This window comes from Natrix helvetica (assembly GCF_964273705.1).
Source record: "Natrix helvetica genome assembly, chromosome: 6".
NCBI classification, from domain to species: Eukaryota; Metazoa; Chordata; class Lepidosauria; order Squamata; family Natricidae; genus Natrix; species Natrix helvetica.
Genome location: NC_138553.1, coordinates 37228753 through 37514301, shown reverse-complemented (window position 1 = coordinate 37514301; position 285549 = coordinate 37228753). Strand labels below are relative to the sequence as shown.

General features: G+C 38.6%; 3 protein-coding genes and 1 pseudogene across 9 annotated transcripts; 2 read left to right on the top strand and 2 right to left on the bottom strand.

Annotated features, from left to right (window-relative positions):
- Positions 1 to 47117: 47117 nt before the first annotated feature.
- PLXNC1 (plexin C1) lies at positions 47118 to 107335 on the top strand. The gene is made up of 31 exons (XM_081958272.1): positions 47118 to 48165; positions 57939 to 58067; positions 58852 to 58986; positions 61570 to 61670; positions 62842 to 62965; positions 63842 to 63998; positions 73064 to 73139; positions 73403 to 73487; positions 73591 to 73650; positions 74321 to 74457; positions 78090 to 78269; positions 80186 to 80270; positions 82265 to 82471; positions 82581 to 82769; positions 86947 to 87040; positions 87717 to 87827; positions 89653 to 89756; positions 90656 to 90703; positions 91022 to 91122; positions 91943 to 92141; positions 92730 to 92876; positions 94982 to 95159; positions 96741 to 96844; positions 97020 to 97074; positions 97699 to 97730; positions 97821 to 97928; positions 98483 to 98646; positions 100699 to 100846; positions 102209 to 102349; positions 102597 to 102671; positions 103592 to 107335. Exons 1-31 carry the CDS (start codon positions 47176 to 47178, stop codon positions 103694 to 103696), a joined length of 4569 nt encoding a protein of 1522 aa, XP_081814398.1. The 5' UTR covers positions 47118 to 47175; the 3' UTR covers positions 103697 to 107335.
- CEP83 (centrosomal protein 83) lies at positions 103764 to 142354 on the bottom strand. 3 transcript variants are annotated; one of them, XR_014175776.1, is made up of 17 exons: positions 142123 to 142239; positions 138901 to 139164; positions 137996 to 138146; positions 137040 to 137132; positions 135631 to 135762; positions 130355 to 130606; positions 129462 to 129593; positions 124550 to 124664; positions 122098 to 122242; positions 121248 to 121397; positions 119293 to 119368; positions 116461 to 116618; positions 114094 to 114223; positions 113619 to 113722; positions 112124 to 112301; positions 111275 to 111520; positions 103764 to 103898 (listed from the first exon to the last, which is right to left on the bottom strand). XR_014175776.1 is itself a non-coding variant. In XM_081958274.1 (16 exons), the coding sequence occupies exons 2-16, from the start codon at positions 139050 to 139052 to the stop codon at positions 111332 to 111334; spliced, it is 2157 nt and encodes a 718-aa protein (XP_081814400.1). In that variant the 5' UTR covers positions 139053 to 139164; positions 142239 to 142354; the 3' UTR covers positions 110722 to 111331. The 3 variants fall into 3 exon arrangements, 2 of the variants coding, with proteins under 2 accessions (XP_081814400.1, XP_081814399.1); XM_081958274.1 differs by lacking the exon at positions 103764 to 103898 and having other exon boundaries at positions 110722 to 111520; positions 142239 to 142354; XM_081958273.1 differs by lacking the exon at positions 103764 to 103898 and having other exon boundaries at positions 110722 to 111520.
- On the top strand, positions 133240 to 133999 carry LOC309394726 (small ribosomal subunit protein uS3-like; annotated as a pseudogene). The gene has a single exon. The product of its transcript is annotated as a small ribosomal subunit protein uS3-like (transcript).
- Positions 142355 to 147825: 5471 nt separating the features above from the next.
- TMCC3 (transmembrane and coiled-coil domain family 3) lies at positions 147826 to 268584 on the bottom strand. Of its 4 annotated transcripts, XR_014175737.1 has the most exons (5): positions 268101 to 268584; positions 156627 to 157543; positions 155735 to 155870; positions 151895 to 155090; positions 147826 to 151807 (listed from the first exon to the last, which is right to left on the bottom strand). XR_014175737.1 is itself a non-coding variant. In XM_081957706.1 (4 exons), the coding sequence occupies exons 1-4, from the start codon at positions 268239 to 268241 to the stop codon at positions 154788 to 154790; spliced, it is 1497 nt and encodes a 498-aa protein (XP_081813832.1). In that variant the 5' UTR covers positions 268242 to 268584; the 3' UTR covers positions 147826 to 154787. The 4 variants fall into 4 exon arrangements, 3 of the variants coding, with proteins under 3 accessions (XP_081813832.1, XP_081813834.1, XP_081813833.1); XM_081957706.1 differs by having other exon boundaries at positions 147826 to 155090; XM_081957708.1 differs by lacking the exon at positions 268101 to 268584 and adding an exon at positions 201990 to 202186 and having other exon boundaries at positions 147826 to 155090.
- Between the last annotated feature and the right edge of the window lie 16965 nt (positions 268585 to 285549).

The window sequence follows — 285549 nt, the reverse complement described above, 5'->3', positions numbered from 1 at the left end:
TCATGATCACTGTTGGTAATCTTTTCCTCTATGGCAGTGATGGCTAACCTTTTTTGTTGTTGTGTGCCAAAAGTGCGCACATGCATGCATGACAGCATGTGTGTGCGCATCCATAATACAAAGCATGTGACACCCACCCCCGCACCCCATTTTGGGCTTGGAAAGCCTTCTGCACCAACCTGGAAGCCAAAATGGGGTGTGGGGCTGCTGTGTGAAACCACAAAGTGCAATGCGAGCCTCTCCATGCATGTGCATCCCCCACATGTGCCCCATCCCTTTGCACATGCACGGCAGAGACCCAAAGACCAGCTGGCCAACGGGAGGTGTGCACGCATGCATGGTGGAGCTGGGTTGGACAGACAGTTGGCGTGCACGCAGAGAGGGCTCTGTGTGCCCCCTGTGACATGCATGTCATAGGTTCGCCATCACAGCTTTATGGAGTCTCTAAATGCCATGCCTTCATATGGCAAAGCCACTTTTAAGATGAGAAACTGTGGAGGATACTGCGTATTGCATGGGATCCTGTAATGTGGATGAGAAATTAGTGTTGACAACCATACCAATGCTATGCAAGCCTTCTGCATTTCCAAGGTACTCTCCTCTTGGCCTTAACTACCTTTATTAATAGCAATAAGTTGATCCAATAGCAAATCATAAGGGATGGGCTGTCATCCCTGAATAGCTACCAGGGATAACAGTCTCACTATTAGAGATGCAAGGAAACAGAACAGGTACTTGGAGTTACTATTTTGTGTTATACACCCAGCAAGTTGGTGACACTGCTTTTTTATGTAAATGTCTAGGAATGTTATAATGTCCTGTCTATTTTTAAAGCATGCATATTGTTTATTATTGCAACCATAAAAAAGAACAGTCCAAAGAATATACATTTTGTTATATGATTTCTGACTACTTATTGTGTAAGTTACTTAAGTCATAGATTGGATCTGATCTTATTTCTTGATGATGCGAACTGGAGTGGCCCTGCTCTGTATTCTATACTTTGTATATAAAGATTAATAACACTGATATATGCATTTGCCTGCAGTTTCATTTTAGACAAAGAGGTGTCTGTTTCCTGAAGTTAACGGAACTAAGCATGCCTATCTTTGCATGGGATGTCACTAGTCTGCAGAAAGTTCTGTGTCAAAAAACCCAAATATTTCTAGTTTAAAAGCAAATATTGGTGAAGAGCATAGTTTTTCCAACCTGACTATTTGTGTCATGTTTTTCTGGATATGTTCATTTGTGATTCAATAATATTGCCAAGTTATTTTCTACTTATTGGATTGAACTTTGTAGATATTCCTAAAAGACAGTTTTCATATTTGATTGATGTCAGCTTTCATTCCTCTTTAAATCATTTACCACCCAAGGATCATCTGAGCAGGTAGGTTTTTTTTCTCTAGGATAGTTGAGCCCTTGTCCTCTGCCTTCTGGAAGATTCTTATCAGAATTTGTATAAATTTTAATTGTCCATTATTATCCTGACTATCACCATCCCACTTTTTCCTGATTTGAAAGTTTATTATATTTGGGTAGATTGTAAAATCTCTCATTTCACTCTCCCTTTGATTTTATGGCCTAATAATTTAGAATTTTTATTTATTTATTCAGACCGGGGGGGGGGGGATTGTGAAGCCGGGTTCCCCTCCAATGCCTCAAAAATCTGTTTTGAATCTGTTTATCCCGAAAGCTAATATTATCACCAAGGACAGAGTTGCAATAGCGGGGCTAAAAAGACAAGGAAAAGGAAACTGTTTTTAAAATCTCTGGTGCCATGCATACTCTGTAGTAAGAAAAGGAAGTTAGAATTAAATGTTCAGTAAATCTGCCTTTCAAATTAGGATAACTGTTTTGCTAATCTTATTTGCCTTAATAATGTTATTTTTGAGGTTTCAGAAACTTCATTTGAACAGTGGTGTATTATTTTCTGATTTTGATTACCTAACCTGGCCTTGTGCTGATTTCTGTGCGAGAAATTTAACCTTATTTAACCTTTTAAATTAGTACGTCAAACTCTAACAATCCATTCTGTCACATTCAAGGAGAAGTTTGAATCATTCAATTTAAGTACTTTTTTCCTTTATACAAAACTACTTTAATCTGTGTTTAAAAGCTTTCTTGTATATTTTCCATTATGGATCTCCCCCAGACGAACTTCCACCTACTGCTTCTTGGCCTACCCTCAGATGCTATGGAAAATAAATTGATGCCTTCTGTTCTGACCTAGGCTTCCCAAGAACATGAAGCAAATCTTTGTCCTGACAAAAAACCATTTTATTAATTTACTGTGAAGTCTGCTCATTCACATCCAGCAAAGTCTTCCAAGGGAGGATTTACAGTCACAGATCTTATCTGGCTTGGAGAACTGAAAGGCTGATATCTGCAAAATTTGGGAAGGACTTGGAGAGTCACAAATCAATTAAGCGAACTAATTGTGCCCTGCAAACTCCACTCCCCTTTCGCTCCTCTTTTATTTCCTCTGGGAGGGGCCAATCAACCACCTGTGGCCTTACTCTCATGTCGACCCCTGTTCTTTAGCTGTTCCCTTCGTCTGGAAACTGCATGCGCACACTGGGAACAGGCTCCAGCTGTTTGTCTGCCTCACTGATGTCTGATTCTGAAGGCAGCTGATAACTGGCATACGGCTCTGACCCCCTCTCTGCCTCCGACACAGAGACCTTATCAGAGCCTTCCCAGACTCCAGGACTGGCCCATGTTCCTCCCCAACCTCCTCACTGTCTGAATCTGCTGCCAGCTGCCCACAACACCTTCTTTCCTTTCAAGTATTGGAATATTGCTGTCATGCATATCACCACCTGCCTGAGGCAGGTGGCAGCTTGCATTATTGGGCACCTGAGTTAAGCTTCATGCCTTGAGTGACCATTTTAGAATTACATACCCTTAGCATCATTTCTGGCATCCTTGGTTCATCTCTTCAAAAAACCCCACCTAGTCACCATGATGAAGCAGCAAAGCAGGACTTGTGGGGGCCTTGCAGATAAGAGTTCCAAAAATAATAACTGCAGCTTTTCCTTCTCTGCCGACACTCTGGGTGAATATGTAATATTTTATCATTCTTTTTGCATCATTTTATTGCACATCCTCTGGAGAGTTCTTCACCCATATATGGCTCAGAAATAGGTAAATACAAAATAGCTCCTACGATGAATTATTTAATTCAAAAACCTATAGTGCATTACTCTACATTATGTGACTGTAACCTATAGTGTAATCTCTACATTCCACTACTGTTTGTCCTTCCTGCCTGCCTTCTTCCTCTTCCTCTGAAGAGGTGATTCAGGTACTGATACCTGTAAATGACAGGCCTTTCCAGGCCCTTTTCAAGATTAGCAAATCCATATGTGCTCCATACACTCTTAAAACGTTATTTGCTTCTTACATTGAACTACTACTCTAGAAGAAACAGTACAGGTAGTCCTTGACTTAACACAGTTCGTTCATTAATACAGTCAAGAAATGGAAGTCGGGCACACAAACGAGTCTTCACAGCTTGCAAAAAGCCAAAAAGGGTTGGGGTGGTCCTGATATCTGGAAGGTGAATATTCAGAGGGCAAGGACTAGGGCATATCTTCTGGTTCTTGCCAACTAACTTTCCTTAGTTGACGGCCTGCAGCATGTCCAACCTGCCTGACTAAATTGAACAGATAGAAACAACTGGGAGAAGATTATTTCTTAGGTAACCCAGCCTCAAGACAGGAAGGGCTTTAAAGATGATAACCAGCATCTTGAATTGCACCTGGAAATATTGACAACCAAGGCAGCTCTCCAAGCAGTGGTGTTATGTGTGTTAAATACCCAATACCCTTTCTACTACTTGTGCAGCTGCATTCATCACCCATTGAGACTTCGGAATGCTTTTCAGGGACAGCCCCATACAGAACACACTGTAGTAGTCCAGATAAGAGGTAACAAGGACATGAGTGACTATGAGCAAAGACTCTTTAAAGGAGTCTTGTCTTCAGATCATTCAGGTAAACAAACAGAGGTAGAAGGCTATTTATTCAGGGGAGGTTTTGGGGCCATTCATTTCCAGTGGACTGAGCAGCATATAAAACTAGGAAAAACATTTTGGAATCTGCATGATAATTATATGTGAACTAATAATATACCTGCAGATTAAATATGGGACATTGTATAAGCTTTCTATAAAAGTACTGAATTGTAATAAACACTATAATATACTATGCAAGATCAAAAAACATTGAATTGGTAGGCTGAAACAATACCATTCTATAAATGTGTGGTTTTTATGATGTTTTTTTCTTTGAAATGCATTTTCATGCAATTCATTCAAAGAAATAATTGAAGCTAGCAAGTTACTGTACAAATATTGATTGCATCATTAGTATCTATAATGATGATGACTAGATTCCATTAAGCATGACATGTTTATCACAATGGCATTTGCCAAAGTACTTGCAGTTTATAAAACATCCTATGGTATGTTCCATTTCAATGTTAACTTTCTGATTATTTATAAGAACTCATTTTATTTGGATACAATTAAACATTCCTGGACTGATTGCTTAGCTAATGCCTACAGTTATTTCCAATATTTGTTTGACACTCTCCCTAACGTAGAATTCTTAGCAACCATTCATAATCAAAAGAACAATTCCTCAAACCAAGATCTCCTCCTATAGAGCTCCATCACTATGGGTATTCTTACGGTATGCAAGACAACACAGAATATGCATACCAGTGTATTTTTCCTAAGATCCATCATGTGAAACCACTTCATACACTCACATTGAGTGATAAGAATTAAATGTATTTTTTTCCATATAATGTTCTAGAATGATTGAAAACATGCTGCTATGTCACCTTACATTATTGGGGAAATGGAAGAAGTTCAGAATAGACAGTGGACTACTTCCTTTGGGTGCTACCAAAGCTTGTGGTTTCTGTGTGGTGCACATGGGAAGGTCATGCAAATGTTATTGCTACCATGCAAAGTGTAGATCATACATATTGGAGCCAGAAAAAAATAAGAGAAGACTTCTCTAAAATTAGCATTAGTTTTTAATTTCCTCATTGCTGTTTTGATGAAATGTCACTGCACATAATGGGGAAGCAACTGAGCTGGTAAAATCAAGCATCTGCTCTTCCTTGTTTATATTCTTAGAACAGCAGGGCATAGTGAGAATATTTTGGAGCACTATGTGCGTCAGTGTTTCTTGGGGCGCTGCATGCACTGAAGATTGAAACCTGAGGCAGCAGCTGCAAAAACCAAAGGAAGATGCTGATAAACCCTGCACGGGGCAATTTCTGAACCGATGTGTTATTTTAATATTGGCAATTAAATATCAACTGATGCTGAGATATAAGAGATGGCAATACGGTAGAAATTCCAGTATATTTAGAAGGCACCAGGTTGGAGGAGAAGATTGTTTTACGGAATTATTTTTAGCTCAGCATGGCTCAAAATTCAGCAAATGTTAATAAAGAGGCAATTAAATGAATGAATAATTTTAAATTAGTATTCAGTGTAAGTTCTTAGAATAATGAAAGCATCACTACTATTTATAACAATTGTTAGATGGCATGTAGATACCATTCTGATAAACTTTTTAGATTATTGTTTTGTTCACTGATCAAAAGCAGTTTTTCTAATGCCTATTTCTGAGAGTGGCAGTATCAACACCATTCATCTATGTTGGAAATCTGCTTTTTTATTTTTTACTAGACTGTCGGCTTCTAGTGTATATTCTTAATGTAAGAGGTCGCATTAATGCCTGTCCCAGGAAATACATGACTATAATTCTATCAGTAAGAAAAAAGAGTGAATGGGACAACAGTATTATATATCTATTTTTTTCTTTGGGCAAGGAGCAGTGGTGCAATTCAGCCGGTTCTATCTGGTTTGGGCGAACCAGTAACAATGGTGGCGGGAGGCTCCACCCACCCTCCCAGACGTCATCAGGCCCTTTTTTTAACGATCTATGCTTGCGCGGAAAGTCCTGCGCATGTGTAGAGGTGGCGTGTGTGCTCACATTTGCAAACTGGTAGCGAAGGTAAGTTGATTTCACCCCTGGTATGGGGACTAATTCTTGCTTTGTCTAAACCTGTGTCCAAAAGTAACTGCTATTCAGACTGGTCCAATAGGATAGGGCTAGAGAACTAGTATATTCAGATTGGCTGTGCACTGAAGATGCAGCCACATAATTCTTCATTGCCTCATTATCTGGGGGCCACAAGGAAGCACTAAGCATAGATAGAATATAAGAGCTGTCATGGTGCAGTGGTTAGAATGCAGTACTGCAAGCTACTTCTGCGGCCTGTCATCTGCCAGCAGTTTGGCAGATCGATTCTCACTGGCTCAAAGTAGTTTCAGCCTTTCATCCCTCCAAGGTTGGTAAAATGGTAAAATCTTGTAGGCAATATGCCTGACACTGTAAACTGCTTAGAGAGGGCTGTAAAGCACTGTGAAGCAGTATATAAATCTAAGTGCTATTGCTATTGCCATTAAGGAGGGACCCTTGGTACCAATGGTGGGTTGCAGGTGGTATGCCCTGGTACGGGCGTACTGGTGCCTGCCTGGGTTACCGTTCCGGTATGGTGCTCCAGAGGGCCCACCCACCCGCCCGAGCTCCTTACCTGTATTTGAGTTCTTCTGTGCACATGCACAGAACACACGGTGCCTCCGTGACGCTTCACCAGGCAGCTGGAGCATCACGGAGTCTCGCAAGAGGTAAGTACCCATGCGCACATTCATGTGGTGCACGTGGGCCCTGTTGCAACCATACCATACCGGTTGCAACAGGATCCAGAACTCACCACTGCTTGGTACTCTCAGAGCTTGGTAATTTTCTTATATATGTTTCATTACCCAGATCAGATAATATCATCAATGCTAGACTATTAGAAGAAAATTAAGGATTTACCCTTTTTATCCCAATAATTGAAAATGCTTATTCACACTGAAAATATTCGAGAACTTGCGAGAAATTGTGTCTGTGCAAAAATAAAACCTGAGGAGCTGCAACCTTGGTTAAACTGCTTCCTATACTGTGCATTTAAGATTTAGATTAAGGCAAAAACATTTGAAAACACACTCACACTAATATGAAAAAAAATTACAATCTTCAGAATGCATCTCTTCAAAAAGCAATATAATAAGCATCCGAAGAAAGGAGAGAACCTAAATCTGAATATGACTCAAGATATTACCAGGCATCTGAGCATGGCAAGCATGATATGAAGAAAAGGAGAGGGGAAGGCTGTTAAAAAGTATAAAATTGGCCTAAAATGGGTCTTGATTTAATTCACGTGGACTATTCCATGTTCATCTGGGACAAGCATATGATGAACTAGGAAAAAAACATAAGGGAAGTAGAAGAAATATGTAGACAAAATGGCTGATTGGAATCAAAGAGATCACCAAGTGCCTTGGATGAACTTCAAGTTATTTCTAAACATAAATTAAAATGGTGAGCGTTGGCCAGCATAACTTGATAGCACATAATCAATTACAGATTTATGATATGGAGACTTTTGTATGAAATAAGTGGAATGCTTTGCAGTACAGTTCACATACTCTTATTATACCAATGCCATGTACATTTAAAGAGACTTACTTCCAAACTAATACATATAAGCTTGCAGGCTTGATAAAGCAATCAAAGAGTCACTATAAGACAGTAATGGCTAACCTTTTCTGGACTGAGTGCCCAAAGCGCACATTTCCAAATGCAATGCACACACAGCCCTGTGCATGCGCCCACCTTCTGTGCATGCAGGTCCACCCCCTGCATGTGACCCACCCCGCATATGCATGTGCTCCCCCCCCGTGTCCCATTCCCATTGCATGTGCGGCAGAGAACCAAATACCAGCTAACTGGCAGAGCAGAACTGGGGTGGTGGCTCACGTGCCATCAGAGAGGGCACTGCATGCCACAGATTTGCCATCACAATGATAGAAAAAAAATAGAATATAAAATTAAGGTGGAAATTGTATAAGAAATTTATTTTTTTCTGTGAAGCAACAGGGGGCTCTTTAGCAAAAGTGTCCCACTCCCGACACTAATATCAGGATTGGCCACTATCTTTTCATACTATTGTTTGTGAAATGATTAACTTCCATATAAACAAATTATTAAAATGCAGCTGGGACTTCAGAGAGGGCAACTTCCCATTAGTAGAGTCCCCTTCTTATCCTGCCTCGTGGTTTCTGATTTTTCCTGAGGTTCAGCATTCTTTCGGTCATGAACTGAAAGACAATTTTTAAAGTGCCACACCCAGCAGGTGGCCAGATTTTCAATTTTATTCTCTGCAAAAACAAACAGTGAATTCTTGAGAACAAGGAGATGGCAAAGGCATTGACTTGACGCCATTTTTTATGCCTTCTGATTGGTCAGTAGAGAGAAGTCTGAGAAATTCTCACTATTGATGTGACAGCTATTTGTAAGGCTATTTGAAAAACAGATTCCTTTTTGCAGTTTACTGTGGCACAATCCTACTCTGACAATAATACTCATTTTCCCCCTTAGCTCCATCAATTTGTTCTTACTTCATCCTTGGTAAGCTTTAAGTAGCAACATCAGCTATAAAAGTAGCATTTTCCTCTTATTCCAACAGCATTCATAATGGCCCCAAAGGGTTTTCTACAACACAGTGTGCAGAAAAGTATGTTGAACTTTTGTTCTTATTTGCTGGTTTCTCTACATTTCTCAGTTCCTACATTTCTCAGTTTCAATCCTTTCCTCTGGAGAAAAATACCTGATTACTCAGCAGCTATTCAGTTTCAGCTACCCACTTCTGCATAAAATAGCCAGTTTCGTGGACATTATATTGTCTGTCTGCAACCTCCCTAGACTATTCCGGTACTGGCATCTTCCCGTATTTATTTTACTTCCTTTTAAAAAAAGATGCGAGGTGTTCAAATTAGCCATGTCTCAACCGTCTGAGTTGGTTAGACAGCAAAAGAAACTCCTGAGACATTTTTTTTAACCGAGTGTTTACTGAAGTTTCCAATTGGATACAGTAAAAAAGCCAATTCTAACTATTTCACCCAAAAACAGCATAGGAAAACTTTCACTTTCGCCACTGGACCTCCCATTGTCTATTGTTCACCAATCATTTGCACTCTTTTTGTTTTGGGAACAATCTGGCTGCATCGGACTTCCCTAGCTGGCAATCTTGAAGTATTGGTTTTGTCTCAATCCTCCAGTTGGCACACTTGCGTTCCAAATTTTCCGCCAAATCTCCCTTACATTCCAATGCCTTCTCCCCCACCACCCATCCCTTTACAGTTGTCTGGTTGTAAACAGGGCTGCGTAGTGAGTCAACCATGACACCATGAGAGGAAGGTTGATAAACCAGGCTAAAAAGGCATAGCCCTATAATCAAACCCACCCAGTCCTGTTGTGACTCACAGTAGGAAGTGGATGGTTTCTCCATTGATCTATTGATGAGCTTACGGAAGATGGCAGCTAAACCAAAGGAGAAAAGCCATATCATGCCTCAAATGAGTGGCACACTGCCAGATAACACCATTCAGCCACAACACAGAAGCAACAAAGGCAATCAAAGCAAGGCAGCGATTTGCAATGTGGGCAGCAAGTGTTACACTGGGACTATTTTGTGATGAACTCAAGGATCACTAGATGGGACTTTGAGCCAATAGTGGGAAAAAGCTATTATAAATAAGTAATAGCTATGCGGAAGTACTCATAAGATACTATCTTTATGTGCTTTCAGTTTGACCACCCTTCCTTCCTTGGTAAATAGAGCCGTTTATATTATTGTATTCCGAACTTAAACATCAATTATTTACTAGATGTGTTTATGATCTTAGCTCTAGGCAATTCACTTAGTCTATGTTGGCAACAACAAAGCAAGTTGCTGCTTTGCTGCCAAAAGAGAAAAAGAATTTGACGCTTACTCTTCTGCACAGGCAAAATGCTACAGATTATCTGTTGTTTTAGATTATTATGTCTCTAAATCAGGAAGATTTAGACAGAGGCTGTAAGTATTGGGTGGAATGAGTAACAAGATCTGTTCTGATCTGTCAGTCAACACGCTTTTCCAGAAGAAGACCTATTGAACATTTCCAGGAATAGCTGTGCCAAGCTTGTCAATTGCTTTCTTGGAAATACACTCAAGAAAAATGGCTTTAGGCCAACAGCGATGGAAAGAAATCCTGGACTGGATTGAAATGTGACGATGAAACAGCTGATATGTTGACGTTTAGAATCATAAAGGGATTAGTAATTTTCTTAAGATGTGTTTTTCAAATTCTTTTCACAGAAATATCATAATTTCTACCTATGATGACAAAGAATGCCATGCTTCTTATCTTACACTTTTGCTTTTTACATTCTGTGAAGGAGAATTTTGCAGTGGCTGGAGAAGGAAAGAAAGCAACATTTTATTCTCAGTATTGTTACTGCCATCACAAATTTAGGAAAACAGTATGTCTGGCTATTTAGTTCAGCATGGAACGTATTGGACATGGTTTCATCACCAATGACTTAAGATTTATTATGCTGCTTTAGTCAGCTGGTGATTTTAATTTTTTTTAAAAAAAATTCCTATTGACTCAGTTTAATAATAACCTACTACATTTTTTGCCTTTATTCTTTATTCTGAAAGCAATATTTTTAATTGCTAAATCTATTATTTCTGTTATTAATAGCAGTTGCCTTAACCTCCCAGATGAAAAGGCAATTTGTGTGTGTGTGTGAATATAACTTGCTTTGCAGCAATTATTGAGGCAAGTTATAACAGGGGTTTCTAACCCCCAGGCCGTGGCATACTACCAGGCCTTAGCCATTCAGAACTGGGCTGTGGAAGTGGCAGGTGAGTGCACTCACGCAAATGGAGCTACATGTCCTTGCCTATTGCTCCTGCGTAACCATCCTCTCTAAATAAAAGAGAAAAGAGGGAAATAAAAACAGGCAAATTATTACATACTTCCATGTTAAAAAAATACAGAGTAATATAACCACCTTAATCAGAAGACCTTCAAATATACTCGACTACAACTCACATCATTCACTGCTAGTGAATTTAACACTTAACACGTCTAGAAAGCACTTGTTGGGGACAGTTCCACAATCGGACATCATATTGCACACCAAAGCAAATTACCAATTCATATTTATCTGAATTATTTATATGAATCCTTCACTTCCTAAAGTGGGGAAAATGTTAATTAACTTCTAAATTTCTTCAGTACAGATAAAAAATATATAGTAAAGTATCTACAGTATTACTTGAAATTAAAACAAAACCACAAAAACGTCATATAAAAATATACAATTCAAATAACATTAGAATTACATATTGTGACAAATTAACCTCTTTTTTAGCGTCTAACTTTTCCCATTTTGTTTCCCTTCTCCCAATTTTCTCCTTTTGTTTATTTTGTATTGTATCTCTCTTTGAAACATAATAATGTTGTTTATTTTAAAAATGAATCCGTCATTACCTATGGTCTTCAGTATATGCATATGTGTGCCATCTTTTGTTTCTTTTTGAAGTAATGCATTTGTCAAGTAGATGCCATATTTTTTATTTCACCCTGTGCAACTGTGTACCTATGCTGTGAACTAACACTCGTCCTCAGTTCTCCTGGATACTTTACTGTGAGCGGGGCAGCCCCCAAGATTTGGAGCAGTATCTGCTTTTGCATCATGAATAGCATAAGGTGAGGTCCTTTGGAAAACAGGGCAGTGCAAATGAACTTTTAGAAGAATTTCTGCAACACAACTAAAGTCCGCCCAAAAGAAAATAATGTTGCTCTTTCTTCAGTCCTGCTCTGAATCCAGGAAAGGTTTGCATATGGAAGAATCTGCAGTGACAGAGTGCCCCAAAAGGAGTATTGTAGTACACTTTTCCTATTGGATTGATTGCGGCCATCCTAGATTCTCACTGCAGATCTTCAGAAAAGCTTTAAATAATGACTGCTATAATTTATCATATAACTTTTGTTGGCCTCTGTACGCACTTGCTTCTGAACAATAGTACTCAAAAAGAGCGTAGGATAAGTTAGAACTTCACTCGGGGAAAGTGAACACGAAATAAGAAAAATGATTTTTCTGATGGCTTCCTTTCATAGGCAGTGGACTGAAAACTTCACAGTCCTTGTGAAATTCAGTGGAGAATTATTCCAGAAAAGCCATAATTGAGAATTCAGTGTGTCACTGACATTTTTCTTATTATATTTCTTAATAGTAATCACTCCCTAATAGGACAAGATGATCAGAGAGAGAGAAAATGAATGGTTTGGCTATTCTTGGGAAAGAAGAATTAAAGGCAGGATTAAAGTCTACCAGATATTAAGTTGAAATAGCTTTGAAATTCCTCAGCTTTGAAATTCCTTCTCTTAATGCATTAAAACCAATTAAATGATTTCAAACTACCAACACTGAAGAAACTGAATAATTGGTTCCTTTGAAAAATTACCACAACCTATTGTAACTGAGGAGCTGGAAGGCAGGACAAGTTAAGAGTTCTGTTACCCTGCAGGTTGTGGAGATTTCCAGTCAGGATGCCTATTTTATTTATTATTACTTTATTATAGATTTTATTCTCTATTTTCAGACACTTTGTCTCCCAAAGCAACTCACATCAATTACAAAAGTGAGACAGACTCTGACTCCCTGTTGCTAAAAAGAGAAGACATTCAAGAGATGGAGAAGGTAAGAATGGGGAGTGACATGTTGCTTCTCAATTATCTTGGTCTCCAAATTGATGGAGAGTGTCAAGGGTGCTCTCTCCTTCAATCTTTCATTTGCTGCCCAGGTCACCTGGGGTTTCTGGAAATGTAATCTAGTCTACATTGGAATTCTGACATCACCTCAGTTGTAACCATACTGAGAGTATCATGCATCAATGTAAATTTACAAACTAAACCTGAAAAGCATCTACTTTCAAAAAGCTGGTTATTTCTGAAAATATCTCAGAGTCAACCAGGCTATTTTGGTAAGACCCTCCCAGGAATTTGTAAAAAGTTAATTCTTGGCATGGTATGGAAATGGTTGCCACTGCCTTTTTTTCATTTTTTTTTTTTAAAAATCTTCCAATCTGGCCTGCAGCCCAGAGATTTGTCACTTCACAGTTGTCACTTCAGGTTACTAGTCTGCTCCAATCCTGATTAGCTTTTAAAGGTATAGGTACTGCCACCTGCTGTCAGCAGTATAAATATTCAAGTGGAGTGCCATTGCAATATTGTGTTTACCAAAAAGGAAAATCTCTTTTAAGATAAGCTGCTACTCTAGGAAAGATTAGCCAGAAAACATTTTCCAAGAATTACTGTATTGTAAGCACAAGTGTAAGCTGACCCTATTATCTGAAGGTAAATAATCAGGAAAAAAGTCTTTCCTTTACGCAAATACAATAGTTCAGCCTCCTCCCCCCCCCCGAGCCCTGTGATCCTACAACATTTGCAAAGTATCATGAAACTGACTTTGACAACTGCTTAGTTAACATAGAGTTATGTTATACTTTACTTTGTGATGATTTTCTATTTCTTGCTATATTATTTATGTTTATCCAACTTTCTCTTAATAGGCCGCAAGACACATACCTAGCATAAGAAGGCAGGGCAGTGCTATGAGAGCTTACAAACTTAAAAATTCACACCAGGGAAAAATCTGGATTATCATTCCAGTGTTGTACCTGGACTTTGGAATCCCAGTGTAATCATAAATATTAATAATATTAAATTATTATTATTATTAAATTAAATTATTAGATTCAAATTTTATCTACAGTATTAGTTGCATTTTTATTCCATCTTTCATTAGATATATTTCTATTTTCTACAAGAACTCAAGGAAATATACAAAGCCAATTTTCTATCTCTACAACTTTGTCTCTTGATTAAGAATTCTGAATTATTACTATGATTGGTTGGACAGCCAGCCAAATGTTTAGACTGTATTTGGCATTTTTTTTAAAAAAATCCAACTATTAGCTCTTTCCCAAGGACCTGGGATAGGCAGATGTAGTTTAATGGTGTCAAAGATATTGTCCACAGGATTTAAGCTATTCCAAACAAAACTGCTTTTGCAATTGACTAATGGGGATTGTATCAATGCCAATAGTGTTCAAGTTTGTTTTGGGCCTGCATCCAAGGAACCTAGAAGTATTGGTACTATCTTTGTTCTATTTTTATTTGCATGTCTTTGAATTTTGTGATTTTCTTCAGTTCTTTCTCTTCTCCTCTATCTCCCAAGTTGTATCCAGATTTTTTTTGTCTTTCTTATTGACAATTGTTAAGTCTACCATGTTATGTGACAGGTGTTTTGAATTCCCAGAACACTTCAGCTTCTTCATTTTCTTGGTTGCAGACTATTATTATTATTATTATTATTATTATTATTATTATTATTATTATTATTATTATTATTATTATTATTATTATTATTATACGATTGTATCACAGCGGCCAGTTGATTCACCGGATTTGGCATTGATTACTAGTTGGGCCCCACCCAGGGGCCTAGGACGTCGTAACATATTTTCGTAATATACGTGCAGATCCAAGCAGTGCAGCTTTTTGCATTTGACTGATGGTGATTTTGTCAAGTTTTAACTTTTTAAAATGTAATTCCAGTGCTTTTGGAATAGCACCCAGTGTGCCGATTACCACTGGAATTACCACTGCTGGTTTGTGCCATAATCGTTGAATTTCAATTTTTAAGTCCTGGTATTTCACGACTTTTTCATGTTCCTTCTCCTCGACCTTGCTATCCCCTGGTATTGCGATGTCTATGATTGTAACCTTATTTTTCTCAATCAGTGTGATGTCTGGTGTGTTATGCGCTAGTATTTTGTCTGTTTGTATACGAAAATCCCACAGGATCTTGACCATCTGATTTTTGGTGACTTTTTCAGGCTTATGTTCCCACCAGTTTGTTGTTGTTTTAATATTATAATTTTTGCACAAATTCCAGTGGATCATTTGTGCCACTGAATTGTGCCGCAATTTATAATCAGTTTGCGCGATTTTTTTACAGCAGCTGAGTATGTGGTCAACAGTTTCATCAACTTCTTTGCAGTATTATTATTATTATTATTATTATTATTATTATTATTATTATTATTATTATTATTATTATTATTATTGTTCATCGCATAGTTAGCCAGATGTTTAATCTGGATTTGGCATTTTTTTATCCACCTATTAAATTATTTCCAAGGAGCTAAATATCATTATTATTAGCTAACAGGTTTTGTGGGTGAAAAAGTTTGAAAATCCTTGAACTGGAATATCATTTTTTCTCTCACTTTGTAGCTATCTTTTTAATACACTTATGGCAGTAAATAAGCATTTCTGAGAATATGTAAGTATGATTAGGATTTGAAGAAATATAGGGTACAAAGGTGCTGGAAACACTAAGCCTTGTTATGTCTGTAAACACAGCAAAGTTTACTTCCCTCCAACTGACTCCCGCAAGGCTATTCAAAAGTGCAGCTGCTGGAAGTTCACTTTGTGCCCATGTCTAATATGGAGTGAATTCTTAATCTGCCTGCAGACTTCAGCTAGGTTAAAGAGGATTGCCATTTATAGACAATTAAGGGTAACCTAATCTAAGCTATGGAAAAATGGAGAGGGAACATGCAATTCACCTACAATGGGAAACTATTGAGATTTAAAGACAGAATCACTAACTGGGGGCATGTAAGGATGTATAATTATATAAAGATAATGATGAGAATAGCTGGGACCGGTCTATATCTCAGCCAAAATTAGGCGGGGGGGGGGGTTAAAAGCACAATGACTATATATGTATACTTTTTTGTTCTATTTTTTTAAAAAAGGAGAATACATGTTAAAATTAAATATGTATATTAAAAAGGGATTATAAATACCATCAACATAAAATGGAGCTTGCTCAGAAGCTAAAATACACCAAGTAAATGAGTTGAAGAGTGGGAAATAGAGGAGAGAGGTAAGGGGAAAAGAGAGGGATAGGAGAGAGAGCAAGTGGGGGGGAAGAGGAGGAGTGGAAAGGGGAGAGAGGAGAAGGAGAGAGGAAGGGGAAAGTAGAGAAGGGAAGGATGACAGAGGGAAGAAAGGAGGTAGGGAGGGGGAGGAGAAAGGGAGAAGAAAGTGATGGATAAGGTACAAATATGGTGTACGGAGAGCAGAAGAGCCAATAATTGTTTTTGGGAATTGATGGTAAGATGAATTGATGTAAACATTTAATAATACAATATGATGTTGGCTATGTAATAGTATACATGTGATTATATGTTATGAAAATGAAAAAATAAAAAACTTTATAAGAAAAATAAATCATAAGATACAACTTGGTGATAGTCATGAGTTACTAAATAAAAGCAATCAACATAAATCATGATACAAAGAACAAAGTGATAATCATAAGATGCTAAAGGAGTAAGTCACAAGAAAATGAGTAGGATAATAGTAATACAGTCCTACAATGTGGTTTAACTTCCTAGGACATAAGACAGTGCCAAAGCTAGCACAATCACTGAAGCCTTCAACTTTAGAGTATTTGGTGCTTATAGCCTGATGTGGAGTAGAGTACTGAAACTATTTAGAACCAATAAGAATTATATGAGAGGATAGAGTTTATGACTTTTCATTTCTATCCATGCCCTATCGATGTAGCTCAGTCCCTCTGGAGCCCATTCCATCTATAATCCTTTTTCTAAAGCTGGAGGAGGAGAGATGGAAAACAAGGATTTCTATCCAAGACCATCTCCATCAAGTTCTTATTCCTGATGAATAACCAATTGGATTCTGGGTGAATAACAGAATTGGAACAGAGCTTGGAGATCATCTGGTCCAAACCCCTGCTCAGGCAGGAAACCCTATATCATTTCAGACAAATGGTTGTCCAATCTCTTCCTAAAAACTTCCAGTGTTGGAGCATTCACAACTTCTGGAGGCAAGTTGTTCCACTGATTAAGCTGTGAAACTCTCCAGCAAATCATCATGCAATATGTTGCTCTAAATATATCCTCAAAAGGATGTGTGGGAAGGAGCTGTGGCATTTGCTTGGCCCTTCAGAGTGAATATGCCTCTATAATAATCAGCTGATGGTACATGCCAGGAAGAAGCCTCCAGAATATTGTTCTTTTAGGACATCCTGAGATTAGCTTTTTTTTTGAGGCACAGGAACAGTTTATTACAATAGTTTATAAACCTGCAGGAAAAACATCACCAAAAGTACTAAATCTATATCCATGTGAAGTCCACAAGCTGATTAAATATGAAAACATTCTGCTCTGAACAAGCTACAAAGGAGATAATTGCCAAGTTAAGATCACCATTAATCACCATGCCTGCATCACAGCTAACAAAAGCCTGTAGTATTAAATAAACTGCCAGTTTATTGTCAACTTGCAACTCAGTCCTAATGAAAGTTTCCCTTTTCCCATTTGGTGAAGGTGCTTATGGTCCTTAAGGCACAACGACTGAACAATTTTTACTTCATTGCAGTTTTACTGAATTTAATCTCCTTAGATTCTTACTTTATTCTACCCATTCAATGTTAAACAATTAATCTTATCAACAGAAATAGCAAAATGCAATAAACTATGATAAAATATATTGCTTTCTCCCTGAAACAGTACAAAGTTTCTATGAGCAAACCTTGCTTTTCACAGTTAGAAACTGCAGATTGAAATGCAGCAATCAGAGTGGCCATAGGAGGTTCAGAAAAGTCAAGATATTTCATGAACTGATCCTAAAATCACAGTAACACATTGCTTAATGAAAAAGATGGTTACAACTGATAAATAATATTTGTCTGATAAGCTTTCCAAAAAGCTTATATATTGAAATGGGACCAATGATCTGAACCAAAGCTGAAATGGGACCAATGATCTGCAACTTTTGTACACCTTCCTTCCTTCCGTTCCGTTCCTTTCCTTTCCTTTCCTTCCTTCCTTCTTTCCTTCCTTCCCTTCCTTCTTTCTCTTTTTCAAATTTATATAACTGTGCATGTTAATGTGAGCATCTCACAAGCAAAACAAGATAAACCATCAAAACAGTGTAATAATTTAAAAACAGTATAAGAAAACATACAAGAAAATATACAGTAGTTGGGATAACACTCATCCATACAGCCACTGCACAGGCTGTATTACACACTCCAGTTCCCCATAATCATTGGCAAACCATGTTTTCAATGCCTTGTGAAAAGCCAGCAGAGTCAATCTGACCTTCTGGCAGATGATATTCCAAGGAGGAGCCATAACAGAAAAGCCTGCCTAACTGGGCTAGATGACATTCCGTAGCCAACGTACCCAAAGTATGCCCTTCCCTATGGACCTGTTGGGATGGGCAGATGCAATTGGAACCAGTTGGGCCCTCAAATAACCTGTTCCATGCTTTATAGGCCATCCACGGGATCCTGATTTGAACCTGGAAGCAAACTGGCAACCAGTGTGACTTGCAGAGCAGAGATGTAACATGCATTGAATGAGAGGCAGACGTAACTGCTGATCCAACCTCATTTTTCACCAGCTGAAGGTTCCAAATATTCTTCAAGCCTAGCCCCATATAGACTGCATTGCATAATCCATACAAGAGATGACTCATACAAGGCATGAGTCACTATGAACAAGGCCTCCCCCTCTAGCTTAGGTCAGAAGACTAGCTAGGTATAGGAACCTAGTGTGAAGAAGCTAATTTCCACAGAGAGTCAAGGACAGACAAAAATGTTTTATTTCTGTGCAGAAGGAGTGCACCAAAAATCAGGCTCAGTTATTTTTATACAATTTATGCCAGGAAACCAAAGTAAGATAATTGCTCATTGGTTATAAAGTTCATGACAGTCACACATGCACACAAAGCAAAGTCATTCCATAATATGTGATTAATTTTTTTAAATTAATTAATTAAGCCTACTTCATGTAAAAGATCGGCCGAAGGATGAGGCAGGACGAGTTCTGAGGCAACTCAATAGCGTTTATTCAAACAAGCAAGTCCAAAACTATATACAGACGGAGTTCAGCACCTTTCCCTGCTTGACAGCTATTTATACGGAGCTGTCAAGCAGGGTAGCCAATAGAAACGTCCTGAGCAGCCCATGCTCAGCGAAGCCGTGTCTTAGCCAATCAGGCGCGGCTTGGCTGTTTCTGGCTGTCAGGTCGTATATCGAGGATAGAACACTTCATTATCATATAAGTTGACTACCCCTCAGTATGTTTTTCTTACTATCCTAATGATAAACTTTGTTCACCTCTGGAGCCTTGTCTGGTTGCCTCTAATCACTGCTTAAGCTAAATTTCATGTCACCTTCCTTGATACCATTAATGGGTTCACTTGCAAGGGGTGTTAGCTAAGTGTCAAAGCCACAGCTTGTTAGTCTATAGAGGAGAATTTCTGTGATCAGTTCCTGTAGCTCTTTCCAAAAAGTTGTAAAGAAATATTACTTTTGACAGGCAAAGGCACAAGTAATAATTCGGGTGTGTGTGGGTGCGTATGTTCCAGCATCTGGAATGCCTCAAGAAATTTCAACAAAACTCGGTGCACAGAATAAGGTGACTTACTCTCTGGAAACAAATACTGTGGGGGTAAGACAACCCTAACACCACTCGGTGTGTGTATTCTGTTAAGATACAGTTTGTTGTGCCTTAGAATGGCTTCTACTGTACTGCCGTAAAATGGCTTCTATTGTACAGCGCAGTGGAGTTTCCATGGCAACGGCTTCATAGTACTCTGCAAGGGGACTCTCTCTGGTAAGGGGGAACATCCAACATTAGAAATTACATTTGGTCCGGACATTTTGCCCTATAAATAAATACCTGGGCAATACCGGTTATCGGATAGTAAGCTAATAAAAACTAGGAAAATTTCCATTCATCCTACAATAGAAACAGGCATAACTGTCAGATAACACAAAATTGTGCTAAGACACTCGTGGTCATGACTGCCACCTGTTCCTTAAACAGGAGCCAGTAGTCCAGAAAGACCTCCAGATTGTACACAGTTTCTGTTTGGGGTAGCACAACCCATCCACACCAAGTGATGCAAAGTACCCAGAACCAGTTCTCAGGGTGGAGTAACACTCAAGGCTAGTCAATCTTGCTTGCATTTGAAAAGGGACAAAAATGATTCAGTGGGAGGTAATATGGCAAAGTCGGCAGAGTTGCACACAAATTGCACAAATAGAATCACAAAAGTTGGACATGGTTTGAAGTACCTGCCTCTTCCAAAAGCTTGTTCACTATGCAGGGGAAGATGGCCGATTCAACTTCACAACATCAGAAGCATCACTGCCTATTACACGCTATTCAAGCCTCCCTTGAAGTCATAGACGCAGAGCAGATGGTTTTAATTTTCTTTTTTATGACTAGCTAACAATCTTGTTAATCTTTCAAACTCTTTCTTGCCATCTCTTTCACTTTCTCCTTAAATACCTAAAAATACAGTTTTTATCAAAGAGCCCCAAATGTGAATAGAGAAATTATCTTTCACAACAAATTTTAACTAAAATGTATTTACAAATGTAAAAACAAATGTATTTCATGTATTTACAGTATCAAGCAGGGTTATCATGATACTAGGCTTAGATAGTTTTCAGCTAATAGTGCAGGCAAGATTTGCATAATATGCTTTATGATGAATTGATGAGGGTATTGTGTGAATACAGACCGTGCAGGGAAGAACCTGCCTTCTTTTTCTCTTCCTATTCTATTAAATGCTAAAATAGTTGGCTTCACTAAGTGGACTATTTAAATCATAAAGATTACGTTTTATTGAAACTTATTCAAGTTTTGCATTAGAACATTTCTAGGCCACAGGGGCAGGGTGATATTAAACGTGATATTAAAGTACCTTTAGTTCAGCACAAACCCAGCCCCTAGTAGAGTGAGCTGTATTTTTGTAGCTGTGGTTTCCTAACATCTTCTATTATTAGAAAAGTCCTAAGGATAAACAGGTGTAGCTTTAATTTTCCCCCTGCATTGTTATTTGACTAGATGCCTTCTGTTATGATTTCATAAGCAAGAAATTAAAAAGCACTTAACTTTTATACTCTGAATTAATTAACATATAAATTCAGATACTCTGGGGTGGTACAGATTATGAAGCTTTACTCATGTGGCCTCACAGTTCTGGGTGATGAAACATTTCAGTGTGATGCCAGTACTTACTCAAGAGTTCCACTACCTTGGAAGATATTGGGGGGGGGGGGGTGTGGCTTTTAATGTCACATGCATGTTCATGCTGTGATACTTCATTGTACAATTGTCTATTTTATGCCACAGTATCTTGTATCTCCAAACTACATTTTCTAGACATTTGAAGTCACTGTGACACCAGGCACATCATGACGTCTTTGTGCAAGTGATGCCTAGGCACAGATTTCGTGTTTTTCATCATTTGCAAATAATTTCAGGTTGTTTTATTAAGATAATGTTTCTCACTGTTTGAATGACTGTTAGGCAAAAAAAAAAAACCAAACCCAAATGAGTCATTTTAAAACAATGCATACTTCAATATTATTAAGAAGATGAATCAAAATTAAGCCTTATTTAGCCTAGTTTCTTTGAAACCAAGTTAAGCACAGACCAATCAGAGCAAGAATTAAGCAACCAGACACCGAACGCCTAAGAAAATAACCATCCAAGAAAAAGTGCTGGGAACCTGTGAATTAGAAATGTCCCTTCTCTTGTAAAGAAGCTCTTGGTTTTTTAAAAAATAATAATTGTAACACAAACCATTTCTTGCTGTTTAATTGGTGAAATCTCTGGAGACCATTTATAACAAGATTATAATAATTGTTTTAGCTTAAATCTAAGAGCTGAAACATAGGCAGGTTTTCAAATTCTCTGGATTTTGCTGGGACGGTTTAATATTTCTACAAATACATTTTCTTATATCCAATACAAGTCATTACTGGAACAGATCCAATAATTTTAATAACAGTAGCATATTTCATTGTTTGTGACAAGTTCCCACTGGAAGGAATGCTTACCTAGCCCTGCATCCAGTAATTCTAGTTTCTGTGGAATGCTATTTTATTTACTTTGCATCAGCCTCTCAGTAGTCCAGATTAATCAAAAAATAGGTTAATCAATTACACCAGTGATGCCTTTTCCGGACAGAGTGCCCAAAGCATGCCCTGCCCCCACGCATGTGCACATGGGCCCCGCACGTGCCCCGCCCCTGTGCATGCATGGCAGAGACACAAAGACCAGCTCGGCTCACACATGCAAGTGGCGCTGAACTGGGGCGACAGCTCACATGCCATCAGAGAGGGGCTATGTGTCACTTCTGGCACATATGCCATAGATTCGCCATCACAGAATTACACTATCAGTTTCTACTATCAGTTCAGGCTATTGATTTCTCTTTCCTTCAATCTTGAACAAAGCAGAAACTCCTTGTTCAATTTTAAATGTTGGCAGAAATAAAAAAAATCTTCACATTAATCCTGAAGAACTGGAAATAGTGGTGACATGGAAGTAATTTGTGGGCTCATCCCCATATTCTTCTAATTACCTGTTTCTAATATATATAGTTCATGTGCGCATGATGTCACCTTCATCCCATCCTTAGTTTACCACAGAGACAATGCATTTCAATTTTGGATGAGTGTTTTTCTTCTTCTCATGGTCAACATTTTGCATATGAATCAACTCCAAGATTCCTAAAACTGTCTTTGTTGTCCCTGTTGTCCATCTGGGGATGCTGTGGGCATACTCCCTCCCTCAATTCAGGTTTGCATTCAGTTTGAATTATTGATTTGAGTTCAATTTGTAATTCAGTTCAAATTAATGTTTCAATTAATTTAGATTTGTGGTTTGAGTGGCTGATATAGACAGGTAATTTGATTTGATAAAACTATTTCTGAGACTACAAAAGCAAGACCTCCTCTGAGCTTCCCTCCACTCCACTCTCTGTGCCCGTGGATTGGGTGGGGGAGGCAGCTTTTCCTCATCAGAGGGGATCTGTTGTCTGTTATTGCCGCCGGCAGTCTGTAACCAATCCTCCAGTGTGTTCGTGAAGGCAGGCAGCTCCCTGTCCAGTCAACCACTTCCCCCAATGCTGGGAGTGATGCCTGGGACAGCATCATCCTCAACCCCTGGATTCTCCAGTTGTTCCAGGGAAGACGTGCCATCCCTGTCAGATGGTTCTGGTTCCAACTCCTCCTCCTCTGAACTAGGATCTGATGAGGCCATGACATATTGTCTGTAAACATGGTCAAAACTCATGAAGGAATTAAATCCTGCTGTTCTTTAATCTCTTGATATACTGATATGCTTACATTGTCTTGGCATCACAAGATTTTTAGTCCCCTAATTTTAGTAATCGCTTATTCATGAGTGGGCCAACTTCAGCTCTTGGCTGCTTGCTGTATAGTGCATACTATTCCTAAGCTGTATAGTATGGGAAAAGAGCCAACCCACTTATCAAATAGGTTTGATTAGGAACTCTTGTATTCTTTGCCCTGAATATAATAAGTATGTCTGTGTCACAAGGATCAAGTCATGTGAGCCACCACAAAGTGGCTGCTTTTGCATATGCACCACTTCCATATGGTTTGGGTGTGGCGTACAGAACTGGCACTTTCTGTTTGTGATGAATGAGTCACTTTATTTGCCTACCACAAGCTGGGAAAATATAAAACAACAAAGCAAAACAGCTATAGAGATTGGCTTGAAGCTAATACCTAAATAGTTTTGTAAGATATAAGACGTTCAGAGAGGATTTTATTCAGTTGTATCAGAAGGCATATAAGGGGACTTGTACTCTTGCAAGACAAGCTCCCCCTTCTGATCATATGACATCATTACCAGAGACTGAAAGCAATTATGGTACATATTATTGATTTACTTAGGGACTACAGGGTTGTAAAAAGCGAGTTTATTCTTGATTTACTTATGAATTTATAAACCACTTCAGCCAACAACTCTAAAAGAAGTTCAGCAGCAACTGTGGGAACCAATGCAACAACAAATAATCAAGTAATCTATAAAGTAAAAACTTTTTTACATTTATATCTCACCTCTTGTACAGGACCTTAAAAGAATATACTAGTTAGTTAGCTAGTTATATTCTGTCTTTATTATTTTTATAAGCAACTCTGGGCAACAAAAATCTTTCCTCCTCCTTTGTGAGGTCCCCCCAGACAACTTCTTTGGCTGTGGGTAGACTAGAAGCAGGGTCTCTATTGCTAATCCAACCACTTCCTCACGATTGTTCTCCATTCCCCTCTTGGAGTCAAGAGCTATCAAATTACAAATACCTCTCAGAGGAAGTATGAAAAACAAGGGGAAAAACCAGCAATATATTCATTTTTATTTTTGTCAAAGGAGGAAGAAGTACACCGATACAGATCTTTTAAGCTACGGTTGCTTGATTTACAGTTCATTGTGCTCAGCTGCTGTTCAGATAGGCAAGAACTGATTGAATTGTTCTTCACAGATTTTATAGGCTGACAAGCATGCAAACATGCTTTATTTGTAAATGTCCAAATAAATCTGAAAACAGTCAAAACAATCTGATTTCCACCCACACACTGTATAAACCAGGGACAATCTGTATGTGAATCGATAATTGCTTCCATAAGAAAGAAGAAAGAATGATGATATGCCTGCATATAATTATATACCAGATTCCGAAGTAATTTATATGCATAGGTCTACTCACAAAAGCAGCAGTCCCTTTACACTGGTGATCACAATGAATTCTCTCCAACAAGAACACCTAAGAATATTCTTCTGCTTGAAAAAGTGTGTTTTTTTTGTAATGATGCATGCTGAAAGATCTATAGCTTCTATCTAAATCAGCAACAACACAACTTTCAATAACTGTAAGATCTAGAGATATTTCTTACATGATGATAATGACATTATATCTCTGTAATTTCCAAGTCTCCATAAACTGCAGCAAAGATGTTCCAAGGATATTTGTACATAAATAAATATATGTTCCAAAAATGAAGGCTAAAATATATGAAGACTGGTTGCAAGAACTGGATCTGTCTCGTCCAGGGGTGTCAAACTCAATTTCATTGTGGGCTGCATCAGGATTATGTTTGACCTCGGGGGCTGGGGGGGGCATGGCCAGAGTGGCCATTGCCAGCTCAACGTCATTCGTGTGATCAAATGCTACTTTTGCTAGTACTTTGTTTTGCAAACACTCTGCCAGTGAAAACAGAGCTCCTCCTGGGCTCCATTTTTAGCTGCGAAGGCCTCCTGTAGCCCTTTGCCAGCAAAAATGGAGCTCAGGAGGGCTGTGCTCCATTTTCACTGGCAGAGAAACTGCAGGCTGGTCCTTCACTGTTTCTAGGGAAGCCCCATGGGCCTTGAATTTGACACCCCTGGTCTAGTCTAATAAACAGAAGGACTAGAGATGACATGATAGAAATCTTATCTAACGGGTTGCCCCAAAGAAGAGGGGGTCAACCTATTCCTGAAATGAGGTCAAGAACTAACAGGTGGAAACTTATCAAGGAGCGACCCAGCTAGAACTAAGAAGACATTTCCTGACAGTGACAACAATTAATCAGTGGAATCGTTTGCCTTCAGAGGTTGTGGGTGTCTCATCATTACAAGTTTTTAAGAAGAGATTGGACAACCATTTTTCTGAAATGGTGTAAAGTTTCCTGCTTGAGCATGGGGCTGGTCTGAGAGACCTCCAAGGACACTTCCAGCTCTGTTATTCTGTTACATCAAAAGCTTAAGAACAGTTCTTCCTAATATGTATTATTGGCGCCATCCTGTGGTTAAACTACCTCTGTAAAGCTTAAAAAAAGATTTTAGCTCATGGTGCTTTCTCAAAGGAGCCAACAGGATATCAGAATTTGAGGGAGTATTTCCTTTTTAATTAATATGCCCAAACATGAAGGCATGTGCTTCAGCCACAATTTTTACCCATGATTTAATCTCAGTTAACTTGTTAAAATCACAATATTGTGGATCATTCAAATTCAGTTAACTGGCCTCTGAATATGTAGAAACAAAAGCATCATTGTAGCTTCTGGTACTATTTTGACTAGTTTTGACTATTTTGACTACAGTATGGGGTCTCCTGTTGTAGACATGAGATTTTGACTCTTATAAATTATAACAACTGCATTACCTATCAATCTGCAAATGATCTGTTTCTCAGCCTCTCCTTGAGTTGTGGCATTATCTGGGATGGCATCAAAATGCTCAGAATGTCTTAGGTAAAGGTAAAGGTTCCCCTTGAACATATGTGCTAGTCATTCACGACTCTAGGGGGCAGTGTTCATCTCCGTTACAAAACCGAAGAGCCAGCACTGTCTGAAGACATCTCCGTGGTCATGTGGCCAGCAAGACTAAACGCTGAAGACGCACAGAACGCTGTTACCTTCCCACCTCAGAATGTCTAAATATGTGCAAAAGTGAACATTTTATTGAGGTGCTTTTGTAAAATATTTATATTATCTGAAATAACTTTGTCACTTAATTTATAATACTTTGACATGGAAGAGATTATTGGAATATGTGCATCCTCTTCTTTATAAAATAAAGCTACACTGCCATTTTGTAAAATGTTGAGAGTTCCTGATAGCTATTGTTTTCTTTAAATTCATGAAGAAGATAAATGAGAGGATGTATGCTTGCTATTATATTTGGGGTAATGAATTTTGAATTTGTTTATGATGTCTAGCAGTGGAATATTACTGAGGCAATACCTAAGAAGTTTTATGATCTTATTTGTCCTCTATAATTTCCAAACATCAACTGCAAGATATATCGGTATTGCAACTTCCAGAATTCCAAAATAAATTGGCATGCTGAAAATTATAATGCACGAAGATGAAGTATTGTGCTTCAGGAAACAATATATTTGTTTTTTTCTTTGCTACAGCCACAGAAATATGAAGTTAACTTTGTGTGTTTTCTCTTTCGATCTTCATTAGCAGCTTTGCTCTGAATGATCTCAGATACTGTATCTCATGATACAGATAGGACTAACTTTCTCCTGCACCTGCTGCTGTTTCTTGAGATGTTTACTGATTGATCTGGAAATCTGAATCACTTCCTTATTGTATCTGTTCTTTCGCATATTATTTTTAATAACACAAGAATTCTTCAACTTATGACAACAATGGAGTTTGCCAATTACGTGCGTAAGTCATGTCTGTTGTAAAATGTGACCAATCCAATTTCATGACATTTTTTGTGGCTATCATTAAGTAAGTACGGTGGTTTTTAAACAAACACCATGGTCATTAAGTGTTATTGTTTGCTATAGGGCAGTTTTCCAAAACCGATACTGATACTGGTTTTCAACAAAAATGTAATTTACAATCATGCGACCATGGAATGATGCATACAGACGTAAATGCGGGGTGGTTGTTATGTGTAAACATGTGACTCTCTCTGTATGTCGGGTGCTACTGGAACTTCAGAACCAGGTTGTAAGTACTTTTGAGAATTCCATTGTAACTTTGAACAATCGCTAAGTGACTGGTCATAAGTCGAGGACTACCTATAAAATCTCTGCATTTAATTTGCACTAATAACCCATTTCTATTATTAACACTATTTTCTACTCCTTTCTTTGAGCATAAAGTAAGCTTGCTTGCTTTACTGTCAAGGAAACAATTGGTCCATTGCTGGGAGAAAGTAGCAAGAAGATAACAAGCAACAGGGAGAAAGCAGAACTACTTAATTCTTTTTTTGCATCTGTCTTTATACAAAAGGAAAAAATAGTCCAACCTATCAAAAACAGCACCACAAAAAAACAGATTAGGAACACAAATTAAAATAGGGAAGAAAATGGTAACTGAGCACCTGTCTACCATAGACAAGTTCAAATCACCAGGACCAGATGGATTACACCCCAAGGTTCTGAAGGAACTGGCAGATGAGATCTCAGAACCACTGAACTATATCTTTCAAAGATCCTGGAGCACCGGGGAACTGCCAGAGGATTGAAAAAGAGCTCATGTAGTTCCCATCTTCAAAAAAGGGAAAAAATAGATCCAGGAAACTACAGACCCATCAGTCTGACCTCAATACCAGAGAAGACTCTGGAAAAGATAATCAAGCAATGAATCAGCAAACACCTAGAGGCAAACAAAGTAATAACCAAAAGCCAACATGGGTTTGTCAAAAACAGACCATGCCAGACTAATCTTATTGCATTATTTGACAAAGTGGCAAAATTAGTGGACCAGAAGAATGCTGTCAATATAATTTACTTGGATTTCAGTAAGGCATTTGACAAAGTAGACCATAACCACCTATTTGATAAAATAGAAAAATGTGGGTTAGACAGCATCGCCACCAGATGGATTTGTAACTGGCTGACCAACTGCACTCAACTTGTAGTCCTCAATGGAACTGCATCTACATGGAGGGAGGTATGCAGTGGGATACGCCAGGGCTCTGTTTTAGGCCCAATACTCTTCAACATATTCATCAATCATTTGGATGAGGGGATAGACGGGGAACTCATCAAATTTGCAGATGACACCAAGCTATCAGGAATAGCCAACAATCCAGAAGATAGGCTTAAAATACAGAAGGATATTGACAGACTTGAACATTCGGTGCTATCTAACAAAATGAAATTCAATTGTGAAAAAGTAAGGTTCTACATTTAGGCAAGAAAAACAAAATGCACCGGTACAATATATGTGGTACCTTGCTCAATAGTGAAGACTGTGAGAGGGATCTTGGAGACCTAGTAGACAATCACTTAAATATGAGCCAGCAGTGTGCAGCAGCTGCCAAAAAAGCCAACACAGTCCTAGGCTGCATAAACAGAGGGATAGAATCAAGTTCACATGAAGTGTTAATGCCACTTTATAATGTCCTGGTAAGGCCACACTTGGAATACTGCATTCAGTTTTGATCACCACAATGTAAAAAAGATGTTCAGACTCTAGAAAGAGAACAGAGAAGAGCAACAAAGGTGATTAGGGGACTCAAGGATAAAACATATAAGGAATGGTTGATGGAATGGATGGAAACTAATCAAGGAGAGAAACAACTTAGAACTAAGGAGATATTTCCTGACAGTTAGAACAATTAACAACTTGCAGTGGAACAACTTGCCTCCAAAAGTTGTAAATACTGCAACACTGGAAGTTTTTAAGAAGAGATTAGATAACCATTTGTCTGAAGTGGTGTAGGGTTACCTGCCTAAGCAGGGGGTTCGACTAGAACAGTGTTCACCTACTGGGGGTCCGTGGACCACTGGTGGTCCATGAGAAAATGTGGTGGTCTGCAGAAAAATTATTTGCATTTTTATTTTGCACTAAATCAGGGGCCCTCAAACTACGGCCCCTGGGCTGGATATGTGCAACAAATGCTTGTGTTGCTGCAGAGAGTCTCCCCCTTCAGGGTCTTTTTTGCACGTAGGAAGGGGGTCATAAATTCTGACTTGGGGTCTGCTTCAGCCTCCTGGTGTGGGGCTTTGGGCAAAGTCTGGAGGGAAGTGCTGCTGGTGGCGAAGAGCTGGAGGGCCTTATTCCAGTCAGACTGCATCATGGTCTGGAACTGGCTGACTATCTCAGCCTGCTGAGCCTCCAGGCGCTGACACCTGGCCTTGCATTCCCTGCAGGTCTTCTCTCTGCTTGGAAAGCCTATGCTCGTAGTCCTCAGCAAGGTGCTTCTGCTGAGCCTCCTTCTTGGTCAGATCCAATTTGAACTGAGCCAGCTGATTTGCCAACTCTTTCTCATGGTGCTACTTAGCTCCAGCAACTGCTTCCTGTAAGGAACCTGGGTGGGCAGGTGAGGAGTGGCAAGTAGAGGCTGGCAAGGCGCCCCTTGACGTGAGTGACATCAAGTTTGTCACACCCACCTAATCACATGACCACCTTGCCACACCCACCCACCCAGTCATTAGGCAGATCATATTAGTGGTCCACGGAATTTAAAATTATGAATTTAGTGGTCCCTGAAGTCCAAAACGTTTGTGACCCCTGGACTAGAAGACTTCCAAGGTCCCTTCCAACTCTGTTAAATTAATTAAATGTTAATTTAATAGTTAATCCAAATAATTTTGGGCCACTTTTATTCAAAGTATGCTTAAATCTGAAGGTGAATTGCTTACATAAACAGCATAATTGCTACTATTATGGCAGGCTTTTAGGCATAATACTGTTACTAATATTTTTCAATGAGCGATAAATTGCTTTGTAAAAAGATATGTAAGTACTTCTGACATTACTGTGGTTTATAAAAGTATGATGTTGGCTGGAAAGTACCTACATTTTTATACAGAAAAGTTCAGGTTGCTATTCTAAGAAGTACACATATAGAAAATCGGTTAACAACTGACATATTGATTTATCAGGGAAAAATATAGAAAAATTAACTTATAATGCTTCCTTCTGTCCTAATTCTTTGTTGTTGTTGTTTGCCTAAATGTTAACATTTAGTGAGGATATTAAGTCATATGAAGACCTTTCAAAAAATAATCCAAAATGAAGAGACCCCAGGATTATTATTTTTTTAATGAAGGGACACTGTCCATTATACAAAGTGCACACTATTATGTTTCTGTAGAATTGCATTAGCCCAATAAAAGCTCAGAGAAAAAGCTCAGAAGGTCAAATGTGGTAGACTAAGGACAATCTCTAGTTTTTATCCCATCTTAGAGAAGTTAATTATCCATACTAATTTGATTAGGGTCTAGATATACATGCAACACACACACACACACACAGACCATATACTGGAATTATTTTTAAATCTTTTCCTCGACACATGAGAAAAAATGCTACAGTCTTCAAAATGAGTGTTATAGATTGGTCAGATGGGCTTATTTTTTTAAAAAAAAAATACCATTCCAAAAATATAAACTTCCCAGCCTTTTTAGTTACTGTAGTAAAATTGCAATTCTTAGAATAGAGGAAAATGACTGTTACTCGGTGTTAATAATGATTATCTCCTTACGAAGCCATTTCTAAGAAAGAAAATATTAATGGACAAACAGTGGTGGACCATTTTGAAATATTTTAGTGACTTATTTTAACCAAATTATGGTTCTCCAAACTTGGCAACTTTAAGACTTGTAGACTTCAATTCCCAAATTCCTGGCTGGGGAATTCTGGGAGTTGAAGTTCACAAGTCTTAAAGTTGCCAAGTTTACAGAACCCTGAGCTAAATGGAAGGATACAATACGAATGAGAACAAAACAGAACAACCCTATTGGACCAGCCCTATATCCATTTAGTCCAGTAGAGGTGCCTTCAGGAAGATTTTTAAAAAGTCAAGATAGTGGGCACAATCACTCTTTTTGCATGCATATATATATATAAATATATATAAATAAATATATATATGCATATATAAAAAATTTTATTTTTAATGTTGCCTTTTTATATCTTCCTCCCATATTTAGGCATACCATATTTAGGCATATTCACTACTTCCTCCCATATTTAGGCATACCAGGGGTTGTAACACAAATACATACCTATTTCCCTGGCTCAACTGATAAGGAGGCGAGGCTGTGGCTTAGTGGCTAAGACTCCTGCCTAAGATATAATACAGCCCAGGTTCGAATCCCAGTAAGGGTATGGCTAGCCGATGAGAGCTAATTAGCTCGAAATAGATCTATACTAGTCTCCCTTTATTTATTTATCAGTACAAATACAACACAAATATAAAAGGCAACATTAAAAATAAAAATATGGTTTTCTGCCTGCATGGTCTTCTGTGATAAGCCGAAGGACAGAAAGAGGGAGTAGTGACCTTCCTCCCATATTTAGGCATACCAGGGGTTGTAACACAAATACATACCTATTTCCCTGGCTCAACTGATAAGGAGGCACGCCTGTGGCTTAGTGGCTAAGACTCCTGCCTAAGATATAATACAGCCCAGGTTCGAATCCCAGTAAGGGTATGGCTAGCTGATGAGAGCTAATTAGCTTGAAATAGATCTATACTAGTCTCCCTTTATTTATTTATCAGTACAAATACAACATATATATAATCGCTTCACAGTGCTTTACAGCCCTCTCTAAGCAGTTTACAGAGTCAGCATATTGCCCCAAACAATCTGTGTCTTCATTTTACCTACCTCGGAAGGCTAGAAGGCTGAGTCAACCTTGAGCCGGTGAGATTCGATCTGCCAAACTGCTGACAGCCAGTGATCAGCATAAGTAACCTGCAGTACTTCACTGTAACCACTGCACCACCACGGCTCACCTTGTTCCTGTGTCACACAAATGCTTGGACTTCCACTGTCATCCTCAGCAACAGATATTTATAGCAGAGGTGGGTTGCTGCCCGTTCGGTCCGGTTCAGCCAAACCAGTAGTGGAAGTCAGACTTGGGTTGCAGAACCAGCAGTGACCCAGGCCTGCCATGCCCCCGAACCGGTTCCCTCCTCACTGCTGGGCCAGTGCCATTTTGGATTTTAGTGACTGCGCATGCACAGTTCACTGTAAATTGTTCTGCGCATGTGCGCAGAACAATTTACATTGAACAGCAATGTTCACGTTGCGCACATTGTGCGCGGGTTGCAAACTGGTAGTAAAACCAGCAGCAGCCCACCTCTGATTTATACCATACAATATGTTAAAATTCAGAAGGAAATAAAACTCCATTTGTATTAACAGCTATTGATAGCCTAATTGTCCATAAACGTGTCCAATATCTTTTGAAAAGTGTCCAAATTAGCTGCCATTTCTGTGAGCTGGCAGGAAATTCCACCAATTATCTGTGTGCATATTTACATCTCTCAGCCCTGAATTTTTCCATATTCACTGCATAGCATCAAGTGCTAACAGTGTGAAAGAGGAAGGAAAACTCTCTCTCTCTGCATTATTAGGGCACACATGACCTTTTACATCTATTTCATAATGTTCCTTATTTCCGTTTAGGCTAAGAAGTTCCCATTGTGGTAATATTTCTTCAGGAGACAGTTGCTCTAGCCTATAAGTAATTGGCTGCCCTGATTTGCACCTTTTCTAACTGTTGAACTAGAAAACTTTAATACTTTAATTTAATAGATCGGATTTTAAAATGTTGCGCTCTCTCTCTCCCCCCCCCTTCCCTCCCTCTTTCCCTTCCCTCTCTCTTTCCTTCCCTCTCCCCCCTCTCTCATATTTATATGGCTGACCATCTCACAAAAGTGTGACTCTATGAGTTCTAATAATGCAAATTGGAGAAGGAGTTCAACTGGGCACCATACAGAAGCTGTGATATTGGCTTGGCTTAAAATAATTTGAGAACTGCGGGTATGTAACGGCCACTTCTTCTAGGGAATTTAAGAATGGTAGATGAGCTCTCCTGTGCATTTTTAGCAATGTAATCCCTTGGGGGAGGGATGAAATTCTACTCCCAAGTATTTGAAATGGTAGACCTGGTCAGTCTTGTGGCTGCCTAATCTCAGGAACAGCTCCTGAGTCCTTTGGCAAATGCCATGATTTTAGTTTTCTGATAATTGAGTCCAAGCTGATTTTTGCAGTACTTCTTGAGATTAAGCTGATCTTCTTTGTGCAATTAATCTCAGTGGTCTTTTAAGACCAATCAGTCTTGAAAGTCTTGATGCATTATCTGCACAGATTAAAACGGCAAATTCCTCCAGCAAGCTTTGGAAGTAAAAGTCTGTGTGGGAAAGATGGGCCACTATGGAGTCGATATAGAAATTGCATAAAAGTAGGGCCAATATGCAGCCCTGCTTTATGTACTTCTCACTTTCAATGACATTAGTGAAAAGCCTTTGTTCTACAGCATAGAGGGAGGTGGTATTGCAGGAAGTAGTAAAAATAACAATATCATTTGTGGAATACTTTTTTGTAATAAAAGGAAAGAGCACAGCATCATAATTAAACAATACTAATATACCTAAAGAAATGATACAGTGGCAAATAGTAAGGGTTAGATATCTACAACAGTAAGTATGGTTTTTCACCAAGGTCCTCTGTTCCGGCGGGAACAGAGGTTTGATTCTATTGGCTGAGAGTCTGACAACTCCCTATAAAAGAGCTGCTGTCAGACCCAATCTTCGCTGGATTGTTCACACTTGTTGTTACTGTTAATAAAGAGCTGTTGCACTGTTAGGTTGTGTCTGCCTATCCATTGCCCGATCTAACACTGGCGACGAGGATGGGATTGGAAGGCAACTAGGCGAACCAAAAAGAGCACAGAAAATCCAGCAAGTTATCCAGCCCAGAGCTCAGCACGGCGTCAAGTGGCCATTTTCAAGCGGCAAGCTTAAATCGCCCTCTCTAACAAAGAAATGGCCATACACGCCCACTGACTCCGTATGACCCAGTCTCTGATCACTGGGAGTCATATATGCTCCCCTTCAACTGCTTCCTAGAGGCCAACGACACTGCGGGCATACCAGACGGCCGGAAAAAGAACATGTTCCTTGGGTACTGTGGCCGGAAAGTGTTCGACATGGCAAAGAACCTGTCAGAGCCGACATCTTTGCAGTCGGTTGCCTGGTCCGCACTCCAACAAACACTCAAAACCCACTATGCACCGAAGCCATCCAAATACGTTCGCCGGCATGAGTTTAATACCAGAAATCAAAAAGAGGGTGAAACGATAAATGATTATGTGGCGGCACTCCACAAGGCTGCCGCATATTGTGAATTCAGGGACCTTGATGATCTGATTCTGGACCACATAATATGCGCGTACGGGACATTAGTCTGCAAAGGAGGATGCTGGCATGGTCAAACCTCTCTTTGCAGATCGCCCTGGAACGCGCCACACCACCGGCTGAAGGCCAACTCAGGAGCCTGGCAGAAGCCCCCTAGACAATCTGAAGGAGACAATAGAATCACCTACCACACATCAATCGGACAAGTCCGCACTAGGCGGCCAAAAAAGCTAAGAGTCACCATCCGAATAGAGGACTCTCCATGCGAGATGAAGAGAGACACAGGGTCTTCTCTGACAATCATTCCTTGGGCAACCCTGAAGAAGACTATCCCTAGTCTCACAAAGCAGCACCTTCGCACCCCTGATATCCACTTGAGAGACTACCAGGGGAACCAAGTCCCCATCGTGGACCAGGGCACGTTCCGGGTGAACTTCAAACAGTTCAGAGGAAGACTCCCAGTGATAGTGGTCAGCAGCAACCTGCAAAGCCTCCTAGGGCTAGATTGGTTCCGGCCCTAGGCCTTGAGGTAACCGGCATCCACACCGTGGCAAATGTCCCAACATTGAACGCTCCAAAAGATGACGGCACTGAGGCCATCTTTAAGGAGTTTGAGGACGTCTTCGGCCCGGGCCTGGGTAAGTATGTGGGGACCCCAATTTCTTTCAATTTGAACCCCAACATAGTGCCAATATGGCTGAAACCCTGGAGAGTGCCTTTCGCTCTCCGTCCTAAAATTGACAGGGAAATTGACAAGCTCATAGGCCAGGGAATCCTAGAGCCGGTCGATCACGCACACTGGGAGACCCCTATAGTGACACCTGTCAAATCTGATGGGTCAGTCTGCATCTGCGCAGATTAGAAATGTACAATAAATAAGGCGCTACAACAAAGCACGTACCCTGTACCTATTGTACAGCACCTCCTCCATTCACTAGGCCCTGGAAAAATTTTTGCGAAATTAGACATGGCGCAGGCATACCAGCAATTGCCAGTAGATGGCACTACAGCAGAGGCCCAAACCATTGTGACGCACAGGGGTGTCCTGCAATTCGGCATTAATATCGCCCCTGGACTGTTCCAAAGCGTCATGGAATGGCTTTTGCAGGGGATACCAGGAGTCGTCCCCTATTTTGATGACATCTTGGTATCGGCTGCAAACGAGGCACAACTTTTAAAACGTGTATGTGCAGTTTTGACAAGAATTCGAGAAAAAGGCCTCCGCCTTAAAAAAGAGAAATGTAAAATAAATGTGCCAAGGGTTGAATTACTGGAGTATCTCATTGATGGCTCTGAGATTCACCCGACCTCTCAAAAAAATTAAAGCCATTCAGGACGCCCCTACACCTCGCAATCAAACCGAGCTGCAGGCGTTCCACGGGCTCCTTAACTTTTATAGTGTCTTTCTACAACAAAAAGCCACCGCTGCTGAATCCCTTCACTGCCTCCTAACAAAGAACGTGAAGTGGTCCTGGGGAAGAGCCAAAGCTGCCACATTTGCCACGGTAAAAAGACTTCTGTCGGCCCAGTCTTTCCTCGTCCAATACAGCCAGACCCTGCCTTTGGTGCTGACCTGTGATGCTTCACTTTTTGGCATCGGAGCCGTCCTCAGCCACCACATGCCCAATGGAAGTGAACCCCCCATAGCATTTTATTCCAGGACCCTATCTGCCACAGAAAGGAACTATAGCCAGTTGGACCGTGAGGCTTTGGCTGCTGTGACTGGGGTAAAAAGATTTCACGAATACCTCTATGGGCGGGATTTTGAACTCATTACCAATCACAAACCGCTTTTGGGTTTGCTGGCTGAGGACAGACCAACTCCTGTGTCACTATCACCACAAATGACAAGGTGGACTATTTTCTTAGCTGCTTATTCCTACCAGCTGGTGCACAGACCTGGCATGACTTTGGGGCATGCAGTCACTGCCCATTGCCAGTTGAGTCGCTGCCTGTTGCCAGAACTCCTCGCAGACCCTACCCCTGAGACACCAGTTCTGCTTATTGACTGTTTGGAGACTGTTCCTGTTTCATGTGGGCCGCTACTAGGCTAAAGACTCCACTGTAAAACAAATTATGAACTGGGTGTGGAGGGGATGGCCCAAGGGGCCTGTGGGGTCTGAGTTCAAAATGTATTTTTCTAAGCGTGACGAATTGTCTGTTGTTAATAGTTGCTTACTGTGGGGGGACCGGGTTGTTGTTCCACCGAAACTGCACATTGCAGTATTGGAAGCTTTACATGTAGGGCATCCTGGGATTGTCAGGATGAAGTCCCTGGCAAGGAGTTACATGTGGTGGCCTAACATGGACAGGGAGATCGAAGAATGGGTGGATACCCGCAGACCGTGCCAGGAGTCCAGACCAGTTCCCCCAGAGGCGCCCGCTAAGGAGTGGGATCATCCTCAAGCACCATGGTCTAGGGTACATATAGACTTTGCTGGCCCAATTCACTGCCAAACTTTCTTAGTAGTTGTGGACGCCTACTCGAAGTGGTTAGAGGTAGTCCTGATGACCTCCACAACAGCAGAGGCGGTCATCAAGGTACTATGGAGACTTTTCTCTACACACAGCCTGCCCGATGTCTTGGTCTCAGACAACGGCCCCCAATTCATGGCCATGCCGTTTGAGACCTTCCTAGCAGCCCAGGGAATTCGGCATGCCCTGGTCGCATCATTCCATCTGGCTTCCAATGGTCAAGCGGAACAAATGGTGCGATCTGCAAAAGAGGCCCTCTCTAGGATGGGCCCGGGAGATTGGCAAACACAGGTTGACCATTACCTCCTAATTCAACACATCACTCCCAGTGGTGGCACTGGGCGTGATGTGTTGAATTAGGAGGTAGCCCCTCTGAGCTTCTCATGGGTCGCCGGCTAAGATCCCACTTAGACTGGCTACACCCAAATTATTCTGCTGCTTTGCCCCTAGACTCCACAAGCAAAATTTGGAATTTTAGCATAGGGGACTCGGTATACGCCCACAACTATGCTGGGGGAACTCTGTGGATTCCTGCCACAGTGATAGGCATCACTGGCCCTCGCTCCTACCTCCTAGAGCTCGAGGATGGTAGGAATTGGAGAAGGCACATTGACCAACTCCATGGCCGCCTCTCCAACTCCAATCTTAGACCACCAGTGGTAACTCCTGCTCGAGTTAGTCAAAGCCCTACCCAAACGGAGCAACCACTCACTCCTCCTACAGTCAGCTCAAGCCCGAGTTGTCCGGAATACTTATCTGGTGGTGTTGCAGGCTCGCAGCGAGCTCCGAGCAAATCGGTTCTAGAATCTGTGGAAGATTCCAGGAGCTTCCACCAAGCGGAGCTGCAGAGCAAACAGGTCTGTTCAACCTGTCCAAAGGAACCCCTCCTACTGAACTTCGCAGGTCCAGCTAGAAAACCAAGGAGTCTACAAAATACCATGCAAAATCTGCCCGGCAACATATATAGGACAAACAAACAGGAGAATAAATGCACACATCACAGAACAAAAGAACGCAGTAAGAAAAAAAGAAAAAACTTCCTCCCTTTTCCAGCACCTTAAAGCTACAGGACATGAAATCAATTTTGAAGGACAACAATGCACATACAGCCAGCACCAATCAGCACCAATCTAGCAATCATGATACAACCACACAACCAATTACTCCACTTACTGAAACAAAGCCAGCACTCCATCCCCCCACACCAAGATTTACAGAAAGACGGCAGCTCCGATCGCATTTTAAGCCAAAAACAACAGCCTGAAGATGGCGAGTGAGACCTCGCTGAAACATTGCCAAGACAATCTCAATCTTACATGGGAAAAGACCCGAATACAATATATATATAATTTGTTTGCTATTGAGATTTAAGATTGAAACTTTGTGAGATGTTATGTCTACCCATTTCTATCATGTAAACTAGCAGTATAGGTAATGATTCAAGCAATAAGATAATAGAACCCTTTGAAATATGGATGTAGAAAAGATTACTATTATGGGTTGAATGAAATGAGCCAGTCCTCCAAAGGATGGATAAAGATACAGATATTGTGAAAAAATATGGAAAAGGGATATTTGGAAGACATAACATGCAATAAGAAATATCAACCACAAATACAAGAAAATGTTAAGAAAACTATAGCACTGGTAGTGGTGTCCAGTATAGCTGAAAAATCTACATACACTATTTGATATACATTAATATAATATCCTTCTTTTGTTCAGTGACATCAAAAAAAAAAAAAGATGATTATCAAGCTCTGATAGGAGACAGCACTTAAGACAGTATATACTCAAAAGATTCAAAAACACTCACAGGTTCACATAGCTTCATGTTGCCAAATGGCTAAAAATAGTATATTTATGTTTCTTTTATTTTACTTTGCCTAAAGATAGATGTGGAAAAAAAATCTCTTATTCTATTATAAGTTCTGTGTCAGCCTCTGCTTTGCTACTTGCTTTCGGCTGCCATTGAAATGGGGAGGGGGTGATGTGGTATTTGGGAGGGGAAGCTTTTAGTGCAGGAGTGAGTGGAAAAGGGAGGTTTGTTCTCACCATCTACTGCGCATGCTGCAGATAGTGGATTTGCCGCCAAGGCCAACTGTCCGGCATACCAACCTGATGATGCTTTTTGAAGATGAAACCCACATGACATCAGTGGGGTGTGTGGACTGGACTGTGGGATGGGGTTGCCAGGGGGAGGGAGTTGGGTCACATATTGATATCTATAATTTCGCACGCTTTTGCCTCAGATCTTGCTTTTCTTAGCTGCTATCTACTCATAAGCAGTAAAAGTACTCTTAATTCTAAAAAATGGAGTTGAGTGGTTTCTTTCTTGGTTACTGAGGGAGGCTGCCTTGACATTCTGTAGAGCACAATCATTTCAAGAAACCACTCCCACCTACATACAGTGCTAGAAGTTATTGTTAGTGTTGTCCAAATTGCATCACATTAGTTCTACTTAACATAAACACACTTAAAATGATGTACAAGCATCGTCCTTGAATTGGTCCATTCTCTTTGCCCTTATAAAGGAACGTGGGTGGAAAGCTCAGGATTTGCATAAGGCAACTGCTAATTATTTTTATTAATGTGTAGCTTAGTGGCATGAGATGCAGTTTAATATAGTTAAACTATAGTTTTAAAGTATAGTGGTTAAAAATAGTGGGCTAGAAAACAGGAGACTGAGTATTATTCCCGACTTTAGGCACAAAATCTAAGAAACTCCAAAAAGAGTCTCCAGTCAAAAGGTCTTACTGGTATTTGTATTACATAATAAAACAATTAATTTGGGGGGAATTTTAATGTCAAATCATTTGTTGACAAAACTTCTGTTATTTGGGATTTAGCAGATATTACAAAGTCCTGGTTGAAGATGGGGATGATGATCTCTCCCACGTCTGTCTGCCAAGGTAGAAGAATATAAGGAGAAAGCCTTCAGACTTCCCCACCTTACTGTCATGCTGAACAAGCTGAAACTAAATCCAGATATGATGGTGGTAGTATTGGTAAGAAATAGAACTAATATTTGGCATTTTGGTGAAGTTTTCTCTGGGTGGAGTTATATTTCTTCAAAAGAAGTAGGTTTGCAGTTTGGGAATATTCTTTGATTCAGTTGTAGATTTTGTATCAGGACGAGTATGGTATCTAAATATCAGGAAGACTCTAGCAGCTCCTTTATAGACCAAAAGTTTCGTTATGAATGCAAAAGATTTTGTGAGCTGCTGCTTTCATGAAGTTTTCACAGGGTTTTATCCTTCCTATTGATCTGAAACGTGCTGCCTGATTTTTTGTAATCCTTAACAGTTCCTGGTGGCAGTTATGGTGATGAGCACATCTAGACAAGAGTGGTGGGTTTCAATTTATTTTACTACCGGTTTGCTTGTGCGCGTGCGCTCCTGTGACACTTCTGCGCATGAACATAGGCGTCTGGGCGATTGGGCAGAGCCTCCTGCCACCGCCTCTACCAGTTCGCCTGATCAGGGGTGAACTGGCAGAAACTCACTTCTGCTACACAACTACAACTAGTGCACCCACTGCAGTTCTTCTGAAGGTGGTTCTTGACCTACAACCATTCATTTAACCACTGTTCAAAGTTACAAGGGAAACTGTAACAGCACTGAAAAAAGTGACTTATGACCGGTCTCACACTTAAAACCCCAGTCACTTGAAATAATTCAGACATTTGGAAACCGGCATATATTTATGATAGCTGCAGTGTCCAAGGTGATCTATTCACCGTTTATGATCTTCCTAGGGGATTCTGAAAATCGGGTGTGACTCACTTAATGACCATATCATTGAAACATGTTCAGAAATTGCAGGCATGTAAAATGCAATGGCTAAGCTACTGTTTAGTGTAAGGTTCAGGGTTCATATAATTCCTCACTGAAAGATCAGCTGGCTATCAATCACCTTCCAGGCAAAATTTAAGGTTTGATTCCTAAAGCACTAAACAGCCAATCTGCAGGTCAGTTTCTCCTGATATAAAGCTGCCTAACTGTACAGATCAGAAGTGGTATTCAGCCAGTTCTGACCAGTTCTAGCGAACCGGTAGCGGAAATTTTGAGTAGTTCGGAGAACCGGCAAATACTACCTCTGGCTGGCTCCGCACTCATCTATTTGCTGCCTCCCAAGTCCCAGCTCATTGGCTGGGCCTTCTGTTGTCCTACACAGGTGAACAGAGCTGGAAGGCAGGTTAGTGGGGTGGGTAGGGAATAGGGATTTTACAGTATCCTTGCCCTGGAGTGGGGTGGAAATGGAGACTTTACAGTATCCTTGCTCTGAAGTGGGGAGGGAATGGGGATTTTGCAGTATCCTTCCCAAGCCATGCCCACCAAGCCACACCATGCCCACATAACCGGTAGTAAAAAAAAATTGAATCTCCCAGATCAACAGAGAGAGGTGGCTTAAAATGCTCCTGTTACTGGAGGCTCTTTTATCCAATACACAAGGAATTACATTTCCTTGTATGGTTGTAGAATGGTGCAGTAAGATACAGCATTTGGGAATTTGGTAAAAAGAGCTATCTTCCACCAATATTTTTTAAATATTTGTTTTTATCAATATTTTAATCCATATACATCTCAAAAGTAGTTTATGAGAGAATATAAATTACAACCTGGGGCAAATACCAAGTCTAGTAACATAAAGGAATATTTATATTAAAAAAAATAATGTATGAACCGAAATTTATGATTTATGGGAGTTCATTACTCACTTTGCTTCTGGTGTGAACATATTATGCTATTTATATTTTAAAAATTGCAATTCCTGCAACACATTATTTTTCATGCTTTGTAAATGAGTTGTGTTACTATGATATAAAAGTGACTCTGCGATTTGACTGAAACTAAATTGTTGAAATCCAAAATGGTAGTTCTATGAATAGTATCTACAGAATCTACAGGAAAAGGAAAAGGCTGTTCAGTTAGAACTTGAAAAGAAAGGAGGAAATAGTAGGAGGTTTATAAATATTTTTTTTTTCAGTTTGAATATGCAAAATGAAAAAAGCTTTGAAGTTCTCTAGAATTTAATACGTTCTGATTAAAAGATAAACCAAAATATCTCTCTCTCTCTCTCTCTCTCTCTCTCTTTCTCTCTCTCACACACACACATCAAAAGAAATATATCACTATCTTAAGCATGTATGCATGACAATGAATTCCATCAGCTTCAGTGGGACTTATCATACATTTCAGAATAAATATGATTGCTAAGAATGGGACTGAATTTGAGAAAATCTGAAATTTAGAAATTCAATCAGTACCTTCTTTGTTACAGCCAGAATTTGATTTTTATTATAAAAGAGATATGGTATAATAGACAGTTTCAGGGATAAATTGTAACACTTGTGGTCAAAATGACTGGTCTCACTGCCCTTCTCCACTAGTTCCACATACGGCACAATTTTCAGGCAGCAGAATCATTGAGCAAAAGAAAAAATAATGACCTGCTTAAGAACTTAAAGAGTTTGAAATAAATAGCAGATAGCTAAATAAAATTGATCTAAGAAAGTTATAAACAGACTAAGAGTCCAGTTAAATTTGGAATGTTGACTTTCATTTTAAGATTGTGGAATTAACTATTAAAAATATCTTCTTGCGGGAACCTGATCTTAGGCTAATAATATAGATAAGTGGCTTTATGATTTTAGAAACTGGACTAAAATTTCCAAATAGATGGGAAAAAACCTGGGCCTGTACAGACATCAGGATTACTTCCGATCTCCGCTCCTTCCGTGTACAACTGAAGACCCACCTCTTTCAACTATCTGGCCTGGCTCAACCGTAATTTTCTCGTACCCCTCCTGACTGTCTGTTTTTAACATTTTGAATTTGGATTGTACATGGGGTTTTATAATTAGGGTATTTTAATGGTTTTTAATTGTCTATGTATTGTATCTGTTAACCTCCTCCGTACATGTGTGTCTTTGTATTTATGTATGTCATGGGTTTATGTAAATGTTATATGTTTTTTACTCCATTGTACGCCGCCCCGAGTCCTATTCGGAAAGGGAGCGGCTAATAAATTTAAATTGATGATGATGATGATGATGAATGGCATGACACTTCCAATCATAACACTGGGAATATTAAAGGAGATATTTGAAGAGTAGAGCTAGAAATTAGTAGGTACAATATAAATGGTGTCAGTAATAATGTCTAACTAAATGGGTAGATTATGTTCAAAATACGCTAATGAGAGAATGACAGTTGTGGAGAAAATTTTGCCTGATGAGACAAAAAGAATAGAAAGTTGAACCAGAAATGACAAGAGAATGATTTGGAAAAGGACCATTTTATCGGACATGTACAAACAAAACTGGCTAAAGTTTTAAAAATTAAAGGGGAAATACACATGATACATCATGACAAGAGAATGATCTGGAAAATGTTTTCTTATTGGGTCTACAATAGGAGTCCCAAATAGTGCACCAGATCTGACTGAGGTCGTGTAACTCCATCGAGCACCAAAAAAGGTAAAGATCCAGAAGGTTCCAAAACCCAGAGCCATTCAGTCTTCCCAGGATTCAGATAAAGCCTGTTGTTTCCTATCCAGACCCCCACAGCTTCCAGGCACCAGGACAAGACAGCCATAGCATCACTTACTTTGCCAGGGGCAGAGGGATATAATTAAGTATCATCAGCATACTGATGATACCTTACTCCATGGCAACCGATTATTTCACCCAAGCAGTTTCATGTAAATGCTAAGTAAAAATGGAGAGAGTTTAGAAACCCATATTGTAAGGACCAGAACCTCTCAATCCCATTTTGTATATGTATAAAGAGGTTAATATGTCAGTAACTCCCCATGAAAAGAGAATCAACATGAATGAATCAGTGTTTCCTCATTGTAGCCAACTGTGGGATATTTTTGCCTCAGCAAACTGTTATTTCAGTGTTTCTGTATGGTTTTTTTTATCTTATCCAAAAAATTATGGCCTGTCCCGCTGGACAAAATTGTCAGGACCTGCTGTCTCAACAGAGTGAGGAAAATCCTCAGGGATGATTCACACCCTGGTCAGCACTTCTTTATTCTCCTACCATCAAGTAAGAGATATAGAAGCATAGCCAGCCGAAACGAATAGGCTGAAAAATAGCTTTTATCCATAGGATGTCAGACTTCTGAACATAACACCACAATTAGGTTGAATATGATAGACTTGCAGGGCCAGCGCAATGGACAACGTGTTCATACTGATGTAATATAATATAATGTTACATACATATAGGTGTATGGGAATGTGTGTTAGTTTTTACTTATTTGGACTTAGGGATTCTATTTCTTTCGTTTATTGAGTTATTGAGATCTATTTTGTGTTTCGGGCGGGCTGCACCAAGGAAGGCTCATTCAATTTCACAGTGCACATGTTGTGCATTGACAATAAAGGTTTGATTTGATTTGATTTGATCTTTATGATCTTCTATATTTGAGGCAGCTTTGAGCAATAAAAGTTAAAGTGTTAAAAGTTGTGCTTTGTTACTCCAGTGCAGCCTTATAGACTTATATTTTTATAAAGGAATGTTAAATCCTCTAATACTGGTGAAGCCCTTAGAGCTACTAGACTCTCAGTAGGTATCAAGTCACGTTAAAGGACTTGGACCCAAATGTCTTTCAACTTATAAGGAGCATAAGTAATAACCCTGTACCACTGTAATTATTGAATATTGATTTTATCTTAATATGACTGCAAGATTATGCTTCAAACTGTGTTCAAATGGACCTAAGCAGAACAATTGACTCAAGGAAACAATGGCAACTATAAGGAAGTAAAGATTATTAGGGAGCACTTGCTACCTTTAACCTTTCAAATTTATGTGACCAGAACAATTATTTTGAGAATCTTGAAGGATCTTATTAATGTCATGTCAGCATCCATTCTATTCTCCTTAAGATATCATAGAGCTCATTGTCAAAGGACAAAATCAGAACAATGCATTTCTTTATTCCAAGGTGGGAGGAGAAGACCTGGGTATCAGCAGAGTGGTTGGCTTGATACTGAAGCTGGACAATACTTTGGAACAGATTATTAAATAATCAGTTTGTGAGCATTTAGAAAACAAATGGATTGTTTGGCAGGACTCAACACAGACTTATCAAGAATAAGTCATGTCAACTAGCTTTATCTCCCTGTTTGATAGAATCATCAGTTTAGTTAATCATAGGAATGTAGTGAACATAATGCATCTTAACTTTAGCACAGCATTCAACGGTCTCCTACGAGATTTCTAATAGACTAGATGGGAACGTTTGGGCTAGACTATGCTATCAGTAAATGGATTCAGAACTGGTTGAATAAGTGTACATTAATGGAACTGTGTAAAGCTGAAAGAAGGATTAAGTAGCGTACGAGAAGATTCTACATTGTTCAACATACTTATAAATGACTTGGATTTGGAACTGGAAATTATATTTAACAATTTTTCATGAATTAACATGGAGGTAAGGGGATACAGCATCATCTTGAAGAACAGTCTGAACAACCAGGAAAACAAGTCTTCAGATTGGAAGATACATTGATAGATTGAAAAATGGTAGAAAAGTGGCAAGATAAGTTTCAACTTGCCGTTGAATATGCAAAGTTCTATATTCCAAGCCATAGGAATAGAAAAATCAAAGCCATAGGAATAGAATGGGGTGAAAATCAAAGCTATATGAATAGAATGGGGTGACATACTTGGCAGATGTAACACAAAAAGGTTTGGGGTATCTTGAAAGATCAAAATCTGAACATGAGCCCAATATGTGAAACAGTTACAGGAAAAGGAAATGTAATTTTCTGACAACTGGTATCAACAGTTGTCTAGAGTCTAGTGTCAAGATCTAAAGCGTCAAGATCTAAAGAAATAATCATTCCACATGATTTTGCATTGGTCAACTGAATGCCCCTAGACGGGGGGTGTCAAATTGGCAGCCTGCGAGCCATATATGTCACACACACACACACACCCCAGCTCCATGAAGGGGAAAAACATCACGTGATGGCAACGTTTGACCCCCATGCCCTAGAATATCTAGTGCAGGGCAGTTTGGAAAGACACTGACAAAAGGAAGGATGTCCACAGAATAGAAACCAAGATGGCAAGAAATTTGGAAGGAAAATTACAAGAATACTTGGAACCACTTGGTATTTTTAGCCTGTGCAGCACTATAGAAGACTACAGTGAGATATAATAGCCATTTCCACATATCTGCTGGCCTGTCTTGAGGAAGATGGACTGGAATTGTTTTTTCCAGGAGACAGGAAATAAAATAATGGTTTAAATGAAAAGGGGGTAGATTTCAACTAGGCATGAGGGGGGGATGTATTGGAAAAAGCTGCTCAACAGTGGGGTAGAGTGCTTGGGTAGGTGGTCTCTATCTCAATGGAGGCGCCTGAAGCAAGGCTGGAATGGCCATCTTAACATGCTCTAGTACAGCGTGGCTCTCAGCAGAAAATTGAACTAAATGATCTCCAAGCTACTTACATAAGTCTGAAAACAGTTTTCATCCACATGGACCATTTTTGTCTCTAGTTACTTAAAACCACAGGTCTATTGAGGGCAGATCAAGCCTGCTTGTTATATCGCACCAGGGCTGGTTGGTTGGTGCTGTGAATTGCTAAAGGGGGGAAATGGCTAGAGGGGGGAAGTCAGCCTTGGCACGTTTTTAGAAAGAGCACCTCGCGGCAGGGCCTGGGCGGAGCGGAGGCCAAGGACAACAATTGAACCTTCTGGCACCAGCGAGGAGACCCATCCACACACACCCACACACCCACACACACCCTTAAATAACCAGCTGGCCTCAGCTCCGCCAGGAGAACGGCACACATCTGCAGCAGCCTGTTTCCCGCCTGGGTGACAGGGAGCTCGAGGGTTCGGGAAGAAAGCGACAAGCACGTGGAGCGCTCCGGCTGGCACGCCCTCAGCAGGAGGGAGGGAAAGGGGGGGGGAGAGCCGGGGTCGGCCCTGCAAGTGAAGGAGGCGAGGCGGGCTTCCCACCTCCCGGGGAAAAAGAGGAACCGATGAGGCGCGAGGCAGCTGAGGCACAGAGGAAGCCACAGAGCGGGGGAAGGGCAGCCGCGGGAGCGGTTCCCTGCTCTTGCGAGGGGTGGGGCGGTGCCGCAGCTGCTGGCATGTCCGTGGTAGCGGAGCCTCTCTCGCTAGTCGAGGAGCCCTAGGTAGCCGGGGCTGACGGGGCACCATGGCCCGAGGGTCGGGGGGCACGAGAAGGTATCTGGCACGCCGTGACCCTGGGAGCTCGGCATTGGCCGCGCCGCTGCTGCTGCTGCTGCTGCTGCTAGCCTGGGCTGCGGCGGGGGCCCGAGGTCAGGCCCCCCTCGAGTTCCCTCGCGCCGTTGCCAACCTGGCCGTGAGCGGGGAGCGCTTCCTGGTGGCCAGCGGCAACTGCTGGTACGAAGTGGCGCCTTCGCTGGCGTGGAAGAAGAAGCACTCCTGCGAGGGGTCGGGCAGTTCCTGCGGGCAGCCGGTGGCCTCGGTCAACAAACTGTTGCTGCCCTTCAGTCGCGACCGCCTGCTCACCTGTTGGACTCAGCCGCAAGGCGTCTGCCGTCTGCAGAACCTCACCGATGTCAGCAGCTCCAACGAGACGTTGGGCGAGGAATTGGTGACCTACGCGTCGGAAAGCGCGGTGGTCGGGTTGATGTATTGCGAGGACGGCGAGGACTCGCGTTGGTCGCTGATCGCGGCCACCACCCATAAACTGAACAACTGCCCCGAGGACCCCCCGGAGAGCAACGCCAACAAGGCGGTCTTCCTCATAAAAGAAGGCGAGAAACGCGTGGCCGAAAACAGGCAGGTGGCCATGAAGAAAGTCTACAACCTGCACTTCGAGGATGCCTTTCGCTGGCAGAAGTACTTCTTTTTCCCTTATTATAACAATGACACCATGCAGGCCAAGATGCTCATCGCTCTGTACGAGCGAAACACCTTCAGACACAATAGCCAGATCCTGCGATGTGGCGGCAAGACCAAAATTCTTTCCTCGGCGTACCTGGAGCAACGCGGGCTCTGGGCCGGGATTTTCGGCTCAGCCTTAAGTCCCGCCAGCCCGACTTCCACGGGCCTTTGCATCTTTGCGCTTGAAAAGCTGCTGGAGAATGCGAAAGACTGCAGGTTCAGACAGCCCGTCTCTTCCGAGTTCAGTTCGGAATCCGATGCTTCAGACAAATGTGTGAGTACCTTGGGTTATTTGTTGGCCAGATGCTTGCCTAAATCAGTTATATTTAGGGTCGACTTGTTTTTATTGTAGCAAGCTATGCATTTATGAGAGGCAGAATCCCCGAAATAATATTTTGGCAGACTGCTCCCCACCCCAAAAAAAGGCATACCCTTCCATCCTTAGCAAGCAGATCACAAAGGAGGCCAAAACTGAAAGGGAAGTTTAGTGATTTCTGCAGGATCGTGCCATGGTGGGGTAAGGTGTCTTTTCTGAACGAGTGATTCACTACTGTATTTTGCAGTGATGAGACACAGCAGATTCTTTCATTGATTTCCATACTGTTATTGTATTCTTTCCATTGGCTTCAATGAAAAAAAAAACCCCAGTAGATCAGTGGTTCTCAACCTCCCTAATGCCGCGACCCTTTAATACAGTTCCTCGTGTTTTGGTGACTCCCAACCATAAGATTATTTTATGTTTTCCATATTTTTTTCAAAAATATGTGTTTTCCAATGGTCTTAGGTGACCCCCGTGAAAGGGTCGTTCGACCCCCAAAGGGGTCCCAACCCACAGGTTGAGAACCACTGCAGTAGATAAAGAATGCTTATGCAATGAGAAGAAAACTAATGGTATGAGACCCCGGGGTTTGGAGATGCTTTAAAGCAGGGGTGTCCAAACTTGGGAACTTTAAGACTTGTGGACTTCAACTCCCAGAATTCCCCAGGCTGGCTGGGGAATTCTGGGAGTTGAAGTCCACAAGTCTTAAAGTTCCCAAGTTTGGACACCCCTGCTTTAAAGGTATCAGTGAAAGGAGAATCTTTGTAGCTCAGGGTTGAATGAGGGGTCTTTGGTGCTCTCTGAGCTTGGTTGTTTTCTTGCAGGTGTTTCATTACCCAAGCTAGGTAACATCACCAGGATTAGCACTAGTACCAAAGTCCTCTCATTTAAAGGTACCATTATTCCTTTTATGGCTGTGGGAAGGGAGCACAAATAGGGAGCACAGCAGGGAATAAAATTCCATGGATGAAGTTAGGCTGTTAGGATGATAAAATTCCCTTGGAGAAAAATCTTGGCATTCATGCTTGAAACCAGTAGGTGCTCTAAGCCAAAAGTGAAAACAATTATTTTACATCCAATCTTTCCACCAATGAATAGCACTTGTCCACATCCAGATTCAATCGGACTAAAAGCTATGAGTTCTAAAGTATTGATTGGTTTTGCTGGGCATTAGGATTCCTGGGGTCTTGACTGATGTAGCTGACACTGCTATAAGAATCCTCTTCAGTTGCAGAATGAAATAATAGATTGGGAACTTTCAAATGACCTTTTTATATTGCTTCTGTTACTCTTTGGTATATTTGTAAACTCAAAGTAATATCATTTAAAATGGGAACGAGAGAAAAATAGTGAACGTTCATTGCCTTAGTTTAATCTGTGTGTGATGATAATGGTAGAATTAGGGGGAAATGTTTTTCTCCTTCAATTATGAATCTTAACTTCACGTGTTTTTTAAAGGATGGGTGATCTTTTCTGAGCAGCCTGTGACAATTGGCCTAATTTTTAATATTCCCTGAAAGAGATGCTGTAAATTCAGATATTTAGTGTCCGTTCATTTCTTGCAGCCTCTTACTTGGGAGAGAGAAACAAAGATTCGAGGGAAAAGAATGGGAGAGAGAAAGGGGGAAGCAGTAAAGGAGAATATTTTTAACTCAGGTTTGAAATGAGGGGTCTTTGGTGCTCTCTGAACTTGATTGTTTTCTTGCAGATGTGTCCTTACCCAAACAAGGTAACATCATCAATGCTAGCAGTGGTGATGTTACCTAGTTTGGGTAATGAAATATCTGCAAGAAAACAACTAAACTCAGCACCAAAGACCCTTTAAAAGGAAAGCATTGGAAAGAGAGAAATATTGTGTCCTTGGGCTGCCTTTTTTTCCTGAATAAATTTCAGTCACATTTGGGCACTAGAACATTTTTCGTGCCAACACCAAATAAACAGAATGGGGAAATGAAATGCAATCCCATTATTTTTCTGGATGTTTTGCTGCTTTTTGATGTCATCAAGAATGATACCCATTTAAAACTGTGAGGTGGAATCTTTATCTATTCACCAATTCTTAGAAAGCTGTGCTGGAATATTTAATCATACTGAAAATGCAACACAGTTTAGCTGGCTATTATTGTATTCTTGAAGCTACTTAACATTGATCTTAAATTGGTGGCTAAGACTATTTGTAATGCATTATGGTTTGCATACAAATAATACACATATCGGTAACCATAATTTGTTTTAATCATACGGTAGTTTGGATAAACTTAAATAGCCACATGTAATATTGAGTCATAATTTGTTTTAACTATCGTTTGAACATATTTGAATTAAAATAAAATCGCTGGATTTATAAACATATTTATCTAATAAAAAAGAAAATTGCATCATGGATTAGCGTAATGTGTAAATCCACCTTATTTTTCATTCTCTTACGTTATTTTAAAAAGTTACAATAATTCAAAAAAGTCAAAGCAAGAGAGAGAAGAAAATAATGTCAAAATGAAAAAAATAATTGGATAAAAGCCTATTCAAAGCAGAAACTAACATGTCCCGTACAGTAATACATTCCAGAGCCAACAGTTTCTAGCTGCAATTGCTAGGGCACAGAATTTTCTAGAAATTTTGTAGTGTCCTAAGTGTTTAACAGGAAGCATACAATTGCCTGTAGGGATCAAGTAATTTGTAAATGGAAGAGAGATTAACTCCATCCTTCAAAGATAACAGAGCATTTCAAACACACCATCTTAATGTCAGTATCTGAGTGTATGTGTAAGAGCTTCGAATAGGGGATATTATTGAATTTCCTAGTCAATATCTTTGCGAGCAAATTTTCTAAGCATGTCAGTTTGAGTGGTCTCCTAAGTAAGAGTGCAAGTATACAAGGAAAGTATTTGGGGATCCTGAAAGATTGATCCACAACCTCATTGTAGCAGAGATCTGAGGGGTTTATTACTCTCTACATCAAGATCAAAGCCTCTTCTCTTGACTTTGCTCCAGGCTTTGTCTGAGTCCAATATAGTTAAATATTATGATGAGAAACTACATTGGATAATTTGGAAGTGATTTGCTTCTTCCATGGGAAATTATATCTATCAATGCTTTCTGTCCATCAATACTAATTGGACTAGGAACTCATTCTCATAGATTTATTTGAGCCGGTACTTTAACGGGGAGAGCTTCAGATAAGCCCTGGGAGAGCCACATTCAGGTCCTATCCCAAATGGGGCTGTGATTGAGCTACAGATGCTATCTTTATATTGCCAGACCAAAATGCTGGAAATCAATCAATGTGGCTGTATTTGCTAAGCGGCATGGTAGCTCCTGTTATATTCGTACAAACAACAATAACCAAACTGAGCAGATAAAGGCCTTTGAACACCTATTTTCAATTCTCTATATTCTGGAAGTGTGAATCTTCAAATCCTACACTCCATGCACAATAATCAGACACAACACTAAGTGCTAACTGCCTGTAGCAATTAATTTTTTCAGAGCTAAAGAATTAAGACGTTTGTTATACTTTATGTGTACAGTGCTGTGGATATAAAGATATACTTATTCTAGAAGCGGTTCAGTCCAAATTTCTAAGACACTTGGTTAGAATTATTTGCTCTGTTGAAATTTGCGCCTCGTTTTCTTAAAATCAGATATGAAAAAGTTGAGCTGAACTGATTTTGGCTCTGATGATAGAGTGAATAACATTTAATATCTTGGATTCGACCCCAAAGTAGATACTTTTCATCTACTAGTCTACTTTTAACTCAACTTTATGTTGCCTATTTTAATTTTTGGAATCTGTAGTGCTTGCCATATGTCTATTAGATATTTTATCACTTTTATCAGATTTTAATTGTACTTATATTTCACAGTTTTAATCTGTTTAAAATCTAGAAATATTAATTATACGGGATTTTTAAGGTGTTTAAATAGGTCAGTGGATCTTAGATCCAGATGATAATTTTCCTAAGTAAATATTTGTTGCAGGTTATATTACGGCAATATTTCACTATTCTGTATGCATTGTTTGGTACTGCCTTAAAAACATTTTAATAAAAATCAATTTAAAATTAGCTATCAGCTGTTGTACAATTAAAAAAACATTAATTTTTTTGCTATGTCCGGTGTTTTGCAACATAAAATTCAGACAATGTCCCATGTTGATCTCACCTGAGTTTAATTATCAGCAGATGTGTGTGTGCGTTTGTATATATGATTTAACATTCTATCCAATTGTTTTGGTTGTAACTTCAAGGGATATATTCCATAGTGTGATATTATAGTTTCTGGTTTTTTTAGAATCTTTACAATCTTCTTCAAATTGGTGTATAATTTTAGTTGATATACTTTTGCAAAATTCATGTTGAGGAATTGTTATTCCTTTCAGCAATTATTCCCCTATATATACAAAATACATAATATTGTATTTTATTATTATTCTGTTCCAACTTTTCATTATCTAAAGGAGCTGAAAGTGCAATTTAGACAATTACAGAGTAGACTAAGCTGGTGCATACTAAAGACAGTTATTTTTAAGATGCAGTGGCTCAATGGCTAAGATGCTGAGCTTGTTGATCAGAAAGGTCGGCATTTTGGCAGTTTGAATCCCTAGTGCCACATAACGGAGTGAGCTCCTGTTACTTGTCCCAGCTTCTGCCAACTGCTAGTAGAAAAATAGGGACCACTTCGGTGGGAAGATAACAGCGTTCCGTGCACCTTTGGTGTTTAGTCATGCCAGCCACATGACCCCAGAGATTTCTTCAGACAGCACTAGCTCTTCGGCTTTGAAACGGAGATGAGCACTGCCCCCTTGAGTCGGGAACGACTAGCACATATGTGCGAGGGGAGCCTTTACCTTTATATATAAGAAATGTTAAAATTAGTTCAGATCTTGGATCAGATCTTTTTATATGCATAAAGAATAAGCAGATATAATCCTGAGATGACCCAACCAATATTAAATATCACTAATTTCACTGATTTCAGTTGAAATGATTTGAACATGTTTAAATTTCTATTACAGACAGTCGGTTTAAAGATACTTATTGGCAAAAAGCAAAAAATAATGACTAACTGAACATATATTGCAAAAGATCATGTGGTAAGAGTTAAGAGAGGAAGAAGAAACTTGGAATTGTAATGGTAACATACAATTTAGAAGATTTTTTTATTTTAAAGGTTTACTCAAATCTTAAGATTTTGTGTATATGCTTCGTTACATTACCACCTTATGAGAGAATATAGAAAATATATAGTTTGATTCACATTTCAAGTAAAAGTGCAAATGTTTATCATATGGGTCAAAATTATTTGCTGCTTGAGTAATATTGTCATTTATTATCTAAAATAGAAAATTTAAAAAAAGGAGGAGTGGGATTGAATAGATATAACAGTAAGGCTCTTAGCAATATTTCTTATTTAATTTAGTGATATTTATTCTATTTTTAAAATATTTTATCAAACCACTAAATTCAAATAATTCAATTGAAACTTAAAATTGTTTTTAAAAAGCAAAGTACATCACAGTATTGCATTGTAATATAATATGGAAGGAAAACAATAAGCAATAAAAATAATAAGAATAGTAAAATAAAAAAAGTGAAATTAGCAGACCATTAAAATGCATTTCTCTGGCATAGAAAAAACAATAAAAATAGCACCAGATGTCTCTCAGTTGGTATAGTATACGTTAGAGAGCACCAGTAGTCCTCAGGTTAAGACCATTCATCCAGAAACCATTCAAGGTTATGATGGCCCTGTATGAGTGGGACTTACGATGGAGTTCCAGCCATTACAGTGTTCCTGTGGTTGTGTAATCACAATCTGGGAGCTTGGTGTGTGACTTGCAATTATAGTGTTGTAGCAAGCCACAGTCATGTGATCACAATTGTTGAGATTCCCTGACAGCTTCCCGCATGAAAAGTCAATATTTTCAGTTTTTGTGTTGCATCACTAAATAATGACAGCGAGCATATCTTGAGACTTGCAACTAAATTTTCTGGTATTCATGCTGTTAGCCTTACAGGATCATCATTTATTTATTTCAATTTTAATCCTGCATTATTTATTTTATAAGTAACTCAAGGCAGTGAAATACATTTGACATGGGTTAGACTGAGAGTGTGATTGGCTACCTTTTGCTTCCCCATACTTCCAACATTTGTAGTGGTCTCCCTCAGAAATTTTAGCAATTTGCATGGAGGTATAGTATTATATATGAATCATTTTAAAGTAATTTTCCTGATCCTTGCTGATATAGTAACATGGAATTCCTTCAAAATGTAGGCCGCCATGTATCTGAGATATTAGTTCTTAAATCTGATTCCTCTGTTTCTTTGAGTGATCACATCCAGTTATTTTTAACAGAATGTTATATGTTTTAAATTCTGAAGATTCTAACCTAAGGTGACATTTATTCCTAATTCTGAAAACACTGCCTAGAAAAAATAATAATGATATTACTTAGGTTTATTTCTTTGTTATCATCCTAAGGAATTACTCTTCCAATATGTGAAAAGGCAGGATAAGGAATCTCCCCAGATTTAAATCTATTTTAATTAGATATAAACATCCAATCTTCCCAACTTTGTCTACTTGTCCTAGGGGAAGATTGTGTAACTAGATTCTGGGACCTGATAATAATACACTTTTGGGGTTCCTAAATAGAAAAGTATTTTTAATAGAGAATGCAGTGCTTCAAAAATGAGCAGCTTTCTGTTCCCGGCCATTTATTCGGCATCATAATTGTATTGGGAAGTTCCAGTATTGACAGGATGATTCTTCTTATGTTCTCTATTTAAATAATAGAATTGGTAATGAACTGTGAAAATGTGGCTTCAGTGGAGAATATAATACGTAATGAGAGTGATCTCTTGAGTGGTCTTTTATATTTAGACTGGAACTAAACATGGCATGGGTGTGCAACAGCATGTAACCCCCTTTCCCCCCTCTTTTTCATCACATTACCTTCATCTCATCCCCAATCCATATCTGAGGCAGATTAAGGCTGTCCTTAAGTGCTCTAGCATTAAAGTCGTTTCCCCCTTTAAGAGGGTAAGAAGCCATGGCAGTTGTCATGGCTTAAACAGAGATATGCATTGCAAGATATGCCAGATGCTCCAAAAACCTAAAGGATCATATTAAAGTTTCTTTTTCTATGGCTTATTTCTATGCCACTTGATAGTTACATGAGCCATTGTGATGCAGTGGTTAGATTGCAGTACTGCAGGCTACTTCTGATACCTGCCGGCTGCCTGCAATTTGACAATTCAAATCTCACCAGGCTCAAGATTGATTCAGCCTTCCATCCTTCTGAGGTGGGTAAAATGAGGAGCCAACTTGTTGGGGGCAATATCCTGATGCTGTAAACCATTTAGAGAGGGCTGTAAAGCACTGTAAAGTGTTATATAAGTCTAAGTGCTATTGCTACATCACGAACAATGCTGAAAGGACAGTTTAAGAACAACTATTAAACCAAACTGTGTGGCTTGGTTATAGAGAGAAAACCATTTTGCCAAATGGTAATAGATAATAGGCAATATACAGATAATCTAGTTCACCTTTTTCTTGTTGATATTTAGTGTTAACTGAGAATTGTGGAAACTGAAATGTAGTATAGCTGGTTGAAGGAGGTTGGAGTAATTGATCATCGCCTTGGCTTACACAGCAATGTAAAAGTCATCTGACAAATTTTAACAGTGCTGTTAAATATGAAGGCTTTTTATTAATTCCATTACAAATATAATAACACGATAAATAATAAATAATTATTTATTATTTATCATAAATAATTATTCAGAACCACGAATAGAAATTTAAGGAATACTTGCAGAACTGATATTAATAAAAGATAATAGAGGAGCTTTGTCTTTCTAAAGTAAGTTTTCCATTGTGATTCCCTGAGCCCCGGAAACAAAGAGCCACATAAAACGAAATTATAAAAGGCATTTCAAAAAAGGTGAAAGATTTTGCACAGGATTTCCTGTTTTTCTTACTTTCTTGTAGCACTGTGAAATATTAAAGAAAAAGCAACATTCAAACACTGAGGGCATCATATGAATATTAGATTTAGTTGCATCATTAGAAAAAGGACATTTTTAAAAGGTGACCCATACATTGGAAAGAAAGAAATGTATACCACTGAATGGTTTCCATTTACCTATAATTCTTTATGTAACATACTATATACATTGTTGGATTATCTGTGTTAATTTGTTTCCTCTACTTAATGTATCATGGGAAAGAGCAGTAGGAGTCTTCACTAACACATTATGAGTACTTTCGCCATCTAAAAATGCCACACATTTTTTGGTATTAAAATGGTGTGAAATTTATACATTAAATGATATCCAACCACATAACTACATTACATGTAATTGGAAGAAATATTCATCTGGTTCACTTCCAAGCCGGGAGAAAGACACTGGAAACATGCTGGCTGATTGGAAAGATGGTTGAAGTTTGGTCTGCTGATGCAATGAAGGGACTTGTTGGGCGATTCTTATTGTGGCTGACGGCTAACACTACCTTTGTTCAGACCTTGCTGCAGGGAATTTGCTGCAGGGAATAAAGCTATCTGTCTCTTTATCTCTTAAGTGCTGATATCTGCTGAGGACTATTAAGAAAGTTGGTGGCTATTAAGAGTGAGTCTGATTCCTGCCTCTAAAAAACCATGCTTCTCCATTTCTCATCCAGGGAAATATAATATTCGACCTTTTTAATATTTCTCAAAATATTTCATTCTTCTAGGACAGGTGTGAGTGCTAACTTTCTACACATGAACACCTCTGAAAACAAAATCCATAATGGGTAGTATAACCTTGTTCTACTTAGCGCCTTCCAGATATTTTGGAGTTCCAGTGCCCAGAATGCCCCACTTTACCATTACATATCACACAATGTATTCTTTCAGAACAGAATAAACTATTGACAGCAAGGAATTCACACATATTTACATTTCTGTGATCCAGACCTTCACACTTTCTGTTTTGTATGTTTCAGTCTGTATTTTATTAGCTTTAATACTCCTCCCTCCTCCTATTTTCCCACAACAATGAACCGGTGGGCTGAGAGAGAGTGACTGGCCCAAACTCACACAATTGACTTTCATGGCTAAGGAAGGACTTGAACTCAGAATCCCCTGCTTTCTTGCCTGGGGCCTTAACCACTAGACCAAATTGGTTCTTTATGTGGTCTACTTCTTCCTGTATTTTTTGGATTCACGTAGCTAGCAACAAACTAGTTAGGCTTCATTAATTAAGAAAAGATGCTTGCTGCAGTGTTTCAGATTTTTCTCTGATCTAATTATGATGATTTTTTAAAAAAAGTATATTAAATATATATTATATTAATCCTGATGAAAAATGTAATAATATTGTGTTAAGTCTACTTGAGATAAAATACCACCTAAAATCTATAATGTGGCAACTAATTTTCCTATAGATATTGATAGCTACTGAATATTTCTTCTTTCAGTTATGATTTAATGCAAGGGTGAAATCCAGCAGGTTCTGACAGGTTCTGGAGAACCAGTAGGAGAAATTTTGAGTAGTCGGAGAACTGGCAAATACCACCTCTGGCTGGCCCCAGAGTGGGGTGAGAATGGATATTTTGCAGTATCCTTCCCCTGCCACGCCCACCAAGCCATGCCCACAGAACCAGTAGTAAAAAAAATTGAATTTCACCACTGATTTAATGACATATTCTAAAGTTTTGTTTCTTTGTTCATTCTGTTTCAGGTAAAGGTTACGTGGCCAATCAAGAACTCAACTTCTCTGAGTCATTTTAATTTGGTTTCAGTTTATGCCACTGTGGTTCTAAACAAGACTGTTTTATTTTTAGGGACAGGAAATGGGCAGCTATTGAAGGTAGGTTATACCATGAATCATTATGTCCATACATCAGGTTTATGTAAAATTGCAGAAAACTGTGTTCATATTTGATCTATTTTTCTTCAATATGTTTTTAATTTTAAAAAAATAGCATTAATATAAATAATCAATATACTTAGTTTTTAAGAACTCACAAATAATCTGTGCATGTGATTTACCTTTTTGGGGGGGGGTTGGAGTAAAACAGGTTGGTGCATGCGTTTGCATGTTTGCACTATTTGCACATTTAGAGCTTCCACTTTCTGTAAATCAAATAGAAAAGTTTTTGCATTTTTAAAAAAAGATGCTTTTTTTAAAAAATACTTTTTTTTGCTATGGTACATTTGATTTAATAATATATTCATTTGATTTAACCATAGTATTTTGAACAAGACATAGAATTTACATGTGCTACAGTTTATAAACCACAGATTACAAACTGGCTAGGCTGGGCTCATACAATAAGCCACTATAACTGAAGTTACATAATGATTTTGCACAATATTGGAAGATAGCATATGTTTTACTATAGCAACAACATGTATAACTATTCACTCTTTTCAGCCTTAATATCTATCATCTATCTATCATCTATCTATCATCTTTTTATTAAATAATTTTAGCAAGGTAAAAATCAGCCTTAATCTTTTCTCACAACAGTTGTTTAAGACCACGTGGGAAAAGAAGTTGTGATGATGAATAGGTGGCAAAAGAGTACAAGACAACTCTATTCTAAACTGTTTGCAAGTTTATGCTCATTAAATATATCATGTTTTTATAGATTGTTCTTGATGACGAACTGAAGCCAAATTGTCCAGAAATTTTATATGAAATTAAGGAAGAAACACCCATTTTCCATAGACTTGAACTTGACCCTACAGATCAAAATTACATCTATCTACCATCTAATAATATGGTTGGTTGAATTCTAAATTATACTCTAGAATTCCATTTATGTGCTGTTTCCAAAGTTGTATATAAAACTTCATGTAGCCAAGTATTGAAGGCCAGCAAAGCTATTGCAAATATTCCAATTGTTTTCTAGATAAAAAGATGCTGGAATGCCCATGGAAAAAGTTTAGAGGATTATGAAAAATTACCACACACTGGATCTTTGGGGGGGGAGGGCGGGCTTTGGAAAATTATTACATCATCAGGTCCTAAGAATCACCTCATCCTAGAGCTAAGGGAAGAAGGAAGGGGAAAGAGAAGAGGGAGGAAGGAAGTAGAGAAGAGATGGAGGGAGAAAATAAAGGGAAAATAAGGTGGTGTTACAACAGGCGGAAAGGATAGTAAATAAAGCAACCCAAACTGTATATTATAACCTATTAAATGGAATAACAAATGTAGAAGAATGGCAAATGTAGAAGAATAACAATTATGTGAATGTATACTTACAATGGTATGTAAGAGAATAAAAAATAAAAAAATGGGGGGAAAAGAATCACCTCATCCTAGTAATTTAATATTGGAAATATTCCCCCTTGTCACATTCTTCAATATTCACATTCTTCCACTTTATTCCCCATTTCACTGCCTTCTATTTATCTTATTTCACATTGTGATTGGTCTAGACCAGGGGTGTCCAAACTTGGGAACTTTAAGACTTGTGGACTTTAAGACTTGTGGAGCTCTGCTGGCTGGGGAATTCTGGGAGTTGAAGTCCACAAGTCTTAAAGTTCCCAAGTTTGGACACCCCTGGTCTAGGACATCAATATTATCAGTCTTTCTTTTTGTAAGGTGATTTAGCATTATTCCAACTCTTCATTGATATAGAGTAAATGCTGTACACTAGAATGCTCAATAATGATTTAATAGGATTAATAGGGTCCATCTGAGCTCAACAGAAATTGTTATGAGCAACCACAGTTACAATTCTTCCACATTAAAACCTAAAATAGTTGATATATGAAAAATGTATGTTTTTCTAAGTATATGAAACACTCAAGAGCAATAATTAATCCAATCTTCCTAGAAATGGAAAAATGGTCTCGGAGGTTGGCCAGAATGAATTTTAGCAGTAGTTTCCTGTGAATATAGCTAGATATCTACAAAATAATTAAATGCAACATTAAAACATTAATATAACAGCTCATGAGATTTCTATTTCAGTTCACAAATAAAATATAGAGCAATGAAAATGGCTCATAAGATTTAAAACAATAATGAAAAGTTGTACTTATTTGTATGTGTGTGTGTGCGTTTGAGGATATACTGCACATGTGTGTGTGTTTTAACAAGCCAAAGACAATATAAATATTGAATGGTAATTAAAGAAAATAAAAGTAGCAAGTAGTAAGAAAAGAAAATAGAAAAAAGAAAAGAAAATATATATAAAGAAACAGTTTCCGATCTTCATAACAGTGGTTATAAATGCATTTATATTTTACCCTGTATTTCTAATATTACATCAAAAATGTCTTGTTTCCATAGTTTACTCTTCTAATCCATAGATCATTTTTTTCTTTCTACAGCAAAAAGTTCATAAGTAGTTTCCAGCTACTTATAAATGTAGATGTTGATCAAACCAGTCAATGTTGTCATTTCTACTAGTATACTACTACATTTCTACTACTACTTCTGTCTTCTTCACCAAGCATTCCTCCATTGTGTTTGTTTTAGAATCTTTCCATTTTTGTGCATATACTAGCCTCACAGCAGGGAACATCTTTAAAAATAATACCCCATAACTCTTTTTGGATTGCCTCTTAATCCCAGCAGGAAAAATTCTCTTTTCAGTTGAATGTTAATCTTTAAAATTCTTTGTATTGTTATGTGTATTTGAACTTAAATTTTTCTTATAAGTCCACCAAGCATGATAACATGACCTTTCTTGTCCACATAAATTTTGGTTGTAGATAGTCCTTGATTTATGACCATTTGTTCAGTCACGTTAAAGTTACAAGGGCATTGAAAGAAGAGAGTTTTGATAGTCCTTGAAGTTACACCTGTTGCAATACCCAGTTATTCCCAACCGTTCCCTTTATTTTTCCATTTTCAAATTCTGTTAGTATCTTCATCTTTTAATTTTAAAACTAGCTATCATCCCCAAACTGTTTATATTTTTATTAAGATTTCTATTAAGGATCTTCTAAAATTATCACCATATCATTAGAAAACACCTGTAATTTATATGTTTCTCTTTTAATCCTAGAATTTGTTCCAGAATCAACCCAGAATCATTATAAACTAGCAGCCACAGACTTGTTATTTGTCAGCCAGCTTTTGCCAGCCAAGATAAGCTCAGATCAAGTTCACAAATGGTTATTTGTAAAAGAGTGAAAAAGTGAGAAATTGGTATCAACATACCCAAAACACACACCTTATTCTAGTTTCTAATGAAGCATATTTGTTTGAATACTTCCCTATATTTTAAAGAGTTATAACTTTATTTTAAAATAGTTATTATTTTTCTGTATCTTGAACTCATAAAAATATTATTTGATTTGCTTGGATGGCTGATAAGGAATTTGCAAAATATAGTTTTTAATTTTTTTAGATCAGGAGAATACAGGTTGCAAATTGCAACAAATATATTTCCTGTAGAGATTGTTTATCTGCAATGGACCCACACTGTGGATGGTGCCACTCAAAGAAAAGGTATTTATCCTTGTATTAATATTGTAATACAACATAATTAATATTTCATGGAGAGTCTGTATGTCTGTTCAAAATTATGTACACTTTAAAAGAAAGAAGAAGAAAAGGAAGGAAGGAAGGAAGGAAGGGAGAAGGAAGGAAGGAAAGATAGATTATTTTATTTCTGTGGTTCATAGGGATTTTTACTAAGGCAAGGATTCTCAGAATTTGCAATTATGTGACCCCTAAAAATTATAAATGAATTTGTGCTAAAATACATTTCAGTATTTATTGCCACATTGATTTTCTTTTTAGATGGATCAATCAATTGATAAATTCTTTGGAACCTCTTTTCAGGGGGGTGGGGAAAGAACCTCTTTGCTCCAAAGAGCATTGGATTCCATAACAGTGTTCAAACAAAGCAAGATCTTTGCTTAAGATCTTTTAAAGTGCCCGAATGAGAGAAATCAGAATTTTCATTTAAGGTTCATTTAATTTTTCCAAAGCAAAATAAATAATGCTGTTCACATAAAACTCCCAGAAATAGCTTGCATGCCAGCTTTAAAAAGAAAATGAAGCTGTTTTCCCAGAATATAGGGATTACAAATCCACAAATTCCCTGCTAGCAATTGTGAGTTCTAGGAGTTATAGTTACACTGTTGAAAATTATATAAAGATCAATGGATTTTAATACAATCTACTTGAAACTCTTTATGTTCTTAATTCTAGGCTCCCAAAATTTCTAATTTAGGTTTTTCCAAATATGAACTTCAAGCCATTACACTGAGCCCTGGTTTTAGCTGTTTTATAAAATGATTTTTAGAATCATAAAAATCTAAACAGTACCAATATGCAACAATAAGCAAATGCAGCAGAGCATGATAATCTGATTATGCCAACCTGTTTCTAAGGAATGCTTGTATTGCTTGCAGATACAGTACAGCAACTTTTTTTTTTACAAGAATAGCTGAATAGAAATGGGGTAGAAACCTCAAACAATATTTGATGTAAAACACATCCTTTTAGCCTATTATGAGCTAAGGAAAATTATAAGCCTGTTATGTTATAAGCCAGTTATGAGTTGAGGAAAAAAATTAAAAATAGCTAGTCTAAAACAGTTAGTGTGAATTGCTATATAGAGTCAAAACATGTTTTAGTATTTCTATAACAAATATATTTGTATTTGCTTCAGCTGCACTTTAAAAGGAGAATGTTCATTTTCTAATAACTCACCTAACTGGGTAAATATTTCATACGGCAAAGATAAGTGCCTGAAAATCCACACTTCTGACAATCTTCACTTCAAAAATAATAAGGTACGTAATTCACAATTCTTTAGTCATAGATTAAAGTCAGTAATAGTAATAAAATGGTTAGCAGTGATGATTTTGAGACTATGATGATATTGTATTATTGTAGTGTTCCAGCCAATGGACCACTCTATTACCCATTTTCTTAGTTTTTACCAATGAAACCTGTTGCTGGGTTAGGGTTGTGCAATTGTACGATTATTGGCCTTTAGTAAGTTTTATAATTTCCTCTCCAAGTGTAGTAGCTATCATTATACCAATAAAATTAGATAATGGATCATATCTAGATAGTCATGATTATAATACTTTGTATTTTGATTCAGTCCAGTAAATTAAACACAATAAATAAAAGTGGAAATAGTGGAAATATAAAATTGTATATTCAACTAATATTTTTGCTGCTGTTGGAGCAAAGTATATCCATGCTCTGTAGAAAGTAACCCATGCCACAGATATTTCCTACCAGTTCTATTTATCATACCAATGCTATTTATATTTTATGACTTTCAAATTTCTAAATATTCAACTGTATTAAAAGGATATACAAAATAGATTAACGGGCCTGGCTAATTTGGGCCCCTCCAGATCTATAATGATCATAGGGATATACTTTAATTTTCAAGTAATTTTTGCTACATTTTAAACAAAAGAAGCCATGCATCTCTACATATACTGTATAATGCTAAATCATTATTAAAACTGGGAACAGAAGGAAGGAAACTTGGATAGATCCTGTTTCGTAGTTGATTATTTGGATTTAATCATTGAAGTTGCACAGATTTCAGCAGATTTCTACTTCCTAACTCACTGTCAGGATAAAATTGGCAATTTTATAGCTGGCACTGAATACTTTTATTGTTTTCAATGCTTTTATCCTTTTAGGTTCCAGTGACAGTAGATGTAAATCATTTTGGTCTTTCTGAAGCACATTCCCGTTGCAGGATGTTAAATGCAAGGACCAATGAAATTCTTTGTGATGTGAATCAACACCATCTCAATTGTTCCTGTGATATACATTTTAAAGATCTATCAGACAAAGGTGGGCTTATTTATATTTCAGCTTTGTAAGTTGATATTTCTATATCTTGCAATATCTTTTCTGTAGTTATACATAAACATTCAAAACAGTGGTGGGATTCAAATAATTTAACAACTGGTTGTCTGCCCTAATGACCAGCTGGGTAGGCATGGCTCTGTGGTCATGTGACTGTGTGGGCGTGGCCAACTCAACGTCACTCAGGTTGATAGGCGCTTTGCCTTAGCTGTTGCAATGTAATAAGGGTTAACTGGAGAGGCAGTTTCTGTAAGCAGGGAAATAAAGATTAGGCTAGAAGCAACACCACAATGTTTCCTTCCTGCCTTTTTTACAGGATTAGCCCTGTAAAATGGGGGGAAAAAGATTTCTTCCAACAACCGGTTCTCCGAACTGCTCGGAAAGTTAACAACCGGTTCTCCCGAATAGGTGCGAACTGGCTGAATCCCACCACTGATTCAAAGTCAAACTTTTACAGATTGAACTCAGTGCAAAGGGAGCTTATATTACAATATTGGCTAATTTGCATTGCGTGTTCATGATAATATGCAATGCACTTTAGATTCAGCTGTATCATAAAACATTACTTAATGTAACAATGAATTCAGTTAGGTTGTTGAAAATGTTCCTCTGGTTGACGTGTGAAAAACCTGTGTGAAAAAAACACACTCCACACTCCAGCCTTAAATCATGGAAGTGAAGCCAGCTTTAAAAAGCCCTTTCCAGATTCTACTTTCTTCTCCTTTGGCCATGGTGATGGCCTGATATATGGTTATACTATATTTACTGCATTTGATGGATTCCACTACTTCTTTACTCCTCCCATGCCTGTCAGGAAAGCAATCACCAATGACACAGGACGGGCTTCAAGGACACGTGGTTTTCAGTAACAGTTCTTTTGTATAAGCCTCCACATAGCTGACAAGGGAGTGAAGGAAGGGAAGACAGGAAGACATGAAGGAAGGACCACAATTTACCATTTTGCCTTGGACTAGAAGGCAAAAATGTAACATCTTGTCAATTTTACCTAATTTGAAAAAGAGAGAAAGAAAAAAAAAGATCCACCATTTCACTGTTCCAATGTTCTATCACGTAACTTTTTTTTTAAAAAAAAGCTAGCCTTTCATTTCTCTACAAATGAACATGTAAAATATTTCAGACAGCCATAAAGCAATAGGATGGGAGGGGGCCAGTGGTGGGTTCCTGCCGGATCGCACCGGATCGCGCGCGCTCCCTTTCAGCGCTCCACCTGGCTCATGCGCTCCCTTTCAGTGCTCCACCTGGCTCACGCGCTCCCTTTCAGCGCTACACCTGGCTCGCGCGCTCCCTTCCAGGGCTAAAACCGGAAGTACGGTCTTGCCCCGCCCCTGGCGAAGCGACGACGCCTGCCTGCGCTCCAGGCAGGCGGCGTCGCTTCGCCAGGGGTGGGGCAAGACCGTACTTCCGGTTTTAGCGCCGGAAGGGAGCGCGCGAGCCAGGTGTAGCGCTGAAAGGGAGCGCGTGAGCCAGGTGGAGCGCTGAAAGGGAGCGCGCGAGCCAGGTGGAGCGCTGAAAGGGAGCGCGCGCGATCCGGTGCGATCCGGCAGGAACCCACCACTGGAGGGGGCATTCCTGCAACAGGGAATCACAACTGAAGTAGAGGAAGCTACCTGCAATGAAATGAAGTGCAGAAGACAACATAGACAGCACTGCTAGCATGAATGTAATTTTTTTTTTGAAATCCCTATACACAACAAGAAAAGCAGTGGGAGATTGCCTTTCTGGGTGGCTAGAGGTAAGTAGATGTCAACATGGAATGGGATAACTGATCATGGCCAATATGCTATGTCCAACTCACCATGGGACAATTCAACAATTTTATTTAATTATTTTAATTTTTGTCATTCACATTTCATTTTGTCCTTCCTTTTGCATCATTTCTTTAATGATTCTATTTCATCATTTTTATGTCATTTTTGTCTGATGGCAAATGCCCCGTGGTGAGTTGGCCATGGCGAATTGTCATGTGCTGAGTTGGTTGCGGCAAGTTGCCCTAGACCAAGTTTTCCTGTCCTTAAGAGTGACCAATGGCTCATATTCACATGGCAGGGGGGGAGCTGGTTCTTCAAATCAATCCTAGATTGCACAACATAGATGATTAAATAAATTGATTCACAATCCTGGTTGGCAACTAGAATCTTTTTGAGATAGTTCCAGATCTAGCATTCTGACCTTTGCCATTATGCCACAATATACGGACTTTCCACCCAGGCTAACCTTTTTTAAAGTAGGAATAATGGTTAAACTTTCATGGGTTTCACTAGTTTGCTTCTTGAAGCCATTATCAACCATATACCTTTATTTAAAAAATACAGTCCATTAGAATCTAAATTATATGTCAGCTAATACAAACACGATTCAGATTACAAACATGTGTTTCTGGCAGAGGTTCATTTCTTTAAGTGTTTCCTGAAAGATAGAAAATCAATATTTGAACCACTTTATGACATTGGGCCTTCCTTCACTTGCTTCTAACCGCACTATAACTTGCATCTAACCAGCCCCGGCAACATTATCATTGTCTGATACGGACCTAATCCCTTGATATCATCTGAGGCAGCTTTCAAATATCTTTAACTCTTCTGGTTTTAAAGTAGGTTTTTCTTCTTACCACAACATATTTGTTGCAATAGATATAAACTGACAAGCTTCGCCAATCATTCTGTCAGGGGTATATTAAAGTGATCCCAAGAGAAAGGTTTGACTTACCTTCTCTTAACCACTTTAGAAATGTTAAGATATTTTAGGCTGATGTGGGCTCTGCCACTCTCCTCTGGTCCCTTGGCATTGTCCTCCAGGGCCATTCTGATTTGGGCAGCAAGACTGAAAGAGTTTAGATCTTTCAATCCAATCTTTACCCTTCTATTACTTGCAGATCTCTGATCTGATTCACATTTTAAATTAGTGATTTAAACCAGCAATCTACACTATAGAGCAGGGATGTCAAATTCAAAATGATACATCGTCACATGACGTATCACAACTTTTTTCTCCTTCGCTAAATTGGGTGGGGACAGGAACAACACATGACGCATCCAGCCCGTGGACCGTGAGTTTGACACCCCGGCTATAGAGGGAGGGAGACTCATCTGCAATATGAAGTCTCCCTAAAGAGCCTGTCTCCTCTTAACCAGGCTACTTTTAAACATAGAATTAGCACTCTACTGCTACTAACCCGATGCTTCAAGTGGACTGACAGGCATTTAGGGAAATTACATACAGCATGGTGCTATAGTTTAGTGAGATTGAATCTGTCATTGCACTGTATCCCATATCAGTATTATCAAGGCTACTTTTAAACATGTGTGTAGTGCAGGTATCTATCTGTAAAAGAAGCTGACTTACAGCTGGGGAGGGTGGAAGAGGTTAGCTGTGCAGCAGGAAGGAAATTCTCAGTCTGAGAAAAGTGGAGGGGGTGATGCAGCTCAAATAAATGACAGGTGCAGCAGGAGTGTTGAAACTCATCACTTTATCCTTATCCAATGTTAAGCAATGGATGCTTTTGAGTCAGCTGTTGGCATTTTGTGGAAAAGGAGGGAAATAATTCGGAGGAAATACACCAGCCCCTTCCTCTAATATGCCCTTTATAGTAATAACACATTTTCCAGCATCAGATTTGCAGCAAGTTCAACAAAGCCACAAATTTTTTTTACACTGGCATACACTCAGCTGTACTTCTAATTTCTCCTTAAGTGTTGAATAACATTTCCAAAAAACAAAGTTGGCAATCTATAAGTGAATCAACTTTCTCATATGATGTGGAAAATCTGCAGTCCATTTGAATGGCCATTTTATTGTTGGGCTGTTTTGTATTATTCATTGCTATAATTATAGTTTTACTTATGCATTATTTATAAGAGCTTTCTAGCAGAAGAAAATAATACATATTTCTTTATGAAACATATCCAACATTAAGCCATGGTATAGTAGTATTTTTCAATCCCTTGCTTTCCTGTCTGCATTTTTATTGAAGCAAAATGGACATACGTATTTTGTAACTGCCTTCTAAGATCAGTGCAATTATAAGTACATTCATATACATTAATAAATAATGTCAGCTATAATACTTTCTGGAATTGCAGTGCAATAGCTTGTGTGTGTGTGTGTGTGTGTGTGTGTGTGTATGATACATAAATAAACACACACACACACACACACAATTTTTCTGTTTTTACATCCTTTAGAGCAGAAATAAAGGTTTGTAGGTGGATTCAAGAATTCCAAATTGCTAAAAGTTTCAAAGTTTCGAAATTAGGGAGCATAAATCTATTAGCTTTTAAAATGTATGGGCAAAAACAAATTGCATAATTCTTTTTCTCAGTGCTCAACCGGATACCAGCACTGCATTAACATTGACTGGCAAATGTATTGGGAAATACATAGTAACTGATTTCCTGTGCATATTTTTCCTCATTTTGGCTTCCTTTTTCAAAGACATTATGAGAAAGGAAAACAGTATTGAATTTGGATGTAAAGTTGAATGTTGCTATATCAGAGGTGGATTCCTACCGGTTTGGCCCGGTTTGGCCGAACCGGTAGTGGTATGCCGACCTGGGTTGCAGAACTGGCAGTGATCCAGGCTGGCCACGCCCCCCCCGAACTGGTTCCCCGGTCACCGCCGCTATCTTTTTTTGGACTTCTGTGCATGCACAGAGTAATTTCCATTGAACTGTGCATTCATGCGCAGTGCGCATGCACGTGAAGAGTGCATCCAGCGTGCACACGAGTGAACCGGCAGTAACACCAGCTAGAACCCACCTCTGCTATGCCACTATATTTTAAGGCTGAAAACATTGCTCATTTGTTTCACCTACAACATGGTGGTGGTGGGGGAAATCACAATATACAAAGACCTGCAAATAGAAGCAAAATGATTGTGTCAAAAAAAGCCCCAAAGATAGAATCAATGGTACTAGGTGCCTTGGGGGCAATCCCAAAATATCTGGAGGACCAGTTGAACACCTTCGTCATGGACTAAATTATTATCAGAAAGTTGCAGAAATTACTTGGAACAATTTACATTCTGTAATGATACCTTTAAACAACAACATCTACCAATAACATCCAATTTAAATATACGGTTGAATGAACCTTAATAATACATTCTAAAGAGAAAGGTAGTAATATCAATGTAACAATTAACTAAAATTTGCATTAACAATAGACTTTAAGGTCTTGTTCAAACATAATGCTAAATAATGATTGAAAATGATATAAAATTTCAGATCCATTTTTTCCTTTCCTTCAATAAGAGTAGATTGGCAACTCTCATTTTTTAAAGTTAAATACAGTTTAATATTGTGCCACATCTAAATTATGATTAAGAAATACAAACTTTAAAGAATCTTAGCCTACTTTCTTGAAGTATCATTATAAGTACTTACACCCTAAGATCTGGACATAAAAATAAACCTCTGTTAAATGAAATTGAGACAAAACTTCAATCTCCTCACAGCAACACCAAGGAAAAGGGAGAGGAGTACCTAAACAAGAGTTGTATCTAAAAAAGTTCCAGCACTATTGATCATATTTTTCAATTGTATGACATATGGCATATTTAGTCACATCTTCTAGCTATTTCATTCCTATGCATTTGAAAAATAACTTGGTGTCTCTCTTATATAAATTATCCATCACAATGTATTTTCAATGGGATTTGCCTGGTTGCATATTGGATTATGATACCCAATAATGTTGAAAGTCTTCTAATTCCAAGCATTTTATAAATTGGTAGTAATTTGCAACCTGCAAAAGAGACCAAATTTGATCTAGAGCCAGCATGTCCAATCTGTTGTCCACATGCTGCATGTGGCCTTAGACAGCTAGTAATGGGGCCTAACAATATTGATAACTTTTAACATTATTATGTGCATTTATATATATATATATTAACTATATTATAAATTTTATATGTGGTCCAGACAGTTTTTCAATGCAGCCCAGTAAAGCCAAAAGGTTGGACGCTCCCAACGTGTCGGTTAAGGCACCAAGCTAGAAAGCAAGAGATGGTGTATTCAAGTCCTGCCTTAGCCATGGAAGCCAGCTTTGGATGACTTTGGACCTGTCATTCACTCTCTCTCTCTAAGCCCAACTCACTTCACAGGGTTGTTGTAGGGAAAATAAGACAAGGAAAGTGTGTTGGATAAGTTTGCCACCTTGACTTATTTGTAAAAATAATAAAGATGGGGCTCAACACAAGAAAAACAATTAAATTATGGAAATGCTTTAGATCTGTGACTCATTTAGGTAGTAGTAGAGATATTATACTGATTTTGTAAATATGCTATATGAAAACGGAAATCATGCTAGAAAAAAAATGACTGTATAAGAAATGCATCTCAATGGCTCAACCAAGAACAATTATCACTTTGCTGAGATAAATAGCATAAAAAGAAGTGATGTCCTAGAGGTGGAAGTGAGGAGACTTTGCTTCTCCAGAAAGTATTTTCTTGTAATTCAAGTATATTAGAAGTGAGACAATATTTTCCTAGAATTTCCTAGGAGATACTTACTATTCCAATATATTTGGAGGATCACAGTAGTCTTGGGTATCTGGAGAAATTATAGTAATTATTTTGTCCTTATTCTTTATAACCTCCTCTAGAAATATTTATATGTGCTGAGTTTCAACAAGTTTGTTTAAAAGAAATTTGGCTTCCTCTTTGGCAGGCAATTTCTGAAACCCTTGTTACAGAGAGAGGTGGTTGGGTGGATACTGCATGGGAATAGAAGAAGATGTGGTTGATAAAACTGAAAGAAATTAAAGATCCATTTTGCCTTCACACAACCATACCCTGTGAATGCAAGTTTAAGGAAGTTGCTTTAACTGTTCAGCAGTCTGCAAAAATAAAATCTGATCTGCTGAATACAGGCCATTCTTGTGGTGACACAGTTAGAGCAATTTTAATAAATATTAATCAAATCTTTTTAGTAAACGAAGGTGTAGGAGACTGAAAACAAGTCTATTAGCTTCAGTGTGTATAGCAGATGTAAAAAATCAATGTAAAAATAAATGTATAATTAGTTGTTCTATGTCCATTTGAAATTTATTACTTCTATATATTCTTTATATAGAAAGTTGATATGTGTACATCAGCTACTTATTAGGAAAAAAATCATAAAACAGTCATTTAAAAGAAAAAAAATCAAATGTTTAGGAAAACTCCAATGACTTGAGAAAAACCACCATAAATACATTTGTTTTTAAAAATTACATTAACATTATCAGTTTGGAGATCTGGCATGTTCACGAGAGATTATTTCATAGGACAGTGGCTATTATGGAGAAAGCTGCCCCTTTGAACAAATTCAGCATGATCTCCCCTATAGATGATAGGGAAGAAGGAAACAAAGATAATCCTAGAAATTGTTTCAAGAAGCCTAGTTCTTTGGAATTCTTGGTGCTTGGTTGTTTTCTAGCAGAGTTTCATTATCCAACTAAGTCAGGGGTGTCCAAACTTGGGAACTTTAAGACTTGTGGACTTCAACTCCCAGAATTCCCCAGTAAAGGAAAGTTAAAAAAAAGATATAGTTACAATATGTATCCAAAACAGCACATTACTACACATATATTGAATGAAAAGGAAAAAAGGCACTGTTGTTGTGGGGAAAACGGGAAAAGAAAGGAGTATTATCTATGTTTACTGCCTTGAATTACTTATAAAGTAATATAGATGGGATAAAAATCTAATAAACAAAAAATGAATAAATTTCTAGGTATAATAGTATGGGCATGCATATTGTGGATGTGACTCCTGGCTCCCATGGAATTCTTTTAGATTAGTGTTTCACAACCTTTTGAAGATGTGTGAACTTCAAATTCCAGAATTCCCCATCCAGTATTCTGGAGCTGAAGTCCACAAATCTTCAAGCTGCTAAGATTGAGAAAACTATTTTAGATCTTCCACCCATAACCCACTTGTACATCATATGTGAAAAATGGCAAATCTCTTACCTTCTCTGAATAGCTGGAATATGCTAGAAATTACTTGTCAGGATGAAAGCTCTGATTTCATGAGAAATACAGATCCTTTATTATGTATACTGACCTTAAGAAACTAATATGTTTAAAGAAAACAGAATGACTGAAAATATTTTTTCTTGCACAACCCTCCCCCCCAAAAGACACAGAGATCAAATAGAACAAAATCCCAATAGCACAGTTTAGTAGTATGTGAAATAAAAGTACATTTATACAACATACAACCTCTTGGATAGCTAGATAGCTGTACCATGTAATTCCTTGAATGCCAGTTCTCAGCTAAATGGATTGAAGTTTGGCTCTTAAGTGGCATTCATTCAGCCCTGGGAAAGAACTCCAACTAGAACAAAAGACAATGTGGAATTCTGCTACTCTGTTTCAAAAAAGCAGGAGAATAGGGGAATTTTTCTGCTCCTTATTAGAGTATGATTTTCCAGTCCCTGATAATCTTTGGTCATTATCTACATGGACAAGTTAGTTTTAATTGATGGATTAAATTTCAGTTTTTCTTTAACTCTTTCACATCTGAACCTTTGGGATAGGATTTCTCCCCATTCACTTGAACAAAGCACTCTTAAAAAATTTGCCAAAAAGAAGCATGTTCATATTCCCGGAAATTATATTAATGGTATTGCAAAGACAATGCATGCAGAAATGGGTGAGATCTGTATACTCTGTACAAGTGTTATGGTGCAATTGTACCATAACTTGAGCTTCTGTGCAAGGTAGTCTAACTGTAATGTTCAAGAAACATAGAACATCATTTTATTGAGACAGTTAATTCTATGTGACATATGAAACAGTAAGAGATGCGATCTGTTTAGAGGTTTATTGTTGAAGACATTTCATATTTCTTTGGTAATTCATTTCACTTGTAAGCCTTTCAGGCATCCAGTCCTGACTGAAAATAGGTTGTAAATAATATAGAATATAAAAGCAACAACAATATAAAGAAAACCTGTATTTCTAGATTTAAATCAGTTGTTTTTAAGTTATTCATTATATACAGGTTTGCAGTTAATAATATGTTTTTTTCTCATTTTTTTTTCAGTTCAAGTGTCATTCATCTCAGGAACTTGGAATTTATCAGAAATATTTGAATTTGACATCTGTTCCTTATCAAAAACGTATGATGCATTTACTAAATTTGTTTTGAATGGATTTATAATGTTCCACTTATCATTAAGAATTAGAAATATATACAGTTCATAAATGTAAAAAGAAGTATAGTCAAGGTTGTTACTGATAGATCCAGTATCAAATATTTAATATTTATAAGATGTAAATATCATGAATAGGACCTAGCCACTAGGCATTATTCACACTTTTGCTGGTGGTCCATTCTATCCTTTGCTAATTGCTACATATTCTTTTTTTAAAAAAATGCTAGATGCTCAAAATGTAATCATACACACTGCTTCTGGAATGCTGGAGAAAAAAAATGTGTTGCCTCTACTATGACTTGTGCCAAAAAAGTAAGATGTTTTGATTTTATAGAATTATAAAAATCATTTAATGAAATTTGTTCTCTTAAGTGGTCTTTGTAAATTGATTTGTTTTTATTGATTTATTTTTCAGATTGATTGTAGTAGCACTATCAATGCATTAAACAAAAAAGATCGTTCAGCAACATCAAAGGTCAGCACAAAAAAAATTGAAGCTGATATATTAAAAGTTAAAGGAAAATATGTATTTATGTCTTACACTGGAGATGGATTTATTGTTAAGATAACCCAGAAACTCAGTTAAGCATGGCAAATGGAAACTAATCCTGAGAATTATCAACAATAACTGGAAAGCTACAAGTTCTCTATCCCTTAACTTCTTGGCACGGATCTATTTGGAGAAAAACATATCTCTCCTTACTGACAGATTAATGTGGCTGTTTATGAGAAGTAAACTACTAATGCATATTTATATATTTTGAAGCTGGCTTTGTAAATTTTCCAGATGTAACAGAATAAGGATACAAACTGGGTTGGGATCATTGCATATAAAGTAACTAAATTCTCTCACATCTGCGCAGACCTTGGTTTCAGTGAAAAACAGTAACTTTATAAAATTTATATTTACTAGAAAATTAAAATAATATCTATGTATCTTGATATGAGGGAAGGATTTCTTTTAAACCATAGTCCTAATTTTATATATTAGGTCTAAGAAGGGACTTTAACTCATGTCATCTTGCTTTCTAACTCCCAAACCATTCATAACAAAGGAATGTTAAAGATACTTATAAATGATTTTGCTACTTAATTTAAAAAGTTTGTCTGGATATGTTAACATACATTTATTTTGTTTCCAATAGCCTATTAAAATTATTTCCATTGAACCAAACTACATATCAACATTAGGTAAACCTGAAGTACTAGTTATAGGAGAAAACTTTACAAAATCAAATTTTTTGATGGAGATAACTGGATCTAGCAGCTGCCAGCGAGATGTGTGAGTCAAAATAACATGATATTGATTTTATCTTGAATTATTTGCACTGGTGATTGTACTATATAATCAGATAGTGTCTACCTAAGAAAAGTATATTTACAGCTCCTATATGTGGAAATTGATACTGTTCTGTTGTGTTAACTACCAAAGTGGAACTTTGCTAGTAATTAGGAAGTAAAACTCATTAATGTATCTTTTTTCTCATTCTCTGTGGAATATTGCACTGAATTTGTCTTTCTGTAGCATACATATGAAGATATAAAGATATGAGCAAAATTAATAGTAAATATAAGATAAATGTAAAGGAGAGTTAAATATGGATGGCATCATGCTCCTGAGAGTTATTCATGTTTTCCATAGTCATTCTTAGAATTTACTATATACTTTGGCTATGCTCGTCCACATTTTCAATATGAAAAAGAGACAAAAGATAAGAGTGACCAGAGAAACTGTAAATTCTGAAAGATTATTTGTTCAACAGTAATGAGGGAAAATGTTGATTGCCAGTAGTGTCTCCTGAAGGTTGCTAAATCACTGTAGGTGATTTATTGAGTAATATCTCCTGAGTAAGCAGAGACTGTACAAGGATTAGCTGTCCTTTCCAAGGAGAAATACACTGAGGAGGTAAACAAAGATAGTTAATGGGAAACTGCCAGTAAAAAAGAAGCAAAGAAAAGACAAAATTCTCTGGAGAAGCTAATTCTCTGAGGGACTGTTTGTTCAGCTATGAAAAGTAACAAAACGATGATACGGATGTGCGGTCTCAATGCTCCGAGACCGCAGCCGATACTTTTACTGCTGGGTGGTCCAATCGGACCTAAACCATCCCACAGAGACGGTGAACAGGAAGAATACATCTTGCTGATCTCAGGGACATCACAAAGTCCCTGATCGATGCAAGAGAAGTTCTTCAAGCCGGCGACAAAAATTCCAGCCAAGGCTGATGAAATTGGGGTGGCTCCAAAACGGAAGGATACGGAAAGAGAAAGTTTCCAGCTGGTGAGGAATTTTTACCATTTTAAAAGAGACTACATATAAAAAACTTAAAATTAATTTAAATTGGAGAACAGAAGAAATAAGCAGCGGAATTAAGTTTGGAATGGTTCTGGACAGTGGGTTATCTTACTTTTTAAATGCTATGTTCATGGATGGAATTTATGCAAGCCTTTTAAAATGAATGGATTAAATTTCTTCTTCTATTTTTTTTTCTTTTATTATTCTTTGTAACCTATGGACTAAAATTCTCCTCTTTCATTACTGTGGGTGTTTTTCTAACTCATTCAAGAATCAGACTTTTTTAAAAACTTGAAATACAAAAAAGATACAAAAAGAAACAAAGAAAATTGCAACAATAGCACTGCTACTCGAAGGCTGGAGGTTTGTGTATTGGAAACAAAACACTTACTTTTCTTACTGATTATCCTGGCTTGGCACTCCAAGGTCTCACTGCTTGTTTATAGAGAGTGATAAGAAGAAAAGCATATAGATGTCCCTTTGAAGTATATATTCAACCAGAGAAAAGTAAAAATAAAACTATATTGTGAATCTATGCTTAATCTTGTAAAAACCTTCCAAGCTAAAGCAGCAGTGTTTGTTAGCTGGAGATAATGACACAATTTCAACAGCAGAAAGAAACTTTAAGTCTGCAAAATATATTCTTAGAAATTAAAAAATTATCAAACATATTTGAGAGGACAGAGAAGAAGTTGGAAGACTTAGAGCATCTAACAGTAAAATATGATGAAGAAGTTGGAGATGTTTATCAAGTGGAAAAAGTGGAGGTTAGAATCCTAAAAACTGAAGAGGAAAATGACCATAAAGAAATTAAATTTGCTGATATTTATAGTGATTGGTTTGTTTCTGGAAATGGAAAGAGTGGAATACTGAAAGAGGAATTAAATGGAGGGGAACTCTACCCCAGATGGCAAGACACAGAAGAAGAAAAAACAAAAAAAATATGGATTTAAAGAGAGAAATTTTATTAGCAACATCATTGATAACATAACTGACAATCAAAGATAAGCTGATTAAGGAAACAGAAGAAGGGCATCGAAATTATATAAGAGATTTTATAAGCAAGGAGTTGCTAAGAGTCCGTACAAATTTGATTAAGGAGATGATTAGAGGACTGACACCACAAATGACAGAAGACATAAGACTATTTTGCTACTGGAAAGATACAGGTTGATAGATGGAAGTGTATAATTTATTACTAGTTAAACTTAGTGAAATTTAGTGACAATATATATAGTGAAATAAATAATTAATAATGATAATAATGTATACAATGTGTAGTGTTATGATAAGTAATAATTGAATATGAATATTGAATAGTACCCATGAAAAGAAGATTAGAAACCCTTTTGGATTATATATAAAGGTTAATAAAAAAGAACTAAGTTAGATTCAGTTAAGTCTTGATTATTAGGGGAGGAAATGTTATGATACAGGATATAGTCAAATAAAGGAGAGATAATGATAACAACGTATATGTATATGTATATGTATATATAATGTATGTATGTATGTATGTATGTATGTATGTATGTGTGCAACATAAGGAAACTGGATGTAAATTGTAAACAGTGATTTGGAAAGGAGGATTAGAAAATTTTGTTACTAAATATTATGGATGTTTAGCTAGAATAGGACATAAGGATTCAGTGTTACTGAAAGATTTTAGAAATAGTAAATGAAATGCCAATATGTGGTTATGTATTAAATCTTGGTATATTTTATGATGGACATTTAAACAATTATAGTCAAATGAAAATGGAGGTACGATGATGGTAACATGTATAAATGTCTGAGTTAAAATACTTGAGTTAATATGAATTATGCTTGATGACTGTGGAAGAGATGCACGAAAGCCTTTTGTAACCAACTGATACACTTTCTACAGTATGTAAAGAAGGAAAATTTTATGTGTTGTGTTTGTTTTGAAAATTAAAAATAAAAATGTTTTTATTTTTAAAAAAGTAACAACACAATATCCCAATGAGTTACGGATTACAAGCAATGCATACTGAGAGCTGATAGTTGTCCATTATACTGTAATTCAAGGGTCTCCAACCGTGGCCACTTTAAGACTTGTGGACTTCAACTCCCAGAATTCGTCAGCCAGCTTTGTTTTGGTGGCTGAGGAATTCTGGGAGTTGAAGTCCACAAGTCTTAAAATGGTCAAGGTTGGAGACCCCTGCTGTAGTTGGTTAGATGGCCTGTTCCTGTTAGATTCCAAGAAGCAGTCTAAGTGAAGCCACAGAGAGAGCAAATATCAGTTTGCCGAAGGAGTTTACAAATCTATCATATCTTCCTTCTAAGTGATTAGTATTTAGATAAGAGAATAAAGTTTTATCAGATCAAGCAAAGGAAACGCTAGCAGAAAGAGGAAGCAACTCTCCATACGAAAGATAATAAAAGAAAGAAATGAATGAATCAAGACCTGTAGACAACATTTTATACTAAGAAACACCCTTGAGGCCCATGGAGGTGAAGGGAGATTATAAGTCTTTAAGAAAAAGACAATGCAGAAGAGGAGAAAGGGGAGAGTTTTAAAAGGAATTCAGTTAGCAGGAATATTCAGTAAGAGTAATAACGTGTTAAAAAGGGACACTTTTTTTCTTTTTCTTTAGGGGATATGTTACTGAAGTGTTAAATAGCACACACATGAAGTTCTGTTTACCACCAAGTCGTAAAGAAGTCAAGAGCGCATGCATAAAGGAAGATGGGTTTGAATGTTCTGCCTCTTTTCCACTACATTACGTCTCTTTTCCATCATGCGCTAAGATCCTTCCAAATATTACTTGGATAAGGTAATATTTAATTTGTACTATCATACAAGATTACACCACCTGAAAGTTAATAGTGTAACCCTTGATGACTAACCTTTTTGGTACCAAGTGCCGAATGTGCACATGTGCAAAACCCAAAAATGCAATTTGAATGCCCCCCTTGCATGCGCCATGCCCCCCTGCACATGCGCCCTACCCTCCATGCATGTGTCCTGCCCCCATGCATGCCCCCCATGCATGTCCCCCCACCCATTTTTGGCTTCCAGGTTAGTGCAGGAGGCTTTCCAGGCCCAAAATAGGGTACAGCAGGATCTCATGCGGTGTGCCCTTGCTCCGTTTTGGCTTCCAGGTTGGTGCAGGAGGCCTTCCAGGCCCAAAATGCAATGCATGCACGTCCCCCACCTGCCACCTGCCCCCTGTGCATGCGCAGCAGAGACCCGAAGACCAGCTGACTGCTGGGAGGCACACATGTGAGGTGGAGCTGGGTGGGGGTGATGGCTGACGTGCCCACAGAGAGGGCTCCATGTGCCCCCTTTGGCACATGTGCCATAGGTTCGCCATCATGGGTCTAACCTAAGCATAGCATTGTTATTGAAAGTAGATCATTTGAGTTTATAGACCTTTGTCTCTCCACCTTTACAACTTTCTTTTTCATGTAAAGCAGTTTGTTATTCCGCTACCATACCAAAATAGCAAATGGGTGAAAATACTAGAACAAACTTTTCTGTACAACTGACATTGCTACTGAAAATTCTCTTCCTCGCCAGTTTTTTTTCTCATAAACAGGAAACATGTTTATGTTTCTTTCAGCAGATTCTTTCAGTGTATTACTAGAAAAAAAAATTATTTTACTATTATTAAACTACAAGTTACTAGTACACTTTAGTAACATAGCAAATTCACATAACTCTGTTCTATATATTTATGCGTATGTACATACGTACATTTTGTTTTGGAGATTAATTAATCTCCAAAAAAGAATGCTTCAACAAGAGAGTAATTATGGAAGCCATCGAAATAGAGAAACACCCCAACATGAATAAACGTGACGATACCTCCCACCTACCAGACATCTGGAAACCAGCCCTAGTCAACAAATGAACCCCACCCATCACCCAGGTCATTACAACACAAAAGAAAACACCAGCCTGAAGATGGCGAGTGGGACCTCGCTGAAACGTTGCCAAGACAATCTCAATCTTACACAGGAAAAGACCCCAATACAACAAGACCAGCATACCTACACCCATGAAAATCTACAAAAGCACACACAAGCACACACACACACATCAGCATGAAAAACAATTATGTAATCAAAATAACCTGATAATTTTTCATATGTGCCAAGTCAGTTGTAGAACTGTCCCAGGTTTTGTGAATATTTGTATGGGTAACAAATTGCTGATGAATTTAAAAAGTTTTTTTCTATCTGCCTTTTTATTTATACTCTTTTATATTGAATGCTATGTGCTATTTATATAATCTAAAGATAAAGTAATCTAAGAAATATATTTTGAGCCTTTTATATTTTATGGTATCTTATGCATATTTTTAATAATATAATTTTTCTTTAATGCTTCTTTCTGTACTGCACTGAATACATGTATGCTTAAATTCACTTTTTAGAAATAATGATATATTGCAGGAATTGTGTTACGAGCTCAATTTTATTGTGTAGATACTTCAAGTTTTGACAATATCTAAGGCCATAGCTAGCAAGCTACCTGAAACAGTCTGCCTTGTGCAATGCCGTGAGAGGAGATAGTTGCAATCAGAAATGTGTAGATTGCCTGATTATTTGAAAATTTAATATTCTGAGTTAATGTAGTTTGCGTTCAATTCTGAAAATTAGCTTATGTGATTTTTTTTTCATTTTTATTTATTAAGAAATTCCTGTTTTAACATTATTTTTTTATTGTTTTGCCCCCTCCCCCCAGTGGAGGTCGCAATATGACTATACATGGGAAATATTTGAATATCACAGAAGAAATTATTTTAAGTGATTTCCCACAAAAGATAATGGTAGGTACCGTATATGTTGTGTTTCCTCCAAGTGTCTCTGCCTTTAAATGAATTAAAATGAATATTGTGCCCAAATGTATTGCTTGTAAAGAATTTAGATTTGTAAGGCCACTTACTCAACATATGAGTCTGCATGTTGAACAATGAAAATTAATAATAAAAATCAGAAAACAGGACAAAACAAATCATACCAGAGGTAACATGGATATTAATATCCACAATGCCCTGAAAAATAGGATCTTTAACTATCCTACCCAATGGCTGAGAAAAAGCCAGATCAGAGCTATCCAAATTTTTATGCTTTCCACAGGGTAGACAGAGAAGCTTTGCTTTGTAGATCTCATCAGATGATATTATTTGATTGAGGGGACCAGTCATATGCCCATTCTGTGGGATAGGCAGAAATAATTGGACAAAGATAGTTCCCCCATGTAACCTAGACTGTCTTGAGAGGTTTTATAGACGATAACATGAACTTTGAATTGCAACAGGAAACCTACTGGGAGTCAATATAGCTTGGACAGTAGTGGGTACGTGACCACGTAGTTCTTAAGGAAGTCTCATGTTGCACAGCATGTTGCAGTAATCCAAAAAGGCATTCATCGTGGCACAAATGTTTGAGCTGGACTTCCCAATCTAGAGACTGATGCAGTTGCCACGTGATATTGTGCAAGGACTCTCCTAGCCATGCCTACTACACACTTTTTGAACAGGACCCAATATCCTCAAATTTACACTAGTTCTAATAGAGAAGTTGCCTGATGATGTGCTCCAGCACAAGTCTGAAAGCTTGGAAGATTAAACCTCTGGTCCCAGTGACCAACCCAGATTGGATCCTGGAATATTATCTTGTATTATATTTGCCTTCATTTGTGATTGCAACCCCATTCAGAACCAATGTGGAAAATTACCAGTTTGGGGATCCTAAAGCCCAGAGTTAGGTAATCACTCCTGCTAGAATTGAACCTAAACCTATTTCTTCCCTGTCCAAGCTTCTACAGCTTTCAGACACTGAGAAAAAAATTGAGAGCATCCTTCATTGGTTGATGTTGAGAGGTGCAGCTGAGTCTCATAAACATATTGATAAAAACACTCAGCTACGTATATCTCTCAACCCCTGGCTGACGAAGCATAATGATGTTACCTGATCTTGTGCCATTGGATAACTACAAATCAGTAGCTCCATAAAAATGTAAAATAGGAGTGGAGATAAGCAGTGGGGTCCTGCAAATCAGAGTTTACCAACACCAAGAGGAACCAAATCTGGAGAAAGGAAACTCTTAAGCCCTGAGCCAGTCCAGAATGATGCTATGGACAATGTTACCAGAAGCTGGTGAGAAATCAAGGAAAAATCTAGACTTCTTTACTCTGACATTAATACTGTATTTAAAGCCAGCAGCTTTAAATGGTATGATACAATGTGGAAAATTCATGCTGATTCAGAGTGCTGAATGTCTTTAACGCGTCTAAATGAAAATTTACCGTAGTTACGATGAGTGTATAAACTCTAACAAGAACAATACTAATATTCAAACAAATTTAAAAATTATGAATAATAACGAAAATACATGCTACGAAAATACGAACAGTAAAATACAGAAAGAAAAATAGAAAACAAACAGAAATAACTTTCCTCTTCATCCCAGCAAGTAAAAACAATTTTAATAGCTTATCATCATTTCTAAATACAACATCATCTGATTAATGGTTTTGTATTAAATATCAAATTTGGATGTGTATGTATTTGTGTATGCGTGTATGTATGATTTAAAACTCTTATGATTCAGTCTAAAGGTTAATTAGGTTGCTGATGGTGTTTTAAAATGTATGTGAATAAACTTATGAATATGTATTGTATATAAGAAATATCAAATCTCACTGAATTGTGAAGTTTAAACATTTGAACTATGCATAGATCTGCAACATTTAATAATACTGTGTGTGTGTTGTGTATTGCCTTAATTTATAATTTTCTGAAAACTGCTTTTTTTTAGCAATTTACTTGCCATAAAAATAGTTACGAATGCAGTTTTACAACCCCAGCTATTAACATGGAGAAAGGACCTAAGATTATTAACATTATTTTAAAAGTTGAAAATATTAATATATCTTGCGGTGATCTTCAATATTATCCTGATCCTGAATTTATTCATTATGAACTAATAACTGATTTGGAACCTGACCTGGAATTGAAAATACATGTAAGTTGTGAATTTTTAAATTCTTTGTCTTAAAACTTCTCTTTTAAACAATTTTCATTATTTGAATTTTACTGCATGGTTCATTCTATTTTTTTCCCCATTTCTCTAGAAAAATAAAGATAACTTAAATCTTTCTAGACGTGAACTTGAGGTTTTCATATCTGATACGAATCTGGTCAACATAACATTCAGTGTCCAAAATATTTCAAATACAGCTACTCGTAGCATAATACACTGTAGAGCTAAGCAGGAAAAAACCTTTACCAGGAAGATTAATAAGTCAAGCGTGAAAGTTTATGTGAGTAAATATTGACTATATATGTTTTTTAGTTTGTATTATTAAATTTTATTCTTACAAATATTTATCTGAGTTTGTAAATAATATCATATTGATACTTCAAAATTAAATTTTACCATATGCTAATTTTTATGTCTCCTTTCTGGAAACAATCCTTGGCATTATATACTGTAGATAGAATTACACAGCTTTCAATGTGAGTAATGCTTGAATCTAAGCATTTTAGAATCTAAGCATTCATCTAATCTAAAACTCCAAGCTGTGCATAGTCAAATCCAAAGCAGAAAATTACTTTGGATCTGATGTGGATGCATGTGCTGTATTTGTCAGCTGCACTTTGGAGAATCTGAAACTCTTCCTGGCTCATCTGAAATATACATGTTGGTCAATATGATCCATGGAAAATGCACATTTAGGATTTGGGGCTATGCAGCACTGTGGAAGATCAGGAAAAAGTGTGAGCTGTTTTAAGTTCTGGTGACAGATAAGCAAGTGTGCCTACACTGATTCCAAGGTATTTTTCCTGTTTTGGATCAAATGCTACTCATCTCTAAAATGAAATTATACCTTCTGCTTATCTCTCAGAGTTGCAGTGTCAATGCAATTTCTCAAACTGGGAAGTGTCTCTAGCATTTTTTTTTATTCGAGATTTTTGTCAGTTGAGAATAATATTTCAGATGCTGCATGAATGCACAATGCACATAAATTAATCTTATGGGAGCAGGATTCCATGAGCAAGCAGTTGGAAACTTTTGCTTTGGTTTTTTACTTAGAACATGTCTACATATTCCATACCAATCCTTTGTAACTTCAGAGTTGGAAAGTGTTGATTTATTTCTGTCTCAGTTATGGAGTGTATGATGCTGTAGAAAGCTAGGATTACTTGTTTGTCTGGTTTTTTTTAATATTCTGGAACTTTATTTCTGTCAACCTTCCAACTAACAGACTGAATAAAAGTAGGCATCTTCAGGAACTTTAAAATCCCAAAAGCAATTCCCTATTGAGTACATCATTCTGGCACAGAAGAAAGCAAAACCAACTCTAAATTTTCCTGCGCAATCCTGCATAGTTAAAAATGAGATTCATCCTCTCCTCCCATGGAACGGGTCACATTGTCCAATTAGGAATCAACCTGTGGTTTTAATAACAATCTATATCTCGGCAGACACCTGCAGACATGTCCTTGGATCTCATGGTTGAAGATTGTAGCCTATGCATTCCATCTCACCCTTCCCTCTCCCTATTTCATTGGCAAGTTGAAAAGCAATGATAGTCACAGGAAACTTAAGCGTTTTTCAATCTTAACAATTTCCCTATTGAGAATAATCTTTCCTGATTCCTGCTCTGGAACTGGAATGCTAATATGATGTGTTTGAGGTACTTCCTTAGCAAAAGCCGCTAGTGCTGAAATTGGTAAGAGTTTATTTCCCTTTATCTTCTTGAAAGGCTCAATGGGCAACTCATGTGCCAAGCAACTGAGGGGATTTCCCCCGTTTCTTTCTTTCCCTTTGTATCTGATTGTTCTGTAGAGATTGTCATTACTACAGGACCTGTGTAACAGTCATCTTAACTCTTTGTTCAGTATTTTGACGGCAGATGCTAAGATGATCAAGAATCACTTTTGGATGAGTTCTGAAGATTTGAAGTGAAAATGGTGGTAGTAGATGGAGGAAGAGGGAGAGATTTATTTAAACTTATTTCAGTTAACCTTTGTTGAAACTAACCATGTGTATGAAGTTTTAAACAGACAGTTCAAATCTAATCAAGGAGATATATTTGAGATTACATCACAAACTGTATCCATTGCTCTTATATTTGCCTGTAATTTCCACTGTTTCATTGCCTCGTCTTTGATCTGGAAATAGCTTTTTAGAAAATTCATTGTTGTCTTTTCCTGTTTCAAGTTATTTGATAACATTAGCAAACTTAGCTAGCAATTTATTTATTCCTGGTTCCAAAATATTGTGAAAAAGTCAAAAGGTATAAGAATCTATATAAAGTCTTATAAGATATTTAATTTCTTCCTCTTTCTCAACAGTTTCTTTCAGCATTTTTCTATTTATTTACTAATGAATTAATAAAGTGCTTAAATAAAGCAAGGAAACCAGACACCAGATATCACTAATCATGACATGTATTATTGCAATACAGTCCTGTAAAATTGGACAATATTTCCTGGCTGAAAATAATATCTGAATAAAGTCTAGTATAACATTTCTTTTCTCTAGTTTTTCAGGTTATAAAAGTATATCATATCTTGATCTATACAATTTAATATTGTAGTAGTTAGCCCTGTGTTGTCTCCTTTTCTGTATGCTTTTCTCTATAGATCCTCTTATTTGCAGACACAAATTCTCTACAATTTTCCATATAATCGGGAAAATAAATATAATTTGTGAAATAAACAGAATATCTATACACTAAATATTACAAGTAATCTGCATTTGTTATGCTTAGCATACACGATATTTGCTCTTCATTTTGACAGAGGAGAAATTGAACCTCTGCTTTTTAAAAATTTATTTACGTATTTATTTTCATCAAGCATGAAGTAGATAACAGATATAAGTATAGACATGATTATGAATACATGAAATTAATTTGAATACAAGGGAATATTAGGACAGGAATGATAAGCAGTTTGGTGCGCTTATGCACACACCCCTTAAAGACCTCTTAGGAATGGGGAGAGGTTGACCGAAGACAGTCTAAGGTTAAAGTTTTGGTGGTGTGGGGAAGAAACCACAGTGTCAGATAGTGCATTCCAGGCATTTACAACTCTGTTACTGAAGTCGTATTTTCTGCAATCAAGTTTGGTGTGGTTTACCATAAGTTTGTATCTATTAGGAGCTCGTGTGTTGTTGTGGTTGAAGCTGAAGTATTCATTGACAGGTAGGACATTGTAGCAGATAATTTTATGTACTACACTTAGGTCTGATCGAAGACGGCAAAGTTCTAAATTGTCTAAGCCAAAATTTCAAGTTGGTGGCATAAGGTATTCTTCATTTTGAGAGAGGAGAAATTGGATCTATGCTTATGTTGCATACTATTCTGTAACAAAGAAAGATCTCTTGTTGCTTAATTGGAAAGTGCATTTTATCTTTCAATAATATTTTTCTTGAGTGCTGTCTAATTAGAAAGATAAGGTATACGTCATGCCCCATCAGAGCCTGAGTCTGTGGAAGAAGATGAGCCATACCTGGAGCTGAGGGAGACCGAGGGGGCGGCTTTGCCAGGGCCCCTTAGGAGTGGGCAGGCATGCTAGCAGGGAGAAACGGGGCCAGGATGAACAACAGAGGGTAGGCAGTGGAAATGATGAGCGAAGGAGTTTAGTCGATGACAAGAACCGCTCCCTCCTGATCCCCAAGCATGGAGAGTGGAGAGAAGGTGGGAACAGAGCAGGCCAACCCAACAATTCGGGAGAAGAACGCCCCACACTCTTCACAAGGCACACGTGGGGATTGAGACTTAAGGAGACATTTTGGGAAGGATCATTTGTCGGAAACAAATGCTGAATTCATGGAATTTTGTGTGCTGTTGCTGACATTTGGAGTTTCCTGACTTCTTGCTTTATTTCTTGCTTCCTGGACTAATTGCTGTGTTCCTTTGCTTCCTGGATTCATTGACTTATTCCCTTGCCCAGCTGCATTTCTTACTTTAAAGCCGTTGTGCTTACAGCATTTTGCTGGACTACTTGCAGCCAGAGGCTGCTGGAGGTGTGTGTGTGTGTGTGTGTGTGTGTGTGTGTGTGTGTTCTGGGACTTGCCATAATGTAGGAACACTTGGGGGAAATTTGGTGCAAAGGAGCAATTTGAACTATCAGCTAACTGTATTGCCTCTGTGCCTTACCCTGGGTCATCACAGTATAATCAAATAAATTTGAAATATTTGTTTGTTTGTTTGTTTGTTTATTGGATTTATATTGCCACCTATTCACACATGGCGACTCAAAGCAGCTTACAGAATATAAAACCTCATATAAAAACAATAAAGCTAATAAAAGAAGTGTCATATAATAAATTAATATAATTACTATCAACTATTTTGTAAATATAAAGAGTATACCAATTCCTTTTATCCCTATATCAGATCCTGGATATACTGACTGTAATCTTTTATAAAGATATAATATATAAATAATATACAATATCTAAATCGAGGTCTTATTTATCCATAGGTCAAGGTAGGGAATTATGTGCATGAAGTTCCTAATGAAAACAAAAACTATTCATTCTTCTACATTCTTTTCTTAATCCCGATAGTAATTGCGGGTAAGTAATTGCATACTTATCTCTATCCATTAATTTGTTACAAAACAGTGGCTGCATAGGATAGTCAATGAAAATAAATTAAATGAAAATAAACCAAGTCATTTGATACAGCTCAAAGCTCTGCCAGTCACCAAAACCATCAGCTAAACCCACTCAGAGTCATCAGAGAGCAGTTTACCCATAATCATCTCACAGCTCAAGAAATTCTGCTTATACTGCATCTGACTAATGATCCATCCTATTCTTTTCTCTCCCTTGCTATATGCAAAACCTTTCCAAGGCCTCAGACTGAATTACCTAAATTCTTCAGTTCCATCAACAATAATGAACCCTATAGATTTTCCTTCCTAGGCAGAGGCCTCCAAATCTTGTCAAGATTTGCAACAGTGTGAGATGACAAAACGGAAGGCATTTGAGGAAAGAAAACCATACTCCCAAAATTTTGGAGGTTGCTAAGGCTTTCTACTACTAACTATAGTTCTACTATTATTCTTAGATTTTTTTGTAGCTTGCAGATACTTTTATTGTATTGATTTAAATATATTAAATGTCAGTTTTAACTTGCCCACTCTAAGCTATACCAGTTTTCAGATATTTTTGTCCTTTTAAAACAAATTATAAACATGTATGCATTTGGACAGATGGCATGTTAACACCTCTGTTAATTTAATGTTAGTTTTTTTAGTTGCCGTTCTTGTCACCCAGCGAAAGTCCAAACAATTAAATCAAAAATTGAGTGAACATCTGGAGCTATTGGAATGTGAACTTCGTAAAGAAATACGGGAAGGTAAATTTATATCAGCAGAATGCATGTGAATGAATTGACATTTGGGTGTAAAAAGTCCCCAGAAATGGTGCATTGTTTTTATGCAATTATTTTATCATTGTATCAAATACAGAAATCTAGGTTTGTACCTACATTACCATGACAGAGTTGTAAAGGAAAGCTCTTTTTCCTCAAAAATCCTTTAATATTCTTTATAAAACCCTTTGTAAAATTGTCTTGTAAGCTTCCTTTACTATTGCAAAGCTTTAGTGCTCATTTTAGCTAACCTCCCCTTTTTCATAGGAAAGAAGAACTATGTATACAAATAAACAAATATAAATAGACCTACAAGGTCTACTCTCAAAGAAAGAGGTCAGTAATAGATTAATGTATGTACCATATTTTTCGGAGTATAAGATGCACCTTTTTCCCTCAAAAAAGAGGCTGAAAATATGGGTGCATCTTATACACTGAATTCAGCATTTTTTTGACTTCTGAAACCCCGCCCCCTTTGCAAAAATGGCCGTGCATAGCTTGTAGGAAGCTTTCAGAGAGCTCCTGGGGGCTGGGGAGGGCAGAAATGAGCAAAGAATGGACCATTTGTTGCTCAGTTTTTGCCCCTCCAGCCCCCAGGAGCATTCTATAAGCTTCCTAAGGGCTATTCATGCCCCTTTTTTGAAAAACAACCAATTTTTTTGCTCATTTTTGGGCCCCCTAAAGCCCCCCCCGGAACACTCTACAGGCCTCCTAAGGGCTATTCATGTCATTTTTTTGAAAAAAATGGGCCCATTTTTGTGAAAAACGGGTCGTTTTGGGGAGGTTTGCAGAGTGCAAAAACTTTTTTGTTTTAAATTTGCCTCTTCAAAACCTTGGTGCGTCTTATACTCCGATGCAACTTATACTCCGAAAAATATGGTAGACCTTGCTAAAATCACAAAGAATGTACCATGAAATTTATTAGACTAGACCCGTGCCACAGGTGGCATGAGGAGCCATTTCTCAGGGCACGCAAGGTGTTCCTGAACTTCCAGTTTGCCCGTAGGGCTGGTTTTTTGCGCTCCGGAGGCTTCAGGGAAGCTCCTTAAGCCTCCAGAGGGGGCAGGGGGCTGTTTTCACTCTCCCCAGGCTCCTATAAAACCTCTGGAGCCTGGTGAGGGCGAAAAAAGTACCCCAAAGATGGGGGGAGAGCTGGTGGTTCCTATTTTTCTACTTGTATTTTTACATGCTTTCAAACTGCTAGGTTGGCAGAAACTGGGACAAGTAACGGGAGCTCACTCCGTTACATGGTGCTAGGGATTTGAACCACCCAACTGCTGACCTTTCTGATCAACAAGCTCAGCGTCTTAGACACGGAGCCACTGCATCCCTATGTTAGGTTTAGCTACACCTAAAACACATGATTTCTCCAATTTAATATAGGAAACGCTATTCCTTAAATATCTCTTATTATATTTTTGTATATTAAGAGAGAAACTGTTTTTATGCATTTATCTTAAATCTTCATGTGATTGTAGGAGCCTGATCTGAAACATTATGCATAGTTGTCTTTATTGGAGTTTGGATTAAACTCTTCCACAGAGTATTATTGCTGATCTTACACAAAATATTTTTTTGATATCCCTTGGTCATTTTTCTGTTGTATACAAAAATGTATTTTAAAAATATTTTTAAAAAAGTCAGTTTTGCACATTCCACAGAAATAAATAGATGTACACAAATGTATGCACAAACACACATACCGATATTTAATTCCTTTCCTTATTCCTTTCCAGAATCACAGTAAAAATTGTTATTAGGATATAACATTATAAAAATAAGCACTACAGCAGACTTTTTTGTTTTATAGGATTTGTTGAACTACAAGTTGAAGAATTGGATATAGTTGATAGCTTTGGGACAATTCCATTTCTTGATTATAAACATTTTGTTCTTAGGACATTTTTTCCAGAGGTAAATGATTATTTGTCTAAAACGAACAAGTAATTGAAATACTGTATTTCAATGTATTAAATGTAATCCGCCTAACTCCATTACAACTCTAGATGATGTATGCATAGTGTCCCTTTTTTCAAAAATAAAATAGACCACAAAACACAAAAATAACATCTTGAGAAACAACTAACATTTTACAAATCAGATAGTTGATAAGAATCTGCTTTGAATTGTACCATTTTAAAATGCCAAAGATCATTTCGTTTGTAATCGAAAAAGTTTTTCTAATTCATCAATCAATTTTCAAAGTATTATCTTCCTTCAATATGGTGGAATATGGAGATAATAAAAATAGAAGTGAAGTTCAGGGTTCCTTCCCAACATATGCAAATCGTTGGTATTTTTAAAAAGAACAAATATTGCAGTATTTTCTATCAGAGTTCTCCAAACTTTAAGACTTGTGGATTTCAATTCCCAGACTTCCCCGGCCAGTCTTAAAGTTGCTAAGTTCTTGTTTATTTCTTTATTTTATTGAGTAGTGAGAACTTTCCAGTTATAAAGGGCCAGTATATCCTGGTGGTGCCCCCCACTCCCCACCCAACAATCAGTTTCCATTCTCTGTGGATAATGATGTAGAGTGAATAAGAAGGGTTTCAGATGACAAATATTTCAGCTTTGAACCAGCATTAGTTTTATTTTTCTTTTCTTAAGAAATGATTTCTGAACATGTAGTTTTCAGTATGTAGCCAATTTACAAGCCCAGTTTCTAAGAATTTTCAGATCACTTTCTTTTGTAGTTTAGAGAAGGAACATTCAGAACACATCATTACATCTCATCAAAATCAGCATCATCTTTATATTTATGCTGCAGATGTTTAGAAAATGTTTAATGATGTATTCACAATTTTTTTGTTTAGGCTGTAGGTATTTCGTCTATATTTATTGAAGACTCTAATGAACCTCTAGTAAGTATAAGTACCAATAATTTTCATTCTTTTAAGTTTGATGTGCTTTTAAAAATATTTCTAAGATTTAGATTTTTTTACAGAATCTAGAAATATTGCATATCCAAGCTGGAACAGATATTGCAAGAACTCTGAAAAGTTTTACTCAGAGGAATAATGTGTTCCTTTATCCACCTCCTTTGTATTTCATGTAACATCAATATCTGTAGCAGGATTTCTAAATATTAAAGTATGATTTTTGCAATTTTAAGGATTAAATATATAGAACATTAAAAATATGTGAAGAATAATGTAATTTATGTCTTTCATTTCTTTCAGAGCAAAGACCAGGGTCTATATGCATTAATTTGTAACAAAAAATTTCTTGTTACTCTGATTCACATTCTTGAAAAACAGAAAACCTTTGATATAAAAGATAGGTATGCTATAAAATTTAAATTCTGCAAGTTGTATGAAACTGTGGACAAATTAATAGACACCAAATGGTCATTTTTTTCATTAAAATAGTCAAAATATTTTTGAACGTGTCTTCCTTGTTCATTTCTTCACTTTTTGAAGTCAAAATAAGTTCTTCACATCTTGAATGAATATGTCAACCTGGGCTATGAAAAGCCATATGACTCTTATTAATCAATAATTTCACTTTAATCTAGCCTTTGCATTTGGCAGATTGTGTGAATACTTACTAACTGAAGTTGATGGGGAAATAAGGAGTTTATATTATTTATAATAAAAGCCATTTTTAATTCCAATTCAAATGTGAAAAAATTGTGCAAGTTAATTTTCTGTTGCATAATTTGTATAATTTGAGCCATTAGGTGATTGAAGAATAACCAGTTTTATTGTCTGAACAATACACAGGTGATTATTGATAAACACTAGTTTTATGCTTCCTGTTCTTTTCTTCACCTGCAAAATGGCTAACAGAGTTATAATATTTAGATTCTTAACTGTAAACAGTACAGAGTTGTTCATATTTCTAGCCTTGATTGGTGACCTTGCTAATAAATGCTCTGCCAGGCTATCTTTGGTGACCTTGTCAATAAATGAAGTATCAATCCTATCTTTTAAATAGACCTATTATATTTAGTAGTTGCAGAAATCATCTCATGTTTTTGTATGTCACATGACAAGATATGGGTGAGTTTGGATCAAGCTGGTGGTGTTATTATACGGTAATAATTCAGATTCCTAACATTCAGAATTATTGTAACCTGTTTTTCCCCTCTCTTTAAACAGATGCTTGTTTGCATCTTTTTTGACAATTGCACTACAGACCAATCTAGTCTATTTAACTAATATTCTAGAAATTTTGACAAAAGATTTGATGGAGCAGTCTAGCAATATGCAACCTAAGCTGATGCTAAGGCGCACAGAATCAGTGGTAGAAAAGCTGCTTACAAACTGGATGTCAGTTTGCCTTTCTGGTTTCCTTCGGGCAAGTATTATATATTACATGTTTTTGCTATAAAACATCAGTGAGCAAGAGACTGATTATTTGCATGCAGATTTTCCTACTCACATTTTCCACACTTGATCTCCTAGCAGTGTTGACTTGCTTTATTTTGAGACTGTGGGCTGCTGGCACAAGCTCTGCAGATAACCTCTTATTTTAATTAAATTAAATTTCATAAACTTGGTGTTCTGAATGCATTAAATAAATTCAGATTGATACGCGAGGCAGAAGTAACCTATTACTTTAAACATTCCTGAATATTTCCTGCAGAAGCCACTTAGACATGGTGGGGCGGGGGGGGGGGATCTGATCAGCTGTATGTTAATTTAATTCATTACATATCATATTTGTTACAGCTTTTCAGGATTCATATGCCAAATATAGATACAAAGAAATAGCTTGGTTTCAAGGTTTGTGTAAATTGAAAATGCATATTTTTCAAAACAGATTTGAACTACAACTGGGGCATACTTAGTACTCCCCCTTCCATTCTTTTTCACACCACATTCATTAAACAATTGCAAAGGGATGCAACAAAAGACAATAACTGTGCTTCATTTTCTTTCATAGGAAACAGTTGGGGAACCATTCTTTTTACTTGTAACAACTTTAAATCAAAGGATTATCAAGGGTCCTGTGGATGTAATATCTTGCAAGGCCCTATACACACTAAATGAAGACTGGCTATTGTGGCAAGCACCTAAATTCAGCACAGTGGTATGTTACCTAACGAATTTATGACTGGAACCAGGACAGTTTGTATGAAAGAAGCATATATTCCAATAAAAGTTTTGCATAATATATTCTAAAAATCAAGATTCAGTGCCAAGAAAGGCTGACTCTTTAAATTAATTTAATTGATAGACGTTTAATATGCCTTAGTATCTATTCATCTAGTTATGGAAATTGGCAAAAAATTATTATATTATTTTTAAAAAAAATTTATTGAAGATGAATTAGCCCCAGAAAATTGAAAACAGTTCCATTCGATAAAAATTCCTCTAATTTTTTTTTTCATCTTTTCAATCCTGCCTTTGTGGTAATAAGTATCTCAACACAATCAAAGCATGGCTGTGTATATAGGTCAGAAGTAGCATAAAGCTCAGTGGAATTATTTTATCATTCTGTTTCTGAAACTCTGCTTAGTGGTTTGCACCACCCACAAACCAGTCATTTCAACAGGAAGCAACTTTCAAAATATGCACATAATACCATCCCCTTCTTATCAAGGAAGCAGGGTTGCATGTTATTCAGTGGTGGGATTCCAAATCTTTTCCTACCGGTTCTATGAGCGCGCGCTTTGCGTGCACACGCACACTTCGCGGGCGCGCAGCACTCAAAAGACTGCCCTCGGTATCAGCACTGGTGAACTGAGCTGTTTTTTAGCTCAGCTGAGGCACAGCAATCCGCTCTGCCGTGCGAATCAGCTGAGGTAAAAAACAAGGGAATATAGGACAGGGAACGATGGGGGCGGGAGGGCGGGGCCAGTCATAGGTGGTTGCCGGTTCTCTGAACTAATCAAAATTTCCACTATCGATACACCAGAACCGGTCCAAACTGGCTGAATACCACCTCTGATGTTATTCATGCACTAGACCAGGGGTGTCCAAACTTGGGAACTTTAAGACTTGTGGACTTCAACTCCCAGAATTCCCCAGCCAGCCATGCTGGCTGGGGAATTCTGGGAGTTGAAGTCCACAAGTCTTAAAGTTCCCAAGTTTGGACACCCCTGCACTAGACTATACAAGTAGTCCTTGACATGCAACAGTTCATTTAGTGATCGCTCAAAGTTACTACAGCACTGAAAAAAGAGACTTTTATCTCTGTGAATGGTAAGAGGGAAAGCATATATTGGAAATTAAAGGAGAGCTATTTATGTGTCCATAGTTTTTGTGGTGTTATAAACAATTCCCTCCCAATATGCTCAAGGTGATATAAGTAGTTCAGAACTGTGGGAGAATCCCAAAACCATTCTGATAGTTTGTTCCATCCCAGGTGTACCACCTGATGCTCATTTTTTTCATGTGGAAAAGATCAGCTACAGAGATGTTTGACAGGATAGTGTGGAACTAACCTCATTCTTTAGCCCCTGAAATATTCATTATCAAATACTATAGGTTTTCTGTGAAATTGCTTCTCTAAACTACTTATTTAGAAAAATAAGCACAAAGGAAAAGAAAGTGAGACAAGGGAAGAAAAGGTTTTATTTGTACAGTTTAAGGCCAAGTTTTAGTTTAGTCTGAAGAGGATGGGAATTCTAAAAAGCCTGTGGTTTACTTCCTATGTGTCTGCAAAAAGCCCTGGTGATTGTGTTTTCCTTTAGCTGTAGATTTGAGAACATAATAAAGTAAAACTCAGCAAACTGTTATTTGTTACCTTGAATTACTGGCGTAATAATAAGTACTACCCTAAATAAATACTACAGGATATAAATACTAACCATAAATACTACTCCGAAAGCTTGGAGATGGTAGATTTTATCGAATTTATCTGACAAAGACTGGATCATATAGGAAAAAGAATTGCAGAGAATGAATTATGGAAAGCGGGAGACCCTTGTCAGAATGAAAACATTGGACAAGCAGTGATAGGACATAAGAAGTAATAAAGAAAGAAAACAGAGAAAGATTGTGTGTGAAAGTTGTTCATTGTGTATGTATCTGAGGAAAAAAGAATGTGAATTTGGAGGAAATAGGATAATATTTTAGAAATCAGTGAATGCTATCTTTCCTGTTAGATATTCCTAATAATTCTTATTATGTGTATTTTCCATCCAGTTTCAACTTTTAAGTCACTTTGAATGAATATTCACACTTTTCCAGGTATTAAATGTTGCCTTTGAAAATATCCAAGAAAATGAATCCAGTGGCACTACTCAGAGCATCCAAGTTAAAATATTGGATTGTGACACCATTGGGCAGGCCAAAGAGAAGATCCTGCAGGCCTTTCTGAACAAGAACGGATCCCTCTATGGTCTCCAGCTAAGTGAAATGGGCCTGAGTAAGATACTAATAGTGCTATAATCGTTATAAATTCAAAAATAGCTTTTTTTGTTTTTGTTTCTCCAAAACTATCTAATTCTATTTTATTTTTTACTTTTAATAGTATGGTTTGCATTTTTATAAACTAAACATTAGTATTTTTCTATTTAACATATTAACTATAAGATTGACATGTTGAAGTTATTTAGTATAATTTGTTATCTGAATACGTCTTGGATTTTCTTTTGTAAATACATTTGTGGCTTTTTGCTAAAAACGCACAATAGAAATGCACCCCCGTTATGCCTTTGCTCTGCAAGCTGCACCGCTCTCCGAATGCTTTCAGATACAATTCAAGGTGCTGATTGTCAGCTGTAACCAGCATGTTGGAGAGGGGGAGGCTATATAAATTGAACAAACAAACAAAACCCTCCACAGCCTGGGCTTTATTTGTAGAACTGCCTCTCCCCATTTGTTTCCATCTGGGGCATGTTGTGAGTCCCATCCGTTACAGAATGTCATCTTGCAGGACTCAGAAAGTGATCCTTTTCTATTGCAGCCATAGAGATTAGACTGACCATGACCCGGCTGACTTGCCAGAAAGTTTTAAGGCTTGGATTTGATTCCAGGCATGGGGGCTGGGAGGTTCGTAGAAGTCCGTGAGGTGTTGGGATTTACTCAGTTATCCTGTTAGGATTTATTACATTGTTGGGTCTGAACTTTATTTTGTACTGTGTTTTTTATAAATTACTAGCCATTCAGATTGTTACAGACAAATGGAAAGTAATAAAATCAAATAAAATTTATCCCATCATAAAAAATCTAAATTGCATCAGTGAGCAAGGATGTAGCATTGGGCACAAATAGTGTGCTAGGACAATGCTGCAATTAGTGTAGCAATTTTTGTTGACCTAGAACAGCGATGGCGGACCTATGGCACACGTGCCACAGGTGGCACGCGGAACCATTTGTCAGGACACGCGAGGTGCTGCACTGTTAGCTGGCCAGCGCACAAGTCACTTCTGGTTTGCTCGGAGGATCGTTTTGAGCGCTCCAAAAGCTTCAGGGACTGTCTGGAGGCTTCCCTGATGCCTCCGGAGGGCATCCGGGGGCGCGGCGGAGGATGTTTTCGCCCTCCCCAGGCTCCTATAAAGCCTCTGGAGCCTGGGGAAGGCGAAAAAAGCATGTAAAATGGGGGGGGAGCATTGCATTATGGGTGCAGCACGCCCGCACACAACCCTCCTGTGCTCCCCCCACTTATGGCACGCAAGCCAAAAAAGGTTCGCCATTGCTGATCTAGAATATGTACTGGCAATATCCCTTTCAGCAGTGACAATAGCACACTTACGTAGTCACTTCAAAGTTTTTCACAAAATTCCACTGTGATAAATAATTTGGGGGAAAGTGAAGAAATGACTAGGGAAGGATGGTGATACAATTGCAAGCAACAGCTTTTATGTGAACCGTACAAAATAAACAATACTATACAAAAAGCATAACATTTGCTTCATATAATATTCTGCTTTAATTTAACAGGAAAAGGCCACTCTTACCTTTTTAAAAACTAAGTGCAGATTAATTATTTTATTTGTGTTGTCAGCTCTTGAATCAGGTTCCCAAGCAAAAGAACTTCTTGATGTAGACGGTTCCTCCGTGACTTTGGAAAATGGAGTTACTAAACTGAACACCATAGGCCATTATGGGGTAAGAATAAACATCCAAATGTGTTGAACATTTGCCTTTGTTAGGGGAGTATTAGGCAGATGTTAATTTATAACATGTATTTTCATTTTGTTAACATGCAGAGAACATGTAAAGTATGACAATTTGATACAGAGTTCAAGAAAAGTAAGAAAGATGCTTTATTGTATAATTTCAGGTTTCAGACGGAGCAACAATTACAGTATTTAAGAAGAAACAAGATATATCAGCTGGTAAAACAAATAACATATTTATATAATATTTTGGATTTTTGAAAATTTGTGGTAATTCTTTGAATTATAATTGAATTACAATTCAGAAGTTCATATGAACTGAGAATATAGAACTAATTTTAGATATACACTAATATAAGAACTAAAATTGTTTCACTGAAGAAAAGTTAAACATTCTGTTCTCAATATTGGGCAGCTGTATGATAAGCTCATCTGCCCAGTCCAGGATTTTAATTCTCTCCAAATCGAACAATATCAAAGACAAATTGAATACTTCATGCCTTGCAAAAATCAACTCCTGGCAAACCCAATTTTGAAAAATTAATTGAAAACCAATTGAGTAAACATTTACTCCCTCTAGATGTTGGGATTACTATTTTCTGATATTTGTAAGCAAGCATCTATTTCCACTTAAATATTAATTGTACCAGTTAATAGAAAGGACTACCATGATTAAAGATCTTACCATCTACATTAGCAGTAATCTGAATAAGAATAAATTTAGCTAACCGTGTATGTTTCAGTGCATTTTTCCTGAGCATCAGCCTACTTTCTAGGTCATAGCTTGATCTTTATGTGTGCATTCAGTTTATCCTTTTCCCCCCTCTTCACCATGTTGACCAGATGGAGAATATTCTGAGGACTATTGCCATCTGGTAAGTCAGCTTAATACCTAGTAATTAGTCATTTGTTTAGCTCCTGAATCGCAGCATTTCCATGAACATCTGTGTAAACCTTTCTTATAGATATTGCCAGATGCAGAAGCAGCCAAAGAAACACAGAATGCAGAAAATAAAGGAAAACAAAAATTTAAAGTCAAAGAAATGTATCTGACTAAACTTCTCTCTACTAAGGTGACTCCAAGGTTCTATCTCTAATCATAAAAGAATGATATAATGCTATAATTATTCAGTGTATATTCTATTACCTTACAAAATGCCTTGCTTGCATGTGAAGGCTAAAAAGCACTGGGAAAAAGAATATATGACAAAACTTTTTATTTCATATCTAAAGCAACAGCATTTTGGAAATGCTTTATATATAATTGCATACTGACATCATTAAGTACATATAATTACGCACTAAATCATAGTTGTGTACATCCATATATATAAGAAGACTCCCTCTTTGACTTACATAAATTGAGACTCAATTACACATAGAGGGGCTCTACGAAGGGCTGCATTCATGACACTTTATCAAATGATTGTGAGGATAAAGTGTGGAGATTGAGGAAAATCACATATGCTATCACATTGCCAAAAGTATTCGCTCAGCCATCCACATAATCAGAATCATTTGTTAGCGAATACTTTTGGCAATATAGTGTATATTGTGTCAATCTTCCTAGATGAAAACACACACACACACACAGTGAGTAATGAAATACTTTTTTGTTTTGCCACAGGTTGCTATCCACTCAACTGTTGAAAAGCTCTTTAGAAGCATTTGGAATTTGCCCAACAATAAAGTCCCAGTTGCTATTAAATATTTTTTTGATTTTCTGGATGCTCAGGCTGAAAATAAAAAAATTACAGATCCTGATGTGGTTCATATATGGAAAACCAACAGGTAATTTATGTGCTCACTGTAACCTGGCAGCATACAGCATATTCTTGCTTTTTGGCAGAAAACGTTGTTTATAGTTCTGGGGGATTATTTAATTTGATTCTGTGACTCCTTAGGAAGTGAACAAGCCTATTAGCTCAGCCACATTCCCCTTCTGGGATTAAAGCTGCCCATGAGGTGACTTGTGGTTGGATGTGTGCATTGGTGTTGGCCTTCTTGAATAAAGGGTATGTCCCTTTGGCCTTGAAGGAAACTATTGTGTGTCCTATCCTCAAGAAACCATCATGGGATCCAAAAGTCTGGGCAATTATGTCCTTTTAGGGAAGATGATGGAGAAGGTGGTCAAAATTCAACTTCAGAGAATCCTGGGGAAAACAGTTATTTCGAATTCATTTCAGTCAGTTTTCAGGCCAGCATTTGGTACACAGGTAACATTGTTGCATTTGTTGATGACCAGTGATGAAGCCAATACTAAGGTGGTATATTGATCCTGATGGTTTTTTAAAATTTATCATGAACTTTCGATACAATTGATTATGGTATCCTTTCAGATTCACTCTGAGCATGGGGTGGAAAGCATATTTTACAATTTCTTCTTTTCTCTGCAACTGGTATCAACTGATGTTAATTGGGCAGGACTCGTTAGGTACTACAGGCTCTCTTCCATTCTATAATACATGAAATTGTCATGTTTAACATTTACATAAAATTGCTGGGTAAGTTCAACTGTCAGTTCGAGATCAGGTGTTATCAGTCTAATGGTGAGATCCAGTTATATATTGACTCTGGATTGGCAAAGTGACACCATTAAAGTCCTAGCCTAATGCCTCCAACTATATCGATATGGATGGAGTAAACTGATTCAGTCTCAGTCTTGAGAAGACCAAGTGGCTATGTTTACTCAAGCCCCTCCCCCAATACACTGACTTTCAATGGGATGTACTTCCTCATTTGAGATGGTGTGAAATCTGGGGTTCCTCCTGGACTCTCAGTTCCTGCTTGAAGAGCGTCTAATGCACCAGTTTCCTGAACTATGAGGCCCCTCTGATAGTCACTCCCTAACAAGTTATTTCACAATTAGATTATTATAACATGCTCTGGATTGGGAAACCTTTAAAAACCATCCAGAAGCCACAGCTGTTTCAAGAATGCAGCAGCGGACGAAAGTACTTGGCCTGGCTAAGATCTGGCTTTCTGATGAGCTGCTTATCTCCAATAGTTTCTGCCCATCCTGTGTGAACAAGCAAGATGGGTGCGCTTTGAGCCCCAAAGATTAAACAGTTCCATCTCATGGGGCTGAGGAAGCAGGCTATTTTGTTCCAGTGGAAACTTTAAAAATCTATGAAACTTCTAAAAACATGGTTGTTCCCCAAAGCTTTTCTTTATGTTAATTTCAGAGGTGGTATTCAAATGTTCTGACCAGTTCTGGAGAAGTGGTAGCGTACATTTTTAGTAGTTTGGAAAACCGCTGAATACCACCTCTGACTGGCCCCACCGCTGCCTTCTGAGTCCTAGCTGATAAGGAGGAAATGGGGATTTTAAAATAACCTTTCCCCTGGAGTGGGGAGGGAATGGAGGTTTTACAGTATCTTTTTCCTGCCATGCCCACCAAGCCACGCAACGCCTACCAAGCCATGCCCACAGAACCTGTAGTAAAAAAATTTGAATCCCACCACTGGTTAAGTGTGGTTGCTGAATAGCTGGCTGTATTGTTCTCCAGTCAGCCAGGGTCCCTTTTACTTGTATCTCTAATATTACTCTTTTTAAAATTTGCAACACATTCAGAATTGCAAAGACATTGCAATTCATACATACATATATGCATGAATACATACATATATGCACACATGCATACACACTGCATACACACAAAACAATTTCAGAAATTATTAGCACTGCAGGACATGTTGAAAATGTGTTCATCAATTGACAATAAAATGATTTTTATATTACTTTTGGTTAGTATTTTTTACAGTAAATATTTGCTGATTTTTCCATGAAGGATTTGTATTTAATTATTTCAATCTAACTTTTTAAAATATCTTTTTTGTCTAGTCTGCCTCTTCGATTCTGGGTGAATATTCTGAAGAATCCTCAATTTGTCTTTGATATTAAAAAGACTCCACATATAGATGGCTGCCTGTCAGTCATTGCACAAGCATTTATGGATGCATTTTCTCTGTCAGAGCAACATTTGGGAAAGGTAGTGTCTTGTTTTTCATGCATACCAAAAGCCTCTTTTTAAAGTTTCCCAGGAAAGAGGGAGCATATTCAGAATGGGAGGTGGGGAGACAAGAGGCAGCCCAGTCTGGAGCTGGAAGGGAGACAGAGGAAGAGAGTTAGGATAGTCACTCCCTAGCATCTCCTGTTAGTATAATGGTAGTAAGGGTTCAGTCTAGCAAGATTCTGTCTATTGTGTGTAAGCAAATAAACAACTGAATTCTGGCTGAATTAATATTTGTCGTTCTTTGGCTTAGCCTGACAGAGGAATTCTTGGTATTCTATGAGTTTGGTTGTTTGCTTGCAGAGATTTCATTACCCAACTAGGTAGCATCATGAGTACTAATTAGTGTGGATTTTGCAAGCAAACAACCAAGATCAGAGAGAACCCAGGATTAAAAAGTAAGTCCTGTCAGTTTGTCTAGGACTAACTTTCAGAGAAGTGAGTTAACAGGATTAGAGTCTTCCAAGCACTGCACTATTCCTATTGAAAATCGTCATTTCATCTTTAAATGTGACTCACTGAAAAAATATTTCCTGAGCCATGTCCACATTTTTTGGGGAGCATAGCTTCATATCTTCTACGTCCATAGTGTTTTAGAATAGCTTCATAACCTGCACAGAGGAATGTATTAGCTTCACAAGCTAGCTTCTTGGATATGATGTCTGCTAGATTAGGCTCACTCGGGGTGTTATCGAGCCAGCTTGGTCCAGTTTGTGTGAACAAATTATTATTTTTTCCAAATTACCAGAAAACTATGATAATTTTGCATGAATTGCTCTAAAATCCTGTGATTACAAGTTTGAGAAAGGGCTACATTTAGCACAAGCAAAGTTTGCTTTTATAAGAGAAGACTCATAGGCAGGCAGATGCCCAGAGCACAAATGGGGGGGGGGGGTTGTCAGAAATTGGGATCAAATGCAAAAGCCTTTCTCTTCTAGAGCTGATCAACTGCCCTACCTTTCCTTTGTGTCCTGAAAAGGACCCCATGCTAGCTTTCTGAGCTCCCCAGTTCTTCTGTCTCTGTTCCTAGGAAAGTTTTGGTGCCTCTGTCAACACCCAGGCATGTATTTGCCCGCTGTTGTGGCTGGAAGGCTACATTCCTTTGATGCTGGTGTCCCTGATGTCCCATAAGACACTTTTCCTAAAATGTTGTACTCAAGAAATTTCAGAGAATGGTTGTAAACCTGCAAATAGTCTGTTATGTCCACCGAGATTGCCTGACATGACTGATGACCAGAACTGATTGTTCCCTAATTTTAACAAGGGGAGGGGAGGGTTCCACTAACAAATGAGGTATCTTGCTAACTTTTATGGTATGTTTTTTCTTCTTCCTCCTCAAAGGAAGCACCAACAAATAAACTTCTGTATGCTAAGGATATACCACTCTATAAAGAGGAAGTTAAAGCTTTCTATAAAGCAATAAGGGATTTGCCTCCACTGCCCAGAGCAGAGCTGGAAGAATTTTTAATTCTAGAATCACAGGTATTTCTGCTGTAGTTGGAACTTAAACGTATATTGAAAATGGAGCTGTGTCTTAATGTATTTAAAGGACAGTTCCCATGAATGGATTTATTCAGACACATATCAAAGGTTCCAATAATATTTCCCACTGTCTTTTTATGTTTACTTGTAATTATTATTTACAATTTTATGTGCTATGGATAATAATAATGGATAATAATGGTATCTTTAAATATAAACAGTTCCTCAAATTTCTTTATTTTTCTAGAAACATGAAAATGAATTTAATGAGACTGAGGCTTTGAATAAAATTTACCAATACATAGCAAGATATTTTGATAAGGTAAGAGTCTTATTCATCAAGCCTGGCTAGTTATGGACTACTGAATGGCAGGGCCATAGAATGGCTCAGACACATTCCAATTAGGGAAGAGAGTGGTTACTGTATTAGCAATGCACATGATATATGTGGGCAATTTTCAACTCTACAATTCCTGTGTGCACTGGCACTCCCCCAATACTTATCTCTGCCCTTCTAGTTAGGACAGGGGAGGAGGGGAGGAACTGGACAGAAAGTAACTGAAAGTGAATAAACTGTCCCTTAAGGATTAATAACTCATATGGATTAATGACCCTGAAGCAATAGGTTGTGATCCTTTTTATGACTGAGTCCCTGTGCCCTATATCTATATCTACATATATTCCTATTCTGTTCTGTTCTGTTCTATTCTACTCTACCTCTACCCTACTCTATTTTCTATTCTACTCCAGGCACCTTGCATTTTATTCTTAAACCCAGTGGTTGACAGAGTCAAGCCATGTGAGGTAGATTAACTACTAGACTGACTTAATCTAGTTAGTTTCCAAACAAGCTGAATATCACATTTTTTTCATGATCTCAAAAGCATGTTATAGCTGGCTGGCAGGTAATGAAAATGTTTTAGCATTCAATATGGCAGTATTTATAATTGGATAGTTGATTCCTCTTGATTATTGAAGTTTTCCTGCTTTTAACAGATATACAACATGCATCTATTGCTTTTCGAGTTGTATTTACAGAAACACTTGTGACTTTAATTGAGGTTGCTAGTGCCAACAGAAGTGTTCATCTTGTGATTAATAATAACTTGCCAAGGAAGATGCAAAAATAGCCTGGCTTTAGAAGGAATGGTTACTTAAGCAGAGCTTACTTTTTAACATTGGGAGGGGGGGAATGTTATTTTTAAATAAACAAAATAAGCATACATTCCTTTGTTCTCATAGATACTGAATAAATTAGAGACAGAACGAGGATTGGAAGAAGCCCAACAGCAACTCTTAAATATAAAAAGTTTAATGGATGAAAAGAAAAAATGCAAATGGGCTTAGGAATTTAATTTTATAATTGCTGCTGTTATGGAACCAAATTCAAAATATTGGCCAACTAGTTCTGTCCACACAAAATCAACAATGGATGCCCTCAGATTGGAACAGGCATTTCCAGATGTGTCAACAAAGTGGAGCCTGGACTGTGATGTATATCGGACTGCTGCTGGCATCTGAAGCAATCCCTCTATGCAGATCTTCCCTCCTATATAGATACAATCAAGTAAATTTTTTTTACATTAAAAACAACCTTAAATACAGTTCTTATATAAACAAACTGGTTGAGTTTAGTTCACAAATTTATCTAATTTCTATGGTGTCACTGAGCAGCAATTTATGTGCCTTAAAAGACCTCAGTTGGTTTCTGATAAGCACAAATATATTCTCTTGTTATTCATAGCCTAAGCATCCAAAATAGAGAGCTTTCAACTGCTACATGGTTTTATAATGAAGTGCAGGTTTTTAACTTCCCCCAATTAGTTGCACGTTGTGGCAAAACTAAAAGTGATGTGGGACTGAAATGGACGGGAAGATTTCCACCCAGCACATTGATACAGCAACGCAATTCACCTCTTGATAACGACAGTTTCATATCCGTCTCTATCGCTGAAGATGTCATGGACATATCCATGTAAGTTTCTTGGCGTGATAATGAAAGGGGTTTGCAAAAGACAGTTTCCTTGTCTTCCGAACACAAATCTACACTTCGAAATTCTTCCATCACTGTATCTGCAATTTTTAAAAATGGAGCTGGTGGCCTTTCCCATCTGTATTTTCATTAGTATATACAGTACATGCATTGTAAATATAAGGGCAAAAATGAAATTTACAAAGAGGGTTTTTTAACAACTGAAGATTCATAAATGTATCATAATTTTATTATTGACTATAAAGTAAATATGAATGAGGGCATCAAGTAGATGTAGGCTCTTCCACTCAGCGTCTATGCCTTCCCTGAAATTGGAATGCCAATTTTCTCAGCTACATTTTATAGGGCCCTTCAGAGTCTGCATTTGAAGGAAAAAACATATTATCTGCAACTCCTTCAGGAAGTTGTATCTTTTCCTGGGATTGGGGTGGTGCATCAAAGTTATAGCAGAATCCAAGGAATAGATAGATTTGGTGTAAGGAGTGCTATGTACACAGTCTAAAGCATGGGTGCCAAACACGCAACATCACATCATCATGTGACATATTAAGACTCCCCCCCTTGCTAAACCAGAGGTGGGCATGGCCAGTGCGTGGCGCATCCATCCCGTGGGCTCAGAGTTTGACACCCCTGCTCTAGAGTCTCTCCTTGCCTTCAAATATAAAGTACTGCTATGCTCTAATATTGAGAGTTCCTTTGTTGCCTATCACATCCTGCTCAGAGTAATTTTTACAGGCAACACATCAGCAGATGTTTGCATGTGCTGTATCAATTTTTAAATAAAAAAACTTAAAAGTGCCTCAAATAGCAGGTTTTGGTCCCATTACTTCTTGCTAGGAAAATTCTAATGTCATTGGCAAGATTAACTAGCCATTATAGGCTGAGAATTCTCTATGGCGAAGGTGCAGAACTTTGGCAACTTTTAGACTTGTGGATTCCAACTGCCAAAATTCCCAAGCTAGTATGGTTAGCTTGCTCTGTAACATACAAATAGATGTGTTCTAATATAGGGATCCCCAACTCCAGGGCTGCAGACTAGTACCAGTCCTCAGCCCATTGGAAACTGGGCAGCGCAAACAAGTAGGCGAGCACATGAAGCTTTATTTGCGCGTGCACGGAATTAAGTTGCGTGCTTGAAACCATCCCAGCCTGCCATTGCCGGTCTGTGAAACCAAAAAGGTTGAGACCACTGTTCTAATAGATAGGGAAATGGAGGAAAAAGCTATTTTTACATTGTTTCTTCTAAGGTGTAGACAGATAGAGAAGAGACCTGTATATTTTTCATTAAATACAATTATGTAAAAATAAAAAAAACAAAGCATTAAGCCGATATTGTTTTTTCCTTTTTTCAGAAAATGTTTTACATCATATGGAAAGTAGATTTTAGAAAATTAAAAGAATATGATGCATAATGTGATGTATTTACCAATAGGTGCTGAACATTTCTCCCCCAAATAATTACCTATTAATTATTGGATGAGTAACATAGAAATGAGCGAAGCATACAACTGAATATTACGTAGCATGGATGTCTCTGAAGGTTAGACCAGAGCTTTCCAAACTAAATCTGTTCAGAAGTGATACAATGAATTTGTATGTTCCCATCCCCCCCCCCACAATAAAAATGATTACATTGGGATCAGAGTTGGGCAAGAAATAAGTATAACATTTTAAAAAATTAACATTTCGTTTTTATATCAAATAAAACCATAATAAAACTTTACAAGAGGGTTTCTTTGAAAATAAGCAATCCCCCGTCCCCATACTTAAAGCTGTATTTTTAATGGGAAAGGGAAGGACTTGCTGACTTTACTTCCTGAATTCAGTTTCATTTTGAAGAGAATTATTCAGCAGTCAGGAAGGAAAGGGAGTGATGGTGGTTCTAAACCAGCTTGAATTAAACATTTGCACAACACTGACAGATGTAAGTTGCTTTCAGAATATCTGCCAGTTATTGTGCCCAGGCACGAGGGCTGCTCGTTTGAAGGGCAAAATGGTGACGATGGTGCTTGTGAAACAAACAATATATATGAAAAAGAACACTTGGGCTTCTTATTTGTCAGGCATCACAGAGTTGCTTTGCTTTCGGTAAACTGTTAAGCCTACTCAAAAAAAGGTATGGGATTCAGAATGGGATTTCCAAAAAATGATCCCTCTGCCCCATCTTTGTTCCTTTTTTTCATCTTAATTTGTGATTTCTTTTCAGTTGTTTTCCTGGTTTTTTTTTCTCCCCAAACAGCTACCCTTTCCTGAATTGTCATGCTGTTGTTTTTTTTAATATTCCATTTCTGCTGGGGAATGTGTATATATATTTATGTTTCTCTGCGTGAAAGTGGTTTGTGCATGCAGAAAGGATCAGTACTGTAAGTGGAGCACTTTATTTCATTTTGATCAGTAGTTATTAAATTAATGTGGGGAGCAGGGATTGTATTCATTTATGGGGAAAATCATTTCCAATAAATATGTACATATGGAGGCATAGGGTGGAGTGGGGAATGTCTAGGGCTGGTTTTAGCTGGAGTTTGTACGCAGGATTTTAAAAAGTTCTTTGAAAATTGCAGTGTATTTATTCTATATTGCATTATTGAGAGGAACTACTGAAATATTTCTGACAATCTCTGGAAACAAATTTTAGCATTCCTACCGTAAGTGTATAAAACAATTTAAATTTATTTTAAAATTTATAGATACATATAATTCCAATCTATTAAAGTAAATGTTTACAAGTATAAGTGGAGTTGGAAAATATATTGTATGAACATGTAAATGTTTCATTTCACATATATAAACTGTGATGTTTGTTTTTGTTTGATTTGAAATGTTAGTATATGTTCTAGTTTTTCAAGAAAATCAATGTGAAAACAAGTATAGCATTTTTAAATGGGCAGATAGTTTAGAAATTTGTTTTTGTTTTTTTTACAGAAATCAGTTTTATTCCAGAATTATAATTTTCAAAACTGAAAAAAATAAACTTCAAAACTTTAATCAATCAACCAGAATGGTATTTGTGTATTTATTGCCAATGCTTCAGCTCTAGTGAGAACACAAAGTGGCTAACAATTGTTTTGAAAAATATCAGAAGTTAACACATTAAATTTGTATTAAAATTGCTTGAAATGAAGATTTACAGTTCTTAAGTTTGAAGAGAATGGAGGCCAACTAAATTCTGAAGGAAATGTTGGACAAACAAGGAAAGTCCTCTTCCATATGTGACATGATCCAGACAGCAAAAAAAAAAAAAAAAAAAAAAGCCTTTTTAGCAACTTGGCACCTCGCAAAGTTTGTATGGAAGAAATGATCCATCAGAAAGTCAGACCTTAGGCTACTTAGGACATAAAAATTAATACTACTATCAATTCTACCCGGTACATCACAAATTTTTGGTTTCTGTATCTTAAATTATCTGTGTGTCAAATTGTGCAATTGCTTCATCCATGCATCTTTTCAAGTATAATCCTAAAATGTTGGGATCAAGGTCCTGACCAAAGATGGATAGCTCATGAATAGACATTCAGTATAATTGGGCAAATTCAGCCTTCACGTAGGAATCTAGTGATATTCTTTGGGGGGAGATTGTAAACCTATACAAATACTCTGAATCTGGTTTTATATTTCCAGTAGCATGAGCATGACTGAATATATGTTCAGCTGAATGTCCATCTTTACGCCCATTAGATTTATTTATTTATTTAGCATATGACATACAATGTCAGGGAACTCTACAAATGCTAGACACAATGTAGTCCTGACAGCCTAAATTTCTAGTTCATTCTGTTTGGTGCTTGCATGCCTGGTCCTTGCTGCATCTTAGGGGGACAAACTAGCTTACACTAGTTGACTAGCAGTGCTCAGATTGCTGGCTCTTCCGGGCTCCTCTGCGGGTTTCACCTTGCTTTGCCTCATGTTGCATTGCCTAGAATCTGACCAGGTCCAACACCAGCTTCCGTTCTCTGCATACAAGGACCCAGCTAGGTTTTTCCCACTGAAGTGGTATCCATTTATCCACTCACAATATTGCATGCTTTCGAAGTGCCGAGTGGCAAGAGCCAGGGAGTGAGTGGTGGGAGAGCTGGGCTCGAACCACCGGAGTGCAGGCTATTTGGTCAACAATTCCAACATCACTAAGGCACATCCCCATGCCCATTACTGAACTTAAGCAATATTCAATGGTACTTACTGCTTCCTTTGAGTTCCGGTGGCATTGGTATTATTGATGGCACCTCATTTCAGACTTCCAGATCATTATTCCAGCACTTACATGTAGATACTGAACTGTACACGTGATAAGACAAAACTCTACGAGATTCTGTAAGTGTCAACCAGTGATCTCTTAAAATTACTTTCTGGAATCAGTCCAGTTGGAAGAACTGGAGCCAAAATAGTGCCTCAGGGCCAATCCTGCCAAGTGGTCCATAGATTATTGTGAAAGGTGACATTAAAAGCTGCTAGGAAGTGCAAAGGGCTAATGTGGTTCTTGAGACAGAACAGAGTGCTTAGAAACAATATAGACCTTAACCTATCACTTTTCAATTAACAATGGTTCAAAATTACAATAGCTTCTGAAAAAGTTACTTGTGATCTATCCTCAAAATTACGAGTGTCACACACTAATCTTTATCACAATTCGGATGCTGGGCAACCAGCTTGCATGTACGATAGTTGCAGTGACTTGCTGTCATGTAATGGAAATTCACAATTTTTCCGCTTCCAAACAAGCAAAGTCAATTGGGGAAGTTGACTTTGCTTAATGATCACATGGTTTACTTAACAACCACAGTAAAAATGATTGTTAAATTGTTTCTAGTCACATGATTTTATTTGCAATCACACCAATTTATGATAGAAACTCTGGTCCCGATTGTGATCTTAATCAAGGACTATCTCTAGTGTAAACTATCTAGACCAATTTTTATTCCATAGCTGAGCTAGGGCTTCAACAGATGAGTGCATTCAGGACCATTTCCAAAATATCAGGTGACTGGATTATTTTTATGTCGTCTTCTCCTGCTAATCTAAATCTACAGAATGATCTATTTGTAGCCACTCTATAGGTCTCCCTGCTTTCACATCACTAGTTCCATACAAACAGAATGATTAATTCTGTATGTATGGCAATGAATTCATTGGGCTAAATGCCAATTAGAACTTGTCTAAATCATAGTGCAGAATACAAAATCTTCAGTTATTTTAGGAATCATGTTTTTTTTAAAAAGTCAACATGTGGTAGGACTTGCTTTTTGCAATGTATGAGCCCACATGGAGCTCTGTCCCTTTGGATTATCATCCCTTCAGAAATTAGACCGGCCCCTACTTTGACACGCTTTCATAAGGCCCCGAAGACTTGGTTTTGCCAGCAGTCCTGGGGAGGCGGATGGAGCCCCACTGACTTTGTCAGAAAATTGCAAAAGATGTTCACATGACCCCAGGACACGGCCAACTGTCATAAATGAGTCTATTGCCACACAACTGAATTTTGATCACGTGACAATGAGGATGCTGCAGTGGTTGTGTGAAAAACACTCATATGTCACTTTTTCCAGTGTTGTCATAACTTTGAATGGTCATTAAATGAATGGCTGTAAGTCGAGGACTACCTTTACATGGTTATTTTCCACACCTTGAATCAGAATGAGTGGAATCCCAATTGGAGGAATTATAATACATTTTGGTCTGCTTTCCATTTTATTGTTTTTAGTTGCAAAATTATAATACATTTTGGTCTGCTTTCCATTTTTTATTTTTTTTAGTTGCATTGCGTTATTTTCCTGGTGGATGCATTATTTCTTTTTCTTTTGTATGCTGCGCAATTGAGTGGCCATGTACAAGTTATAAATAAATACACCTAAGACCATTACAGCTAGCTCAAGAAAAGTGAATGGCAGCAGCATATGAATTGTTCCCCACATACTATTTTCTTATCAAATTTGCTGATTAGCCCATTGGATATGAGTCCTAACTCTTCCTTTAGCAAAGTTTCAGTGATATGTCAGCTCAAGAGCCATTCAGAATTAAGAGTTAACTTTGTAACTCTTCTGATTAATTTACAAATGTAGTCACTTGAACATCTATGAACTGGCAGTAAAAATATTCTTCACCTATATATAAATCCTAAAAAAAAGCCAAAGTAACAGAATCATTTAAATTTGTTGGACAGTGGAATAAGTCCATTCTGTCGTCAAATCCCTCAAGAAATGGCAGAATCTGAGCTGCAGGTTTTTATTATTATTATTATTATTCATGAGATGATTTTGTCCATTTAACTTAGGTTTATTTACTGACTTACCGGAAACTGCTCAAAACAACTGAATGAATTGTTTTATTGCTTATCTTATTAAAAGTTAAGAATCTGTAGAATAAAAACAATCTACTAATCTCAAAACTATGCTTTTTATGGCTGTTAAATAATTAAATAAAACACAGAGAAGATAGATTTTACAAAAATATATTATAAATAGCTTTGATTAGTTAACAAAACTTTGATCTGAAACACACACATGTTTTGCATGTAGGTAAAGCAATATTCATATTCACTTAAAACGTGATTATTTTTCTTGATATTTCATAATATATTAAAGTGCAGATAGTAAAATATTTTTCAAAGGTAAATTTGTGGACAAAATTCATATAATGATAACAGAGCTCAAACAATGTTGTTTTCCGTTTTCTCAGTATTTTAAGATTACAAAAGTCCAGCTTGGTGAATAACAAAAAAATGAAAACTTTATATAGCAACCTGAAAACAATAGAATAAGGGCCACTTCAAGAATTTCTTTTTTTAGTCAAACTATTAAATTTTTTAGAAAAGTATTATTAGCAAAACATTACAGTGCAACATGATTCTTAGAGTTTAAAATTATTTTCCAAATATTTCAATTATATTTTTTTTAAAAAATATTAAAAATACTACAAATGATTTAAAACAGAGCTTTTACCTATTTCACGGCACTTGTAGATGAATTTTTGGCAAAAGTTGAAAAGTGTTTAATGGTTTATTTGGCATCTCCAGATGACAGATCATATTGTTCCACAGACTTATTTCTGTCTGATTCAGTACTTATTTCCGACTGAGGTCGTTCAGCAGAAGCAGCACCAAGTTCTTGCAGTTGGCTTCTCTGTGTGGTCTCTAGTTCTTCCAATCGTTTATGAAGCAGTGAAAGTTCTCTTTGATGTTGCTCCTCCTTCACAAGAGGTAAAGGAGATGAGGAAAGGAATGTATTTAGCACTTTTATTTTTAAAGATATTGTAGAGCCGTGGAAGATTCAGTTTACTGGTTCTGGCTTTCAATTATATGTTCTGATTGTAAGATACTTAGTTGTATAAGCAAAAAACAAGCACAGTATTTTAATACAATGGAAACAATAAAGATGCTTATATTGATTTATAGGAACTTACCTGTAGCCAGAGGAATTAAGACGGTATTACATAGCTTAACTAAAAGTTTAGGTAAACTTCACTGTAAAAATAATTATACAGAAATTGTAAGGTTTTAAACAAAATCAACAGAATTAAAGAAATTGTATTGCTACTTTTCTGCATAATTAAGGTTAGGATGTATTTATCATATAACTTTTGGTTCAACATGGTAAAACATTTTGGAAATGGTAGCATCTTAGCTGCAAAATAAATTGATGACACGGTCACACACAAAATCTCACATTTCTTTCAATACTACTATATTGTTTCATCAAATTGTATTTAGGAAAACTGGAAAAATATTAATTTTGTTTCTTATGCTTTTTGAAACACTATCACCTACTCTGTCATATGGGAATATTACATACCTGAAGGAGAGGGAATGGTAATTCTGTCCCAGGAATCAAAGATGAAGATAATAAGTTAGCTGGATTCAATATTGGGATATTGGGAAAAAGGATCAATCTGCGGAACTCATTATGTCTCCGCTGCAGATCTTTTAGTCTTTTCTGAAGGCGGAGATGTTCTTCAAAAGGAATATTTTGCCTATAATAAATATAAATAACTAAATAAAAATTATTTTCCTACTAATGTTTTCCTTGAAGCGCAGGGTCAAGCCTTTTTTTTTTAACCAACCAAGAGTTGACCCATTGGTTGCGATACAAATTGACAACTTGTCACCCAAATCTGACACTGTGGCCCAAGGTCACCCAGCCAGTTTTCATGCCTAAGGAAGGATTAGAACTCACAGTCTCCTGGTTTCTAGCCTGATACCCTAACCACTATCTCAAACATCTCTCAAACAAATAATGAAATGCTGATGGACAACCAACACAAGATTTTAAAACTGAATATTGCTTCCTTTACATATTCCCAATAAAAGATTATCGCTTTGAATTATAACCTTTTGATATCCCCTATTGGTGACTCAAAAAATAAAAACATTTGAGTCTGTTTGAAGACAAGTACAAATGCTTCAAGTTTGATATTGTCCTGTTAACTTGAAAATGCTTCTTGTACAGCTGAAACATCTTTATCTTTATAAGCCCTCCCCGGATAATAAGCCCAATTGGACTTTTGAGTGCATGCGCTAAAATAAGCCCTCCCCCAAAAATAAGGCCTTCCGTAAAATATTTAAATACATGCGCATGAACCCCGCCATTTCCTGGAGGGGAGGGGAGAACATGCCCCATGTGCCCCTGCCATCCACATGGAATGGCCTCGCGGAGGCCACTCTCACAAACCCTAGCTACCGCACACCTTTTATTAGTGGCGGCCGCAAAAAGAGGAGCAGCCCAGCGATGCTAGGGCTGGCAAGAGTGTGCCAGAAACATAACTTCCAGCCCTCTCTGGATTAGCTGATTCACAGACCGAGGTTAGGGGCCTCCTGCATCTCAAAAATAAGACGACCTACCCGAAAATAAGACCAAGCGCTTATTTCAGGGGTCAAAGAAAATAAGACCCTGTCTTGTTTTTGGGAAAACATGGTAGAACATTTCCAAGAGATTGTAACAATTTATTTTCAACTTGAAATGACTATTTCCAATTGAAAAAGGGTTGTTTTAATTAGAAACATTTTTTTATATTTCTAAAACAGTTTCTGATATATAGTATCATGGTTTCAAGATAATAATAGCGCTAAGAATAAAATACATGTATATACAGCTTTCTAAAAAAATAATAATCAGAAATTTGCAAATGGATGTAATGAGCCTGTGGTCTTAACCAAGATGGACCAGCTGTAATTTCCTTTTAAAATAGAATATTTTTTTCATTAAGACAGCAAAGACTGTACCTAAAAAAATTTAACAGCAACAGTATGAAACATTATTCAATTTAGAATCAAACAACATAAAATTATACCTGTTTAACACTTGGTTTTCTGTTTCTAGTTCTTCTCTCTTGGCTTCTAAGAGCTCTATCTTGTTCAGTAATTTCTTTTGCTTGTTGTCATTGAGTGTCTTTCTCTGTAATTAATATACAAATTTATATTTTTTAAGGTTGACTCCCATATTTAAATATGAAGTTGCATATGTGCAGCCTGACCAAAAACTTTCCCAATCACAAATATTCATCAGGAGAAATAGTAACAAGTGAATCAACTCTTGTTCTTTTGAAAGGCCACATTTAGCACAATTAAAGTTAGCATCTTGTTGTTTATATTGTTTATATATCATGGCTTCTCAGCCTCACAAACTGAAAAAGAAACTTTAGTAATAGATACAATTATGTTACAATGTTATTTACAAATTGGAATCTTCTTTTAGCTATTACGGCACAAACTTTAATTCAACTAAAAAGGAACAGCTTCTTTCAAAATTATGCATATGAGACATGCCTTTTTCTGAGCAACCGATGCTCGATACAATTTCTCTTTTGTTACTTTATACTTGTCTTCTATCTCTGTGACGTGCTGAGTAAGTTTATGTTTTTCTTCTAGCCACTTTACCTGTTTATCTTCCAAATTCCTAAAAAACAAACGAACAGGGGTTATTTTACAAATTGATTCTTCTTCTTCACAGAAGTGAACACTATAAATTCCCAGTTATGACTGCCATCCTTGTTTGCTACCTAAAGTATAAAGAATATTTGATATGCCCAGATGAATTCCAGACAATCCTAAAAAGCATGTTTATTATTTTATAATATAAACACTAAGCAAAAAGATAATCTGTGAAGGGTTTCATTCTGAGAAATTGAATTTCTTATGCTTCAGAAAAAACATTTCTTTAAACTACAATAAGATGTATCCATCTATAGAGAAAGGTCTCTTTGAACCCCTTCCCATAAAGGTTGCCTTCTAGTGGGCACTAAGCAGCACGTTTGCTGGAAAGGAATCACTGTTCTTTTGAAAACCTCCCTTCCCCCTGAAATCCTGCAGGCCCCTGCTCCTAGGTTTCTGGAATGCCCTAAATTGCTGGCTTTCCCCACAAATGTTAGGGTACAAGGAGACAGGAATTCAACAAAGTTGAACGTTGATATGTGTGAGCATTATGTATTTGGGAGTGCAGGAAGTTCTTGGCTTTTGTTTTATTACTAAGCCAGCATAACGCAGGGTACTTGGTACGAAAGATTGGGGAATGGTACATAAATCTTTTAAATAAATACAGAAATATTTATACAGGTTTTTGCTATCACCCTGCTATCTACTTTTATTAAGATTATGCAAGTCTCTTGAAAAATATATAGTACTCTATAATATACTGTATATCAAATGTTTAGTCTTTTTTCAGGCATAGGCAGCTGCTTCATAAGCTGTTTTTGGATGTCTTTTCAAGATGTCTTTTATTCATTGGGAATAAAGCACTGACTCTGCTACCAAAATTACTGCAGAATTCTGGAAATAATGGGTCACCTACATTAAGAACAGTATGTGAAATGCTGTTATAACACTTTGACATAGAATATAAATATTGTTATAAGACCAATCTTGGTGGTAAGAATTCTAAAACGGATTATAAGACATCGGGTTCTCAAATTCCCTTCTTCAGAAGCAAACTCTTCACTCAGCCAATATACAGTGCTGCCACTGTCATGAGGACGATAGGACCAAAAGAAGAGGAATTGCTACAATTATTGCGAGAATGGCATGAAGCAAATATCAAGAGAATCATGCTTGAAGGGTGCCCAAAATCAGCCAATAGCATTGGCAGTAAACGTAAAATCTTCCGAATCTTAATTCAGGTTCTCTATTCTTCACAGAGGTATGAAGTGTGATGGGGGGGTTGGGGGTGGGGAAAGCTACTTCAAATGTTCCAGTTCCATTTATTTGAAATAATTTCATCCAGGCTGCATGCACAGAATAAGAGGCGTTAAGATAAAAGCTTAGGTGTTTAAAATTTTTAGGTGCATTTGAAAATACAAAATAGACAGCTATAGAAATAGTTATGTGCCTAATTTCTCAAGTGACTTTAAGAAGCCATCATCTCTGAATATACCACTATACATAAAACAGATTGTTTAAAGAAACGTGAGTATTTTAAAATTTCAGTTGCTTTATTTTTCCCAGAAACAATTTGTCAACTAACATGCCCATAATCTTAAGCAAAATATTGTCTCAAAATTGATGACAAAAAGTTAAGTAAACCTCATCTTCTACATCAGTAGTATCACAATTGATGTGATTAAAATGACATGACTGAAAACTAAACATATTTTGTAAAAGCAATAAGTAACCCCAATCTGAACAGTAAGAAAGGTCAAGAACAGTTTGTCTACTTAATTTTAATGTATCAGCTTTAGGTCATATTCCTATTCATTTACTTAAAATTGATTACTGTTTGAGGAGTCAGATGTTTGGGGAAAGAAGGACAACAGTTGAGAGAACCAAGAAGGCTTGTAACCAAAGTCATTGGCCTTTATAGTGATGACTTACTGGAGGAGAGTTATATGGACCAGCCATACCTATGGTCAGGAATGGGTAGGCTGACAAAGAGGCCAAACTGAGGAAGAAAGGACACAGGAGTGGTACCCATTAATTTTGCTCTACTTTCCCATCAAGAACCACTTAGAATTTGTTTCTGCAGAAAGCTAGACTAAAATGTTCTGACCTTAAATGGTTAAATAATGTTGATATTTTAGAGAAAATTCTGTTACAGACAAATGAACCTATACTGGATGTCAAGGACAAGTTGCTCTTCGTGTCATCCAGTTTTTTAGTTGCAAAAAATGCAACAGTAGCATTGCATTAACAGTGAACTCATACTTCTCTGAATCTGCTTGAGCTCTTTCTGCTTGACTTCGTGCATTCCGACATTCATGTTTTAACCTTTCCAGCATTTCCTTGAGTTTCCGATTGGAATCCAATAAATCATTCTCTGACTGTGAAAAAGAAGCCACTCGAAGCTGCAGATCATGCAGTTGCTGTAACAGAAATATCTTATGAAATGATCAATTCCATTTATCAAATTCTAGAGCAACATTTCCAGCATAGCAGACGGGGCGGAAGGGGGGGGGGGGAGAAGAGAGGATGGTTCCATGTGAGCAGCAAGTGCACATGTGAACGTGTGTATGTCCATTTGCATGATCCCGTTGCTTGTGCAAATGGAGCTTTGCACACAAGTATCTGCTGTGCATGCAAATGGAGCTGCACACGAGTGCAAGCGCCCACTGCAAATGGAGCTATGCACGCAGACTCGCCTGAGACTTGTGAGGTCCGATTCCAAATGGGCCGCAGCTCAGTTGTGAGCCACAACCTGGAGGTGTTCTGTCCCGTGATTCTAATGAATATGTAGACACAGGCTTGGCTGTCTGCCACAACTAATTATAGAGATAAAACCACCTCTTGGCTAGGACCCTAGAACGCTATCTTCAAGAAATCAAGATTAGACTTACGGAATAGTTTCTCAACGGCTAGTAAAATGGACTGTTTCCTGCAAAGATTCCCCTCCCGTCGCTCCACCTATAAACTCTTTGGGAGGGGCCACAACAATAGCCAGCTGTCCCTACTTCCTTCTATGACGTCTTCTCCACAGCTGTTCCTTTCTCCTCTCAGCTCTACGCATAGGCACATCAGGGACAACCTCCCTCTGTTCCTCTTCACTGCTCCCTGACTCAGATGCCACCTGGTGGCCAACAGGCCTCTCTAGTTCCTGCTCTGACTCCAAACACTCTCCAGAGTCTTCCTCATCCTCCAGAGCAGTCCCATAATGGTCTGAGCTGTCAGAGTCCACCAACAGCTCAGCCAGCCGCTGCTGGGCCACAACTGGGGGGGGGGGGGTTGATGATGCCCGTATTAGAGTAGGGATAAATACAGTTTTTGTGATCTCCAGTGTAGCCACGAACACACAAATCTGCTATTTTGAAATATGTACTTTATTTCAAAAAAATATGTTTTGGAAGATTCAACTGAACACACATCATGATGCTGTATGAAAGGGACCTCTGTATGACCAGATTTCTACACAATTAAAATTGAATATTTCAGTGCTATAAATTTACACTGCTCTATAAAGGTAATCAATTAGATATAAAAAAATTCTCATGAAGATACTACCCTTCGCACAACTTTATAAGTAAGAATTAGCTAAAAGAACTGATTGGCAGCAAAACAGAAGCACTTCATCAAAATCAGAAACCGTTTACCACAATTCATCACCATAAAGTATGGCTCATTTAAAATGAGATTAAAGTGATGGATGACCCTATTTGAATATCCTTCACCTCACACATTTCTAATTATGTGAAGTCAGTTGAAAGCTCATAAGCAGAGCAAGAGAATGAGAGAAAATAGGAACAGGAGAATTATATGGGAAAGCAAAAAAGGGGAATTTAGTAGAGAAGATGGTGAAAGGAGTATCCTGACTTCCTATCTCCAGAAACCAACATCTAAAAGAGAGACAATATGGAGCATTCCCTATACATAGTTGCATAATTTAGGAGTCCTCATAGATTCATGGCTTCTGTTAAAAAAGCAGGTGCTAGATGTAAGGCAGAGGTGGCTTTGTACAGATCTGTGTTGTGCTATAAAATCCTAGCTCATAATGGCCAAGAAATTGAGTAAGAAAACCTAGCAATCTCCCAGAAAATGGTCTTTAGAAGTGCTCTAGATGAGACCTTTCCTTGAAGAATATTAGGTTAAACTGGTTCAAAATGAGGCAATGCACGCATTTTCTGGAATCCAAAGTTCACCTGCGTAACACTATAGCTATATGAGATACATTGGCTTCCAGTATATTTCAGGTGCCATTTAATGTGCTGCTTGTTATCTTTAAACTCTGGCGACATCAAAAAAGCAACTTTTAAACTAGTCTAGGAGGGAAAGTTGGCACGTGATGGCACCAACTAGTTCAAAAAGGTTTAAAAAGGACATTTCAGAAAATCAACATCAGCATCTTTTAAACTTGTATGCTGCCCGACTCTTAGCAGTCAAAAAAATAATAAAATAAAAATAAAACGTGCCAAGTGCAATGAAGTAATGGATACAAGAAATAAGGCAATTATTGGAAATGGTTAATGGATATACATGATAATTATGTTTTAAAAAGGTTGTGAGAAGGTCTCAATCCAATGCTAGAAACCTCCAAACCAAGCTACAGAATTAGAGATCACAAATGAGAATGGAAACCTGGTACAATGGAAAGAATTGATGGCATAGTCATTCTTGACTACAACCTCGTAGGAAGAACAGCTAAAGGTACATTAAGGGAGATACTGGTGTTTATAACAAAGAGGTATAAAATAATACACTAAACTCATTTTTCAGAATGAGGTGGATACTGGAAATTTAATAAATAAATACACTGCAATACCAAATTTCTCATGTAATATGGACATATAAAAAACAAAAACAAAATGAACGTTTAAAATTATATCATTCTTCCTAACACCACATACTATGACCAAATAAATTACAGATTCTTGTATGTGATGCTGATGATTCCTGGACTGATTTGTATCCAAGGAAGCTTCTTTTTCTATTTTTGAAATGGAAAATAGCAATCAAAACAGAAAAAAATCAAAATATGAAATAAAACAAAACCACCACATGAACTCCTGCAAATTAAAATAGATCAAAGAATATAAACCAACTTCGTACCTGCTTTAAATTTGCATTTTCACTTTTCTCTTTTTCTAGATCCTCAGAAACAGTAACTTGTTCTTGAATTTTTACTCTACAAGTGAATATGAAGAAGAGCTGTAAAATATATACTTTAAAACATGTCTATACAGGTAGTTCTTGAGTTAAATGATAATTGGATCTGAAATTTCAAAGGGTAAGCGATGCTGTTGTTCATTCATTCATTTATTCATACAACATATGCCATCCATCTCGCTTGGAAACAACTGGAAGCAACTCTGAGTGGCTTACAATCATTAATTGGTTGCTAGGGGAAATATCACATGACCTCATTGCTCAGTGACACAACACCTAGCGGTCCCTGTTGCTGTTGTTAGCCAAATCCCAGTTGTTAAGCAAGGACCCACACTGATCCAAGCCATTCCTGGTCCTGAGCCTTGATAAGGTAAGAGACTGCTTCCTCTTGAATCTGTCCCACCCACTTATGTCTTATAATACTATGCCCTGTCCTAGCATGTCCCTGCTTTGGAAAGTTTCTGGGGCCTTCTAAAACACTGTAAAAACAGGTAGTGCTATTTGGAGAATAAGCATGCTATTCTCTCAATGCTTCAGAAGATCTCAGAAGCTTTTCAAAGGCTTTCCAAACCATCACCTACTCCCACCTACATATCTGCAAATAGCTCATTCCATTCTCACAATGCACTATTTAAGAGGATGGCATGAGTGGCCTTGGGAAGAAGGCCTGACTTGGCCCTAAGCTGCCTTGTATAGGGTAGCTATAAGATGGATAAGCCTGTTGGTGGTGGCAAGACTTGTGGCACACAGAGCAAGTGAGGGTTTTGTGTTTTGGTGCTCCATAGGAGCACTGGGGCTGAAGCTGAGGCCTGGGGGCAATTGCAGATGGCTCAGATTGCTGAGTGCTCTGGACCTCTACTTCAGCCCTAACAGTGCCACTGAGGAGTACTGCTGTGCAGTGGCCAAAACAGCAGAGATATGGGGGAAGATCGGTGGGTGCCAAGAGCTGAAACATCATAAACATGGGTAGACTGCCAAGTACCCAATTTTTGATCATATGACCACAGGGAGTTGCAGCTGCCATAACTTCAGGGACCGGTTAATATCACATGTCCAGTGGCACTGTAATGTTGAACAGTCGTTGAATAACAGAACTGAAATATTTAAATAGTCTGAATAACTTAAACTCTAATTCTTAATTGAGCTTAAAATGCCAAACTGTTTGGGATACAGAAAAATTTAGGAATAAGTGCATTAAGGCTGTCAGTTAACTGTTGAATTTCAAGAAATTAAATGGAAAATAAACCTTGCAAAATGCTGACATTGGGAAATACAACATCAGTTATAATAAAAAAGCAGCCAAGGCTTTATACTCAGGAAAGCATTATTATTCCATAAGTGATAAAGTAAGGCCAAATTATATATTGATCCTTGATGTGATAAATGCTAATAATCTGGTAGCCAAGGAAGAAGTGAAAAAGATATAAGGGAGTTACAAAGAAATTTAAACATTTTCTGAGTTTATAAAACAGCAAAATAAAAGCTATTTCTTGTTGGTTTTTCTCCTTTTGTTCCATCTTTATTATTTTTCTTGTGTTCATTCTTCCTAATTGAAAATAGATTTTTCAATTAATTTTTCAATCCTAAAATGCATTTTAATAAATTTTGTTTAAACTAAAATAATAAGGCTGAAGGAGTAAAATTGTTGGAGAATTAGACATGGATAGCAAAATCTGTATGAGAAACTGCTGCAAAAAAAAACACATTTTATTCTTATCAAATTAATGTAAAACTGGTGACTTAATAAAGTGCTTTATAAACAAATAGGATTAGTAGTAATAGTTCTGCTTTTATCTTTATTAGAAACTAACTGCTTGCTTTAATATCCATCTTGGGTAACTAACCTGTTACATTCTAAGAACTTTTTAAATACATTAAATCCTTACATAGTACCTTACCTAAGATTTTTGATTTCCCTTTTGGTGGACTCTTCTTCCAAGCGCATAGCAGTTATCTTTTCTTCATACTGATCCTTCTCTGATTGCCTCTGAGCATCTTGCTCCATTCTGGTTTTTTCTAGTTCAGTTAATTTAGATTCAAGTTCTAATCTGAAATATAGTAAATAACTGTAAAAAGCAGTTGTTTATATGATCATGTTTAATGGGCCAGACTTTGGAGGGAGGGGTGTGTGTCCAAGTCAGCAATGACTCCTGGCGACTGCTTGGAAAAGTCCCTGCAATTTTCTTGACAAAGTTTTTCTGAAGTAGTTTGACATTGCTTCCTTCTTAGGGTTGAGAGAGAGGGACTGGCCCAAGGTCAACCAGCTGGCTTTGCTGTAAAATGGGATTAGAACTATCAATCTCCGAGCTGCTAGCCTGATGTCTTCACCACTACACTAATATGACTTTCATAGCCAGAGCAGATATCAGATACCTATGCCATAAAGAAATGTTGATATCACATTAAATTATATACATACAACTTCTGTAACATCAAAATATCTCTTACTGGCAAAGCCCTAGGAGTAAAGCAAAAACTGTATATACTGTATTTCCTCATGGAAGATGTGACATAAGCAAACCCATTTTTTTTTGGCAATGGAAAGGAATGGAAGAAGAAATGATATATCCCAAAAAAGGTATTAAAATCCAAAACAGTATAATAGAAATGTCAACAGCTGTTGAAATAGTATCCATTTTATAGCCAGGACAGGAAGCACAATGAATTATAATCAAAGAGAATCAAAGGAGGACATTGCAGTTTTTATTTTTAAATAATCTGGGGGAAAACAAACAAAAATGTACCTACTTTTCCTCCTGTAATGATACAATTTTTTGGAAGCCTTCTTCTTTGGCAGCTTGTACTTTACGTATTAATTCACGATCCTTTTCTACTGAAAGTGCTTTGTGCCGCTGAAGAGTTGTCTTAAGTATTTCGTTATCTGAATGTAATCCTGTTATTATAAGTTTTAAAAAGTTATTCTTCTATAGTCGCAATTATGCTGAGTATTTAAAAATATTAAAAATTTTATGCAGCTATCGAGAAAATAGAATTGACTCCTATGCATCACACATATAATTGCCTAACCAGACAACCAATGACACTGTGGGTCATTCCTTCTTCCAAATAAAATATAGATAGTCCTTGATTTACAACAGTTCATTTAGTGACCAGAACTGCAGTGAAGTTACAATGGCACAGAAAAAAATGTGACTTACGATCATTTTTCACACATATGACCATTGCAGCATCCCCATGATAACATGATTTACATTCAGATGCTTGACAACTGGTTCATATTTATGACCGTTGCAGTGTCCAGGAGTCCTGTGATCATCTTTCGCGAACTTCTGACAAGCAAAGTCAATGGGGAAGCCAGATTCACTTAACAACCCTGTTACTAATTGAAGAACTGCAGTGATTCACTTAACAGCTGTGGCAAGAAAAGTCATAAAATGGAGCAAAATCCACTTAACAAATTTCTCAGCAACATAAATTCTGGGCTCAATTCTGGTCATAAGTTAAGGATTACCTGTATAGGCTTGCACTCTTTCATATAAAACAGAACCTCTTAGTAGAAATAGACAAATATAATTTATTATGGATACACACACATGCCTCTTACCTAAAAACAAAATGTCACAAATTTTAAAGAAATATCTCACTGGAAACGAAAAATAAATATTTTCAAGCCAGGCAGGCATTTCTTCTCATCTAGGAATTACATTCATTATATCCCCCAATTACATCATTTATCTCTGTGAGCACAGAGCTAGAGGTAAGGGTAATATTTGGATAATTAGAGAAAATCAGGTTCATGATCATGAATATCAAATTAATGGTCAAATTTTAATATATAAAAAATAATGAACATAATCCTCCTTCCCTGCTGTATAGAATAACATTTGACTGATTCTATACTAAGTGTAGCAGCTGGGTTCACTGGAACTTTTAAGAACAAGTTGTGGGAATTATCACAAAATGACAGTCAGAGTTTTCTAGTGACAAAACAGATGCTGCGGCCAGTGACAAAAACCATATTTACTGGATAAATCATCCATCATTTACTCTAGCCATCCAGAAAGATAGATAGGCACACACACACAGAAACCCTCCACCGGAGGTAGTGTCACCCATACCTTCTATTTTCTAAGAAGCTTATGGTGGCACTAAGCCATTGCTGGACAATGCTGTTTTTTGCCAGCTTATGCTCTGCGGTATGCCAGCTTGTTTTGTTTAATAAAAACAATCTAAGCTTTTTAAAAATAGTATAGTGAGCCTACCGTGCACCAAGGAATGTGCCTAATGTCCTAACGGTAGAGACCAGCTTACCTATACCTGCTGAAAAATACACAAAGTGCATTTGGGAAGTCATCAAATAAATCCCAGTGACTGCTCTTGTTATTACTCATTTAGCAACCACAACTGAGACCATCAACTCAATCATGAAGCGAGGCAATCGCTAAACTAAAAACCATGTGACCACAACTGTGCTTACTAATTTTATTTTAGTCTTCCCTTTACAGCATTAGAATGAAACAACCCCAAATAGCCATATGATTCCAAGCAGTGGGTGGTCACCCCGGCACTGGGATAATTACCAAGAGCTGCTTAAGAGCAAACAAAAGCCTTTAGAAGACAGTTTGTTAACTTGCTGTTAGGGATTTTTTTTAGGGATGCGCTGCACTGCAGAGAAAAGCAGCTCACAAAGAGATTCTTTGTTTAAGCAATCTCTCCGCTCTATGGGGTGGGAATGGGCCTGTCACAGGACAAGTGCTAACTAATTGTAAAGGCAGAAGGTGACTGAATATAAGAGAATGTGTGGATGATTTGGGGGAATGAGGGAAAGAGATGCTGCCTAGGAACAATCAGACAAGAAATGAAGGAGCTCCTGGTGATTTAACTGGCAGAGAAAGAAACTTAGGAAGCACCTGCCCAAATGGATCAAGCAGTTAAAAAGTGGTGTCCGAAAGTTTCGACTTTTCGACAAGGTTCTGTTAATATAACCTTACAATATAGTAGAATTAACTAATCTAGTTACGTTTAATGTTTGGTTTACCTGGGTGAGATGACAGACAAGAGAGATGCTGCAAAGATTGTAAATGCCGGCATTGGTTGCAAAGTTACTTTATCATCACCATCGTAACAGCGGATGATCGCTCTCCAAGGCAGCCACTAAACAAGGACTACCTGTATTATATCTCACCCAATATAACATTTGTAGTTGGTATATTAAATAATTTAAATACTAATATTTTACCATCCAGTGCACTTTGAATTTTGTTCCTTTCTCTTTCTATCTCACTCTTTGCTCTTGCTGTCTCCAGCTTAATGTTTGTTATTTCAATCTTTTGTGAATGCTTCAGTTCTTCAATCTATAGAAAAAGAATGTATAATCAATTTGTAGTTTTAATAAAAAGATATTGCAAAATTGTCTTTTTTGTAATGGTAGTAAAATGGTAAGATTAATACCAGATTCCACCTTATCTCACTGCCAAGAAGTGTTGGTCTCACTACCAACTGTTCTTCTGGGCTTCCTGCTTTAGAAAGGTAACCTAGTTTTAGCTAAAAACCTGAAAGAATATTTGCACTCCTCTGCTCCTATAAAATTTTTGCACGAGGTACTATTGCCAAATGAGACTTTGTAGGCTTTGTTAAGAGCAAGATATTTTCTCAAGTGATCACCACTTTAAAAAAAAACCTCTTCCCTAAAGACATTTTCTAAATCATCTTGTATTTAATTTTTCTTTCCTTGCTTTTAGCAACAACTAGATTTCTTTTCTGATTTCTCATATCTTCTTATTTTAGTGCAAAAATGGCTAAGCCCTTTATTGATATTGCTCAATGCTTTTTATTTAATACTAGGGAATTTCATTTTTACTTTTTATAGGCACCCTTGGATTATGAAAGCATTTGGGACTGGGATTGCCATTGCTAAGTAACACAATCATGAAGTGTGATATCTAGTGACCACATTGCTTAGTGATGCCAATCACAGCAGTCCCAGTTGCGGATATAACCCTAAGATGTGTGGGTCCTTAAGTGGGAAGAGGTGGGAATCCCAGGTAAGGTGCATGGGAGTATCACAGTTGCCAAAGGGTTATATGGGGAAGAAAGGAAGGTATACAATAGCTGGAAAACCCACTGTAAATACCATTTATTAAGTGTTGCCATAACTTTGAGGTCTCTAAACAATTGTTTTTAACCCAAGGACTACCTGTATGTATATTACAAAGGATAGGTGACTGAAGAGTGCTTACAAGCTTTTTCATACCTTTGCAGGAAATATAAACAAATTTTTAAAAAGAGTCATGCTTGTGGAGCAACAAGCTGGGACTTTCAGGCATGTACACCCTTCCTTCCCAATTTAATACCACTATTCTCAGCTCATCCTTTAGGCTCAATTACACACATAAAACCTCCCACCTAATGACTTTTAGAAAGAGACCCCCTGATATAGGTAAGTTTCTCCCAATGGGTGAGCCTCATGCCTCCCCAACTTCCTTGGGATTGATGCTGATGCACTAATACAAAACTCTTATCTCTTTTTGTCTCTGCCCATATGGTTAGAGCTGACCAAGTGGGGGTGTGCTGCAGGTTCTTTTTTTAAAATAGTGACTTCTAATGGGAAGTAGAAGATGTGCCATCTTGGTTGCAGTGCCTGCTCTCTGGAATATGTATCTCTCTGAGATTTAAGCTACTCTAACTTTGCCATCCTTTAAATGGGTCTTGAAGACCTGGATTAAATGGAATATGTGCCCCAGAGTAAAATCCTATTAATATCTAGTTTGACTGGTTTACTGACTACCGTCATCAATTTTATCGTAGAGTTTAGCTTTTAATATGTTTGCTATCCTGAACGAGTTGGGCACCTTTTATAAATGTGATTTATATATAGTTTATATTGTGATGATGAATGAAATGTCTGCAAGAAAACAACCAAGCTGAGAAAGCACCAAGGAGCCCATAAATAAGCCACAGCTTTTATAACTGTGGAATTCTTGGTGCTCTCTCTGTTTGGTTGCTTTCTTGCAGATCTTTCATCACCCAACTGGGTAACATCTTCAGTGCTAGAATGGAGTGGGATTTGCTCTGTTTATATACAGTGGCTTGCTCTGTTGGTGTTGGTGGAAATGTTGTTATCTTCTTTGTAGTTCCTTGATTAGGCTGTTGTTCACTATTTGATTGTTTATCTGAGGTAGTAATCCCTTGATTGGGGTATTGTTCATTGCTTAATTGATGGCCGGATATTAATCCTACACTATTTTCCTGAAAAGAAGACCTCCCTGGATAATAAGCCCAATCAGGCTTTTGAGCGCATGTGCTAAAATAAGCCTTCCTGAAAATATTGCAACACAGCAGCAGCCATGAGGTGACCACATTCACCTCCTCCTGTACCTCAAAAATAATAAGACCTCCCCAAATATAAGGCCAAGTGCTTATTTCTGGAGTCAAAAGAAAATAAGTCTGTCTTATTTTCGGGAAAACACGGTAGTGTTAACCAGTCTGGGTGTTAATTTTCATTTCCTCTTTTTTCTAAAACTTCCCCTTTCCTCTAAACTTTCATATTCTCTTCCTCCTAAAGTAGTCTGCCTTAATTCTAGTATTTTATCTTCTGCCCATCACTACTACATTTGTTTATTCCTCACTACCTCCCTTCTCCATCTTATCACAACTTTCGTTAAACTAAACTAACAAGCAAAGATAGTGGGGAAGCCATCAAGAAGTTGAAATCCCAGGCGGCTAACAGGCAGGCCAGTAGGCAGATAAATGGCTCCTGCAAAATGGGAGAGTGGCAGGAAATGGAATAGTTTCTACTGGAAGAGGGTGCAGAAATGGCAGAGTAGGTGTCAGCAGGGCACAGTTTGGGGTGGCTACCACCAGGTGAAAGGGAGTGCAGATGAGTGCGGAAGTAGTGGGGAATGTATGGGGTGAGGAGACTTCAGATGGCTGCTGATGGGTGAGGGAAGGTGTGTGACGGTGGCCAGCAAGACACAAGTGCAGAGGGGCTGGGGAGAGAGACTTTGCATGTGAGAGAGACTTATGTGAATATTTTGTAACCTTCCCTGCCAGCCTCTCCATTGATTTTGCTTGTGCTAAACAGGCAGGAAAGGTCATTAATCGCAATCATATGATATGGGATACTGCAACTTTTGTAAATGCATGTTTGTTGTGAAGCCCTAAGATCATGAGTATTTCAGAAAGCAAAACATTCTAGAGTCGTGATGGCGAACCTATGGCATGTGGAGCTATTTGTCAGGGCACGCAAGGCTTGCCCTGTCAGCTGGCCAGCGTGCATGCGTGCACTGGCCAGCTGACTTCAGCCTTCTTTTGAAGCTATTTTTCACGAGGGAAGCCTCCTGAAGGCCCCTGAAGGCTCCGGAGGGCTAAAACCGGCCCTATGAGCAAACCAGAAGTCCGTTCTTGAACTTCCGGTTTACCCATAGGGCCAGGTTTTCGCATTCTGGAGGCTTCAGGGAAGCTCCTGAAGCCTCCGGAGGGGCAGGGGAGGTTGTTTTCACCCTCCCCAAGCTCCTATAAAGACTCTGGAACATGGGGAGGGCAAAAAAAGCATGCCAAAAATGGGGGGGGTGTGTTGGTCATGGCCGTAGGTGTGCTGTGGTCATGCACATAACATTATGGATGTGGCATGCCTGCGCACAACCCCCATGCGCTCCCCCTGCTTTTGGCACGCGAGCCAAAAAAAGGTTCGCCATCTCTGTTCCAGAGCATTCTGTGAGCATCAGTAAGCAGTCTCTGACATAGCCAATTTGGTGCTTCTTTGTGCTTAGAATTACAATCTGCCAATTGAATTACATGCATCTTCATGTCAGAAAAGTGCTCATCTTAACTAGTTAAATCATGTCCAGTGATGTTCTTCACTGATATTGTTGCCCTCCTCCATTTTCTTATGTTACTCTGAAGGCACCGAATATAGCTATCTTTAGAAAAGAAATTACAACTTACTCATTTACAATTCAACCACAATTTGGTAAAAGCTAAATGTATTTATCTTCCTGCCTCATTAAAAAAATACAAAACTAGCTTAGAATAGAAAATTTTAATACAAAAGACAATTACACTCTGAACTGAGACATTCTATACTTTAAGCTTTTCTGTACAATAATTACATGTTGGTGACAATTAAGTAGTAAGAGGAAAGCTCTTGAAACCCATCTGCAATGTTAAATGTACTTCATAATCTGCTAGTGTGGAAGTTCAAAAAATTAAGCATGTTTTATTTTGATTATCACTTTTTTCCCATAAAAATGGCAACTAGATTATGAATAAAGAACACTATTATATATTATAAAGATTTGGTATACCTCTTCAAAAACTCTTAATTATCATTAAAGGCCCTTCCATTAAAAATAAAAGATTTTATATCTTTGCAGATCAATTTTACATTATCTAATTGGTAACTTCCAATTGCTAATAAAACGATATTTATTTGATATCAGTAACTGTGCTACAAAATAGTTCATCATAGAGGGTACATCACCAGAACACCTTCTGAAAGCTAGATAAACAAAGATTAATACCTGACAAACTATCAAGCAATAAATAATACCTCAATCAAGTAACTACCAAAGAGAAAACAACACTCCCACATAAGATACCGATCTCAGTCCTTAGCATTTTTGGTTCAAGCTCTCAAAAATTAGGTGTGGAATATTTTTGGGTCAGGGCTACAAGAATTACTGCTGTATGTATCTTTGCTGCCACCTGGTGGTCTTCCAGATTTTTAGAGATGGGAATCTAACAGATCTAACACTGTACAGTATTGACAATTAAGATTCACATGTTATTATGTTAAATGTTATTATATGTCTTCTATATCTTCCAAATAGAAAGTGAGTATGTAAAAATAAAAGCTAAAGTCAAATTCTTCAGGAGATCTACATTTCCAGGTGAATGGAAAGTTGTCAAATGAAAGAATATTTTATCATTTGAGTTTTGATTTGTTGCCAGAAATGACTCAGCCAGAATCAGTATAATGACTTCAAATAAGAACTAAATCTTGGATATGACAACACTGGGATCAACCAACATTCTGATTTGACATAAGGCAGCTTCATTGGTTCATAACAACAGCTATTAAATATGGCCCAATTAGACAGTTCTCCTTCAATATACCTAAACATACATGCTAGACTACATAAAATACTTACTTTAGTATTCAGGGCATCAATCTCTCGTTCAGCTTTGTGAAGCTTGCCTATTAAGTCTGTGTTTTGTTCACTGCTTATCTGCAATTCTTTTTCAATGCGTTCAAGCTGCAACTTACCAGATTGTTTTTCTGCCTTAAAATTAGGGGGGGAAATTGTATTAATAAACTGAATTTGTTGGGAAAAATTATTTGAATTATATTCTGAAACTTGTTTATACTGAAGCATTTCTACTGATGTAAATTAAATTACCTTTATATTCTCCAGGACATAACTATATAGGTGTAAAATGTTTAAGCTGGGGTTAAGAAATTTCCAAAAATATGATTAAGATAAGATAACCTTTATTGCCATTTATGTTATGTCTACACAACAACACACATTCAAATGACATTCAAATGCACCATTCAGAAAAGAAGGAACATTACCCACTAAAAACAATGTCATCATCCCAAGTATAACAATAATACAATAATACCAAAAATGCCAAGTTATGCAAAAATGGCACAAAAACGTATAATCACAGTCCATTTTCAATACCTAGTGGAAAAAAGTCTTGAGAGTTAACAAATGTGATACTATATGGAATAAAGCTATTACAGAATCTAGTTGTTTCAGATACCAAGAAGCCTCCTCTCAGAAGGCAACAATGAAAACTTAGTCACATACGGTAATATCTCAGCAGTGTAAAAGGAACCATTTATACATTTTACAGTGCTGTACAATTTTGTTTCTATTGTTTCTATTCTATTTTGTTTGCTATTTTAAAAAAACCTGATCATTAATATTCACTGATAGCCTGATGTGCATTTCATTGACCAAATTCTTGAAATTCATACGCATAGCGTGCATTTTTATAGTGCCTATACAGAAACAATTCAGAACGGATTTTTTACCTCCAAAGTTCTCATTGTAGCTTGCATTTCAGTTAACTGTCGCAACTGTATTCTTTGCACATTTTCTGCTTGCATGCCAGAATTTTCTCTCTGTGCTCTTAGTTCTGTTACTTCTGCTTCTAATCCCTTCAATTTCTGCAATAGTTGGGCCTTTTCTCTTAACAATGTTTCAACACGCTTGTTATCTCTTGTAGGATCAATACTAAGCAGTTGATTATGCAATTCTTCTTTATCTTTATCCAGCCTTGTTACCTAATTAAAATTTGAACAGAAAACAGTAACATTCCAACACTATCCTCAGGGTAGTCACATATGGAACAATATCAAAGCTTACAATATATGGGAAAATGAAAATACAAGAATCCATCACACATGAGATTTGTTTCGACCAGACCTCATACTTTATTAAGGTTAAGGTTAAGGTTTATTGAATTTATAGACCGCCCCCTCTCCCCGTAGGGACTTGGGGCGGTGTACAGACCGTTCATGTTCAAGACAACAAAACATAACATAAGACATCAAACAAAACAACGCACACATACCGTCTGTGTATAAAACCCAAAACCAATTTAAATAATTAAAACAATTTTAAAACCCGTTTAAAACCCCAATTTAAAATTTAAAAAGCCATCCAGGAAGGTTAGTAATAGATGTTCCCTGTAAATACAATTACAATTACAATTAGGCCAGGCCGGCTAATCGAAACAGTTGGGTCTTGAGTTTCTTGCGGAAGGAGCGGAGATCCGAGGTGGTTCTAATATCGGGGGGGAGGTCGTTCCAGAGGGTTGGGCCCATCACAGAGAAGGCCCTATTCCTAGGCACCGCCCGCTCGCACTGTTTAGCGCAGCGGTTCTCAAATAGTGGGGCGCGCCCCCCTAGGGGGGGCGCGAGGCTCCGTAAAGGGGGGCGCGAAGGCTCCCTTTCCATCTGGGTGCAACGGTGGCGAAGGCGTGGGCGAGGCATAATATATCCCGCCTGGAAGTGGCAGCACTTCGGACTGTGGATTTTCATTGGAGCCGCGGGCTGGAGCTGTGCAAGAAGCCTGCTCGGGCGGGGGTGGGAGGGAGGGAAGCATGGGACCGCCCGTCTTCGCCACCGCGTAGCTCGCCTCCCTGCCAGCAGCTCCACCGCCAGCATTCCGTCTGGAAGCGGAAGCGCAACAGCCGCTGTTGGGGAAGGGACAAAGGGGCGGCGGTTGCCCGATCTTGCCACCGCCACCCCTTCGCCCCTGGTAACGGCGACTGTTGTGCTGCTGCTTCCAGCTGGGATGCTGGAGGAGCTGCTGGCAGGGAGGGAGGGAAGAAGGGGAGGAGGGAGTAAGGATAGACAAGCAAGAGGGAAAGAGGAAAGAAGGCAAGCAGGCAGGAAGGAGGCAGAAGGAAGGAGGGAAGAATGGAACTGGAAGGGAGGCAGGGAAGGAGGGAGGGAGAAAGGAAGGATAGGAGGATAGGGAAAGAGGAAAGAAGGCAGGCAGGCAGAAGGGAGGGAGGTGCAAGGAAGGAAGAAAGCATAGATAAGCAGGAGGGAAAGAAGGCAGGCAGGCAGGGGGAAAGAGGAAGGAGGGAACTGGAAGGGAGGCAGGAAGGAAGGGAAGGAGGAAGGGAGGGTGGAAGGAAGGATAGACAAGTAAGAGGGAAAGAGGAAAGAAAGCATGTGACTACGGTGGGAGACGAGGAAAGACCGGTGTGCTATGTTATGCAGAGGTGTACTTATAACAATTTTATAGACAAATGATACTATTTACAGTCACGCGGGGGGGCGCGCGCGAAATGTTTTCTTCTTCCTAGGGGGGGCATGACAGAAAATAATTGAGAAGCACTGGTTTAGCGGAAGGTACCCGGAGGAGACCCTCTCTGTGAGAGCGGATTGGTCGCAGGGATGTATGGGGTAGAATGCGATCCCGCAGGTAACTAGGTCCCGAGCCATGGAGCGCTTTGAAGATGACAATCAACACCTTGAAACGCACCCGAAAAGCCACAGGCAGCCAGTGCAGCTCACGCAGGAAAGGTGTTACATGGGAGTACCTAGTACTCCCCATAATAACCCGCGCGGCTGCACTCTGAACCAGCTGGAGCCTTCGGGTGCATCTCAAGGGGAGCCCCATGTAGAGAGCGTTACAGTAATCAAGACGGGAAGTCACTAGGGCATGAGTGACTGTGCAAAGGGCGTCCCGCTCTAGTAAGGGGCGCAATTGGTGCACCAGGTGAACCTGGTGGAACGCCCCCCTAGCCACGGCCGTCACATGATCATCTAGCGACAGCTGGGAATCTAGGACGACGCCCAAATTGCGTGCCCTATCCACCGGGGGCAGTTGTTCCCCCCGATGGCCAGAGATGGAACACATTGGCTAAAGCGGGGCGCCGGTAGCCACAGCCACTCCGTCTTGGAAGGGTTGAGCTTGAGTCTGTTGTCACCCATCCAGACCCGCACGGCTTCCAGACACCGGGACATCACCTCGACGGCTTCGTTGGGGTGGTTCGGGGGTAGAGATGTACAACTGAGTGTCATCTGCATACAGATGGCACTCAACCCCGAATCTTCGAATGATCTCGCCCAGCGGTTTCATGTATGTGTTGAACAGGAGAGGGGAGAGGACCGACCCCTGTGGCACTCCACATGTGAGCGGCCTCAGGGTCGACCTCTGCTCCCCCGCCAACACACATTGCGTCCAACCGGAGAGGAAGGAGGAGAACCACCACAAAACGGTGCCCCTCATAGCTATTAAAATAGCTATCAAAGAGGAAATGTGGTTGATAAGCAACTAGCATCAGGGAATGGCGGGAAGACAGGAGCACTCAAAGTATAAAGCATAGAGAAAATGGCAAAAGCAGGAGGACAAGAAATATCTCCTTGTCACTCTTTTTCGTTAGAGAAGCATGGCTCAAGATGGCGGCACAGATCTCCAAGAAGCGAAGGTTTGTGGCCGATGGCATCTTCAAAGCCGAACTGAATGAGTTTTTGACTCGGGAGTTGACTGAAGAGAGCTACTCCAGGGGGGAGGTCTGTGTTACCCTAACCAGGATCGAAATCATCATCCTTGCTACCAGAACTCAGAACGTTCTGGGAGAGAAAGGACGCCAGATTTGCGAACTGACGGCCATGGTTCAGAAGCAATTTGGCTTCCCGGAGGCCATTGTGGAGCTCTATGCCGAGATGGTGGCCACCTGAGGACTGTGCGCCATCGCCTAAGCCGAATTCCTGCGCTACAAGCTTCTTGGGGATCTTTCCGTGTGTAGAGCGTGTTACAGCGTCCTCCGTTTCATCATGGAAAGCAAAGCCAAGGGTTGTGAAATGGTAGTGTCCGGCAAACTCCAGGGCCAGTGTGCCCATGAAGTTTGTGGACAGGTTGATGATCCACAGTAGGGACCCCATCAATTACTACGTGGACACTGCTGTGCACCACGTCCTCCTCAGGCAGGATATGCTGGGTATTAAGGTGAAGCTCATGTTGCCCTGGGATCCCAGTGGGAAGTTTGGGCCCAAGAAGCCTGTCGGATCACGTCAGCATTATGGAGCCCAATGAAGAGATCCTGCCTATCACCCCCATCTCGGAGCAGAAGGGCACCAAGCTGGATCAGCCGCCGATGCCCCAGTCTCTGCCCACAGCGTAAGAGGTTTTTGATATAAAACCTTGGAAGCTCTTTTAAAAAACCCTGTTAATAACATTTTTAAAAGAAAAAAAAGAAATATCTCCTTGTTATGTTTGGGATAATACTTCTAAAGTATGAGCACATATGTTAAAATAGATCTATATATCAAATTCAGACAAAATCTGAAAAACGAATTCGAGCAGGCAAATTTAGACTTAATCTGTATCCACAGAGACAGAAAAGGCCTAGAACTGGTGCTTTTAAAAATGTTTCTAACATTTCCCCCAAATTTTTAAAGGATATATAATCAAACATTAGGGGAATAGCCAAGTTTGCTGATGACACTCAATTGTTCTGCATTGAGTCCTGGAAGAATCAGGACTTTTTTACTCAAGACATAATTAAACTTTGGGATTTGCTACCATGAAGGTGCAACAGGTTTATGTCTCTGTGTGTGCTATTGAATCACTGTTGACTCCTGCCTAGACATGTCTCTGCAGGGGCTTTTTTGGCAAGATTTCCGAAGCAGCTTGCTAGAGCTCAGAGATTGGCCCAAGTCATCCAGCTGGCTTTGTGTCTAAGGCAGAGATAGAACTCCTGGTCTCCCAGTTTCTAGTCTGATGCCGTAACCTCTATTCCAAACTGACTATCTATCTATATGGCTAACTTCAAAAAAGTTTGGATCAATTTATGGAAGTCAAGGGGATGATTATTGCTTCTTGCTGGAGACTAATGGTCTTCCTTGTATAGTTCATTTGCTACTGTAAAAACAGACTGCTGGAGTACATGGGCCAAGGGTCTGATCCAGCAGGACACTGATGTTTTAAGAGGATCACTATAACACCGCCAAAATTCGAAATATTTTATGAATGATTCTGTTGTTTACTGTGCTTCTATAAAGGGGAAGTCGCTCAATCTGATAATCATTTGATTGTAAAAAAAATATTCCTTTTTGCTCATTTTTAATAAAACACCAGGATTAGGAAAATTGATAGAGACAAATAGTTTACTTTATCAATTTTATAATCAGAAAATCATTCACTATGCCAATTTATAGCGCTCTTCCCATCACAGAAGCAGCAGTAATAGTAGCACCCTGCACATTACCAGTAATTCTGCTGTCCAATGTTTGTTGTGCATTGCAGTACCTTTTCCCACACACACTTTAAATAAACATTTGTAAAAATCTTTTTATCACTTTTGACTCTTTCAACTTAAATAACTGACACTTGGGCAGTCTTCAATTTTTCAGTTTCCTCGCATTCTTTCAAAGGTGATTCCATTCCATAAGGGGAAAAGACGAGCCATTTGTGTTCCCCGCATGCTAGTCAGAGGGATAAATCTTGTCTTAGATAAGGCAGACACCCTGTTTCAATCTGAGCAGAAATGATTTTTTTTCCTGAAATGGACCATGAACTGAAAATTATGTTCAGTATACAACCTATTACTTTCATTTCACAAATGAAAAGAAGAAAAACAAAGCAATCCACTTACACATCTCAAAGCATGATTACAATTTAAAATTAAAATCCTAAGCAAACCTTTTTGGGATTAATGTCAGCGAAAACAAAAATGAAGTTATCAACAAACACGGAATCATATTGTAAGCTGGATATGCTGATCAATCTCTTTTTAAAAAAAATCTAAAATATGATTTTACTGATATAATTTTATATTAGGACTTACCTCAGCTTCATATCTTATTTTATTTTCTTCCAATACATGGGCATGCTCTTCTCTCTGATGTTCAAATTCTGATTTGAGGAAAGTATGTTCATAACGAAGTTTGTTATATTCTGTTCTATATTTTTCTACTTCCTAAATTAAAAACAGCATGTGTGATTCAACTGGAGCAAGGCAAACAAAAACAAAAAATTGGCCTTCCCAATGGACAAATTATATGTAGCATAAATAGAATTAGAATTGTAAGGTTTTATTATTCTAGTGTTCTTACTGAAGTACCACATGAAGTATTTTTATACTAACAGCTTACTAAATGCCTAATTTAGTTGTAAGGAAAGCTTCTTGTGCTTTATAGTACTTCCCAGAAACATTAAAATCATCTGAGGTTAAGATGTTGTATAGTTTCTTTATGGAGCCCAATTAATCAACCCCTGGTGTCAACCTCCTGGAAAGAGTTTCATCTACTTTTAAAAGCAAGCTATTTCAAGTTCTCCACGTTGTGTTATGTTTGGGAGAGCTTGCTTGTTTTCAATCTTGTAAACTGCCCAAAATTATGTGTGAAATAGGCAACTAGATAAATGATGTAAATAAAATGTCAAACATGTTACATTGGGAAGGAACAGGACTTATAGTGGATTTGTAAAACATTAAACATTATTTCATTGATGTAAAAGTTAAGTTATATTATTCTAATACAGTGGTATTTATAGTGTTGATTAAAAATAATTAAAACCCTAATGCTTAAATTTCTTAAGTAATTGAGAAATAATAAAATAAATATTATCAATCTTAATTGTGGTTTAAAATGTCAAATATGGTCCAGTCATGTGATCCCTTGACTTGCAACCACAACACTTTACAACTGCAATTACGGGTTCAATTGCATTCATAAATCAAGGACTACCTGTATAATCATAGCTAAATTATATTGCCATAAAATAGAGCCATGCTGGATAACCATTGTGAGACATCATATGCCTTTTCTTGTAGATGGTTTGGTCCATTGTAGATTTCAACCTATTTTCATTACCCTACTAGTCTGTAATAAATATTATACTTATACAGGTGTTACTATATTAAACAAAACCTACAATCATAAGATTTTTAATGTTTGCACTAGACCTCAGTTTTATAGAGGATGCAATATATTTAACGGGATTTTGAAGAAAAACATGAAGCTTTTAGGAAACTTGGGAAACAACTAATATTGAAAAAAACCTTAAAATTACACAATTCATATAATTTCAAATTAGCCATACAACTTAGGCAGCATTTGATTAAGGAATGTCTGAGATATCCATTAAAAAAACTTCTCATCAATGGAATAAACCTGCCAAATAATCTTGCTTTTGTATTTTCAGTAAATGTTTAACAAACTGTTGTTATAATAAAATTATTTCCATTTTACTTACTTCATCCAGCTTGCAAAAGCGTTCTCTCATAGGTGTTTCTAATTCATGATGTATTTGTGCTTTCAGCAATTCGAGCTTCTGGGGAGTTATTACCTACAGGATGGTAAAAGTAGTTATAAAGCAAATAACTAAACTGCGGGCGTACTGAAGTATTTACTAGATGACTGGATGACTTTCAGCAGGTCTCTGTTTCATTTTATCTCCCAACATTTTGTGATGAAGATCTAGGGGACAAGCAAATTTGAAGGGAGTCATAGGGCATTAGCCATTACTTGATGATGTGAGTAGAGCGACCACACAGATTGCAGGAATGGGAAGAAGCAAGCAAGTACACTACAGAACCCAGTCGAGGTTAACAGCAGTGGCCCTGAGAACAGAACTGGTGTTAGAGGGAAGGAATCCTTGGGGCAAGGAAATTATAGTGCTATATTTGCCCAACTCATTTAGTAAAACATAACCCATAAAATGACTTTACATGATATGCAAGTCCAGCAACTATCTTTCATTCTGCATTAACTTCATGAGGATAAAATGAAAACAGGAAGAAGAAGAATCGCTGCAAACTCTAACAACCCCTGCTCTAGGCCCTTCGTTTGTTCCCCATATTGGCTGAAAAATACTCATGGTATTTCTTTATGACACACTGCAATAGTAAAATACTTTAATTCTTTAAAAAATGAAAGTACTTCTATTAATCCAAAGAAAGTCTAAATATTCTACTGCAGCAGCAGTCTTTCTTGATGCTGGCAAATGGTTTGAAATGGCCAAAAATAATATGAAAATCTTACATTTAATTGAAAAAAGTAACCTTCCACCTGATTAGCCATAGCAGTTCTTGACATACCAGTCCACTTAACAAAAATAGTCACTGATGAAAACTTGCTAACTATAAATTATCATGCTTATGGGTTATGATATTAAACAATATACCAGAAAACTTGGAAATATTGTCTTACCTGTAATTTTAATTCCTCTGCTTCTCTAGTTTTATCTAATAATTCTCCTCTAAGTTCAGCAAGTAGCAACTGAAATTTGTCATGGACAGTTTGCTTTTCATGTAACAGTTGTTTCAACTCACTTTGTGATTTGGTATATTCATCAAGTAGCCTGCAAAAAGAAGCATAAAATTTTAAATCATGCAACAAATATGTGCATGAAGGAGGTACCTGTTGCTACTTTTTAGCAACAAGTACCACCTTGGTATTGCTACTTTTTAGCCCTTTCAGGGACTTCTGTACATGCATACATACACAAACACAAACACACACACACACACACACACACACACATGATACTTTATCAAGGACAACTGGCAAAGCTAAGCAGTACTCACTTTGCTTCACCAGTTACCCCAGAAATGTCCTTCACATACACCCAGAAAAATTTAGGGGATCATAAAGGCAGCTAAGTAGCTGTTTTATGCTTTGTAATGTGCATAAAGAGGAGACTTTTACCAAAGGTTTTGAAAAAGACTAATCATCCATAACTTGCAGCAAATATAACAAAAGAAGAGAAATAGAATAAAATTAGGCATAACCGTTCAAATATTATGAAGTTAATAGACTATGTCAACTAAATATTTTTTAAAACTAAAATATTTTAATAAGGCTTAAAATAGTAAAAGTGCTTTTCTCCAAAGTAAACTCAAGACCAAGAAACTAAAATCTATTTTACCCAAGGTAATAGCATTAGAATTGCTTCTTGCAGCCACTTGTTCTGTGGGCAAACTGTTCTTGTGTTATAGCTTATCATACAAATTCAACTTTTTAAACCACATTACTATAAAAAGTTCATGAAAGAATAGCTTTGATATATTCAATCTATTGCAATCAATACATTTTTATTAAAGTAAATGTGATACCTAGTATGTTCTGCTTTTAACGTTTGATAATTTGTTTTATGATGTTCACACCGCATCCTTTCATCAATTAACAGTTTTTGCACTTCTACTTGTGAACTGACAAGATCACCACTCCCTCCCACTGGAAAGAGGATATTTGGCAAAGCATCCATTTTGACTGAATACTAATGAGATGACAATCAGGTAAAAATGCTGTCAGTGCAAGACTATCTCCGTCATAGAGACTGCTTTCTCTCATAAGGATATCCCCAGAGATCAAATTATCTGTACAAACAAAAAAGCACCCAATTAATAGTTAGTACATACATCATGATTTAAAAAAACCCTTTCTTAAATACATGTTGCAAAACTTCATTTACCACCAAACAACAGACGTTCATAAAGAATCTATATTCATGTATTATAATTCAATTCAAAGTAAACCAAATATGCTAAACTGTGAACAATATATTCACCATTATCTGAACTTTTTTTACAAGAGTATTGGCTGTCCCTATGGGTGTAAAAGAGCTATTCCTGAGGGATGCTGTGAACTTTGCATGAAAGCCAATCAAGTTGACCATGTCCTTTGATGAGAATGTATCTGGTTTAACTATAAACTCCGCTATTATAACATCTGAATCCCTTCTATTCTTGCTAAAATATCCTATTGATATGAGGGCTAAACCTAAAAGTAACAAAGTATACAGAGTACAGTAGGCCATATTATACCCTTTCAGGATTTAAAATTATCTTAAGGAAGAAATACATATCTTTAAAAGGTAAAATCTCAAACTTTGAAATAGAACAGGACTTTTTGGGGGGTGATTTTTTAAAATTGTAAAACATTTTGCATTTTCATCCTTATAATACCTTTCTACCCTGAATTGTGTAACACTGCTACCTATAAATTGTATGAAATATATGGAGTTTCAACTGAATATTAGGGACATTAAAAATAGAGCTTCCATAATAAATAAGTAGAGAAGCTTGCTGCATGACTTTAAGTTGGTCACTCTTTCTTAACTAAACTTACTTCTCAAGATAGCATGTGAGAAAAATTATAGTGAGTACTTTGCATATTGACTTGAGTTCCTGGGAAAAGATCCGATACTAATTTAACTACTAAATATAAATACCAAATATATGAAAACTACAATGGTACTTCGATGTTCGAATGCTTCAAAACTCATTGAATTTGGGACTTGACAAATTTTGAAGTGAAAATATTGTCCCAGTATTCATAGTTTCTTTGATATTTGGTGTGGTGCAAAAGGAAGAAGGGGGACAGCCACAGAAGGCGGATAGGAAGTCGCCCATGCTGGGAAGGTCATTGACATAGGAAAAAGGTTAATCAAAAAGTTCCTCCCAGCCAAAACAAAGGGTCATGTGGTAAGTCACCTGGTTTATTTTGGCACTCATTATCTTTAGCATTCAGGATGTTTCCTGAAACCAATTAACATCAAGTACTGAGGTACACTGTACACAGTAATAATATGTAGGAAGCTACCTATTTAAACATTTTACTTATGATATAATGATCAAATTTAGTTTTATTTGTAAACTTTTTAAAATTGTATATTAATTATTAAACATATGATTTAGTAAGAAAAAATAAAATTATTTAGATTTGACTGACATCTTGTGGGATTTTGTAAAAATACTTAGAAATAAAAATAAAACAATTTCTCTAGTCTAAAATATGGGTAATTTATTTTCCATTGTGACACAATCCATTACAGTTGGGGTTGTACAATGAAACTTCACTGAATTAAACAATATTATAGGCAGAACCAAAAGTAGATGAGGATACCTATTCCTTTCTTTCACTTTTGAATACCTCTTCCTTTTCATACAAACTATTGAAATATACTCAACTGGATTGCTTAATAAAGTACAATTCATTGGATTTGTACACAATTCTAAACTGTGTATTATGGATTACCAAAAATGACTACCTTAATAAGAATACACTAAAGAAATCACAGTACAGGTGCCCAAATTGTGGGTCGCACCTAATTCAGGTTTTGATTGCAATTTAGGGGGAGGATTTTTTTTAAAAAAAAGCTGAACAAGCTTGTCCTGGGAGCTTCTGCAAAGTAGGCTTTGAGAGCTTGTGCCAAGTCTAAAGTGAAATTTGAGAGTTTCTAATTCTGTTTTTCTTAAGACAATTTACCAATCCCAGTTGCAGTCCGAGAATATTGTTGCCTTACTCTGTTAATGAAGTCTGCCTTTTTGATCCATTATTTTAAAATGGAAAGTTTTTGTGATACTAACAGCAAAGCTAAAGTTGCGATAAAAGCAAGCTTATGTCAAGAAGCTATGGTGAAAGTTATAGATCTTTTAAGAAGTGTTTTTTTTATTCCTTGTCCTGTTCTAATTCTGATGAAATTGTTTGTTTTATTCATGAGAATAAAAGAGTGAATACAAAACACTGAGCACTTTATAGGGTTTGTCTTAATGAATGTACAAAAACCTCTGTTTCGGGACTCAAAAAACAGCAATTTCAAAACAAGCATCAAGGTGGCTTTAACATGGAAAATTGAGAGTGATTTTAGGTAACATATTTTGGGAACAATTATCAGTATAAATCTATTCTTTATATGATGTTCTTATTATCCCTATCAACCTAACCAAGGATAGCAGCAGATGTTTGCAGAATTTTGTTTTACATACAAAAGTAAGTAGCTGAGTGTGACAATACAAGGTTTTCCTCCTAAACTTCAGGTGATGAAAGATCCTGTCACATTAAATCTTATCCAGCACAATCTCATAAGCAGCTGCTCAGATATAAACCCCAGTAATTCCCACCTCCACCCAATAAGCATGCAAAGGCCTGGAGTCTGTTTTAGGATATCAATTCTTGTGGAGATTTCCGCACAGTTGAGATAGATGTCTTACATCATATTTCCCTTACATCATAGTTCCTCAACTCCCCAACATTCAAGTGATTATCAGGTAAAAGACCACACCCGATAGTATCCCCCCCCCCATCGCTCAGCAAAAGAAAGCGTCATTTCTGAAGTATCAACATTATAAATTCGAGAGTTTCCAGCCAAGGAAAGAGAGTATTTAGTAGGCTGGGGAAGGCTGTCGCAGACTTAACGCCAAAGCGTATGAGTTCATTAAAAACAACCCTGTACACTACGAAATTCTGCAATAAAGTGACATTGGAAGAAGAAAACCGCGGGTCTCCAAATGTCCTAACCCTACCGGCCCCTTTTCGCCTTCTCCCTCACCTACCAGTTCAGAGCAGGCATCGGGTGCCTGCTCGGCTGTTTAAAAATGGCGCCTCGGGACTATTGCCCCGCCCCTTTGCTTTTATTTGAGACCTCTCGGGACCCGTATGCACTTTTTACCTTTCCATTTTACAAACTGCAGGTCGGACCCCTCATCTGTTTAGGTCTTCGTCGCTAAGCACCACGGGAACGCGGAAAAGGGATCGCCGCGTTGGAATGGGAATCGAAGCGCGAGGTGACGCGGGAAGATAAGGGGCGGGGCTAGTTGCTGCCTTTCTAGCGTTGAGCCAATCATGTTGTCGCCGAGGTGGTAAAGAAACGGCATTTGGAATCCGCGTTCTGGTGTTAATTTCCTTGATTAGGTGCTGTGTGCACAGTACTCCTATTGAGCGCGTGAAAGACGCTCGCTATCTCAAGCCGTCTCTCGAAATACACATAGCTAAGTCCCATCCATCAATGTGTCCATTGACTTCCCCCTTCTACTTTCCTCAGTGTCCTAAGCATAACTCCCCCCTCACCTGTCACCACATGTGCTGAGTTTCTGCTTATTCATCTTCCCCTCAAGGAAGCTGCCAACTTTAATTGACTGCAGTCCGAGTTACTCGTAATATTTGTCTCTAAAATTATCTAATTTTAAATATATATAACTCGAAGTATCTGAAGGAGTTTTTCCCCTCTTTTTCAACTTGCATAAGTCATTTGCCTTTAGGATTCTGATTTTTGTTATAGAAATTCTTCATTATCTTGTCTACAGAAAATGTGACATCGCTCTTCTATTTGGGATGAATCTCTAATTCTCTAGCACTGTGACAATCTTACCTTCTTGAAACCAAGGAAACAAAATGACTGCTTTTATCTCTTTGTCATCCACATTATGGTCACTAAGCATTGCAGAAATTCTATTGACTCAATATTTAACTTTGACAGTAAACATTTATTTTGCTATTTTCATGATTAATTAACAGTTTTATTTCAGACAAAATTTCTCAAACTGATAACGAAGCATTCTGTAAAAATCCCACTGTTTAGTGCAGCGATGGCGAACCTTTTTTGGCTCGCGTGCCACAAGTGGGGGGAGCGCAGGGGGGGTCGTGTGCAGGCGTGCTGCACCCATAATGCAATGCGCAACCCCCCCAGTGTGCATGCGCGCACAACAGGCGCAACCCCCCTTTTTACATGCTTTTTTCGCCCTCCCCAGGCTCCAGAGGCTTTATAGGAGCCTGGGGAGGGCGAAAAGAGCTTCCCACGCCCCCCCCCGGAGGCCCTCCGGAGGCTTCAGGGACCGTCCGGAGGCTTCCCTGATGCATTCGGAGCACTCAAAACGACCCTCCGAGCAAACCGGAAGCCTCTGGAGCCTGGAGAGGGCGAAAAATGGCTTTAAAAAAGGGTGAAATCAGCTGGCCAGCATGCGCATGTGTGCTGGCCAGCTGACAGGGCAGCACCTCATGTGCCCTGATAAATGGCTCTGCGTGCCACCTGTGGCACGCGTGCCATATGTTCGCCATCACTGGTTTAGTGGAACCTGCAGTCAGATGAGAATGCATAGGACTACATTGCTGTAGCAGCCATGGATGAGAGGTAGCTGAAGAATAGGCATCTCCTGCAATTTTTTTAAATAAGGAAATTACAGTTCAGCAAGTTTATTTAAGAATAAATGTAAATAAGTTTAGGTTGCTTACCGGATGCATATTAGGTCCTCTATGCATATTTTGTAGTTGAATTTGAAATCTTCAAATGATTTGCTGAGAGTCAAAAAATATATGCTACCAATTCAAAAATATAAAATGGTCATATAAATGTGGAATGGGGAAAATACATGTTTTATAAACCTATCAAAAATGGCTAGTGCTGCAAAAAAAGTTTTGATTGTCTAGCCTTTGCTGTGGTTGAAAGATTAATTTGATTTATCATTTCATGATAAATTCTAGACATTACACACTGCAATTTCTTGACGAGAAATAGTTTGTAACCTGAAATATTTTAAACTGTTACGCTTGTTGGCTGAAATACTGTTAAAAATGAAAAATTAAGCAAATAATTGTCTGAAAGTCACTCCTCATAACATTTCTAGACTACCATCATGATTAGAGTAAGAATATATGCCAGTGGTGGGTTCCTACCGGTTCGGGCGAACTGGTAGTGGTTTGGCGGCCTGAGTCGCTGGAACCGGCATGCCTCCAAACCAGTTTTTTGCTGCGCAGAACAATTTTTATTACAATCGGCCATGAGCGAACCAGCAGTAGCGACTGCTGGAACTCACCCATATTAACCCGCTTCTCAGTGAGAATCCTAATTGTTTGATTTGACAGTGGCCTTTTAGCTGTGAAAAAAATTACACATTTTGCTTAATATTGCTACATAACATCATCATCATCATCATCATCATTATTATTATTATTATTGGTCATCCCAGACTGCCAGATGTTCAGACTAAATTTGGCATTTTTGTCTACCAACTGAGTCCTTACCAAGGACCTTGGATAGGCAGATGTGGATGTTTGATGGAGTTACAGATATCGTCACAGGATGGAAGCTGTTCCCAGTAAAACCGCCTTGTGCAATTGACTGATTGAGAATTTGTCAATGCCAAAGTAGTGCTCCAGTTGTTTTGGGATTGCACACGAGGCATCTATTACTACTGGTACTACCCTTGCTTGCCTTTGCCACAGTCATTCTATTTCTATTTGTAGGTCTTTGTATTTTGTTATGAGCTCCAATTCTTTATCTTCTATTCTACTGTCTCCAGGCACTGCCACTATCCAGCCTTTTTTGACTTTCTTATTGACAAATTGTTAATTGCATTGAATTCTAAAGTCCCAGATCAATTTAACTTCTTAATTTTCTCTGACTCTATGATCCCATCAGTTCTTGCTTGCAGGCAAATGATATTTCTTGCAGATCTTCCAACCTTTGTTGCTACTTTGTCATGCCACTGCTTATAGTCTGTCTGTGCGATCTTGCAGCAGCTTGCCAGGTGATCCACTGTTTCCTCAGGTTCTTTGCATAGGCGGCACTTACTGTCTATTGCCGTCTTCTCAATTCTGGCTTTGTATGCATTTGTCCTTAAGGCTTGGTCTTCTACATCCAGAATTAGTCCCTCAGTCTCTTTCTTCAACTTTCCTGGTCTTAGCCATTGCCAGGTATTATTATTATCTGATTTCCCTGCTATTTTTCTTTAACGTATTGTCCATGTAGTGCTTTGTCTTCCCATGCCTCCATTCTGTTGTTCATTTGGTCTTTCTTATAGGCCAGTTTGGTCTCTCCAATAGTCAGTAAACCTTCCTTCCAGTAAACTGTCAGTGCATCTTCATCATTGTCCTTCAGATATTCTTCCAAAGCTATTTCTTCTTCTTCAACCATCTGATGTACTTGCAACATTCCATGTCCACGTATTTGCCTTAGTAAGTAGAGTTTGTCAGTGTCACTGTGAGGATGAAGGGCATGCATCATTGTCATTATTTTTCTGTCTTCCTTTCCATTGCTTTTAGTTCTGCTTGATCCAGTCATTATTCCTGTGTATCTAATGACTGGAACTCCCCAGGTGTTAATTGCTTTGATGATATTTCCTCCATTGAGTTTGGATTTTAAGATCTTCTTTACTCTTTTAATGTATTTACTTGATGCATTATTATTATCATCATCATCATCATCATCATTGTTCAGGTTATGCGTTCTCACCCCTTTGTTAAACATCATATCACTTATTAGCCATGTATCATTATAACCTTGCTTTAGCATCAGTTACTGGACAAATCAAGAAGTTCTTTTAGGATTCATGAGTATTAACCATACCTAAGGAACATGGGCAATGCTTATATATGTTTATTTGCTATGAAATTTGAAGGTCAGATAGAAGCACAAGGGAAATATTTTAAGGCATTCAAGGCAGTGAACAATACTGCAACCAGTCCATTGTTGCAAACAACCTTCCAGATGGTCTATGCTTAAGCTCCCAAAAGTGCAAGTGTTTCTGACTGCCTTTTATATCTTAAAACTCATTGTATTCTGACTAAATGCTTGTTCTTGGGCCACGTGCCAAGAACATCCTTTTCTGAATATGCCAGGGTCTTTGCAGGTATACTTATTAGGGAATAGACTAGTGCTAAGTGCAATATTCATTTATACTACTTTGTATCAATTTTTCCACACTGAAATAAATCAAAGTGCAAATAGTTGTGGATAGAGGAACAGGCTACTTTTAATCTATTCATGGGAGGTAAAATATCTGGCACATCTCTATAACTCTTCATTCAATGTACTGCAATAAAGATACAGATCTCAGGCTTTGTGACCCATTTTACATTTGCCTGTCATGCCAACAGAATATTTGTAAATACCAACATCCTCCCATCCTGGAGAAATCAATTGGATCTAGTGATTACATCTCCTCTAATCTGGGGAAGGGGGAAGGGTAAGTAACTTTGCATTTCCTATAAGGGGATATGAAGCAGCTTTCATTGCTGTTCTAATCTTCATCTGACTGAATAAATTATTCCACAAATAATTAAAACAATTGTAATAAAGAAAAGGTTTACATGAAAATATATTTACATATACCAAACTATTTTGTGTTCACGTTGAATAGTTCAGTAGGTATTTTAAATAAACAATACCAACTACATTTAAAAACTTTATTTAAAAATAAAAGTCAGTGTGTCCTTGAGGCAATTTTAATCTCCTATGAAATTTGTAGAACACAATAAAGAATAGTAGCATGTTTATATGTTTGCAGTGCTCCACAAAACAAACATGGCATGATTCTATGTTACATATACAGTGACAAAATGTCAGTTCAGTGCAAAGGGATTCAGTAGATTTTTAAACATTTATAATGATGCCCAGTTGTCATTATCTTACAAAGGAAAGATAAGGAGGAAAAAGGCTGCCTGAGGTACAATTTAATCCATGAAATATAGATAATAAATTAAAATCTACAAAATAGTTCAACAGTTCAATCATTCACCATGCAAATAGTATGTGCACTGCCTTCAAAATTCCTATCATGAGATAGTTCTATAAATGTTTCAGTAGTCTGTTATGTTATTAAAATGAATTGTCTTTATTCAATGCAAAAATTGCAACACACTACCAGTTTAGCTTTATATTGCACATTTTCATTCTATAATCAATTTCATTAACATGATGCAATAGAATCTATAGTACAAATAATTCTTACCATGAAGACTTTCTTTTCTCAGAAGGAACTAAACAATAAAATATGCATATAGAACTTAAATCCTTGATGCTTATTGTCAAAACTGTATGTTACTGTGTTCAATAGTGAAGCAGCCTTCACTGATGATTTGAGGAAGTAAAACATACAATTCCATAAATGAGATAAAATTTGAGAATAAAAATATAAACATACTGTAATGGAAATTAAAATAATCCAATATATGAGAGGCTGGCAAACAGATTACATGTTTTCAAAAAATAATATGCTTAAGAGTCCTCATCAAATGTAAAAAAAAAGAGTTTTGAACCCTCAATAAAATATTATATTCTTTTAAGTTCTGCCAAATCATTTTGGATTAGCAGAAATAAAACCTACAACAGTTTTATCATTTTGGGTTTCAGCTGAAACAAAATATGCAGAGATCGCAGAGTGTTTTTACAGAGCAATAGTACACGGCTATTACTTATTGTCCGTACTCTTACTCTGGCACTCATTTTCCCACAATTTTTCTTCCCTCCCTCCCTCCCTCCCTCAGCCATCACCAATGTCCCAGCATGGCATAATCCAAAAATTTGAAATTTGAAAAACAAATTTCAAGATTGTTCCTCAGTTGATTTTATCAAAACAGCTAATCTTGGTTTTTTTATTAGTACCTCTCCCAAAAATTTGGAATTGGTTGTTAACTGCTGTCTGGACAGTGTATATACAAATGTGCAATTACTGCAAGAAATGACCTCCCTTGTTCACTGGCAATTTAAGGTAGAAGTGAAAAAGAAAAAGATTGGGCAGTAATTTCAATGAATTTTTCCTGAAGATTTATGAGGCACCTTCTTAAGTTTTTAAAGAAGACTTTGAAGATATGCTTCAGTTAGCTTAAATTGTACTGTTGAATTGATTATTACTTGTGCACATGGCTCTGTTGCATCACACCATTGGCTATTATTGTTGCTGTTTAATTACTATGTTTTATCTTATTATTTTCACTCCTTGGAAAGATTTTATTAATAAAAATAGTCTACAAATACTTTGGTGTATGGTGTGTGTCTGTGCGTGTAGTTTTGAAATTAAATGTTGACTTGACTTGACCTAAGCCAATATAATATGCATCACTGCCAAGCAGAGAGAACCTGATTAACAAAGCAGGATGGGATGTGACCTAAGAAGATTGAGGATTGAGAGGCAAAAATACTTAGGATTAACTGTTATTCAAAGTGCTTTTTTTACTAATTTATTTCTTTATTATACAATTTAACAAACTAATTTAATGCTATCTGTTAGCTCGAGGATTATCAATTTTGTAGGATGCCTGTGTTAAAATTGCACATTATACTTTTTGAATATTTTAATATTAATTCTATTATTTGCATTTTCTGTTCATTATCACACATATATGCAGAGAAACAGCATTATTTGGTATAATTTTTATTTACCAGGCCCAGTCTTTCCAACATTGCCACTTCATTTGTTTGATGCACATTTGTAGGAAATGTTGAGAATCAGAACTTTACACAATCATACAAATTCTGAGGAGCACTTTTGATTTTAGACAATTTTATCTTTCTTCTGCTTCCAATCTCCCACTTACAATCTTACTTGAGTTTCTGCTCTCCATTTTTTTCTGAAACACCTGAATTGCAATTTGTAACCCAGGAAACAGATTTTCCTTGATCCCAATAATTGTTTTCAAGTTTTTTATTTGCTGCATTCCCTTCTGTCAGATTCAAATGTTAAAGGTTTTTAGATTTGATATATTGTCAACATCTTCCCAGTTGGTAACCTCAGAATTCATACAGCCTCACTAAGTGAACTGAAGTGAGCTCTGACAGATGCAGCTAACTAAGGCAATTTCACTGGGCCCTACACATAGAGGTTGCTCCAGAAGAAGGGGTATTGTTTGTATCAGTTGTTTGCTATCTATTTCCAGAAGCTATGTGTGACTAATAATCTTAAAATAAAAGACCACTCTTCCAGATAAAATATATACCGTATTTTTCAGCGTGTAAGACGCTCTGGAGTATAAGATGCACCTTAGTTTTTGGGGAGGAAAAAAAGAAGAAAAAAAATTCTGTCTCTGCCTACCAGCATCCATGGTATTCAGCTGACACATGGTAACAAGGTCAGCCAATGAATAGGCATAGCAACTAAATCAGCCAATGAGGGCTATTTGAACTCTGAAATTTGCCGTGTGAGCAAGAAGGAGACAGGAAGGAGCCTGGCTTAGCCAAGAACTGAAAGTGAAACTGCTTGTGTTTTGCTTGTATTTACTGCTACTTTGGAAAACCTGCTTTTGGTAATGTATTGTATATTATTCTTATTATTATTTTGAACCCCGCTGAATCAGTTACTGTGCTTTCTGAATGTGATTGCTGCTGCAAACCCTGACCAGCCAGGTCAGCTTTAGCACTTATTGCAGCATGATTCAACACAGCTGAATGGCAGGTGGATCGGACTGCCAAAATACCCCCAATCAGCTGTTCCAGGCTGCAGGGATTGCCACAGACCATCGCTGCCTCTATGCCTCATGTTTGTGGCTTCTGGTGAGGGTGGGTGGGGCTACATTCAGTGTATAAAATACACCCAAATTTTCACTCTCTTTTTTTTTGGGGGGGGGGGAAGGTGCGTCTTATACTCTGAAAAATACGGTATATAACAACAAAATCAAAAAAACTTTTTTTTTTAAAAAAATGAAGTAATATGTCATCACTTGCAAATCTCACTTTCAGTAATAATATATCCCCCTTTTGTGCAAGACAGAATAACTGAAATGTTTGCCATAGTCCTAAAGACCAGAGGAAAACAGCTGGCCAAAACTTTACCAAAGGACATTCTAAAGGTTGAGAGCAGAAATACTTCTTGCCTTCTCAGGTAGATGAAGGAAATTGTTCCTAATTGATCTGGTCAGATGGGCAAATAAATACAAGAGAAGGGGATCTGCCTTCTAAATCTAGTATTTAAATGATCATAGTTTATTTTTCATTCAAGGTATCTAAAACAATAGTTATGATGGTGAATTATTCCAGGAGTCAAGATTTCCCATACATTCCCAATTGCTTGACTCTTCAAACAGCACAAAAGAAAAAAAAAAGTTAATGTAGGCGGAAAAAATGTAGGAAGCATTCAAATGAATATTCTGGTTCTTGTCTTCAGTCTAAAAGACCCTTAAGATAGGAACTGTAAGGACATTGATATGTTAGGACTTGATGTTTGGATACTTCATTTAACCCAACTTCAGGAAAACCTGTGCTGTTATGTCTATAAGCAATCTGACAAAGTTTATGGATGGAGTTTATTTGTAGCAAAGTGACCTGGTTGCAAACCATCTTGAATGCTTTTAGCATGCTGCTTTTAGCATGTTCATGCTACATTCAATTACATCATTATTTAGTTCTTAAGTTAGTCGATGATTTCTTTGAAGCAGCAGTCATTTAATTAAGCAAGCTACATTTGACACAGGAATATTGGTAGTGTGGCATATGTCTACATGGTGTTAAAATTTAAAGTGAGTGTTTTCTGGTTAGAAAATTGCAACTAACTATTTTTGAAATGAAGTGAGAACCAAAAATATACAAGAAGTTTTCTTGAATATCTAAGATTCAAGAAAACAGAGATATCTCTGATGTGGTGTCTGACAATCTCTAGGTTAACACTTTTTAATCATACACACAAACAAGTGAATAGAATTACATTTTTACAGTTGTGCACTTTCTGTGGCTTCAAGCACTGCTGCAAAAACTCAATTTCAAGCGTAAGAACATGAATATTCCTAAGTGAAACAGAGGATGGCTTTTAGCAAAAGAACTTGGAGAACTCTACTATAAAGCAGCAAGAAACAGACAAAAGCATAACATTGTTTTCCTCAAAAAATGAAAAGCAGAGCTAGTAAGAAGTGAATCCATGTATTCTATATATTTAAATAGGCAAATGTAAACAAGAGATCGTCATTCACAGCAATGGGTCATGTATTAAGAAATATATATATATCACTGTATCCTGAGAGATAGTAGCCTAAGATGTTTTCTTGCCTTCCTACATCTCATGAATAGAAACTAGCAGCAATTGAATCATGTCTCAACATTGGTGCCCAAATAATATTTTCCATTATGCTTAACTGGTTTATAACTCAAGACAGGCTGCATGATATATAAACAGTGTCTTCCCAGAGAGAGGAAGAGGCAAGATATTCAGCCCGAAGTAATCCATTATTCTGTCCAACAATTCAAAGTATTGAACTAGAGTCAGAAAGAGACTTTATAAAAGAATAATCAGTAGTTTTAGAAAAATAGTTTCAAAGTTTTAAAAGAGCAAATTGCTTTTTGCAGATAGAAGAATTCAAATATTTCTGAACATGGAGTTTAGTTGTTGGCTTAGAATTTGGAACAATCTTATTATGAATTTTTATGAGAGAGAATGCTGATGTCAATGAAAGGGAGGAATTCAGAAATAACTTCATTAATATGAGCTGAAAAAAAATAAAGCCAACTTTCAGCTTTGGTATAGAGCAGTGTTTCCCAACCTTGGCAACCTGAAGATGTCCAGACTTCAACTCCAGAATTCTGGGAGTTGAAGTCCGGACATCTTCATTTTGCCAAGGTTGGGAAACACTGGTATAGAGTTAGAATAGATGATCTCCAAGGCCCATCTAACTAAAATTCTATGATTTGCACAAAACTATAGAATAAACTATAGAATCACATGATCTGTTTCAATTACTAGATTAAAATTTGTTCAAACATAAATTTTTAATAGGAATTATATGCTCCCAATATATGTAAGAGAGAAATAATCAAATGTAATAAAAAAACTAGATTTTTTAAATTTTATTTTACTAATTTGAGACCTGTAAAAATAGGTTATGGACTTACAGTGTGAATCCTCTTAATTTCCCCCTTTTAAGGTATTCTGGATTCTTTAATGTTCTATGCAAAGTATGGTATTCATCTAGTAAGAATCACTGGAGGGAAAGAAAGTATTATATTAAGAATAGATTATAAGGTATGATATTTATGCCAATTATGGGAAGGTTGATCAGAATTTCATAGGACTAATTAGTTAAATGCAGATAGCTTTAAAACAATGCCTCTTGTATTTACCAGATTACTAGTAATTGTTTACAGGATTCAGTTTGATCAACTTAACATTGGTCTGCCTGATACAGTGAAGGGCTTTCATTTTTACTGTTGAGACCAGTTCTACTTTAAAAAATTAAATTGCACATATCATTTATAAACCATTTTTATAGTGCAAGCATTATCACTATTTACATATTGTACAATACCACTGCACATACTTAAACATGATTTGGAGAGGTTGCTTCATTTTTGGAGCATTTCTTTAAAGTAGTCATATGTTTTTGACTTCTTAAAACAGCTTTGACTATTTTTCAAGTTTATGTGAAGCCTAAAAAAAGATGTGGATGCTTTAAAGAGAGCTGTGCTCATGTGCATTTTGAAACAACACATCCAAATTTCAAAAGATGAAAAACCATATTGGACAATGCTGTTATCATAATAGCATCCATATCATTATATTCATGAAACACAGTAGAAACACAACTCAAGAGAAAATGTGTGAAAGGATTACAGTGCATGTCTTAAGGTCTCAACCAAGTCAATTTACAAGAAGGTGCTAAAAATAAAATACATGCTTCAAAACAAGGAACATAATCACACTATTCCATCTCCCATCTTTTCACTTCCCAACCAGTTCTATTCAAGAAGATTATACAAGAGTACTCTTAGATGACGTCTTGATTCAATACCAACTTCACAGTGATTACGGTGTTAAATAAATAAACTGTAGGTTGAAACACAGTAATTTGAGAATACTGCACCAATGTTATGCAGATTGGTACAAAAGCAGTATTGCTCAGTATCATAGAGAATGACAGATAGCTGAATAAGGAAGCTAAAGGGAGGGTGGAAAAGAGAAGGGAAAGATAGTAACTAGACATAAAAATGAGGCCTAAGAGGTCCCACAGTTTGAGGTAGAAGGGGGACTCACTGCTTTAGTCATTGATTCTTTCTTTCCCTGGAGAAAGCACCATATCAACGATTTCTAGTTAGAAGGCCAGCTGCTTATCTTATATGCAGTTTGCTGATTCTAACAGTAGTGGAAGATTATACAAGAGTATTCTTAGATGTGGCATTTACCAATTGTACAGGCAGGTGCCATTACCATTTCTGAATCAATGGTGATGCATATAGGGAGGCTATCCAAGCATCCAACTAGCTTAGAGCGGCATGTTCTTTATTTCTGATGAAGTAGATACTCCAGATTATTGGGGCATGGAAGAGTAGGGAGGAGAGAAACAATGTAATGGTACATGGGAAAGACCTTAGAAGACCAGATGAAGAGATGCTGCCTTGGGAATGATCAGATAAGAGAAAGTATAGCCCACAGTAGTACTGTGGGAAGAGCAAAGGGACTCTGTTTAAGTTCCCGGACTTTAGAAGTGACAGCAGGATAATTTGCTAGATTCTGTTAATGTGGCTTTACAATAAAATAGAATTACTGTATCTGGTTATGTTTTCTGTCTAGTCACCTGGTAAGGCTAACAGACAGTGGCTGAATGGTTTGGCCTCGATTTACTCTTCTTGGTGCTATGTTTTGAAACTATCGAACAACATTGTCTTGTTTCATTAGTTTTGTTTGTTCCTTGTTATTAATGTGTATATTTGTGCTCTATTGAGAATGATTCTATCTCCTCCAGTGACTGTTAGAAGATGAACAGTTTTTCTTATCTTTTTGCATTTATGATAAATGAGGTGTCTGGTAGGCTACAGAAATTTTCCTGTAAAATAAAGAATACCATTTTTGGATTAACAAAAGAATCAAGTGCTTGATTTCATTCGTAGTAGAGAAATCATCTTTAAGATCATGAACTAAAATCATAGTGGAGTAACTAATTTGAAAGGTAAAATAAATTTTAAATAGTTAATATACCTTATGTTGATTGGATAAAAAGGGATACAAATAACAGAAGATAATTCACATCAGCACAGTTCCCACCACAGAAATATTGATCATCAGGGAACCTGGGAAATTTGTCTAGCATTTTCTAAGACACAGATATCTTAATTTACTATTTAGAAATATACTACAAGAAAAATACTTTAGCTAAGGATAGGACATTGTAAATTTACATTTAATAAAATGTAATTAATTATTTCTTCTATTTTTTTTCACTTGAAACTTATTTAATTAATATCTTTAATTCAGAATTTGGCTGAAATCTGGGATGTACAAAAATTGGTTGGATTAAGGCAAAAAGATGTATACATGTCATCTACTTCATATCAGATTCATGTCATTCCTTATGCAATGATTGCTAAGATAAAAGCATTGGCAGGAGTTTTCGGTCTTACAAGCTTATGCCTAGGTGGGGGGGGGGGAAAGTCTTCACCTAATCTGTTTGCTTAGATTACAAGATTTGGTAGCTTGTTTAGATGTCCAAAATATTATTTTTTAAAAGGAAAGTCTTCATACCTGTGTTTTCATCTTGGTACAATTATCTGTTCTATGGCACAGATAATGTGATCCCAATTTTTGCATAAAATTGCAAGAAGAGTTACTGCAAAAAACGTGCAAATAATATGGAAACGGCTTTTCATCATAGGAGCTATAAACTTTGCTATGGTGGAGACACATACAAGGATAACAGTCATGAAGGCCAAGACTACATTTATGCTTTTTCCTAGTAGGACTTTGGCATTAACCGTTTCTGATTGCAATGCTTGCTGTTCTTGCTGGTGGAGCTCCAATTTAGAAACCCGTGTCTGGCAAGATTCCAAAGCTTCCTATTGGCAGAAAACAGGAAGGGAACACAGGGGAACAAAATGTTAAGAAACTTATATACAAAATAGATTTCCATTCCTATCTGATCAGTTCAAGAAGAAATTCAGCCTACTGTAGTCTACTGGAAAATGACCCTAAGAATTCCCAGCTCCATTATACCATTGGAGACATTGATATAACTCTTAAAGTTTACTCTCATTTTGTGTAAATGATTTAAAATATACCTTGACAATAATAAACATTCAAACATTTCTATTCCCTAGGAAGATATAAAAAGTGATGGCTTTTCCTTTTCACTTTCTCTGAATATATTGGTCATGAAAAGTTGAGTCAACTTTTTAACTCTCACACTAAATTTCAAAAGAAATTATCATACTTCTTGAGAGAAAAAACACCATTCTTTAATTATAAGAACAAGGCATGTGACATTTTACATACGCTTTCCAGCTTAATTTGTTAATGACTTATGTTTACAACTATTTTTTTCAGAGTAATTAATTTTTAAAAGTTTTAACAACCGATTTATTTTACTTTGCAACAAATTAACCTTTTTTAACTTTCTGAAAATTAATTTTCTGGATGGTAATATGCAGAAGGGCTCTTTACAAATAGGAAACAATATTATTTAATTTTAAAAAGCTGATACCTGAACATCACGTGACCGTTCATAAGCCTGATATGCTACTTTTTCTTCAATACTGGCCAGTTCTTGTTTCAAATAGGCTGTTTCATGTTGATGGAGGTCTGTTAAATCATTTAGCTGGTCTTCTAAGCGCTCATATCTTCATACAAATTTCAACAACAAAAAGATTTATTGAAGTTACTTTTGGTATAGTTTATCTATGTATAACTTAAAATATCATTTGTGGGCTTTTTAAAAATCATAACAACCAGCCTTTTCATGAAGTGAGAATAAGCTGTCTTACGCAGAAGCTAGATATTTTAGACTTTTTAAAAATCAAATTGTTGATTATTTAAATTTATATAGTCACCCATCTCAAATGCATAACTCTGGGTGACTTAAAACAATTTAAAACACTACAAAAGAACAAAATATAATCTTAAAAGAAAACCATATAAAATCATATGACACAATTCACAGCCAAGATATGTAAAACAGTAAACATTCAAAATAACCACTGCATAGGCTGTATGGCACATCTAGATCACCAGGCCTGGGGGCAATGTCACATCTTTAAACTTTACAAAAGGCCAATGGAGTCGAGGCAATGTGATCTCCCAGGGGGATGATATGCCAAAGGGTGAGTGAGCTCCATGAAAGTACAGGCTCTCTTCCTAGGCCCTGCCAGATAACATTCTCTAACAGATGGGACCTGAAGCGTATCTTGCCTACCAGTTCTAATGGGATGGGTAGATGTAAGCAGGGAAGGCAGTCCTTCAAATAACCTGGTCCCATGACATGAAGGACTTCATAGATCATCACCGATATCTTGAACTGAAACCAGAAGCATAATGGCAGCCAACCACCAATAGAGCAGCAGTGCACAATTGTAATATAATAACATATAATTGTATACCTGAATCTTTCCTCTTGCAAGGTCTGAGAAATAAAGCCAAAATCTCTTTTGAACTGTACTTTTAAATTCTGAATATCTTCTGATAATTGGGATTGTGCTTCCTTTATTTCCCTCAGTTCTTCCAAGAATATGGAAAGTTTTCCATGGTTGTCCAACGTATTTGCCCCACCTTGACCAAAGGATTGGTTTCCATTACTGTCTATGGAGCCTGATGTTCCACTTGAGCATTCATCATCACTGGTGTATTTTGGCTTGGCTACTATGGTGGCACTACCACCATATGCCCTAGAAGTAGTTTCTGGTCTGAAGTCATCTAAGCTACTCTTCAAATGAGCAATGTTGTCAGCACTACCAAACTTATTCCGAATCAGATTTGCAAACTCCCTGGATTTGTTGAAAACAAACACTGGAGGTGTCAACGAGACTCCCGGAACCCCTGTTTTGCTGCTTTCATTGGCCTGGCTGGTAGCACGAGCTTTTCCATGTGCATCTTTTAAAGAATGTTGGATTTCCTTTAGGCTGTCTTTGGAAGTATCTCTGGTGCTTTTGGAGAAACTGTTCTGTTCTATTTCTTTTAGTTTTCTGTGATATTGTTCCAACTTTTTTTGCAGCTGGGCTATGGAATGGGCAGACTTCTGATTCTTCTTTTCAAAAACTTGTTTAATTCGTCCAGCTTGTTGTTTGTCTGCACTGTTCACCAGTTTCAAGTACTCGGCCACATTCCCATCTCGAGCTGTTTGTTCTATTTTTATTTGTTCAGTAACTTTCAGAATTTTTTGTTTCAGACTATCTGCATTGAGTTTTACTTTTTGAAATTCAAATATACCATCAGGTACATCAAAATTCAGATTAGTGTCTGAACCTCCCCGGCGAATATTAAGTGGCAAACTGAGTGTATTCACATCATGTCTTTCCACCTAAGAAAAGATCAAATTAAAAAAAACAGTAAGGATTTTGTGAAGTGTTATACATACAGTTTTAAGTCATTGTAATCAGAAACTATTCAGAAAGTTATCAGAATTTATTATCATAATTGTCATGAGAAATAGAAAAATTGCTGCAGAAATACACTGAGAAAACAGTGTTCTGTTCTTTCCATTAGGCTAAACACAATAAATAATAAAACACAAGTAATAATACAAAGTTATATGATTTTACTTCACAATTATAAATAATTTTAAACCTAAACTATGCTACATTCCTAAATGTATTCACTTTCATTCAGAAGTTAAAATAATGTAACTGTTCTGCAGATAAAAGTTCCATGGGTTGTTTTATTTGCTACACAAATTGTTTATTTTTATTTATGTATTCAATTTCTATAGCCACCCATCCCAAACAATGGCTCAGGGCAATTTATAGACAGTAATTTTTTAAAATGGTAAAAGAGTTAAACACAGTTAACTTTTTAAAAACTATATATAATAACTACTCTGGTAAGTTTCTTGAGTCTCTAAACAAAACCAAAATATTTTTATTGATCCAATCATCAAATCAGGCGTCAGTTGTTTATTTGTTTGTTTTTCACTTAGTTCTAAATTAGTGGCTAAATTGTCAATTCAGCCGTTTGATCTGTTTCTTTCTTGGTATCCTCAGTATCTACCAGCCCATTACAATTGATTATCATTTTCCACTTTCACAGTAAAAAAAAAGTAGCTGAAATACATTTAGCAAAGCCAGAACAAACTCTTCTATATATTAGCATATCAAATTGCACTGAACCTGAGGAGCATGATCCCTTGATACAATAAAAGTAATGTGTCTAAGTCAGTGGTGGGATTCAAATTTTTTTTTACTACCAGCTTTGTGGGTGTGGCTTGGTGGGCGTGGCATGGCTTGGTGGGTGTGGCTTGATGGGCATAGCAGGGCAAGGATACTGTAAAACCTCCATTCCTACCCCTCTCCAGGGGAAGGATACTGTAAAATCTCCATTTCCTCCCGATCAGCTGGGACTCGGGAGGCAGAGAATAGATGGGGACAGGGCCAGTCAGAGGTGGTATTTATCGGTTCTCTGAACTACTCAAAATTTCCACTATCGGTTCTCCAGAACTGGTCAGAACCTGCTGAATACCACCTCTGGTCTAAGTTTAGTGATGTCCTTAAATCTACAATTTCTTTTTTGATTGTACTATGTTTGTGCATATGTCTTAGCACAGTGATGGCGAACCTTTTTTGGCTTGTGTGCCATAAGCGGGGGGACTGCAGGGGGGTCGTGCAAGGGCCTTGATTTAAATTTGATCACATGCACACTCTTCTAAGCTTTTTATCATAAAATGTCTGATAGACAAAACTGAGAAACATCTTATGTATGACTCATCTCCTAAAGAAATTGAAACATCCTGAGTTAGTGTAAACTTAGAGTAATATTATGTACTAAGTGATTTATGTTTATACAAAATATAATCTAACAGTAGTACCAAGGGCAAGTTGCATAAGCTTCAGATCTGACTACAATCTCATTTTCATGGTGTAAAAATGTGTATAAATATTATGCATAATCATATGCAGAGCGTACCCTGATTCTCTTGTGATGTGAATAAAAATGAAACCTCTCTTTTCTACAATGATGTACTCATATTAATACAAAAGCCATCTGGGAAAACAAGCAAAGTACATTTGTGTTGGGTGAAATACAATTATGTATTTTTGGAGCACAACATTTAGGACAGGTCTCCAACTGCCGGTCCGCAGCCCATTACCAGGGCATGGTATATCAGAATAAGGCCAGGTGAGTGGTGCCCATGCCAACCTGTTGTTTCTGCAAGTTGAGCTGCATGCTTGCACACTGGCCTAATGTTTGTGCAAGGGCTGCATGTGCATGCACACCGGCTTGCTGCTCACAAAGCCCAGTTTCCCTCTCCTCACAGCTGAGCCACTAAGGTTGGGGACTGCTACTGGCCTGGCTGTGGAGGGGAGGGTAGAGGGGAACTGGGCCACATGCAAGTGCCCACCAGCTCACCTCTCGCACAAGTTGAGCTGTGCTCACATGTTCCAGTCTGCCAGTTGCACAACCCAATTCTGAATATGCCACGGCCTGGGGGTGATTCGTGACCTGGGGGGTTGGGGACCCTGACATAGTATAAAACCATGGTCTCATTATTTGCCTGAGTTTTAAAAAGGTTTTTTTTAAAAAAAACCAAGTATGTAAATAAATTAAAAAGATAAAATATATACAGCAAGTAAAAAGAAGCTGATAGTAAAAGCAAAATCATATTTAGAAGAAAAAAATGAGAAAAAATATTGAAATGGTTTTCTAAACACCTGGAAGAACAAAAGATTAAATTGACATCAAATACTGTCATGTAGCTACTCATTTCACAGAGCTCTGTTAATTTTAGGTAATAATGATGGTAGTATGTAGATGTCTATCCCATATCTACTTTATTTATACTTGGCCTCTATTCTTTTACCTTCTCTCTGCTGTTATTGATTAATATACTGATTATTGTGGTTTGAATGATCTGTTTAATATTGTAATTTGCTTTAGAAATGTCCAATCAGAAGTAACTAAAAGATTATGAAATAAACTAAAACAAAATGAAGCTGATTTGCAACAAAACAAAACAAAACCACACTGTATTACAATCTATTGAAAAACATATTGTTCAAAAGAAATACTAAAGATATATTTACTTTTACGAGTCGTAAACGTACATTTATTCTAACTTGTTTGGCTGTTTGACTTGTTTTGGCGTCAGTTTATTACATTCAGAGTAAAACATTATTTCACTGAAATTAAACTCAATTCACTTAATCAAGATTCAACTACAGCTGAAACTCAAAAAATTAGAATATCGTGCAAAAGTTCATTTATTTCAGTAATGCAACTTAAAAGGTGAAACTAATATATGAGATAGACTCATTACATGCAAAGCAAGATAGTTCAAGCTGTGATTTGTCATAATTGTGATGATTATGGCTTACAGCTCATGAAAACCCCAAATCCACAATCTCAGAAAATTAGAATATTACATGCAATCAATAAAACAAGGATTGTACATAGAACAATATCGGACCTCTGAAAAGTATAAGCATGCATATGTACTCAGTACTTGGTTTGGGCCCCTTTTGCAGCAATTACTGCCTCAATGTGGCGTGGCATGGAAGCTATCAGCCTGTGGCACTGCTGAAGTGTTATGGAAGACCAGGATGCTTCAATAGCGGCCTTCAGCTCTTCTGCATTGTTCGGTCTCATGTCTCTCATCTTTCTCTTGGCAATGCCCCATAGATTCTCTATGGGGTTCAGGTCAGGCGGGTTTGCTGGCCAATCAAGCACAGTAATCCCACGGTCATTGAACCAAGTTTTGGTGCTTTTGGCAGTGTGGGCAGGTGCCAAGTCCTGCTGGAAAATGAAGTCAGCATCCCCATAAAGCTTGTCTGTGGAAGAAAGCATGAAGTACTCCAAAATCTCTTGGTAGACGGCTGCGTTGACCCTGGACTTAATGAAGCACAGTGGACCAACACCAGCAGATGACATGGCTCCCCAAATCAACACAGACTGTGGAAACTTCACACTGGGCTTCAAGCATCTTGCAGTGTGGGCCTCTCCATTCTTCCTCCATACTCTGGGTCCTTGGTTTCCAAATGAGATGCAAAAGTTGCTCTCATCAGAAAAGAGGACTTTGGACCACTGAGCAACAGACCAGGTCTGTTTTTCTTTAGCCCAGGTAAGACGCTTCTGACGTTTGTTGTTCAGGAGCGGCTTAACAAGAGGAATATGACATTTAAAGCCCATGTCCAGGATCCATCTGTGTATGGTGACTCTTGATGCACTGACTCCAGCCTCAGTCCACTCCTCGTGAAAGTCCCCAACACTTTTGAATGGCCTTTTCCTGACAATCCTCTCCAGGCTGCGGTCATCCCTGCTGCTTGTGCACCTTTTTCTTCCACACTTTTCCCTTCCACATAACTTTCTATTAATGTGCTTTGATACAGCACTTTGGGAACATCCAATTTATTTGCAATTACCTTTTGAGGCTTTCCCTCCTTATGGAGGGTGTCAATGATGGTTTTCTGCACAACTGTCAGGTCAGCAGTCTTTCCCATGATTGTGATTCCTACTGAACCAGACTGAGAGACCATTTAAAGGATCAGGGACCCTTTGCAGGTGATTAGTTGATTAGAGTAGGACAATTTGAGCCTAGAATATTGCACCTTTTCACAATATTCTAATTTTCTGAGATTGTGGATTTGGGGTTTTCATGAGCTGTAAGCCATAATCATCACAATTATGACAAATCACTGTTTGAACTATCTTGCTTTGCATGTAATGAGTTTATCTCATATATTTGTTTCACCTTTTAAGTTGCATTACTGAAATAAATGAACTTTTGCACAATATTCTAATTTTTCGAGTTTCACCTGTATGTCCTCTTCTCCAATGTTTATCTATTAGCTGCTTAGTGATATCATATGACATAAAATAGTCTTTTTTAGATAGTAACTTGCATCATTTTAATTTCCTTTTCTTCTTAAAAAAATGGAATCAGCAAAAATAGTTTAAAACTTTCTCCTCATAGGGTATTCCCAATTATAAAAATAATTACACATGTAGCTGCACAGTGAAACAAAATACAAAAGAATGAAATGCTTCAAATACCATTATTTGATCCTAAATTCTTTAATACGAATACGAATAATAAATAAATAAATAAATAAAATAATGCATAAAGCCATCCACAGGCAATATACAAATTAGTCACTTCTTTATTATTAGCACCCTCCTTAGCATTTCTAGTACATAAATAAAAAGAATTCTCCAAAGGTAAATTTTGAGTATACAAGAGAATAAAGGAATGTGTCAAAAAATGGAAGTAATTAAAATGTGCCCAATATGTGCATTAATTAAAGGGGCATCAGCACAAAAACTACAATCCTCTACCATAAATCTTAAAATTTTATTCTACATTCTCTGCTGTTAAGATCTAATATCCAAATAATATTCACTAAATTTTAACACAAGTGTGATAGTCACAATGTATTATTTTATATTTACTGATTGAAGCAAAACAATTTACCTAGAGTAAACGCTACAGTATGTGCACAGCAAATATAGTGCATTTATTGAATATCCTGGGCTGCAGTGTCTCATTTTAATATGCTGGAGCTCAACAAAAATAAGCACAATCTTTTTCAGTGGTAATGCTTGCTGTGATGAAATGCATCTTTAGAGAACTGCAAAGGGAAGCAACACATACAATTTGTGTCCCCATTCAACTGTGAACTAATTAGATAGAATAAGAAACAGCTCCAGATGTGGTTTAATAGGCTCATGAGCACAGTCTCTGGCTAATATTTTTGCTACTTACAAAATAAATAAGGCATTGGAGAAATATCTTTAAACATTATGTTGGCTTTCTACCGTATAATAATAGCACCTAATATCAGAGGTGCTATTATTGTTCTACACATTTTACATTTCTGAGCTCATATATGCCTTTGAGATTCTTCCTATTGTAGGATATTTGTGCTCTCACTGCAGAGTGCTAGAGGAGCTGTTGCATTGCAGTTGCCATTAGGATATCTACAGTCTTCTTACAGGGACGTGCGGTCAGGGGAGGCAAGGGAGGCAGAGCCTCACCTCTCTTCATGAAATAATAGTATATAATATTATATATACTATATATATATATAATATTATAATATTATATCGCATCCTCCCACATACATCCCTGCGGCCAATTCGCTCACACAGGGAGGGACTTCTCCTGGTGCCGTCCACTAGGCAATGCCAACGGGCGACACCAAGGAGTAGGGCCTTCTCTGTGATGGGCCCAACCCTCTGGAATGACCTCCCCCCCGACATTAGAACCACTTCTGACCTCCGCTCCTTCCAGCAAAAATTGAAGACCCACCTGTTCCGATTAGCAGGCCTGGCATAATTACAACTGTCCCTCCTGGCAAATGTATTATATCTGGTTATTTTAGGGGTTTTTTAATTTACTGTGTCTATTTTAGGGGTTTAAACTTATATTTATATTAGCTTTGTACAGTTCTTTTAATTGCATTTTAACCTCCTCCATGTCAACTGTACATATTTAACTTTTTTATTGTATTTTGTTATATTCTGTATGGACTGTACACCGCCCCGAGTCCCTTTTGGGAGAGGGGGCGGTCTAGAAGCATCAAATATAAATAAATAAATAAATAAAATAAATATATATTATAATATATTATATTATATTACCATAATATAATGGACTCCAGCAGAGGCAGGAAGGTTCTCGTCGTTCCCCAGTCGCTTTCGTGGCTTTGTCATCCGGGAGCGCCGACAACATTTCTGCTCCGCAGCTCCCAGGTGCGGCCGGACAGATGTAGCCAGAGCGACGCCGAGGCGGTCCGGGCGGCCGAAAGAGCTGCGGAGGCAGAAATGTTGTCGGCGCTCCCGGATGACAAAGCCACGAAAGCGACTGGGGAACAACGAGAACCTTCCTGCCTCTGCTGGACTTTGCGCAAGTCCACCAGAGGCAGGAAGGTTCTCATCATTCCCCAGTCGCTTTCGAGGACTGCGGAGCACGAGCCGGCGGAGCACGCTCAGGAAGGCGGGGAATGGGATCACGTGTGCTGGAGGCTGAGGCAGCCTCAGCCTCCAGCACACGTGGTCCCATTCCCCGCCTTCCTGATGACGTCACCAGCCTCACCAGCCACAAACCTCACCGCACGTCACTGCTTATTAATATACCAGTAACAAAATGTTAGTCCAACTCCTTGTTTTTTATGAAAGAGAATTTTACATCCATGGCAGATATGAATTAAGCATGGAAGCAACTTTCTTAGAATTTACCTGACACCAGTATATGTTCATATAATTAAAAAAATGATAGACTTAAAATGTCAGGCTTAGTATTTCAGGAATTGATATATTAAAATACACATTAAATATGCAACTCCAACCCAATGACAATCATATTGTGATCTAACTCACCACCTGTAACACGGATAATTTAAATGGGAACCAGCTGGAAGTCTACAATTGCATCCAATATTAGCATAGTGAGAAAACCAAACATAATATGTAGTTCTGTGTTGTTTCTATGAAAGTTTCTGTAAATAATAAAAGTATCATATAGGCATCACTGGATACAACTCACAGATTATTTTGTTTTATTTATAAACAGAAATTTAGAGACAATGGATAGTTTCATGATCAAACCATTAAGCAAAGAGCAATGAGCTAATTAGCCCGGTTTCATAATCTGAGCATAAGTTTGGGTCCAGGCCAATGGGTTTTCTATTTACCTGCGGTTTACCAGATTTCCTTTAGGAATGTCACCCCCTTGTTTGCTTTTTCTGACTACTTCAAGTTTCTACCATATCCCATTCACTTAGTGTAAACATATACACCCTGAATGCACATGCTAGGCAACATTGTCCAAAATAGGTGGACAACAGAAGAAATAGTAAATCATGTATTTCGAGAAACCAAGTAGAATTAACTATCTCTAAATGGAAATATCTAAGATACAAATTTTTCCAGAGTGGGTTTGCAGGATGGACCAGTGATGGTATTGTCACAGCCAATTGGTCCCAAGGCTGGGTTGAATCTGAAGCCACGACTCTGGGCTCCTCTCCTCTGACTCCAGTTTCAATCCAGTCTGGCCAGCATAGAGACTGAAAAAAGATTGACTCCTGAAAGAAAATCCATTACTGGACTTTCCTCAAACCAGCGCGACTTCCTGCCTTCCAGGGACCCTACCTCCTCCTTTCATAAGTTCCCAGTTGGTGGCTGTGGTTTTCCAGCTGCCTGGGACTTGATTTTTTTTGAGTTGGGAGGCTCCGGTGGCTGGGTTGCTGCTCCAGCGGCCATTTTAGCCGGTGATCATGTGGAGCCTGGAGCCCTCGTGATCAGCGCCAGAAGAGGCTAATGGGCTCTGGGAGAGACACCGGCTGCTGTAATTGAGCAGGAGGTCAGGAACGGATCGGGCGGAAGCGTGAGGAGTGGCTGTAAGTAGAGAGCAATGGCGGACAGGGCCCCTTCAACTCCCCGGGGGAGGATACTTCTTCCAGGCAGCAGCCCACTGCCTCCTCCAGGAGGCTTAAGGCCTCAGCTGACTCTTGCCCCTCCCGTGCCTGCCAGAAGGACAAGGATAGGAGGCACAGGGCTCTATTAAAGATCTTTTCCAGGGCAGAGAGGTTGTGGGCCCTGCAGGGTAGGATCAGCCCTTCCCCTTCCAGATCCAGGTCCAGGTCACCCCTCGGGGGCCCTTCTAGGCAGGATTCTCCACCCAGGTCCCCTGATTCCCTGAGAGTGTGCAGTGGGGGGGCATTCCCCTCCCCTCTCCATGGAGGATCTCGACCAAGTAGATAACCAGCCTGGATTTCTATCCCTAGAGACACAGCTGGGAGATAGAGATCCATCCAGGCCAACCCTGGCATCTATCCCCAGCCATAGTCAGGTGCCAGTGTGATCCAGCTGGGACCTGCCTGTGGGTCTTCAGAACCTCATTGAAAGAGCCATTGCCTCTGGTGTGGCTGCAGGCATGCAGCGCCAGGTGCCTCACTCTGCTCCTCAGGGCGAGGTCACGGTCCCCAGCTCTTCATCATCCCAGCCAATCTGTCCCCTGGGTCCCCGTCTTTGGCAAGTCAGGGGTCTGTCCTGGGGGACAAGGTGCGGCATGACCCAGATCTCTCTGAGGATGAGGAGGACCTGGAGCCTGAAGCCCCCCACCTTCACAGGATTGTTCCTTCCTAGCTTGTTCCGGTCCCTCCTACGCAAAGCGAGTGCCACTGCTCAGCTGGGGGGGAGGGGGGAGGGGGCAAAGAAAGGGGAGCCAGCAAGGAAGCTCCAGGGCACGGTCTATTCTGAGCCCAAAATGGTTAAGGAGGAGATCCCTGCTCCCGACCTTTTCCTGGAAGTAGTTAAGAGGCAGTGGGAGACACCTGGGGCCTTCCCCACACCAGGCAGCAATGACAGATGGTTCTATAATATTGAACCAGATTTCTCCCAAGCATTGCTGATGCCCTCAGTGGATCCACCGGTGGTGGCTTTGGCTGCCCCAGCCTCGTTGGTACCCAAGGATGTGGCAGACAACCTGAAGGCAGAGGACAGGAAGGCGGAGATGAGCCTCAGGAAGACCTTCCAGTCGTCGGCTTGGGCCATTAAGGTGGCGGCTTCCGCCTCGTTTTTCAACCGTATGGCCATCCTTTGGATGGAGCAGATTCAGGCACGCATTCCACCGGAGGACGTCCACCTACACCAGGATATCAGCAAGTTAGTGGCGGTCGCTCAGTTTTCTGCTGACATAACCTTAAACGCCATGAAGTTTGCTTCCAGGGCTATAGCATCTTCTGTCGTATTGCGTCGCCTCCTGTGGCTCTGTGGCTGGCAGCCAGACAACAAGGCGAAGTGGCAACTAGTGACAGCGGCCTACACAGGGGGTTTCCTCTTCAGGACTTCCCTTGACCCCATCTTGGTGGAGGATAAGAACAAGAAGAAGGCGCTTCCGACATCGACCAAGAAGATGGAGCAGAGGACCATGCCCTATTATCGCAGGTCAGCACAGCGACCACAGGAACAGGACACCCACCAGAGCAGGTACCCGGCAGGCAGGGCAGATAGGCCATCCGACAGGAGATTCAATCGGGACAGATCCCGCTTCCAGCCTCAGGGCAAATGGCCCTTTCAAGGGGTGGGTCGCTCCTTCCGCTGGGGCAAATAGGTCACCAGTGACCCCACCCATTGGCGGCCACCTAGCTCTGTTAGCAGATGCCTGGGCAGAGATATCCATGGATGCCTGGGTCTTCAGTACAGTGACCCATAGTCTCCGCCTGGAATTCCTTTCCCTTCCCCCCAATTGTTTCTGGGTGTTCCCCCTGGCCAAGAATGTTGACAAGTGCCAGAAGATGCAGCAGGCCATCCAGCACCTGCTCGACATTGCGGCCATAGAGAGTGTCCCTGCGGACCAGGCGGGCAAAGGGTTCTATTCAAACCTGTTCCTATGCCAAAATCATGGGGGGGATGGAGAGCCATTTTATACCTAAAGCTTCTAAAACAATTCTTAGTATATAGATGTTTTAAGATGGCAACCCTTAAGTCCATCCTGGCAGGGATTCGGGAGGGGGACTACAAAGCATCCATTGATCTCACGGAGCTTACCTACACATCCTTATCCTCCCCGAGCATAGGCGTTTTCTACGCTTCTCCTACTTAAGGCTTCACTACCAGTACAGGACTCTACCGTTTGGGTTGGCTTCGGCCCCCAGGACCTTTACCAAGGTGTTAGTGGTAGCGGCTGCCCATCTGAGGGAGACTCCCATCAGGCTCTTTTGCTATCTGGATGACATCCTAGTCCAGGGGGTGTCTCCTGCTCAGACTAGGTCAGATCTTCAGCAGGTCATTGATACCCTCCAAGGCTTAGGGTTCTCGATTAACTTCGAGAAAAGTAGTCTCTCCCCATCCACCCGTATCCTACAGCGGTGATTGATTCCCGGTTGGGTCGAGTGTTTCTTTCCCCGGATCGCAGGTCCAGCTTGTTGAAGTTAATTAACCAGATCTGGAAGGATCATTGTGTCCCCGTAGCCCTTCTTTCCAGCTTGCTGGGGAAGTTCATCTCATGCATTGAGGTGGTTCCGTGGGCGCGACTACATGCCAGGATGCTCCAATGGAGGCTGCTGCCATATCAGAGGGCCGATTGCAGCAACTCGACGCTCAAGGTACCAGCGACGCCACAGGTGCTGATGTCTCTCAAGTGATGGATGTCCCCAGCATTGCTCTAGGGCTGCGAATTCAGGGAACAAGAGCATCTCATATTGACAATGGACGCCTGCCTCTTCGGTTGGGGAGGGCAACCCTAAGCTCCCAGCTGGCATAGGGCCGGTGGTCAAAGAACGACCTTCAACACAACATAAATTGGCTGGAGCTCCAGGCAGTCCACCTCGCCCTACGATGGTTCCAAAGAAGGTCATCACGTCCTCATTTTAACAGACGACGCAGCAAAGGCGCACATCAATCAACAGGGGGGCACACGATCCAGAGCGTTGCACACCAAGGCAATGTCGCTGGGACACTGGGCGGAGAAACACCTGCGCTCCATCCAAGCGGAACACATCACCAGCATCGACAACCATCAGGCAGACTGGCTGACCCGATTGATGATAGACAACGGAGAGTGGAGTATGTCCAAGGAGCTCTTCCAAGGGATCTGCCAGAGGTTCGGGAGACCAGTGGTGGACCTGTTCGCCACTCCATCCAACGCTTAGCTGCCACGGTTCTTCTCTTGGTTCCCAGCTCAGGGAACGGAGGGGGTCAACACCCTTCGCTCCAAGTGGCCGGTCGGGCTGCTGTACACTCCCCCTCACTTCTCCTTCCCGGGGTCATCCAGAAGGAAGTCAGAGAGCAGGCCGAAGTAATCCTAGTGGCCCCCTACTGGCCCAGGAGGGCCTGGTTCGCGGACCTGCTGAGTCTGTCAGCAGGGAGACCGTGGAGGATTCCCCAGGGGGAGGTGAGATTGCTACAGGGGAGGTTGGTCCATCCAGATCCACAGTGGCTTCAACTGGCCTTGTGAAGATTGAGCGGGAGCGCCTGAGAGGCGCCCGCCTGTCCCAGAAAGTGATCAGAATCATCGAGGCCTCCCACAGACTGTCAACCAACAGGATTTACGATTCCACCTGGGTGACGTTTGTTTCCTGGTGCCAGGCCGACCACGGGTATGGACAAGGGCCTGTCCCTAGCCACGGTTAGGTGACAGTTGGCGGCACTGGCCATGGTGCTACCTGGGGAGGGCCCCACTCTGCTACCTCATTTGCCCTTAGTTAAGAGATTCCTCAAGGGGGCAGCCCACCTCCGTCCACAGGTTTCCTACGTGGCACCTTCCCATGATGCTACGGGCCCTTATGGCCAAGCCTTTTGAACTGCTCCGGATGGTCAGCGGGAAGCTACTCACATGTAAGGTTGTGTTCCTGGTGGCTATCACCTCGACTAAGCGAGTCTTGGAGCTGGGGGCTCTCTCCTCCAGGGAGGATCTATGTATGTTTCACAACAACAGGGTAGTGCTACACCTGGACCTGGCATTTCTGCCCAAGGTAAACACGGTCTTCCACCGGGCCCAGGAGGTGGTTCTCCTGGACTTTTGCCCAGACCCAGCCAGGAAGCGTGAGCACAGTTGGCACCGCCTAGATGTAAGAAGGGCCTTATGGATCTACCTAAGGCGGAAGGCAGAGTTCCGTAGGTCTGAGGCTCTGTTTGTATCGTTCCAACCCACATCACTAGGGAAGAGGGTTTCCCTGTCCACCATTAGCCAGTGGATCCGTCTGGCCATTGCCCTTGTCTACGAGGCGCAAAACTTGCCGGTTCCGGCCGGCATCATGGCCGTTTCCACTAGGAGTGCGGCCGCCACAGCGGCCTGGGCCTCTCAGGCCCCTATAGAAGACATCTGCAGGGCAGCGACTTGGGCCTCCCCGTCACCCTTCATCCGGCACTACAGGCTGGATGCCTTCACATCTTCCGAAGTGGTGTTCGGCCGCAGGGTCCTGCAGCAGGTCCTGTCGGATCAGTGAGGGCCCACCCTATGGGATGGAACTTGGGTATGTCCCATCACTGGACCATCCTGCAAACCCATTCTGGAAAATGACAGTTGGTCTTACTTGAACTGTTATTTTAAGAGGTGTTTGCAGGATGGGCCAGTTCCCACCCTAGGTTAGATAGACAGTATTGGGGGTGGAGGTGTCTCCTTTGTGACTTGTTTTCAGGATCTCGGGAGTGCATAAGGCGTGGCTTCAGATTCAACCCAGTCTCGAGGCCAATTGGCTGTGACAATACCATCACTGTCCCATCCTGCAAACACCTCTTAAAATAACAGTTCAGGTAAGACCAACTGTCATTCTCTCTGTCTCACATTCAGAGTAGGATCTAGGTGTTTGTTTCTTTTTAAAAAAACAGATGGCTGTGAAATTTTCTGGGACCTTAAGAATAGAGAGGAACAGGGCACAGTGGGAATGATAAATCAGTGGAAAATGATCGGAAGAGATGTTGTGCAGCCAATGTTTCGGCTTCAGTGTACTTACCTATATAAACCAACTAAACAGTTGTTTAGAACTTCTAATAGGCCATGTGAATGAAGTTCCAGTTAAATGAAAAAAGCTCATTGGCTTTATATTAACTGAAATCTACTACATGGTAATTCAGCTGCCAGCAGATGGTGCTGCTTCTTTAATTATCTCTATATAGAGAACAACATCAAACCAAAAAAGGTATCCATAGGACTCAAATATAGCCTATGTCTAAACTGACATGGTTTGGGATGGTTGTGTACCTTGCTTAATAGTTTTCCCACTTCCAGTAACACAGCATCTTGTGTCTTTCTTTCTCTTACAATCAAACGAACTACATTAGGGCATGATGCTATGTTGCAGTAGAGCAGTTTGGATGACTTTATCTACCAATCTAGTGTGCAGAAGTGAATTTTAACAACTGCTTTCTGTAATACATTTAACAAATCGTTTTTAAAAAATAGGTGTTCCAGGCAAAAAATGATGCCACGCTACTGATACTCGGCTATAATTGGACTGCAATATTTTTTCCACATGGAGAATTTCCACTACATTCTTGAAGGTATGAACATGATATTTCACCCCCTCAACACTGCTTTATCATTAACTAAAGCTATATCATGCCATTTGTACATAGTGCTCAGTTTATAAAATTATTACCAATATTATCATGTGCACACAAATTGAGAATCAACTTCCATGTTTTAAAAAGTACTCCTAGTTCTGACTTTAGATTACCCCATTATTCTGATTCTCAAAAGTGTTTCCTATGACGCAAAATGCCTAATTAATGTGACAGGAAGCCAACAAATGTTAATCTTTTCAATTGACTGATATTTCCACATGCAGTTTCATGAGGTATTTACTAGGGTACTGAGAGATCACTTGCAAAATATCCCACACAGAACTTCACTTCCTCAAAAATAATATGACTATTGGCCTTTAATTGAATAAGATTATGAATGCAGAACTGTAATGAAAAATGTATGTGTTAAATCTATCACATTGTCTCCGATAGTATCTGCCTGATCGGTTTGATCTGGCAGGTTTGGCATATTTCAGGTTCCACCAATTAAAGAATGCCACCTATCAGGGTCTGATGTATGCCTTCTCTGTGGTAGTATCTACCTTCACAATAAAATTGCTTTCAAGCCCCTGCAAATTCTTTTCACTTTTAAATTGTAAATGCTGCATAGTCCTACCACTATTCATGAGCAAGATATGTTAGTGTATAGATAGCTTCTTTTTACCTCTGTGGAAAACCTTAGAAGCCTGGTAAAAATGAAAGCCTTTCTTGCAGGTTTCATTACAACTGTTCCCTTCGGAGGTTTGGGGACTGCAGCTTTCATTGTCCTCAATTTTGATTATATGTTGAGATTTCTTAAAGGGACAACTCACTACCAACTATATTGAAGTTATCAGATAGAAACAGGCTGCTAAAGTGGAAAGAGCTATTTCAATTTCATGACTGTCTTTCTTTAAATAGCTATTCCTTTGCGTACTAGATAATGTACAGTCATGTAATAACAGGATAGCAGGGCACTACTACGACGTTAATATATTTTGAACATCTTTTTATCGATCGGAAATATGCTCATTTTATTACTGTTATGCAATCTATCATTCTAAGGTATGATTAAATAAAATAGAGTTTTACTGCTTTGGAGCAACCTTAACATATTGCCTTTTGTTCATCTACATTGCCTTTTTTAAAGAATATCACACTCCAGAAATTAGAAATGAAGGAAAATAATGATATGGGTGCATAATAAAATAAATTACGCTAAATAAATTTAACAGAAAGATTTTCAAGTTCACTGTAACAATCTCATGAAATATGTAACAAAATGTGTGTGTATAAAATATTTTGAGATACTTCAATAATTTCAGAATAATATAGATAGAGAGATTAAATCTGTTCTGTTTTACATTGGCTTATAACTATGATGCATATCTCTATATACAACTTCCTACTGAAGAACAATATGTACTTCCTTATTTCTATGTAACAATTATGTTTTCAGATCCAACACCCGGTGATGCAATAAAAGAATTTAAGGACTTTTTAGTACCAATTTTATAGACACAATTTTAAAGGCTCTTTAGAAAGCTTCCTGATTCGCTAAACACTATCCTGGACACTTGTTTTTTTTAGTTAGTATTTATTTATTTATTTATTATTTATTTATTATTTATTTATTTATTTATTTATTTATTTATTTATTTATTTATTTATTTATTTATTTATTTATTTATTATTTATTTATTTATTTATTTATTTAAACTTATTAGTCACCCCCTCTCCCCACAGGGACTCGGGGCGACGTACACAAGCAACAAACAGCACAGTGTCGTACAGAGGAGGTAAAAAAAAAATAAATAATTACAATACTGAAAAAGGTTAAAACCCCAATAACATTAATAGTTTAAAAACTAAAATTAACAATTAAATATGACCTAGGGGTGGAAAAGTTGTCGAGTTATGCCAGGCTGGCTAGCCGAAACAGGTGGGTCTTCAGTTTACTGCGGAAGGAGCGGAGATCGGTTGTTGTTCTGATGTCTGGGGGGAGGTCGTTCCAAAGGGTACAGCCCGCCACAGAGAAGGACCTACTCCTGGGCACCGCCCTCTGACAATCTCTAGAGGACGGCACCCGGAGGAGACCCTCTCTGTGTGAGCGAATGGGCCGCAGGGATGTATGGAATGATTTCACAGGATTGTTGAAAGGAACAGATGACTCCTTATATGCTACCAAATCTATTAATTATAGGACCTTCTCCACCATCCTTGAGTGAGCACCAAACAATGCCAGCCAAAAAAAATTGCTATGCCCATGCTAATCTTTATCCTACTTCTGCTTTTTATTTTTAGTCACTGCCAAATGATGTTGCCCTAATTTGTGAATGTTCCATTTTTCGTGGACAAGGTGTTTTACTTTTTCTTCTGATTTTCGGCCATCCTTTTTTGGCATATCACCAACTGGCAAGAAAAGCCACCATCAATCAGGGTACTGCAGAGGAATGGTATGAATTTGACTTTAAGATTCTTCTCTAAGTTGGCAAGTTTGCTTTTTCTCTCACACCCTATTGGAACATCTCCCAAGTTAAAATAATATAAAATGAATATATTGGAACATACCAGGATAAATTGGCACTAGGAGGTTCCTACCCTGATGTGACCGTGCAACTAATAGATTGGGAGGGGGAGGAGAGATCATTGAAACTAATTTGCTGCAGGTAACCATTTTCCCTACTTCAAGGAGATGGGGAAAGGTAGTGATTAAAACTTTTGTTCACCAGTTCTGTTTATTTTTTGGTTATTTATTCATAGATTAGAGGTACGATAAAAGCAACATATGAGAACATGGCAGAAAATTATTATCAGAGCATTAACTGTGCCATGGTTAAATCAAACAGATAGTGTCATGATTGCAATACAAGAGAAAGACAAGTAGTTTGTTAAGCATACCTCAACTGTGATAATAGTGAGTCACTAGTACAATACCATAACAAGGTATGGTTGCTTTCCCTTATAAAAAGAACCATATTTTCAAAGCTGTGTTGAAAAAAATTGACCAAATATCCATATTAATCATGAAAAAAAATCCACTAACTTCTGAATCAAAGAAATGATTGAGGGTCACAAAGCCTCAACTTTTCCATTAAATAAGACACCACTCTGGACCAATCGCACCCATATGTTTTGCTTCATCTTCTGTCAGACCTGATACTATGGATACTTCGTTCTTCACTCTCCAAATCAGGATATTTTTCACTGAAACTTTTTAATTGTTTTGGAACTTCAGCATGATCAATGGCTAAGAACTGTGGGAACTTAAAATCAAGATGTCTGATGGCATCAAATGCTCCATTTACAAAATGCTCCACACACAGATGACGCAGATGAAAGCTATTAGCAACACGACAATATTTTTTCTTCTCTTTCCATGTGAAGGCAACAATTCTTGGATTGTTTTAAAATATTCAATACTGTATTCCACCTGGAACAATCTGTACAACCTTTTGCTAGAAATAGGGTGTTGGTACTTACCTGATACGCCTCTTCTCATAGTGGGGGAGGAGTATCCAGGTTGGGTTGAACTTGTCATCTCTTGATTGGACTGAGTCAGATAAGCTCTTTTAGCCACGCCTTGGTCACCAGGCTTCACCCAGTTATCGGCGAGGAACTCTATCTGACTCGCTGTGTCATCCACTCTAGACTTTATTTTAGTTTCAAACCTTTATTTATTACTTCAACAGAACAGTTCAACAAACAACATAACAATTTTGCAACATACCCATATCAGGGAGGGGCTGGATACTCCTCCCCCACTATGAGAAGAGGCGTATCAGGTAAGTACCAACGCCCTTTCTCCATAGTGAGGGGAGGAGAATCCAGGATGGGACGTACCAAAGCCTACACATCCCTAGGGAGGGTTACACATTTGAGTATATGCCCAAACTTATGCCTGGTGAGACCTCTCCCCCGCCTTGTGAACAGCCTGCAACACCCTACATCCAAATGAGGCTTCCGCAGAAACAAAGGAGTCCAACGTAATTCCTCATGAATGGTGAGGGGGAAGACCCAGTGGCTGCCCTACAGATCTCAGATAATGAAGCCTCCGTGGCCCAGGCTGCCGAAGTGGCTGCGCTTCATGTAGAATACACTGTGATAGAGCTCGGTGTTTGCAGACCCCGTGCCTGATAGGTAGAAGCAATACAGGTTCTTAACCACCTGCCTATCGTGGTGGAAGTCACCTTGTGGGTCCTGGCTGGAAGGAAACAAATAGGGCTTCTGACTTCCTGTTCGGCCTGGTTCTTCTGAGGTAAATCCTCAGAGCCCTCCTCACGTCCAAGGTGTGCCACTTCCTCTCTAATGGGTGAGAAGGGTCCAGGCAGAAATTGGGCAATATCAGCTCCTGCATTCGATGGAAACAAGAACACACCTTGGGTATGAAGGAGGGGTCCAACCTTAGCACTACCCTGTCCTGGTGGAACACAGAGAGATCTTCCCTAGTAGACAGAACGTGCAGTTCAGATATCCTCCTGGCAGAGGTGATGGCCACCAAAAAGGCCACCTTAAGTGTCAGGAACTTCAGAGAGACAGTACGTAATGGTTCGAACGGAGGACCTGTCAGAGTGTCCAACACCTTGTGTAAGTCCCAGGAAGGGTACCTGTGCACTGTGGGCGGTTTAAGATTGGAGGCCCCGTTACAAAACTTAGTAGACGCGGACGCAGTTCACTGGTCAACCACCAGAGTGCGTTGCAGGGCTTTGGAAATGCAGGCGCAGTTCATGAGTTGGCCACTAGGGTGCGATGCAATGCTTTGTAGACCACTAGGCGTTGTAAATGTTGGCCTGAAATACTGAATGGCAGTTTGTAGAGGAGCTACTAGAGGAGCTGCTTGTGCCTACTGTTTGGAGTGATTGGTATGGGCGCCTTCCTTGCTGTTAAAGGATGGAAGGCTGAGTCAATCTTGAGCCAGTGAGATTTGAACTGTCAAACTGCAGCTAGCAGTCAGCTGAAGTAGCCTGCAGTATTGCACTCTAACCCCTGTGCCACCTCGGCTCTAGCTGCCAAGGCTATTCTGCTGGTTAGGTTTGTCAAGCTGACTCTCCAGTTTTGGAATTCTTAAGGGTCTTTATCCGAACTCAGAACCCATCTTGGACCTGGCTAGCTTGGTACCTTCTATAGGGGTTGAGCCCTTCCCAAATAATTCATAAACAATAGTACCAATCCACAAGAGCATAACAATCTCTTCAGCTGAACTACATCTGCCTTTTGGCCCTTTGGCTGCCCAAAGGCTTTGCATCTACAAGGTAAGCTGATGTTGGGATGGTTGGGGCCTCTTTATTGCTCCTCTTTGCCAGGACAACTTATCATTAAAGTTCAAAGGATTTGGGAGGTTGGGTCTGGGCTAGCTGACCTTTTTCTCATTCAAATTTCATTTCCATGGAGATCTTTCCATGAGGCTTTTACAACCACTTAAGGAGTAAGGCTTGGAATCTGCATCAGGTTTCTCTTTCTTTGTTAGGCCACACGTGTTTGGCCTTAACAGCAGATCAGATTACATAGGTTGGGAAGGGGTGGGGTTGCTTTATCATGCGATTCCTGGATCCCTTCCCCTGGAGCTCAATTAGATGGAAACAAGGTCAATCTTGCTTTCAAACAAGGAGAGAGAGGAAACATGCTTTTCTAACTTTGCAGGATCTGCTTTCTCAGTGTATCAGAGAAGAACAAAAGCAGGAGTTTCAGAACAGATTGAATCAGCTAGGTGGTAGATGCTGCATTTCTCATGCAACTCTTGGCCCCTTTTTAACACATTTTCTTAATCACAACAGAGTCCATCTCAGGAGAGATAATCAACCTTTCTCACTGAAACAGGATGTTCCTCTTTGCTCCAAGAGGGGGTGGGGGAAATCCCGGCAGCTGATTTCAGTTAGACTGCAAACAGAGTTTGGGATTCAACTTCAATGTCCCTTTTACTCGAGGGGAGCTCAAAATAACCTCATCTTTACACTGTTCTGCCTCGGGTGGTTGCCCCACCTCCATGCCTGCAGAGGTAGAAGGGAGGCTTGAGGAGAATGCCCCGTAGTGAGTGTGACTGCCATCCCTGGATAGAGCCCAGATGCCTGAGGTATCAATGGGAATCCTCACTTGCTGGGAGAGATCCTCCTCTGTGATCGCATCAGGCTCCAGACCAGGGGAAGCCTTCTTGGCGATGGGCTTATGGCAGATGCGCCCTAGGGCTTTATGCCTCTGCCCTTCATATTTAGAGGCAGGTTTGGGAGGCTTGGAGCTGGAGCTTGCCTCTTTAGCCGCCCTGGAGGAGGTGTGCTTCAGTTTGCTCTTTGCCTTGCCGCCCCCACCCTTCAGGGGTAATCTCTAACCTGATTGGAGGCTCTTCTGCCTCTCCAGTGGGGCTGCCGGCTTTAGAAGCGAGGACTTGATTCCTGCCTGTGTCCTCTGAGCTGCAGGAGGCCGCCATCTTGGGCCACGTGGGGACTCTCCTCCCCCTTCTTTTCAAATGGTGCTGCGCGGCAAATACAACAGCCTTGCCGGACAGGGCTTTGAAAAAGTGGCTTGTGCTACTAAGAGGTGCCGGTCAGAGCTTTGAAAAGTTGCTTGTGCTACTAAGAGCTGCTGGTCTCTCTCCTGTGGCCTCCTGCTGTTAACAGCAGCTCGCTGAAAGTTTTTCCTTAAAGGGAAGACCTTCTTTAAAGGGAAAGCCTCAGCAGCGATCTGAGCCTCGTTGCCCTGTCTGGGCTTCTCCACCTAGTCAGGCACTCAGAAAAGGATTGAATAGGGCTTGCATAAATAGTGATAGCAAGGTTGCTGGAACACAGGATGACAAAGACTGAGGTGTCGAAGGGAATCCTCACCTGGAGGGAGGGGTCCCCTTCTGCAGCACTGCCAGGTGAAGAGAAACCTGGTAATCTTTCCTCAGGTTCCAGGCCAAGTGGGGGTGTCTTCCTGCTGCTGGCCTTGTGGCAGATGCACTCCAAGGCTTGGTGCCTCTGCCTTTCATACTTGGAGCTAGGCTTGCGGGGTTTGGATCCACAGCCTGCCTCTTTAGCCCCCTTGGTGGAGATATGCTTCCTTTTGGCCTTTGCCTTGCCTCTCCCACCCTTGGCTGATGCCTCTGAGATAGTTTCTAACCTTTTTAAGGGCTCCTCAGTGCCTCCGATGGTTGCTGGCTGCAGGGCTGAGTGCTTGGCTCCTGCCGGTCTCCTCTGAGCTGCTGGGGGCCGCCATCTTGGACCACATGGTTTCAAAATGGATCCCGGCTCCAATTTCAAAAAGTTCCTCTTCCTGGGAACACGTGGAAGCGGCTTGTGCCTTTGCAGGCTGCCGCTGGGGGCTCTCTCTCAACACCCCCTGCGTCCCGCAGCTCTTTCTGAGCCTCTCTGGCTGTCACCTTGTTCTCTGGCGATTGCTGCCAGCGCAGGCACTCCAGGGCGTTTTAAAATGCTGCGGTTCATCGCTCAACCCGAGGAGAGCGGTGGAGCGCTCCGGTGCCTTTAGAGCCTCCTTGGGCATCACCCTTGCTGCAGAGGCCTCTGAGGAGCTCGCTTGCCTGTCTTTGGTGAGAGTCCTCACTTAGTGCCCTGGGTCTCACTCTGTGACCTGGGCTGCGCACCGCCTTAGCGGTTGCCACGCGGGCTTTCTATCCCCGCTGTGGGTTTTCTCAGCCTCTAGTGATTGAACAGGCAACATGGAGGCAATTTCGATCGCTTTTGCAGCAATTTAAAATTTTTCCTTTACGTTTCTTCAGGATCTCAGGATGAACACAGCCGTCCATTGATGGACTGAGTCGATAACTGGGTGGAGCCTGGTGACCAAGGTGTGGCTAAAAGAGCTTATCTGACTCAGTCCAATCAAGAGAGGACAAGGTCAACCCATCCTGGATACTCCTCCCCTTACTATGGAGAATAGTGTCTTCAAGCCATACCCCTTGCTTCAATAGCAATGATGCCAATCCATGATACTTCTAGTTTGCATAATAAACCAAAGTTTTCAAAAACATTAATGAAAGAAAAATAATAAAAACAGTACAATATGTTAATAAATAGCACAGGGAAAACAGCACAGATTTATTATAAAAGGGCACAGAAGCTGCTTAGCTTTCCTGTGAGATTTGGCTTATTTTTCTTTCCCTTCTTCCCAGTTTCTAATTCATGATAATGGAGATCTGCAAGCATTGTCACTTTCTAGATTATTAAATGTATCACAGAACTAAAATTAGTCTCACATCATAAACTGCTGTTGCAAAACCTATTCTCATTCCAGTAAAGAAAAATTGTGTCTGAGGAATACACTGTAGCTTAACTGTAAACAAATTGTCACATAATTATTAAAGAGCCTGCAGGTTTCCAAATTCCAAGGAAACATCCTTTCAGCTTTTGGTTTACCCTTCTGGAAAAAACTTGATTGTTATAATATTTTTAAGCTTGAATGTTACTCGCTAGAATTTGAAGGTATTTTTATTTAATAAAAGGAATAATAGAATTTAGGCATAGTTTGCTGAAAAACCAAGATCATAGTAATTAAACATGACATGGGATCAAACTGATTTATTATAGCTTGCAATACTCAAATTATAATGTTATTTCTGAAGTTACAAACAGCATGATCATATTTATTTAAAATGAAAGATTCTGAATATGGTCTTAGTTCTACAAAATGTATTTAAAATTCCAGTTTGAGTGGTATGAATATGGATAACATTGATGAATGATAAAGTTGTTTCTATTTGAAAACAATTGCCACAATTCCATCTTATGGTCCCTTTTACAATAGGATATATAAATATTATTTCTTTAGATAAAAAGAAAAATAATCGTTCGCTAGTATTGATTCCTGTCTCCAAAATTCAAAAGTCACACCCTACAAGTAAACTTTTTCCATACTCTTATAGGCTCCTAGTGCTGGAAGTTTATTTTATGTTTCTTTTTTAACTCTCTCTCCCAACCACTCTGAAATAGGTTCTTAGCATGGCCTTACGGCTAATCAATGAAATGCTACTGCTGCTATAAAAAAACTGGCTGGTTTGTTGTGCAATAAATATGAGCATTCAGCACAGTCAGTGTTAAGCAATAAATACTAGAGGTCTACAAAGTTTTTTAAAAGGTGATTTACTATGTGTGGAAATGCATACAAGTACTGTACATCTCTACCAATCATTAAAGCAGCCGTGTTATTTACAAGGCATGGGTGCCTGCATCTATAGTTATGACTGTACAATGTACTCATCACATTTTTCTTCAGTGGCCCACAGTCTTTCTGCCTGCATCTTCCCAGACTATAGGATAAGCTTTAGAAATAACACAATACTTTAACAACTTGAAAATAAGTGCATTATACATGTATGTTTCCCCAGATTATGCGATATCCTTTTTAAGGCTTTGTCCATCCCTAATAAATAAGAAACTGTATCACCAATGCTAAATGTACAAACCAGCTACTATAAATGAATACTGATTTATGAAAGCCAAACTAAGCTATTAATATTTAAATGATTTACCTAAAATCACTTTTCCACATGGCAATCTAATATAATTAAATACTAATTATATAACAGAACAGGTATAAAATTCCTCTCAGCTGAAACACCACCAAAATTATAATTATCTCATCTCTAATCAAGCAGCCTTCTTTTCCACATCTGTCACTTATCCCTTCTGCCAAAGTTTAAGGACCAATACCTACGGTAATTAATTGAAGAAATTGGTAACAAAAGTTTTGAACTCAGCACAATTTCTTGTACCAAAATGAAACTTTTAATAAATTATTGCAAAGATAAGATAAGGCAGTTTTATATTATTGTAATGACAAAGTGAACTGTTAGTATTGTCTTCCATCATAATTTTTCAAAATTCAGTTTATTCCTTATAGTTTTCAACCTTCATGGGTTTATTCTTCCTATTTCTTGCATTTATTCCAAAGAAGAATAGGAAATGTGAGTTTTAAGGAACTCAAAGCTACCGTTCCACCAAAACCACAGAACTGAACAAGGTTTTGCTAACTTTAAAGACCATAACAGGAAAAGAAAAAAGAAAAATGGGGGCACACTAAACTTTTGATGGAAGCAAGTAGCAGTGGCAACTGTAACTGGTACCACAATCAAACCCTTTTGGGAGTCTTAGGAAGTTTCAGGGTTGACCATTTATAAGACAAATGAGCATTGTTTTAAACACATATTATTAGCTTTCTACATACTGCAAGCATAACATCCATTGATCTTTACACCAAGTAACCATGTTAACATTAAGGCAAGGAGATAATTCTCTGCTCAGGGATTCTTACACTAAAATCCATGTGTACCATACCTATAGTCCGAATCTACTCCTAGTTACAATTTATTGTAATCTATTCCATACAAAAAAAGACAACCCACAACTCCTCTATCACTGGATTACGTTCTGAGTAATGTTTCAGCAAAAGGATTCAGAATGCTCCTTTCATAAATAGATGTAGATCATATGTGGATTATTATTTTTTTGCATCTTCAGCTGTCAAAGTATGCTTCTTTTGATGTTCTATTTTAATTTGAATTGTTTACATATTCTATTTGTGAAAGCAATGAAAAATTTAAAGTGAAACCACTAGCTATAATACTTTATTCCAATGCAAAATCCAATCTCTCAAAGTTGCCATAAAATCAGTCTGTTTTTATTAGAAAAGGGGTAACTGTATATACTAAAATTATTTTAAATCACCTGACTACTGACTGTCTAAATAGTCACCGAAAGAAGTTAAAAGTTATGCAAATTCTGATTTGGAGAGTGAGACCACTGTGGAAGTTAGCATGGTGAATATATAAATGTATGCAGATCCAAATACAGAACATTGGATTTATTAGATTAATATATGCAATTTTTGTTACATTAATTGCCTTTTTATTTCAACAAAAGACATGGAGCGTGGTGGTTAGGATGCTGGACTGATGATCAGCAGGCTCGCGTTCAACACGCAATTGCGTGTGTCAGGGTGAGCTCCCATCACTAGCTGCAGCTTCTGCTGACCCAGCAGTTCGAAAGCTAGTGACCATAGGAAGATAGATGGGTACCACTTTGGTGGGTAGTTCAACAAGACATGAAAAGAACCTGGGCAACAGTGATATCACCAGCTGATTCTCTCAATCCAGAAGCACTTTCAATTCTCTTGACACAAATATAGTAGCAGAGTGGATTTAGTTGAAATCAAGTTGATTTAAATCATAATTTAAATCACTAGTAGAAAGGCTTGATTTAAATCAACTTGTTTTAAATCATAATTTTAAAACAGCAATTGTCATCTTTGTCCTCCTCTGACCCATTGTTGACTCACCGACAGTCCCATTCATTTTAATGGGAGGGATGGTGATGCAGCAGTGACACAACACGGTGAGGGACATGGAGGACAGCAGATGAGTGGATCCCCTATAACAGGTGCTGCCATGATCAATCTGAAGTGACAGGTGCTCTTTAATTGTAAGGACTCATTCTTGCTGCAAGTTAGAATCTTTAATATTATTATTGGCAAATAAAACAAAGGTTTCCTATTTAGCTTGCAGAGCTTGGATTCATTGAATGAGTTTACCAAAAATATAGCAGAATATACAACCTCATGCTATATAACTAACCTCCATTTCATGCTGAATAAATTAAATTATTAATGTATCTTACATAAAAAACTATATTTAGATAGATTTTTACTCCAAAAGCATTTTATTAAAATAAATTTGATAAAAATAAAAATAAATCCGATTTAAATTTAGAAAATCCGATTTTTAATTTTTTTTTTTTAAAAAATCATCAATCTTTATCCACCCTTATAGTAGTAGTATAACAGAAAGACAAGGCATTACCAGAGGTGGGTTCTAACTGGTTCGGACCAGTTAGGCCAAGTAGGTAGTAACTCGGCCTACCATGCAACCGAACCAATTCTCTCAGGGGCGTTGTGGATGCTGCCATCTTGTTTTTTGTTTCTGCGCATGCGCAGAAGCAATTTTTTTTAGTACTGCCCGTGCGCAGGGTGCATCTCTATGTGAATCAGCAGTAGCAGCAGCCACTCCCTGGGTAATACCATTATAACTAACTTTCAAGTACAATATTTGATATTCAGAGGGCAGTTTCAAGTACTTGGTCTAATGTTTTACTAACCCAAGGTTGTTTAACTATAGTCTACCAAAGACATTTAAACTAATTGGCTTTGAAACATATGTAAATCACAAATCATAGTTTGAAAAAAGTTTTCATAGTTTCAAATAATATAACAGGCCAGTTTAAAACTAGCAAATTATAATAGTTTTATAACCAGCCATAAGATTTTGAGTAATATTACCATTTTTATATACCTATTAAACATCGGGTCATCAGAAATTTGTAAAATTATATTATGGTTTCTTAAATACTATAATACAATAATAATACAATACAATAGTAGAGTTGGAAGGGACCTTGGAGGTCTTCTAGTCCAACCCCCTGCCTAGGCAGGAAACCCTATACCGTTTCAGACAAATAGCTATCCAACATCTTCTTAAAGACTTCCAGTGTTGGGGCATTCACAACTTCTGGAGGCAAGCTGTTCCACTGATTAATTGTTCTCACTGTCAGGAAATTTCTCCTCAGTTCTAAGTTGCTTCTCTCCTTGATTAGTTTCCACCCATTGCTTCTTGTTCTACCCTCAGGTGCTTTGGAGAATAGTTTGACTCCCTCTTCTTTGTGGCAACCTCTGAGATATTGGAATAATGCTATCATGTCTCCCCTAGTCCTTCTTTCTCTTAAGCTAAACATACCCAGTTCCTGCAACCGTTCTTCATATGTTTTAGTCTCCAGTCCCCTAATCATCTTTGTTGCTCTTCTCTGCACTCTTTCTAGAGTCTCCACATCTTTTTTACATCGTGGCGACCAGAACTGAATGCAGTATTCCAAGTGTGGCCTTACCAAGGCATTATAAAGTGGTATTAACACTTCACGTGATCTTGATTCTATCCCTCTGTTGATGCAGCCTAGAACTGTGTTGGCTTTTTTGGCAGCTGCTGCACACTGCTGGCTCATATTTAAATGGTTGTCCACTAGGACTCCAAGATCCCTTTCACAGTTACTACTACTGAGCAAGGTATCATCTATACTGTACCTGTGCATTCCGTTTTTGTTGCCTAAATGTAGAACCTTACTCTTTTCACCATTGAATTTCATTTTATTAGATAGTGCCCAATGTTCAAGTTTGTCAAGATCCTTCTGTATCTTAAGCCTATCTTCTGGAGTGTTGGCTATTCCTGCCAGCTTGGTATCATCTGCAAATTTGATGAGTTCCCCATTTATTCCCTCATCCAAATCATTGATGAAGATGTTGAAGAGTACTGGGCCTAAAACAGAGCCTTGGGGTACTCCACTGCATACTTCCCTCCATGTAGATGCAGTTCCATTGAGAACTACACGTTGAGTGCGGTTGGTCAGCCAGTTACCAATCCATCTGGTGGTGATGCTGTCTAACCCACATTCTTCTACTTTATCTAGTAGTAGGTTATGGTCTACCTTATCAAAAGCCTTACTGAAGTCCAAGTAAACTATATCAACGGCATTCCTCTGGTCCACTAATTTTGTCACATTATCAAAGAATGCAATAAGATTAGTCTGGCATGATCTGTTTTTGACAAATCCATGTTGGCTTTTGGCTATTACTTTGTTTGCTTCTAGGTGTTCGCAAATTCGTTGCTTGATTATTTTTTCCAGAATCTTTCCTGGTATTGAGGTTAGGCTGATAGGTCTGTAGTTTCCTGGATCTAATTTTTTCCCTTTTTTGAAGATGGGAACCACATCAGCTCTTTTCCAGTCCTCTGGTAGTTCCCCGGTGTTCCAGGATCTCTGAAAGATATAATTCAGTGGTTCTGAGATCTCATCTGCTAGTTCCTTCAGAACTCTGGGGTGTAATCCATCCGGTCCTGGTGATTTGAACTCATCTAGGGTAGACAGGTGCTCACTTACCATTTTCTTCCCTATTTCAATTTGTGTTCCTAATTTTGTGGTGCTGCTTTTGATAGGTTGGACTGTTTTATCCCTTTGTGTAAAGACAGATGCAAAACATGAGTTAAATAGTTCTGCTTTCTCCCTGTTGCTTGTCACCTTCTTGCCACTTTCTCCTAGCAATGGACCAATTGTTTCCTTAACTTTTTTCTTGTTTTTAACATGTTGGAAGAAGCTTTTTTTGTTAATTTTTACTTTTGTGGCAAGCCTTTCTTCATTGTGAGCCTTAGCTTTCCTCACTTCATCTTTACAGGCTCGGGCTATTTGCTGATATTCTGCCTTAGTTATGTCCCCCTCCTTCCACTTTTTATACTTACTTTTTTTGTCTTTCAGTTTGTCAGATAGTTGTTTATGCAGCCATGCTGGTTTCTTTTGGGAGCTGTTGTTTTTCTTCTTCATTGGTATTGTGTTAGACTGGGCTTTTCTAATCTCATTTTTCAAAATTTCCCAAGCTTCTTGAGTTGTTTTCCCCTCGAGGATTCTCATCCATGGAATTTTTCCCAAGCTCTCTCTAAGTTTATTGAAATTAGCTTTCTTGAAGTCCAAGACTCTAGTTTGACTTTGTTCTACTACTTGTGTTTGGATAATGTTGAATTCCAATATTGCATGGTCACTTGCCCCCAGGGTTCCTATGACTTCAACACCTTCTATCATTTCCTCTCTGTTAGTGAGAATTAAGTCCAGTATGGCTGATCCCCTTGTTTCCTTCTCTACTTTTTGGAAAACAAAGTTGTCTGCTAGGTTTGTTAGGAACCTGTTGGATCTTCCACTTGGTGCAGAGTTTGTTTCCCAGTTGATGTCAGGGTAGTTAAAATCTCCCATTACTATTGTGGTGTGCTTCCTACATACCTTAGTTAGCTGACTAGCAAAAAGTTCATCTTCTTCCTCTGCTTGGTTGGGTGGCCTGTAGTATAGACCTATGGCAATGTCATTTCCCCCACAACCTTTAATATTGACCCAAATGCATTCAAGATAGTTCTCATTATTGTTGTGCTCTATTTCTGTAGAGACATAGTTATTTCTTATATATAGTGCAACTCCACCTCCTCTTTTATTTGGTCTATTTCTTTTAAATAATTTAAATCCTTCTAGCTGTATGTTCCATTTGTCAGTTTCATCCCACCAAGTTTCTGTAATGGCAATAATATCATATCTGCCCTCTTTTACTTGAATTTCTAATTCTCCCTGTTTATTCCTCATGCTCTGTGCATTGGTATATAGACATTTGAGTCCATTTTGATTGACCTTGTGTTTACTGTCTACATAACCTGTATTATGCCTGACTGCCCCTATTTTCTTGCCACTTGTGTGATTCATGCACATGGTATGACAATCACTATTACATGCTTGGTTTTGCTTGACAGCAGGAGTGATAATCTTACCCACACACACATCTATGTTACATGCATTTATAACCCTATGAATTTTAGTTTGCTGGGGACAGAGATGTTCTGTATCTATTAATTCTCTGTCCCCGCTCTTCAGTTTAAATGTTTATCAAGAAAATCTGTGAATTTAATGCCAAGTAACTCAGTTCCTTTCTTGGATGGGTGCAACCCATCTCTTTTGTACAGTTTTTCATTGGACCAGCTACAGGCTTCATGACTAATAAAACCAAAGCCTTCCCTTTTACACCACTCCTTTAGCCAAACATTAAACTCTGCTACACGCTGGCCCTTCCCTTTTTGTTCCTTATATACAGGTAAAACCTCTGAAAAGATAAGCCTACAACCTATACTATTAAGTTCATACCCCAAGTTCTGGAAATCATTCTGCACAGAAAGTACATCTTTCTGGGATAGATCATTAGTGCCAAGATGTATAATAGCATCAACGTCACAGTCCTTACTTGCATTCTTGACTATCTTAAGAATACGCCTCTTGTCTCTGCTGGCAGTAGCACCTGGCAGACACCTGACCTCTTTTAAAACCTCCGTATCCTCTCCTAAATTAACATCTCTTACGATTGAATCACCAACCAGAAGGTGACTTCTCTTTTTACATACCTTGATCTTCTTCTGCGACTGATGTGTGATACCTGGTTCCCCTTTTCGCCTTTCCGAAGAAAGTTCTTCGTTTTGGACCACGATCCCCTGCTTATTTGAGTCATCATTATCACAACTGCCTTGACCTATCTCTTTAGTGTCCCCATTAAGGTCAGCAAGGGCACTATATCTGTTTTGCTGGGTCACAGCAAAAGCTTTGGGTTTATGGTTCACAGCTCTCAACCTGCCAGATCCCACAGTTGTCCAGACAGCTCTTCTCCTGCAAGATCTTTGTGGTAGAGGGGGCTGATAGTGTGGCTTCACCATAGAGTGGAATGGCTGACGTAGACACCTAGTTTCTGCTTGGAGAGCACAGATTACAGATTCTAGATAGGTAATCTGCCTATGTAGACTCGTAATTTGTTTACAAAGGGGACAGTATCCAAATTTGAAAAGAGTACTGCGAAAGACAGGTGCAAAACAGCTATTACATTGAACTAAGCCAGTCATTTTGAAATAAATAAAATCACAATCTCAAACACACTAATCCAGAATGTATTATTGCTATTTTGGTTTATAGATATATGATTCGCGCGCCGTTAGGCGCGTGGGCCCCCACCTCAGTGTCTTTGTCTTGTGACTCACCCCCTCCTTCTCTCCAGCAGCTCCAATCCTAGCTTCAGGAAGATTCAAATGATATGGAGTTTAAGGGCCCCCACCTCAGTGTCTTTGTCTTGTGACTCACCCCCTCCTTCTCTCCAGCAGCTCCAATCCTAGCTTCAGGAAGATTCAAATGATATGGAGTTTAAGGGCCCCCACCTCAGTGTCTTTCTCTTGTGACTCACCCCCTCCTTCTCTCCAGCAGCTCCAATCCTAGCTTCAGGAAGATTCAAATGATATGGAGTTTAAGGGCCCCCACCTCAGTGTCTTTGTCTTGTGACTCACCCCCTCCTTCTCTCCAGCAGCTCCAATCCTAGCTTCAGGAAGATTCAAATGATATGGAGTTTAAGGGCCCCCACCTCAGTGTCTTTGTCTTGTGACTCACCCCCTCCTTCTCTCCAGCAGCTCCAATCCTAGCTTCAGGAAGATTCAAATGATATGGAGTTTAAGGGCCCCCACCTCAGTGTCTTTGTCTTGTGACTCACCCCCTCCTTCTCTCCAGCAGCTCCAATCCTAGCTTCAGGAAGATTCAAATGATATGGAGTTTAAGGGCCCCCACCTCAGTGTCTTTCTCTTGTGACTCACCCCCTCCTTCTCTCCAGCAGCTCCAATCCTAGCTTCAGGAAGATTCAAATGATATGGAGTTTAAGGGCCCCCACCTCAGTGTCTTTGTCTTGTGACTCACCCCCTCCTTCTCTCCAGCAGCTCCAATCCTAGCTTCAGGAAGATTCAAATGATATGGAGTTTAAGGGCCCCCACCTCAGTGTCTTTGTCTTGTGACTCACCCCCTCCTTCTCTCCAGCAGCTCCAATCCTAGCTTCAGGAAGATTCAAATGATATGGAGTTTAAGGGCCCCCACCTCAGTGTCTTTGTCTTGTGACTCACCCCCTCCTTCTCTCCAGCAGCTCCAATCCTAGCTTCAGGAAGATTCAAATGATATGGAGTTTAAGGGCCCCCACCTCAGTGTCTTTGTCTTGTGACTCACCCCCTCCTTCTCTCCAGCAGCTCCAATCCTAGCTTCAGGAAGATTCAAAATGTCTGTCAGGCCTATGAATGTAGCATGGCTCAGCAGTTTAAAAATTAACCTCAGGCTTGAAAAGTATGTGCCATAGCTGATGTAATATTCACTTGTTCGGATAGTGGAAATTCAAAACTCATATATTACCATTTTATTAGCTTAAAAGGCCTGACAAATATACCTGGCTTATACAAATAAAACTATATTTATCTTGAAAGTCAGTGTCATTACTTTCATGAACACTGTAATAAAATCACTAAGTAAAAGAATAGGAAATGTCTTAAATTTTATTTGGGCCTTGCAGAGTCAGAAGACATTGTATGTACTATATTTTACATTTTAAAAGATCCCAAAATTTGTTTAGTCGCATTGGAATAGATATTATGTTATTTAATACTTTAATGTGACTTATCCATCACACTAGAGTGACTCTGGGTGGCTAGCAATGCAATAAAAAGCTTCCAAAATATTTCAAACAATAACAAACCACTATACACCCAAAAATAAATAACAAAATCCCATGGACTCAGATTAACCTGCTAACCCACATGTCCAGGAAAAAAACCATCCCTTTAGGTTTTTCTGACAAAGATTGGGGCCAGACTAATTTCAGGGTATAAGTTTTTTAATGATAATGCCGTGATGTGGGAAATACATCTTAATTTACAAATCTCAGAGGAAAACAGATATTTTGTCCAGGCGGGTTACAGTTTCTCTATTCCCTTCACAATTTGTTTGATATAAATGGGAATTATTCCATATCATTTCTATTCCACTGCACCGTGTATGCCATCTTCCTCTACAATAACTGAGCAGATCACTTATGGCTCAGCTGTAAGGCAAGAGGAACCACCCACAAACCATTTTTCGGTTGGAAATATTAAAGATTTTCCAAGTCTGGGGCAGACAGTTTCCAATTGGATGGACTATTGAAGCTTAGTCACTGTGGCAGTTATTCTAGCAGGAATGATGGCTTTACAGTTTTGTAAATAAAGTGTAAAGTGGGAAAGGTTTGAATTGACAGGTTTCTGTCAAGGCGCCATGGTAGCATAGTTAGAATGCAGTATTGCAGGCTGACTGCCCACTGCCATGAGTTTGATTCTGACCAGCTCAAGGCTGACTCAGCCTTCTATACTTCTGAGGTTGGTAAAATGAGGATCCAGATTGTTGGAGGCAATATACTGACTCTGTAAACTGCTCAGTGAGTGCTGTAAAGCACTGTGGAGCGGTAAGTGCTATTGCTACTCTGTCAGTTTTTCTCTTCGCCTCAGCATAGAACAAGCTCTGTGCATAGTAGCAAGCTGTTCTTTTGTCCTTTCTCTCCTTTTTATGTATGTCTGGGGAAACTTTTTATTTACTTTATTTATTCCTCATATTTTTATAACTGCTCATCACAAAAATATGATTCTGGGTAGTGTACAATTAAAAAAAACAACCATTATAACAGACAATTAAGTACTCCACGCTTAAGAAATCAATATTGTTAAGAAAAACTAAAAAAGATCATCTTCAATAGAATGAACATGTAGCCCTTGTATCAGTTCTCTAGTTCCCGTGAGATCCCCAAGCTGCAGGAGCTGCCAAAGATGAGCTAGATTTATCTCAGGGGAAAGGATGTTCTACAGGGTGTGTACCAGTGGTGGGTTTCAAAAAATTTTAGAACCTATTCTGTAAGTGTGGCCTGTTTTGTGGGCATGGCTTGGTGGTCATATGACTGGGTGGGACTGACCAACTTGTAAAATGTGGTGAAACTCATTTAATAACGCTCTTGCTTAGCAACCAAAATTTTGGGCTCAATTGTAATCATAAGTTCTTTCTTTTTCTTTCTTTCTTTCTTCCTTCCTTCTTTCTTTCGTCTCTCTCCCTCTTTCTTTCCTTCCTTCCTTTTTTCTTCCTTCCTTCCTTTCTTGTGTCACTCTCCCCCACTTTCTTTCTTTCTTTCTTCCTTTCTCTTCCTCTTCTTTTCTTCTTTCCTTCCTTCAGTTCTTTCTCTCTTACTCTTTCTCTTCCTTTCTCTCTCGCCCCCACCCCCCCCCCACTCTCTCTCACACACACATACCTTCCAATTGGTGAACATTTCTGTTTTGCCAGCTGGGAAACTGGCAAAGAAGCCTCGTTTTCCCTGCCGCCCGCAGCTCTCGGAGGAAGGAGGCAGGGAAGCGAGCTCCGGGCCTCATCTCTGCCTCCTTCTTTGAGAGCTGGCTTCAGGGATGGCCAGCCTCTCCTGCCATTGTGGTCTTCACTTACCTTCCACCCAGAGGCTCTGCCGGCGGTCACCTCCCAAGAGAAGCGCGAATGGCCGCGAGCCTTCCAAGGAGGACGGTGGACACGGGGGTGGCGGTGAAGCCACTGTTGCTGCTGCTGCTCCCGGTAATGCAGGCTTCTTGCAATAAGTTGCAACTCTCTCAGGCAACTTTTTCTCTTGCCACACAAGAACCTCCCACTCTAGACTCCCCTGCCCTACTACATTAAGATCCCTGCGCTTCCCATTCCTGCTAGAAGTATGCAGGCCATGCAAGCAAGCAGGTGCATGAGCCCTCCCCTGATGATCTGATGGGAGTCGGGAGGAGCCATATTGCGCCCAGTTGTCTTTACTCCCTCCCAGCTAAGGGTGGGAGCACCTGAGATGCTGCTGGGAGAATGTCCCCTTTGGGTTGCCGGGACAGCAAGTCTCAAGGCAAAACGCAACTGCTGGAATCCCCTCGTTTTCAATTGGGGTGGGGGGAAAGAAATCCATCTTTTTCCTCCATCTCCATGGATTCCCCCCAATTGGAAAAGAGGCAGATGTGAAAGACAAGGGAGCGTGCACCGTGTGGCTTGTTCAAATAGTAGAAGAAGGAACAGGAGGGGAGTTTGGCTGTTTGAAAAACCCTGCATGGAATGCCCCTCCTGTTCCTTCTTCTGCTGTTTGAACAAGCCACGCGGGGTGCGCTCCCTGGTCTTTCACAGCCGCCAGTTTCCAATTGGTGCGGGGATCCATGGAGAGGGAGGAAAAAGATGGATTTCTTTTTCCCCACCCCCAATTGGAAACAAGGTGGCTGTGAAAGACAAGGGAGCGAGCCCAGCGTGGCTTGCTCAAACAGGCAAAGAAGGAACAGGAGGGGAGGATTTGTTGGACAAGTTCACGGGCATGTGCCCTGCTCTCTCCTCTGACAGCCGCCTCATTTCCAACAAAGAGGGTGGGGAATCCATGCAATTTTTTCCCTCTGCATGGATTCCCACCACCTTCATTGGAAACGAGGTGGCTATCAGAGAGAAGAGGGCAGCGCACGCCACATGGGCTTGTTGGGGGCCTCTGGAAAAACCGGTACAGTACACTAAGGCATGCTAAATTTCACCAACCGGTTCACCCGTACCGGTCCATACCGGCTGAAACCCACCCCTGATGGGCACCATAACAAAAAAGGCCCATCTTCTGGGTCTCACCAGATGTTTGTCATTTGCAAATGCTTTGAATAAAAAATTAAGTTTAATTGGATATTCCATTTATGGCCGTACTAAAGCAAATGTTCTGTGTATTTGCACATTACAGTTGTAAAATACAATTTTCCATTTTATTTTGAGACCATTAAAGATACTGAGTGAGAAGCTATACTAAAACAGAAACCCATCTTGTGAAAGTGGGAAACTTCCTGTACTATGCAAAGTATCTAATGCAGCCAATTTGTATATAAATAGTAGCTTTTACCGAGAACTAAGAAGAAAGGGACAAGCATATAGCAAAGCAGTATAGCACTGTATGTATATATGTATGTGTGTATGTATGTTTGTATGTATATGTATATATTATTACATTATTTACAAGTACTCAGAAATGCCAGCTCTGGCTATTTTCATGTGTAACTAACTTATTTTCAACTATGCCTCAAGTTAATGTTTTTTCTTGATCACTGTGAGAAATTGAAATGGCAGGGTTTTTCCCTTCCCTTTCCACATAAGAACTTAATTAAATTAGAAAAATGTGGCCTAATCCTTCTTACAAATAAGGATCTGACTAATCTAATAATCTAATAAGAATACATCGAATTGAGAACTCTTAAAAGAGCTTTGGGCTCAGCACATACTTTAAACCAGGAAATAATTGATACCTAAAGTAAGAGGAAAAAAGGCAATGAAAGAAAAGTAAGAGAGTGGTGAAGCAAAATTAAACCCAGCTTTTTCTATTGCAGAACAAAACAAATTCATGCTACAATAAACTTCTCATTGAATAAGTCAAAGGGCCCCAACCTCTGGGAACCGGTTCTGTGGATAAAGGTTTTTTCTACAGACCGGAGAGGACATGGTATTGTGTGCTGCCTGCATCCCATGGATAGGGCTTTGTTCATATGTTCGGTCCAGTTGCTGGCATGCCATGAACTAGTGCTGGTCCACAGACAGGGGGTTCGGGACCCCTGGACCAGTAGTGAAATTTATTTATTTTTACTACCGGTTCTGTGGGCGTGGCTTGATGGGGTGGGAGGGGAAGGATACTACAAAATCTCCATTCCCACCCCACTCTGGAGCCAGCCAGAAGTGGTATTTGCTGGTTCACCGAACTACTCAAAATTTCCGCTACCGGTTCTCCAGAACCTGTCAGAACCTGCTGAATTTCACCCCTGCCCTGGACTAAGTGATTGTGTGCAACAGTTCTATAAACTACTGGTAATTACAGTTACAAGATCTAGTCTGCAAAAGTATGGGTGAATGTTATACATCAGCAAAGAATTCAAAGATTTCTGTCTCTCTCCATTTCTGTCCAGTTTCACACCTGGATCTGGCGGTTCAAATATTAATGGATACCAAAGAATCAAAGAACCAAAAATCAGGAGTATCTCTACTCAGTTCTATGGGACCAAGTAGCTGCAGCTAGAACTTCTGCTGCTTTTTCTCTTTCTTCTTTTGGTTAGTTTATTATTATTATTACTTTTTATTTTTAAAAATAACATATTAATTATATTTTCCCCTCTTTTGTTTATATGTTAAAGACAATTTAAAATATTAAAGGGAGGAAATGTGTCCCTATTTGCCTAAATCAAGATTTCAATCTATATTTTAAGGGTGACTTTTTAGAAAGATGGCTTCCATCGTTCCGCTGTGGGGACTTAGCAAACACTTTTCTCCATTCAATGCATATTTGAGTAATAAAATCTATTCTGCATTTGTAAAAACGGAATGATCTTGGATCTATTACGGATTTCGTTTCAAAAGGAATCCAAAAGAGTTTGAAAGCCTGGTTCTGCCATTTGTTCTGGGGCTCTTTGGGGGGTATGTCATGGATGAGATAATACTCCACCTCCACCTTCTGCTCATCTAGCTCCCTTCCTTGACATCTTTGTTAATTTTAATTACGTTTTAATTAAATTTTAATGTTATCATTTATTATTTTAATGTTCTACCTTGCTGCTTTTACTTGATTGTAAGCTTCCCTAGGTTTGCCTCTTGGCGAGATGGATGGCATATAAATGTAATAAATAAATAAAATATAAATAAAATGTTTGTTTTTCCTTTTAAACATTGTGACAAAATCACAATAAGCAGATCAGCAGAACCGTTTCCATAATTTCTTCCCAAAGCAGAATCATCAATCAAAACTGGATTCACATATTGCATTAAGTCATGCCGTGCTTTTTATTTTTATTTAGCCTGTGTGAATGAAGTCTGGAATTTCATTAATAAACCAGGTTAAAGGAAGCAGGTTACCCCAAAATCATGCTGTCACGGATTACAATATACAGGGATGGAGATGGATTCCCTTGGCTCCCTTCCCTTCCCACGAGACACCACTAAATGGAATGAAAGCATCCACCAATCACACTCATGTAATAAGGATAGAAACAGCTGAGGAGTCACAATTTCAAAGATGGTTAGACTAGTGAATTTAGTCGCAGGAAAACTCCCTCTGATATTGCACAAGCCTTTTGCATGGATGAGTTTAAAGAGAAGATGGCAACTGATACAGTTTAGCACTATTCTGGAATAAAGCTAAACCCACCTTCCAAAACAGTTCAAGCACAAGCAGAAAGGTTTGCAAATATCTGTACTCTGAAGCAACAGAAGAATCAGCTCTACCTCTCACTTCACTGGGCAGGTCACTCCTGCCACTATCACCAATAGTCAGCTGCTGTGCAGGCTGATCCAGGTCTCTGAGGGCTCTGCTTTTAAGACTTGGATGGGATGGGATGGGGTGGGGTGGGGGATGGGGGGAAGCCATGTTTGAAAGATCTGGATTCTCCTGCTGCTCAGAATGGTCCTGTAAAGAGAATGCCTACAAATCAAAATGACAAATATGGGTGTACCCATATTAGCCTAAAATGTGTGGTAGCGTCAAGATCTCTTTTCTCAGGGATTACTTGACTGCGACATTAACTGGATGTTAAGTGAACTGCATCCGTTTACACACACAACCCAACAAAACTGGGTTTTGGGGTTTTTTTTGCCTTCTAAAGGAGAAAATCCACTTTAATGCTGAAACAACTAAGAATGACTTTATTGTCTCAGCTACGGGTTCAAGATGAAATCAAGGCAATGGCATAAAAGAAGCTTTCCAGGTCATACTTTGGGACATATGGTGAGAAAATGACAAAGTGCTTTGTGATAGACAATTCTGGGGGAAAAACTGTTTTACCCACCACATGAATTCCAGGATAGGATAGCAGCTGAGAAAATTAACACATTATTAGAACCACAAATGTTTTATCTAAAACAGAAGGTGGGTTGCTCCTATTTGGTCAACAGGCATAATCGCCTAGGAATATTCTGATGATAATTATATGCCAGAGGCTAAACAAGCCTCGTGAGCTTTCTGATATGTGACTATTTTTACCACATCACCTTCTTTTTCTCTTCTGGATTTGCTTTACACAGCTGCTCTGAGACTCAGTGCGGCTGCTTGGGGTAAGGGTTTCTGGACATGTCCTCATCCATCAGGATAGCTAGCAATGAAAAAAAAAGGGACCAGAAAGCTTCTTGTAGAAATGAAGAAGCTACAATATTGAAAAACAGCTTACTCAGTCAGTTCATGAACTGGCAACACTTGCTTACTTTTATGCTATAATCCTGAAACTGGATATCTAAATATACCAGGATGACTTTTGTGTAAACATTAGTACTGAGAAATAAATCAAAGTCTACTCCAAGGATTAAACCCAATAACCTCCAGAGTATACAGGCATCATGCCAGCTGGCATCACACCTGACCATTTTGCATAGAGACAGCAACTATGACAAAAGCGCAAACTAGTGTTCCTTCGTTTCCTGCATATCATTTCAGAAATGTCTGCCAGCTATGAGTCTTTCTACGTTTTCCAATAGTACCTATCTGCAAACTGTCAAAAGAATCATACAAAGAAGTTGAGGATAGAAAAAATATCTAAGAACAGCCAAGAAATATATGGTTTCATAATATATGGAGGAGGGATGTGTGGGAGGGGGCCAGAGAGAATGCCGTTAAAGCAACATCGGACAGCTCAGCATCATTCCTTGGTGATGAGTAGCCCAAACTGTGTGTGATAGGGAAGGAAGCAACAGGAGCTAAGCCTCCATTGATTAACATGTCTGAAGTGAAAACAACAGAACTAATTACAGGTGGAAGGAGGGTGGATGGCCTATCATGCGTGCAATGGCCAAATTGATCAATGATGTATAAAGGCAAACATCTCTTCAATGCTAGTTTTTACATTCTGATCATGAAATCTCCAGAACCGTAAAGTCTACAAACTTGAAATGTGACACATATTCCTCTTGGCTTATAGGTGCTAGCTTAGAAAGGATTTTTTGAAACAACCATCAGATCATTAGTATTTCTCATATTATTATTAAAATGCTCTGATGCTAAGGAGTTCTACTCCCCCCCTCCCCACCTGAAAAGTTATCTATTATAGCTGCCACTTTGGCGTGGCCAGTGTGTGACTCATCTGGTCTGCTGGCTGGGAGTTTGGAGAGGATCAATGGGACCACCTTGAGGGAGAGAAGAGGGTAAGATAGGGGAGGCTTCTGTATGGCAAGACTGAAGGAGAGAAGGGGATAGGATAGGGGAGGCTTCCATGGGGCAAGGCTGTGGGAGAGAAGGGGATAGGATAGGGGAGGCTTCTGTGGGGCAAGGCCAAGGGAGAGAAGGGGAGAGGAGAGGCTGATCATAACTACTCACTAATTTTCAAGCAGTAAGTGTTGAAGCCCAATCAGTCCTTATGTAATAATGAAAAGGAGAAGGGTTCTTATTTAATCTATGTCCCACAATTAATATTTTACTATATTAATTAGAAAAATTAATTTTAAAGCATTGGTGAAGTGAATATTTTAAAATTCAGTTCATCAGAACCATGAATGATTCAAAAGTATGTAACAAAACAAGGCAAAACAGAATCTTGCTTCAAAATGAAGAACTTCCTAACAATCCTGCAGTGTTGTGTGACATAATAGATAGATAATAAATAGATCTTATAAATTATATCAACAATACATAATATGACTTTCTTGGCTGTCTCTTAAAAAGAGATGTCTTTTCAAGCAAAAGGAACAGCTGCAATATGTATTTTGACAACAGTTGTTATAGATAGGTTGAAACTATATATTCATCTGTCAATCTGGTGATAATGTTAATAACATTTGGATTCTTCCATTACTCCATCTGGAAGATATTTATTTTCTAATTCTTTGGATCACACATCTGTGTTAGCAGATTTCTTGTGTGTCTTCCTATTCATTTCCATAACCCTTCTTTCTAAACAAAAATAGCTTTTACTCTGGAAAGTAAGATTAGGACTGTCATCTCTTCATTTCAAAAAAAGCATGAACACAATATTCTCTGTGCCAAGATCTTGTTACACAGAAATTCCATTTACATAAATTAAGAAATAGTATCATATGGCTTCTCATAAATACAAAGCTGGCATGAAGGATAACCCATTTTATCCAGTTTTTTAAGTAATACCTTCCCTCTCCACTACGGATAATATCCTTGGACAGAATCTCAGAAAATGTGAAAGTAGGAGAAATATTGAACACTTCCCACCAACATAATCTATGTATTTCCTAGGTAAAGTTAACAAAAATAAATGTTAATTTCATTACAGAATCATTTGTCTCCATTACTACATAGGGAGTAGAGATGCTACTAAGGTAATGTGCCAATATCAAAGGCATGCAAATGAGTTTATTTTAAATATTTAATTAGTAGGAAATATTTGCGTATCCATGCAATGTATATGAATGAAATGGAAGGCCCAAAAAGAGGTTTCAGAAGAGGAAGATTCTTAACTTTTCCCAACATAGATAAGTAATCCAAGCAATTTGCAAGCTTTGCAATTCATCTATTTTGAAGCAGTAGCCTCAGTTTAGAAAGAGGCAAAATATTTATGCAAAGAAACAAGTTATTATTATTATTATTTAATTAAACAGAGATAGTTTTACCTACTGAGTAGATTCCTTTTAGTTATCAAGCCTTTGCCCCATTTGCAGTTAGCGGTGAAGCAAATGCTAGCCTAATATAATCTTAGTCCAAACTTTTCTCCAAAATCTCAAATGTTTCCAATTTAGGGTTATTTCACATTAGTATTTAAACTATCACTTACTTAAACTATACAAGAAAAAAATAGATAATACTATATTATTTATTCCTTTTATTTTTGTAGAATAACAAAGAAAGTCTTGGAAAATATATTCAGAAACAGTGATCTGTCTAAATCTAGAAAGATCAGAATCACGAGGCAACAGTTTTCCCTGTGACATTCTACTGAAATGAAAAATGGAGTTTGGAGAACCAGACTAGAAAGCGTATTTACACTGTGGAACTTTGCTGTTGGGGAAGACTCCTAAGAATATGGTGGACAGCCAAGAAAACAATGAAATGGATAATTGAACAGGTCACTCCAGAGTTCTTGGGGCACAAATGACCAGATTGAAATTATCATATTTTGGGCACATGAGAAAATGTAGCTCTCTGGAGAAGGTTCATGTGCTGGAAAGGGAGGGGACAGGAGGAGAGGGGAGGACAGAGGAGAAGGAAAAAGATGACCAGCAGTGAGATAGTTGAACTCAGCTACACAGGCAATGAGTGGCCTGTTGGAAGACATGTGTCAGATTTTTCCTTTAAAAAAATCTATTTGGCCATTAAAAGTTGATAGCATGTAATCAATTAATTAATAAAGCAATGCTTACTGAAGAACAGGTATTCTATGAATGTTCTCTTTAAATTTCTGTGTAATGTCCATCAATAAGCAAGCGTTCCCTTTTACTCACACAAGAGGATTTTCACTTTGGGGATCTGCATGCCCCAAACCACATCAGAGGAATCAGGACCCATTAAAGCAAATCTGCAGGGATAGGGAACATGAAATATAGGCACTTGGCAGCAGAAAAAAAAAATAGGATTGTGTCAGCCTTTCAAGATAGTCCAGATAGGAAGTCATAACCATTAGGAGTACTAATACTACTTTTATTGTAAAGTTACAGTAACAGAATCTTGCAAGTCTGAAAGCGCTTCCCCCTCTTCCCTGACTTCACTTTTTGAAAAATACTTTCTCACCCCTCATCCTTCCTTTCGACTTAGATTTCTCTTATCAGACCACTGTGTGGGCTTTGGCTCTTCCTCTGGTCTCCCATGGTGGTTCTCTAAGACCATTATAGGTTCTTACTACTGCCATTATGTAATGTTTACATTAGCTATTTGTTTTTAATTTATTTCCAGTACTTAAATCTCATCCCAATTCTAGCAGATTCTGGGCAGATAACAACAAATTAAAGCATACAATACAGAGAACCAAGAACAAGTAAAACATGTGATATAATAAGCCCCAGAAGCAACTCCAGACCAAAGCACTCCAACAATCAAGCTCAAACAATATGGTTTTAATTAGCATGCATATGATAAGCAGGATTCTGGCTGGTCCTGCATTCTTGGAGTACCAGCGAGATATTTCAGTGTTTGAAATGGTCGTACACTGTCAGCTGAAGGGAGGGATGGGCAGTTGTTTTCAGTGGATACTTCTAAGGAGTGGGATATTTCAACAATTCTACAACATTTCTGCCATATCCCTATGATGTTTCTTTTACTTTAGGGCCATCCCATGGGTAAGGCAGCTTTAAGTTGTCCTGAGCTGCTATTGTGTTGAAGTAACATCTTTCCTCTTATTCCATCACCGCCCTGAGTCCTGTTTAGGAAAGGGTGCGGTCTATAAATTAAAGTATTATTATTATTATTATTATTATTATTATTATTATTATTATTATTATTATTATTATTATTATTATTATTATTATTATTATTATTATTGTCCAAGGACAACTTCAGACTGAATCAAATCTGTTACTTTATGTCAGCGATGGCGAACCTTTCTTGGCTTGCGAGCCATAAGCGGGGGGAGCGCAGGAGGGTCGTGTGTGGGCATGCCGCACCATAATGCAATGTGCGACACCCCCAATGCACATGCACGCGTAACAGGTGATTCCCCACATTTTATGCATGCTTTTTTCATCCTCCCCAGGCTCCAGAGGCTTTATAGGAGCCTGGGGAGGATGAAAACAGCCCCCCCCCAGGCTTCAGGAGCTTCCCTGAACGCTCCCGAGGATGAAAAACGACCCTACGAGCAAACCGGAAGTCGCATGCCTTGACAAATGGCTCTGTGTGCCACCTGTGGCATGCGTGCCATAGGTTCGCCATCCCGGCTCTATGTCATCCCACACCCAGAAGCGAAGTCAGACGACTGCACTGACATGAAACAGAAGCAGGAGAGGGCTTGGTATTGTGGAAAGCAAATTTCATGGCCATTTGATTTTCTGCTAATTCAAGGATAGGCCAATAGCATGTCAACTGAGCAGTAGGGAAATGCTTACAGGCTAACATATTTGGAGAGCACCATCTTGCATTTTTACTAATGATTTTAGATTTTAGGAATGTTTATTTCACTGCTGCCTCACAATAATTATGGAAAAGTCACTGCACATAATGCTCTCTGAGAAACAGCATGTGGCTGCAAAAATCACTGTCAGTGACTGAGTAGTAAGAATGGCATTGCTGGATTCCCAATCTTCACTTTCAATAAGCCCTGGCAACATTTCCCAGTATTTATTATGACAACATCATTAGGAAAGGCAGGTTTAATCTCTTCTTCATCCCATTTTCTTATTCTAAAATATTCCCAAAGAGGTTCATGTTTGCAAAAACAAATTAGCTCTCAAAAATGGCATTGAACAACCCCCACCCCACCCAACATGCCACTGGTCTGGTCAAATCTGAATTGAGCTGGCACATTTCAATCATGCAGATCACATCCATTCTGGCCAGCCCTGCATTCCATGAGTACCAGTCAGATATTTCAGTGTTTGAAATTGTCATACACTGTCAGCTAAAGCAGGGATGGACAACTGTTTTCAGTGGAAAGTCATACTGGACCTTATATTACGCCAAAGAAAAGTCAGACTACTGAAAAATGCTCTTGGCACCAGACCAAAAATAATAATAAAGATAAATAAAATAATTAAATTAAATAATTGAAATGAAGTCAATTAATACAATTCCTCTACATTTATTTTATAAATTTTCTCTCTCCCCATTACAATTCAAGTCGCTCACAATTTCTGAAGGCGTTAAGGACCACAAATCACTCTTCTCTGATTAAAGTCCATTACAAAATGCCTGCAGAATGCAGATTCCTAGCCAGACACAAGAGACTAAAGAGGCGAGGAGAGAGTGAAACTCAGGGAGTTAATTTTCAGGACACTTCGACCACTTCAGCACGAGCAGAGCGCTGAAATCGAAACCTTAAAGGCGAGGAAATAAGCTCTCCAGAGGTTTCTCCGATTTATTTTTAGCTCTTTTTACAGCAGGCCGGCAAAGTGAGTGCCTGTAACGTCCGAAATGCACACAGCTAAGAGGCAACCACATGCGGCGCAATGCAGACGGCCCAGGATCCCGCGCAGCCGCTCGCCCCTAAAGGCGAACTGAAACCCGACTCGCGAAGCACCCCAGAAGCAAACCCACATGCCGACCGGAGCCGCTTTTGGACGCTGACAGGCGGTAACCCCAGAAACCCGGAGGCTACGGAGCAGAACCGAAGGCAGGCAGTCGGTCGCAGAAGGGAGCGCGCTCGATATCAGGATTAAGGCAGCCCCGGCGGGCGAGGCTGTCCCGAATTAAACGCAGCAGGAGGAACGCGGGGAGTTGTTCACTCGGCAGCCTCGAAGGGAAGAGGAGCCGAGACAGACTAGGCAGCGGAGGGAAAGCGCAATTACCCGGGACTTGAAGCGAGGGTGCCGCTCTGGGTCGGAGTAAGTCCTGTCTACAGCCACGGCGGTATCGCTGCCAGGCATGGTCGCCGCCGCTTCCTTTCCCCGCGCAGAGGGATCCTTCCGACCCAGAGCCTTCGCTCTCAGCGGCAAACTAGCCCAGCTCGGCTCGGCTCCTTCTGCCCGCCTATCCCCGCCTCTTGGGCGGGTAGGAAAGACAGCGGCTGGAGAGGTGCGCACCAACGGAGACTCCCCCCAGCGGCTCTCCGGCTCGCCAGGAACGCCTCGCACCTTCGGCGCCTTCCTGAAAAGCCGCCGGGCCAAGGGAAGCGGTCCGCGCGAGGGACAAGAGTCAGCTCCGGCAGCCCAAAGGCTGCTCGTCCAGAATAGCGAAGCCGCCGCCGCCCGGCTCCCTGTTACGACCCACTTTCGCTCCACTGAAACGTTGCCGCTCGCTTTCCTCCCCCACCCCCGCTCGCCTTTTCCGGAGCAATTACCGCCAGGAAAGCGGTTTGGCGTCGCAGTCTTGAACGCCAAGGTCCCGAGCACATAACAGGAAACGGCCCTCTTCTTATCGAAGATGCCAGGAGGAACGAGGAGCCGACAGAGCTCGTCTTCTGCCGAAACGGAAACTCGATTACTTCACCAACGTCGGGAGTAGTAGTAGAAGAAGAAGACACCTCCGCAGGCTTCGGCTCGCTTTGTAATCATGTTGAAAAGTTTTTTTAAAAAAATTGAGGGGAGACGTTATTGCAAAACTGGGGGAAATGGGAAGGCAAGAGTGCATGTCACCGTTGAGTCAAGTCAATCCATCTCCCACCTCCACGTCCTGGATGAATGAGCAGGTTCAGTGAACGGATTTGCTCCCCGATATGTTTTCTCTCACTTCGTGGTATTTTTGTTACAGGGTGGTCTTCTGCCAATAGTAACCCAGCATGATAAGATTTCCTCATATTAGGTCTGATAAGCCTTCAGTTACCCCATTTGGGGCATGAATTAGGAGAGATTAAACGCTGTACATAGGCCAACACACATTGTTCGTGTTTACTCATCCTTAAGTTAGCTCCAAACAACAGGGTACCACCAAATACTCATTGAGCTCACTAAGATCAAGACTGCTCACTAAGTTCATTTCAGACTTTTGATGTTGGCTGAAAGATGCATGAAATTAAACTGAAGGCTTCATGTGGTCTTATGGCTGAAGGCTCACCACTCATAAACTATGGTACCTGCTCTTTATTCCAGAATAACAGGACAGAACTCTAAAGTAAGAACAACAACTCTTACATAAGTCTGTGAAAAGCAATAATCTTCCACTTGGCAAGTATTCACCCTGTGGACCAAGAACTATTTCTAATACTGTTGTACCTCAAGAATAAAGTAGCTTTCCTATGCTTTCAGTTCCTTCTAGCTAATCCATGTCTTGGGAGTCTCCTAAAAGATACCTAAATATCTCGTGATATCATCAGCATTCACATTACTACCTTCAACAGTAAGGATGCAACCTAAATAATCAAGAAATTCACACCCATTCTAATAAAAAAGGCCCACACATTTCTAATGTAGGGAAAGAAGTGCTAATGGAAACATGATATAGATGTATAAAAATATCTTCTTTTGAAAAAAATGTTGAGATACTGCCTTTTTCTTTCATGTTCAGCAGGAAATTCAGGGCAAAGAAAATGTAATGTATATTTCCTAAGAAGACAGTCCTAGAGAAATCAGTTGGATTTAAGGCCATATTGTGGTTTGGTGTAGTGGTTAAGGCACCAGTGTAGGAACCAGGAGACTGTGAATTCTAGTCCCACTTTAGGCAGGAAGCCAACTAAGTGCCCCTTAGCCCAGTCACTCTCTCTCAGGACCTACATGGAGGGAAGCATGCAGTGTGGTACCTCAAGGGTCTGTTTTGGACCAAGTCTTCTTCAACATCTTCCTAAATTGTCTAGATGGAGAATAGAAGGGCATTGCATCAAAACTGCAGACAAATTGATAATATTTCGGAAGATAGACTCAAGGTTCAGAAGGATCTTGACAGACTTGCAGATAGGGCCCTATCCAACAAGTGAGAAAAGTAAAATACTGCATTTAGGTCGAAATAAATAAGTGCATAGATATAGAATAGGTGATACCCAGTTCAACAGTAGCAACTAATGGACCACCACTTAAATATAAGCTGGCAATGACCTGTGCTGCAGTTGCCAAAAAAGCCAACACAGTCCTAGGCTGTATCAATAGAGGGATAGCATCAAGATCATGAGAATTGATAGTACCACTTTATAGTGTTCTAGTTAACCACACTTGGAATACTTCATCCAGTTCTGGTTGTCATGATACAAAAAAGAGGTTGAGACCCTGCAAACTGCAGAGAACAGCAACAAAGATGATAAAGGGTCTGAAGGTTAAACTTACGATGAATTGTTAAGAGAACCACATATGCCTAACAAAGCGAAAGATTGGGGTGACGGGATAGTTGCTTCCAATACTTGAGGAGGTGTCACACCGAAGAGGAAGTTCAACTTATTTTCCAAAACATCTGAGTGCAGGACAAGAAGCAATGGGTGGAAGCTTGCTAAAGTCAGATCCAACCTGGAACTAAGGAAACATTTCATGACAGTGAGAACAATTAATCAATGGAAAGCTTTCCTCCTGGAGTTGTGGTTGCTCCACACCAAAGGTCTTCAAGAAAAGATTTGACAGCCATTTATCTGGGTTGATATAAGGTCTCCTGCATTGGGCAGTGGGTTGGATTAGATCTCCAAGGTCTCTTCCAGCCCTAGGATTCTATGTAATGTTGTCAAGAAAACTGCAGGGACTAGTCTAGGCCAGGGGTCCTCAAACTATGGTCCACAGGCCAGTTATGACTCCCTGAAGCCATTAATCCGGCCCACGCGGGAACATGAGGCTGCCCTGCCCATCACACCCACCCGCTGGCCCCCACTCTTTGGCTGAGCACAGGCCTTACCTTGGCAAGTCCTACGGGCTAAAACTGGAAGGTAAGGCCGTTTTTGGCCGGCAAGAGTGCTTCTGGGGGCCAGGGAAGCCAAAAATAGGATGCACAGAGGTGCCCCGAAGCCAAAAATGTGACACGTGGTGGAGAATGCTTCTAGGGGCAGGGGAGGCCAAAATGCGATACACGGAAGCCTTCAGTAGGGAGGTGACTTAATTTAGTACCTTCTCTCAAATCTAGTGATTATTTCTAGTATAATTCAAATAATAGATGCCTTTCATACATTATCAGAACAATGGTTATTCAGGAACTCAAGATAACCAGGTTTAAGCCACTTTTATCTTATTTATTGCATTTATTGCATTTAGTCCACCTGATAAAAATAGACCAATAGACTTCTTGTTTGTTTTTCTCACAATTGCCAGTATTTGTGTTACTGTTACTATTACTTACTGTTCTTTAACTTGGAAGGATTTTTACTGAGCATCATCAGGCTGCATTTGCTTTGTCCTCATCCTTTCTTCAAAATCTGTGGGCTTTGCAGAGTTTCCTTCCTTCCTGCTTCACTCACTCACTGATTCACTCACTCTATCCTACCTATTATATTTTATAAATAACTCTAAGTAACAAACATGCCTAATACTCCTTCCTCATTTTATATTCCCACAATAACCTCCTTGTGAGGGAGGTTAGCTAAGAGTGAGTGACTGGCCGAAAGTCACCCAAATGGCTTCATCTTTAAGATACCATTCCCCTGGTTTCTATCCTGATGCCTTAACTGTATTCTGAAAAAAAGTATTAAAGTTCCAATGTCATCATGTTGTTGGGAGATTTTGAATGCCTTTTACCTACTCAGAGCATTCTATATAATAGAAAAAAGTCTTCAAAAATCTCAGGTTTGAACTTTTATTTCTCAATTCAGGTTTTAGGAATAGGCATGGTTTTAAATAGCATTGTAATGAAACCTGGAACATCTAAACAAGATAAATTTTTCAAAGGTATTTTCAAAGGTGCAAAGAAAAACCCCACGTTGCCTTTCAAATGTCTCCTGATGCTATAACACAAAGTTTCCCTAACCTTTCCAGCTTTGTGGACCAGCTGGGGAGGGTAGAGAGGAGATGGTTCTGCAGAAGTGGTAGAGAAGCACTCTCTCGCTCGCTCTCTTTTAGCTTCCTTTACTTTCTTACCAGTCTATGATTATGCTCGTGCAAGTGGGAATGTGCGCACACTCGCCCACCACTTCCGTGGTCCAGTTCTGAATGGCTCAAGGCCTGGTAGTGGGCTGTGGCCTGGGGGTTGGTGACCTCTGCTATAAAAGATAGGAAATTATTTCTACAATATCTTTTTTCCACCTTTTGTAGCCACCTAGAGTCTGGTGAGTCGGTGGCCGATATGTTTTAAAAGATACAGAGGTAGATAAATAGATAAATCATTGAAGAAGGAATATGAATTACCAAGAAGCATTTCTTATTGGGTCTTATTAAGTGCAATAGCACTTAAATTTATATACAATCCCGTAATGCTTTACAGCTCTCTCTGGCTGGTTTACAATGTCAGCATTATTTGCATATTACCCCTAACAATCTGGGCCCTCATTTTACCAACCTCGGAAGGATGGAAGGCTGAGTCAGGATCGAACTCCTGGTCGTGGACAGAGTTTGCCTGCAATACTGCATTCTAGCCACTGCACTGCCAGGGCAGTGCTAAGAAATTCTCCCTAGCAGGTTTAAGGGGAATTACTATATTAGTGATTTATCTAGTCAAACAGTGCCACTTGCATTTTGATACCTTATTTTAAAACAAATTACTGAAACTTCAACTTTTTTTCATGCAATGAACTTTTGACTTTATAGGACTGACGTTCAGATTGGAGTAGCCCATACATACAATTTTGAGTTTTAGACAGGGTTTACATGCATTATTATCTTCATGATGCATTCTTCCCTCTATTGAAAGCATCAAAAGATGTTAGGTCTCTAATTATAAAGTACTGTATCCCAGATAAGTTCTGTCTCTCTGGTTCTGCATATTTATCTGCATTTTACTCTTTCTCAGACATTAACTGTTCAGCTTTGAATGGCAAGTAATAGCCAAGATACAGGAAAACACAGACACTGATCATGCTTTTTCATTTTCTAATACATTATGAATTGTCTTCATCACACTATTGCTTTCCAAGATAAGTGACTTCTACTCCAATGCTATTTGGCTTAGCATGTAAGTAGCATCCCTCAGTGCCAATCAATGGGGGGGGGGGGAAGCTATGTGACATAGGACATGCTGTCTTTCACGAGGAGACTTTTGAAGAACACTCCATATTTCTATCAGTTTTTCATAATCATCCAAACTGAAGCATTCCATCTGTTCATGCACATGCTTCTTCTCCTTGATGCAGCTAACATGAATACACAACAGGCACTTGTTCAAGTCGTTGAAATTATGTGAGGTATTTTGTGAAAATCGGGGATCAGGTATTGGTTACAAATATGACATTATCTCTTCTAATGCCAAAATGTTACCAAAAGTTAATTGCAATTTGAAATATACTTTCTTAAGCATTCATAAAAAGTAATGATTAGCTTCCTTTACTTTCTTTACCAGTCTATGGTTCATAGATACTTTTCTTATGCATGTACGGACAAAAGAATTAAGAATCGAATTCTATTAACTAGTGATAGTTTTGAACCCTGGATTCTACATTTTTATTAGGGTGGTAATGTCAAGCAAAGCCCAACTATGGGATAGAAGAATTCAGCTAGTGTTCAGTTCTGTATTTATTTACACACAATAGATGCTAGATTGAACCCTTACTACTCTCACTCTAAGGGGTATACTCTGGGAGATTCTAGGGAGCGAAATGAGACAACTCACTGCAGCCACTTCGCCACCATCAACGCACCATGGCCAACTCATCATGGGACAATTTGTTGCATTGGACAATCCAAAATTCAATTTAATTCTTTAAAATTCCAGTAATTAAAAATTATTTTAATTTTTGTCATTCACATTTAATTTTGCATTCTTTCTTTCATGATTCTATTCCACTATTTCTTCAAAATTAGTGTAACTCTTGTCCCAGAACGAGTTGTCCTGCGGCAAATTGGCCATGGCAAGTTGGCTGCAGCAAGTTGGCTGTGGTGAGTTGGCTATGGAGAGTTGTCATAGACTCTCTTTCTCTGTCTCCTATCCAGCTCCAGACTCTGCTTTATCTGATCTCCCACTCCACTTTTTGGAATGTGCTCCCTCCTTCCTAAGAAATTGCTTCACTGTGATCCATCACACCAGGTCCTCTTCCCCACCAGGTACTATCTCTCACAACAAATGACCAAATGCATTAAGCTACTTCCCTACCTCAAGATGCAATACATCCTAAAATAAAATGGGAGGGAGGGAAGGAAGGGGGATTAGGGATGTGGAAGAAGGGGTAAATGGACAAGCAATATCGTATGAAATTATTTCCATTTGCACACATTAAAATTTAATTTGTTGTTATTAGTTGCAAAATCATGTTCAACCCATCACAACCCCATGGACAACGTTCCTCCAGTCCTTCCTGTCCTCTACCATTGTCTGGAGACTATTTAAGCTCATTTCATTATGTGATGGCTAAAATTAATTTTCCAATACCAAAGGAATAGTAAGAGAAAACAAGACAGATCGTACAATTTAAGGGTTAAGATCCTAGATTATAAGTAGTGAGTCCAAGGTTTCTTTATGAATTCAACTCAAATTATGTGACTCAGGATAGTGTACAACAGATAAAAAACTGCAGAAATAATTGGTACAAACTAACATAACACATTAAAATATTTAAAAGCAATACAATATGTCCTTGCATGTAAATACAAGGAACCCTACATTTTTCCATCTAGATCAGGGGTGTCAAACTCAAGGCCCGTGGGCCAGATTTGGTCCTTGGGGCATGGTGCTGGCCTGGAAACAGCAAAGGACCTGCCCATGGTGCCTCTGCTAGCAAAAACAGAGGTCGAGGGGACCACATGCCTCTCCCTGGGCCCTGTTTTCTGCCACAACAGCCTCCTGCATCCCTCTGCCAGCAAAAATGGAGCTTGGAGGGGGGGGCTGAGTCCTGTATCATGGCCATGGACACCCCCAGCCACGCCCACCATAGTCATGCCCTCTGAGGTCAAACACAACCCTAATGTGGCCCTCAATGAAATTGAGTTCGACACCCCTGATCTAGACAATGGCATACACATATGGAGGCTAGTACAGAGCAGGCAGCTGTTACTTGTTCTTTTGATCACATTATATTTTCTTAATTCAGTTTTCCAGCCATATTTTAGTCAACCATTAGTTTTAATACTCTGTAATTCAGATTCATCTATTTGACAAAAACCTGACCTTTGCAAATGTGAGCAGAACATTTGTCTGCTTCCCTTTCCCCCTAGCATTTTTCAAAATATGGAAATCCTCTTTTAAAATTATGGAATCAAACTTATGCCATCTAAGTGGATTAATATAATGGTAATGATGCACTAAATATCCTAGTTTAGAAAGAAATAATCAGAGAAGATTCTTATGTATGCCTCGCAATACTTATAGTTCTCCACTAGCCAAAGCCCGGGGGTGCACTTCAGGCATCTCTCTAAATCTCATTTCATAGATATAATGATTGTCTTCACTGTTTTTAATGAGTGTCAGCATCACAGCTGATTTCATGGGGTAAATATTCACTAAAATAATAAGTAGGAAACATTATATAAGCTACTTTGGGATGTATGTATTTAAATGAACTGAGGCTATCTTCCATAATGAGCTACAATTTTCAGAGATGCAAAGCCCATGATCCACACTATAATTAAATTATAGACTTGGCACCCTTTCCACTTTGCCTGCATAAACCTAAATAGGTTCATAAATCAAAGGAAAAATGATCTAACACTATATTTCTCAACTATTTGACAATTTATTTTCTAATTTTAATCCAAACAATTCCTATTTCTTAAGCATCAATGAAATGAAAATGATAAATCCAGTTATCCCTTTTTTTCTTTTTACCCTTTGCTAATTCAAACATATACATGTCAAGTACTAAACATATTTAAAACGCAATAATTACTACCTTACATCTCTTAATATCTACAACAATCAACATTGTACCAAAGTTCTTTTTTAATGTGTTTAAAGTGCAGTTTGCAGAAGTGTTACAATATTTTAATAAAATAAGCTTTTGCACATTTCTATTTTTGCTAATATAGGACACCAGAAGACTTGGGATAGGGCTATTGAATAAAGTAAGTAGCAGCTGGGCTGTCAGGAATAATTATGTTTTAACTCAACTATGAAAAGAATTGTCTCCACAAACTAAAATTTTAAAATCAATTATCACTTTCTTAGCTCTCTACCATCTCCTATATGAGCTGTCAATTATTCTGAAATACATTTAGCACAATTATATTACATCCATACTCTGCAGAATTGAAGATTATAACTTAGCCGATCATGTCAGTCTCAGAGCATTGAGTTCAGAATTAATACCGGTTAATTATGCAATAGAGTAGGTGGTAAGATCAGCTTCCCTTAACATAAAATGCAGCTTCCTACATAGCTATGATTTCAGAAGAATATCTGAAAATTAATTCTAGTGCTTTACCATTTAAAACTGCAAATATAAATTCCTTATCTACACACATTTGCTGATTATGAAATAATTCTTCATTCTATTTTGTAGTAGAGGACAAAGTATAGTTTTAGAGTAAGAAAAAAGTATCTATTGCTGGATCTGAAGAATTACCAATATTCAGATATTTTATAACGACTGGTAATGCCATCTTCTATTCAATTACTATATTTGTATTCCAAAGTGTTGAGTTCAATGACATAAAATATATCTAGTTATATAAAGGGCTAAATACATTAATATTCTACAAAACAGATTTGTGCGTAACAAACTAATAGCTTCTGGTGCATCCATATTATATACTTCAGTAACAGAAATATAAGTAAATCAAATGCTCAGAGAGGGCTTAAGAAATACAGTATACAAAACAAAAATCAAGACAAGAAGTGATAACAAGGGAAGTATTAGTTAAGTCTACTTTATGGCAGCACCGTTCATCTATTTTAACATACTTTCTATTTTGATACCTCTCTGTTCTCTGACATGGTGTTCCCCCTTATCCATTCTTGTCACCTGATAGAATAATATTTTCCCTGGAAGACCTTAATTCTTAATGTTTCACAATTTCCCCCCAAATTCATTCCAGACTTTCCAATACCACCATTCAATGGGTAATAACATGCAACCATCATGAATTTATTTTCGTAACACAATAATCTATATAACATCACTGTGGCAGAGACCCCTGTCGGCAGAAAGAAGTGGAAATGACTCACGAATAACAGGAAAGCAAGCAATGGGGGCTCCAAAGATCCTGCTGGATTTTATTCCTTCTATTCTTTGAGCATTCAGGGATAAGGACTAAAAACAAAAGGCCTTTTTGTAGCCTCAGCAGTTGAAATTAAATAAATTCAAAATAAAATATCTATAAAGAAATAAACAGAACTGCCAGAAGAGTTTGATGCTTGTTCATCTGCTATTACATCAACAGTCAAATAAGCCTTCCAGCCTCAACTGTGGCTATATAAGCAGTTTTTTACTTAAATACTTGTTTACTTCTTTCCTTCCCCCAAAGAAACCAGCTCTTTTTTCTGGGTGGACAATGAGTTGACTCTACTATTGAGATTTTACCCTACATTTCCCATAAGTTCAACCTGTTGCTGTGTATTCTCAATGCAAATAGCTCCTGGTCCCCAATACTGAGAAAATATACTTCCATCTAAATTAAAACAGTAACTTAAACAGGTTTACTGGGCATAGGAAATTAGTAAAGTGTAACTATTTAAAAGTTTGCACTTTTGAATGTTACATTTCAAATCAAACAAGATGAATATTCGATCATAAACTATATGATATCTAAGTATTGAATCAGTTTCAGTATACAGTGTACTAAAATGAAAGATACCAGTTAAGGCAGGGGTGTCAAACTCAATTTCATTGAGGGCTGCACCAGGGTTATGTTTACCTTCGGGGCTGGGGTGGACATGGCTGGGGTAAGCGTGGCCAGCTTGATGTCACTCGTGTCGGGGGCATCTGTGGTGGCCCAAGCACTCTGTCGGCTGTTAACCCTCTGCCAGCAAAAACGGAACTTGCGAGGCCTGCACGGAGCCCTCCCAAGCTCCATTTTCACTGGCAGAGGCACTGCAGGCTGGTCCTTTGCTGTTTCCAGGGCAGTCCCATGGGCCAGATCTAAGTACCCCGTGGGCCAGCCTTGACTTTGACACACTGAGTTAAGGAGTGAACCTCCTAAAACTATACTTCAACTATATGCGACCTTGATGTACACACAGTTGCATGTGGACATGTCATCCATGAATAAGTACTTGAGTGTTTTCATGTTGGGAAAAAAAGACTGTGGGAATATGTTCTTACTTTCTAAACACTTAACAATCACCTGGTATTTCAGCTAGTCTAATGACAGTGTCCTAGAAGATAAAAGACCTTTGCAGTCAAGCTTACTTATACTATTACATTTACCTTTTCTCATATAAGCTTCTATAGTAATACATTATTTGGATAATTTATATTTGTACACCATGTGTTTCATGAATGTTATAGCTAGTTGTTAAAGGAACGAGTGATTGCACACCAGGAAAAAACAGTAAAAGGTGGTAAGATGATATACTCTCCATCTGAGGTTGAAAGTACACTCACTTGTCTACTAATTTTGCTGTTGCAAGTCTGGTCAGGTCTCAGTGAATCATATATAAATACACATTTGCCAAAACTGTTCAAATGTGGCAATTTGAATCTAATAATCCCTGTCAGAGAGTCATTATTTCTCTGCAATCATTGCACAAGGTAGTTGGAAAACTAGAAATGATGTTTATGTACTAAGATGACAGATGCAACCTATTGAAATGAAAAAGTAGGACACCAAATCGCCACACCTATATCCAGGGAGGCTGACTTACCTGTGACTCATGCATCACACATTTCCTCTCAATGCATCACCTGGAGAGAGAGAGAGATTTTTTCACCTGTTGAATATAGTGAACAAATCCAGACAACTAGAGGGTTGAATGGGGACTTCACCCTGAGAAAATATAGGGATGAGACCAGAAGTTCAGCCAAACCGATAGTGATATTTTGGCCTGGGTCACAGAACCGGCAGCGAAGTGCACACAAAGCAAGCCAGTAGTAAAACCGGGAGCAATCCACCTCTGCATGAGACATAATAGATACTTGACAGTTGGAGGAAGTGGGAAAAAAAACCCAATGTTATCTCATAATTTATTTTGAAACTAACAAATTCCCACAAAGATCGGTTTATATCTGTTTTATTCAGTACAGTTTGGATGTGAAGATTTAAGCCTTGTGACTTAAAAGAGGGCAGAGAACAGCAACAAAGATGATTAGGGGCCTGGAGGCCAAAATATATGAAGAACGGTTACAGGAACTGGATATGTTTAGTCTAGCGAAAAGAACGACTAGGTCTAGCAGTGTTCCAATAGTTGAGGGCTGCCACAAAGAAGAGGGGGTCAACCTATTTTCCAAAGCACCAGAAGGGAAGACAAAAAATAATGGATGGAAACTAAACAAGGAGAGAAGCAACGTAGAACTAAGGAGAAATTTTCTAACAGTGAGAAGAATTAACCAGTGGAAAAGCTTGCCTTCAGAAGTTGTGGGCGCTCTATCACTCATCAGGCTTTTAAGGAGAGGCTGGAGTGGACAGCCATTTGTCTGCAATGATATAGGGCCTCCTGCTTGAGCAGGGGATTGGAGTAGAAGAACTCTGTTATTCTGACTTACCTCCCTTCAAAATTCTGGTTTGATTTTTTAAAACTTGATTCGGCTCAAGTTATGAAAGAATGGGGTGTAGTAGGGCAAGCAGAAGAACTTTAGATATGACAGACAAAGTGTTGCAGTACTAGAATTATTTTTTTTCCCACCAGCTGGTGATGCACTGGCCAATAAAACCAGAGAATTAAAGGAATGTTTATTACTTATTGCACATATAGAATAAAGACTAAACTATTCCACACTAAATCAGATAAGGAACGATATGAGCAATGGAGGCAGCAACTTTCATGCCAGTATTGTTTTCTGCCAACTCAAGAATTGAACATAGCACTACAACAAGGGCAGTAGAAAGATATGAAAAATGAAAGAGACAAAAATAAAATTACATGCTCTATGGAAAATATTGATAATAAGCTTTTCTTCCTATAGTATGATATTGAAACCCTAGATTATCAACTGAGCTAAATGTATTGGGATATATTATTAATATATGAATTATACGCCTACACATATAAATAGATAAATAGATAATGACATAGGTAAAGAAGTGCTTAAATGCATTGTTAAACTAAGGAATTCATTTTCATTAGATGTGATAGCGATCAATCGATGCATAATTCTCATTTCTAAATTCTTCACAAGCAATCATCTTCACTGCTATTGATCTTGAACTACTGGAAAAAAGTCATAAGCTAATTGTGAGTCAATTGGTACTTCTTCTAGCTGTCAATTTAAAAAAATGCAGAAGATGTAATCATCCAGAGTGCCCCATTCCATATCTGCGGCTTTTAAAAGAAAAACTATGCTTCATTCATTTCTCTTAAAAGGGGGGGGGGGACAGACAATAACATATCCTGATCTATTTTAAACTCTTCTGATATAACTGTCTTAGGCACATACTCTTAACAACCAAACCACTAAGGAGATAAGGATGAACTGGCTTGGAGTAGGAGGCATAGTACCACAGTTCCCACCAGTAGGAAACCAGTCCATTCCCAAGCTCTTCAGAGCTTTCCCGCCAAGTGCAATTTGAGATGCACTGCAATTGAGCTGCAAATAAACTATCTCAGCTGATAAAAGAGTACAGCAGGAAATCAATCCAGGAATGGCAACTATTCTAGAGCAACATTACATATGCTTTAAGGGGTGGGGGGACTAGATAAATTCATGGAAGATATATACGCAACAATTGCTCCATTAAGAGTTGTACAATCAAAAATAAATGTTAGTGAAAAATAGGGAAGAGATATTACCATGTGTCTTTTTTATAAGCTTCCCAGATGTACCTGATAAGACACTATAGTACACAAAATGGTGGAGAGATTTATGGCTTGATACAGAGAACCTTAATGTTCTTATGAACCATTTTTCCACTCCATGAATTCATAACCTAAAAAGTTTTGTAGTACAGGTGGTCTTTGAGTTATAACCATATTTGAGCCCAAAAGTTCTGTTTTCTAAGCAGGGAAGTTGTTAAGTGAGTTGCTTCATTTCACAATATTTTTGCCAAAGTTGTGAAGTCAATCACTACAGTGCTTAAGTGAATCATGCAGTTGTTAAGTGAATCTTGCTTCCCCCATTGATCCGGCTTGTCAGAAGCTGGCTGGGAAGGTTACAAATGGTGATCATAAGACCCCGAGACAGTGTCATAAATACATGCCTGTTGCCAAATGCCCACATTTTTATCATATGACCATGGGGATGCTGCAACAATTGTAAATAGGAAAAGTCACTTTTCTGAGTGCTGTTGTAACTTTGAACGGTTACTAAATGAATGGTTGCAAATCAAGGATTACCTGTATCAGCTAAGTCTGGATTATTATTTTTTTGTGAGATCAACAATCAAGTAAACAATACCCCAATCAAGAAACTCCCAAAGAGCCATAAGTAAACAGCTGAAACAAAGAATCTCTAAGAGCACCCCCACCCATACAGACAGGCCAGAATATAAACTGACAGCAAGCAACACGCCTTACTAGCACTGATGATATCTAGCTAATGAATGAAACGCTCAGAGATCACCAAGGACCCCTCATTTCTAAGATCTTTTCTATATGGTAGTAAGGCACAAGGCAGATCTCTAATTTACCACCTAGTGTTTTCATTTCCTTTATGTATTCTCCCAGCATTATAATGAGGACAGTAAATGAGGCACTCTAACAAACAAACATCTCCTCACAGGAACCTTTCTTATATAATTATCACCAGGGCAGGAGAGGGGTGCATCTCACTGGAAAGTCAGACCCTGGCCATGTAGTCAAATCTGGTCAAGGTAAGTAATGTGGCTGAGAAAGCAGAGGAAAGACCAACAACATGGAGAAACATACCAATTAATTTAATATAAAAATAGGCAAACTTTGAACTCCAGCCATTGCTGCTCCTAATGTAGAGCAAAATCAGATCAAAAGCCCATTAAGTGAAAGATATACTTGTTTATTTGCTTTTTAACTTAGCAGAGATTAAATTTGTTAGATACTTGCTTTAACTACAGTGGTTTTCACCAAGGTCCTCTGTTCCGGCTATTGGTCGAAGGGTCTGACAGCTCCCTATAAAAGTGCTGCTGTCAGACTCAAGTGGATTGTTCTCACTTGTTGTACTTAATAAAGAGTTGTTAGCCTGTGTGTGCCTATACATTACCTGATCTAACACTGGCGACGAAGATGGGATTGGAAAGCAAGTATCTAACACCCCTCCCCTCTTGGATGGAATAATCCTACTTGTTACGTAGTGACGCAGGTAGGCAGGCTTTTGGATAGCTCTCGAAATGGCTAGAGGTAGTCCTGATGACCTCCACAACGGCAGAAGCGGTTATCAAGGTGCTAAGGAGACTTTTCTCCATGCACAGCCTGCCTGATGTCTTGGTCTCTGACAACGGGCCCCAATTCACGGCCATGCAATTTGAGAGCTTCCTAGCAGCTCAGGGAATCAGACATGCCCTGGTCGCGCCATTCCATCCGGCCTCCAATGGTCAGGTGGAGAGAATGGTGAGATCTGCAAAGGAGGCCCTCACTAGGATGGGCCCGGGAGACTGGCAAACACAGGTTGACCACTATTTGCTAATTCAGCATATCACACCCAGTGCCACTACAGGGAGAAGCCCCTCCGAGCTTCTCATGGGTTGCCAGCTAAGTTCCCACTTAGACCGGCTACACCCAAACTATTCTGCCGCATCGCCCCTGACTCCACAAGCAAGATTCGGAACTTGAGCGTAGGGGATTCAGTTTAAGCCCACAACTACGCCGGGGGAACTCTGTGGATTCCTGCCAGAGTGATAGGCATCACCGGGCCTCGCTCTTACCTTGTAGAGCTTGAGGACCATCGGAATTGGAGAAGGCACATTGACCAACTCTGTGGCTGCCTCTACAACTCCACTCTTAGACAACCAGAGGTAACTCCTGCACGAGTTAGCCAAACAGAGCAAACACTCACTCCTTCCACAGCTAGCTCAAGCCCGAAGGTACCGGGAAACTTATCTGGTTATGTTGCAGGCCCGCAGCGAGCTCCGAGCGAACCGGTTCTAGAAGCTCCAGCAGCGGCATGTGAAAGGTTCCAGAAGCTTCCCCCAAGCGGAGCTGCGGAGCAAACAGGTCCGTCAGACCTGTCCAAGGAACACCCTCCGACTGAACTGCGCAGATCTGCGCAGATCTGGCAAGCTACCCAAAAGCCTGCGTGACTACGTAACGAGTAGGATTATTCCATCCAAGAGGGGGAGGGATGTTAGATACTTGTTTTAACTACAGTGGTTTCCACCAAGGTCCTCTGTTCCGGCAGGAACAGAGGTTTAATCGGTCGAAGGGTCTGACAGCTCCCTATAAAAGGGCTGCTGTCAGACTCAACCTTTGCTGGATTGTTCTCATTTGTTGTACTTAATAAAGAGCTGTTGTTACCGTTAAGCCTGTGTGTGCCTATCCATTACCCGATCTAACAAAATTAGATTTATTTTCTAAAGCCTGACCGTTTGCCATGCAGGAAGCGTGACACAGAGCTAAGACAATGTTCTTTCCTCCACTCTTAATCTGTGTTTTCTGCATTAGTTAGCTCCAGATGATCAATTTTTTTCAATTCACTAACCTTCTCTCCACAGATTCTACCCTATCAAAATTAAGGCTATTTCTAAGCCTGCACTAAGCAAAATTGGACAAATAATATAAGGAATTTTGGTCCCTGCAGATACTCAGAAACCAGTATCACTAATTTGGTACATCAGGATGTTCTAAGATTAACAAACAGAACACAAAGATGTTGATAAAAATATAGAATTGATGAATAATATAGGTTTTATGGTCAAGAACATAAAATACTATGTATTAATATGGGTATTAATATGATGTATATAAATTATAGGTTATTTCAAAATAATTAAGACCTGGATTAAATTTTTAAAAGATATGTTAAGATGGAAAAAAAGTAAAAAGTTATTTGCATTTATACTTGCTGTGAAAGAAAATTGGAGGTCATTTCTTTATACTTTTTTCTGCTCTTTTGACTTTGTTCTTTTCTTATTTCCGTCTTTTTTGTTCCCTCTTCATTCTAAATATTAGTTTTGATATACGTTTTTCTTTTGTTTTAAACTTTTAATAAAATTATATTTTAAAAATCAGGAAAGAACTGTAGGTGAAAGTAATATTTTCATCATTTCTGCCCCCTTGTGGATCAAAGGACAAGAAGAGAAAGCAAGATCCTGTAAGAGAACAAATGGCTAAGGAATAGATTCCCTCAAAAACTTGCAACTATTCATTTCCCAACCACTTGAATTCATTACAGTACTAAACAAAAATCCTCGCGCTTCTAATCCTTGAAGCACCCTTGCAGTTACATGATCAAAATTGGGAACCTGGCATGGATTTATGATGGTTGCAACATACCAGAGTCAAGTGTTCGCTATTGGCAACCTTCCAGACAGTTTCCAACAACAAAGTCAATAGGGAAAGCCAGATTCACTTAATGATCGTGTGCCTCGATGAACAACCACAATGATCCACTTAAAAATCATTGCAAAAACTCATAAAAATCGGTCATGATTTACTTAACAATTATCTCACTTAGCAATAGAAGTTCCCATCCCCATTATGGTCATAAGCTGAGGACTAGCTATATGTAGATTCCTAACCTATGTAGGTAGGAAGATTCTAAGAACTCCTACTCTCACCAACACAAGGGACCCTTTGCACCTCACAAAAACTGAGGCATATTTGTTTGGCAAAAACCTTGTTGAGCTCATCAGAATGCGATTAACTGAAACGAGAAGGTACAATATGCCCATGAAGAAATTCAAATTCAAGATAACAGGGAAGGAACAGTTGTGAAATGTCAGTCCCAGAATTTGGATTTCAGGAGGACAGATTTAAATGATTCATAGAAAAGGTAGGCACATAAAAGCACTTTAAATTTTGCAGGATAAATCACCCCATGATAACACTTATAAACAGAACTTTCAAAACATATACAAATAATCTCCCTATTAAAAAATTTAAAATGCTCTGTAGATTTACAAACTGAGAAGCAAAAAGAAGACACAGTAGAAATAGAAGGGCTTATAATTAAGAATAAACCCAGAAGGTTAAAGCTCAGAAAGAGATGACGCTGTTGAGCAAGGCAAAACGTAATAAGCGGTGGATTTAGGACTATGTCAAAAATAAGAGAGCAAAGTGGTAGGTCTGTTGCACAGGTAAGGAAGGTGGAGAAATAAATGCTAATGGAGAGTAGAGAAAAGGCAGAGCTACTTCATGCCTTTACATTGGCTTCAGTGTCTTAGGATAAAGAACAAAAAAGGATTTCCTAATATAACTAAGGAAAAATGTGGAGTTATCAGTTCAGGACTGATAAACTTACTGTAAGACCTCAAATTACTTCCTTAAATGAATACAAGTCTCTGGACCCAGATAAATTACATTTTAGGAATGCTGAAAGAAATTGCAGACATGATCTCAGAACCTCTGACTATAATCTTTGAAAACCCTAAGGGTAAGGTTTATTTAAGGTATTCACCATTGCATCAGGCATGTTTCTGTATATTTAGTATTATTTGGGGAAAATGTCACAAAAATCATTTTAGGAGCTGAAAGTATGAGGAGTTTCAGAAATCCTAGCATTTTTTACAGAACTGTATATTTTAATGCTACCATCTAGTGATGTAGATTTTTTCAGGAGAAATTCAAAATTTCTGCATATATCTCATATTGTTAAGACAACTCCTCCAGAAATAAAACAGAATGAAGTAATTCTACTGTTATTTATCAGAGAAAATGATGCCAAGGCTATTGTCCTCAGAGGTCATAGCAGCCATACTCACTGATATCCCAAGAATGTAGATACCTAAGGAGACCTAAAGATTCAGAGCCAGAGAACTAAAAGAAGCAGGAGTTACTGGTTGCAAAGAAAGACTTCTTAGAACAACAGATATACTTAATCTGTAATCCCTTAGATCATTTATTATCTGTCATCTGATAAATGAAGATTATGGAGGTTGAAATATAAAATCTTTCAACTGAGAGTGGATCAGCAATGAGCAATTTCTTTCTCGTTTCATCTCTGACTTTCCAAGACTTTATAGATTAACATTCTCTATCCTTTCCAGTGCTTCACAAAATTATAGCTTTAATAATTCTAGGTTTAAACCAGAGGTGGTATTCAGCAGGTTCTGACCAGTTCTGGAGAACAGGTAGCGGAAATTTTGAGTAGTTCGGAGAACCAGTAAATACCACCTCTGACTGGCCCCACCCCCATCTAGTCTCTGCCTCCTGAGTCCCAGCTAATCGGGAGAAAATGGGGATTTTGCAGTAACCTTCCCCTGGAGTGGGGAGGGAATGGAGATTTTACAGTAACCTTCCCCTGCCACGCCCCCCAAGCCATGCCCCCCAAGCCACGCCCACAGAACCGGTAGTAAAAAAAATTGAATCCCACCATTGGTTTAAACCAGAATCTTGCTTAATGGTATTTATACATTATGTTTTCTACTTCTTCTAACAATTCCTAGCATAATTGATTTTTCCAAGGAGTTTGATCAAATGAACTGAGCTAACAGATACTTCAGAGACGGGTCTGAGGCCATAGTTATATCATGCTTTCTCTGGTAATTTCTCTTTGCCCTAATTGGTCCCATCTCATGTGGTCAGAACCAATGAATGTCTCAATTCCTTTCTGTAGATTTCATGGAATTTTATCTACTAATTATGAAAATTTTCAAATACTATACTTCAGTCAGCTACTACGAGAAACTTCCCATAGATTTCTTGGGTTCTACTTCTACTCCTGTTCTTCTGTTATTTTGATAGAAACTCCCTCAGTTTCTGCCTTTTTTTCAAGCACCTAGTTTCTCCTTATTTGTCACAAAGCTGGAGATTCTGAATGTGGGCTTCTATTTGCTACGATTCCTGACTCTCAATACAACAGCCAATGGATGATCTCATTAAAATGTTATTTCTATCTATGAATTCCTGTATATTTGATTTGATTCCATGTGAACCTTGTGAACTCAATTCCTTTAACTGTGGCGTAATGTAATATATTGAATAAATCACTGGGTTCTCTGGGTTAGAGAGCATGCTAAGCCATAAAACCTGGTTGATAACCTGTAATAGCAGGTTTCACACAACCTATTACTCCAAAAGCCAAATTACAGCTCTATTTGCACAACATGTTTACTTGTAATTTATTGTCTTAACCACATTTTCTGTATTTGCATAATTTACTGAACTAGGTTACCAGAATGGCCATCAAAAATAACAGATAAATACCAGCAACAGGATTAGTTTTCATATTTCTTTGCTGTGATCAGACTTTTGCAGCTTAGATATGCTAGTCCTAACTGAACAATCCATTAGAGACATGGACCAAGTATATCCAACATGCTAGTTAGTGGCATAGTATGTTACGTTAATCCAGGCTCGGTTACATGAAACCCAGTCATTGTGTCATCTGTTTTTATATTTATTTTACTTGCTGAATCTTGCTCATCTATTCTCTCCTGTTTGTGCTACATAACAGGACTATAATTGTAAAACCTAACTGTTCTTCAGATGTTTCTAAGGAGATAATTTCTTCCAAATATCTGTTCTATAGATTTAATATTGACATTTTGCATTATATGGACAAACAGTATATTCATTAAATTTATCTATAATTTTCATATTTCAATGAGCTAGATACTCAAATATCTTATATATTTATATAAGTGTATAACAATATACATTTGGCTATGTTCAACATCTTTAAATGAAAATGAATTAGTCATTTCTAAAGTGGGTCAGAGTGAAAAAAAGCAGCAACTAACAAAGGTGTAATTTCAGTAGCAAATAATTGTTTTCTTTGTATTCACTAAGATGAAAGAGATTTCTGTCCCATATTAAACAATAAGACTGTTATAACAGCAGAAAGGTAATAGGAAAATAAATAAGCTTAGCCCAGAAATAACACTCAACAGTCTATAAAGTGTTCTCCTGTTATAATTATCTTCCATAGAAAGTAGATACTACAATACAAGTGGTTGGAGTTGCAGAAGCTGTCCAAGTTCCACATTTTTATTAGAAAACTTTAATTTTTATTACTCACTTTGAAATAAAAAATAATAAAAACTGGATGCATAGTATAAAGGCTCTTGCATGCATGCCTTTCATACTGCTATCTTACTAAGACAAAAGTCAGTCAAAAGAGAGACAGGATAATAAAACATAGTTTCTACATCTACCATTCGTTGACTTTTTTTTTTTTTTGCATATCGTAAAGTACTAGAAAAAGCCTTACAAAATACATACAGTGAATTTCTAGGCTTTCATTGTTAAAATTAGAATTGAGGAAGATGTCTCCCAAAGAAGCCATGTTGCTGATCTTCAAAGGCTTGTTTGTAGCCTTAGGTTTCTTGTGAATGATTGTAGTTATGTGCTATAATGTATTTTCTATGAATAGATGGAGTCCTGGTATTAAGGGCAAAAAACCTAGAAGAGGCTGAAAAGTAGTTCCTAATTTCATCTGTATGTTATATTCTTTTCTTTCTGAGAAGAATGTGTAGCAGGAATCTTTGAACAGTAAATTATTCTGTCATCACTTTAATACTTTCATATCTTGTTATGGTCGCTGCAGGGCCACCCAAGGTCATGCACAAATGTAGCACACATAGGAGAAGATTCACAGCAGCACAAATACTACCATGTATCATTTCTAATACTACAAGTTTACTAATTGTTAACTGCTTAGGGCTTATTTTAAGTAGAAATAGTACAATAATATTTTAAATTAATTTACTACATAAGCACACTACAATTATATTTATTTTGTGATGAGCAATTAACTCTACTTGTTGAAATTCTGTTAGGATCTTTGTTTTCTTTTATGATTCTGTAAGCCCTTAAATCAGGGTAGAGTTGGGGTGTCTGAATGGAGCTGAGCCTTTATAGACTTAGTTGCCCTTCCTGACACCTATGTAGAATTTACAGTAGATATCTTCTCTTTGAGAAACATTTGTTGCAGCCTAGGACTGAACTCTCAACCTTCCGAATGGGAGATGAGCGTCTTCACCACTAGACCACTATGCTGCTCCTGTTAGGCTCTCTCAATGACTTAATACACATACCCCAAAGAAAGCAGAAAGTGCCAATACAGAATTCAATCTATTTTTTCAATAAGGAAATAATTGGTTCCCTTGATATTTTCCTGTCAATTAAGAAATATATCTGCTAAAGAAACAAAAAGAAGAACATCCATTGAATCTGTCTCAGCAATGGCTCTCTAGCATCTCAACAGGTTACTTTTTTTGAAATGACAAATAGAAGCTGAGAGGTAACATAGGTTCTCATAATATTCCCATAGGAAGTTACTTTTCCAGCTACTGCTGAACTTGCAAAAAAGAGATAAGCAGAGACTTAAAACTAGAACAATTTGAGAAGAAGAAAGTTGGAGGTGGAATGGCTGGTAAACAAAGATGGACCTAAACTAGACTGTTGGAGGTTGGTTGTTTCTTGGACTGCCTGAGGCAAGAGTCTTGAGGTGATTGTGAATGGGAAGTATAGGGTTGCTATAGAAGGTATCTTACCTTCACAGTTTTTGTGAGAGGCTGAAGACAGAGTGAAAAGAGCTCCCTAGGGAATGCCTATCTCCCCCCAAAAGTCCACCAGCTTATCAATTATACCTTTTTTAGATTTTATAGGAAATAGAAATGCTACGGAACACAGATGCAATAATGCATGAAGCCTTACTTTGCCACTAACGAAAACTGGGCAGTTGCTATCTACAGTTTTCAAATGGACTCCAAAATTATGCTATCTTTGCATAGATAGGAGTTTGTGTGTTCTTAAAAGACGTGCAGCATTCTCTTAAATAAGTTTTGAAAATATCTACTCAAAAGACATATTCTGAACATAAATTATCCATGAAACATTGTCTTCATCCCTGAAAGTTTATTTTGTAGTGCTATTTGCTACAAATCCTTTGGAAATGAATGTAAGATGAGTTTGAATAGACCAGAATAAATATTTGTTCTTTAAAAAAAATCTCTGCACAAAGAAACTGAAAATTAATAATTGCCAGAAACTCTTCATTCATTTGCAAAGTATTAAAATACTTAAATTCTGTTAATTTTTCAACCATCAAAAATTACAAAAACATTTTCCTTTCTAGCTATTTATGGTGGAAAATTCTGGTTCTGGTTCTTACTAACTTGTATTTGACTTACACAATACTATCATGAAATGATTAGTGATCACTTGGTTATTTATTTCTTAATTATCTGATCATCACACTATGACTTTAATTCCAGTGAAATAAATTCAATGAGGTAAAACATTTGCAAATTTCAGCAAAATTTCTTTATGTTTGCTTGTTGCTTGCACAACTTGAGTTGTCAGGGCCACATGCCTTTATAACAAATAGGTGGGTAATTTTTAAAAACAAAAATATCTATCTACCAGAACTAGAAAGCTATTTAGCAGAACTCCTTTTACTCATACAATAGATCTAAATGCCCAAGAAACATATCTAAATGTATGAATCAAAGATTGCAAGAGAAATGTGTGCTGTTACTGGAATTCCTCCTTCTATTTAGAAGAAATTTAATATCTTCTCAACATATAATCAATCTACGTTGTTATAATACTTATTGTTCCAGAGGCCTAATCAGACAGAACTGAATTTTATTAAGCAAAATTCATTGGCATGTATGAGAAAATTAACAAGAACAGAAAGAATTTCACATATCCAGGATTCAGGCAATAAGCATATTTGAATTTATGCTGGAAAAATTAGCTATTACATTCATTTACGCCATCAATCTTGCTGCAACAATTTGATTACTAGATGAGTGCACAAAAATACAAAAAAATCTTTTTTCTGACCTAATTCACTATTAGCATAAAGTGCAGTAGTTAAATTGTTGAATAATGTTATTCTTCCCAGATGTTACTACGCAGATTCTCTTGATTTGAAAAACATAATGGTATTAAGTGAGCTGAAGAAACAGACCAGATGGACTCAGCCTGAAGAACTGGCAGGCGATCAAACACCTCTACAGCTCTGGGAAAGATTCAGTTGGAGGAGCTGATTCAGATAATGAGGGCCAGATTCTGGAGAGACCAAACAATCAACTAGGTGACAAGCACTTGGAGTTACCCAAGGTATTTATTTAAAAAATCCTTGTCTGCAGTTTTAATGTTTTTATCTTATTCAGAATCAAAGCTACTAAAATCTGTAAAATATAACAGAAAGGGGAGTTATTTAAAATCTAGCATATTCGGTAACTTTCAATATATTTATTTGGGATACAAAGCAGAGCACAATTTTAAAGTTTTCCAAACTTTAAGCTATTGCAAATAACTTACAGCACTGTTACAGACAATATTTGTAACACTTCTGTCTTTCTCATGTTAGCAGACTGCTGACAATTCAAATTTCAAGCAAAGTTCTAGTTTTCTAGCTAATTATCTCTGTTACACTTAGGAAGTTTACAATGGAGCAATAAAATCTTTAAACCTTGTGTTGCATAACTGGCACAGAACAGATATTTGCACAAAAAAATACCTCCCATGAGATTCTAGTTGAAATTTACTTGTTACAGTAAATGTCATTTTATGTTGAGAAATTATATTCCTGGGTATTTAGGGCGTGTCTTTTTCCTGAATAAGCAATTCCTTTTTTAGCAAAACAGAACAGATTAAACATTAATTAGATAAGTAAGATATAAACTTAGCTGACTCATAAAAATGTTCAATTTTTGTTCACTTTTCGTATTTAACATTTTATTTCATTCCTCTGCTGTGTTTAATTATGCATTTAACAGCATGAATATTTTAACAACCTAGGAAACTGTTATGAAGGTACAAATTTATTATCAAAATTGAATAAAGTCAACAGATTCATTTAATTTATTCAAAATACGGTAACTTAATAGGATCCCTGCAATATCACTTTAAACCTGCAAAATTCTAAATTTAGCTGTATCAACAGACATCACAATTAGGACCGGCAACTTGGTTATTAAGCAAAGTAGCCTACACACGTTAAATGGATAATCATGCTTTGCAAATGTACTCATAAGAAGCATGGTTTTGTCATGGACTCTTGGTATGATCAAGCTGTAAAATCTTAGTCAGCTATTTGGAGCATTGTAACTCAACTGTAGGCTACAGAGTTGTGTACCAGCCCCAAGTAGCCCAAGTTGATCTCCCTTGTAGATCATCCTTCCAGATTGAAGAGTAAGAAAATACCTTTTAAAAGGAGATCTATTCTCCCTCTACAACTTGACTGTGGTCTTAGAATCTCTCAAACTGGATGGAAATCTTATTTTTTTCAGCACAGTGCATTTTAAACGCTTTCCTCATTTTAAGTGCTGAGCTCAAAGTGAGAGAAAAATTTAGGGCATATTCTATTCAAAGTATGGGTTTTTACCTATTAGTCCTGAATATCGCAAGAGGGTTTCCTTTCCCTGGTTTGTTACAATTACCAAATTTATTCTTTTATTATACATCATGCATTATGTATATATCATTTGTTGTAAAATTCCTGAAAATTAAACACTGAAGGATCTTGGAATTAACATTTATATCAGTATTTCCTTATTTTCCCACCGCATATGCTTTCCTCCTCATCTACAAGCTGCCAAATGTGCGAATTATATTCACTTATTTCTTTGGCTGAGAAATAAGGAAAATGTGCATATATAAATTAAACATTCAAACAAATGTACTTCATGTGAACACATATGCTTTTTATCTATCTTTCTTGGAGTCCAGTCACCCTTTGCTCGATAAAAAGGAAAATGACTTGGATTTCAAAGTTTATTAGGAAAGTTTCTGGACTGATGGATTCTGGACTGATCTTCTTTAAACATGGAAAATCTGAAGAATGCAGTAAGTTTAATTCAGCTACTATACTGAATTTGAAAATAAAATAGACCAAATGTAGAAATGCTAATGATTCTACAGTAAATTAAAGCTACTAAGAATTTTTTTAAAAAGAATTCACCAAAGTTCAGTGTGGCATTCTTCTTCCTGGAGACATGTTTTAATTACTTATTCATGGAAAAGAAACAGGAAAAAACATATTTAGCTGCCTCCTTAAGGAATATATAAGTAAAGACATCTTTTAAATCCTTTAGAATTTCATTCAGCCTACCAGCAAAATCTTTTAAATAAAATGCTCATTAAAAATCAACAATTTTCAGATAACATTTACCATTCTTTGGGGTTTTCTTTATATTTTTCTTCTATAAATTTGAAACAGGCCACAAACATTGAAAGCACTGTTTTGGTTCACCAGAGACGAATAATTCAAAGTTACTACACTGGTGAGATTTGACAATCTCCAAATAATTTCACACCTTAGAACTATCTGCTTAACAGCTTACCTTCGGGGGTATAAGAGTTTCTTGCTCGCATTTCGTATCATCCACATCACAAGGTTGTTCCATCATTTTCTTGGTCTAAAATTTAACTCAGGATATAATACTTCATATTATCCTGTGATTTGTACCAGGCCTTTTCGTGAAGTAATAAGGAATCTCAGAACTGCTGGCAATAGCAGTTGCAAAAGTGTAACAGAAAAATGAAAGTAGCAAAGTTCACAGATAACATTTGTGTTTAATACAGATAGGTTGGGCTGCCATGAATGACTGAGAGATACCTGTTAAATACATGTCAGTCACTGACAGGCAGTATGCAATTATGTAACATACAGGTGTGGCAAATACAAGCCCAGCTATTAATCATGTATAAAGGACCAGCCTAAGACAGGATGGTCATCAGATAAAGAATTTCTGCAGCTAAAGTTAGTATATACACTAACTTGCAAAATAAATAAAATCACTAAAAGAAATTGTTCAGAATTTTTGTATGGCTATTAATCTAAATGGTTGTCTTGGAGTCCTAGTGGACAACCATTTAAATATGAGCCAGCAGTGTGCAGCAGCTGCCAAAAAAGCCAACACAGTTCTAGGCTGCATAAATAGAGGGATAGAATCAAGATCACGTGAAGTGTTAATACCATTTTATAATGCCTTGGTAAGGCCACACTGGAATACTGCATTCAGTTCTGGTCGTCACGATGTAAAAAAGATTTGGAGACTCTAGAAAGAGTGCAGAGAAGAGCAACAAAGATGATTAGGGGACTGGAGACTAAAACATACGAAGAACGGTTGCAGGAACTGGGTATGTTTAGCTTAAGAGAAAGAAGGACTAGGGGAGACATGATAGCAGTGTTCCAATATCTCAGGGGTTGCCACAAAGAAGAGGGAGTCAAACTATTCTCCAAGGCACCTGAGGGTAGAACAAGAAGCAATGGGTGGAAACTAAGCAACTTAGAACTGAGGAGAAATTTCCTGACAGTGAGGGCAATTAATCAGTGGAACAGCTTGCCTCCAGAAGTTGTGAATGCCCCAACACTGGAAGTCTTTAAGAAGATGTTGGATAGCCATTTGTCTGAAACGGTATAGGGTTTCCTGCCTAGGCAGGGGGTTGGACTAGAAGACCTCCAAGGTCCCTTCCAACTCTACTATTGCATTATTGTATTACAATGAACAAAAACAGACCTATGTCTGCATTTCTCAGCCGGTATGTCAGTGTCAGTGGTGGGTTTCTACCGGTTGAGAACCGGCTCGGGAGAATCGGTTGGTGAAATTTACCGATCCGGTGAGAGGAGGTTTGACCACTGGACCTGGAAGTAACTTCCGGAACGCCTGCCACGGCCCTGCTGCTCGCTCACCCTGGCCGTCCTGTCGCAGTTCGCTTGTTCCCCCACCCGTCCGCATTAAACTAGCCCATCCTGCCGCTCACTGATTGGCTGGAGTCCAGCCAATCAGTGAGCGGGCTGGAGGCGACTCATTTAAAAGCATGGCGCCAGAATCTTTCTCATTCCCGAGCAGCTGTTGCATTGCGCTTGCTGATAGGTCCTCTCTTCGCTTCGATTTGCCTTCTAGCAGCTTGCTGCTTCCCTCAGGTAAGCAACTAAGCGCAAGGGGTGGTGGTGGTGGGAGGCTAGCTTATGCCAGCTAGCGGCTTTTGTGAGGGATTTTCAAAGCCTTTATAACCACAATGGGTTCTTTTTTGGGCTTGCTTGGATACACTCCTCATCTTTCTCCAACAGCATTAGTATCTTTTCACACAGTTTGTTTCTTGGAACTTCTTAGAAAACCAAGATGAATCCCAAAGTTAACATGGGGAGAAAAGTTACATAGGGATAATGTAATCCAAGTTTAAAGCCACACACCCATTCCAAGCCATCATTAGGACCTCAACCAAATAGCCCAACAGACATCAGAGAAAACTGCAAGCACTACTACTGGGTCCATCAGTTACCTGATGTTGACAGATCTTCTTTTCCTGTAAATATGCTGTATCTGATTTGGAACTATATTTTGGATTTTTTTTTCTTGGATAAATATTTAATCTGTTTTCAGCTTCAGGTCTTCACTTGGAGATTAATGAAATCTGACTGATGGTGCCTAGAATATTCTACACAATGGTAGTTCCTGTTTTACTGTGTTTACCCAATCCACTTTTGCTACAGTTCCAAGTTTCTCCATTTCTCCATTGTTGCATACCAATCACTTACTAGTCTCATTAGCAAAATATTTTTAATTGCGGGGTATCACTCATTCAAATAGATACAGTCCTGTTGTTTATTATGCTATATCTATACACCTATTTTGAAATGGCTTTATCATTGCCTCTACATTATTTCATGTGAATGCATGGTCTTAGTATTTTGTGCAATCATCCGAGTTAAAATGCCATTCCAGTCATTCTAGTTCATCAGCTTCTAAGACACTCCGTTTAGAATGTTTCAGTTCTGCTTTGACGATTTCACATTTTCTTTGGTTCAAGCTTACATTCTGCGTGACTTGATTTGTAGAATAGTGATTATTCTTAGTGCCATGTTCAAAGCCCAGTTATGGACAGCTCACTTCTGTCTCTAGCATTTTTTCTTTGGTTATGCCATGCTATCCTGTTCATTAGCCTTACAGGCACCTGGAATGACATAAAAGTAAATTGACAGTTCCTGCTCTCTTACAGATATGACACATAGACAAAAGAGGCTGATGAAAATGAGGGGTAAATGAAGCCTGTTTTTAAAATTACAATTTGTATAGTCACCAGGTAGAGAAACAGAATGCATGGCCTTTTAAAATAATAATTATACTCCCATCACTCGCTGATAGGAATCAATTGAAGGAAAGTCAGAAGTCAAGGTGAAATACCAGAGAACACTGGTTCATTGATGCCCTATGTGTGTATATAGTAATATGTATATGGTTAGTGTTTTCATGAAATGCTAGAATATAAATTCATAAAATAATATGAAAAATATTAAGTGCAACAGAAACTTACGGTACATATAAAGGTATAATGATTAGGTTGGATTATTGGAACCTACTTGCAACAAGAGCCCCAAATCTATCTGTTTAACCCACCACCTGTTAACTCACCGCATGTAAAATCTGTGAGAAGCACTCTTGATAATATTTTCATCCTAAACCTGACAGATTAGAATGCGGCTGTTTGTAACAGTGATAATGCCGAAGATCTTTGTAACAGTGGCTCTGCCCAGGAAGTTACAGTGGTATCTTCAAGTTCTCTTAATCTTGTAAATCCTGAATGCCCGTGCTTATGATTTGTACCTATGATTTGTGCAGCATCGATTTCATAATCAAATATGTCAATTTTGCAAGTATTTCCAATTTTAGTTGGTACTGTATCAGAAGAGGCAAGAGGAATCACCCACATGCAGATAAGGCATGTTAAAGACATTTAAACTGCAAAATATTTTCTCCTACACCCCAATGATCTACCTAGTTAGATAATGAAATGTATACAAGCAAATAACAAAGCTCAGAGAACATCAAGGACTCCATAGTTCAATTTTGAGTACATATATTCTCCTCTATTATTTACAGTACACCCCACTTTGAAGCTCATTTACATTGAATTGATTACTTTAGGTGCTAGGGGCTTTGTTTTAGACTGATACAAAAAACCTGTTTTGCTGTGGTTTACAGTGCTGCTTTAGAATATATTTGTGATTTTTCTCTATGTTTAATTTTTTTTTAAAAATAGCTATAGTTTGTAAAGGTTTCAATGCATATTTAAAATGTAATAAATGTTTTAAATAAGCTACAGTATTTAAAATACAAAGATGCATATAAAACTAGTAGTAGATCTCGCATGTACAGCTGAATGGAAGATTACATGACACGTTATGAAAGTCGAATTTACAGTACAATAAATATTATAACATATAATTAACAAATATGAAAATGAAAGCACTAGTTGTACTTTAATCTGAATAATAGTTGACATGTTTATAATTTGTGGAACAGCATCATTTTATTAAAGATTACTTCTTTGAAACCAACAACAATTATATTTGTGTGATAATTGAGATCAAGATGATTTAACTCACATGACATATCACCATGTATTTGAACTTGACACGTACATCATGTTGCTGTACAGTCTACAAATCTGCTTGGAGTTCTAAGCTCTATCCCACTCAGTGTTTCACTTGCCTGTTGGAACAACTATTATATCACCACCATTGTACTCTTATTTGCCTTGATTTTGGATTTAATAATTGCTTACAACAGAGCTAATAATTATAACAAGAGAAAAAGGAAAATATTGTTACATCAATTTATGCACTTCAAACTTTAGATATGCTCAATAGCTGTGTAATGATTAATAGTCTGGAAATACTTTCATTTCACCACATCACACTTTCCACTCTGAATCAAAGACTGTGTGATTTATGTTAAATACAATGCTAAAATGTACGAGGTGGTTAGAGAAAAGCACAAAAAAATATATACTGTAGCTCCTTACGCAAATATCTTTAAAGTGTTATATCCTGTGTAGATCACATTTTCTGCAATAATTTATCAGTTAAAATGTAATTGTATATAGATGTGGATATGTATATATGTGTTTCCTCTTTTTTGTCTCTCCTTCAGGTATAGCCTTTTATTATGTAGGAAAAAACAGTTTAATTCAGAAAGGAGAAGGAAGACAAGGAGATGCATATTGTCTCCCAATTACTTCTGATTGACTTGGAGAATAGGAAACAAAATTTGAAATCACGACACACACGATTTGAGATATGCTAGTGATAATATTTTGTTCACCACATACGAGGGAAGTAACATTTGAAAGTGAAAAATCTGGATCAATATTAAGTTTTAGGATGACAAAATAATAGCAAGCAGTGAGTTTACAACTGATAGGAAAGAAGTGAAAGTGGCAGTGAATATTATTTTCTTGCTCTCAAAATTAAAAATGGACCATGGAAGACAAAGAGAGACAAGATAAACAATTATAAAGGTACTTCGGTTACCACAAAGATTAAAATAAGAAAAGCAGTGATCTTTCCAGTGGTAACATTCATCAGCAAAAGAGCCAAAGTTTGGATCTTCAATAGGGGAGCATCCCAGTGGAGGCGGTTGACAGATTAACAACAGATCCAACCTCCCTCCCCGATCCTGCTCCTGCCCTCCCAATCTTTTAATTAGGCTAGGCCACAGTGTTTGGCTTTTTGTATTAACCTATGTTTTAAATGTATATAGCAGTGATGGCTAACCTTTTTGTTGTCGTGTGCCAAAAGTGTGTGCACAACAGCATAATGCAATGTGCGTGTGACACCCACTGCTCTCCCCTGCGCATGTGACCCCCACTGTGCTCCCCCACTCCCATGTATGTGCACGTGACACACACACTGGGGCCCATTTTGGGCCTAGCAGGCCTCCCTGCAGCCTCCTGGGACCACAAATGGGGTGCAGGGGGATCGCTGCACCCCCATGCTTCCCCCACCCCGTGCATGCACACGTGATCCCCCTGCCCCCCATGCATGCACGTGCATCTTCCACATGCACCCTGTCCCTCGCACATGCACGACAGAGATCCCAAAATCAGCTGGTTGGCGGGAGGTGCATGCCCATACGCAGAGCTGAGCTGGGGCAACGGCTCCATGTACCACCTGTGGTACGTGTGCTATAGATTCACCAACATGGGTATATAGTGTTTATCTTTTATGATTGTAAGAGAGAGAGAGGCAGAGAGAGAGGGGGGGGAGAATGAATCACATTGGAATTATAGATTTGGAGACAAGTAGCTCCAATCAACTGTGCAAGAATCAATCAATTCATTTTGGACTAAATAAACATTGTTTTCATAAGTTAATGGTCATAAACCAAAAACGGACATACTTTGGCATGTGATGGTGGCCCTATATTTTTTTTCTGTGCTTTGCAAGGCTGAAGGAAATAGAAAAAGGGAGGAACAATGAATAAGATGAAGAGATGGAATCCAAGAAGTTGCTGAAATGTCCTTGGAGCGACAAGTTATTTCCAAGGGCAAGTTAAAAAGGCAGCATTTGTCCATATATATCACCCAGGAATTGAGCTGGACTCAATGGCATCTAAAGCCCAGAAATAAGATTATTCCCTACTTTTCCAGCAAGAGAAAAATAGAGGATAGTAGAAGAAAGTAGCGTGGCTGGCTCAATAGCTTAACTAAGATAAAATATATAAATATATAAGCAATTCTTGAGATTGCTCTTTGAGATTACTCAGAAACTTTAGTTGGTGCAAAATCAAACAATCTTAAATTAGGGATATGAGCTGCACTAGTAGTATACATAAAACCAATATTGGGAACACTATATTAAGAGAAGTTTTTATTATTATTTACAAAGCTTTACCTAGCAACTTGATGTTACCTAAGGACCTGCCTATCCAGATAAAATCTATTTGCCTCTCTCATTTATGTGATGCTATTTTTGAGTTATTATTATGGGTTTTTATTATCTGAAGTTAGCCCATGATTTGGCACAGAGCAGAATACAAATATTATGGAAATTCTGAAAATAAATAGTACAAACCACCAATTACTCAATGAAGTTCTCTAGTTCCTTAGAAGATCTTCATGGACCAATGCCAAAGGTGATTGACTGAATAAATGACCTGGAGATCCATTTATGAGGCCACTGCCATACCGCGGTAGAGGTTTTGTATAAAGTTACATGGATTGTATGTATATAGTATGTTTAAATTCTCTTTCTGATGTTATAATTATATGCTAAATAAAAATGAACAACTCCATGAAATAGTGGGCTTCCTTCACTGGATGGGCTCAAGAGCTTGGATCACCACCTGTCAAGGATGTTTTAAAATGGCTTCCTGAACCGAGCAGGAGTCTCAGCAAATGGCAGCATTTGTCTGAAAGTAAGGTTTCAACTAAAGTTGAGCCGGTTTGGTACTTGGATGCAAGACTCTTGGGTGTACAGCAGTGGTGCAATTCAGCCGGTGCTATCCAATTCGAGCAAATCAGTAGTGGTGGCGGTGGGAGGCTCCACCCACTGGGCTGGACGTCATCACATCCTGTTTTTGATGCTCTGTGCATGCACTCTCACATTTGCAAACCAGAAGTGAATGTAAATTGATTTCACCCCTGATGTACAGGCTTGTCTTGGAAGATGAAAAGCATTTCAAAAGAAAGAAACCATTTCCATATTCTTGCTAAGAAAACTGCACAAATATATCCTAAGGGTTATCCTAGCTGAGTTCCTCTTGAAGGAAACTTTACCGTTACTGAGGAGATAAATAAACTTAATGGCTTCTTAGGCTTTTTACTTCATTGCACTTGCCATCTTTATTTTCTGTTTTATTGATTCTATTGTAATGTCTTTGATTGTTATGAGCTGCCCAGAGTTATTCAGAGTCTGGCAGCATACAAGTTTAATAAACTTATTATTATGTGGTTAATCTTTGGTGAGATTCACAGCCTTTGGGGCTGGTTGGTAGCTCAAAAGCTCGAGTCCTAACCAAGGACCTAGGAACTGTTAAAGTAACGTCGGAGGATATAAGTTGTTCCAAGTAGGGTGGTTTTTTTGTACAGTCAGAATGGTCAAGTCAGGTAAATTTAGAATTTTCAAATAGCGAGGTAGCCCTTTAGGTATTGCTTCAAGGGCTCCAATTACAATTGGGACAACACATGATTTCTTTTTCCACAGTTGCTCAACTTCAATTTGCAAGTCCTGGTATTTTGTGATTTTTTTCTTGCTGTTTATCTTCAATTCGTGCATCACCAGGTATTGCAATGTCAATGAACCATACTTTTTTCTTTTCAATTATTCTTATGTCAGGTGTGTAGTAGCCCAAGTGTCTGTCAGTCTGGTTTCTGAAGTCCCACAAGATCTTGACTTTCTCATTCTCTAAAACCTTCTCCACCTGATGGTCCCAGTGGTTTTTTGCTGTACTCAAATCCAAACTTTTGGCACAATTTCAAGTGAATAATCTTAGTCATGGCATTGTATAGATAGTCGGTTTGTGAAATTTTGCTGCGCCCGCTGATCAAGTGATCGACTGTCTCATCTTTCTCATTACAGAGGCGACATTTGCTGTTGGTGGTAACATGTTGAATTTTTGTCTTCATGCAGTTTGTGGCTAAGGCTTGTTCTTGAGCTGCCAAAATAAAGCCTTCTGTTTCTTTTTTCAGTACTCCTGATCTTAACCAGTTCCAAGTTAGTTTTTGGTCAGCTTTGCCTTCAATACTTTTCAAGTATTGGTCATGCATAGCTTTGCTTTTCCAATTTTCAGCTTGCTTCTCAATTACTTCTTTCTTATATTCAGCTTTTAACTTAGTTGTCTTCAAAAGACCTCCTTTATTTACTTCCTTAATCATTGGCACTTCACTTTTCTGGATGTAATCATTCAAGCTGTGTCTTTCTTCTTCCACAGTCTGCTTTACTTGTAGGAGTCCTCGACCACCCTGTGCTCTTGGTAGATACAATCGGTCAACATCACATTTAGGGTGCAAAGCATGATTCATTGTCATAAGCTTCCTTGTTTTTCTGTCCAAATTGTCCAACTCCATCTGGGTCCAGTCAATTATTCCTGCAGAGTATCGAATTACAGGTATAGTCCAGGTATTTATGGCTTTTATGATGTTTCCTCCACTCAGTTTGGACTTTAATATCTTGTGAATTCGTCAAATGTACTTGGCTGAGATTAATTCCTTGACTTTATTATGCATTACGTCAGAGGCCTCTAAAATCCCCAAGTACTTGTAGCCTTCTTCTGGTTTTACTGCCTTTATCATTTCTTCATTCTCAAATTGTATTCCATCATCTTCTAGGATTTTGCCTGCCTTGGTTGCCATTGTTGCACATTTGTTAATTCCAAACTGCATACCAATGTCTTAGCTAAATTCGTGTGTGCTTTCAATTAAATTCAGTTCAGCTTTTGTTTTACCAAACAGCTTCAAATCATCCATGTACGCCAAGTGTGAAATTTTCAGTCCTTTCTTTGCAAGTTCGTATACACAGTTCACCTTCTTCAAAATGGTTGTCAGTGGTAGCATTTAGAGTATAAAAAGTAGGGGTGAAAGGGAATCACCCTGGAAAATGCCTCGTTTAATTTCAACTTCACCCAGTTCTTCTCCATTAGCCATAAGCTTCATTTTCCAAGGTTCATTGAAGTTTCCATGAATTTTTGTATGTTGTTGCTGATGCCAAAGATTTTCAGGCATTTCTCAATCCAGCTGTGGGGAACTGAATCAAACACTTTCTTATAGTCTATCCAAGCCATGAACAGGTTGGTTCGTCTTTTCTTTGAATTCTTTAGGATGAGCTTGTCAATCAGCAGTTGGTCCTTTGTTCCTCTTGATTTTTTGCAGCATCCTTTCTGTTCTACAGGAAGCAAGTCATTTCTTTCCAAGTATCTGTAAATTTGGTTTGCAATGATACCAGTAAGGAGCTTGTATGTTGTTGGCAAACAGGTGATTGGCCTATAGTTTCTAGGGTCCTTTCCTTTTCCTTTTTCTTTTTGGATCAAAAATGTCCTTCCAGTTGTCATTATTCATCATTTTCAGGTGTTTTAAAGATCTGGTTCATTTGGGCTGCCAATCTTTAATGCATACTTGTAAGTGCCTTTAGCCAGAAACCATGTAGCTCATCTGGTCTGGGTGCACTCCAATTCCTTTGCACCATTTCTTTTGTTATTTTCACATCTTCCATTTTATGCACTTTAATAGAATCCTCAACCTGCTTGATCCATTTTGCATTTCTGTTGTGCTTCTTGTTGTTTTCCACAAATTCTTCCAGAATTTCAGAGCTTTCTCTTTATCAGGCTTTTCATTTGTTGTTACTTCATCTCCACTTTCTAAGCTGTTATAAAACTGGTGCTGATTTGCTCTGAACTGTGAGTTTTCCTTGAACTGAGTTACTTGATTTTCATACCATTTAATCTTTTCAGCAATGACAACAACCCTCTGCTTCAGCTCTTCAATTACTACCGCAATCTCCTTATTCTCCAAATCGTATCTTGCTTCCAGGCTGCTTTTGACCTGCTTGTTCTTTAGCTGACCTTGCCTTAGGTCCTTCAAGTTGCTCAAGTCTCCATGAAATTTTTTGATCTTCAATTCCAACCAAATTTTCCACTTAGGCTTCCCCTTCTTTGCTTATTATTATTATTATTATTATTATTATTATTATTATTATTATTATTATTATTATTATTATTATTATTATTATTATTATTATTATTATTATTATTATTATTATTATTATTATTATTATTATTATGAAGAAAATGACATTCTTACAAACAACCCTAAATATATTTAATAAGAATGAAATCCCACAGAATTTGAAATCCCACAGTTAGGGTTTATGATTGTAGCCTTGATCATTATTTAACTAATGATATTTCAATAAATCCAAATTATAGTATCTTAAATTATACCAAATATCTTATATTTGTATCATGTTATTGAAATATTTTGCTTCTTCTGCATGCATAAGAAGCTAAAAGTTACAATTAAAAATCTTAATATCATATTGGACATGAATAATTAATAACTGCCAGCTTATTAATATTTTAACTCTAATTCTCTTTCTTACAAAGAGCTAAATCATGTCTGGTTTATTTCACACTATTTAGCTATTCCGATTCGAAATTAATTCCATTGAATCCTATGCTGATCCTTGCATAAATAATTCTTATACTTAAATTTTATTTTAGACTTTCTTTTCAAGGATTCAAAAGAGAATACCAAGTTCTTTTTACTCACTCTGTGACCCAATTTTCTTAGTAAGCTTAGTTGGTAAGACTGGACTGAGATATAGCAACCGGTCCACAGTTATCTCTTTTACCATGATAAATCTTTGTTCTTAGGTCATGCAATAACAAACCGCAATGAATATGAACAGAATTGCAGAAAATACTTATGTGTCATTTTCAAGATAAGGGATACAGTAAAAAATCTTAAATGAACATTAAGCCTATTCCACATAGTTTTATCATATGATAGCTCAGGCTGATTCTATGATTTAATTTATGGAATCTTATGTATGCTCCAGTTAATATTGTCATCTATCATCTTTTCAAATATTTATATTTCTGGTTTAAGAAGAGTGCTCTGATCGCCCTTAGTCATCTCAATGCTAATTATTATCCTTGTTGCCTTTCTGAATCTATGCCATTTTGAATTCTTTTGAAAGACAACTGTCAGAACTGAAAATTCTGTTTCAGGTAAATTATAATCAACAATGTGGATCAATTACTTCCCATGGTTCAGAAATTATAATTCTCTTGATGCAGCCTCACACTGCATTTGTTTTGTGTGTGTGCGTGCGCATTTACACACACACAACTATATAACACTAGTAGTCATATTCAGTTTGCAATCAACTACACTCCAGGTTCTTTTTCACAAATACAATATTCAATCTTGATGTCTTATATTTTATTCCAATGCATTGAATTTGTCCCTTGACAAATAAACTTTGTGTGTTTATACTGATATTTTGGGCCATTTTTCTACCTATCAAAATTGTTTGTGTTATTTCTGCCTTTTGAGATTTTTAGTACCTCACTCACTTTGAATAATGTATGAAGACTTCATCAGGATTTCTTCACTTTTCATTCAAGTTATGGATAAAAATATTGAAGAATACTTTTACCATCCCATTTAATATTTCTTCTCAAACTGAAGCAAAAGCTTTGATAAGCACTCCCTAAGCAGCCTTTTCAAACCAACTTTGTATTATTCCAGGTTTCATATCAGATATAATGATTAGAGTCTCAGAAAGTTGATTTAATTAGCTTTTAGTGTGAACACAAGGTCAAAGAACTTGATTTACATAGAGATTTGGAATTAAAGGCTGCATCATTGCAGCATTATTCAAATTGCTTATTTTTACTGACAATAATATGAGAACTTGTGCATAACCTCCTTGCCAAGAGAAATAAAAAGGTTTCAACTTGAGATCCAAGTATGTTGTGCATAGCTCTCTCATAAAGAACTTGCCTATTATCAGTGACGTGCGGTGAGGATTATGGCTGGTGAGGCTGGTGACATCATCAGAGCGAGCGGCGGTCCCCTTCATGTTGACTCAGGAAGGCGGGGAATGGGACCACGTGTGCAGGAGGCTGAAGCGGCCTCAGTCTCCTGCACACGTGGTCCCATTTCCCCCCTTCCTGACTCCTGAGTCAACATGAAGGGGACCACGGAGCGTGCTCCATGGGACCGCGGCTCACGCTCCGCAGTCCCCTTCATGTTGACTCAGGAAGGCGGGGAATGGGACCATGTGTGCAGGAGGGAGGCTGAGGCCATTCCCGGCCCACATGTGCAGAAGGCTCCTCAGCGCCTTTTCCCTGTTCCCTTTTTTTTATTTTCATGATGAGAGCGGTGAGGCTCTGCCCCCCCTGCCTCCCCTGACCACACGTCCCTGCCTATTATCTCTGAGCAACGTAACACCTGCTTAATAATTTCTGTGCAGAAGTACTCAAATATCCATTCCAATAATTAATGTATCTGTGGGTGCACATGCACACGCACGCACGCATTCACAACTCACACAAACACTCGTTATAGAATGGCAGCAACCAATGAAGTCTTGAAGCTAAAGGTGTATTTCCCTATTCTAAAACAAAACATTGATCTGAAGAATTACTAGGCAGTAATTGAATTCAAATGGAGAAAAAATTGCTTTGGACTATGTTCAAGTATGGGGCTCACCTAATACCCATAAGCAAGTCCTTAAAGCATTTATATTTTCATTGGATAACTGTGATGGTTAGAATATAGTACAGATATTCAAGTTATGACCACAATTGAGCCCAACATTTATGTTGCTAAGTGAAACATTTGTTAAATGAGTTTACCCTGCTGTATGACTTTTCTTGCCACAATTCTTATGTAAATCATTGCATTTGTTAAATTAGTAACATGGTTATTAAGTTAATCTCGATTCCTCATTGACTTTGTTTGTCAGAAGGTCGCAAAAACTGATCACATGACCCCAAGGCACTCCAACTGTCATAAATATAAACCCCTTGCCAAGCATCTGAATGTTCAGATCATGTGACCATGGGGATGGTGCAAAGGTCATAAGTGTGAAAAACGGTCATAAGTCACTTTTTCCAGTACCGTGGTAAATTTGAATAGGCACGAAGTGAACTGTTGTAAGTCAAGGACTACCTGTATTGCAAGCTAATTCTGCTAGCAGTTTGGCAGTTCGAGTCTCACCGGCTCAAGGTTGACTCAGCCTTCCATCCTTCCGAGGTGGGTAAAATGAGGACCCAGATTGTTGGGGGCAATAGGCTGACTCTGTAAACTGCTTAGAGAGGGTTGTAAAGCACTGTGAAGCAGTATATAAGTTTAAGTGCTATTGCTACTTATTTTTTCAGAATTATTTAAGCTGTCCCATGGTGAGAACTGGTCAAATGCTACACGCACAACTCTGATTATTCAGAGTTCCCTCAGGAACTACAGAGCCAGGGCCTGCGGCTGATGCTTTGCAATGCAAGGTCCGTGACCAACAAGGCCCCCCTCATCAGTGAGTTGATCTCTGAGGGGGAGCTGGACCTTGCAGGGATAACGGAGACCTGGTTGGGCCACGAGGGTGGTTTACCCCTCGTGGAAATGTGCCCACCGGGTTTCCGTGCATTCCATCAGCCTCGGGCCCTGGGTAAGGGTGGTGGGGTGGCGGTAGTTATACAGGATAGTCTAGAGCCGAGGGAGTTCACTGTCCCTCAGATACCCGGGTGTGAGTCCCTAGGTGTGAAATGGGGCCCAGGGAGGCAGTGGGGTCTGCTGATTGTATACTTGGCTCCTCGCTATACATCAGCGGCCCTGCCCGAGCTCCTCGAGCTGATCTCAGAGACGGCGGTTGAGATCCCCAAGCTTTTGGTTATGGGGGACTTCAACCTGCCGTCGACGGGAGCAGCATCTGAGGTGGCTCAGGAGTTCATGGCTTCCATGACAGCCATGGGCCTGACCCAATTAATTCAGGGCCCCACACACGAAGGTGGCCACACACTGGACCTTGTTTTTGTATCTGAGCAGTGGACGAGTGATCTGGGAATAGGGGATTTAGTTGTTACTCCCCTGTCATGGTCAGATCACTCATGTCTCCAGCTCGACTTCCCTGGCGCTACCCTCCACCGCGAGGAGGCGGAGCCAGACTGTCCAAGTTGGTACCACCCCAAGCACCTGATGGAACCGGATAGGTTCCAGACGGAGCTTGGGCCACTACCTGTAGCCCTGACCCGCGCTCGGTCGGAGGACCTAGTGGCCGCCTGGAATAGGGCAACGGCTGGGGCCTTGGACCAGGTTGCGCCTTTGCGACCTCTCCTACAGCAGCGATCCACCCGAGCTCCTTGGTACACCGAGGAGTTGAGGGTGATGAAGCGCCATAGGAGACGTCTAGAGAGCAGGTGGAGGTCCTCACGCTCCGAGTCTGATCGAACACAGGTAAGAGCCTATTTACGGACCTACCTTGTGGCATTGAGAGCGGCCAAACGTAGACATTGTGCCGCTCTTATTGCGTCCGCGGATAACCGCCCTGCCGCCCTGTTTAGGGTGACCCGCTCCCTCTTGTCGCAGGGGACGCGGGGGGCACCCTTGCAGGGAAGAGCAGAGGAGTTTGGGGAATATCTGCAGGACAAAGTCGCTCAGATCCGGAGCGGATGGGCCCCCTCCAGTGGACCGGACGAGCCGTCAACAGTGAGTCTTGTGAGACCATTCTGGGAGGAGTTTGACTCTGTTGCCCCCGAGGATTTGGACGGGTTGCGTGGACGGCTGCGACCCACCACATGTTCAATGGACCCGTGTCCCTCCTGGCTGGTACTGGCATCCTGGGAGGTGACACGAGGCTGGCTTCTGGGCCTGGTGAACGCCTCATTGGGTGAGGGATCCTTACCAACTGTCTTGAAAGAGGCGGTGGTGAGGCCCTTACTCAAGAGGCCTTCACTTGACCCAACGGAGCTAGCTAATTATCGTCCAGTCTCCAACCTTCCCTTTTTAGCGAAGGTTGTTGAGAATGTGGTGGCACAGCAATTTCCGCGACACCTTGACGAATCCGAATATCTAGACCCACGCCAGTCCGGCTTCCGACCCGGGCACAGCACAGAGACAGCCTTGGTCGCGTTGGTTGATGATCTCTGGAGGGCCAGAGATAGAGGTTGTTCCTCTATCCTGGTCCTATTAGACCTCTCAGCGGCTTTTGATACCATCGACCATGGTATCCTATTGCGCCGGCTGGAGGGGATGGGAATCGGAGGCACCGTTTTGCGGTGGTTCGGCTCCCACCTCTCCGACCGGACGCAATGTGTGTTGACAGGGGGGCAGAGGTTGACCCTGAGGCCACTCACTTGTGGGGTGCCGCAGGGGTCGGTCCTCTCGCCCCTCCTGTTCAACACATATGTGAAGCCACTGGGGGAGATCATCCATGGTTTTGGGGTTGAATATCATCTGTACGCTGATGATACTCAGCTGTACATTTCAACCCCAAACCACCCCAACGAGGCTGTCGAAGTGATGTCCCGATGTTTGGAAGCCGTCGGGGTCTGGATGGGGGACAACAGACTCAAACTCAACCCCTCCAAGACTGAGTGGCTGTGGCTACCGGCACCTCGGTTCAGTCAGCTGACCCCATCGCTGGCCATAGGGGGCGAACAATTGCCCCCTGTGGAACAGGCGCGCAATTTGGGCGTCCTCCTAGATGCCCGGCTGTCAATGGATGACCATGTGGCAGCCGTGGCAAGGGGGGCGTTCCACCAGGTTCGCCTGGTGTGCCAATTGCGCCCCTTCCTGGACCGGGATGCCCTACGCACGGTCACTCATGCACTGGTGACGTCTCGCCTGGACTACTGCAATGCTCTCTACATGGGGCTTCCCTTGGGACGCGCCCGAAGACTGCAGCTAGTCCAGAACGCAGCCGCGCGGGCTGTCATGGGGAGTACTAGGTACTCCCACGTAACACCACTCCTGCGCGAGCTGCACTGGCTGCCTGTGGTTTTTCGGGTGCGTTTCAAGGTTTTGATCACCATCTTTAAAGTGCTCCATGGCACAGGACCTAGCTACCTGCGGGATCACATCTCTCCACACACATCCCTGCGGCCAATTCGCTCTCACAGGGAGGGACTTCTCCTAGTGCCGTCCACTAGGCAATGTCAACGGGCGGCGCCAAGGAGTAGGGCCTTCTCTGTGATGGGCCCAACCCTCTGGAATGACCTCCCCCCCGACATTAGAACCACCACCGACTTCCGCTCCTTCCGACAAAAATTGAAGACACACTTGTTCCGATTGGCTGGCCTGGCATAATCATAACTGCTACCTCCTGGCAAACATATTTCTCAACTGGTTTTTTAGGGGAATTGTTTTTTAAATTTAATTTTATGGGATATTTGTTGGGGTTTTAAATTATTTACTCAGCTGTACAGTTCTTTAAACCTTTTATCCTCCTTCGTATCTATTTATCTATTTAATAATTTTAATTGTCTAATTTTATAGCTATTTAAATGATGTATTTCTGATATGGACTGTACACCGCCCCGAGTCCCTTTCGGGAGAGGGGGCGGTCTATAAGCGCTTAGTAAATAAAATAAATAAAAGCATCTGCTGTTTAAGGCCTCATCCTTCCTCATATATAATACTCAGTGAAAAATTATTTTCATCAACAGCTAACGTATTCTGTAGTATGTAGTATGGGAGCTTATAGTTGTGTACTACAATGCTGTTCCATATAAAGTTTATTAAGTGTATGACACTTACTATGCACAGACTCTCGATTAATAATATACATTTGGCAACTCATAATACAATAACATATATGGGAATCCTTAATGTAAAATTAAACATTTAGAATTATAAATATAATAATATTTATTACTACACCATTCCATCTTCTGAAGACATTATGAAACAAATTTGTTTTTAAAAATTTAGACAAAGATGGGCGGGAATCGCATTTCCAGTGCAAGGCTGTTCTATAATGCAAGGCCTCTACATGGAAACATTTCCTTCATCCATCCTCATTTCACAAAAGTGGGGAATTGAAAGCATTTTCTTTCAGAATAAACTAATTGTTACAGTTGAATCTGGCTGAACAAGACAGTCCTGCAGTTACTTCATTGCCAAGGTTTGAAAGGCTTTGTAAATTAAAACCAAGAGTTTGAGTTAAACATGAAACCCAACAGAGAGCCAATGTACTGACAAAGCACCAACATAAAACGCTATTATTAACATATGCCACTCAACATTTGAACTGTTATACATATTATTGGTGGCAAAAAGAAATATATAATGCAATGGCTAAGTATTTTGTTTGAGTTTAGTAAAGCAGGACAGAACATGTTAGGTGGGTAAGGATAAGTTTACTGATCTTTAGATGCCATATTACACCCACAAAACTGAAGATAAATTAGTGAAGTCCATCTATGCCATAAATATGTAAATCTTGCATAGCTACTGATTTCTTTGAGTAATCCCTGAGTATTATTAACCAACCTCTGCACATGATAAGATTAAGAATGATTCACCAGCTGGTATGCTTTTCTCATCTAGCCTTTCACCATATGTAGTAGGCAGGTGGTGTCTGATCTTACAGTGAGACATTCAAAAATGTTTTTACTGTGAACAAAAATTGTTTTCTCACTTTCTCATTTAATTCAGTTATCTCTAGAAAACTTTATATATAATGCCGTCAGTTTATAGCTTTGCAGTGTTATATTTGAAGCTCTGGCTGACTACAAAAGCTGGCTAACAGCCAAGTAAAAATTGAAGAAGTACCAATAAAATAGTAATCAGTAATTGTCCTAGGTATCAAATTGGAACTAAGATATTTTCAGTCATAGGTTTTTCATTCAAGTCCATTTAGAATTTTATAAGTCAATGATTGAAGCTGGAACAATAAAAGGAATCATAATCAACATATATTATACAACAATACTATAGAACAATATACTATTTAAATTACACAGTTTGCATTGAAGCACTAAACAACCAGATATTGTTAGTTTGACTGTATATCCTACTAGGAGGGTTTACTCCCAGATAAATATAGACTTTCAATTAAAGTTTTTCTAAAAATTTAGAAATCATGTCTGTATATCTATATCAATTTGTATAATTTAGTAATGTCCTGTGTAAAATTCAGTGTAAAAGAAATTATTAGTCAAACATTAAGTTTAAATTTAGAATTCCTCAGAAAAATCTTGAAGTGTTGAGATAACATTTAAATCAAATTGTCTACTGCTGATAGAAGTTGGAAATATACTAAAAAGAACTTTATAACTTGAGGAAATAAATAATGGAAGAATTATACTTTTTATATAATTTATAAATGATGCAAAAAATATATGTGAAAAAAAATATTTCCTTACCTTCAAAAGGCTTAACAAGACTTAATAAACCAATACTAATAAAGAGAATTCATATGGTTTATTAAAACATAGAAATTAAATGTAGCTGTTCGCTTCTAAATCAGTTAATACAGCTGATGAATTTCAAATCAACATGCTCATAAGCAGGTGAAATAGATTTGAATCTACTTCAACTTGTTGAATGGAAGAATGAAAATGATGCAAAAGCCTTTGTAGAAATGCACTGTGGTTTTTTTTTTTAAAGTCTTGTCTTTATTTCCTGTTCATCCACCACATGTACAGTATGAGATTGGTGGCCATATAAATGTATTAAATAAATAAAATGTAATGGCTGGTGGCATTATGACAATTTTTGAGTATTTATTTTATTATTTGATTTTATTTGCCATCCATCCAATAATTATATGACTGGGTAGCACACAGCATTAAAATATTAAAATCCTAACAAATGAATATCTTCAAAGTAATAAAAATGGAAATCAAAATCAAAATGAAATCATAGTTAAAAGATGGGGAGGAAGGGAACAGGATGCGTGGGGGTGAAGGTGGCATTGCTTCTCTACCGTGATGCTCCCACATTAGGGCTCCCATTAGGGCCTCAAGCCATCTGGCACAATCAGGTCTTCAGCCTCCTATAGAAGGGCAGAAGGGTAGGAGCCACTCTTTTCTGAGGGGGTAAGATGTTCCAGAGGGCAGGAGCCAAGGTAGAGAAGGTGCATCTCCTGGATGCCACCAGCTGAAAATCCTTGACCAACAGGCCCGCAGCATGCCTCCTGTGAGTGGGGCGGGACAATCCCAGTGAGGCGAGATAATTCCTCAAGTAACTTGGACCCATGCCATACAGGGCTTTAAAGATAATAATCAAAACCTTGAATTTCACCCAGAAGCAGACCAGCAGTTAGCGCAGCTCATGGAACAGAGGAGTAACATACGTCATTCTAGGCCCTAGGGTCCTAGGGTCCCCAAGAACAGCCCAGGCCACTGCATTCTGCACCAGTTGAAGCTTCTGAATGCTCTTCAAGGATAGTCCCATATAAAGCGCATTGCAGTAGTCCGTACATGAGATGACCAGGGCTTGAATGACTGATCCCAGGGACCTCTGATCCAGGAAAGGTAGGAAGTGGCACACCAACCAAAGTTGTGCAAAGTCTCTCCTAGGCACAACTGCCATCAACTGCCACCAGCTCTTTGAGCAGGAAAACCTTCAGGTCTGTCTGGGATAGTGTAACCCCATCTAGAACGATGTTAGTTAAAATGCTAGATCTTGAAGTTCAATGCACCCACAGCTATTCAGTCTTGCCAGAGTTTATAGGAGTTGATCTGAATGTCTAATTTATAAGTATTGTCTAGTGTGTTCTATTTTTTCAGATTTAGTTTAACATCGATGTATGATGCTACACTATAAATTAGGATGTTAGACTGGGCATCCCCAATCCTCAGGCCACAGCCCACTACTGGACTGTGTCCTATTCAGAACTGGGTTGCACAAGTGGTTGGTTGGCACGCGCACAGTGCAACCTACACAAGTGGTGGGCTGGTGGGCACTCATGCGCATGCACACGAACCCATTACTCATGCGAGTTAAACTATGTGTGTGCTCCCCAGCTCACCACTCATTTATATTGGGCTGCACATGTGTGCCAGCCCATCAACTGCATGGCCCAGTTTCCTCCCCCCAAGCCAGGCCACCAAGCTGCAAAGGTTGGGGATTTTTATTAGACCATATGGAATGTACCATGCCATGCTGAAATGTAATCACCTCAAATAATAGCTTTGAATCATCTACCTATTTTTTTTTAAAAAAAGGATTTATTCATTTAAGCTAGAAAAAAGAATTTTGGGGGGGAGGGGGAGAGATTTTATCTCATATAATATTAGAACAATTTATGACACATATTATTTAACAAACTCAAGAGCTGATGTTACCTGCAAGTTACAAACAGAGAGACATGGACTATGAATTATTATAATGCGACACGTCATATTGAAATCTTTAGATAAAAATGTATTCATGAGATACCATTGATAGACACATGAACATCTCCCAAGCTTGTTCTTTTGTTTATAAACTAGAGAGGAATAACTATGTACACTGCATTCATATCTTCTGGAGAAAGGACAAGACATAAATAAGAATACTCCATAATAGTATGTGATTGCATTTAAACTGTTAATCTGTTATAACGTGCTATCATTTCTAAAGAAATGTGTTATTTGCATATCATAAGACGATTGTGAGAGAACTTTGATCATTGTATCCTCATAAAACAACAGCAGAGAGCTTTGAAGCAGACTACAGCAAATTATTGTCTCAGAATAAAATACCTTCTATAAATTGTAGCTTAATTTTAGCCATCTTAAAGCAATAATGTATTCTGGGTTAAATTTAAAAAGCTGAAGTAGGAAAGTTCTATCAAGCATTATTCCATGGCAACCATTCTTTATAGTTAGATAATGAAAAAGCAGACACAAATAATGTAAGAAATGGAAAAGTAATTGGCCAAAACAAATTAACTTGATTTTAATTCTGTACCCCACTTCTCAGAGCAGCCGATTCCACTATCCCCCATTCGCCGCCGCCCCCCCCCCCAATTCCATTGCAATAATCCCAATACAATACAATACAAGGTTGGGCTGAGAGAACACTATCTCAGAATTATCAACCAAATCTCTATGGCCGAGATCAGATTTGAACCTCATGCCTCCTTGTTCATAGTCCAAAACCTAACTGTAAGGCCATACTGGCTCTTTAACATTTAACTAAATGTAAGTTGCTATTAGAAGAGGCTATTTTTCCATTGTATCACTTAATATAAATTACATCAAAACTGTCAGAGGAGAAATGTAACATATAGGTGGATTCAGAGAATCATTGAGTTGGAAAAGGTAAATTATAAAGGCAAGAAACAAGCAAAGCTTCCCTAATAGCAAGTATGATTCGGTATATAATATGTAAAGGCAGATATATTGTACCCGGCAAAGAGAAAAGGGGCTCTTTTTATAATCAGAAATGCCAGACTTACAGCACCGAAAGAAAATCCTCCTCAATACTCAGTAATCTGCATCAAACTAAATTAATTGCAAGGGTATTTTTTTAAGTTGAGCTCTTGCAGAATACATAAAAATCACCTATGGGTAATTCAGGGTAGATGTTCTGAACCTAAGAAATTTTCATCACAGGATGTTTAAAATGGGTATCAGGTTTTTAGCAAAGAAAAAAGCAAGCATCTGAAAAAATATGTAAGTGGGAGTGCTAAAAAAACACTTTCTACAATAGCAGCTGGAAGAAAATGATGTTTCCAAGGAACTTAGAACTACTCTATAGTATTAACAAAATGTATTGAATATTGTGAAATACATTAAAACATTGAACAAAAAAGCGATTACGAGATTTCTTGCAATTGACAATCTAAAGTGTTGATAGAATGCATGAACTGCAATGATTGTCTAATTCACAAGAGCAGCTTGGTTTTTCTAATATGCAGCCATTGTTAGGCTAAAACAGTCTCTCCAAACCTGGTGATTTCTCAGGATGCTGGAAGTGTCTCCCAGTTAAGAGGAGACTGAAAGTTCTAATTGTAATGTATTGGGAAGATACCAGATTGGGTAGGATGCTTTAAATGAAACTGAAGTTCTAAACCTTGTGGCCTTAGAAAATCTCTTTATGCTCCATTTCATATCTGCAAAGTTGTGGAAAGTTTATTTTTTATTACAGATGCTCAATGTTCATCTGTGGAGTTCTTGATGCCCTCTGAACTTGATGGTTTGCTTGCAAATGTTTCATTACTTGATGTTACATACTTGGGTAATGAAACATCTGCAATCAATCAACCAGGCTCAGAGAGCACCAAGAATTTCCAGCCATAATCATCTTTCAATTCTTCCATACCAAGTCCTACCATCTGCTTTGACAAGACATGGATATAGTACCAATATAAGCATGCACATTTAATAAATAAAAATAAATTATTTTGTTTAGTCATCTGAAGATTTAACAGATTATACTTTGGCCTATTTTCCGCATAACAACCATCCTCTGTGAGGTTGGTAGTGCTGAGAGAGAGTGACTGGCCCAAAATCATACAGCTAGCTTTCATGGATAAGCAGGATTTGAACTCATGATTTTTCACTTTCTAGCCTGCTGCCTTAATCAGTAGACCAAACTGGCTCTCAATTTATTTCTTAATTTGTTTATATACAAATGAGATATGTGTGTTATCCTTAGATCCCTATGACTTTGGATCTTGACATGACAATTGGGCGTTTTCCTTGGTGCCTTTTTAAACCTCTTTCCTCAAACAGTTCTTAGATTAATTCATTATAAGATTTATTAAAGATACTTCATTGAATATTTATTGTATATTAATGTACAGTGTTAACAATGCATAACTAAAATTTATGCCAGTCAATCATCCTCAAATTCAAAATATGTTTATTATTTTATTTATTAGATTTATATAATATGACCAATGATTTTTATATATTATCCACAATTCCAATTGAGCCTCACCTTCATGATGTACTACTCACCTTCATGATGATATTAGTACCCAATAATAATAATAATAATAATAATAATAATAATAATAATAATAATAATAATAATTGTGATAGGGGTCTTGGAATCCTAGTAGACAACCATTTAAATATGAGCCAGCAGTGTGCAGCAGCTGCCAAAAAAGCCAACACAGTTCTAGGCTACATAAACAGAGGGATAGAATCAAGATCACGTGAAACAGTATAGGATTTCCTGCCTAGGCAGGGGGTTGGACTAGAAGACCTCCAAACTCCCTTCCAACTCTGATATTGTATTGTATTATTGTGTGTAGAACATGGGATGAACACACAAGTGATACAGGATATCAAGGTACTACAATATAGAGATAAAATACTATAATATGTCAACATGTTAAACTATTTATTTATTTATCAAGAAATCCTTAGGTATCATGCTTGTGTTTATATATTAACACAAATATTAACCGATGTGTTGATAATTTATCTTTGCCCTAGCAATTTATGAAAAAATTAATTGAAATGAAAAACGGTCAAAGATAATTCATTAACATTGCCATGCTCTGATGATATGGCTTACATCTACAACATGTTGTGATAAATAAATTACTATGTGATTAAATTAAGTATTAAATTATGTATCTGGTTAATAAAGTATAATGTCTACATTTACTTTTAGAGCAAGCAACAAAATGTACTGTATTATAGTTATCAGGCTATGCTGAGACAATATTTATCAGTTATGTCAATATTTTCTGCCTGTTCTATGCATTTGATACATTTTTCACAAGTCAAAAACTGCATCATATCTAAATCATAACAATAAGTACAAAAACGCACGCAAAGCTAAGCTGTTGGAGAAAATGTTTGCACTACAACAAACCGTTTGTTTCAGCCAAAGAGTTAAAAATAAATGTAAAGAATAAAGCTGAATTCTAAATCAAGTTTATAAATTATGGACAATAATGTTACTGAACATAACTTAGATGATGATGATGATGATGATGATGATGATGATGATGATGATGATGATGACAACGACAACGATAGAGGAAGAACAAGGATGGGATGTTGATGCCTTTTCTGTACTGAAAGGCACCTGCAGAAGTTATCCCCTGCTTATAAGGCACCATTTAACCTGTTGGTATTAACCTGACTGAAGAGTAGTTATTCTTTTATGAACTATTCTAATTCTAAAACCTCAAGAAGAGGCCCTGTTAAAGATGCTGCTGCCAAGCAAAACTTCTCAAATTCTTCAAAGGAGGTTCTTTGGAATGCCCAGGAAACAACTCTCTTTCAAGTGTTAAAGCAGCTGCAAGATCTTCTTCAAGATTGCTTCTTCAAGATCTCTCCCTGTGATCTTGGATAAATAGCATATATAAACATAGCCAAATTGATCATCTGAAAAAAGAAGCATTCACTTTAAATATTAAAAAGGAGGGGTTTTGTATCCTCCCACCCATATATGCCAAAGTGTTTCTTTTGAAGGACTTATTTCATTCTAATACATGGAAAGAATTTTCTTCTGAATAAAATCCACACTGAATTTAAAAAGGCATAATAGATACAGGAGATACAGCTATAGTCAATAGCTAAGGCATTTCAGATCCAAATCAACTAGTTTAAATCTGTTATTCTCATTAGAAAGTTGTTTAGAGAACTTTTTTTAATTATAAAGGAGACATGAAAAAAAGCATTACACTTAATGACATTAATAGCATGAAGTGCTTCCACTTTGGCATTTGCTGGCCATTGAAGCCTAAACCCAATCCAGATAAGAGTTTTGTCATTTACTTTATGCAATTCAGATTTTAAATTAGTTCCATTTCTATTATTCATGTTGATCATAACGTTTTTGAACCTCATCAGTAATTTGGCACAGTGCATAAAGCCTACTTATAGCCAAAAGTTAACAAATGTACATTAAATTTCTTTCAACACATTTCTAATTTTTGCTGTGCTTCCTGAAGGTTAACTAGGGAAGATCTAGGATTCTCAATCTGCACTGAAAGGGAAATCTAAGATGCTTGGATATAAATACATTCCAAACAATTTACAGACATACCTTTTTTAAAGTATTCTTGAAAAAGTTCTTTCAACTGACACGGATATATATTGCAAGAATTTGTAACATAGATTATGAAGAAGTTAAATGGTATTCTGGAAGATAATGATAAAGGAGATTTGCACTGGGACAAGAAATACAACACAGTAAAATTCTTAAGAAAATGAAAATTTTCTATCGAAATAAAAATAAAAATTCTGAAAAGCCACTTACTGTAAAACAATAGTATCAAGTGTTTTAAGTGAAGCAGCTATATTCAAACTCACATTATATTGTGAATGTAATTTATATATTTTTTTAAAAAGCAAAGTGACCTTTAGGTGGTACTCAACTCTTGCTGATTATATAGAATACCACTGAAATTAGTTTCCACTTTGGAGCTTCCAGAAGAAAAAACAGTCTGTGGACTACAGACTATTCTGAAAAGTGGAGCTGACAATTGCAGCAGAATGAAGCAGGAGCAAGTAGACCGGTTCTTTGATCATTCCTCTCTTGACAAGGAGAGGACTTGAGACTACCCACAAGTGCTTTAGACAGCTATTCCTCAGAAGGAGACTGCAAGACAGCAATGTCCGGTGGATTCAGAGCTCTGGGAGATGAGGGAATAACAATCTTGTGAAACCACAATCCGGGACTTTGAAAGGATACTAAGTTCACATATTTCTTTTTTAAATCAATTTTGGAAATTGCTTGCTAATTGCTTTTCAGCTATTGTGAACTTTCGGATCCATAAATATTATAGCGCTGGGTGAGTTTCCTTCAATATTTAATGAAAGAAATTTTAACTACAAGTTTAAGAACTTAAAAAATTATGCTTTGGGAGTAAAAATCAAAAGGATGACTAAAATTTTGATTTTAGAAAATTACAAATGGAATAAGGGTCCTGATAAATTTGAAATAAAATTTGGGAATGAAATACACATCCTGTGGAAAATGCTTTTGTTTTTAATTTTTAAAAAAACATTTAAAACATTTTAAGACACTAGAACCGTGATGGCGAACCTATGGCTTGCCAAAAAAGTGGGGGGAGCGCTGGTCATGCACGCTGGAGTCATGCACATAGCATTATGGGTGTGGCACACCCACGCATGACCCCCCTGCGCTCCCCTCCCCCAATTTTGCCACACAAGCCAAAAAAGGTTCACCATCACTGCACTAGAAGAAACTAGAGGTAACTAAGAATTATGACTGAAGGAGAAGAATTTAAACTTGACTTGCAATTACAGCTGGGGTCCTCAACCTCTGGACATTGTACAAAATTCAGGCATTAATTTTATTGTGTCTGCCTATATGGATAGACTGTGTCTAAAAGATACTATGGAAAAAGAACAAGTTCTACTTGACAAGATTTGGACTGAGTTGAAAGTGCATTTAAAAATAATAGGCTATAAGAACGATATGGAAGAAGATGTTAGATTGGACATAAAAGAAGCTGACTTTTAAAAGGAGTATACAAACCACAAACCAGAAGAATGATCTAGATAATTTTCCCATATTGGATTTACATAAAAGACTTGTTGAAGTTTTAAAGAATCTAGAGAGAAGGGACAAAGAAAAAATGAAAAGAAATCCAGTTCAAACATTATTGGAATGGACTAAAGATTAAGATTGTTAGAAGCAAAAGGATGGAATATAAAGTTGGTTTACTTGATTAAAGTTAAAATAGATATGTTGTTGTCTCTGGCAAGGACGTGCGGTCAGGGGAGGCAGAGCTTCACAGCTCTCATCATGAAAAGAAAAAAAAGGGAAAAGGGAAAAGGCACACGTGGTCCGATTCCCTGCCTTCCTGAGTCAACATGAAGGGGACCGCAGAGCACACTCTACCCGCTCGCGCTCCGCGGTCCCCTTCATGTTGACTCAGGAAGGTGGAGAATGGGACCATGTGTGCAGGAGTCAGCCTACTGCACACGTGGTCCCATTCCCCGCCTTCCTGAGTCAACATGAAGGGGACCGTGGAGTGCGAGCTGCGGGACCACGGAGCGCGCTCCATGGTCCCCTTCATGTTGACTCAGGAAGGAGGGAAATGGGACCACGTGTGCAGGCGGCTAAGGCTGCCTCAGCCTCCTGCACACGTGGTCCTAGTCCCCGCCTTCCTGATGACGTTACCAGCCTCACCAGCCATAAACCTCACCGCACGTCACTGGTCTCTGGTAACCCTTAATGGACTTTTGCTGATATCAGGAATAAAATGTGATGCTTATGGATTTGTTTATAGACAAGTTATGGGAAGAAAATATCATTTTGTTTTTGTATTTTAAGAAATGGTACTAAGTTACTAAATTGTTTATACTTGTGATGAAGATGTGAAGTAACCTTATATATTTTTTTCTTTACTACAAGTAGTCCTCAACCTACATAAGTTTGCTTAGTGACCATTTGAAGTTACAACAGCACTAAAAAAAGTGATATATGACCGTTTTTCACACAACCACTGCAGCATGCCCATAGTCACATGATCAAAATTCAGCCACTGTTCCTATTTATGACAATTGGGGCCTTATGATTAATTTTGCAGACCCTCTGGCAAGCAAAGACAATGGGGAACCCAAATTCACTTAACAGTCATGTTATTAATTTGACAAATTTGTTACTAACTTAAGAACTGCAGTGATTCACTTAACAACTGTGGCAATAAATGTCATAAAATGGGGCAAAATTAACTTTTAAACTGTCTTGCTCTGCAATAGAAATTTTGAGCTCAATTGTAGCCGTAACTCGAACACTCTATTCTTATTTTTCTTTCTATTTCTTTTTTTCTGCACCTTCTATCTTTTCATTTTCATTTTCATTTTACTTTTTCATTTTATATTAGTTTTTGTTTTTACAATATTTATATTATACAAATATAATTATAATATTTATAGAAATTACTATTAATAAATAAATATTGTAGTTTCCAACCCCTTATTTTAGAATGTCTATTCCTTTTTGACTTCTCAGTGTAACTGTAGTTCTATAATTTTCATAATCAAATGTAAACTTTGTTCAATTGTAGTTTACTTTTTTTTTTTAGATTATTTGAGATTTGTATCAAGACTGTGACTCTAAAGATTATAGATTAAAACAAAAGCGGACATCAATTTCACCACATCACCGTCTACCACAAGGGTATGATATAGAATGGAAGGCAGTCCAAATCTGTTCCAGAGGATAGAGCAGAATTTGGCAGACTGTAAAACCTGTAGGGCAGTGGTTCTCAACCTGTGGGTCGGGACCCCTTTGGGGGTCGAACGACCGTTTCACAGGGGTTGCCTAAAACCATTGGAAAACACATATTTTCAAAAAAATACGGAAAACATAAAATAATTTTATGGTTGGGGGTCACCACAACATGAGGAACTGTACTAAATGGTCTCGGCATTAGGAAGGTTGAGACCCACTGCTGTAGGGGATGATAGGTAGAAAACTTTCCATTATGTGTAAAACTCTAGTGGCACAAAATTGCATAACATTAGTGTAAGAAAAAATCAACTGCTGCTTATTTTCAAATCTTATTAGCATATTTATAAAATCAAATCTAACTTTTACTATTAGACAGCATAATGTTTATATTTACTGGAGGGGGGAGAGAGTATGAGAAGGTAACCTAAAATATGACATTTTATTAGAATAAAGATGATGTGCCATAGGGACTATGTTTATAATTTGACATACATGGAGAAAAGTAATGATTTAATCCATATATGTCAAATTATAAACATGGGCCCTGTGGCACATCATTTTTATTCTAATAAAATATCATATTTTAAGCTACATTCTCAGCTGGGATAATTAGTAATGCTGCATTTCAAACTCAAGCAATTTATCTGCAGAAAACAAGCTGAATTTCCTTTTCAGCAGTGGAGTCCATGTGCTCGCTGAGTTTCCAGATTAGCACTGTCTAATACAAAATATCAATTTTCAGCCTTAGGCTACCAAATGTATTTATGAAGCAATAAGATTTCTCTGTGGGAATAATTGTGAAAAACAGAGCTTCTCATTGCTGTGGACTGCTGCACTACATCATACCGAAGTTGTTCTATGATTACATAGAAACATAGAAATTACCTCAGTTTGACGTGCAATTTTATTTTATATTAGTCAGAATAAGGAAAACTAGGTGAATATTTATGAAAAATGTGATTGAATTCTCTACTATTTAATCTTGCTTGCATGGTGGTTTGTCAAAATGTAATTTAAAACCAATACATGAAGAAGTAGTGAAAAAAGTATTCAGAAATAATACTAGTATATCATAGTAATAAACATTTCAAAGAGTTTTTTACTGTTGAAATCAAGTGTTTATTTTTGAAAGGTTACTTTCAAAACGTAAGATATTATTATTATAGTTTTTACATTTTACTGTATTTTTTTCACAATGAAAAATAAAAATTATAGGCTAGCAACTAAAGGAGGAGAGGCAGAACCTGGGTGCGGAATCAAGAAAGGAAACAGCCTGGAATCATTATGTCAAACTATTCTCCAAGGCACCTGAGGGTAGAATAAGAAGCAATGGGTGGAAACTAATCAAGGAGAGAAGCAACTTAGAACTAAGGAGAAACTTCCTGACAGTTAGAACAATTAATCAGTGGAACAGCTTGCCTCCAGAAGTTGTGAATGCCCCAACACCAGAAGTCTTTAAGAAGATGTTGGATAGCCATCTGTCTGAAACGGTATAGGGTTTCCTGCCTAGGCAGGGGGTTGGACTAGAAGACCTCCGAGGTCCCTTCCAACTCTACTATTGTATTGTATTGTATTGTATTGTATTGTATTGTATTGTATTGTATTGTATGTTCCCACAAGCTTTACAAGTCCAGCACCACTTGAATTCTGTTAACTCTTACCTATTGCAAATTTATGATTGATTGTTAGTTAACTAGATTTTTGTGTAACTATAAGGCGCTGTTCTACCCTTATTATACCAAGATAAAGGAGAAGTATTGTTTCAATATTTTTATGGGGTTCAATCTCAGTTCCTGTTATTCCAGATCGTGGCAGCTCTTTTATTCATGAGACAATGGTGATAGTAGTTTTCTAAAGCACATTAGCTATTCATAAGCACACCACAAAATGTACTCTGCAACATTCCACATATATTTATCTATAAGTGAACTAAAAGGTCAACCGCATTAAAATAGAAGAAATCACATTAAAAAAAAAAACCCAAAACAATAGCACTGACATTGCAAAGCCTGATTACTGCCCTGCATGTTAGGTTCTCAGCCCAACTTTCCATTTTTAAACATGCACATGTTCAAATTATATCTTTTGTATTCATCTACACGTATTGTAGTTTCTTCAAAATGAAATAAATTATTTTCTGCCAACCAGTACCAAGAGGGAATCAGAACTCTTGGTCTTGGTTCTCTCAAGATGCCCTTGATAAACATCTGTCTAATCAACTGTACTGTACAATCTGATCACATCAAGGAATTCAATCTTTATCTCAGTAGTATCTCAGGGGGATTTTAAAATGTCAAAATAATGGCTGTGCCCATGAAATCAATGTCCCCAGTGGTGACATTCAAATAATTTAACAACCAGTTCTCTGCCCTAATCACTGGCTGGATGGGTATGGCCATGGTGGCGTGGTCAGGGGGTGTGACAGGCAGCACTCAGCCTCCTGCACCTACCCATGCCCCATTTTGGGCCTAGTACAGCCTCCTGGGATCAAAAACAGGGCAAGGGGAGCACCAAACCCTCCCATGCCCCATTTTGGGCCTAGTAGGCCTCTCTGCAGCCTCCTGGGACCAAAAACAAGCAGTGGGGGGAAGCACTCCAAACCCTCCCGTGCCCCAATTTGGGCTTAGTAAGACTCCCTGCATTTACCTGGGAGCCAAAACGGGGCATGTGGGGACTCCTGGAAGGGGTGGGGGAGGAGAGGGGCCAGCCAGCAATTTAACAACCAGTTCAGCTGAAGTGGTGTGAACCGGTTGAATCCCACCACTGGTCCCACCACTGGTCCCACCCCTTTTCTATGGGCATTATGTACACAATGCACATAATTGCATTCTGTATTGCATGGGGAAATGGTTTGTAAAGTTGTAAAGTTGCAACTGCTATTGTGATATTTTTGACACACACACACCAATTCCTTGCTTATCTCTGTTAATAAGTTTCATACTGTTTATAGGCCTTGGGTCAATCACTCTTCCTCAGACCAACCAACCTCACAGGGTTTTTATGCGGGAAATAGGAAGAGGAAGGAGTATTAGATATGTTTGCCATCTTGAGTTACATACAAAAATAATGAAGGTGCGATAAAAATCAAATAAATAAACTCCCGGTAACTTTCCTGCTTGAATGCTACTCTAGCAGTGACCTACATAAGAATTCATATCGGAATGCAGCACCTAGGCCTCCAAGTAGCCTAAAAATATAGTCAGTAAAGCAATAAAAGGAACATTTTTTGAAAGAAAATGTATGGAAAACAAATTGGAGTACCCATTCATATATGCAATGAGTGACCCAGCGAAGATATAAATGGAATATAACACGTTCAAAGAAATGATCATTGTTATTTTTAAAATTAGGACCTTCATTATGGCACCATGTAGGTAGCTATTTCATAGTATCCTTTAGGTGACAGTAAAATAGGTTATCTATAAGAGAATTATTTGTCCCATTCAGTAAGAATCATTAAACCAAATTTTTCAACCATGTATATCTATTGTTGTATATCTCCCTCATTCAATATCCAATGAAAGTTAAGAAAGATTTTGCTTTAAATGTTATGCTTAAAAACCTGAGTATTTTTTGTACACTTAATTAAAGATACTGGCAAAATTACTCAGACAGCATTCTAATCTGAGGTGTTTTATTGACTCTGTTAACATGTTATTGTCTCAAATTATTACTTTTAAAAATATAGAAAGTTTATTTGAATGTAAACTTTTTTCTATATTTATCAGGCTTTATATGCTCTGCTTTTTAATATCGGTGTAGTAAAAATTCATTTTGTTTTTCTTAGGAAAGCCTGCTTTTTATAGCAATTTAAAATATCAGTATACATTTTCCATTAGCCAAACCTGTCATTTCATTTTCCTGAAAATGATTTATTTGTCTAGTTTCCTACATATTACAGCAACGGATTCTTGCCAAATATAACATTTTCTTATCAAACCCTACAGCCAAGTTCTTACTGTGACATGGCCAAAAAATAAATAACTTGAACTTAGAACATAAAAATAGTGCTGTTAGGGTAAACCAAGGGAATATTTACTCCAGTTACCTTGTATTGTAATTGCAGAAGTTTGAAAAAAAAAGGGGCTGCATCTAGAAGAGGAATTTCAACACTGGCAAACATAGGAATCCAAATATCAAGTGCAATTGTTATCACTCAATCTTAAGTATAAAAAATGTACCTTAAATACGAGAACATTCTTCTTTTTAAAAGGAAGAGTGCAGCGAGTGACGTTCATAAGGAAGTCAAAAAAGTGAAAATGGCAGCTATTATTGTAAGACACACAGCTACAATCACCATATTGAAATTTTTGACACCCCCACACACATATCCAGACACCCCTGTATGCCATGAATATAACTATCTATGGAACACTTTATATATTAGGGCAATTTTAAAACTACTTGATATTAATTATTTAGGAAAAGTCACTTTGTAATTAACTATGATGGTAAACTATTGTCAGGGAGATGTCATATTTTTCCATGTTTTAATTCTATGTTGGTACTTGTAAGTTGCTGGGAGTCTTCAGCAATGAAGTAGCAGATAAGCTGAAGCAAGTGAGAAATAGTAATAGTAATAATAGTAATAATAGTAATAATAGTAATAATAGTAATAATAGTAATAGTAATAATAATAATAATAATAATAATAATAATAATAATAAGAAGAAGAAGAAGAAGAAGAAGAAGAAGAAGAAGAAGAAGAAGAAGAAGAAGAAGAAGAAGAAGAAGAAGAAGAAGAAGTAGTAGTATATACAACTAAATTGATCAGCCCAACTAGTGACAGCAGGGAATCTCAGAATTTTTTAAAAAAATATTGTTGAATTGGGTTACTTACAAATTATCTGTCCCTTGAGAATTTTACCTGCATTCATATATAAATGTCAAGCATATATTAACATTTGTGCAGCATTGGAAAAGAGGATTGTTAGATTGGGTAAAGGAAAGGCACACTCAGGTTAAAGGCAACAACAGCTCCTTATTGTAACAGAACAACTATGTACAATCCAGCGAAGGTTGAGTCTGACAGCAGCCCTTTTATAGGGAGTTGTCAGATCCTTCAACCAATGAGATTGAACCGCTGTTCCCGCCGGAACAGAGGACCTTGGTGGAAACCATTATGACAATTACTAATATCTAACACCGCTCCCCTCTTAGATGGAATCAACCGACTTGTGACGTCACGCAGGTAGGCGGGCTTTTTGGTAGCTCTGCCAAACCTGCGCAGTTCAGTTGGAGGGTGTTCTTCGGACAGGTTGGACGGACCTGTTGGCTCTGCAGCTTTGCCTGGTGGAAGCTCCTGGAACCTTTCACAGGCAGCAGCTGGAGCTTCTAGAGCCGGTTCGCTCAGAACTCGCTGCGGGCCTGCAACACAAGTAGATGAGTATCCCGGTATCTTCGGGTTTGAGTTGGCTGTTTCGAATACTTCCCGTCCACAGTAACCCAGGAACATGTTCTTCTTGCGGTCTTCAGGAAGGCCCATGAGGTTGTTGGCTTCGAGGAAGCAGTTGAACCTCAGCATATACAATTCCCAGTGTTTGGTGACTGGGTCATATGGAGTCGGTGAGGCGTGCATGGCCATTTTGTGTTCTGAGGGCGTTTTGAGTTTGCCTCTCAAAAATGGCTGCTCGAAGCCACGCTGAGCTCTGGGCTGGATTTACTTGCTGGATTGCTACGCTCTTTTTGGTTCGCCTAGTTGCCTTCCAATTTTACCTTCGTCGCCAATGTTAGATTGGGTAAAGGAAAGGCACACTCAAGCTAAAGGCAACAACAGCTCTTTATTGTAACAGAACAACTATGTACAATCCAGTGAAGGTTGAGTCTGACAGCAGCCCTTTTATAGGGAGCTGTGAGACCATTCGACCAATGAGATTGAACCTCTGTTCCCGCCGGAACAGAAGACCTTGGTGGAAACCATTATGACACTTGCTAATATCTAACAGGGATGGTGTATTATGTATTATATCCCCTTCGTTCCAAAATTTAATAAACAGTAAGTAATTTAATTATTACAGATTATATAAAGTAATTAAAACCTTGGTTCATTGTTTTCTTAATTAAATTAACTGTTTAATTCTTATTAATAAATAAATGGGTTCCATTAAGGGATTATTGATTGATATAATTCCCATACTGAATTCTCATTTACAGTTGAAATTAGAAGTTTGCTTTAATAGATCATTAGTGTAAATACCCTTAATCCTGTTATTTTATTTATACAATGAATACCCACATGAGAAGACAACTGCAAAATGAGTAATGTTCTTAAACTCCATCAGTATCAATTAAGGGAAGAGAAGACTACTGAATTTCAAAAACCATGAAACAGAACCTAGTTGGAATATGTCCATGCTAATGTTTCAATCAAGTCTTTGTTTATGTCGGGGGGGATCAATCTTCCTACTATTTTACTACTTATCATAACAGCTCCTTTTAACTCTATGTAAACATTGTTAATTAAAAATTAAATGCCTTGTTTTTCTCCATTTAAAACCACGAAATGCATCTATTTAGAATGAGGAATAAGTCATGTAGTCAAATAAAATATCTTCCTGTCTCTGGTATTATAGTAATGAAATAATTCATGGCTATTCAACGAATAAAAGTTGCAGTATAATGACAGCATCCTAAAGGTTCTTCAAGACTATTTCAAGGAACCCATTTTGGCTCAACAACAACAAACCCAATTACAAGTAGTTGACATTCTCCATTTGACATTCCCCATTTTTGATAACAGGTTTCTTGTTAGCTAACCTGAAATCCTAAAATTATAACCCTCGCCCGCATTTATTTAACCCATGCCTACACATTAAACATGATTATCTGATCATAATGCCAAGCAGCCTTTATGCAAACAATATCTAATTTTTTAAAAAATGAATAACAAATATTAATAAAATAACCATTTCAACTGATTTACAGTATACAGTCCACATTCCAAGTATTTCCTTGTGAATTAAATTATTTAGCATGAAAATAAGGATTGATATGGAGCTAACAAGTACTACCTGCCACACTTCCTAGAAACTAAAACAGGGGGGGGAAAGAAAATTCTATACTTGCCGACAGAACTAAACACTAATAAATTCTAATTTATAAGGGGTCTCAAATATGCAGATTCCAAAATGGCTCATGAGGAAACAAGATTTACTTTTTAAGCAAATTTTAAAATAATGTGGTTGGACAAATTGAAACATGTTGATTCCCAACATAAAACTGACAACTTTTCTATATCAGGTTTCACATCACAATAGTTCTCTATGATTTTCAAAATGTTTATACTGTACAGGAATAACCTTCATTTAAACTTCTATAATTTTGACTTTCCAGTGCTAATATTGTAAGGTATATCTAAATATAAGTTACAGTGGATTCCTCAAAGGCAACTTAAGACCCTGGTCTGAAGATATGCTGCAGGGACCCTGCAATCATTTTTCCTTATGACCAACCACAGGGATGCTGCAATGGCCTCCTCTTTTCTTATCTCCCCCATCTCCCACACGGTACCTGCAGGGCTTGGACCTGCATCCCAACACACCAGGACCCACACTGTCCTTCTCATCTACCTTGTGAAAATCTCTGCATCTCAAGTTAGAGAAGGAGAGTAGGGCGTTCTGTTCCTGGGCCATGTACTTTAATGTTCATCATTTGTGGGATCTAACCAAACATGAACTCTAGAAAGTTGTGCAGCTCGTGTTAGAGAAGCAGAGCAAGCTGCTCCATTCCTAGGTCACATAGTACGATCCCAGAAGCAGCCATCATTTTTGGAATGTTCACAACTCAAGGCTCATTTTACATGTAGTAAGGAGGAGGATGTGGGGCCCAATGAGGTGAAAGGAGGCAAGGTCTGCAGGGACACCAAGAGGCAAAAAGGATTATCTCAGGGGTTGGTGGAGTCCTTGGGAGACCCAGGGCAGAGCCTGCATGAGGCCTCCGAGGGCCTTCCTGGGGCCCTTTAGGCATTCCAAATTCTGCTTAATTATCCATATGTTTATTTAATGATCACTTTGGGAAGAACAAGGATGAGGGCATCATAAGTGAAGTGATTGCACGGGGACTTCACTTAATGGCCATCATGACTTCCAACCATAATGGGCAGGCTTTGTTATGGTTGTTGGTCAAGGATGATCTATATAGAGATAAATACACACACACACACATGCATGAAGTAAGAAAGGTCACGTCTCATTACCCAATCACAATATCTTATATATTGTGTTATATATTTTATATATACCTACTTTCAGAAAAAATATTTTTATACTTAAGAATGTCATGCATCAAAATAGTAAGGAAGTGTTTAGAAGAAAATGGCAACCAATTCAGACATTTAATTTGATTTATTTTTTTTAAATCTATAGGAACTGACTTTAGGCATATCCTATATAGGATCTATATATTTGTATCAGCAGCAGCTACAGTAGTCATTTATCCTGTAATTCTACACATTAAAAGCTATTACAATCCCCAAGAATCTTCTACAATAAATATTGGTCTTTAAGATGCCACAAAATTTGTAGTTGTTCTAATAAATTATAGTTAGAAGTCTGGAACCATGTATATCAGGGGTATCAAACTCATGGCATCATGGCATCGTCACATGACATATTGCGACTTCCCCCCTTCACTAAACTGGGTGTGGGCGTGGCCAGTCTGTGGTGCATCCGGCCCGTGGGCCTGACAGCCCTGATGTATATACTTATTTGAGAGTAGTTTCTGTGAACTTTATTTATATATTCCTTTAAAAGTACGTAAATAGAATTGCATCTCAAAAGTGATTTAAATGAAATATTTCTTTTCTATGTGCCTTTGCCAGTGTAGGCATAAATTCTTTATGCAAATTAAATTGTTATTTAGACATTGGTTATAATTATTGATTGAAATGTTGTAGGCGAGTCATGTTATTAGGCTTTATGTCTTAGCTATTGTAGACTGTTTTTAACAATAGCTTGACGCTATGCCTATGAAAAATAACTTCTACAGATTTCAGCTTTTTCAAACAAATGGTAATATAGAACCTAAAGTAATAAATAAGAGTACATACATACAATTGCTATGATTATAAAATGTTTGAGAGTATTTCTCTATATATCAACTTTCTCAACGAAATGCTAACATATCAGCTTTTTTGTGTGCTACTCTGTAGCTAAAAAGTAGTTCTAATTTACACGATTTTTATAGCATATTAATAGTCTCATCCCACATTTCTTCCTTTGAAAAAATACTGCACATTATCGCTTCAGAACGCTAAGGTAGGGAATTTTTCAAGACTTCAACCTGAGCAAGAAGGCCTATTCACTTAAGCTGTTTTTGATAATTTTGTAAATTGTTGCATATGAAAACTGTGTGGCCCTCTAAACCAGAGCTAGAATAGAACAAGGACAGGGAGAAGGCAAAACAGGGGGACAATGTTCAGTTATGGGTGTAATTATGATTATCTGGGTTGAGAAGCTAAGTAGTGTTGGACCTTATTATTACTTAGATGGAAAACTTCCAGGGCGCAGTGGGGCTGCACTGAAAAAAGGACGAGTAAAAACAAAGAATTGCAAATAACTTCTGAATTGCTGTCAAAAAAAACCCTACATAGATTCAAGCACAATTTAAAGAACATGTTGATTTGGTATTATCCCGAGTAGCTTTCTTCAAGTTTCAAGATGAAGAAAAATAAAATTCAATATCTTATCGATGCAATAACCAGAATATAAGCCACCATCAAAATTAATAGATTCAGATTCTCAAACTGATTCTGGAAACCTAAACAATTTTGGGGTCTTTCACATGTTCATTACATGCATTTCATTTTTTAAAAATGCATATGCAGCTGAATAAAAAAAACACCACAGCTTTTATCTCAAGATATCTAAACATCATGGAACAAAAACGTCTGCCTCTTTTTCTTGAATGTCTCAGCTCCACAGGGAAGACCTCAGCATTACAGCAAAGCCATATTTTGCCTCATTTATATGCAAACAGCTTAGAATAGCTGAAACTATTTTAATACAATCATTTTGCCAAAAAGAAATGGCAATACCCAGGAAATTGTATAAAACATTGCTACTAAGAAATAATAAAGTTGTGGCCAAATGGGGCCACTCAAAACCAGGGGAAAGGTATACATATGCTTTGCAAGACTCTGAGGTTTGCAGGAGTACAAAAGGCTTGAGAAATGAGAAATCAGGAGTGGAGGGAGGTCAATCAGTCAATCCCCAAATAATCCACTAAGAACAGGCCATATTTATTAGCCACAGAATGCTGGATAGCTGTTGGACATTTACAATGAGAGGTGAGAAAGCAGCCGAAAAACTGGAACCCTGACCTGTAATATTGTATTGCAGATCCCCCTATGAAAAAATATGAGATCAGGAAATGTCAATTGAAAAACTGTACAACAATTCAGGTGTGTGTTTCTGTGCAGCATATGAATAAATCCCAAAGGTTCTTTCTCAAAAGGCAACTGGACTTTCTTTCTTTTTTCTTTGAAGGCATATGAAAAAATACATAAATACAATGTTATGGGATTTAAACAGCAGTTGCTCATACAAGTTAACCCTACAGCACTTATTGGAAATATTGGAAACTTTCCATAGATGAATCCATCCTAGACAGCCCAAGACGACTCCTGCTGTTTAAATAGCCACTGATACCTCATATACACAGGGAGAGTTTAGATTGGATGTACTAAAGCTGGGGTTTTAATCACAACAGTAGCTACACAGGCCATAGATCACAGCAGGCATACAAAATTGGTGCTGTTCACCTCAATAAAATCTTGCATTATCCTGAACTGAAGCATAGTCCCATGCAGGGTGAGAGGAACTACTCTGGAAAGTTACTGCTAGTAGTGCGTTCCCATAAATACTGAAAGGAGCTACATTTATATCCAAATATTCCTTTAAAAAAAAAATCAGAACAGTTTGCAATATCAACATTAAATCTTTGCCCAGAAATAAGTCATTAGAAGGCTGATTGGTGAAGCAGCCACTAAATGTCTAGGGCAGCAGGGGGGGGAGGGGGGATCACATGTGCATGTGCAGGGGGCATGGCGCGGGGGGCATTAAATTATGGGGGTGGGCATGCTTTTGGCACCCAAGGCAAAAAAGGTTCGCCATCACTGGCCTAGGTGGACAATTATCTAGAAAGTGCATTCTAACAGCTAAACCCAGACAATTCTATTTCTTACAAGTTGTAAATACTACAAACGGGCTAAGAGAGAGGCTCAGATCTGGTATGTGCCTTCTAATATCTATCAGTCCATATTAAACAAGATATAAGGTGTTTCCGCATTGCAGCCTTAAGCTGCTTGACTCCTCTGTATATTTCAACTGGAAATGAAGTCCACAAAAAAAAATCGGATTTCAGCCTCTTCCTCAGTTCTGGCCAGTAATGGCCTGGCACACTATTTGTGTTGAATCTCCCTACTTCTTTACTAGTCCCATCCATGCCTAGGAAAGAATGTTCCAGCTGCTTTCTTTTCTGTGGACAAGTCTTGAAAGACATGTGGTTTCAACTGAGACCTTTTCTATAAATTGCATCCACTGTTTCTTTCATATGAAACACCTTCCCATTTGGATGCACCCATTGGTGGGTGGGTGGGTGGGTAAGAAAGAAGGAAAGAAGGAATCATTTTACAATCCTTCTATATATCTAGGCTTGAAAGGAAAACCTGCCACTTTCAATTTCACCATTCCATTAGTGAACCCCTTAAGAAAGAAAAGAAACACCGCCTTTCACTGTTCCATCAGTGAACACCTTAAAACAAAGCAAACTCTTCCTAGCTTTTGAAAAAGCAAACAAAACGAAGTTTTCTATTTGAGGTCCATTTAGAAAGGGGGCAGGCCGGTCAGGACAAAATTTCCAGGAGGGCAGAGACCAGTGACAGAGGGGAGAAGTGATAAAGGGGAGACCCAGTTGGAGAGGAGGGGGTTCTCGTCAACACAAATTAAACACACTAACATAGCCAGCCGACCAGGCAGCACCTGGTTATGCCAACCGCAGTTGGAAAATGCTAATTTTGATGCCTGGTGGAAAAAGAAAGCAGAAGACCAGGGAATAGGTGGAAGATGACGCTGTTGGTTAGAGTTGTTTGCTCCCACGAGAAACAGCGGCTTCTTGCTTTCGTTCTGGGGCAACCTGGTTGTGCAAACAGTCATCCAATATGCATCCGACAAAATCCTACGAGGCTGACGAAAAGGCTCTGTTTCAAAAGGGAATAGGATGGCGATCGCGCCTTCTTTGGGGGCTTATAGTCTTTTTCCAAAGGCGCCGTCCAAGAAACGCGCTTCCCCTTCCCGCGTTGCTTCTTTGCCTGGTTGAGAAGGACGGGGTGGAAGAACAGCCCCCTCCACCAAATGTGGATGTAAGAGGGGGTTGGGGACGCGATGGGATAACGCGGTCCGGGGGGAATCCGCCCGGCTATCGGCGCCTCTCCAGGCGCTTAAGGGCAGGGATGGGGGGGAAAGACTTACCTTCCGTAGCATACTGTGGAAGCAGCGGCTGGGGCTCCGGACACCTGAGACAGGTTCGTCTTCCTCCCGATCGTTCCTCGGCCATTCACCGGAGCATTTCTTGCTCGGCGATTTGGCCAGCCCGAGGAGCGCACATTTCATGCCCGCCGTGGCTACGGCTGTGAGACCCGAGCCCTCGCCCGCATATGTGTGTGGGACACACAGGGCAGGTCCTCCCAAAGCCAGACTTGCTTCGCTCGGGAGCAAGCGCCGGTTGCCGATGGTCGAGGGGAGGGGGCGCCGGGGACTCGGGGAGGGGGGGGGGAAAGAGCGAGTCTATCGGACTGCAGCAGCAGCAGCCTCCTCGACGGACTCCACGTGAACGATTTGGCGCTCCCGCAGCCTCCTCAGCCGCTTCCCTCCTCGGCGCGCCCCGCGAGGTCCTCCCAAAGGACCAACGCGAGGCTCCCCGGATAAATGGGTCCACGCGCGCCCTCGCCGAGATTCGCAGCGAAGGAGACAGCCGGCGAAACCCGCGGGAGCGAAGGGCTTTACAAAAGGCAGGGCGGGATCGTGGGCGGGGCTTGGCTGCGGAGCGTCAGCATGCCATCCCTCCCCCCCTCCCTCCCGCGACGTATACAAAATAATCCCCCCTCAGTCAGAGAGAAAGACACGAAGGTGAGGCTGGGCAGACTTTTTGGGTTGTGCTCTCTTTCCACTACTAATGGAAGAGGCGCTATGCTCGAGAATGCCGTGGACTTTCTTCAGGCAGTGGTTGTTTCCCCCTCCCCACCGCTTATGGGATGCGTTCCCAGCCACAATTTTTGCTCGTGGGCAGTTTTACACAACCATCTCTAACCAGCGCGCTTAGCCCGGAGTGTGAAGTTCCTCTCAGTGGTTACCGGCCCACTGCAAAAACACGGCATGCTTAGCCTTGACTACACTGAAAGGTCGTCACCACCTCACAGCGAAAGAGTGTGGACGATCCCACGTCGCAGCGCCTCCCCTGCGCGCTCGCCGGTGGCTATTGTACATCCATTTGTAACTCAAAGACAGTTGCAGCTGTGTGCAATTGCCCTTGTAAAGCACCCAGCTTATCACTTGCCTTGCCTCTTGGGGTTGGATTCTGGGGATCAGAAACAGGTTTGGGAGGGAAGTGATCTCTTGAGACTGGATTCTTTCTGATCTCTGAATTGCAATTCTTTCTTGCTTCTGAGCAACAACCAACAGCCTGGCTTGATTTGGCTCAGAATGCTGTAAAACCCAATCTCTGGATTTATTAACCCAACCGAGCATAGATAAAATGCTTCTTTTTCTACTTCTCTAAACACAACTTGCTGGACTTAAACTTGGTGTGTGCTTCACTGTGCTTCTCTGTTAGATGAATGGTTGTTGTGTAATTAAGGTTAGCATAGGGCAGGGGTGTCCAAACTTGGGAACTTTAAGACTTGTGGACTTCAACTCCCAGAATTCCCCAGCCAGCATGGCTGGCTGGGGAATTCTGGGAGTTGAAGTCCACAAGTCTTAAAAGTTCCCAAGTTTGGACACCCCTGGCATAGGGTCAGCAAAACAATTCTGATAAATACTTTAACATCCGTTATACTGGTCAATGACTGTAATAAAGATTTGACTTGACTAGTTTTAACAGTAGTTTATCTATACAAGGCACAATATCACTGTTCACTGGCCCCTTCAGAAGAGATTCCATTATTTTTGCCTGGTGGGCATATTTGGAAAATTGGGAGCCTGGTGTAGTAGACTTATTTGCAAAATAATTTTATTGGAAAATATTTATCATTACAAAGCACCTGTATAATTCCTGTTGCTACCACTTTGCTCGTCTTTGTACTGATTCAAGGCACATTGGCATACTTAGATTATAAACCAAGTACTTTACTGAGGTGAAGTCACCCAGCTGGTTTAGAATGTCATTTTGGGATCCAGACGTATTTTTTGAAAAGTAGGTGATGCTAGAGGATGATGTTTTGCCTCAGAACAGGCCCACCTCTCCACTTAAAAAAAAAATTAAAGAGATATTTATTTTTATTTAAATATTAGGAAGCTTAGTGGGTACCAAAGCAATCTATGGGCACAATGACAGACCAGATACTGTAGTAGAGCCTCCAGCATTAAATGGACGAAGCTTCCATGATATCAGTATGCGAGAATATACACAACCAGCTTGCGTAGGAAGTCTCTCCTTCAACATGATGTCACTAGAATTACAACTATTTCAAATATTTCATATTTCAGTCATTTATTTATTGAATAAATCCCAAATAACTGGATTTATTCAGTATGCTAAATCATAAACTCACAAGTACAAATATGTTTTGTTTGATTTTGCTTAGTATGTCATGTGAACCAACTCAGCATGTACAGAAGAGATAAATCAGCTAGAAAGAAACAGAATTCTACAATTATTGCAATATATACTAAAACAAAACTTCTAAAAGTATGGATTCCAGTGAAAGGGTCGTCATTTCAAAGAAAAGTAAAGGTCATTTAACATGTGGCTCAATATTATTCATGAAGAGCAGGCTGCGCAGGGGTAAGTGTCACGGAAGCTGAGGCTGGCAAAAGCATCTTCATGATGCAAACCCACCCCCAACATTCATGCATGGCCCAATGGACAGAGCTTGTGGTACAACCCCACAAACACTGATGACAAGGCAGGAGAATCCTGAAAACATTGCTATTCATGCAGTGGTTCCCTAACCAGATCCTAGGATTTTTTTTTGATTCCAACATTCTAAGTGCCAACCTTCATTCCTCTAAGTAGAAAACCATACATTTACTATTCCCCATATCAAAAAAAGCAAATTGCTAAAATGTACAATGAGATGCTTTTTTTGTGTGTAGAACAGTTACTGTTCCTGTCCTTGTAATTTAGGTGGTTAGTAGGTGCTGTAATAGTATCAGGTGATTTTATACTCAAACTTGATCAGACTGGAAAAGAAAAGAGCTTTGCTGCTATGGCAACATGCTTGAATTGCTACTTGCATGATATGCTTTGAAGAGTAGGAAATGCTCTTGAGTTGAAGACAGCATAAAAACAAACATCCATTGTGCCAATGATGCTTTTACCAATAAAGCAAGATTTTATGCAATTTTAGAAAACACAATCCAATGCATGTTTATTCTGGAATCATTACCGTTATATCACAGGTGTTCATGGCCTTTCTCCACTGCTGAGTTATGCAGCCATCCCTTGTGTTGCCAAAGATCTATTTGCTGTCCCCACTGCCAATCTTATCCTACCTCTATTATCTTTGCAGATGCCTTCCATCTAAGAAAAGTCAAGCAGATTTTTTTACGTCGAAACCTTTTTTATATGTTGAAGCTATTTTCCAGTAGTGTAAGGCTAAGGGGTGGGTGGGGAGGACACTATTTTAGCTAAAAGCGACTTAAAATGCCTCATTCATGGAGCATCAATGAAATAAAAGAATACCAGGAATTAGGGAGAGGGAAGATGGGATTTTCATAGCATGTGTCAGCATTCCAAATAACATCCAAAATTAAATCAGAGTCTAAGGCAAAGTATTCCTCAAAGTTCCAATTTATTAAGAGAGTCATGTTGGTACATCTGTGAAAACCCGAATCTGAAAGCTTCCCGGGTTTTCCCACCCAGTTGAAAGTTCATGATCTTGCCCCCCACACCCACATGTCCATCACATGGTCCAATCTTCCACTGCCACACTGGCAGTTCCACCCATCCAGTTCCAGTCAGGCTCAGAGGTGTAGAGAACAAAAAATGACCTTGGCTTCTAGAAAGGAATTTTATTTTGACAACAACACATTCTACTCCTTACTATTCACCCCTCCCAATTCCCCATTAATGAAACAGCATAGTAAAATAATAGAGTGTGTGGCAGGCCAAAGATCCAGAAAGGAATATGACTGTAGGCCTGACAGCATGTTTTTGTGCTGTGGTTACTATAGATCTAAGTAGGAAATGGCCCTTTGGAGCAGATAAGAGTGTGCTGGTTGTGGGAGGATATCTATAGCTCTTCAGATGTTGCTATAAAACAACATTTCTCAGCCTCAGCAACTTTAAAATGTGTGGATTTCAACTCCCACAACAACTGGACAGGGAACTTTGGGAGCTGAAGTTGTTAAAGTTGCTGAGGCTGAAAAATACAGATATATAATATTCCAATTCCCATTATGCCCCGTAGAACAATCAGCTTCTTCAATCAGCTTATCTTTAGTTATCACTCGTGCTTCTGATAAAGTTTATCTCCTTACTTCCATCAATTTTTCTCTCTTTTCTTCTTCTATACTTTGAAGTCTGGGATAGAGTTCCAGTTCATCTATCTCCCCTTTCCATATTCCACTCTTTTCATTCCACTCTTTTCACTGAGCCAGGCTCAGTTTACTATCAATATCAACAGTTTTCTTGTTTCTTTGATTATTTTTTCCTTCAATTTTTAGAACTCTTTCCTCCACTTTTTCCATTTGATAAACATCCTCAATTTTTCCATCAAATTTTATTGTGCTGCATTCTATATTCTCCGATCTCTACTCAAATTTTTTCTGTTACTGCTAAGATCTTTTGAATTCCAAACATAATCATTTGCAATGTTAAGGTTTCTTTTTCTTGTTGCGCCATTTTCCAATTTGTAAACACTGCCACTATAACATTCGAAGCTTTTTGTTAGATTTGAAGCGAGTTCATTTATAATCTTTCAAAGTCAAGGTCTCTCCTCTCTCCACTCCAGCTATTGAAAGAGCTCCCGGAGAGCACCTGTATAAACAACCTGTGCTCTTCCCACTATCACTCACAGTAAACAAGCTGAGAGACCTTGAAGTGTAAAACAAATGATCAAAGGGAAAGGAAAAAAAACAATATTTCCAGCCTCCAGTCTCCAAGTGGCAGTGTTACTTCCTTTCCTTCTATTGTTACAGACCTCTTTGTATTCCTTTTAATATATTCTTTATAATCCAAAATTACAGAGAAAAGAAAAAAAACTTCTTAAATGGAGGAAAAACCATCCAGTCCAGCATTGTAAAAATAAAGGAAAAAATTCTTAATCCATTGGTATATAAAAAGAAATAAAAAGTAGTAGAAGAAAAACTAATCCATTCAGTTTAAAAAATAGGGAATATTTGCAAAAGTTCCATCCATGAAAAAAGATTTCAAAAAAACAAGGATAACACATTGTTTAATGTAGCTTAATTTCACCACTTACTTTCTTTTGTTTTCAAATTTAATTTAACTTTGATTTTTGGGGGTAATCTCTTGTCTAACAATAAAATTTCCTCACCAAACGGCACACTTTCTCTTTCCGCTTTCCTCCTGTTCCGGAGCTGTCCCAACTTCAGCAGTTTCAATGGCTGCGCTTCTATCGCCAGCAAGAAGAGGTTCTTCTGGATCAATCAGGGACTTTGCAATGTCCCTGAGATCAGCAGGATGTACTCTTTCCTGTCACCGTCTCTGCGGGACAGTTTAGGTCCAAAAGGACCGTCCAGCGACAAAAGAATCGACTGCGATCCTGGAGCTCCAAGATCGCACATCATGTCGTCGCAACGCCTCCAAAAAATTTGTATTTTGAAGAAGGAAAAAAGTAATATTTGTTTACTTATAAAATTTATAGGCCGCCCATCTTACCTTCAGGTAACTGTGCAGCTTAGAATATATATATATATATTTATATATATGCATGCATATATAAATGTATAAATAAGATTAATCAATTAATCATGTTTATGCATTATTTTATGTTGTATATAAGGCTATCATGTAATTTGTGTATAACAGACTATGAGAAAGTTTTGTACCAGCCAAGCTTTGCAAAGTTTAATGCTACAGTTGATTTAGTGAGTAAGGATGAGCTTGATTTGGGAGAAAGGGTTGCCTAGCAACTCTAGAAGTATTGCTTGATCTCTTTATTATGGCCTTGCCTTCCATCTACGCTAACTTTGAATTGTTTACTGGAACTGGTACACTAATGTTACTTTTTCTGTTACAGGCATTTGAAAGATTTTAATGAAGTCTCATCTTGTAGATTGTTAGCAATGTTCTTTTGGAATGATCAATGCAAAAACCAGGCTTGTGGGGGACGGGGGGACGGACTGGATTACAACCATGATAAAATAAATCCTATAGAGAACATGAAACTTTGAATTTCACCTAAGGTAGAATTTGATCAACTGTGCCTTGGAGTATGTCCAGCTGGAGCCATTCTGGAACAGCTGTGTGCATCATCAGAGGAGATTACTGGCAAGGAGCCTCTGCAGCAGCTGGCTAGAATGTGTAACCTCTTTTGATCTTTTTTTCCTCAAGAATAGGTAAATTTTTATATTTTGTTTACATTTGATGTTTCATTCTAGGTTCAAAATCTGTTTTGGGTTTTAAGGCATTTTACTTGCCAGATCTTATTAGGTATGCTCTTCAAACAACACTTAGAGAGAATGGAGCCCAGAATATTGAAAATAGGAATAAGCATTTTTGGGGTCAGGTAGAATTAATGTGACATTTTTGGAAGGCATCTTCCATGCTTACTGTGTATTGAGAACTTCTGGGGGAATTTATTGCTTTCAGTATGCTAAGCCTGTTTTAGCCTCACAATGCACTGTTTGTGTAATTCCCAACTCAAAAAGGTGAAGAATGTCTAGTGGCTACTATGATTGCAGTGGATTCTAGGACTCAGAAGAAGCTTCATTCAGCATAAATCAACAAATACCTTTCAACTGACATTGTCTCCAGTAAGTGTTATTTAAATAAATGTCTCCTGTTTTTATTACTTGGGGGAGGGTGTTCCTAGCCAGGCCCACTCATGACCTACATTGCCATTTCACAGCAACAGTACTCAAGAACAGATTTTCTTTATTGTAAATCACTCCTTCCCACTTCACCCACCTTCTCCTCCATGTTTATGTCCTAGCTCAGTAGTGGTGAACCTTTTCGGCACCGAGTTCCTAAACTAGAATGCATGCAGCATTCTGGTCTTTGGGTTTCCAGTACGTGTGTGTGTTCTGGCCAGCTGTCTTCGTGCACGCCAGAGCATTGGAAACCCGAAAACCAGGTGTCTGACGTGCGCATGTGCACCAGACAGCTAATCTTTGTGTTTCTGGCGCTCTGGCGTGCGCAAAGACCAGCTGGCCAGCACGTATGTGCATACCAGAAACCAGAGGGCAGCTGGCAATGGCACACATGCCCACAGAGAGGGCTCTGCATGCCACCTCTGGCACATGTGCCGTAGGTTCACCATCATGGTCCCAGCCTATCAGATTAGATTTTTTGCTGGAATATGGAGAAAGCACATTTGAAATGTGGAGTAAGGGGTTTGAACAGAGGTGGTTTTCAGCCGGTTTGGACCAGTTTGGGCGAACCGATAGCACCGACAATCAACTGGTCCCGCCCACACGCCCCTGGCCTATCCTGTCCTTTATTTCTTCCTTTCTAACTCATCTCGATCGTGCGGCACAGCTGATTCCCCCCCCCCCGTTGTTCTACTTACTGTTGCTGACTTGGAAGGTAAGCAGCTGAGCTTCTAAATGCTCCATTTTCAGCAAAGCGCACACTGATCCAAGCGGTTGTTAAACCGGCAGCATCCCACCACTGAGTTTGAATACACATGTAATGCTTTTGTTATTAAGTCAGCAAAGCTACATTTATCTCAGTGGCTGCTGGTCCTCAATTAGCTGGGAAGAAATAACTATTGTAGATAATAAATGACAAATCTTAAAACAATTCCAAAATAAAGTCAGAGACCTTTTTTACAAATGAATGCCAGAATGTCAAACTTGCAGGTTTATGATCTATACACAACATCCCTTCATCATGTTAGTAGGAGCAGGAGCAGGAGTAATTAAAGGTTAACATACTAGCATTTATTTTGCATAAGCTAAAACATATCTGATGTAGAAAATGTTATCATACCGTAGTTGATACTTGGAAACAGAAAATTTTCTGTTATTCTTACATAATGAGTCACGTGTATCATTTTAGAAAGCTTGAATGAAATTGAAATCCATTCATAATTACAGATTAACTAAAGCATCTTATCCCAATCTAAGGACTTCCAGATATGGGGAACTATAAATCCTGGCATTTCCATGCTGGCTGGTGATGATGGGAGTTATGTCCAGTGTATTCACAGAACACCAGGCTGCAACATCAAAGTACATTAAGCCATTATTTTGTTACTTGATAAGTCACAATTGGTTTTATACCTATGCATAACACCGCCAGTCCAAATGAGACATCCATCATACAGACTGTCTGAGGAATAAAGCCTATCTTCCGAGTATACCAGTAGTTTAATTAATAACTAATTGGCAGAACAAGTTGAATGGACAATTATACAACTGTGAGGTAGTCATTTTCAGACTCCAATGAACTTAATTGTACATAGTTGCATATATAAATGGATTCCCAGATTCACAAGGAAATTCCCCTTGAAATTTCTGGAAGGCAAGTTGGCTTTAGGTTTTAAATTCCCTGCAGAACATACATGCGCCATCAAATAGTGGATCGAAACTTTCATTACAGATTTCACTTTATTTAAAAAGGCTAAAACACTTTTTATGTATAAAAAGATAGTTTATAAGACTGTAAGTAAATATCAAGAACAACAGGAAACAATTTGGTATTTATGCTTTTCCCCCTTTGCATCTAAACCAATTGTCTGAAAGAGAACAAGGAAATTGCTGTAGCATAGCAACTATGATGTTAGCAAGCGTTGAAATAGTATCATTAGCTACAACAGCACTCTTAGTATCTGTATGATTTGAAAGGAACTAAACCCATTTCCCACTGGTAGAACTGTAATTAGCAAACTAAACATGAATTTTTTTCCATAAGAGCTAATGTACATAAGCACCACTCCACCATGCCAAATAATTACAACCATTTAAAATGACAGGATTAATGAGACTGGCTCCTTTTTTTAAATGACAAAGCAGAAGTCTGGATTCCAGCTCTTTGTGCTGTAAGAGAAAATGGCTCCAGCAGAAAATGCAGGTCATTCTGCTACCTCAGTGATTTCAGCCAATGCTCCCAGCCCTTTTATACAGCTCTCACTCTTTCCTTTGGCCATACTTGTTTCCTTATTATTATGTGCATTATTATTCGTCACTTCCATTCTGTATGAATCAACTACATACAAATTTGTAGTGACATGGTATGAATATTCAATAAACTAAAATGCAATCATAAGTAACTGAGGATAAGTGCAGGAGTAAAAAAAAAATACGTCGCCTTCTTGATCTTGCTGAACTACAACTTCTAGGAGACTGTCAGGATGACAGTCCTGGGATTCTGAACACTATAATTCAGAAGTATCTTGAAAGACATAGATTCCCCACTTCTGGGATGAAAGAATAACTTTTAATTTGTAAGTGCTTATTTTATCACGGAGGGTGATTTTTATGTTTTTAATTGTTAAAGTTGATATTTAGAAAACTTCTAAATAAACTTACATTTCCGAATGTACATTTGTTCTAGTAATCTGTTCTAGGAGTTTCCACCCTGCAAAAAGCAGATGCCACTAGGCAAATAATGGCAAACATTTATTAGGGTTTTTTTTTGTACCTATGCCACCATCCAGGATTCCGATGTATTTTTGCAGCCCAGATAACAAACTCAGTTTTTATTTTGTGTAACTACAGTACCTGAATGTACTGTTCTACTAATGGTGGCATTCAGTGGATAGAAAAGTCAGATTGTTTTTCTTATTCAATGTTGACCAGAGTTTTATGAGAAAACCTGTTATTCTTTTGAAGCATGTTTTTTGGGCATATGTAGGTAAAGGATGGTGGAGAGCAGGATGAAGTTCTTTGTTCAATTTTATGTGAGTGGAACATAAAATTGTTTGGTCTCTATGTGTTCCTACTGCAGTTCTTAGTGTTCTTTTTGTTTTGCTGGTGTATCAAAATAGAAACGAAAATTCCCTAGGATTTCAGAGGACTCATCTGGGAATGATGTTGTTAAGAAATGAGAGCAGTGGGTTCTATTACTGTGAACCATTCAGGAAATTTGATTTGAAGAAAGGTTGCACGTAAGAAGTGTTGCCTGCTTTTTTGTTTTGTTTTATGGGATGTTTGGAGAATAGAAACCAATTTATATTCTTAAGAGTGGGAAACATCTGATTAGAACCATCAGGAGGTGTTTTTTATATATAATTGAGAGTAGAATCTTAAGCTGCTACTTATTGGAAGAGGTTGCAACACCAGATATTGCATTAAGGTTGTCATATAGGAGGAAGGGACGCAATGGCTGGGCTTGTCAGCTGGAAAGCTGGCAGCCTAGGTTCGAGAGCTGAATGCTATGCAACAAGATGAGCTCCCTTTCCTTGCCCCAGCTTCTGCCTACCTAGCAGTTTGAATACATGCAAATGTGAATAGATTAATAGGTGCCACTTCATTGGAAAGGTAACAGCATTCTGTGCGACTTTGCTGTATATCCTTGCTGGCCACATGATGATGGAAAATATCTTCTGACAATGTTAGCTCCCTTAGCCAAGAAATAGAGATGACTACCATGCCCTAGAGTCATATAAGACTGGACAGGGAAACCTTTACCTTTTTATAATAACAAGGGCTTAATCATATTGTGTTTGTATAGAAAAGAAACAAGTAAATTATGCAAATGTAATAAGAATAAAGACTAATTAAAACGGTGTTATGATTTACCCTTCATATAAATGACTTTGTAATAGTACTTTTGTGAAAGTATTTTTGAAAATCTGTATTATTTGGAGCTACTGTATATTTATGGAAAGTGAAGGAGGAATAATGAAAATGGATTTGTTACTTGGCAAGAGACTTGTCATTCAATTGCTTAAAGACAAATTTATGAACCCAATTACATGATGAACTGAAGATCTGATTTTAATTGTGACTTACAAAAATGCTTTTGGATAGATGTATAGAAAATTATAATGAATTATGATAATTCTTTATTAAAATGTTAATATTACACACACAGACATATGTATGAGATACCCCCTAATTTTTTTCTTTTCTGTTTAATTGAATAAAGGCATAAAATACAATTAAAATGCTAGACACTTCTATTTTGTCTTGTTTTTCAAAACAAATGTTCATTTAAAACCAAATGACCAGGGATGTGCAGTCAGGGGAGGCAGGGGAGGCAGAGCCTCACTGCTCTCATCATGAAAAAAAAAAGGAAAAGGGAAAAGGCGCTGAGGAGCCTCGGGGAATGTGACTGCGCGAGCTGCGGTCCCCTTCATGTTGACTCAGGAAGGCGGGAAATGGGACCACGTGTGCAGGACAGAGGGAGGTGCAGGAGGCTCCTCTAGCCTCAGCCTCCCTCCTGCACCATTCCCCGCCTTCTGTCGGGTTCTGAGGCCGGAGCTCATAGTTCCAGGGCGAATGCGCATGCGGAGCGGTTCCCTTCCTCGCACTGAGCAACAGCAGGTTTACGGGAAGTTGCTCGCGAAAGGACGGACTTTTCGGACCGCCGGCTACCGTTTCCCTGCCAGCTCGCTCGCGAAAGGACCCTGGAAACTGAGTCATGGCCGGCGCCTTGCTAAGAATTCCCTGCCTTCCTGATGACGTCACCAGCCTCACCAGACATAAACCTCACCGCACGTCACTGCAAATGACATATTTAAAATGTTGGTAGGCAGTGATATACTATCACTAATAGTAGTAATACTAACTTACTTATTCAAGTGATTGAATATGTAATTCATTAGTGAATAAGTGAATACCATTAGTGATTGGTTGATTATGTGCCATAAAGTTTGGTGTCAACTTTTAGCAACCACACAAATTTTCTCCATCACGTTCTGTCTCTAACCCAGTTCTTCAGGTCAATGGTGCATTCATTCATCATCAGTGTAACTGAGTTCCTCCATCATACTGTTGATCCTCTTCTTTTTCTCTTTTCTTCCACCTTTCACTGCTTTAGAAGTTTCTCCAAAGAGTTAGAGCTTCACATAATGTGTCCAAAGTATGATAATTTGACCCTGATCATTTGTATTTTGAATAAGGAATTGATTTGTTCTATGATCCATGAGTTTGTTTCCTTAGCTGTACATAATACTCAGAAATCTTCCCCCAAAGTTCAAAAGCATTAATACTTTTTCTACTTGCTTCATCTAAGTCCAATTTTTATTTCCATAGAATGTCACAAGGAATATTATTATGCTTGCATTATTATGATTTTTGTAAGCATCTGAATGTCTTTTCCAAGCCTTCCTGACTGTTCTATCAAGTGCTAGTTTGTAGAATATTTCTTGACAGCTTGTCCCTTTATTATTAATAGCTGATCCTAAAAGGCTGAAGCTATCTATTACTTTGATATTTTCATTATAGTTTTAAGCATGGTTCTTGTACCTGTAGTCATTAGTTTGGTTGCCTTTAATTTTAGTCCCATTTTCTCACTGTGCTCCTTGCCTTTTATTGCTAGAACCTGTCAGCCCTTTGTATTTTCTGCTATTAGTGTGTACGATTATTAATCTAATTTGGCAAACCAAATTTGCCAAAAAACTATAGCCAAAGTTCATGTTCACTATTTTTTTTCAGCAGATAGGAAAGAAGGGGAAAATAAGCAACAAGATCTTTCAGCAATAGGTTTTAAAATTAAATAGAAGAGTGAGTACTGTTTTAAGTGAATTAGGCTGTTTACCTTTTCATTTTTTTAAAAAAGTTCAGTGCATTTTACTTGCTTGGGACTGTGAAATATCAAGTGTGTTGTGAGCTGTCAAATAATGGCTACCACAACGAGTGCTTTTAGTTTCAAAACATTCACTTCAGCTGAAAGCCAGCTGGTGATCTCAGAGATAAGCAACCTGCCAAGGTTCAAAATACCAAATTACATATTTGTTCCATACAATGTACGAAAACACAGCTTAACGGAAATCAGACTGAGGATACTTAGAATACCCCATCCATTATATTTCAAAACAAATGCAATATTATCACTGGTGTCCATTGGTGGGTGAGACGGGTAGTCAAAAAAGTCCAGATACCAATCACACTTGTGCAGTTGAAGCCCTGCACTTTTCTACCTCTGTATGCATAGACAAAAAAGTGGGGTCATTACATGGTCACAATTGTCATTTCACCTTTGACACACAATCCCCAGCCTGTTGCCACTAAATATATTTTGTTATTTATCAAGTGAAAGATACCAGTTTAAATGTACCTAAAACAAATGGTTAAAATACAATTCCAGCAATAATCTGCATTAGAATTTAATTATGCATAAAAAAGTAATCAAAAGACAGAAGTGGTGGGTTTCAAAAAATTTTAGAACCTCTTCTGTGGGTGTGGCCTGCTTTGTGGGAGTAGCTTGCCAGCCATATGACCGGGTAGGAGTGGCTTGCCAGCCATGTGACTGGATGGGCATGGCCAACTTGTAAAATGTGGTGAAACTCACTTAACAATGCTCTTGCTTAGCAACCAAAATGTGGGCTCAGAAACTCTGGCATTTGAAGCACGCAAGTCTTAAAGCTGTCAAGTTACAACCCTTTAGAAAAAAAACCAGGGGTGTTCAAACTTGACAGCTTTAAGACTTGTGGACTTCAACTCCCAGAATTCCTCCTCTCACTCTTCATCTTGATGATGTTCGGACAGGCAGGGGGAGGGAGCTGCAACTGGTTCTAAACGGCACTGTAGATTTGTGGAACCTCTTCTATAGAAGAGGTTAGAACTGGCAGGAACCCACCCCTGAAAGACAATGACCTTCTAAAAATCTGCTGCTTCATTTTACATCAAATGAATCTTTCATAAAAGCTGAACTAGACAATTGTGGTTTTTTTCCCAGACAAAAAGGAAACTGTAGAGTAGGGGTGTCAAACATACAGTGTCACAGCCGCGTCATGTGACGTATCAGGACTTTTTCCCCTTTTGCTAAACTGGGCATGGGCATGGCCAGCGCATGACGCATCCGGCCTGTGGCAGCTTGACAGCCTGCTCTAGAGTCTAGATCCTTTTTCACTGAGAAAACATTGGGTTGCTGTCAAGAAAAACAATCGTTTTCTCTTCAGAGAGAAAATGAAAATAGAGAGATAGAGCAGATAACAAAGTAATTTCTTGAGAACATAAGCTGATCATACAAATTTTATAGGTAGTCAGTAATAGATAAGAGTTGCATACAAGGAAATTCTTGTGGAAATACTAAACAAGTTTTACGTAGTTGAATAAATGATATTTAATCACTCCTGCCATATCAACAGTCTATGGAATGTACTACATGGATTTGGGAGGAATTGCAAAGCTGATCATTATGGTGGTATTATGCAATTACATGCAATTTTTCAGTATAATTAAAATGCATAGATTAATGGAATGTTTCCTTGGAAGCTGCAACCACCTTAGGTAAGTCACATTTTTTTTAAAAAAGCCTGATCAGATTTGCCCAGGCAAAGTGGGAACACTGTTAAAACTGTTAGACTTTCTTTCATGTTTTGTCTGTACAGACCCGCAGTAGGCAATTCTAGTCCAAACTCTGAGAACCTTTCTGATGCATAAAAAATAATAATTAAAAGTGGTATATTTATTTCTTATCCAACTCTGACACCAGTGAAATTTGTGTAGAGGGATTTGTTTTATTTGTGTGGTGAGAATAACTTGGGCTCATTTACCATTTTAAGGGACTGTAGCGGTGCAACGTTTAAGACCCACTGATGTAAGTTTCTGATCTGCATTTTTCTTGTCTGGAGAAACTGTTCCATCATAATGTATCATTAAGCCATTCCCTAGATGGGTTATAAATGTTTAGGTACAGTAAGACAGATTAACTGATTAATGGCTCTATAAAAACATATATTATAGCTAGAAAACATAACAATATACTTTTCAATAAATAGATACTGTACATCTATCACATTAATTTTTATACTCAGGCATAAGGGTGGAAACCTGAGCAGTTTGGGACAATTAATTTGTTATGTCAGATTAATTTGTTATGTCAGATTTCTTCAGTTGAGGATCCCTACTTCTCTTAGGTCACTTGGATACTGCTTGATCACAACAGTGGTGGGTTCCGGGTGGTACAGCCCAGTACGGACATACCGATGGCAGCTGGGAGCAGCGGTCACTGTATCAGAATGATGTTTCGGTGGGTCCACCCGCCCGCCCGCGTTCCTTACCTCTTTTTGAGGAAAATGGGCCAATTGCGCACGCGCGCACAGCGTACTGTGCCTGCGCAACCTCACCATGCGTGCCTGAGGTGGACGTCCATCCTTGTTGCGGCATACCAGTTGCGACGGGATCCGGAACCCACCACTGGATCACAACTACGAGTTACTCAGGAATTAAGTCAGCAAAAATGAACAGTAGTCTTTGGTGGAGTTTTTCAGATTTGAACCTTTTAAAAGTCACAATAGATATTTAGAGAATCACTGTTTAGTAATATAGTTAGTGATAATGCATATGCACCAGAATTAGTTTAAAATATTTGCAGACCCAAATTATTTCTCATCTCTTTAGCATGTACAGAAATTGCTTGGACACCCATATAAATTATGTGGCTGAAATTCCACAGCTTTGATGAAGCTTTTTCAGTTAAGGCAATCGTTCTTAACTAATAGATCAGTGAAATGAAGAATCATTAACTTAAATTTGACAGTGATTTCCTGTATCCCAATAGATAGCATACACAGTAGAAGGTTATAACATTTCTTACTTACCTGCACATTTACAATTTATTGCTTTCTAAATGGAATATAATGTACAAGAAGTATCTATCTTTCAAGATTCCACAGGTCCTGTATTGATTATAGATTCAGATAAGCCAAAAGCTAATTTACTGAACCAACAGGATAGCTTCTTTACTGTGTCTCTGACAAACATGTCTAGTGGCTTCAGATTTCCAAGTCATAGGTGCCTGTAGATTGCTATATAAAATTACCTAATGTTTACTCTTTCATGAAAAAGCTTTCCTAAACTGGTATTTCAGGGAATTAATGTTTTTCAGCACATCTCTATCAAGCAATGTAATAGTGTGTGAGCAGAAATACTGGTTTAGTCTGTTGCATTTCTTAGTTAAATCATCAGTTATCATTCTTGTCTTATCCTTGTCCCACAGTCAAAATTAATTATATCTGCTTAATATAAGTAGGATTTAAATAGATTCAAGTGGGAGAATCTTAAATTTTTTCACAAAGCCTTTCAGAGATGCAGTTCCCATAGACAGGTGCATTTATGTTGGAGTTGCAATTCAAAGGATGAATAGTCTATACATCTAATATTTTTGATGTTCAAGAAACAGGAGTTTTGAAAGAGTGACTATTTTGTTTCCTATTTGTCCCAGAAATGAATCCAGAAATATCAAAAACCCTTTCCCTAGGCATCCTATAATTGTTTCCTGCAATTCACTTTTGCCACTCTTCTCAAAGATATTTAATGCCAGTACTTGAAGCTACAGGAACTTCATACAAGGGTAGAAAATTTGAAAACAAATTTGGAAATAAACGTTCTATTGTTGCTTTCTGTCAATGGGAAATTATGTAACATCATAGAGAACCAGCCAGCAATGGTCAATCCATTCATGAATTTTACATAGTAAAGTAACAGAAAAACAGAGTTGGAAGGGACCTTGGAGGTCTTCCAGTCTAACCCTCTGCTCAAGCTAGAAATCCCGTACCATTTCAGAAAAATGGTTGTTCAATCTCTTCTTAACCTCCAGTGCTGGAGAACCTACAACTTCTTGAGGCAAACAGTTCCACTAATTAATTTTTCTAACTCAGGAAATTTCTACTTAGTTCTAGGTTGGTTCTCTCCTTGATCAATTTCCATCCATTGTTTCTTGTCCTGCCTTCATGTGCTTTGGAAAATATGGTAGGTTGACTGCCTCTTTTTTGTGGCAGCCCTTAAATATTGGAATACTGCTATCATATCTGCCCTGGTCTTTTTCATTAAACTAGACATACCCAATTCCATGCAACTGCTCTTTTTATGTTTTATCCTCCAATCCCTAATCATCTTTGTTGCTCTTTAGTCTATACATGTTCCAGAATCTCAACATATTTTTTATATCATGACGATCAAAGTTGATGCAATATTCCAAGTGGGGTCTTACCAAGCTATTATAAAGTGGTATTAACACTTTGTGTGATCTCATTTTTATACCTTTGTTAATACAGCCTAGGACTGTGATGGCCTTTTTGGCAATTGCAACACATTTCTGGTTCATATGGTATTTAAGTGATTGTCCACTAGGACTCCAAGATCACTCTCACAGTTACTACTATTGAGCCAGGTCCCATCTATTCTATACCTATGCATTTGGTTTTTCTTGCCTAAATATAGAACTTTACTTTTATCACCATTGAATTTACTTACTGCACTTTTGTATGGTTTGCCAATTGCACAGTGGCAGATAGGACAGTGTTCCAGAGGGTTAACATCTTTGCCCAGAGGATCATTGGTTGCCCTCTCCTCTCTTTGGACGAGTTTTATAGCTCCCACTGCCTTAAGAAAGTTCAAAATATTCTTAAAAGATCCATCTCATCCTGGGCACCCTTTTTTTTGAAATATTACCATCTGGCAG

Coding starts and splice junctions, on each gene's coding strand:
- CEP83 (XM_081958274.1), bottom strand. CDS start 139,052: ATGGATGCTTTGCCAAATATCCTCTTTCCAGTGGGAGGGAGTGGTGAT. Junction 138,147..138,900: donor TTAAAAGCAGAACATACTAG/GTATCACATTTA, acceptor TTCTTTTTGCAG/GCTACTTGATGAATATACCA. Junction 130,607..135,630: donor AAATAAGATATGAAGCTGAG/GTAAGTCCTAAT, acceptor AATTTTAATTAG/GTAACAAGGCTGGATAAAGA.
- TMCC3 (XM_081957706.1), bottom strand. CDS start 268,241: ATGAAATGTGCGCTCCTCGGGCTGGCCAAATCGCCGAGCAAGAAATGC. Junction 157,544..268,100: donor TCCACAGTATGCTACGGAAG/GTAAGTCTTTCC, acceptor ATCTTTTCTTAG/GTGGAAAGACATGATGTGAA. Junction 155,091..155,734: donor AACGGTCACGTGATGTTCAG/GTATCAGCTTTT, acceptor TTCTGCCAATAG/GAAGCTTTGGAATCTTGCCA.
- PLXNC1 (XM_081958272.1), top strand. CDS start 47,176: ATGGCCCGAGGGTCGGGGGGCACGAGAAGGTATCTGGCACGCCGTGAC. Junction 78,270..80,185: donor CCAAATATTACTTGGATAAG/GTAATATTTAAT, acceptor CCCTCCCCCCAG/TGGAGGTCGCAATATGACTA. Junction 95,160..96,740: donor GCTAAGTGAAATGGGCCTGA/GTAAGATACTAA, acceptor TTGTGTTGTCAG/CTCTTGAATCAGGTTCCCAA.